At 39.5% G+C, this 257,641-nt stretch overlaps 2 protein-coding genes and 1 long non-coding RNA gene across 7 annotated transcripts; all 3 read left to right on the forward strand.

The window, feature by feature from the left end:
- Positions 1-45,669: 45,669 nt before the first annotated feature.
- On the forward strand, positions 45,670-190,994 carry TMTC1 (transmembrane O-mannosyltransferase targeting cadherins 1). 3 transcript variants are annotated; one of them, XM_039333324.1, is made up of 20 exons: positions 45,670-46,125; positions 63,381-63,558; positions 68,908-68,981; positions 70,810-70,986; positions 75,394-75,600; positions 99,762-99,843; positions 100,383-100,486; positions 106,688-106,877; positions 119,941-120,062; positions 133,531-133,695; positions 137,716-137,829; positions 153,762-153,905; positions 173,174-173,282; positions 179,966-180,068; positions 182,880-183,015; positions 183,284-183,428; positions 186,054-186,191; positions 187,895-188,017; positions 188,511-188,588; positions 190,368-190,994. In XM_039333324.1, the coding sequence occupies exons 1-20, from the start codon at positions 45,770-45,772 to the stop codon at positions 190,500-190,502; spliced, it is 2,880 nt and encodes a 959-aa protein (XP_039189258.1). In that variant the 5' UTR covers positions 45,670-45,769; the 3' UTR covers positions 190,503-190,994. The 3 variants fall into 3 exon arrangements, with proteins under 3 accessions (XP_039189258.1, XP_039189260.1, XP_039189264.1); XM_039333326.1 differs by lacking the exon at positions 133,531-133,695; XM_039333330.1 differs by lacking the exons at positions 45,670-46,125; positions 68,908-68,981 and having other exon boundaries at positions 63,421-63,558.
- Positions 190,995-193,705: 2,711 nt separating this feature from the next.
- On the forward strand, positions 193,706-199,009 carry LOC120303612. Its single transcript, XR_005555503.1, has 2 exons — positions 193,706-197,423; positions 197,557-199,009. It is a non-coding gene; the product is annotated as an uncharacterized LOC120303612 (long non-coding RNA).
- A 7,526-nt stretch (positions 199,010-206,535) lies between these two features.
- Positions 206,536-256,325, forward strand: OVCH1 (ovochymase 1). 3 transcript variants are annotated; one of them, XM_039333333.1, is made up of 32 exons: positions 206,536-206,955; positions 208,865-208,974; positions 209,638-209,735; positions 211,029-211,201; positions 211,646-211,741; positions 214,992-215,143; positions 215,920-216,112; positions 217,849-217,975; positions 219,949-220,082; positions 221,984-222,124; positions 222,356-222,486; positions 222,977-223,070; positions 223,449-223,577; positions 224,911-224,979; positions 225,785-225,965; positions 226,619-226,691; positions 229,304-229,499; positions 232,244-232,398; positions 233,213-233,366; positions 234,232-234,333; positions 235,564-235,702; positions 240,030-240,169; positions 242,814-242,948; positions 245,289-245,318; positions 246,100-246,324; positions 247,442-247,615; positions 249,062-249,094; positions 249,459-249,675; positions 251,145-251,308; positions 252,128-252,217; positions 254,679-254,812; positions 255,885-256,325. In XM_039333333.1, exons 1-32 carry the CDS (start codon positions 206,847-206,849, stop codon positions 256,047-256,049), a joined length of 4,263 nt encoding a protein of 1,420 aa, XP_039189267.1. In that variant the 5' UTR covers positions 206,536-206,846; the 3' UTR covers positions 256,050-256,325. The 3 variants fall into 3 exon arrangements, with proteins under 3 accessions (XP_039189267.1, XP_039189270.1, XP_039189271.1); XM_039333336.1 differs by having other exon boundaries at positions 215,920-216,109; XM_039333337.1 differs by lacking the exons at positions 249,062-249,094; positions 251,145-251,308; positions 252,128-252,217; positions 254,679-254,812; positions 255,885-256,325 and having other exon boundaries at positions 249,459-249,531.
- The last annotated feature ends 1,316 nt before the right edge of the window (positions 256,326-257,641 follow it).

The raw sequence follows: 257,641 nt of genomic DNA on the forward strand, positions 1-257,641 counted from the left end.
GAGAATGAGATGGCTGGATGGAGTCACTGAAGCAGTAGGTGTGAATTTAAATGGACTCCAGAAGATGGTAGAGGACAGGAAGACCTGGAGGAACGTTGTCTATGGGGTTGCGATGGGTCAGACACGACTTCGCAATTAACAACAACAAATTGTACCAAACTAAAAGGGATTGGGACCTTTCTCAAAGCTGGACGCTGTAGCGATGATGAATGGTTGAGGGAGTTAGGTGTGTCTAAGTGTATCAAAAAGACTGGGGGCATGACAACTCCCCCAATGCTTGAGCGGCTGCTAAGAGGGCATTAAAGCACCAGAGGACAGGACAAGAAGTAATGGGTAGAAGCTTGTTAAAGAGAAATCCAACCTAAAAGTAAGGGAAAATTTTCTGACAGAACAATTAATGGAACAGCTTTGAGTCCCAGAGGTTTCACTCTGTCACTATGCATTTTCAAAAATAGACTGGCCAACCATTTTACTGGGATGGTATAAAGCAGTGATTCTCAACCTTTCTAATGCTGCAACCCCATAATACAGTTCCCCATGTTGTGGTGATCCCCAATCACTTATACATCACCGGGTGCCAGGGGCGTGCTCAAAGAAAAGGGGGAAAAAATGGCGGACAGCCTTGTTTGGCGACCCCCGTGAAATGGTCGTTCGACCCCAAATGGGGTCCCGACCCACAGGTTGAGAACCACTGGTATAAAGTCTCCTGCCTTGAGCAGGGTATTGGACTAGAAGTCCTCCAAAGTCCCTTCCAGCTCTATGATTCTATATTCTATGTTAAAAGTACCATAGGCCTGCTAAAATGGGGAGTGTCCATCACAACGCAATGTAGATGCAAACTTTAATCATGCTTAGAAAGATGTTACTTCTCACCTCTGCCTAGCCTAGTGGTGGTGAACCTGTGGCATGTGTGCCAGAGGCAGCACGCAGAGCCCTCTCTGTGGGCATGGGTGCTGTCGCCCCAGCCCCGCCTGCCCCTGTGGTCTCCTCACCAGCAGCCTCCCCAGACGAGAGTCGCCCCTGGGCACAGTCAGCGCGGAGCAGCTCAGCCAAGGACATGCCAGCTGGGCAGCAGGAGCAAGACTCCACCCTTGCACTCCGTCATGCGCAGATGATGCAGGGTGCAGGTTGGGGGCGTGGCTACCATGGTGCTGCAGGGCTGCCTGGGCGATCTGCGGCGGGCCGTGAAGGCAGTAGGTAGCCCTGTGGGTGAGCGAGGCAGGGGGGCAGGGTGGGGGACAGGCAGGGGTTCAGGATGGTTTTGGGGCACTCGGTGTCTAAAAGATTTGCCATCACTGGCCTAGCCCCTATAGCCAGCTTTTGCCTTCATTTTTAAGAGGACAACCTTATCTAAAAGAAAGGTAGGGCTTTGGGATAATCTCCTTGCGCACCTGATCTTAGACCTGCTTTGGGCTTTATTGCCAATTATTTTCAGGTCCTATTCTCATCAGCTTCCCATAGGTTCAGCCTTTGCAAAAAACAAACAAACAAGATGCTGAACTTGATGGAACAACATTCTGATCTTCTCAGTAGTGACCACTGAGGTCAGCTGAAATTTTAGTAGTTCTGCCTCTCTTTTTCTAAGTTCATCCCATGATGAACCATTATGCCTAGCATAATGATGAACAGTTTTGCACTGTTACTATGTGTTTATTTGATATCACTTCAAAATATGGAGGGAGCATTTTTAAAATAAAATTTTAATCAAATTCTTGACCACAAAGGCTATTTTTACAGCACGAATGTAACTGGGTTGTCATAGCTGAGCTTTCAAAAAGGATACTTTGGAGACAGTCTGCTTTATTTAATGTGGCATGTACATATTTTCATTTGTATATTTATGGTCCTTTTTCCCATTATAAACATAAGTTGTACAGATAATTTATTAGAGGGTAGAATTTAACACACTCTTTCTCAGATTGATCTATGCATTTTTGACCCAGGCATTCCTAAAGTTTAGCTGATAAGAAAGCCTTACATTCAAGAAAAATGATGCAAATTATGCTCAAGCTTTTTCCTTAAAAAATTTTTTTTGAATGTATGATTGGAATACCCTTAAGAACAAATACATTTTCTGGGGTTTATTTCACTGAATGCATATTTGAATGTCTTAATCATGGTGGTTTTTTTTTTTTTCAACTGTTAGTACAAGAATGACTACAATACCAAAAACATCTGGATTAGGTTTGTAATTCCTGGGAATAATGACAGCCATCATGTCTTGTGAGAAAGCAGCTTTCAGGATCAACAAACTCACATTAATCAGATATTAGGTTGGAATAATATGACATTTTGATAGAATTTTAAAAAATGTTCTCATTTGTCAACATCCATTGTTTCTACCACACGATAAATGTAATTGTTCAAAAATCTTGCTGAGACAGATTAAAGAGGATGTCTACAACATCTTATAATTGCAACCCATTTCATCACAATGGAATCCCCAAACTTTATAAGCATTTATCACCTATAAGCGCAATGCAGGAATTGCTGTGTTGATAAAGGTGTCCCTTTATCAACACAGCAATCATAGCAGCAGCAGCAATTGTACTCTGAACCCCAGATAATTTTGACTGCACACTGCTGTTCTTCCAGTCAAAATACAGAATGATGACTGGGAATAATTTTACTGAACCATGATTGCTTCCATCTGTAGAAACAATTCTAGAATAAGCTATGCAATTTTTTTCAAATGTTTTCAGAGGAACATCAATTGAATGCAGTATAATTTACAAAGTTAGCCATTCCTCCTGCCTTAATTTCAGGAGTTTAAAATGTTGGGACTATGTCAAAAGCAAGAAATACCTTTTTCAGCAAAACAATTGGACACTCCATTGACCTGAAACTACTCTGATTCCTAAGAGTGTGACATGCTATCATGATTTTTTTGCTGCAGTAACAGCATCTTTTGAATCCCTATTTATAAAATAATCTTGTCAGTTTTCTGTTGAGCTTTCTTCTCTAACTGCTTTGTTTTGCTTGTCTAAGTGCACACAAGATTGACAATCAATAGTGAGTTTCTTTGTAAAACGCTTATCTAAAATTCTATCAAAGGTTTTTTCCCAATACACACAATCATTTTTGTTTTGCAACAAGAAAAATCTGGTACCTTGCCCTCACTTTGGAATAATCCAAAACCATTCACCCTCCTCAGTAGTAATCTAATGCATTTTCTTTTGAAATGCTCATCTACTCACTGTGTCCCAGTGTTTCCCAACCTCAGCTGTTTTAAGACGTGGGGTTTCAACTCCCAAAATTCTGCAGCCCACACATTTTAAAGTTGTTGAGGTTGACAAACAGTGTTCTGACCTCATGGAATTAAAACTTGCTGATAGCAGCCAGCAACATCTACATATACACCAGTTTATCATTTCATTTTCCTTCTTTTTTTTAGCCATTTAAGCACACTAAGGCAACTTTCTCCGAAACAATAGTTGGTTAGACCACCCTTTTTATTTTGGATAACTATTCTAATAACATACTCCTTGAGACCAGAATTTCCATCGTACATTATTACAATTGTAGGTCAAATTGGACACCCACCATGAAGATGAGGCACAACCACAAACGCGAAGCCAAAAAATAGCAAGGCAGCCCACCATCTTAAATCCCCCTGCAACTCAGACTAACCTGAGCACAACAAAGCCCCCCACCCAAACACTCCCCCAGCCAATCAGAGCACAGCTAACCCCCCAGCCAATCAGAGCACAGCCAACCCCCCAGCCAATCAGAGCACAGCCAAGCCCCTAACCAATCAGAACACACCTCCACCCAATCAGAACACAGCCAAGCTCCCACCCAATCAGTTCATACCCCCACTGGCAGTTAAAAGGAAGAAACAGCTAAGACCACACATTGCTCCTCGAAACACAAAGCTGAAAACACCAGCCTGAAGATGACGAATGGGACTTCGTCGAAATGTCACCAAGACACTTCCAATTTTACGCGGGAGAAAACCCGAATAACCAAAGACCTATATATATATATATTTACCTTGAATGTGCACCCTGTCAGCCCAAATATGGGAGAAAGAAATCGTCTTTCTTTTTCTTTTTTTTTTCTTTTGCCTGTATCAGCTCAATCCAGAGCCATCCACAAGCAGCAGTCGCCAACTGCGACATCATTTTACATTTTTTTTTTTTAGGTTGCTAACAAAGACTAAAGAGAGAACTGGTATAGCTATTTCGAGTTCCTTTTTTGCTATACCAGTTCTCTCTTTATTCTTTGTTAGCAACCTGTGATTCCTGGGTAGACTCATGTTTAAACTAGCAGGAATACACGAACACCAGGAAATTATAAAACTAAAAAAAGTTTTAATAAGATAAAATACCAAGCTTTTGCTGGCAGCTGCCAGCATCGTCAGGGTAACTTCCAGTCGATGGGGGAAGTTATTTATGGATGTGGTGTTCTTTGTGCACGGCTCCTAGACCTTGTTACAGGTCCGAGCCAATCCACCTGTGCTTTGATCGTAGTTTCCGTGTTGCTGGCCGTTGTTTCCTTGCTTTCCTTGTTTGTATCTATACCCCCACCCTTTCTCCCCTCCTCATGTAATCGTGAGCTGAGGGAGCCTGCATGTTTTCGAAAACTAACCAATCAGAACACACCTCCATCCAATCAGAACACAGCCAAGCTCTCATCCAATCAGTTCATACCCCCACTGGCAGTTAAAAAGAAGAAACAGCTACGATCACACATTGCTCCTAGAAGCACGAAGCCGAAAGCACCAGCCTGAAGATGACGAATGAGACTTCGTCGAAACGTCACCAAGACACTTCCAATTTGACGTGGGAGAAAACCCGAATAACCAAAGTAACCATTAGGAAGAGGATCATTGTCTCCATTTTTCTAAAGGGTTCATTTCAGAAAAAGCGGATTACAGCAGTGAACATCTAATCACCCATTTTTTTCCAGAACATTCTCTCACTGCTAGACCAGGGAGAGGCAGATTCTACCTCAAGAAGCCAGCCTCGTAAAAGGTTCTATGAATAATTAAAACATAAAATATAAGATAGATTCCAAAATTTAATTGCTGCTACTTTGAAATAGAAAGTCATTGTTCTTTCTGCTTCTTGTTCTAGTTTGGAAGCAGAAAGCAGTGACCGCATTATTAGAGAATCCTGCAAAAACCATAATAAATTTCACATTCATACAAGTGGAGGAAAAAATCCCTACATGAGTAGAAACTTTGGTAGAAAATCCTTTTTTCCTGGCCCAAGAGGCTTTCTTGAATTAAGGATACGCCTTTGGTTCACGTTTCCTAACCTTTTTCCCCCCAAAATGGATTTGGCATATCCTTAAATGAAATAAGAAATATATTTTTGAAAGAATTGAAGAGGCAGCACATGATAAAATTAGAGGAATTTGCTTTTAAGAGTTCCAGTCCTGGAAGTAATTTAGCGTAAAGAAGTATTATCAAGTTATGGTGGACAGGAGTTACTATTACTGAAGTAATCTGAAAAATTACTTTATTCCATATGTGGAAGAAACCAAGATCAAGCTTCGGGTTCTTGTGCACATGGGATTAGGGGTAAGAGGAGATGAATTTTTCTGATATGGCCCACAAATCTTATAACCCACCTCAATTGAGTACACTTATCCTTCTGGTTCAATCTCTATGCTTGCATTTCAGCAAGAATAGAAACCTCAGTGAATGTCTGAAGGTCTTCAGTGCTACTGAGCTAGTCAGACACAATTATTGTACTTTAAACCTCAGTATTCTACCCGAAGTCTTCTTAAAATTACTATAAACTGAAATAAAACATAAATCAAAACCACGGAATTAAATCCAACCCCAAAAACTTGAGTAAAGAGAAAGTTCTCAGCTTCTTCATTCAAAGCAGAAAAACTGGACTAACATGGCTGTAAAGGAACTAAATTACATAGCCTGATGGAGTCCTAGGGATGTCCGTTTGATACTGTTTTGATGATAAGTTATTTCTGACATTATTGCCTTTGTTTTTAATAACTAATTCCTTCAGAAGGGTTTCCACAACCATTTCAACTGGTTGAGCTGGAAGAAGTGCAGGAACAGCTTGACTAACTCCTCCGTGTAGTATGTTTCAACTCTTCAAAAGAGAACCGTGACCTCAGTGGCCATTCCAGCTGCTCACTGACAGAACAATTATACAGTTTATAATTGAGTTGAAGCGCCTAAATGTATTTTTTTTTGTTTTTTTTTTATTGAAAGTTTTATAAATTTTACAAAAAGACAAGAACAATACAAAACAAAAGACAACATATACAAAAAAGAAACTAAACATTACATATATATATATAAAAAAAAAACCCCATCCCCCACCCCTCACAAAAACCCTCCCTTCCCCCCCTGAGCTTCCCAGAGCAGAATATAGGCTTAATTAAAAATTAAGAAATAAAAATAAAAAATTAAATTAAAAAATTTATATTTATATATATATATAAAATATCTATATATATATATAAAAATAAAACTTATAAAAAAGCTATGTGATATTTTTGTGTACCCAATCTAAATTGTATAAATTTTATCCATTTGTCCCAAACAGCAAGGAACTTCTCTTGCGTTTGTTGCTTTAAGAAAGCCGAAATTTTTGCCATTTCCGCCAGATAAGCTACTTTAAGAAACCATTCCTGCAACGTAGGCAAAGATTCCTTCTTCCAATATTGTCCTACTAACAGCCTAGCGGCTGTAATCAAATTTAACATCAATACAACCTCCTTTGTATCACAATCTGTAACAATGCCTAACAAAAATAATTGCGGAGTAAATTTTACCCTCCTTCTAAAAATTCTCTGGATATTCCACCATATTTTGATCCAAAATGCTTTTATCTCTCTGCATGACCACCAAATATGATAATAGGAAGCATCCTTATAACCACATCTCCAACATTTGGGTTGCACGTCAGGGTACATAAGAGACATTTTTTGTGGATCAAGGTGCCATCTATAAAACATTTTATAAAAATTCTCCCTAAGGTTCTGTGCTTGTGTAAATTTGACATTTCTCACCCAAATGGTTTCCCAAATGTCCAATGAGACTGGGACACCAAAATTCTGCGCCCATCTAATCATACAATCTTTAATTAATTCCGTTTCTGAGTCCATTTCAACTAATACCCCATAAATTCTCTTGATATGGGTTTGTCTTTGATCCTTGACTTGCTTAATAAGATTTCCATCTTCTCTAAGAAAACCCAATTTACAATCCACCTTCCATTTATCTACTAGTTGCCTATATTGAAACCAAGAATAAATAATATTTTCTTGCGCTAAATCTTCCCGTAATCTTAACTGCCAGTTTTGCCCATCCCATCTAAGTAACTGACTATAAGACACCATGTCCATTTTTACTCCTCTTTTTATTCCTTCTATCGCATGCCAAGGTATAGCCCATAATGGAACTTTAAAATCACTTTTATAATATTTTCTCCAAATCCTAAGTAAAGAAATTCTTAAAATATGAGATTTAAAGACCCAGTCCATTTTTTTATTAAATATTAAATAGGCATGCCACCCATAAAGTAAATCCCATCCCTCTAAATGAAGTATCTCAGGATTTGTCAAATTTACCCAATCACTGATTAGTGTTAAGACCACCGCATCGTAATATAATTTCAAATTTGGTACTTTAAGTCCACCCCTCTCACGGAAGTCTTGCATAATTTTAAACTTAACCCTTGGCTTTTTCCCTGCCCAAATAAATTTATTAAGACCCTTCTGCCACTCACTTAAATTAATCTCATTTTTCAAAATCGGTAACATTTGAAACAAAAAAAGAAACTTGGGTAGAATATTCATTTTTATCACTGCAATTCTTCCCATGAGGGATAATTGCAACTTCTCCCAATTCTTCAAGTCCTTCTGTACCCTGACCCACAACCTTTCATAATTATTTTTAAATAATTTTACATTAGAAACAGACAACATCACCCCCAAATATTTTACCTTATTAACAATCTCAAAACCCGTCAAGTTAGCCAAAATCTGCTTCTCCTGACTAGACATATTTTTAGGTAAGATTTTAGTCTTATTTACATTAATCTTGAAACCCGAAACCAAACCATAATGATGAATCAACTGTAATAAGTTTACTGCAGAATAATCAGGTTGCGACAAAGTAACAACCAAGTCATCCGCAAAAGCTCTCAACTTATATTCTTTTTTGTTAACTTCTATTCCTTTAATTTCCTGAGACTCTCGAATTTTGATCAATAATATTTCCAGTGTTAAAACAAACAACAATGGCGATAAAGGACACCCCTGTCTAGTACCTTTCTCTATTGTAAAAACCTCCGACAAACCTCCATTAACAATAAGTTGTGCCATTTGTTTTTGATATATTACCGTAAGAGCTTGTAATATCTTTTCGCCAAAATTCATTTCTTCCATTACTCTTAGCATAAAATGCCAATTCAATTGATCAAATGCTTTTTCAGCATCTAAAAATATGAGCCCTGCAGGAACTTGGTTGTTCTTGTCTAAATATTCTAATAGATTAATAATTTGTCTAACATTATTTTTCATATACCTTCCTGTTATAAACCCTGATTGATCTTTATGCACAAGATGATGCGCCACCCTCATAAGCCTATTTACCAAGATTTTTACAAATATCTTATAATCCACATTTAAAAGAGATATAGGCCTATAATTTTTTGGTAAAGTAAGATCTTGATCCTCCTTTGGAATCAATGATATAAAAGCACTACGCCATGAAGGAGGAATCTCTAAACCCTGTAAGATACCATTAAAAAGATCATTTAATGGTTGGATCATCTCCTCCATTAAAGCTTTATAATAAACAGCTGTTAACCCATCCGTACCCGGTGCTTTCCCTAGTTTCAATTGTTGAATTGCTGAGGCAATTTCCTCCTTAGTAATTAAGCCATTAATTTCATGTTTCTGATCCTCAGTCAGTTTAGGAAAACTTGCCTCAGCTAGATATTTATTTATATCTAGCAGTTGCACATTAGTAGATTTGTATAACTTTTGATAATAATCCAAAAAAGATTTTTTAATCAATTCCTTCTGAGAAACTAATTTACCCTTGTAATTTATTTTCTCTATTATTCTCTGTCTCTGTTTCTTTCTTAATTGATAAGCCAACCATCTCCCAGGCTTATTAGCATTACAAAATGTATTTTGTTTCATAAACAATAAATTGGTTGCCGCTTGATCTGCTATCAACATATTAAATTGTGACCTTAGTAACTTTACAGATTCTTTAATACTTTCATCAGAAGGATTTAGAATCAAGGCCCTTTCTTTTGATTTAATTTCATCTTCAAGTTCTCTACGTTTCTGAATCTGCTTCCGCTTATGACAATTATTCATTTTTATCAAAACACCACGCATAAATGCTTTACCTGCATCCCATACCATTGACATTGAAGTCCCCTTATACATGTTCAAAGCAAAATAGTCCTTTAAACACTCCTTTAACTTTTGAACATTCTTCTCTTGTCTGAACAAATTTTCATTAACTCTCCAGGATCTCCTTTCCTCTTTCTCTTGAATCAGCTCCATCCAAACTGGGCTATGATCCGTCAGTGATCTAGGAAAAATCTTTACATTCTTTACTTTATTATACAAATCCGTAGTAATCAAAAAAAAGTCAATTCTTGAAAAAGATTGGTGTCTATCAGAAAAAAAAGTGAAATCTCTCTCCTCTTGATTACATTCCCGCCAATAATCCCTTAATTCCCAGTCTTCCTTCATATCAAAAAAAGCTTTAGGTAACCTTGCTTGTTTAAGAAAAGGAGAGGAACCTTTCTTGTCCCTTTGTATATCTAAGACACCATTCCAATCACCCATTAATACCACTGATCTATAGTCAAGCAGTATTATTTTTTGATGTAACTGCTTATAAAATTGTTCCTGTTGTTGATTTGGAGCATAAAGTCCCACTATAAGTACTTTCTTACCATATATACCAAGTTCAATCATCACATATCTCCCCTGGGGATCTGATTCTACCAGACAAGCTGGTAGGTTTTGTTTAACATATATAACAACTCCCCCTTTCTTCCCAGGAGCAGAAGATATAAAATGAGATCCCAAACGAGCATTGACTAAATATTTCTGATCTTTAAGTAAAATATGAGTTTCCTGTAAGCAAATAACATCATTGGTATGTTGCTTCAAATAATAAAAGATTTTTTTCCGTTTCTGAGGAGAATTCAATCCATTAACATTCCAGGTCAAAAACTTTGCCATCTCCCTTGGCACGCAGCCTGGAGAAGACACCATCAAGATCTGAAAGAGCTGCATGTGTTGCATAACTCTTGGGTCTTGCTCCTCCCACCGGCGGTGATGCACTTCCAGAAGAATTCTCTTTAGGCTCTTTTTTACGTTGCTCCTTCTCTTTACGCTTATAAGCTGCACGAGTCATCCTCTGCTCTTTAACCTCCATCTGGCGTTGCCTTTCAGCTTGTATCATCCCAGCGGAAACCAAACCTAATGCCTCAGATTGCTGCTCGACTTCCTTGCCACTCGGAGATTTCTGACCAGATGAAGTTGAGCCTGCACCCAGGACCGAAGTATAAAACTCTCTAGCTTTGTCAACTGTATTCAATCTGTAGCGTGTCCCCGCATGGCTCAAAACAATACCCATCGGAATTTCCCATCTAAATGGCATCAATCTAGCTTTGAGCTCATTGGTTAAAAAAGCGAAGTCTTTCCTGCTTCTTAAAATTTTGGATGGGATTTCCTTTAGAATGATAACATCTTGGGCAGCAATCTGAAATCTTTTGTTGTAAAAGGCTTGTATAATCTCATTCCGCAGGGACTTCTTTGTAAAATAAATCACCACATCTCTAGGCAAATTCTTCTGCTTAGCAATCCAGGAGTTAAGTCTATAAATTTTTTCCACTTCTCTATGTAATTCTCCTTTATCCATATCCAAGGCCACTGCCAGATCAGTAAGGACCACCTCCACCAAATCTTGATTCATATCTTCCTTGAGGCCTCTAATCCTCAGGGCATACTCCATCTGTCTGTACTGAAACATCAAAATATCTTCTTGTGAGGACTCCACCTTCCTTTCCACATCTTGAATTTTATCATCAAAGGAATCAACTTTGTTTTCCACTTCCTCAAGCCTTGCATCGAGCTTAACCACCACAGTAGCCAAGCCTGAAACTGCTGCAAGTATATCTTGTCGTAAATCATTATTATTTTCTTGCAATTTAGTCTTTATCCCCGTTATCTCTTCTTTAAGATCAGATTTAATTTCTGATTTAATCTGTGAGGCAAATTGCTTCATTTCTTCTCTCATTTGAACTACAATCTCTCCCATTATGCCTCTGACCTCTTGTGCTGAAAGTCCAGGCAGAGGGGGGGAGGGTGGTGGCTGAGCCGGTGGTACATGTTTAGATTGTTGTTGTAATTGTGCAGTGGAAGTTATAGGAGAAGAAACAACCTTAGGTATTGAAGCAGGCTGCTGTCTCTTTGAAGCCATTTTAAAAAGCGCAGTTCTCACTTCCCTTTCCCCTCCACACAAGAAGGGAGGAGGAAAGAAAAAGAAAAAGAATTTAAAAAGAGACAAACTATAGTCCTTGAAAATCCAGAGAAAATCCAAAGAATAAAAGATAAAAGAGCAAACAATTCAAAAGAAAAAATTCTAAGCCAAAAGCAAAAGCAAAAGCCAGTCCTTAAAAAGGGAAAGTAAAACAAAAGGGAAAGGAAAAAAAAAACTCCGACACTTTCAAAACGCCATCTTAAATCCTTTCACTAATATAACAAAGAAAAGGAGGAAAAATAGTAAAAATCAAATAATAAAAAAAATAAACACCTAAAGTATATAACAAAAATCCTTTAAACTGCTCCGTCCGTTTAAAAATTACTCACCAAAATACTATAAACACGGAGATAGAAGCGGCGGTTTCTTTTGCTTCCTAGGAAGCAAAAACAGCTGGGAGGCGGAGATCAGCAGGAGCTCCGAGGGAACACTCCTTTCACCCCCTCTAGAAATAAATCCAGAGGGGGTTTAGGGGTTCTACCTCTATTCCTGCGTTCTCTGTCCCTTCCCTTTGCCCGGGAAGGGAATTCCGAGCCGCGGGCCAGCTGATGCGCGCTGTGCTCCGCGGCTCTGACACTTCCCCAGCTGGACGGCTAAAAGATAGCCGCCATCGCCGTCGCCTCGTACCGGAAGCTCATGTATTTTGTTTTTTTAAAAAATATCCTCAGAATAACTTTTCTTTGGTCCTTCTCAACTGTGCTTTCTAGTAATTGTTGCATCAGGCTAACTAACTGAACTGCAAGAAGAGTAGAAACTTTTAGATGAGCTGTTTATTGGGCAAATGACCTGTCTTATTTACAGAGTTTTACAGTAGACCCCGATGTGTGATGGAGAACAAAAATGTGTTGCATTGCTATTGTCACAATTATTTCTATTTTGTTCAGCCTACTGTAGATGATTAGATTCACATCTTGTACTAAACTACGGTATGGATTGTTTCATTAACACTTAGAGAAATGAGTGCAACTACGCACTGGAGCTTGAAAATTAGATTTAGTGCATGTGTATCTAAACTAGATATTTGTTCAGTGATTAGGTAATAAGATGCATGAGCCAAGTCATCATAAATAACTCATACGTGGCAGAATTGTTTTCAGTCTACCAGGATGTTAAAAATCACAAGTTAGTGACAATATTCAGAAAGGAAATAGGGTTAACAGCTAACTTAAATAATGCAAAACTGATGTGTTTGTACTGAGCAGCATGCTGTCCCCCTGTCTTACAATATTAGGGAATGGGAGATGACACCACTGTCTTAGTGTTTCACAATAGTTGACTTTGGCCTTTTCAGTAGGATAGTATCATCATCTCAGACTTCATAATTAGGCAAGGCAATAACTATTCTCTCTCTCTCTCTCTCTCTCTCTCTCTCTCTCTCTCTCTCTCTCTCTGTGTGTGTGTGTGTAAAGCAAAAACATCTCCCTATACAAGATCAAGCCCATACATACATACATATACATACAGTACATGCATACACACATATGTCAGTCCTAGAATTTAAATCTTAAGTCTTTTCCTCCTACTTTTTCAAATAAATAGAGTTCTGCTTACTCTTTTTCCTGACCCTTGAGATTCAGACACATCTGTTCCATGTTTACATAATAGTTCTGCCTGGCCTGAGAATCTTTGCCTCCAGCCCGTTTCAACTCTTATATAGAGTGTTTTGTTCATATTTTAAACCAACTTATCAAGACTAAATTGCAAAGATCAATTAGCCTGCTGCACTTACCATGAACCAAGATGAGCTAATGCAGGGGTCCCCAACCCCCAGTCCGTGGACCAGTACCGGGTCGCGGCATGCCAGCAACCGGTCTGCACAAGAAAGGACAGCCCCATCCGCGAAATTCAGGCAGCACCCTCCGGTCCACAGAAAAACCTCTCTCCACGTAACCAGTCCCTGGTGCGCAAAAGGTTGAGGACATCTGAGCTAAGGTATGAACCAATCAAAACCAGTCATATAGAAGACTCATCCAAATGCAAATCAACAAAGGCAAGAAATAAAAGTCCTCATGCTGGTTGTCATAATTTTTTTCCTCCTCCAAATCTCACCTGCTGATTTTTAGTAATCAGAACTTTGTAAACTGTAGCTTGATTTTTTTTGTACAGGAATTAATTGGTTTTCATAAGATTTCAAGGCATGCTGGCTGTGCTCCACGGTTGTCTCTCTAGTTCAGATATGTCAAATTCGTGACGTCATGTGACGTCGCGCAATGTATCGGAGCTTTTTTGCCGTTGCTGGCAATGGAATGGGCGCAGCTCTGGTATGATGAAACCGGCCTGTGGGCCGGCAGTTTGACACCCCTGCTCTAGTTGCTTTAGTGCTGGTGGCACATAAAATATTGTTTCATAAGTGCAGCTGTTGAGAAAGAAATAATATTGTTCATCCGGATAAATAATTCAATGTAATCACTTAGACCTGTTTCTTATATTTCTGTCACCATAGCAGCAGCTGATTAGAGCAGTGCCTGTATGGCTAGAGATTGTAACTATACATAGAAGATGTTGGTTTCTAACTGGTTTTGTGATGTGCTCTAACTTTTGTAGGTATAAACCCCGAAATCTTGGAAGATCTCTAAAGGGGAAAATTGATTATGCTCCTGCTGCATGACTAAAACCTCTCCTGATCTGGAAATCCATTCCTTTTTCTTTTGTATTTCTACATGTGTATGGCTTGGAGGAAGATAGGAAATGCATAATGTATCACAGTCATTTTCTACAAAATATCTTTGATCCCTTCAATCATCCTGGAGGGCAGATTCCAAAATATTCCAAGATGTTGGAGGCTTTCTGCCTTTTTTATGTCATTTAAGATGACAACTACTCTTTTTTTAAAAAAAATAAATCTTCTGAGTCACGCAGAACAATTATATGTAAGCTGCCTTGTATCACACAGCTTAGCACAGTCACCTGTGCAAAATTGGCAAAATTTTACTACTTAGAGAAACAGAGATGCAATGAGAAGATCAACGTAACAGAAAAGAATGAGTATGTGCTGAGGTAAGCTTGCTTACACATGAGAATTTATTGAATGTTTTGTTATGTGTTAGGTTTGATTACTTTGGATTGCTGGTCAATGATTATAATAAAGTTTCATTTTGATTTATGTAACATTTGAACAAAGAATTAAATTTATTTCTTCTATATAATTTTAAAAGAGTCATTTCCCATGCTCCTACTTATGGGTTGCTTAATCCTTGTCATTGCTTACAACCATATGACTACTAAGGTCTGAAATGCACAAAAAAAAAGACAGGCAATTTTTTGGTGTGCAATTTGAAATTGTTAAGACGATGTGAAAATAATACAAAAAAAGACCAAGTATCAGGTTGGAAAAATTAGAAATTGAAATGAAAAAGATTGGTTTATGGCTAATTCTCCCTACATCTAAAGTAGTAAATATTGGATTACTTGACTTTCACTCAAAGCATTTTTTCAAAACAAACTAAGTATATTTTTCTAATACGATTGAATAAAATTTGAAGTCAACATCAGATGGCAACCGCTGCCATTTTAAACTTTGCTTCTCCATTGAACTGCAATTTTAAGGTGCAAAAGAGAGATGGTTGACTTGGCCCTCAGGTGATATTATAGAAGAGCAGGCAGATTGGGGGGGGCAGAGTTAAGTGTGTCATCAGCTTAGAGTCATTACATTGCCACAAACGATCCAAGTCCAAGCATTCTTAAATTCTGTTGAAGCTTATCTAATATTAATTTAGAATTGAACTTTAATTGACTAGACTCTTGTACATAGGCTTGAACAATAAATCTTGAACTGCAACTTAATGCAAGACCCTGATCCTTTGTGCCTGACATATTTGCAGTATCAAATAAGCAGCTTGGGAGGGTGTTCTAGAATCTAGAAGATATGGTCAAAAAGGTCAAAATGGTGGCTATGATGGCCTGGATTTTTTTAAAGCCTCTTGGAATATCAGTTGTGGGAGGTTATCTCAAAGTCACAATCTCTCCTGTACATCTCCTAAATACTAGAAAGAAGTCACATTAAAAGTAAAACAATACTTAGCAAGATACAGAACAATTAATTGAAAACAAGGAAGAGGGAAGGAAGAATTGCAAGCAATTAATTAGGGGACTGGAGGCTAAAACATATAAGGAATGGTTGCTAGAATTGGGTATGTCTAATTTAACGAAGAGAAGGACAAGGGGGGACATGATAGCAGTATTCCAATATCTCAGGGGCTGCCATAAAGAAGAGGGAATTAAGCTATTTTCCAAAGCACCTGAAGGCAGGACAAGAAGCAACGGGTGGAAACTAATCAAGGAGAGAAGCAACCTAGAACTAAGGAGAAACTTCCTGAGAGTGAGAACAATTAATCAGTGGAACAGCCTGCCTCCAGAAGCAGTAAATGCTCCAACACTGGAAGTTTTTAAGAAGAGACTGGACAGCCATTTGTCCGAAATGGTGTAGGGTTTCCTGCCTGAGCAGGGGGTTGGACTAGATGACCTCCAAGGTCCCTTTCAACTTTACTACTATTACTAATTGCTACAATTAATCATAAAAAAGACAAGATTTTTTTTCATATACTCCCCTGTTATAGAACTCATTCCATTAAGCAGATATGGAAACATATCTCAGGGATACATTCCAGTTTTGCATGATATGACAGGCGCTCTGCTACAGTAGTTTCCAATTAGGAAAGAAGCACTTTTAACTCTGTTTAACTATAAAAGCATCTGTATTAAACACCTTTTAATATAAAAGTGTGCCTTCAAGTCAGTGTTGCCTGGATAAGCCCTTGCAGTTTTCTTGTCAAGATTTTCAGAAGTGGTTTGTGATTGTCTAGGGCTGAGACAGAGTGACTGGTGTCTTAGATGTCTCAGGTGAGATTATGACTCACAGTCTCTCAGTTTCTAGCCTGTGTTCCTTAGCTCACTATGGCAAATTAGTTCTCTTTTAAATAGAAAAATAGGATTGTAATTTTAAATAAATAAAGCATAAATTAAACATTTAATTTTCTCTTAATTTAAAGAGAGCCATTGACTTTCGATGATCCCTCTAGTAGTCAAAGATGAAGGCAAATGAAGGATTCCTCTAGTCATTTAAAGAACTGTCAAAAGATAATGGATAACAGTATTTATGGATTACCCAGGCCAGGTCCAGGTTAAAACTAAGTAATCGCCAGAAAGAGAAGCAGGAATTTAAAAATTATCCACCAATAATTAGTTTTCGATTTATAACCACAGTTGGGACTGGCACTTACATCGCTAAGTGATTCCATTATTTAGCAAGTCGTGCCTGATTTTACAGGCTTTTTGGCCACAGTTGTTAAGCCAATCATGGGGTTTGTTGTATCCTGAGCCTGCTGAAGCATTCAGCAGGCTCAGAAATGTTGCAAATGGTCCCGGGCAGACCAAAAGCTGCCCGGGACCAGACTGGCTATCGCCAGCCTTGCGCGCATGTGCAAGGCGCAAAAAGAGCCGGAATTCTATTGGCTGACACTGGCCGGGTTTTGGACATTATAAAAAGCCTGTGCGTCTTTTGCTGGTTGTTGATTGTAAGAAGAGATCAATAAAGGAAGCTTGTTTATACAATGCGTCTCCGCTTAATGCCTCAACCCTTATGGAGTGGGAGCAGTACTTAACCATTTGAAGACTGATGGGACCCAGGTCCCTGTGGCCTACTATTCAAGGACTCTGTCATCTGCAGAGCGTAATTACGCTCAGATTGACAGAGAAGCCTCGGCCATAGTGGCTGGCATAAAGAAGTCATGATTTCTTATATGGCCGCCACTTCACGGTCTACACAGATCATAAGCCTCTGCTAGGTTTGTTTACTACAAACAAACAAACACCACACATTATTTCCCCACGTATGCTGAGATGGTCTATTTTCCTGTCAGCATATGACTACGCTCTAAGTCACAAACTTGGAAAGGAAATGGGCCATGCAGATGGCCTCAGCAGATTACCACTAAAACAGATAGTGGTAGATCCTGCTCCTGCTACTAACATTCTCTCTATTCAGGAGTTGCCTGAATCTCCTCTCAGTGCTAGGGACGTGGCTGCAGAAACTGCCACTGATCACACGCTTACACACGTGCTAACATGGGTGTTGTCAGGATGGCCTGACATGTGTCCAGATACTGAGTTTCAAAGCTTTTGGCAAAGGAAGCACGAACATTCAAAGGGTGCCTGTTATGGGGTAGTAGGGTAGTCATCCCAGCTTCATTGAGGTCTAGAATCTTGCTTTCTCTGCATGAGGGACATGCAGGCATAGTACGGATGAAAGCGCTTGCGCGCAGCCATCTCTGGTGGCCTGGGCTCGATAAAGCCATCGAGGCCCAGGTGCACGGGTGCCAAGTGTGCCAGCAGTCAAGGCCTGAAATGCCTGAGCCCCCAGTACATAGGTGAGAAGAAACACAAGCCCTTTGGTCAAGGGTACATATAGATTACGCTGGGCCCTTTTAGGGGCAATTCTTCCTTCTCCTCGTTGACAGCCATTCCAAGTGGCTAGAGGTTGTTCCTGTTTCCTCCACTACTACTGCCAAGACCATACAGGTGTTGAGAGGAATCTTCGCCTCACATGGACTTCCAGATGTCCTGGTTTCAGATAATGCCCCCCAATTTACCTCTTTTGAGTTCCAGGCTTTTCTTCAGGCCAACTTGATCCGACATGTGACTTCTGCTCCATTCCACCCATCTTCCAACGGCCAGGCAGAGAGGATGGTGCACACTACCAAAGATGCTCTCAAAAGACTCATGTACGGCAGCTGGCATCACAGGTTAGCTGATTTCCTTATTGCCCATCGCACCACACCTTGCACAGCCACAGGAAAGAGCCCAGCAGAACTCCACTGGGGTCGCCACCTCATTACGAAACTGGACAGGTTGCACCCAGACCAGGTGGCTTCACAGGTGTCACAGCCGCAGGCACCTAGGAGACTACAGGTGGGCGATCCTATCTGGGCAAGGAATTACGGTCATGGACATCTCTGGGTCACAGCAGTAGTATGCAAGGTCTCTGGGCCACTGTCATACGAAGTGGCCTTGGACGATGGATACGTCATCCGATGACACATAGACCAACTGCGCTGGAGGCTTTCCAGAGACTCTTCCACTCTTGGCTCTGCTCTCAGGAGGGAGGAGGACCATAATCTTAATTCTGGACCACCGTCTTCCAGCTCCAGCGGGTTTTCACATGCTACCGCACATGTTCCCGTGGCAGAACGGGGACATTCACAGGATTCAGTTATTGCTCCAGAACGGGGGTCATCCCAGGCTTCAGCAAGTGCTCCGAACAGGAAGTCTCCAGAAAGGAGGTTTGCTATGGAGGCGGCTCCTGACTCTGGCACCTCTGGCACGCACACGGGGCGAATGGGGTACTGGGGCACATCAGCCACTCAGGCCACTCCAGCTGCTGGTCTTGGGTCCATTGTGGATTTGGGGAATTCCACCCCACCACTGGACTTGGGGAATTCCACCCCCCCCCAAGGAACCCTGGTTTGGATTCAGAGGATCCAGCCAGTCAGCAGCTGGGTGGGTCACCTGGGTCCTTGGGGCATCAAAGTCCTGGTCTGCCTAGCCTGGCAGGCCAGGCACACTCACCGGCTATTAGAAGGTCACAGTGGGCCAAGGGTCCACCTAAACATCTTGAGGACTATGTGAGGTTTCTGTCAATTCTAAGGGAACCTTACTAGTCCTTAACAAGATGCAGAACAAACACTCAGTGAAGGACTATTGTCTTCAACTTATTATTTGTTGTATTTTCTTTATAAGAATTATTAATGTAAGAGTGCTCTGTCTGTGTGCAGGCAATTGTGATTTCCACTAACCCCCAGTCTCTTGAACACATGTACCTGTGCTGTTTCATCATAAAGTATATTGTTTTATCTAGAGGGGAGGGGTGTTGTGTCCTGAGCCTGCTGAAGCATTCAGCAGGCTCAGAAATGTTGCAAGTGGTCCCGGGCACACCAAAAGCTGCCCGGGACCAGACTGGCTGTTGCCAGCCTTGCGCACATGCGCAAGGCACAAAAACAGCCGAATTCTATTGGCTGACACTGGCTGGGTTTTGGACATTATAAAAGGCCTGTGCGTCTTTTGCTGGTTGTTGGTTGTAAGAAGAGATCAATAAAGGAAGCTTGTTTATACAATGTGCTCCGCTTAATGCCTCAACCCTGCAAACACATAAGGGTTTTTAAGTGAATCTGGCTTCCCCCATTTTCTTTGCTTGTCAGAAGCCCCTTGGGAAGGTCACAAATAATGATCACATGATCTCAGAATGTTAAAAACTTCTGACCACATCTTTCTACAAGTAATACTCATGTACTAGTTATGAGTTGCAGTATGTAAAAAAGAACTGAATGGGATAACAAACTCTCAGAATCCCTCTATGAATTCTGGGAATTATAATCCCTATATATTCAGAGAGCAGTTTATTGGGGAAGATGGCCATATAACACTTACCGATGACCCCAAAGATGTTTTTTCCCGAGGCAACTGGACTTTCTTGTTTTTCTTTGAAGACATTTCATGTCTCATCTAAGAAGCTTCTTCAGCTCTGACTGGATGGTGGGGAATAGAACCAGTCAGAACTGAAGAAGCTTCTTGAACGAGAAGCGAAACATCTTCAAAGAAAAACAAGAAATCCAGTTGCCTTGGGAAAAAACATCTTTGGGATAATTATGACCTCCATAGACACTTATTGATTACGTAGAATGGAAGTGGGCCTCATGTGTAACAACTATTTTGGCTCTGAATGTCAGATGAATTTATTTGCCAGATATTTCCCTTCTTTGATACACAATCCCACCATAGAATGCTTGGCCAATGAATCCTTGAGGACACTTCAATAATTTCCACAGATCACATTCATGTTTAGGCTATTTTGTAAAAACCAGATGGATTTTGTGTTGTCTTGGCAAATGTACAGCACAGCTGAGGAGGCCTCTCCTTTAGGAAGGCTTGATATGGGGCAGTGGGGAGAAGGTAGGGTGGAAGTCGCCCCTACTCCAGTGAGTAAAATGTCCCTGTTATGCAGTTTCCATTATAATATGAACATCACAGCCAAGAAATCTGAAATGGTACCCAATTGATTCTGCAGTTTTGAAGCACACTAAGTCTTCTCACTTGATTCTTCCCAAGATTGGTGGTGTTAAAACTTTTGCAAAGGGTCATCTCTTTCTCTAAACATGTCCTTCTTCTACATTATCATCGCTTTTCGTTTTCCTCCTCTCAGGCTGATCCTACCATTAGGAAGGGTACTATAGATGGTTGCTCCCTACCACTCATTTAAGTGTCCTGAAAAAGGTGGCCTGTATATTACATTTTACTTATTTTTTTAATTATATTTATCAAATGTCTATACTGCTGATATTACCCAAATTACTCTGGAGGGTTTATTTATTTGCTTATTTGTCACATTTATATGCCCCCCCCATCTCACACAAAGTATCTCTAGATGGCATATAATAAAAACTTACTATAAAACCAATTAAAACATTAAACAAAGATAAAAAACAAACAAAACTATAAGCAGGAGAACATTACACATATATAGATTACCAGGGATCCCCAGGCTTGTTGAAAAAAAAAACACGTAACATGTTAGCAGCTAAACAGTTAACATGCTGTTACATTAGACAATAATAATTTGGTAATAATACTTATTGACTACATATTCTTTTCCACCAGGGATTAGGAGAGAAGCTGATCTAACTAACAACTAAGGGGTTGTTAGTTCTACTATCCCAATAACAAATGTTTTCAATGGATTGTGATGGTGGTTTTCTTTAAGGAGTAAACCATAAGTAAAGCAGGAGAATCCTTTCCTTAACTTCAACAAAGTCCAAGAAGAAGCAATTAATGGCCCTTGTAGGGAAGGAGGAATAGAGCGTCCTTGTTGTGCCTTTCCGAAGGACAACTCCCCCCCCTCCAGGAAAAATCCAACGTAAATACTTTCCCAGCTGAAATAAGTACAACTTTGCCCCAGGAATAGGAATAAGAAGTGTTGCTTTATAAAAACATTCTAATCTGGTTGCTGTTTTACAAGTAGCTGAGGCATGCATTTGGAAAAAGGCAGCTTTAGTCATGGTTAGAAATACACTTTTTTTTTCTTTGAGGGGGACAGAAGCTGGCATTTTAAGAGCTATGCAACCGGTGGAGAGAAAGAACAGGATGCATCTCCTATTTCTGCATTTCTCATTTCATTTTAATTGCTGTTGCTGCTTTTGTTTAGCAGTCGATTTTCTGTTTCTCTTCTTTTCTGGTGGGTGGACCTGATCTTTACTTTTTTGGTGGAAACACAGCATTCAAAATGTTAATAAACATAACTGAGCAAAATATGCCAAATAATTTACTACTCAGTCATACACTAAATTTCCTTTTCTTCTTTAGACATTTTCCATTTTTCCCTGATAATCTTTTCTTCTCCTTAAACGAACAACAACAAAAAAGAAGCTCTTGCTAAAAAAAGGCGGGGAAATTATTGTGCCAGCTTCTTGTAGACCAGTGGTTTTCAACTTTTTTAATGCCGCGACTCCCAACCGTTGTAAGTCGAGGACTACCCAACGGTCGTACGTCGAGGACTACCCAACCGGTCGTATGTCGAGGACTACCCAACCGGTTGTAAGTCGAGAACTACCCAATCGGTCGTAAGTTGAGGACTTTCCCTGCCCGGGAGCACCGCGCATGCGTGGTGCCGCCCCCTGTGCCAGCTGAGGCATAGCTGGCAAGCGGCAGAGACGGAGAAGGCTGACCACTGGCTGGGCCACCAGCTGGCCCAGCCCAAGGGAGGTAAGGCACCCGCCGGGCCCCATGCGCGCCAGCAATCCTCCCTGCGCCCGCCGGCCTCCCACCTCCCACCCCTGGCCCTCTTTTACTTACATTTTTAGTAGTTGCTCAGCAGGGAGGGGTGGAAACTTCCAGACAGCTTGCCTTCGCTGCAGATAACCTGCAGCACCGTTTGCAGAATGGGACTTTTGGTGGGCTTAGCAGGGCAGAGACAGCCTGGACAATTCCTATTGGCTTTTGAAAGCCAATAGAATTAGACTCTATTCAAGAGAGTCTATTCTATTGGCTTTCAAAAGCCAATAGAATAAAAGGGAGTAGCACAGCTAAGGAAAAGGGGAAAAAATGGCGGACTGCGTTGTTTGGCGACCCCCGTGAAATGGTTGTTCGACCCCAAATGGGGTGCCGACCCACAGGTTGAGAACCACTGTTCTAGACGTTATTCATGTGAGCGAGATCAGATTTGGTATGGGGGAGAGAGAATATTTGGATCTGGTCCCTCTTGAGCTGATCTAGGCCCCCAAAGCTTTCTGGGGTCATATAAAAGCGCTGCCATTAAAAATATACAAACCCTCTATTTAAAGTTCCGCAGTTCCTGAAACTATTGGGGGGAAAGTTTACAACTTGGTAAATAATTTAAGCAAGGCAAATACATACGGCTTTTAAACAGATACAATGGGGGAAAATGTATCATTTTTCATATTCTTGCTTGCAGTGAATCCTGAAAAAATAATAGGCACATTAGTTCCCCTCTTGATGTGCCTATTTTCAGTGTGGCTATTTATTTGTTAAATCAAAATACTGCTATATAATATATAGTAATGTGTGTGTGTGTGTGTGTGTGTGTGTGTGTGTGTGCCGAACTCAGGAGCCTGTAGTGAGGAGATAGATAACAACACACGCACAAAGAAGGAGAGTGGAGGAAGCAGAGCAAATAACGGAGCAGCAGCATCAATCAACATCAAGAATATAACCAACACGCAGCCCAATCAAGTAGGACCAATGACGAGGTCCAGGAGCCATGTGCATAAACTGTCTAGCACTATAAAGGAGACTCCTATTAACCGATTTTAAGCCCTGATGATGTCGGCAGTTGGCCGACGAAAGCTTGGCACTAGATTAAATGTTTTTAGTTTTAAATATTTCCTGGTGTTCGTGTTTGTTTGTTTTTATAATATATATACACATATACATATATGTAGGTCTTGGCGTATTCAGGTCTTTTCCCGTGTAAGATTGAGAGTATCTTGGCGACGTTTCGACGAGGTCCCACTCATCATCTTCAGGCTGGGGTCTTCGGCTTTGTGCTTTTGTGAGCAAAGTGTGATTGGAGCTGCCGTCTCTCTATAAATATTGGTGGGGGTGTGTGGAGTGCTGGCTTAGTTGCTGTAGGTGGGTTGGTTGGCTGTGTTGGAGATTGTTTGCGGATTGTTCGGCTGTTTCGTAACATCCTGAGTAGCTGAAGTGCTGGCAGTGTGCCCATTAGTCTTTTGTGTTGTAACAACCTGGGTAATCTGCAAACAATAACTCTAACATAGCCAACCAAACCACCTACAGCAACTAACCATACACCCCCACCAATATTTATAGAGAGATGGCAGCTCTGATCACACTTTGCTCGCACAAGCACGAATTCGAAGACCCCAGCCTGAAGATGACGAGTGGGACCTCGTCAAAACATCACCAAGATACTCTCAATCTTACATGGAAAAAGACCCGAATATGCCAAGACCTACATACCTGTACCCATGAAAATCTACGAATACACACACACACACACACACACACACACACACACACATTCAGATTTATTTTTCAGTGTGGCTGTTTGGTAAGTCAAAATATATAGGAATGTGTGTATGTATGCTGACAAAGAGAAATCTGAATTTGTAATGTATCGCAGTAGAGACTTGAGCCTGCTTAATGCCACTAGTTGGGGGGCGGCAAGGCAAAAGTGATTATAAAAAAAGTAGAACTGCAGTATAGCAGTCAAAATGCCAAGGTGCAATCAATCAGACCGGTCTGTCTGAAAAACTTTATGTATATATATATATATACATATATATACATATATATACATACACATATATACATACACACACACACACACACACACACACACACACACACACACACACATATATATATATATATATATATATATATATATATATATATATATATATATTTGTTTTCTGAGGTTTTCGCGGGTATTTGTATATAGGTCTTTGGTTGTTAATATATATATGTAGGTCTTTGGTTATTCAGGTTTTCTCCCACGTAAAATTGGAAGTGTCTTGGCAAGACACTTCCAATTTTACATGGGAGAAAACCCGAATAACCAAAGACCTACATACAAACACCCGCGAAAACCTCAGGAAACAAATATATGTATGTATGTGTATATATATATATATATTTAGGTTTTGCTAACAAAGAATAAAGAGAGAATGGTATAGCTATTTCGAGTTCCTTTAACTCTCATCAGCCAAACTTACTCTTCTGAGATTCGAACCTGGGCTATCTGCATGTTAGGCAGATGTTATAACCTCTAAGCCACGGGTTCTCTCCCACTCTGTTAGCTATCAGGAGAGAGACAGGGGGAGGAGATTTTTACCTTGAATGAACACCCTGTCAGCCCAAATATGGGAGAAAGAAATCTTCTTTCTTTTCTTTTCTTTTGCCTGTATCAGCTCAATCTAGAGCCATCCACAAGCAGCAGTCACTAACTGCGACATCATTTTACATTTTTAGGTTTTGCTAACAAAGAATAAAGAGAGAATGGTATAGCTATTTCGAGTTCCTTTAACTCTCATCAGCCAAACTTACTCTTCTGAGATTCGAACCTGGGCTATCTGCATGTTAGGCAGATGTTATAACCTCTAAGCCACGGGTTCTCTCCCACTCTGTTAGCTATCAGGAGAGAGACAGGGGGAGGAGATTATATATATATATATATATGTAGGTCTTTGGTTGTTCGGATTTTCTCCCGCGTAAAATTGGAAGTGTCTTGGCGACGTTTCGACGAAGTCCCATTCGTCATCTTCAGGCTGGTGTTTTCAGCTTCGTGCTCCAATTTTACGCGGGAGAAAACCTGAACAACCAAAGACCTACATATATATATTTATGCACACACACACACACACACACACACACAAACATACCCACACACATATTACTATATATTATATAGCAGTATTTTAGCAGTATAGATAGATAGATATAGATATAGATATAAAATACACACACACAAACACATTTATATTTTTGTTTTGATTTTTCTTCTGCAAAAATATTGCTTGTAATTTCAGGCATCTGAGATGATAGATGCCAGCTAAATGAAGATTAAATCTGTTGTAGTCCAGAAATTGTAGTCCAGAAATCTGAATGACAACCTCTGCTTGCACTACAATTCACAAAAATCTATGTAGAATCACTAAGTATATCTCTTAAGTACTGTATTCCTATAATTTCAGTTCACATATTTACCACATTGTTGTTTCCTTCCCATTAGTTCAATTTAATGTTTACTTTTTTTCTTAATTCCAATCAGTTTGTGGTATTATTATGTCAATGTTGAAAGACAACTATAGTTTAGCCACGATGGGCAAAATTGCTAGAGATTAGGATGAAAAGAGTTTGTTCTCCATGGAATGCCCGGATGTCCAGAGGGTAGAGGCTTAAGAAGGTCATAGTGGACAGTCACAATCCTGCAATTAAAACCCCAAATCCTTTTAATATATATCATGGCTTTGTATCATTTGGTCGAAAATTCACGATTTTCAAATTGGCAACATGGTTTTTAGAATTAAAAAAAAGCCCTAACCAAGCTTATTTAATCCAAGTGTACAGCAGGAATGAAATATACTGTGAAAGACAGATCCAGAACAATGTTTAATATTTGTCTAAAGAAGTATGCAGACACAGGGAGAGAGAGAGAGAGAGAGAGAGAGAGAGAGAGAGAGAGAGATGATTATTGAATGATTGTTTATTAACCACAAGTCAACCTTGTGTTTATTAACCTAAGTCAATAGACTGACAACTCAGGCAAGCATAATGAGGGAACATAAAATTATATGTTCCCTCATTGTGTTTGCCTGAGTTATTAGATTGTTGTAAGGTTACTGAATGAATGTACAGTTCTTTCTCTGTACTCACATTGCTGATCACCATGTTTACAACATGTAGCAATTGCCAACTTTGCACACTACTATTTGTTATTTGCTTTAGACCATTCCTTGTTGGTACTTACAAGAAAATATATTAATTTAGAACACTGAGTCCAAGAGCCAGCTGTATTATTTTTCTGGACCCCTGGATGAATAAAAGCTGCTTGAAATCTCAGGGGACTGATTGAGGAAGAAAACATTTCTCAACCTTGGACATATTAAGATGCATGGACTTCAACTTCCAGAACCCATGCTGGCTATGGCAATTCTGGGAGTTGAAGTCCACTCATTTTAATGTTACCGAGATTAAGAAACATTGCTCTAGAAGCTCTGCAAAGGAAAAGATCTCTGCCTTGGTCTGGAAAAGGAGGAAACCACAGTTGGCGGCAGTGGTAATGGTTGCAGACACCCTACCTAGAGGCATATGTTCAGGAGATGATGGAAAGATTCCCAAGCTCTTTAAGTCCACTGACAAATACTTTTTTATGGATCAGATTAAGGAATTTGCATAGAAGAGAAATGTACTTAGAAAGTTGAACATGCAAGTAGACCTTTCAAAACTAATGAGGCTGGAAGGAAAAAATTATGAAGAACAGTTGAAGACATTAGATAAATGTCTTGGGAGGTGGACTCTCTATAAGGTGGATGTCACTTTGTTCAGAATATGGCACTAATAGTAGATTCCTGCGCCAGGAAAGTAGTTGAACAATATTATCTTCAAGGACCCTTCCCATCTTTACAATCTAGCTTTTTATGAGTCTATGTTACCCTCATGTAATTATATTTTTGGCAGTATTGGAAAAAAACATCCAAACTACTCTGTCTTGACTGTGCCATGCTTGTCAAATAAGTAGTTCCCAAAATTCACATCTTAACTGATCAATATTATGAAAATTTCAGTACTGTACGAGCATGTCTCCTACACAATCCTAAAAGCTGTCTCGATCCAGATTGAATATACTGTAGAAGAAAACAATATTCAGATGTTATAAGTGGTGGTTCTTTCTTTCTCCTTAAATGGCTCTGAATGCTGGAGGCTTCAGTCCCAATATACCTGAAGATTATTGTGTTAAAAAGGCTCAGAAATAAGATAGGCAAGAAGAAATCTGAAATAGTGGGATGGCAATGTTTTATGGAGCAGTAGACTATATGTTAAATTTTGAATGGAGAGATATAAAGTATATTAGGAGCTAATACTCTATTTTTTTTACTTGAAAATTTGTCCAATTCTCTACAGAAATACCAGTTCACAAAAATGGAGCATCTTATTTTATGTCTTCTCTCTGCAGAACTGGATATAGTAGTATTTAAGATGAGGCATAGCAAAACAGAGTAAAATGGAGTGAATATTTCCTACGATTTGGACATTATACTTCTTGTAGAGTAGATGAAAGCTAAAACTACGTTTTCCTTTTGGGCAGCCATATCACACTGTTGGCTCATGTTCAGTTGTAGGCTACTTGGTGCTCCCTGTTTTCTTGCAGACATTTCATTACCCAACTAACTAACATCATCAGTGCACCAAGGATCCCACAGTTCTACCCTGAACTACAAATATTCTCTTCTATAGGTATTATATTCAATTTGTTCAGGCTATTCCAAAATCTGTTTTGTAAATATAGTTACCAGGCCAGGTATTCCAATCATCCACCTTAATTTATTTTTATTACTAAGTAAAAAAAAATGATTAGTTTGCCCAAATTAAATGTCATTCTGTTACTTTCATCCATTTCTCTAAACTATAATGATTGTTTTCAAGGTAAAATTCATGTCTTCTAATGCATAAGTTACCCCACTGAAATTTGTGTTATCTGCAAACTTGCATTTCCTCCATTTGTCCAAGTCATAAATGAAAATACGGAAGTGTTGAAGATTCAGGACTGAACAGCTTACCCCCAGAAATTGTGGGCGCTCCACCACTGGAAGCTTTTAAAAAGAGACTGGACGATCACCTGTCTGAGATGGTATAGGTCCTCCTGTTTGAGCAGGGGGCTGAACTAGAAGACCTCCAAGGTCCCTTCTATTCTATTCTATTCTATTCTATTCTATTCTATTCTATTCTATTCTATTCTATTCTATTCTATTCTATTCTATTCTATTCTATTCTACTCTACTCTACTCTACCCTACCCTACCCTACCCTATCCCATCCCATCCCATCCCATCCCATCCCATCCCATCCCATTCTTCTAATTCTATTCTGTTCTGTTCTGTTCTGTTCCGTTCTGTTCCATTCCATTCCATTCCATTCCATTCCATTCCATTCTATTCTACTCCATTCCATTCCATTCCATTCCATTCCATTCTCTCAATACTTCTCCCCTGTCCACTGAGGAACTCTTGATGAACTCTGCTTGGATATGATTCTAAGCCAAGTAGGTATCCAGTTAATTGGTAAGCTTTCCAGCCCACCCTTTACTAGCTTTCTAACCAGCATGTCATGGAAAGCTTCTCAAATGTTTTCCTGAAATCAAGATATATGCCAGGCTTCCTGATCTAGACATGGCAAATCTCTTAACAGTACAAGATTTAGCTTGACCTCTTGGATTGATGTGGCAGAAAAACCACAGACCCAGTCTGAATAGATCAGAATCTGACGGCAAGAATGAGGCCACAGTAAACAAACTGAACATTTTAAACAAACGAACTCTGCCAGTGAGTGAGAAGATGTAAATGAATTTTATACCCTTGAGAGTTTAGACTCTTGGCTCCTTTCTTTAGCCCTTTCAATTAACATATAATTATCATGATGTTTGATAGACTGGAAACCAAGCAGTTGTTGTTATATAATTATATAATGGTCTTCAAACTGCTAATTTCCATATCAATCTTCTGTGACTGTCTGGTTTGGTACAGCAACTAAACAAGATGGGTACAGACTCCAATGGATAGTTAGGACTGCAGAAAATCAATTACAAGCAGCCTGCCTTCCATAAAAGACCTGTACACAGTATTGTGCGGGTAAGAAATAGGGCTGAGCAAATATCTACAGACCCCTCCCATTCTGGACATAAACTGTTTCAATTCCTCCCCTCGGGCCGCCACTATAGGAGATTACATGCCAAAACAACTAGACACAGGGACTTTTTTTTCTCTTGTGCCTCACAGTCTTATGTCTAAGTATATTTACTCATGTTGTATGGCTGTATTATTATTATTATTGTCCTTCTCATCCTCTCTACTACCCCCTTTGCATGTACAGATAGCTTCTGCACTGGAGACAAATTCCTTATGTGTCTAATCACACTTGGCCAAATATAGTATTCTATATTCTATTCTATTCTATTCTATTCTATTCTATTCTATTCTATTCTATTCTATTCTATTCTATTCTATTCTATTCTGGAGGGGTTTTTGTGTGCCTTTGAGTTAGTCTTGGTTCCTGGGAACTGCCTAGACAAGTCCCTGCAGTTTTATTGGCAAGATTTTTTGGAAGCAATTTGCCATGGCCTCTTTCCTAGGGTTGAGAGAGAGTGACTGGCTCAAGGTCAGACAGATAACTTAGTGCCCAAAGCAGGACTAAAACTCACAGTCTCCAGTTTCTAGCCTGAGGCCTTAACCACTAAGCAAAACTAGCTCCCATTAAGGAAGATACAGAAAAAAACAAGATAAAAGTTAGCCTGGCAAGGTGCAGTCTCAACAAATCCATGCTGAACTCTGGTAATTACTGCATTACTTTCAAAGTGCTTATAGATCTGCTCTGGAGCTGCCCTGTGTATTGACATCTGATTGACTGGTCTATAGTCTGCGGGATCTTTCTTTTTCTCTTTTTTGAAGATAAGTTCAAAATTTGCTCTTCTCTATTCACCTTTCTCTTCATTAGTTCTCCAGAATTTACCAAAGAAAATACATACAATAAACTTTTGGCCAACATATCAACTCGTTCCTTTATTTAATGAATGCAACTAATCTAATCCTTGAGATTGAATTGAAAATAAAGATGCATGTTCTGATTCCAAAGGTGCTTTTTTCTACAAGCAACTAGACTTTCTTTGTTTTTCCTTGAAAACAGAACTGAAGAAGCTTCTTGGATGAGAAATGAAATGTCTTCAAGGAAAAACAAAGTCCAGTTATCTTTTGACAAAAACACTTTGGGAAAACCATGACCTGGATCACTGAGAATCTCCATAGACACGTATACTTTTATTCTTCAAACATATACTGTATGTTTGTTAGAAAACATGAAACCAAAATAATAGTTGAATAATTTTTCTTTCCTTACATATTAAAAAGTTTCCTGTTTTCTAGTATTGGAAGAATGATTTTGTCCCCTTTATATTGAAAATACCAAAAGAAACCCTTTTGGTTATTTTTAGTGTCCTTCAGTAACTTCATTTTGAGTTTTTGCTTTCCAGAAATTAATGCTACAGTTTTGACTCCTAAATATTCACTTTGCTTGTAATCTGGCCCTTTTCCCATTCTTTATATATGTCCCCCTTTTTGCTTTAGAACTTCATTAAGCTTTCTGTGGAGCCACATTTATTTATTTTATTTTTATTAAATTAATTCATTCTCAATAAATGACTCTGGCCATTGGTTTCTGTTGTTTTGGAATCTTGACTTTAGTATGCTTTTCTTTTAGAACAGTGGTGGCGAACCTATGGCATGCGTGCCAGAGGTGGCACTCAGAGCCCTCTCTGTGGGCACACGCGCCGCTGCTGCCAGCAACTTGCGCACGTCCATTAGGCCGCCAGCCCCCACAGGTGGCTCCCCCATGAGCAACATTGAGGAGGCCATGCCCACCCCAGCCACGCCTCCCCTGTCTGTCGTGATAACCGCAGCCATGCCCACCCAGTGGGCCATGCCCCCATGCCCACCCCGAGGCCACTACAATGCTGATGCGGCCCTGGCACTTTGCAATAAATAAGTGGGTTTCGGGTTGTGGTTTGGGCACTTGGTCTCTAAAAGGTTTGCCATCACTGTTTTAGAACACATCGGCTTATCTTGAATTCCTCTTTCCCTTAGCATCTCCTGTTATGCAGTCCTACTTACTATTGCCATGCCTTTAATAAGATCCACTTTTTTTTCGAGCCCAAGCTATGTGTTTGACTACAGTCACTTTCTTCAAACATTTCTGCTATTAATAAATAATATTTGTAGCTCAGGGTCGAAATGAAGGATCCTTTGTGGTCTCTGAACTTGGTTGTTTTATTGCAGATGTTTCATTACCCAAACTAGGTAACATCATCAGTGCTAGTAAGGAGTGGGGTTGCTTTCAATTTATATCAAGGAACTGCCAAACAAAGCTAACAACCAAAGAACCTCTAAGACCACTCCCACCAACAATGAAAGGGCAAACCACTAGAGCAGTGGTTCTCAACCTGTGGGTCGGGACCCCATATGGGGTCAAACGACCATTTCACGGGGGTCGCCAAACAACGCAGTCTGCCATTTTTTCCCCCTTTTCCTTAGCTGTGCTACTACCTTTTATTCTATTGGCTTTTGAATAGAGTCTAATTCTATTGGCTTTCAAAAGCCAATAGGAATTGTCCAGGCTGTCTCTGCCCTGCTGAGCCGGCCAAAAGTCCCATTCTGCAAACGGTGCTGCACCAGTTGAGTAGTCCTCGACTTACGACCTGTTGAGTAGTCCTTGACTTATGACCGGTTGGGGGTCGCGGCATTAAAAAGGTTGAGAACCACTGCACTAGAATATGAACTGAGAGCAAACCCCACTCCCTACTAGCACTGATACTGTTACCTAGTTTGGGTAATGAAACGTCTGCAAAAAAAACAAGCAAGCTCAGAGAGCACCAAGGACCCCTCATTCGGGCTATTTTTATTTTCTCAACTAAGTCTTCCCTATTGTTAGATATCACATCAGGGATAGCTGAACATCTTATACTGCCTCTGAAGAAGAAAAAAACTGCCAGCAAGTCAAGTTTGGAATTTCCTGGAAGAACCATGTTTGGCAGAGTTTGTATTCCAACAAATGTTGGAGTAATTAAACTTTGAAAGATTTGCAGTTTGCTTTGGAAGGCATCCTCCATTGTCTGAGCTTTGGCATGTTAGGTTAGACACCACCTACAATGTGGCTTTCATTTGTCCATCCATTACTTCTTTGCAGCAAGCAAAGTGTACATATTTTAATGTATGTTTTTAGCACATGTATAAGTCCTCCCTTTGTATTACCAATTAACGATTGGTATCCTGTAATAGTTTTATTCCAGTCATAGGAATCATCCCAACCAGGTCTCTGTTATACATATTAAATCATATTTCCTTTCTATAATAAGATATTAAGCCCATCTTGTTTTATTTTCTATACTCTGGGCATTAATATACTGTACAGACAATGAAAGCCATGAATTTTATAAACCATTTTACCAAAATTTTCACTTTTTATAACGCGCAAGTTGAGGTTCCTTTTCCACCCCAATATATTCATTTTCAGGATTCACTTTAAAGCCCTCCTGATTAAGCTTGGAATGCTTTGGCCAAGCACCTTTTTATTATTCTGTGTGACATGCAATTCTTCTGGTGCCATCATTTAGATAACTCAAACTATTGACCCAGGAATCAAAACATTCCCATCAACGAAATTTGCATAGTCGGCCCATTTTCTTGCATTGCCTTTTTTCCATGGACTGGAAGACTGGATCAGAATATTTCCAAAGAACCTGACCTTAGGTTTTGCTTCTAGAGGTTCAAAAACTGTGGGATAAGGCTCTATGTATAAGTTGAATTACAATTTGTCCCCATACATAATAGCAAGAAGGGGAAGTTGACAGTGGGCATGATAAGTCTTGAAAATTGAAATTTCATATCCCTGGTGCTTGCTTCTGGGAGACAGCACACTTCATTGGATGATGGGACAAAATAGCATATATTTGCCTTGAATTGCTAAGTACTCTTTGATTTATTATTGGGCAGACTTCCATTCTGTCTGCCCTTTAGAAATCTTCCATTCTGTCTCCTGTTCTTTATGGGAAAACTAGAAAAAAGGAAGGAATAAGAATACACATTTAACTAACTGAATTAATTATGGGCTGCTTTTCAGATTATTGCTTCAAAGGTAATGTAGACATATAAAGATGCTTTTAAAAAATACCATAAATGTTGGCTGAAAAGTCTTAGAACTAAGGTAATGCAAGTATTACCATTTTTTAAAAAAGATAAAAGAGTTGCTAGGAAGTTTCTTAAAAAAATAAATATGGTACTATATCATAGGAGTTAAAGCAGCCCTCTCAACTGGTGCTGATCTTATAGGTTGGACAATAGTTCCTATCCCATGTCCAGCTAAGGGTTTTGATAAGGATGATGTCAGTTGTAGTTCTCATTTCCCAAATGTGGCCCAACACAGCCTAGAGAAAGGTTTTCTTGTGATTGTTCTCCAGATGAAGAATGTAGAACTGATGATAGACTTTGAGCCTGTATTCCCATTGATTCTAGAAGTCAGATAGCAATTTACACTATTTTCAAATCAATGCTGAATTACCTGATGACCAGAAGTATACTTTCCCATCATCTTTTCAAATTCAAAAAAGGTAGCACTGAACTGGAAAATGAAGGAAAAACTAAATGCAGAATGATGCATTTATCCAACGTATAGAAGAATAAACAAATATATTGAAGAAACCAGGGTATGTATTTATACATATCACCCATTTTTCTGGGAGCTCAATGCACTGCATATGTTTGTGAGGGGGTTTCTTTTCTCATTTTGCCCTCAAAGCTGTAACTCTGGTTGAGCTGAATGATGCCATCTGGCCCAAACTCACTTGGCAAACTACATGATTAAATGGGATTGGAATCTGGATTCAGCCCATCCCAGTTCAGCAGCTCACCATGATTTTCTTGTTCTGAACTCAACTGAAAGCAGTAAAAATAAACTCTCCTCTAATTCAGATGTTGGTGATATCATGAACAGGTCTATCTATGCAGTTATCTTAGCAACAGAACAGAAATGGCTTGGTATTGCCTTCTTGTCAGAGGGCTTTTTCCCTCCCTACTTCCCACTTTAATCAACAATTCTGGTACTCCCAAGGGGTCTCCCATCCAAATACTAACCGGGACTGATTCTACTTAAAATTTTTTGCTCAGCCATGGTCATCCAGCAGCTGTCATCTGCCATATATATTTGATATCCAGCATCAAATATACTCAAGCCAGAAAGCTCACCGGTTGCTTGGGCAATTGATTATCCTTAGCTTAATCCAGTGGTTCTCAACCTTTTTAATGCCGCAACCCCCAACCGGTCGTAAGTCGAGGACTACTCAACCGGTCGTAAGTCGAGGACTACTCAACGGGTGCAGCACCGTTTGCAGAATGGGACTTTTGGCGGGCTCAACAGGGCAGAGACAGCCTGGACAATTCCTATTGGCTTTTGAAAGCCAATAGAATTAGACTCTATTCAAGAGAGTCTATTCTATTGGCTTTCAAAAGCCAATAGAATAAAAGGCAGTAGCACAGCTAAGGAAAAGGGGGAAAAAATGGCGGACTGCGTTGTTTGGCGACCCCCGTGAAATGGTCGTTTGACCCCAAATGGGGTCCCGACCCACAGGTTGAGAACCACTGGCTTAATCTATTTCACAAAGATAACATGGAGAAGAGACTGGTGAATGCTGCTTTTGTGCTTTTTGGACAAAAATTAAGACAGACATATAATGAATCAGACAAAACACTGCTGTGTCATTTCATGAAAACATGAATTTTTCAGAGTACCCGATTGTAACATCTATAAGCAACTTGCACCTGATTTTTCCATTTAAATTTCTCACTCATCTACTACTATGCTTTATGTTATTTCTGATGGTAGTGTTTGTTTTCCAAAGCCCTAATTCTGGGTGGTTTCAGGACACTGAAACCTCCCTTTCAAAAAAGAGCAGTCAATTAATCTACTTTCTCCTCCTTAATAGGTATTTCTGTGTTTTTTTAAATGAATAAGAAATATAGAAAAACGTAAGAGTGTTCTAAATGGGAGGCAACATCATTTAAACACCATATAAAAATTACTTGTCTGAGTTTGTTTGTATGTTTACTTGCTTATTTATTTATTTAATATGCCATCCATCTCACTATCCAAAATGACTCTTTGGTCAAAAACAATTGCAAACCCTTCCATTAGAAAGCAAAGAACAGATCTACAGATTGATATGAGAGAAATCTAAGTTACATGTCTATCTTAATTTTTGTCCAAGAAGTTAGGATGACTGCACAATATAACTATCTTCAGGCAGCAGTCTCTGGGTCAAAGTTGGATAGTTTTATACTACCAAATCAAGATTCCCCTGAGAACGTGACACAATCAGCTGTATCGGTTTTCTTTCTTATCTAAAAATCAACTAAGTCAACACGCATCTGTCCTAAGAATTTGCATGGCCCTGTTTCAAGCTCATTCCATGCTTGTGCCATATCAACCAATGGCCTACTGCCAATGGTACATGAGGTGCCTTAGGTTTCCCTCAGCAACATCAATTGGCACAGATTTTTGATTAAATGCACATATGGATTTACTTATGTTTCTTCCTTCTAAAGCAGTCTGTCTAGCATTTTAATGAAGTTTATGGAACTTCTTAAGAACGGGGACGGTGAGAAGGAAGAGGGAAGACTGGGAAAATATGTAGGAGATTGAGCCTTTCGGATTGATTAACATTTATAACTTTGTTTTCAGTCATCTGGCAGATTGTATGAAAAAAGATGCCCCCAGGAAGGAAAAAAAATCCCCCCCCCAAAGCAACGCTCTCCCCCAGAAATAATATTTTAAAAACCCAGCTGTCAGAATTGACAAAACGTAATCAATTAAAATCAATTTAACATTAACAGTGCAATCCTTAATGGGCTAACAATACGGACACACATTTTGGATTGTAGTAAGTTAAGTTGAATTCCATTTTATCCCACACACTGACAAAGGAATTTTGTGATATCAAAAAGACCAATAAGGCATGCATAAATGTGTACAGGTAATCCTCGACTTACAACAGTTCGTTTAGTGAATGTTCAAAGTTACAACAGCATTGAAAAATGTGACTTATGACTGTTTTTCAGAGTTACCACTTTTGCAGCACCCCCATGATCAGGTGATCAGAATTCGGACGGTTGGCAACTGGTTCTCAGTTATGACCTTTGCTGTGTCCCGGGGTCACGTGATCCCCTTTTACAACCTTCTGACAAGCAAAGTCAATGGGGAAGCCAGATTCACTTAACAACCAGGTTACTAACTTATCAATTGCAGTGATTCACTTAACAACTGTGGCAAGAAAAGTTGTTAAATGGTGCAAAACTCACTGAACAAATGTCTCACTTAATAACAAAAATTTGGGGCTCAATTGTGCTCATAAGTCGAGGACTACCTGTATATATATACACATAATTGTACTTATTATCTACAGAAAACATATGCAAACTATACATATAGACAGAGAGGCATGCCCATCGTTATAAGAGAAGAGGTAAAATCAAGGCTAATGGTAAGATAAAATACCAAACCATTTGAAGAACACGTGAGCACCATTGACTTTGACAAAATCACCATCGTGCAATTGTAAAAGGCAGATTTACTTGGAATAATTTACATACTCTGACAATATCTCTAACATTATCAAACATCAATATCTGCCTATCCCAGATCCTTGGGAAGCACTTGATAGGCGGATAAAAATGTCAAATCGAGTCTAAATATCTGGCTGACTGTGCAATGAACCAAAATGATTACATTCTACGATGTCTGATTTTCAGCAAATCTGGGTGGGGTTTTGTATTCCCGACTCTGGGACTCACAAGTCACATTACTTTTGTATAGGGTGTGAATATTAATCGGAGTTTTCCTAGCGGTATGGGGCATATAAAAGGACGGGAACCATTGATTTAGTGCTTGTAATCCATATTTAAGAGAACCAGTTTGGTGTACTGGTTAAGGCACTGGGCTAAAAACTGGGAGACCATACAGAGCCATCTGGGTGACCTTGTGCCAGTCTCTCTCTCTCAGCCCTAGGAAGGAAGCAATGGCAAAGCACTTCTGAAATCTTGCCAAGAAAACTGCAGACTGCAGTCCTGGCAGCCATCAGGAGTCAACACTAATTTGAAGGCACATCAACACCCCCCAAAATACAATATATCACAGACATTTTGGCAGGGCAGAAAGTTTAATTACTTCTTTGGGAGATGAAAAACCCATCAAGTGACCCAACAATGGAAAGTAATTCTCTCGCTTACATGTTTTTCCCTGTCTGATTTGTGCAGTGTGGAGGAAATCGTAATCTGTTTCCAGCTCAGTGAATGCTGTGATTTTTTTCTCCCTTCAAGAAACATGGAAAAAGAGAAGTGTCTACATCAAGAGTCTTGTGATGATTTTCTCAAGGGATCTTTACCTAATGGTATGACTCAGCTTCCCCAAGGAGTCCTTCTGATGGCCTCTTGCGATGCTGAGTGTAAACTGCAAGCAGCACATTTAGTTACTGGAAAGAGAAGCAAATATATCAAGTGAAGTCAGAGCTAGATGAGATGTTAAAACGCAATACCCTCATTTTCTTTCCTCTCTGCCTCTGCAAGGTAGTTGTAAGGTTTGTGTCAGCACCAGAAGACCCCATGTGTCTAGTTCAGGGGTCCCCAACCTCTGGTCCATGGACAAGTATCTGGCCGCAGCATGCCAGCAACTGGGCCGCACAAACAAGCAAAGCCCCATCTACGAAATGCAGGCAGCACACAAAACCATGCACCCTCCAGTCCACAGAAAAACCTCTCTCCACGGAACTGGTCCCTGGTGCCCAAAAGACTGGGGACCTCTGGTCTAGTTGTTGTCTCATCATGTCTGTGCAGATGACAGACTTGGTGATAAAGTAGCAGTTGTGTGAAAAGTCATTTCCTCATCTCTTCTAGTGGTAACACCTTTCCTGGTCTAAAATGGCTGATATTTAACTTGCTCTGCTCTGCTTTGAAGACAGATTCCTGCATATGAATCAATACCCCTGAAGGCTAAATATTCATCTGAACAAATAATATTCCAAGTAAAAAGGAAATAAAGTGAAACTGAACCACAGCTTTCCATTCCTGAATATTAGACCCAGTGGTGGGATTCAGATATGTGAACAACTGGTTCTCTGTGTGGATGCCGCTTCTGGAAGTCCATTTTGGGCCTGGGCAACAAAAAATTAGCTACCGGTTCTGCTGAACTGGTGGGAACTGGCTAAATCCCACCACTGATTAGACCCCCAAATATTCCAAATTCCCCACTCTTTGTCTGTCTCCATTACTACATTCCTGGCAAATAGTATTTCCCATTTAGGGATAAATGATTTAGAAGAATTTCCCCCCCACAAAAAAAGAGTAAGGCTGTTTTTAAGACTGTAAGTTAGATGCATTAAACAGGTTCAGATATTACACCAAGCTACATATGACTTCTTTCCTTTTTTGGCTTATAATGTGTGACAGTTTCTAAGCCACGGTTAACAGCTTGGCATATGTATGTGTGAACCCAAATAGTTGTGAGTTCTTCAAGAAGGCAAGGCTTAACACAATGTGTGAATCATGTCTTTAAAAAAGACATTCACTACTCTTGTAAATAATGCCAGCTGGACAAAATCAGAACAGAATAACAGAGTTGGAAGGGACATTAGAGGTCTTTTAGTCCAACCTGCTCAGGCAGGAAACCCTAAACACATTTCAGGAAAATGGTTGTCCAATCTCTTCTTTAAAAAATTCCAGTGATGGAGCACCCACAATCTGGAGGCAAGTCATTCCACTGGTTGTTTTAATTGTCAGGAAATTTCTCCTTAGTTCTAGGTTGCTTCTCTCCTTGATCAGTTTTCATCCATTGCTTCTTGTCCTACTTTCAGGTGCTTTGGAGAATAGCTTGACTCCCTCTTCTTTGTGGCAGCCCCTCAAACACTGCTATCATGTCCCCCCTTGTTCTTCTCTTCATTAAACTAGACATACCCAATTCCAGCAACTGTTCTTCACATGTTTAAGCCTCCAGTCTCCTAATCATCTTTGTTCCTCTTCAGGGAGTGAGTTGACTTCCAAGTCCTTGGACAGAGGTTAGTGTCAAGATTCCCATATTTAGCTGGCAATATCCAAACAGACAATATTGTTTGCAAGTTCAATTGCTATTGTGTCACCTACAGAGCAAACAAACAAACAGATTGATCACCCCAGGCTTCTTCTCCACTCTATCTGTGGACAGTTTTGAACAGCTGCTTCACAGCTACACTGTGTCTAGATAGGCATGATCGAGAACCAATTACTGTGAGAACAGAGATCGCAGAGAATATTCTTGACAGCTCCTATGGGAAGCAAAGCTTCAGCACTGTCCTTAGGTCATAAAACACTTAGTGTAGCTTGAATTTTCTTTTTAAGGAAGGGAGTAAGAGCTATGATTGCATTACTGTAGACACAGCTATCCCTCAGAAGTACCTGAACATGAGATTAGTTGGTTTTAATGAGGGAAGGATCAGTAATGGACACCTTGATTTGCCAGAAGGTATCTTATTGAGGAGACACATCTTTTTTATATATTGTGGGATAAATCTTTCCCGTATGACCTCCTGGCTGAGTTTGCATATCACGTTTCAATACGATGCTGTTTGCAATTCAAATATATTTCTTTGATAAGAGCTTGAATCCCAGAGGACTACCCAATTAGTACCATACAACTAGAAGAGGGAGATAGGAGGGAGGTGGCTTTAATATTGTTGCAAGGGCCAATCGGTCAGCAATCTAGGCTACATGCACTGCCTTTTACTAGAAATAGGAAGAAGCAATTGCTGTTCCATAACTTGAAGAAGTTACAAAGTTTGTATGCTTTTCTCTCCAAAGCAGAAAGTACATATAGGATTGTACTAGACCAGAGTTTCTGAAACTTGGGAACTTTAAGATATGTGGATTACAATGTCTATGCTGAATGGGGAATTCTGGGTGTTGAAGTTCACTCATTTTAAAATTGCCACGTTTGACAAATGCTGCTGTAGACCTTTGAATGGTCTACTGCATGATGGAATGGCACAAATACTACTAGACCACATAGATCAGACAACCAACCAAATTTGAGCCTAGTTGGAGTGGTTAGCTTACGATTCAGTTTATTTATTTATATCACTTTTTAAAATTTTTACAAATAGCTCAAGGCAGTGAACATACTATATCCAACACACCTTCCTCTTTCTATAGCCCCCATAACAACAACCCTGTGAGGTAGATTGGGCTGAGAGGATGATTGCCCCAAAGTCACCCCAGCTGGCTTTCATGGCTAAGGCACGATTCGAACTCATGGTGTCTTGTTTTCTAGGTTGGTGTTTTAACCACTAGACCACAGGTTGGCAACATGTGGCTCCAGAGCTGCATGAGGCTCTTTGAGCCTTCCCCTGTGGCTCCCAGCCTCCTCTGCCATTTGCAGAGAGAGGCAGAGACAGGCCTCTCTCTCTCTCTCTCTCTCTCTCTCTCTGTGTGTGTGTGTGTAAAAAAGAGGGTGGCCTCACCCTGTTCAATGAGCCAACAAGCTTACTGGGTGGGGCTCCTGCCTTGGCTGTGTCTCTGCAGGAAGCAGGAAACAGGAAACACAGGAGAGAGCTAGCTAGCCCAGCTATGCTAACTCAGGAATTCTGGGAGTTGAAGTCTATGAGTCATAAAAGAGCCGAGGTTGCCTACCCCTGAGCTTGTTGGAGAACAGCTTGAAGCCAGCTTGCCAGGTGAGCAGCAGATAGGAGAGAGGGAGAGAGGGGGGAGAAAAAGAGAGAGGGGGGGAGGGAGGGAGAGAGAGAGAGAGAAGAAAGAGAGAGAGAGAAAGAAAGAGAGTGGGGGAAGAGGACTGGCAGACCAAGGGCAGATAGAGAGAGAGGGAGGGAGAGAGGGAGGGAGAGAGAGAGAGACCCTTTTGACATTTAAAATGAAGATAACACTGCATATATCCTTTTTTACCTGTGTGTGTGTATATATATATATATATATATATATATATATATATATATATATATACACACATACATACACACATGCACATACATACATATACACAACACACAAACACAGACACACAGACACATACACACCTATAATAAAAGTAAAAAAGGATATATGCAGTGTTATCTTCATTTTAGATATCAAAAGGGTTTTGCGGCTCCCGGTGTTTTGTTTTCGGTGGGAAACGGGTCCAAGTGGCTCTTTGAGTGTTTTGGGTTGCCTACCCCTGCACTAGACCAAACTGGCTCTCCATCCAGTTGCATCACACAAACCCAAAACACTGAAGTAAGTAAACCATGGTTCAGTTAACCATGAATAATCATGTCATACAAATAGATCAGCAACAATGCACTGACAAACCCCTTCGAGAGTAATTTCAGAATTATTGCATAAGCAGAATGCTTTGAAGTACCATCTAATGTGATTTTGTTGGGTGACTTTCAAATTTTACAGCTTGAGGATGTGAACAGAGCTGATTACTTGCATGGTGACGCTTTGCAGCTTACCAAATCTAAACACTAGTAGTTATCAGTCCAGCTTCTTTTATAAAAGCCTTCTGTCAACTTTTAGTGAAGAAACATAGGCAGCAACTACAGTATTTTATTCTGCTGTGACATTGGCTCACACAAGCCTGTTATAACTCATTCCCCAATTGGGTCTCCTGCACCACTTTTCCATCCCTGTTTGTTTTGTTTTTGTGTGAATGATCACACATTTATTTTTAAACCTGTGTTCCAGCTATAGAGACTCATTCATTTTTAATAGATTTATAATAATAGTTTTATAAGCTAACTCAATGAAATCTGCTTGGAAGACTGAATTCATTCAATTCTACCATTGGTTCTTGGGCTAGCGCAGAGGGACTTTAAAGCTTGCACAGCATGGCTTATTACCATGGGTGCTCACACTATAACTAGCCATGATAAACCATATGTGACCTTTCTAATTCTTTGTTCTTTTTTCTGCAATTGTATTTGTGTGTAGTGCAACCTTGCATTATAAATAAAAAGGATAAAAAAATGGGTTTCATTTTTATTGGGAATTATATTACCTAGCCGCGGCCCTGACATGGATTAGTGATTGGATAACCTTAGAAAATCAAAGATGCTTACAGTTAGAGGGTTATGATCTTCAGCAGGGATGGCATGCTCACATGTGGATGGGGCAAAACAGAAATCACCAATACTTCTTAAGACACAAGGTTTGGCAAGGATTAATAAAAAGCTGGAACACAGTTAAATGTCAATATTATACAAAGATTCTGGCCTGGTTATCACCACTGGAGGCAGTTACATACCCCAATCTGTTTAGGAAAGACAAGGTTATTACATATATAGACATTTTGACAGAAGAGGGTTATTTAAAATCAAAACAAGAGTTAAGACAACAAGGAATAGACATAGAGTGGTGGTCTTACCTCCAGATTCAAGCAAGATACACGAAAGATAAGCAAGAATGGGGTATTAATAGACAAGATATGGGGCTAGACAAAATATTGCTAGGCCCAGAGAAAAAACAAATAAAGAATATTTATAAACACTTATTGGAGTATAGACTATTTGAAGAACAGGTCAAAGAAACAATGGTGACATGGGCGATAGATCTAGGACATAATATTAATTTGGATCAATGGCAGCAGGTATGGATGCGAAACAATAAAATCACATTGGCGTCAACATATAAAGAGAATTTATGTAAGATGGTTTACAGATGGCATCTCCTTCCAGCCAGATTAGCCAAAATATGTAAAGGATATTCATCTATGTGTTGGAAATGTGAAAAAGAAAGGGGCACTTTTTTCATGTTTGGTGGACATGTAGAAAAGCACAGGTGTATTGGCGTATGGTCTGGGAATGAGCAATAGAAATGATTATGCATAACTTTCAGTACAAACCTGAGATTTTGCTGTTAGGAATACTTGAAAAAAATGTAAGTAAAGATGACACATATTTATTCATTCACGTGGTTACAGTGGTAAGGATATTATTTGCGCAAAAATGGAAAGCTACGGATGTACCGAGTGGGAAAACATTAATTCAGAAAATCATGTATTGCACAGAATTAGACAGGATAACTAAAAGATTAAAAAATCAGGATGAATCAGATTTTTATCAAATATGGAATAAATTTTGCAGATGGTGGGAAAAAAAATGGAGGTCATTGTAATGAGAAAAGCCAAGTTTGAGATTAGAATGATGTTACTGTAAAGAGATTTATTTGTAATTAATGTAAATATGGACTGAGATGTCTGTCAAATGTTGATTTACCATGTTCAATGTTTTTAATTCCTTTTTTTTATTCAATAAAATTTATTTAAAAAAATGGGTTTCATTTTTGAAACAACGTAAATACAAGTAAAAAACACAAACAATAATAAATGCAAAACCCCAAAGCGGAGCCACCTCACACCTTAATTTGGATCACAAACTCACTTACATGAGGCTTTACTAACAGCTTAGAGTAGACCAAAGCCAGGCTTTATAGCCTTCTGGATGGGCAGCAGGATCAGAGCGATCTAAAACTCAAGAATGGTAACTGTGGGGTTTGCAAAACACTTATTAATATTCAGAAGGCTTACATTTTTCTACAGTGCAGAAAATTCTGGATATTGTGCCATTCCAGGTAGCGTTTTGGAAGTCCCAGAAATAAATCTTGAAAAGAGCCACTTTGACCTAGTTGTTAAAGTACCAGCACAGAAACCAGGAGATTATGAGTTCTAGTCCTGCCTTAGGAATGAAAACCATTTGGGTGTCTTGGGCCAATTCACTCCCCTTCAGCCCAACCCACCCCCCAGGGTTGTTGTGGGGAATACCAGAGAAAGTGGTATTAGATATGTTCATTGTCTTATTTATAAAAAAAAATCTTTAAAAAATGGAAGTGGTTTCCAAAACATAGCATTTACGATGAAACCGTCAATCAGTAACGGTTGAGTGACTTCTAGCACTCTTAAGAAACAGATGATGTAGATCCATTTCAATCAAGTTGCAAGCCTGGAGTGAGATGGAGATTGTTTTAGTTGTTATTTGGAATTGACTTTGCCCATTCCTTTCCCGTACGTAGACCAATGTTTCTCCATCCGAGCAACTTTAAGATGTGTGGACTTCAATTCCAGAATTCCCCAGCATGTCGAAGTTGAGAAACACTATCTTAGACCTTTTAATGTGGCTTGTTTAAGGACACCCTGCCATTTTATTTCACAACTTAATGTAGCTTTCCTACATAATTACTTAATTTGCTTACAATGGAGATGGTAGGAGTTGGGGTCCAATACATCTGGCAGCACATCTGGACTTGCTTTTAAAAGCTAAAAAATGGAATGTCTTTAGGAAATACCACCATCACCAACCAGAGTGACAGTAATAGCACTGATGGACTAAGTGCAATCAGATCAGTGGCAATTGTTAGCCAGCACATTACTTACTTGTCTACTTCGGGCTGATGCTCAAAGTGATTCTTCTAAGGATTAGGAACCAACAGAATTGGATGGCTTCTCTTTTTCCTCTGGAGAAAAAGAATAAAGTCAATGCCAACCTTTCAGGAATGAGCATTTTATAGACCTTCTGGAATGGTTCATTCAATCAATCAGAAAAAAAGCTGGAAGGGACCTTGGAGGTCTTCTAATCCAACCCCCTGCTCAAACAGGACACCCTACATCGTTTCAGACAAGTGGCTGTCCAGTCTCTTCTTAGAAACCTCCAGTGATGAAACATCCACAACTTCTGAAGGCAAGCTGTTTCACTGTTTAATTGTCCTCACTGTTAGGAAGTTTCTCTTTAATTCCAGGTTGCTTCTCTCCTTGGTTAATTTCCATCGTTTCTTATCTTGCCTTCTGGTGCTTTCGAAAATAAGTTGACCCCCTCTTCTTTGTGGCAACCCCTCAAAAACTGGAATACTGTTATCATGTCCCCCCTAGTTCTTCTTTTCTCTAGACTGGCCATACTCAAATCCTGCAACCGTTCTTCATATGTTTTAATCTCCAGGCCTTTAACCATCTTAGTTGCTCTTCTCCGCACTTTTTCCAAAGTCTCAACATCTTTTTTTTTTTATAATGCGGTGACCAAAACTGGATGCAAAACTGGATCCCTTGGGTTAGGAAAGAGATGCTGACCGCCTGGATTCGTCTCCTATTTGCTGGCGGGGAGCGTGGCGTCTGAATCCCGACACCGGTGGGAGAGAGCATCGGTCAAAGGGGAAAGCAGCGAGCCTGAACTTTGGGGGGGGGGGGAGAGCGCCGGCCACACCACCACCCCCGTCCCAGGTCCACCTTCCAGGCAGGCAAGGACGGACTCGCGTGCCGCGCGGAGCATGCGCGCTGGGGTAGGAGGGAGGCGGGTTGGAGGCGGCCGCTGTTTATTTGCGGCTGGCCAGGCGGAGCGGCGGCAGAGCGCGAGCGAGCGAGGGCGGCGGGAGTGGCTGTCTTGTATTTCTCTGGCTATGCAGGCGCGGGGCGAAGATGAGCTCGGGGAATGCTCTGCGGAGCAAGGCAGTTAGCCGGCCGCCATAGCGGGATGGGGTCGGCAAGCGGGAGCCGCAGCAGCCGAGAGCCGCTAGCGCCGCTGCCACAGCCGCGGTGGTTAGCTTGGGCTGGCCGGCTTGGGCGCTGCGGGGCTGCGGCGAGCGCCGCGCTTTTGGCCGCTCTCTGCTACTGGAACTCGCTGCAGGGCGAGTTCGTGCACGACGACGTGTGGGCGATTGTCAACAACCCGGACGTGCGACCGGGAGCCTCCCCGCTGGCCGCCTTCTCCGACGACTTCTGGGGCAAGGGCATGGCCGAGAACACCAGCCACAAGTCTTACCGCCCGCTCTGCATCCTCACCTTCAGGTAAGCCACCGCCGAGCCTCGCCACCGACCGCCGTGCGCGGCAGACTCGGAACTCTCTCTCGCAGGACTGGCGCGGGCGGCTCGCCCGCCCGCCTTGGTCCCTGAATCGCGGACCTGAGCCGAGCCTTAGATAACTCCTCGGTCTCTTGCAGTTCAGGGTAGTCAACGTTGATCCGAGTAGCTGCTCCGGGACTAAATGTCAGCCCCTTTTCCCTCCTGGGGTTGATCGCTCTTTTAATAGGGAAAAGAAAGGGGCAACGTATTTTGGTCCCAATTTCTTAGAAGTAGAGTGTAACTCTTGGTGGATAAATAGACCCTGTCTCCAACTTTAAAGTCTTTTGGTTTTGGAGGTAGCTGGAGGTAGCTGGCATGTGTCAGCATAAAGAAGATTCGGAGTCTGGGAATCGCTGGTTGCTGTCTTGCCAACCTCATTCCTAGCAGTCTACTATGGAGATTCTGAGTCATCCAGGTCATAGTTGTCCCAAAAGTGCTTTTTCACGAGGCAACTGGACTTTCTTCTTTTTCTTTGAAGACGTTTCGCTTCTCATCCAAGAAGCTTCTTCAGCTCTGACTGGATGGTGGGGAACTCATTCCACATCATCCAGTTAGAGCTGAAGAAGCTTCTTGGATGAGGAGCGAAACATCTTCAAAGAAAAACAAGAAACTCCAATTGCCTCCTGAAAAAGCATCTTTGGTTCATTTCTAGCAGTGATTTCTGGAAAGTTTGCTGAGAAAGCAGGAGTTCTCTTTAACACTGACCCAGCAAATCAGCACAAACTTCTCCACCCTTGGTTTTCTCAAGAGAGGTGTTCATTGCACTCTGCACATGGTTAGAGGGCATTATTCTCCTCAGCCTGCTTTGCAAATCTCTTCTCTTCTTTTCCTGCACTAACCATGTCCCTGGAATGGAGAAACTGAAAGGCTTATTGATTTTGCACTAGAGATCAGCTGGCATCAAAGCTTGTTGCACATGTTTAGGTACCATTGAGAAATTCTTACATAAAATTGGGACTGGTAGTTATGGATACTCAGATGAGACAGGAGTGGGATGTATAGAATAATATGTTCTATACAAATCTATAAGAAAGCATTGTATACATTTATACAAATGTGTAGAATAGGCGGGATGGAGTAATGTAAGAAGGCTGTCTCTACCTGGAGTAACTCAAGAGTAGAAAATGTTGACCAAATGTTGACCACAGAGTATAAAAAGAAGGGCATGGGGTCAGCTTTGTACCCAGGAGCTGGGATCATGAGGGTTGCAGTCTAACCAGCACCCAGAAAAGGATTGCTATTGACTTATTCAGAGAAAATTCTGTGTTGCCTTGAATATAAATCAGGAAAACACCACAAGTGGCATAGAATATATTATAGATGCTACTGGCACCCATAAGATAAGTTGGGCCAAGGGCAAGCTCTTACTTCCCTGCCTCTCCGTCATGCCTCTTAGTTGACCTTCCTGTAGGTTTAGTTGCTGCCCCAGCTCTATTGTCTCTGACCTCCAACTCAGTGCTTGTGTTAGGGGTAGGACCGTTGCCCAATGAAATCTCTTGGAAGGTTACCCCTCCTTTGCTACATTCATAGAACCGTGTGTTGTGTGAATCTAGTGTACATGTTTAATCCATGCTTTTGTTTGTACAATACCCTACGCCACGAATTATTCAACCACATTTTAGTCCACATGCAAATCCTGTTCCAGGAGGTCCATATGTGATTCAGTGTATTGTGCAAACCCAGAAAATTGTGTTTGGTGGATAAACCATGGCTGTGTTGGTGATAAGGTGAACATGTTGTCATGCAAAGGTAGTCTCTGCTTCACCCAGACTTTTAAACTGGATAATAACTGATAGCTAAGATGGGTTTTTTTGCTTTCTCTTTATTCTTTGTTTCTGTCCTGGAGTTGGATAAAGAAGTGTTCTTTTAAGAAATGTGGTGACCTTTTCAGAACTATTGTGTGGCCTCGAATATTTTCCTTTGGGGAGGCTTTTTTAAAAGATTAATGTCATTGTTTACTTTTTCTTTGTATAAAGATTCTTATCCATTTCCCCTTAGTGCCAAAGGAGCCCTTCCTTTCCTTTAATTTCCATGGTTGACTGCTTTTGCCTCAGAATGTCTGATCTGTTTTCCATTTGTACCTTCTGGAGTCATAGCTTCTGACCATATTATCCTGACTGGTCTTCATTTTTAACACTTGCCCACAGTTGCCTCTATTCTATAAGGAGCCAAGTAGTTGTATGCTTAATCAAGCGATATGTGCATCAATTTGTTCAGTAAAATAGAATATTTATAAATATAAATGCAAGGCTATGAGTATTAAATAAATTAATATCTTTTTAGTCTTTCTCTAAAGCTGGCATTGTTTTAGTTCTTTTCCCTCTGTTGCCTTCATATTTAATGCACTCAAATTGTTTTGATTTAAGCTGAAAGTTTCTCACTGAGTAGAGTTTTGGATGAAGAAAACTGCTTTCCTTCTGATTATTGTTATTAGGCTAGGTTTTACATTCTCTGATTGACAGCAGATATGTAGAGTATCAGATAGAGAAAAGGTTTCCCCATTATTTTTCACCTATCAGGTGCAAATGACCAGATCCACATATGTAGAGATCAAGCTAACTACTTCATTGCATTCTGCCTATAATACAGGAATCTCCCCAGACTGGCTTGCCTTTCCTTAGGAACAGACAGATAAAGGTTCCATGGAACTTGTTTGTGGGGAGGTTAATTCTGGATCTCTTGTGGCTATGCAGCAATTCAAAGCTAATTTCCTGCTTGACTTCTCCCTGCCTGACTGGGCATTTCCCAACTTTACCTGGTCTAATTATAAATACAACAAATTTGTTCGCTGATAGTGCCAAATGGTTAAGGAAGGTAAAATAAAAAAGGAATACAGAGGATAGCTTCTGGTATTATTTTTAACCCCTTTATCAGCAATGGCCATATGTTTGGATGAACATGTACAGAAGCCTTCATTTAGGAACCACAGTTGGGACTGGCAACTTGGTCATTAAGTGAAGCAGTTGCCAAGTGAAGCTACAAGCATCCTTATACTCTTACTTCAGTTTGCCTTTGCTTTACCGACATGCAAAGATCATAAATGTAAAGATTGATTGTAAAGTTATTTTTTCATCACTGTTGCTAATCAAGGCAGTCAGTAAACAAAAACTTCCTGTATGTGTGCCTTGCCTGCATTCCAGTGTGGATCATGGAACTGGGGAGGAAGAGAATAGAAGGGACCAGTTGTGTACATTTGAACTTTTACCCAAATATCTTGTCCATGGGAATCGTTTAGGATTATTTTTTCCTGCACCTTCTGGCCTGATCCAGCTCAACTTCCTTTAAATAATTTTTTCATTATTTTATTGGGTTGGAAAGAATAACAAGAATATCTTTTTGGTATCTCTTGAAACCAGATGAGTGGTCTTCAAATGTAGTTTGAAGGAACCTAATGCAAGGTGAAATGTGTTGGCACAAAAATGCAAATTACACCTATACAATATTTAATAGAATCTGAGCTGGGAATGAACAGCTAGGAAGGAATCTTGCAATTACCATGGGCAGTTCAATGAAACTATCAATCCAGAGTGTAGCTGCAGTAAAAGGGTCAGATTCCAGGCTTGGAATCATTAAGAGAGCAATTGAAAATAGATTAAAGGAAAGGCTATTACAGAGCTAAAAAAATACAGAGCACAACACAGATGATTAGGGGACTATCTTATAAGGAAAAGAATGCAGTAGTCGGAGCTCTTTAGTTTGGCAAAGAGGAAGGGAAGGGAAGGGGAGATAGTGGTGTGTAAGTGAATGCATGGCATAAATAATGAGAGAAGTTATTGTTTTTACAGAGTAGGAGCTTGAGATCATCCACTGCAGGGAGATCCAGGATAGAAGGAAGGGCTTTTACACACAGCACATGTTGCTGTGATAGAGAGCTGTTCTGCATCTGGGGATTTAGCATCTTTGGTTCTGGATGGAATTACATTGCCCCAGATGGACCTGGTACATATTCTCAGGATTTTCCTGGACTTACAGCTCCTGCTATTGTGAATGTGTCTTGGACATAGTCAGTGACAGCTTCATGAAAAATCATCTGCAGAGTGGCAGTTTGCTTTCTTATGCCAGACAGAGAGCTTGCTGTACTTTGGGGAACGATAGACAGGGCTGGTAAAACATTTTGTAAAAGTGCAGGTAAAGGTTGCATTCACTGGATTGCTGTTGAGAGGGATATGAATTCTTCAATCAACATCTACTTCAGTTTCAGCCCATGCATTCTTGTACTCACCTAGTCTTTTTTCCATCAGTATCTTCTTTTAAGTATAGATGGATTCACTTATTAGACGAAAGAGAGATACATTTTGGATATAGAATAATATTTTCACAAATTTGTGTGGGTGACTGTTCTCTTAGACCATCTACTATATATTCCATGGTTCAATAGTGGAGTAGATTAACAGGTTTAGTAGCTGATATCTAAACCAGCTTGTTACCTTTCTTCTTGAATTACTAGACAGTTCTTGAGTTCTAGAACCTAGAGCAGTGGTGGCGAACCTATGGCACGGGTGCCAGAGGTGGCACTCAGAGCCTTCTCTGTGGGCACGCATGCCGTCGCCCCAGTCCTAGGTCTTCAACTGGGTTTTATAAAACCTTTTTGTTTTAGGCCTCCGCCGCTGTATACAAAAAAAAGGTTCAATCAATCAATCAATTTCAACTTCTTACGGGGAAAAAAAAAGATCTTGTAAAGTTGGAATTGATTGATTGAACTTTTTAGACCCACCCAGTCTGCTGTTACCACCACAGCCATGCCCACCCAATGGGCCACACCCACCCAATGGCCACACGCACCTGGCACCCAACGATGCATAAGTGGGTTTTAGGTTGCAGTTTGGGCACTCGGTCTCTAAAAGGTTCCCCATCACTGACCTAGAGAATTTGATGTGAGTTTAGTGGATGTTTCTGGCTGGCATAGAATTAACCTAGATCATTTGTTGATATAAGCTGGAAAAATTGTAATCATACAATTTTGCTATTGATTGGGTTTCACAAAATCAAATATCTGTCATCTTCTTCTTTGATCTGCCCCATTCATTCCTTTTCTTAAGTAGGTTTCCTCAATCTGTTTTTCTCAAGATGTATATATTCTTTTTTTTAATAAAAATTTTTATTAATTTTTTTTCATCAACATATGTTAATTTTTCCAATCAACAAGTTGTCTGGAGTTTGCTATGCTAATACATGTTCAATTCCTAATCCTTCATTCTCTTCTCTAACCAAGAATAAAATAAATTCCAAATTTGATAGTAGTCTGTATCTTCTTTATCTTTCAACCTCATAGTTAATCTGTCCATCTCTGCACATTCCAATATTTTCCTGATTATTTCTTCCTCTGATGGCAGTCCTTCATTCTTCCAGTATTGTGCAAAAATTATTCTCGCTGCTATAGTGATGTGTAAAATTAAATATAGTTTCTGCTTATTAGTCTTTTCAGGCATAATGCCTAGTAAAAAAAATTCAGGTTTAAAATCCACTTGTTCGCCCAATATTTTTTCTAACCACATATGTATATTTTTCCAATAGGCCTTTGCCTTACCACATGTCCACCAAATGTGGTAATATGTGCCTATGTTATGTTTACATTTCCAACATCTAACATATTTTTAAACATTTTTGCTAATCTTGCTGGTGGTTGGTGCCATCAAGATGTATATATTCTTATAACCCTCAGTCAACACAATGGCTAAGGATAATGGGAAATTGGCATCCAATAAATTTAAAGGGGATCAGATTGGAGGCAGCTGGTTTAATTCACGGACAACTTGTACTGATGTTGAAGGTTAATCTATGGATTTCTTTTGTCCCATTGGTATCCAAGCAAGTCTGTAAATGGTCTTTGATGGTTAGGATTCAGATTCTCTGTTTAATACGTCTCATCTGATAAATTGCCCTCGCTTTGTCTTTTGTACAAGCGTATCCAACGACAAATGGCTGCTTTTGTCACGCTGTTGATAAATGCACAATAAGAGTAAAATCAGATGTAGAACTTTAGCCACAGGCATTCATGGAGCAAAATGTGATTCATGATGTCATGACCCAAATTTCACTTCTTATGTGACATCACAAAGCAAGTAAGAAAAAGTGTATTGTGATGTTATCATTGTGACTATCTGCAGAGGCTTCTGGTTTTTAGCACTAGCATAGCAATAGCATTTAGACTTATATATTGCCCCATAGTCTTTATAGCACTCTCTGAGCAGTTTACAGAGTCAGCATATTGCTCCCCACAATCTGAGTCCTCATTTTACTGACTTCGGAAGGATGGAAGGCTGAATCAACCTTGAGCAGGTCAGGATCAAACTCCTGGCTGTGGGCAGAGTCAACCTGCAATACTGCATTCTACCCACTATGCCACCTGAGTTTTTACTTAAATAATTGTGTATGCATTAATTATATATTTGAAGACATTTATCTTGTTCCTTCTGCTGTTTTGGGTATCACCATCAAGCATTACCACTGGAAAAACTATTGCTTCAACACGTCTTAGTTGTCACTGAAACACCCTTGCCTTTCATAATTCTGTTTAAATTTGTCACTACCTTTATTCCTAGGATTAATTTTTTTAATTCTGCACTACAGTGCCCACTCCTGAGCCCAAGTAATTACTGCCTTCAGGGTTTGTTTTTTTTGTTTGTTTGTTTTCAGCTGAAAATCTAAGAATTAAATGTTCAGGCTAATATTACCTTTGTTTCTCTAAAACTCAATTGAAGAGGAAATTTTTTGAGGAGGCTGGCTGTTTAAACTAACCATATCTTAAATTTCCCACAGTTCTCCAGGACAGCAGTAGACATGAGAAAATTAAAATGGTGGCTCTAATAATTAGGCGGTACTTCTCAGAGGGCCAGTGAGGGGCCCTCATCCTTGGCTCCTGGAATATGATGGTGCCTGTCATCAATCCACCGTTGGTGATGCGGTCTTAAGACTTATTGAAGAGGAGGGGCTATATTGGTGTTCTTGCAGTTAACTGATCATGCCTCTTGAATTCATTTGTTAACAGTATTAGAACCTTACCAGTAGTTAGCAACAGTGTTAAGGATCCATAGAAGAATAAAGGGGAGGCAGATACAGGCAGTCCTCGATTTACAACCATTTGTTTAGTGACTGTTCAGAGTTAAAACAGCACTGAAAAAAATGACTTAATGACCATTTTTCACCTTTAACGACTGTTGTACCATTCCCATGGTCACATGATCAAAATTTGGATGCTTGGCAACTGGTATGTATTTATGATGGCTATAGTGTCCCAGGGTCACGTGATCCCCTTTTGTGGTCTTCTGATACGCAAAGCCAATGGGGAAGACAGATTCATTTTACAACTGTGTTATTAACTTAACTGCAGTGATTCACAACAATTGTGGAAAGACAGGTCACAAAAAGGGGCAGAATTCACTTAACAATTGTCTTGCTTAGCAACAAAAATGTTGGGCTCAATTGTCGAGGACTGTCTCTGTCACACACACACACACACACACACACATAGAGAGGGAGGGAGGGAGGGAGAGAGAGACAAAGAGAAAGAGTGAGTGAGAGAGAGAGGGAGGGAGAGATTTAACTGGAATTTTTAATTTCTCTGATTTATTTTTTTCTTGTGCCTAGGGAATTGACTTTTATTTTGTTTGTTGGCAGGAGAAGGAAGACTAATTTTTTTCCTACACTGTGTACTAATTACTATTTCTCTTTCTTTAAAAGAGAAATGGATTTCTATTTTTGGCATCTCATCAGACTTTTTAATCCTGCCAAAAATGCATGCTATTTTTTTTTTTAAAAAACAAACTACATGACATGCACATTGAGGTTTCCTTCTGTAGTTTCAGCACCATCGGGATAACATCTGGGCCACTAGAACATGACTGGGCATTTGTACCAAGATTCACTTTGTGCAATAAAAAGCAAGAAAGATACCACAAAAGTCTTAGGTCACAAATACGGTGAGGTAAGAGTTCTCTGTTTCTGGTGGGTTATTTGGAACTCACATTCATACATTGGCAATCTTATCCCCAGGAAGTTTTCTGGAATAAGAAATGATTTTTCTAAGATACGTCACTGTATGACAAGAGCTTCCACAGAACACAGTATCAGTGTTGCTATATAAATAGGATACTCTTCTGAATGCAGTCTTAGGTTTGTAATCTTAATTAGGAAGGAAGCACCATTAATTTCATTGAAACTCATTTCCTATTTTTCTTTATCTTAACTGAATTTAAAGTGCAGTTTCCTGGGCTGCCTATTTCTTGTGCCTTTGAGTTCTTTCCTATTTCTTTGGTTTGTTTTGATTCTAAGCAGGTTTTTCAACTTTCAGAAGACATTCCAAAGAGTTTGCTACTCTCAAACACTCCATCTATTTCCTCCTTATTTTCAAGTTCTCCTGTTTCTCTTATGAAGCCAGGTGTTCTATCCCAGCCTATTGCCGTCCTTGTTAAAGGCACAAGGACCAAACCCCTGCTGATGCAACAGGCTGGAGACTTTACAACAAAACAAAACTCTTTTAATATGGTTGACAAACCTGTCAAATAGTCCAAAACACAAACAGCAAATCTCAAGTCCAAAGGAAACATGATGCAAACAGACCAGAAGTCACAAGCAAGACGAACAGTTCAGGATTCCAAGAAGCACTTTGCAAACGGTTGCCTTCAGCAACCAGCACCGCCCATACCTCCTCCCTTTATTTAGCAGTCCCAAGGCATTGCCTCTCATTGTCTTCTCTTTTTACTCTGGAGGTGCTGCATTGACTGCTGTTGATTTACTCTCGCTAATTGATGATGTGCAGGCGTCAATTTAGCAAGTCTATGAGGTGTGAATCCTCCGAGTCTGACTCATTCTCCTCACACAGCTGAGCTTCATCAGGAACACGACTGGAGGGCCCAGGCTCTGCATCAAACATTGAGTCCTGTAATTCATTAGAGCCTCCCTCTGCCCCTGATGGCCCTTCAAATGCCTCCTCCACCTCCTCCTCAGATTCCTCCGACTCAGCTGTTGCAAGCACAGGCTGGCACGGAATCACAACACCAGGTTGCTAAAACTTTCAAATCAAGTTTCCCACATGTGTCTCAGTGAATAGTGTTGGTTCTCTCCAAAATATATGGCAAGCAGATGTCTTCTTAAAGGATGTGAGAATTACCTTAAATGCGTGACTCTTCCCAGTCCATCTTGCTCATACATTTTATTTTGTCCAGTATTGCTCACCATTTTTCCTCTGTTCCCTTTCTTTCTTCCACTAAAACACAACTAGGAGATGTGGGGGCTTTAATATTATGGTGATAATTTTGAACCAAGACAGTAGTGCTGATTGAATAAACAAATGAGTCATGGTTTTGTGTGATGTTTGGATCCAGCCCATTTAGCAATTTTGGATCAAGTTTCTTTCAGTATTTCCTCCTTATTTCCTCATCTGAAAATTAAAAAAAAAAACCTCTTAATTTCTGCATCATTCCCAAAAAAGAAAAGAAAAAAAAAGACTGTATTGGTGTGCAGGAAAGATCTTGTGACACAGGCGAAGAGATGCTGTCTAGGGAATGTCAGATAAGAGGCAACATAGCCTGCAGCTGGATAGTGGTTGGGGAAAGAAGCCCCAAAAGTCCCTTTCTATTTTCTCAGATTGCAAAGGAAATTGGTGTGTGTGTCTATGTGTGTGTGTGTATGTGTACGCTTTTCAGATCTGTAAGATTTTGTCAATGCAGCTTTATAATAAAGTTGAATTAACTTACCAGTTATGTTACCTGTGTAGTCTACCTGGTAAGGGTGACAGAGGTTATGAGTTCTACAAAAAGCTATTGTGGTAGATCTGTCAGATAAATAAGATTTAATTTCAGTGGTATCTTGGTGCTCAATTGCTTTGAAACTCCTGGTACTCGTTATTTGTTGGCTACTCAACAGCTAGAACTTGATGTCGGCTGCCTTGTGATTCACTACATTATTCCATATGGGAAAAATTTGTTTAGTACTATTGCTTTTGGTATTCATCGCACCTCCTAGAACCATTTAACGATGAGTACCACTATAGTCCAAAATAACAGCATTTTAGAAGAAGCATATGTTTAGTTGCAATTCTCTATCTTCTCACATTATTCATCACATCTATCACATTATTTCTGAGCATAGCAGAAGTTAAGAGCCTTTTTCAGTAAATGCCAGGAGAGACAGATTTCATTCAGTTATCAGACTTTGAAGAAACAGCATGGAACAGCTCCCGGCTGGACTTGGAGGCTAAGGAGGATTGGACCTGGTTAGCACTTGGATGGGAAACCAACAGACAATGCCAGAACTTTGGGTTAGTTGGGAAATGGAAAAGCATCCTAGAAGAATGCAGCGCAAGCTACTTCCCTGTGATTGTTGGATATGTTCATGAAGTTGTCATGAGCCTTTAAATGCAAATTGTATCCATTCATAATTAGTTTAATTTAAAACATGTATCAATTATCTCCCATCATTCTATTGCATATAATCAATGCTTTTTTTCTAAAAAAAAAAAAAGGTGCCGAAACTCACACATGTCATACAACCCTCCTTGCCTACCCTACAAGGTTCCATCCAAAAAAGATGCCGGAACTTCGTTCTGGGTGTTCTATGAGAAAAAAAGCCCTGTGTATAATGATTCCCAATTTATGTCCAACTATATCTTTTAGGACAAACCCTAATCCTCTTATGATTATCTTTGAGAAGTTCTGGAGAACTGGGGAAGTGGAGAAAAGCAAAAGTGAACCCCTCCATGAAGAAAGGAAAAAAGATCCCTCTAAGTACCTAACAGTGGACTTATTAATACCTGGAAAGATGTTAGAGGAAATAATAAAGCAGCCAAATTGCTACTCCTTGTTTGACAAGGATACAGTTGTAATGGACAAGTGGAGTGTGTGGATAAAATTTGATTTCAGCAAAGCTTTTCACAGGATTTCACATGGCATGTTCTCTTACAAGCTGTTAAAATATTGGTTTAACTGGTACTTCAGTAAGGTGGATTCACCACAGGCATGCTTTTCAGAGAGTTGGTCCCGATGTCTAAACATTGAATAGGAGACTAGTAGCTAGTGAAGTCCCACCATGATCTGTATCAAAGCCAGTATTATACAACATTATTGCTGTTATTAAATTGGGCTGATAGGAAGAAGTTGACTTCAAAAGAGAGAAATGTAAGGTATTCACTTAGGGAGAAAAAATGTAAGGTTTAAGGTGGGAGATTCATGGCTCAGAAGCACTAAATTGAAGGAGGCTTTGTTTGGGGTCATTGAAAGTAGCTGAGAATAAGTATTTAGTTTAAGTATTCAAAAGAGTATTTAGTTTTAATGGTATAATGAATGTTTATATGTTTATTGTTGTGTTTTAGGATAAAGAAAGAGGGAGAGATTAGATTTTATATTGTAGGTATAGATATTCAAAGAAAGTAATGTTTAAATTTATGTTTTGGAGGGAGTTTATATAGAATGATGGATAATAATATAAGTATGACACTAGAAAATGTTTAGAGTATATTATAACGTGTTTAATGATTGTAATTATTATTTTTTAGAGAAGATAACCTATTCAATTTAATGTATTTAGATTTGTTTAGGATTTATATGTGTTTCAAGTTTTTTTTCTTTTTCTGAAAAATTTTAATTAAGCCTGTACTCAGCTCTGGGAAGGTTGGGGGAGGGCTTGGGAGGTTTGGGGAGGTGTGGGAGGGTATGGGAGGGTGGGGGGTTTGGGGGAAGGGATTTGTTTTGTAAAATTTAAAAAACTTTCAATTAAAAAAAAAAAGAAAGTAGCTGAGAATGAGACAGTAAAATGATATCTCCTAGAAGGGCTAATGAGGTTCTGGGCTTCATTAGAAGCAACGTTCTCTCAAAGATACTGAGATCCTTATTCTCCTTCTACTCTGTCAGGTGACATCACATTCCAGAAGGATATTAAAAGGGTGTTAACGTTAGAGCAGATCCAGAGGAAGAGTACAAGGATAGTACATGAACCTACTCTATAAGAATAAATTTGGGATTTCAGTCTGAAGAAGATTTAGGGAGACATGGTAGTTTAGTTAAGGTACATAAAGAGAAATTATAGGGAAGACGGCAAAGAACTGTTTTTGGTGGCCTTAAAAACTAGGAGCAGAAATGGTTGTATACATTGCAGCTACTCAAATTTCATTTAAATATAAGAAAAACATCCTGATAATTAGATCAGTACATCAGTGGAACAATCTGTCTATGGCACTTGTGGGTTTCCAATTCTTTAAAAAGTAGTTGAACAGCCATCTCTTGATGATGGCCTACTGTATTTGATTTTCGTGCACATTGCAGAGGGTTGATGATCTTCACAGTCACTTTCAACTCCACAATCTAGAATTCTATGAATCCTTATATTGAAATATTATACAAACAAGCGTACTTTGAGAATCTTGTTGGACACAATTTGTTGGCCTAGATGAGATCAAGTGGCATCTCAAAGCACTAAATTAAAAGACAGATTATTTAGTGTGGAATTAGAAGGTTGCCGTTTTGGCTTATAAATCATGCTCGATGGCTTAGTATGTTGTGCAAATCTATCCAGTTTTGATTTATTCATTAGACTATGGATTAGCATATCCATATGGATTAACAAATAGCACAATATACAAACTCAGAGAATATCAGGTGGTATGTATTCTGTCTTGGAATCATTCTTGCATTCGAAAAAGACTTTGAACAGACTTCAAGAGTATTAATTGCTTGGCTTTATTTTTCTCCGTAAAAGCTGGTTTGATCCTTGAAAAGAATCTGACAGAAATACTCTGGTTTCTCGTCATATCATATAAATCTATTGACTTTTAGTAAGAATTACAGACCAGGTCAGTCTGAGATGTGCAATTCCATCTAAGACAGTGGTTCTCAACCTGTGGGTCGGGACCCCATTTGGGGTCGAACGACCATTTCACGGGGGTCGCCAAACAAGGCTGTCCGCCATTTTTCCCCCTTTGGCCACGCCCCTGTCACCCGGTGATGTATAAGTGGTTGGGGGTCACCACAACATGGGGAACTGTATTATGGGGTCGCGGCATTAGAAAGGTTGAGAACCACTGATCTAAGACCAGATGATAAATCCCCAGATGTAGAGGGGCCCTCTATCCACAGCCAGTCCATCTTACCAGGGTGCAGCTGAAGTCTGTTGTCCCCTATCCAGGCCCCCACAGCTTCCAGGCACCACAAAAGAGCGTCCATAGCATCACATACACGGTGCACATGGTTTGGAGTAACAAGCTCTGAACTGCATATTAATATAAATGAGATGATGTGTAATTTGCTCACTAGGCAGTTTAATACCTGGCCTATTAACAATTTCTTTGTTTTTAAACTTATTTCCCTATGCAAAGACTCCTGTCCTTTCCGATCGTTCTGAGGATAACCGACAAGAATAATAAAGATAGAATTCTTTTCGGTGGTAATGGAAGGCATCTATTGCTTTTACTCTTTCATTCTTTTGGGGACAATTGTATAGATAATCCTCCACTTACAACTGGTGTTTAGAGTTTCAACAGTCTTGGATGGGGTGCTTTATGGCCCATCGTAAAATATTGCACAAACCCCCCTGTGGGTCACAATATTGCATTTCAGATGTTTGGCAATCTTCACATTTATGATTGGTTGCAGTATTCTGTAGTCACATGACCACAATGTATTTTGCTGGTTTCTGGTGTCTTTTTGCCAATTTCTGGCAAAAACCCCTCATTTATTTAGGAAAAGGGGTTGCATTTATGATTGTGTAAAAAAAATGGTCATAAAATCAGGTCTGGTCATGTGGGGAGCCTTGACTTGCAATATTCATGACTTAAGTACCGAAATTCTGGTCCTATTTGCAGTCGTAAGTCAAAAAGTATTATATAAGATTTTCCCAAGTTATTGCTCTCCAGATGTACATAATTTCAGTGCCTGTAATTCAGAACTGGATTCTTTAGTGAATAGATTAGCTAGATCTATTGGATTTTTTTTTTTTTTAAATTGCTCTACAGCTGGAAGGTCTTTAATCAGGGAGATCATATAAATATTAGGCCCCTGTTTTGTTTGAATTGTTTTGTTAGTCTCCGGTCAGATGCAAGTTGACATTAGCTGTGTACCCATATTGCACTAAGCTGCAGTTTGTTTAGCAATGATTTATTTCAGAGATGCTCCCACTGAGTTCCAAATGCTGTATGTTTCTCCTTAAAGTCTTACAATTTTAATTTCTAAAGTGACGGAAGAGTCTGATTAAGATGGGAATATAATCATCCTGACTATATATTTAAATTTAAATATTAATAGAATAAAATAAGAATTACTCTTTATTGTTGCCCTATTATTTTTTTTGGGGGGGGGGGAGGCAACCTTTTGCATTATAGTCAATTATCTCAAGTACGCTCATTAGCCCAGAAAATCTGGGCACTCCTGGTCTGTTACATAAATCATAATTGGCTGGCTTCATATAACATGTTAAATTGTAGTATCTAAATTACAGCGTCTCAGTTAAAAATCATATTAAACTGAAACCAAATAGGCCACACTGTGGCTTAGTGAGATGATTAAGACAGTCATCTCAGCAATTTAAAGAAGGTTCAGGGCGAAACTATCTTTTCTTTCTTTTACTGATAGGGCTCCAAAGAGCTCCCTTTTAAAACAGCTTAAACAGAAATCCTTGTGAGCCAGAAATGTCTTGCAATTCCCATCCTTGATCTTGTCATGTCTCATTTATTTATACTTGCAGAGTTCTCAGCCTCTGGAGATACCTTGGAGCAATTCTATAAAACGAGTAGGAGCAAAGATCAACCAATGTGCTGTAGTGGTTAAGAAGTTGGACTGAAGCCAGGGAGAATGAAGTTCAAGACCACCCTCAGTTATGGAAAACATTTGGATGACTTTCAGCCAGCTATCATCAGCCCATGCGCTTTATAAGTAGGAATGACCTATGAGTAGATCTGATACAACCACTTGGTGACAGAAAAGAGTTACATTTTTCTGGCTCTCTTTTCTGCTATTCGGTGGGGAGTCAGATCTTATAGACCAATCATAGGCTGATTGTAGAGAAAATTGTACACCACTTGTACCCCTGGACGAAAGGCAGGTTACAGAACTAATGAAGAAGTAACACTAAGCCAAAATGCACTGCAGTAAGCCATAATGCAGTTTGCTTGGTTTGGGCTTAATCAGATGTGTTCACTAAACCATGTTCAGAAATGTTAACATTATGTTTCAATCTTCTCAGAGCCTGGGAAAGACCTAATTCCCTTTCTTCTTCAATAAATCTGAACACAGGCATCTTTGTGAAAATTTTGTGTTCTGTTACTGAAAGTTTGTTATGGCTTTCTAGAGCTAGATGCTTTCATTTTTAGAATTCTTGGAGTTGCTGAGGTAGAGAGTTCTTATTTCTCTTGCTGTCCAACTTTTGATGGACAGGAGAGCTAGCTAGTCCATTTCCCTGATAACATAGGAATGTGCTGATGTTTAATGCTTGTTTTGTTTTTCAAACTGCCTTCCTCTTTCCCAGGGTCTTTTCAGACCCGAGTCAGTGCAGCTATCTTCAAACAAAGAAGAGTCAAAAAAATCCTGCCATGGGAAATGGCTAAATAACAATTCATTAGCTCATTCAGTGGAGCACCTTCAATTGGATTTATGTATTTCATAACACTAAATATTTTAATCAGATTACATATCACTGTGATAATTCAATCACTAATACTCTCCTTCTGCAGTCGCTACCATATTTTTATTCCAACACCATAGTCTAGCCATTTTCGCATTTTGTTTCCTAGTCCTTTTCTTTTTGCAGCCACGTGCTTATAGTTGTACTGCCTGATTAGCAACCATTAAAGATACAACAGAGCATCAGATTGATTAATTAAAGATAGATTTGGGGAAAGGAGTTGCAGGCAGGGTTGGTGTTTCAACAGCACAGCAGAGATTCAGGGAAGAACTGGATGTCCCCTATCCCATCCCAACTCCTTTTGTCTTACTCTTCAGCAGGAGTATCTCCAGGGAGGTGTCAAAAATTCCCGAAGAGGCCTACAGCCATGCGAGCAAACCTCACCCCTTTTTTATCTAGGTCACAACACTCATGTCTTCCATCTTGACTTGGTTGATCTCCCAGACATTTAGACAAAGACATGAAATCTTTAAGGCAAAGTTGTATGCTTTCTCTTGATTCCATACTCTCCTCCTTCCACTGAGGAGGCCCTTCTGTCCTCTGGATCCCACCACAGAAAGATCAGTTGCTGGGCTCACTTCCTGAGAGAACTGAATGTGCTGCTTCTTTGGCCTCATTCTGTTTCATCCACAGACATAGAGAAACAAAAGAGTCTTCCCAGGGAAAATCATATTTATATCATGCTTATTTGTAAAAAGTTGCTGCTCTGTTAGCCAGGGTGGAGCTAAAATTAGTTCCATGTAGCCAAGAAAAAAGTACTTGTAAACTGAAAAGAAAATAATTTTTCCTCCGCCTTTCTAATTCAGGCTGAGGATTGGCAGAAGTGATTGACTCAGTGGTAGGGAACAAATAGTTTGGACCTTAAAGATCTCTGGAAATCTACAGCAGTTTTCTACCTAGATCTGACTGACTGGTTGACTAGAGATAACCCTTAGATAGGCAGAGCAGTATGTGAATCAAGGAACTTCATATATTTGTAGCTATATGGTGATCAGTCTGTAAATATTTGTAATCAACCCATGGCCCACTGAGTCATTATTTTAGAGATATTTCCTTAGCTAAACAGAGAAACATAATAACCACAAGTGGGAAAAGAACAACTGGAGCAGGAGTAACTTCCAATTTCCTGCCAGCTTTCCCACTGACTTCCCTTGTAGAAACTGGCAGGGGACACTGGAAATGATGATCCCCACAACTACAATTGACTGTACTGGACCAGCCACAACTTTGCCAAATTTAAATCCCATGGGAATTATGGGTCCCAGATTTGGATTCATTCTGTAAGTTAGCCCATTTGAGGTACATTGATTGAAAAACTGTGGTCCTGTGCTGCACCGTTTTGCCCACTTCAAGGTTATAAACAAACAGATATGAGAGTTTTAGCAGTATACAGATTCTCTACATGGATTAATTTGAACTAGTTATGAGTTTATGTAGATCAGGGCACACTGGCTGAGGAATTCTAGGAGTTGAAGTCCACAAGTCATAAAAGGGCCAAGTTTGAAGACCCCTGATGTAGATGGATATTCTGTTTTCTCTAACACTGCATTTTTCCATTCAGCATCTATTACAATTCTGACTTTGCTTTCTTACAGGCTGAACATACTGTTGGCTGGGATGAATCCCTTCTACTTCCATGCCTTGAATGTAGTCCTGCATTGCCTTGTGACACTTGTGCTGATGTATACTTGTGACAAAACTGTTTTCAAGGATAGTGGCCTGGCTTTTGTCACAGCTCTATTTTTTGCTGCCCACCCCATTCACACTGAGGCCGTAAGTATGCGAGATCACTTCAAGCTACAATTACAATGCAGCTTCATGAAAGTTTAGATCTTCCCAATCACTGACAATCTCTCCTATAAAGATAAGTGTAATGTTGGCTTCATTAAAGACAACTTCATATCTTCTCAATAATTCTGATAGATTTTTGAGAGCACTTAAGACTTTAGATCTACTCTCATGTACAGCAAGTTTTCTTAGAAATAAATCCTATGTATTTCAGTGAGATTTCTTTCATACCAGTTTGCTTCTGATATGAATAATTTGAGAATATTTTTAATTAACTGCCTCAATCAATACTGTTAAAAAAAAGGCTAAGTGTTTCATGGAAGAATAATGAGAAGTTTAAAAATCACATAATGTTTTTTTTAATATGCTTTAAATGAAGATATGCAAAAATTAGTAGCATGGGAATAAACTGTTTTAAATTCTGAAACTTTCCACCCAATGCTGAATCAGAAGCTTGCTGTTCCCAAGAGATGGTTTTGTGGTTTCTGGGAATAAATTATCTGAACCAGAAACAGCTCATAGTGTATTAGATATAACATTTCAGATAACACAGGAAGCTAGATCTCATTCAGATCATCTTGAATCACATTTGATTTGGACAATTTACATCTGGAAAATCCTAAATGCCCCAAATGGCATCAATTATCATTTAGTTAGGTTTTGTTTTGGGAGATCAACTGCATTATAATTACCCTGCAAAATGTTAGAAATATTCCTCATTCTGATGGATTTATAAATCTTAATTTTAAAAATGATTTGTCACTATGAGCTTATACAGGTAGTCCTCGATTTACAACGGTTTACTTAGTTATGTTCGAAGTTACATGGTCACATGATTTACATTGGATGGTTGGTAACTGACTCACATTTATAATGGTTGCAGTGTCCTGGCGTCATGTGATCCCCTTTTGCAACCTTAACAAAATCTTAAGCAAAGTTAATAGGGAAGCCAGATTGACTTAACAACCGTGTTACTAATTTAACAACTGCAGTGATTCACGTCACAAATGTGGCAAGAGAAGTCATAAAATGGGACAAAACTCACTTAACAAATTTTTCACTTGGCAACATGAATTTTGGCCTCAGTTGTGGTCATAAGTTGAGGATTACCTGTATCAAAATATAAGCATACTGAGCAGTTGCATAATGATTTTCAAGATTACCTGAAATCAAATCTCCATTAACTCAGCCCTATTTTGCTATAGGATTCAGAACAAGCCTTACAGTATATACAACAATTCTGTAGAATAGGTTAATATTATAATTGTCATATAGGAGAAGAAGGAATGAAACTGAAGGAGCATGAAAGTCCACTGGGGTAACCTTGGGCCAGTCCCTTCCTCTCAGCCCATCCCACCTCACAGGAAAATAGGAGGAGGAGGGAGTGTTGGATATATTTGCCGCCTTGAGTTATTTATAAAAATAATTAAAAAAAGATAATATAAAAAAGGAGAAACATAAGGCCATGTAATGAATTCATTTTGGGATGATATTTAAATCACAAAGTGATTTAAAACATAGGGTTTTATTTAGTACACTAAAACCCTTACTAAGATTTTGTTATTTTTATTCAAGAATGACAAGAAAGCGGGGAAGTCAAATTCCAAAACAACCCAATGCATTTCTGGGAATTCTGCCATGTTTTTAGGAGAGAGTTTTGTTTTGGGACGTAATCCAAAATTGTCTGCCAGGCTCTTCTGACTTGACCAGAAGCTGTGAATTCATGCATCTATTTCAATGATGGTTGAGCTGAAGAATCTGTTGGAAGAATGTCTCCTTATTAATCCGGAGTTTCTCAATTTGTAGCCTAGACAGCAGGCATCAAGCAAATACTCGAGCGGTATCCACAAATTTGGTATCATTTTTTTTTAGCAAATCGTAAATACACTTAACGATTCCTTTTGTCAACACAAACTTGAGTATTGATTCCTTACTTGCGTAAAAAAATAAATAAATTAAAGGAGCATTTCCTCCACTCCTTTAAAAACAAATTGAAGACTTGCAAGATTTCTCCTCTTCTTTTCCGGTGAGGCAATAGGTAAGACACAATTGGATCAGTTGCAGTATGCATTGCTCCATAATTAGGTATTCCAACCTAAATGTGTCTTCTAGGTCAAGGGTCCCAACCTTGACAACTTTAAGACTTGTGGACTTCAGTTCCCAGAATTCCTCATGCTGGCTGAGGAATCCTGGGAGTTGAAGTCCGCAAGTCTTAAAATTGCCAAGGTTGGCGACCCCTGTCTTAGGTTGATATAATTCTGGGACAAGAGAGCTGTGGACTTCTAAATGTTGTTGGTCCTCAATTCCCATCAGCCCTACCTACAATAGAACAGTACCTGTTCTATTCCATTCTTTTCTCCTAACTTTTTCAATTTTCCTCCCAGTACAGGTAGTCCTTGATTCACGACCATTGGGACCAGAATTTCAATTCCTAAGCAAGCCAGTTGTTAACTGAATTGCACCCAGTTTTATGACAGTTGTTAAGCAAATCACTGCAGTTGTTAAGTGAATCACACAGTTGTGCGAATCTGGCTTCTCCCATTGTCTTTGCTTATTAGAAAGCAGACTGGGAAGATAGCCACTGGGGATCATAGGACACTGGGATGCTGCAACCATTGTCATTACAAGTTGGTTGCCAAGTACCCAAATTTTGATCATGTGACTGTGGGATGCTGTGATGGTCATTACATGTGAGGACCAGTCCTAAATCACTTTTCTCAGAGCCACTATAACTTTGAACAGTTGCTAAACAAATGATTGTGAGTGGAGGACTGAAATTAGAATTAGAATTCTTTGCCCTTGAGCAAATCTAGTACTCCTTTCCCATTTTTAACCTCCTTCCTGTAGTATATTGCTAATTTTTATTTCTAAATAGCATAATCTACCACTGTTTCCTGATGCTACTGTTTTGGCTTGAAGACCAAGTTCCTTCCACTGGGATTCTGCTAAAACCCCTCATATAATGATGATGATGATGATGATGATGACAATGACAACAACAACAGAGTTGGAAGGGATCTTGGTTGCCCAATCTCTTCTTATAATTCTATGCTGCCCAAAATAACAGAACCTAAAATGCATTTTTGGATAACAGAAACTTCTTGTATCTGGCTTCTGGTACTTTCTAGCTCTTTTATGCCCTGACTTGTAAAAACAATGTTTGCCCTTAACTGTTTTGAAGATAATTAGAAGATATTCCTGTAAATTAGAAAGGATGTCTGCACAGCTGTTAATGAAACACTGCAAAAGGCTAATTGATATTTCTGTTTACTGGTGCTTGCTTTGGGATGGTGGGGTGGCAGATGTGGGATAATTGTAATTGTGCAATGGCTTGCAAATGAGGAATCCCTAGAATGCCTAAAGTTATATAATATTAGGAGAGTGAAATTGAACTTTTCATTACAAAGGAGTCTTGAGTTCTCTAAGTACTTCCCAGGATTAATCGAGCAGTTTTTACATTCTCCCACTACTTAAATAGGATTAAGTGGGTGCTTATGTGTATATCATTAGTTTTGGGGAAAGACTGCAGAGGTGTTCGTTGGAGAATACAACACACTTGGGATTTTTTAAAAATAAAAATGAATAGAGTTCAGAGTGAAGATGAATGATCTTTAGCATAAGCCAAGTTTCAAAATAGGTGAAGTTATAATAAAGTGAATAAATGGTTAAGAAATTTGCCAGTTTGGGGGAATTGACAAAACTCTTGGTGAGTGCGTCTTTTGTAGTCATGAACATTTAGGAATTGCTTTGTCTTTCACAGGGAAGCATCTGCAGAGGCAATGAAAAAAGTCATAATGGCAATCCTAACGGTATCTCCCCCTTTTCCATACATTGGGGGTAAAAAGAGGAGGGGTTTCAAACACAAAATTGACATTTCTGACTGCCCCTGTAGGGAAGTAGGTATATCATAGCTAAGAATTACTGGGCTCACTTATGTGGTCCATTAAGGCCATCTCTGTAGTTATTTATATGTTACATTAGAAGAACATTGGTAAATATTCAAGACTTCCCTTCATAATTTACAGATAGTCCTCGACTTATAACAGTTTGTTTAGTGGCCATTCAAAGTTACAACGGCACTGAAAAAAGTGACTTCTGACTGTTTTTTTACACCGTTGCAGCCATCCCCATGGGGACATGATCAAAATTCAGATGCTTGGCAACTGACTCATCTCTATGATGGTTGCAGTGTCTCGAGATCTGCGACCTTCTGACAAGCAAAGTCAATGGGGAAGCCAGCTTCACTTAACAACCGCATGGCTAATTTAACAACTGCAGTGATTCATTTAACAGCTGTGGCAGAAAAGGTGGTAACATGGGGCAAAACAACTATTCCGCTAAGCAACAGAAATTTTGGGCTCAATTGTGGGCATAAGTCGAGGATTACCTGTATTGAAAACAACAAGGGATAGATAAAGCTCTTTGAGGTAAAAACATTTATGAAAGCCTTCTCTAGAAAGTTGGCTGGACAACCTCATCTGTTCTTCTTTCTGATGCCATTCGAAAGAGTCCACATTTTTTACATGGTTTCAGCATAAAACATTCTACAGATTTTTATCACTATAACCAAACAGCAAGTTCTCTAAATATCTTAGGCAGTACTTATCCTACAGGTGGTCCTTGATTTAAGTGAGGCAACAGATGACTGCATTTGATTTTATAACCTTTTTTGATGGGGACATTTAAGCAAATCACTCTTGGTCATTAAGCGACACATGACACAACTGTGGCTTGCAGTCTTCCCTGCTGGCTTCCCCACTGACTTTGCTTGTGGAAAGCTGGCTGGGAAGGTAGCGAATGGCAATCTCGCGACTGCAGAACACTATCATGAATGCAAGCCGCAAGCCAAATACCTGAATTGTGATCACATGACTGCGATGTTGTTGCAACACTCATAAGTTTGAGGACTGGTTGTAAGTCACTTTTTTTCATTGCTCTTGTTACTTTCTCCAGTGAGTCTCACTGGAGACTCACTGGAGAAGAGCCTAATGCAGGGAAAATATTGAGAGCAATAGAAGAAGGGGCCAACAGAGAATGAGGTGGCTGGATGGAGTCACTGAAGCAGTAGACGTGAGCTTAAATGGACTCCAGAAGATGGTAGAGGACAGGAAGGCCTGGAGGAACGTTGTCCATAGGGTCACGGGGGGTCAGACACGACTTTGCAACTAACAACAAGAACAACAAACTTGTTACTTTGAACAGTTGCTAAATGAATGGTCATAAGTTGAAAACCATCTGTATATACACTTTCTTTGCAGGAGCTTTGACATTTAGTCTTGCTGTTTGATTGCAACTTGTAACTTATTCTGCCTTTCTCCATTTATTTTTTTTTAGGTAACGGGTATAGTCGGCAGAGCAGATGTTCTGGCCTGTCTGTTATTTCTTTTGGCTTTTCTCTCCTATAATAGGTATCTTTTATCTTAGAATGCTTGTGGTTTTTAAATAAGATACGTGAACCTTTTGGATCTATTTTATGTTGATAACCCCAACTCCTTCCTTTCATAGTCTCCCTTTCCCCCCCCCCTTCTTTTGTAGAATGACTGGGGAATTAAGGAAAACTGAATTATATTACACTGAAACTTTGATTTGATAGGCTCCAGTTTGAGGAACTTTGGATACAATGGACTGAATTTGCATTTGGAGGTCAGCCTCATAATAATGCACAAGTCCATTGTTTCTGAAGTGCATCTTAGCAAATGCTTCTATGTGTGTGCTAGCATTTTTTCATCTGTGCATTTACCAGCCTTCTTGCTTTAGGGGAGAAAAAAGAAGCGTGCACTGCTACAAACCTTATCCATCTTGAACGGGGGAGAAGAGAGCAGCAACATCTGTGGTGGGGTCAAAAAAGTCAATATGGGGGCTGTGGCCATTTTTGAAAGCCTTACCCTTTCTATATATTTGTTGTGCATTCAATGCATATAAAAAGGAGGTGGAGCTTAGACCATATAGACCATCATCTGAACCTTTTTGTTCCCAACTATCCGCAGCTATCCCTGGGGAGTAGAGGAGATCAGAAGTCAAGTGGCTTCTCTTTACCATATTCTCTACTTCCTATATATTACTTGTTGATCACTTCCTGCTCCTTATCTATCATCATAAAATCCTCTAGCTCTGTTGCCTACACTGTTCCCTACTGTTTCCCCACCTCTCTCTTGCAGCTCTCCACTTCTTACCCAACTTGGCACAGGTAGTTCAAGTGGCTTCTTTGTTCTTCATCCTTCATTGTGTGAGAGTAAACACAAGAAGTTTCCTCTGTTCGTCCCAGAAAAAAAAAAAAGTCAAGTCACTCTACTTTTTTATGCCTTTGGATTTAACAGACTCTTAATGTCTCTCCAAAATAATGAGTGACCTTATTGAAGATATATGATACAGCCAAATTTGCCTCATAGTTGCCCCTGGTATATTTCTTGATCATCCCAAAAACTTAGTCAAGTTAGTCAACCAGAATTGTCCTCTTCTTCTCTACATCTTGATAGTCTTTGAATAAAAATTATTGAAAGGAAAAAAGAAGAAAATTCCTGTTTCAATGTGAATGGATTGTGGGTTAATAACATGGCAATAGAGAGGAAATATAATTCTTCCCTGCCTATTTATACTGTGTTCCATATCAAACCCAGCCACTGATTTATTTATTCAATTTATAAAGCTACCTTTTCCTAGACAACTCTGGACAATTATATACGTTCTTACAGACAGGGTTTCTGGGTTCAAAATCTTTATTTCTGTTTTTTTTTTAATTTAGATTAAGTCTGTCTTAGGGGTTATAAGGTTTAAGAGCCATGGTAGCGCAGAACTTAAAATGCAGTATTGCAGGTAAATTCTGTCCACAGCCTGGAGTTTGATCCTGATGGGCAAAAGGTTGACTCAATCTTCCATCTTTCCAAGGTCGATAATATGATGGTTGGGGCCAATATGCTGACATTGCAAACCACCCAGAGAGTGCTGTAAAGCAGGGGTCCCCAAACCCCGGTCTGTGGACCAGTACCAGGCCGCGGCATGCTAGCAACCGGTTTGCACAAACAAGCAAAGCCCCATCCGTGGGATGCAGGCAGCACACAAAACCACGCTCCCTCCAGTCCGCAGAAAAACCTCTCTCCACAGAACTGGTCCCTGGTGGCCAAAAGGTTGGGGACCTCTGCTGTAAAGCACTACGGGGTGGTATATAAGTCTAATTGCTATTGCTAGTACTGTAGTAAAATTTTCATTTCACAGTTGGCTTTTCCTTCTGCCTTGCAGGAGTGTGGATCAGCTTTATGTTGGGGAACATTTTCCTCCCACTGCCTCCCCGTCCTTTTTGCTGCTTAGTTTATTTCTTGGGACTTGTGCAATGCTGGTAAAGGAAACGGGGATCACCGTATTTGGCGTCTGCTTAGTGTACGATGGCTTCCTGCTTTCACAAAATGGATCCAGATTGTGAGTAGAGTGTGTACCTTACAATTTTGGCATTTTTATTGCAGAGACAGACAAGGCCTGTTCCCAAAACTGTCCAATAGCATGCATGCCCATTTACATGTATGTTGTGTGTTTTACTTATTAACAGGATTTATGTGGTCATCCATCTCGTATAATAATTTTTGGCAGCTCACAACAATCCATAAAATTAGTACTATCCTTCCCTCAAGCACCAGACCAAAGAACTTCCCAACTCAGCTTCCAATTCAGCTTTATTTATTTGTTAGATTTATATCACCTTTTTCTCCAAAAGCTTAAGGCAATTCGCATGGGTTCCTCCTTCCTTTTATCTCCAGAACAATCCTTTGAAGTAGGTTGGGCTGAGAGAGTGAGAGTGGCCCGAGGCCACACAGTGACTTGTCATGGCTACAGGTAGACCTGAACCTACTTCAGCATTCAGAAATGGGGCCAGAATGTGGAGTGACCCTGTCTCTAAGCGACATCGCAGCATATTGATTTGTGTCCTCGGTTGCTGGTGTTTTTTTTTCTTTGCTCCCTGATTTGCTTTGTGAATTGGGTAGCTGTACAAGTCGAATGGGGCATGACGGCTTAGTGGTTAAAGACTCTGAGCTTGTCAGCTGGAGAGCTCATAGCCTGGGTCCGAGACCTGATGTCCATGCAGTGGGATGAGTTCCAGTTCCTTGCCCCAGCTCCTGCCCACCTAGCAGTTTGAAAGCATGCAAACATGAGTAGATTAATAGGTACCACTTCAGTGGGAAGGTAACAGAATTCTGTGCAACTTTGGTATATAGTCATGCTGGGCACAAGACCATGGAAATTGTTTTCGGACAATGCTAGCTCGGTCAAGAAACGGAGATGAGCACTGTGCTCTGGACAGGGAAACAGTTACCATTACCTTTACAAATTGAATGAACAAATAAACAAACAAGCAAAACACCTCAACCACTACACCATACTGGCTCTCTTAGGCATCTGAATAGTGTTGGGCATAAAAGAAAACTCATTCTTTTGTGCAACAGTGAACAAATACTTGCTGTTCAAAAGCTTAACACTTTCCCATATATACAATATACATATAATACAAAACAGTATGGCAAATATAAACCTTTATAGTCTGGCTTCTAAAAGGTTCTGAGTGTATAAAGATATCACAAATTAGCAAAAGGACAAGAAGAGGAAAGCTAGAAAAGCTTTTCCCCTTGTTTTCTTTTTCTTTTACTTGCTATTGCCAACTTTGCTTTGTTGTTTTTCTATTTTTCTCAGCATGCCCAAATAGTAATAAGTAACAGGGTGGAGAGCTCAGTAGTAAGTATTCATTTTAAGACAGAAATCTTCATTGTAGAACAGTAGTTCACTATTTGTTAAAGTTACATTCAGTTTTGAACATAAAAATGTATTTAATTTTCCATTTATCGACATTGATTTTCCAAATTATAGTTAACGTTGATATAATACTTTGACTTTTTTCTATCTTCAAAACTGTCCCTTATCTAAACATTAGATAACTGATAATCTTAATATCTTTCCTTTTTTCTGTCTTTAAAAGTCTCAGTTGAATATTAAAGTATTAATAATCTCTAGTTGATATTGTATAAATATCACTATATCAAAATAATAAAATATCTTATAATTACACAATTTTTTAAAAAAAGCTTATCTTTAATCCCTACATTTAAGGTATAAGATAATCTAATTACCATCTATCTATGCTTCAGTAAATATTTTAAATTTTATCTGGTTTTATTTTTTTGTTAGAAGAGGCGTTGATATTGAATATTAAGTTCAATGTGTTTGGAATTGTGCTGTAGCTTTGAGAGACCCATAGGAACCTAAATCAAAGGCTATCATTTTTAGAACAAGTGTTACACATTAGATTTGGTTGATCTCTGGAGAATTACATATAGCTGTCAAAATCAGAAACTCATTTTCATTTTCACATTATTCCTTTGGGAAGCAATTTGTATGAAGACATTACCTGAATCTCATTTTTTGGGTCAGTGAAAGGGAAATAGAAGTTAAAGATTTGTTTTTTATTGCCTTTCCTGGTGACTGCCTGGACAAGACCTTGTAGTTTTGTTGGCAAGATTTTTTGGAAGTAATTTGCCCTTTCCACCTTCCTAAGTGACTGGCCCCAAGTCACCCAACTGGTTTTGTGTCTAGGGCAGGATTACAACTTGCCATCTCTGCGCATCTAACCTGATGCCATAAGCACTGCACAAAACTGTCTCTCAGAAGCTAAAGTAGGGTGGGAATAAGATTGGAGAAACTTTAAAGTCATCCTGAGTAATTAGAAAACTGGGGTGATAAAAATATAATCTATAATTAGTATAATGAGGGAAAATATAATAATGCTAATGGTATTAGCATTGGGTAGGTAAAGATAAATGTGTCTTGTGATTTCATGTCCATGAAGTTGTCATAACAACAATATGGAGGTGGTTTACACTTGTGTTCTTTCAACTTGGATCTAGCTGCAGGATTATAAGATGATTCCCCATTCAGAGGATAACTAGACCTGATCCTGCTTAGCTTCCAACCTCTGATAAGGTTAGTCACATGCCATCACCTGCTAATAGTTTAGCAAACCCCTAGATAATAATTAGATACTAATTATTATGTTTGATTGCTTCAGGAATATATGGTGCCCAATATCTGGACAATACAACTTGTAGAAGCCCTGACAAGGTTATCAAGCACAAGAGTTATAATTTATGTAGTTTAATTTATTATGTCTGCATAAGTCCTTTTTATTTGGGGGACTGATTTGAAGAGACAGGTTTTCTCACCATTTTTAAAGAAACAACACTGCTACTATAGTTCTAACAGTTTAGACTAATAATGCAGTACTGTCAGAAACTGCAGAACACGGACACTGACATCCCCTAAACTCCGCTGAAGATATTACCTAGCCCAGGGGTAGGCAACCTTGGCTCTTTTATGACTTGTGGACTTCAACTCCCAGAATTCCCGAGCCAGTCATGCTGAGGGGAAAGGGGGAGTTTCCAAGCTGAGCCATGCTGGCTCAGGAATTCTGGGAGTTGAAGTCCATGAGTCACAAAAGAGCCAAGGTTGCTTATCCCTGATTCCTAGCCTGATAACAAAATGTTCAGAAACCAACCCACAAGCTCGTAGAATGAACCTTCACCCTCATAGATTCTCATTTTTTAATCTGCTACATAATGGGTTGACATTTTTATCAAACTGACTGTTGTGATTCCAAAATCCCTTTTCTGATGAATTTTCATTAATGGATCAGTGAAGTTTGCTTTTTGGGGGAGGCAACATGCATCTCTTTATACTTGCCTACTCTGAACCACCTTTTCCTTTTTGAATGCCAATTCACTCATTTTTGAGAGATCTTTCTGCAACTCTTCACAATCTTTTTTTTTTATTGCCTTGGATTGCAAACTCCAGAATGTTCATATACAAGTCAAAGGCACCAGCTCCAATGCCAATCCTTGAGGGGGTCTTATTTTGTGCATCTTGGTATGAAATCTACTCTTTCCTTCCCATTCTCTGTTTCCTTGGTAGCTGAAGTTTTCTCAGCAGTTTTTCATAGAGGATTTTGTCAAAGGCTCTTTAAAAACTCAGGTGTACAATATCTATTGCATCATTTTTACCTGCATGACTGTTGACAACCTCGAAAAAAGACTAAAAATGTAGACTGACAAGACTTACCTTAGCAGAGGTTCCCTTAATTCTATTTTTTAGCAAATTTCATTTTTTTGTATGTTTGCTTGTTTTTTTATTTAATAATAATTTCAACCAAATGGTTTCAACCAATAATTTCAACCAGTGGAACAGCTTGCCTTCAGAAGTTGTGGGTGTCCCATCACTGGAGGCTTTTAAGAAGAGATTAGACAACTATTTGTCTGGAATGATATAGCGTCCCCTGCTTGAGCAGGGGGTTGGACTAGAAGACCTCTAAGGTCCCTTCCAACTGTGTTGTTCTATTATTCTGTTAAATACTTAGATAAAGGTTAGTGTTTGGGGAAATAAATGGAAGACGGAAATGTGTAACCAAAAAGGGTTTTTAATGTAACATTTTACTTCTGTTATTTGTTCTTGTTTATCTTGTTTATTTTTTATCATTATTTTTGTGTCATTTTTATGTCATTTCTGTTTAAATAATCTGTCAAAGCGCATGCAATTAAACCAATCAACAAGCAAATAAATAACATTGAGCAGGTACATCTTCTAATAGTCTAATTTGCTTCTTAGTATTTATTCATTCTCAATTCTGGGCAGCCAGCTAGGTTGGGAATTAGTCTTTGGATCAATTTGTGCTACCTCTCACATGGGTAGACTGCTAAATAAATATTGTTGCTAAGATTTTTCTCCTTGCGAACAAGACAGAGGCAGAATTCTATCTTACTAATGCAAGCTTCTTATTCTTTTGTTAATTAGAAAAAATGGAGGGCTACATGTGAAGATGGTTCGGCAGCCAGCAGCGTCTCTACAAACCCCTTTACATTTTCCGTCATCCAGCCGGGAGAATGGGAAGCACCGTGTGGCTCACAGGGGGACATGGAACTCCTGCCACCCTGCCTCCCCTGAAGAACAACAGGGCGATGGCCTTTCCACCTTAAGAAAAGCTCCATGGGCTGTGCTTAGGTACCAGAGTCACACAATTGTTTAGAATATAAATGCATACAGAATGGCGAAGAGATGTATAGGGGTAGGAGGAGAAGCATATACATCAGAGTATACATCCGAACATATCCTATATATCTAGTTGGGAATGGGCAGAGATAAGGCAGTGGTGTAGGAGATGTCAGTGTGGATTATATCACTATCTTGCGGGATGTTGTAGAGAACAAGGAAGCTGATCATGGCAAAGATATGCCAGGGTAAAACATACCTGAAATCCACAGCAAACAGATGGTGTTTAAAAGCAGTTGAGACAGACATCTCGGTTAGGAGCCCTGGTGGTGCAGTGGTTAAATGCAACATTGTGGGCAAACTCTGCCCACTGCCAGGAGTTCAATCCTGGCAGGGGTCAAGGTTGACTCAGCTTTCCATCCTTCCGAGGTCAGTAAAATGAGGACCCAAATTGTTAGGGGCCATATGCAATAATGCTTCTACGCTGTAAACTGCCCAGAGAGTGCTGTGGTGTAAAGCACTATGGGCCTGGATAGAAGCCTAAATGCTATTGCTGTTGCTATCTCTAATCCACTGAAGTATAAGAAGGGAAAGAGGCATAGCACAATCAGACTTGCAAGATGGATGTCAACCCCACGAGATAGACCAGACCAAGAAATCAATTCCGCAGGAAGGCTAAACCTACTGTCATACCAGAGAATCAAAGCCTAGAATATTAATATTAGTTTTATTGTACGGTCACAGTAACAGAATCTTGTTAAGTCTGAAAGCACTTCAGAATGACATGCCCTGCCTTTACCGTCCAGAGAACTAAGCAGATCAATTCTGCGATGCTATCTCCACACCCATTCCGGCTTTGGACTCATGTTTCTCTTATCAGACTATTGTCTAAGCTGCAGCATTTCCTCCTATCTCTTAAAGTTATTTTCATAATCTATTACAATTATATTACAACTGAGGTTGACTATAATAATGGAATCATGCAAGTCTTCATCTTTTTCTCACCATTTAATAAAGATAATATTTTGTTGTTACCTTTTTTTTGTCATGCAAGGTTGTGTTTGTGTATGTGCAAAACACTATCTATTAATATCTTGTTATGGCATCCCTCCAGAGACTACGAAATGTCTCACAGCTTTAAGAAATTTTCCTCCCATTAAACAGTGAATATGATAACCATTCCTATTTATGGAATTAGGTTGCTTTGGTCAAGTACAACTAAAACCAGACCCACTTTGTTTTATTGTATTTAGAGACTTGCTTTTTAGAAGTAGGCCTTTAAAGGATTGAATGGGGTGAAACACATAAACAAGTTGTGTTAAATATGACGATAAGCTATATGTAGATCCATTTCAGCATTTCCTAATTTCATATTTGATTGAGTTTGAATATTTACCCCTAAACACACAACCATTTAGAAGAACAGGATATTCCTCTTGCAAACGTTAGGTTATCTTCTTCTTCTATTCCTTCCTTGTTTTAAAGCAAAGAATGGTTATTGTATTGTAACATATCCAGTGGATTGCATACTAGATTATTCAGATCTAGATCTATGAGAAGTGATTTTTTTTTATGCCTTTGGTCAGGATGTTAAATGTTGTAAGGCTGTAAAACTGATGTCTTTGTTGTATCATTATTCAGAGACTTGACAATTCCACACTGCATTTGATATAAGCTGGGCATGTTCCTGAGATCAGATATTGCTTATATTGTGACTTTTTGTCTTGGGGCTAATAGACACGCAAGACATTGCTATTCTTGCTCCTTGGTTAATGCTGGAACCAGCAGAACAAAAGGTTAGGAGCACAAAAGCTGACCACTCTGGGGAAGCCGTAAGACTCTTTGTAATTAAAGCTCCAGGATTTGCCAGTTTCTGCTGCTTGTAATTTGTGCAGAGACTCAAAGCCTCTGAAGGATACAAGGACACAGAAGGTCTTTTCAGCACAATTGTGGCACAGGTAATCCTCCACTTACAACTGGTCACTTAGTAAATGTTTAAAGTTACAATGGACCCTGAAAAAAGATCTATGATTTGATTTTGAGGTTCCAATGTCCATCTCCCCCATGGTCATGTGACTATATTTTGGACTTGGCAACCGGACCATATTTGCAGCCATTTGTAGCATCCCGCAGTCATGTGACCACAATTTATGACATTTTTTGCCAGAAACTGACATTTACTTCCAGTTTCCTGCAAAAACTGCCCCACAGTGAATAAAGGGTTCACTTAACAACTACGGTGTTTGCTTAATGGTTGCAAGAATCATGGTGGTGCAGTGGTTAGAACGTAGTATTGCAGGCTAATTCACTGCCCACTGCCAGGAGTTCAATCCTCACTGGCTCAAGGTTGACTCAGCCTTCCATTCTTCCAAGGTCAGTAAAAGGAGGATTCAGGTTATTGGGGACAATATGCTGACGCTGTAAACCGCTTAGAGAGGGCTGTAAAGCACTGTGAAGCGGTATATATAAGTCTAAGTGCCATTGCTGTTTGCTTTACCACCACCGATATGGTGCAAAAAGGTCATGAAACCATCACATGATGACCCAATTTAGGAATTTCACAACTTATTACCAAAATTGTGGGCTCAGTTATGATCATAAATCGTGAACTGCCTGCTATGCCAACCTAGCCTTCTCCATGTCTGTTGCCTTTTAGTAGAAATGGAGAGCTTAGAGCTTTTTGAAATGGCTAGGAGAGGTTATGGATGGTGAGTCACATATAAGATAAGATGAAATGAGATGAAATGACTTTTATTGTCATTTTTTCTGTGAACATACTGGCCCATATTAAAAATGAAATTCTGATGCCTGCTCTCAAAAGAAAAAAAATATATACCCATACCCATATACACACACATATACATATGGTGTATATATACATATATGTGCATACACAGATACACATATATATTAATAACTGACCATTTTGAACGCATAGCAGAAAGAAGAGACTTGAGACCTCTTTTTCTTGGTTTATAGCTCCCATTATCCACAGCTGTATAGAAGCACCTCTATGCTAATGCAGTTTGAAACTCCTGAAAGTTATACTAACCTTCCTTGTCATAGACTTAGTTCATGGATTGCTTACTTAATAATAATTGACTGAATATATTATGATTGGCTATAAAACTGATATTGCACAAAACAAAACAATGTTTAAAAGTGGGTAGTGAAAGGAAACGATAGATCAAAACAGAGGTAGAAGTAGAAACAGTTTTTTTTTCTGAGATGTGCTTGGAAATTCTTTTTTTTTTTTTTTTGAGCTTTTCTAAGCAAGATCTGGGAATTTCCTTTGTGTGTTTGTTCATTTAATAACATTTATACATGTTGTCTGACTAGCTCTGGGCAGTGTATATGAACAAACCAAGGCAGATTATCCCAACCATTTAAACAATCCAATAAACAATAATATGTATATTAGCAAATAATAATAGCCATGGCTTGGATCATCCTAGCGTCCAAAAACCTGTTGAAAGAAAACTATTTTAAAGACTTTCCTGAATATTTAAAAAAAAAAGTGATTTGTTAAAATAGTGACACATAAATGGGCCTACATGACATAGTGAAGGAGAAAGCCCTGAATATGAGGATGTAAAGAAGAGTAGTGCCTCCAAAGTTGTAAATTGCCAGTTGATGGAAGTACTGATGTACAAAAAACTCTGATATGTTCTTAGCACTTGTTCTTTCATTCCAATTGATGGTAAATTGCTAGAAGAAACAGTATTGCTGCTATTGTGTGTGCAGTGGAAGCCTGCAGTAATACTTATCAGTGCATTTTAAGCAATTGCATCATGTCTGGATGTTTGATTGCTGATTTCCACTTGAAAACCACTGCTGAATGCAGATTGTTTATGATGATGATGATGTTGACATGAGTACTGTGTATCACTGGGCCCAAAAATGTAAAATGATGATGTAGGAGACCCCGAAAGAGGGATCAATCAGTCTCAAGTCCCTTCACATCCACAAGAGATCTAAGTCAAGCCCACCTTGAATTCCATTGACTTTTATCTACCGCTAATTTGCTTTGACCATTAGTAGTTCAGATTCTTGTAGAGAGCATTAAACCTATATTCATTTGAACTGCCTGGACTCCTGATTTCCTGTACTTGACAGATGAACTAGGAAAAGCTGACTGGATGACCTTTGACAGCAGCTGACAACTTTTTCAGAGAATGGCTGATGAACTGATTTAGACAACTGGAGAATAACACAAGGAGAAATTGTTGTTATGCTTGGCATTTTGTAGGCACACATGGGCTGCATTACTGATATTCTTCCATATCTGAAGGTTTGTGTTAGATAGATAGCTTGAATGCTGATGGCAAAGATGACAGCTTCAGGAGTTAAAATTTGGCAGCAGTTGGTGTCACGCTACAAAAATAAAGGTGAGGAATTTCTTCCCACATCATGACAGCTGTCGAAACATCGGCTTATTATTATAACCTAGAAATGAAATGGCAGTTCAAAGGATATCATCACACAGCTTCACCTGTGGAAAAAAAAAGAATAACAAAAAGAGGTTTTGGCAAGAAAATTCATGATGACAGTTTTGAGGGATGCAGATGGTGTTTTTCTTATGAATTTCCTTCAGCTTGGCATCCCTGTCAACCTAGAGCATTACACTGCAGTAGTCAACATTTTGAAGCAACTATTAAGTGGAGTTTGGGAGCACAAGAAGGAGTTGCTGCTGCAACACGACAAAGCTGAGACATCCAAGAGAATGTCCATCTAACCTTGAGAAGTTGGATATCACTATCCTACCCAGATTTGCCCAGTTTTGTTGCCAATCCACGTTTTTTCCAAAATTGAAGGAATATGCGCAAGGATATTTCTATGATGTGATGGAAAAGACTCTCAGCCCCTGATTGTGGAGACAAAGTAGAGAATTCTCTCTTTTTAATAACTTTATTAAATTTTAAAATAAATAAAAACTAACAAAAAGTACCAGTTGAAATAGAAGAGAGGGAAAAGTAAAGAATGAAAGAGAAAACTAAACAAAAAGTGCAGAAAGAAAAGGAAAGAAATGGGAAATACAAAGACTGCTGGCTTTTTTTTATAGGTCCTCGTGACTGTAATTGGGCTGGCACTTTTGCTCATGAGTCACGATGATTGTAAAACGGGTCACCACATGATTGTGCTTGATTTTTTTTTTTTTTTTTGCAGTGGTTGTTAAGCAAAAGTGGCAATCCTTAAGCAAATATGACAATTGTTAAGTGAACCCATTTTTTCTGTTTGGTTTTTTTTTTTTTGCCGGAAACTGGAAGTAAATGCCAGTTTTTGGCAAAAATGGTGTAAATCACAGTCACATGACTGCTGGATGCTGCAAACTGCCATAAATGTGGGCTGGTTGTTGAGCACCCCAAATTCAGTCATGTGACCGCAGGGGTACAGACACTGGAATTCTGAATCTGTGTTGTAAGTCCCTCTTTCGGGTTCGTTATATCTTTGAACAGTTGCTAAGTGACTGGTTGTAAGTCAAGGACTACAACATAAATAAGTATATATTAAGCTCTTACTCTAAATTTACAACATGACTTTCATTTTTCTATTATCTCTGTTTTTTCTAATCATCAAATCCAGATTTCATAATTTCATCTTTTCCCCCCTTTTTGGGAAAGAGTCCAGAAGAGGCTTTCAATCAGCAATAAAGTTAATGTCATTTCTCTGATTAAAGGTATCCATGCCATCTCACCCAACTCCATCAACTTCACCAAACATCCATTGTAAATATAGTCAAACCTTTCCATTGTTGTGCATATAAAAATCTTTTTGCTATTATCATACAGTACAACAGAGTTCCACGAGTCCCCCCCCCCAACTGCTTATCCATCAGTTCCAAAAGAAATATTTTTGGTTTCAATTTCATGTTGGTCTTTAAAAAATTTTTGAATTAATGTATGTATTTAAAACTAAAATTACAAAGTGTGGCATTCTTTTCTGATTGCTTTTAGAAGCATGTCCATTGTTGGCAGAAGTGCGTAGCATATGGTGGTGATTGATTATGTGTTCATGAAATGATTTCTAGTCATCAGTACAGTTCAAAGAATATTCAGATTGTTTTGAATGTAAACTTTGTTGCTATAAATAACTTGATATGATTCATCTGTGGGATTACTAGCATATAACAAAAGTTAATCCACAACCATGTGTTCCATGTGACAGTTTCTCTCTTTTGCTGCAGCCAAAGCACCATTATTTTAGATACCATAATAAATGCCTTAAATGTATTCTATCATGTTAGAGTATTAATTGATTCCTGATTAATTTAAAAAAGGCACAATTTTCCTTCTTCATATAATTCACAGGAAGTGTGTCTTTACAGAGAGAAATAATTCAAGAGCCACCTGGAATCAACTCATTTATAATTATTAATTTTCTGAGTTAAAGTCATGGGAGCGCAATTGCAATAGGGCCTATAGAAGAGTCCACAACTTGATCCACCAAAGCAGAGGGGGAAAAAAAACTTATCTAAAACAGTTTTGAGTAACGTATGAAAAAAGAATATGTTCCATATTTTTAATTTAAAAGATGCCAAATATCTGCTAAACAATTCTTTCCAGTTTTGAGAAAAAAATTGTTTTGGAGCGCTCGTGTCTAATTGAAAATCTTGAGTTTGGTTGAATATAAATAGTAGGCAGAAGACAGTTTTGTGAAACAACCACATATGAAATATTTCAGTGGTTTTCAGTAGGACAATCATAATAGTTTCCCAGTGTACTTTTATTTTTTCCCTTTGTTTTTCTTTCTTTGTTCTCTCTGCTTTGTATTGCTGTTAGTCCTCAACTTGATTGCTTAGCAACCGTTCAAAATTATGATGAACCCCCCCAAAAGGGTCTTACTTTTCTAATTTATAAAATTAGAATAAAACAAAATAAATTAAAATGTTCTAATATCCAGGGCCCCTGCAGTCAATTGACCACATTTTGGGTGCTTGGCAACAACATCCCACATTTACCGCCATTTTTCAGCCTCCTGTGATTATGTGACCACAATATTTTTCCAGAAATCATTGTTTATTTCCTGTTTCTGGCAAAAAATGTCTCCTAATGAATAGTGGATTTGCTTAAAAATCAGATATATGCTAAACAACTGCGGTATTCACTTAACACATCATAAAAAGGTCGTAAAATCAGGCATGGCCATGAGATGATCCACTTTATAATTATCATGACTTATGACAGAAATTGCAGGCTCAATTATGGCTGTAAATTGAGAATTATCTGTGATTTGTGTTAGTTTATATTGTTTTTAACAACTTAATACATTTTGTTTTTAAAAATAAGAGAGAGTGTGTGATTTGCTTCCTTAACTATAAAAAAATATATTTCACTTGTATAATGTTTATATTCAACATCAATTTTAAGATTCCTAATAATAGCTCTTCCACATTGCTTTATTCAATATCCACTAATACGTTTGTCCTAGAATGGGCAATAAAACCATTCTTTAGGTAAAATGTGTATTTCTTGCAGCATAGTACAGTAATATAAGACTGCAATTTTTACAATTTGTTACAAATATACTGGCTTCTCCTTAGAAAATGCATTTTGCTTTTATTTTGGAGTGCAAATTTAGTAACCAGATGGACATATTGCACAAATCTATTGTTTGTTTAACTGTGATTTGTAAAAATTATGATTTAGCTGACTTAGTACAACAGTTTAGTGCATAAACCAAGGTTTGCAAACAACTATAGTTGAGTTCATTCAATATGTTCAGTATAATTCACTCAATATAAGAGAATTATGTGGTCATTAAAAGAACTTTGCTTCTCCCATTAATTTTGCTTGTTGGAAATGGTTGGTAAGGCCACAAATGGCAATTATATAAATCTGGGAAACTGCAAGTATTGTAAATAGTTGCCAAGCTTCTGAAGTTTGATCAGGTGATCGTGGGGGTGCTGTCAAGGACCAGTCGTAAGCCACTTTTTCAATTCAATTCAATTGTTGTAATTTCAAACAGTTGCTAAACAAATGGTTTTAAGTTGAGTATAGATCAGGGGTAGGCAACCTTGGCTCTTTTATGACTTGTGGACTTCAACATGGCTGGCTCAGGAATTCTGGGAGTTGAAGTCCACGAGTCATAAAAGAGCCAAGGTTGCCTACCCCTGGTATAGATGTAGTTAGTATGAGGAATTCATAATTTTCTCTCTGACCTGGGAATTTGTGTTGATTTGCAGGTATCATCAGATCTAAGCTATGGTTTTGTACTCTTGGATCTGTGAAACATTTGAATTTAATTTCTCATGCTTTCCCTTGTGTGCGTTAATGTAAATTCAGTCATCTCTCCAATTGTTTAAGCTGTGCTAAAGATATTCATGAGCCTTGTCTGATGAGTCATTTCTATTCTTGTACCTCAGTGCAAATCTGCATTCCAAATTGTAGCTACTTTGGAATTAGTTTGCTGCTAATGGCTTCTCTCTTCTCTCCCTTTCCCTCAAACTAGAGGAATTATTTTGTCAGAATTGCAAAAGTGTTTTATTAAATGCCTTTTCACAACATTGCTGTTGTTCTACTATTCTCAGAATATGCGGTGTGAATTTAGTTTAAGGAAGAATTACTGTTTATGGATAAATGTTCTATACTTCAGTAATTAAATGGGGAAATTAATGCTTTCAAATTGATACTTTTAAATTGACTTAAAAGATGAGAACTATAATTTAGATGAGGAATTTTCTCTTCTTCCATATTTATGCAACAGAAAGATGCTTTTATGTTATTTTTATTTATTTATCAAATTTTGAAAACCCCCTCATAGAGGGATTCTAGGCATTATACGAATAAAATATTAAAGCTTTAAAAACTGTATATAAAACTTAAAAAGAGGCAACAATTATTAAGATTCAACATTAAACGTTAATTAAAAGACGGGGGCGTTGGGGCAGGTCTTCTGTGAGGCCCAAGCAAGACAGTGGAGCCTTGTTTTCAAACTTTTCCTAAAGGCAGGGAAGTGGGGGGGGGCGGTGGCTCACCTCCAGGGAGGGGAAAGTGTTCCACAAGAGGAGGCAACAGCAGGGAAGGTTCTCTTCCTGGACTCCGCCAGTCAAAATTCTTTAATTGACAGGGTCTGCGACATACCTTCCTTGCCTGACCAGATAGACTGGGCTGTTGCAATGGATGAAGTTGGTTCCGTAGATCAAGGCTTTTCAACTAGTGGTCGGGTACCACCGGTGGTACATTGGCACCTGGCAGGTGGTACGTGACCATCCTAGAAAAGTGGTAGCAGGGGAGGGGAATGAGCTGAACCGGTGGCAGCACCGCACAAGCCTGAGCAAGAGATGGCTGGAGCTGCAGGGCTGTCAGGCTCAGTGGAAGCGCCAGGATCAGTGCCAGGCTCCAGCTGGAGCTCGGCACTGATTCTGGCGCTTCTATTGAGCCCAGAAGAAGTGCCGATCAGCTGGAATGTTGCAGCATCAGCAGGGTCTTGTGATTTACATTCAGATGCTTGGCAAGTGATTCATATTTATGACGGTCACAGTGTCCCAGGGTCATATGAAGTGACCAAAACCTGCTGCAACCACCCAGCAGACAGGGGGAATAAAAACCAAACACCCCCCCACCCCACCGCCAATCTTCAACAGAAATGCTCACAACAATGAAAACCTCAGACAGGAGGAAGAGCGCCGCCAGGTGGGCAGGCAGGTGTCTTGCTCAGCTGTAGCTTGGGGGGCACTTTTTTCAGTGCCATTGTAACTTCAGTCACTAAGCGAACTGTTGTAAATCGAGGACTACCTGTACTTCATCACTTTTTTCCTTTTTTGGGGGGGTCATCAAGTTTTCGACACCTTGCTAGGTGACTGGTGATACTCGGATATTGCCATATCCTAAAAATGGTACAATGGATGAAAAGGTTGAAAAGCCCTGCCGTAGATAACCTGGCCCCACGTAATGTTGGGCTTTAAAGGTCATAGCCAACACCTTGAATTGGACCTGGAAGCAAACTGGCATCTAATGCAGCATGTGCAGCGAAGGTGTTGCATGCATTCTTTGGATATTCAAGTTTAAGGTGATCTCCACTGAGAAGAAGAAAAAATTGCTGGTAAAGATGTATGTTTATCTTCTTTTCTGGGTGAATAGTAGTTGATCTGTTCTCATTTTAAGATAAATAATATTGGAAGAAAATGTATTTTTTCAGGCGAATATGGTCTTTGCTGCACTTAAAATCCAGTGGGTTAAAATTCCCATCATATCCAACTATTACACTTATTTAACTATTCTGGCATTTATTATTTATAATATTTTCAATGTAGAGAAATATATACTGCAAAAGACAGTTATGTATATACTGTATTTATTATACCTTTCATATTCAACTATGAAAGTTCTTTTTAAACCAAATGAACTAATAAAAATTTACAGAATAACATCAGAAACAGACTATATTATAATTATGACAACATGACAAGACTAGAGCAAAGAAATAGTGAATGGAGCTGTAGGAATTCTAATCCCTGTGTTAAAATGATAAACAATAATCGGACTTTGTTTACATAAAGCCTAGTGGATTGCATCTATTTCAGATGTGATAAAAATGCAGAAGCAGAATATTGCTTATTAAATCAGATGCCATTGAATTAATATGTCTTACTAATTGATGCTTAACACAGTATTATTGGTTTATAAGAGTTTCCTTAAATCATTTACTGAATCCATGGCATGATAATCGCTTCTAGCTTAGATGAAAGTTTTTTCTTAGACTCTACAAAAGAGAATGTGATATTTAATAGTGACTTGTTTTGACAATTTGGGGCTGTGGATTCATTTGGTTAAAGTTTCTTTTAAAGGTTCATTCCTTCCATATTTCTGTCCTTCCATTTACCCCTTTATTAATCAGTCAGAATTCTGTGATTGCTAAGGTTGTTCTGTCCTTAAAAAACAAAATAAGATTTTTTTTTCTCCTCTAACTCTTATCAGGTTTTGTTTTGTCTGCTTATCTTTTTCTTGCACTGTAATGTGACAGTTTTGTTTGACTACATAAGGATACAGGTTGGGAAAATTACTTTTCTTTTAGTATACAGCAGGTACAAACAATACAGAATTGCCTTTATCTCAAGCAACCTTTTAGTGGCCCTCAGAGATTTTCAGGAAAGTTAGGGAAGTGGTTAAGAGATAAAATACGATTCCCAAAACAATATATAAAAATACCAAGAAAAAGAAGAAGGGAAACTTGCTGTTCTTTATACTCCAGGTTTTGTTTCTCAAGGATAAGGAAGAGAGTATGGTTTAAGTAAGACATAGTATGCCAGGCATTTTGTTTAATTAATAAGACATAGTATGTCTTATTTAAGGTGCAAGAAACCAGGAGTCAGGATAGAGTTCAGAAAGCACTGTGAGTATATTCCATACAACCTATATTCAAGAATCTGACCTATTAACAGTCAAGGCAAATTGGTACCAGATAAGAGTCAGTGGACTTCAAGGGGGCTGGACTTACATCTCTTTTGGGAGCTTAGGGACTCCAGACTTATGATGCATTTGATCCTGCTGTCAAGCTCAGCTTGGTCATCTATATCAGAGGTCCCCAACCCCTGGTCCACGGACCGGTACTGGGCTGTGGCTAGTTAGGAACTAGGCCACACAGCTGGAGGCATGCGGCAAGTCTGCAGGGGTCTAGGCAGGGGCAGGAGAGTGGCAGGGCAGAAGCCGGCTTGCTCACTGCAAAGGTTCTCCAGTGGCTGTGCTTATAACTGGCTTGCAACATCTGGGCTCAGTGTCCTTCCTCCTCTTCCTCCTCCTGCTTCTTGTGCTCTCTCTTCTTCTGCCTCCTCCTCCTTCCTCTCCCTCCTGCTAATTTTTCTTCCTCCTCCTCTTCTTCCTCACTTTCCTCCTCTCCCCCTCCCGGCACCCCAGTTGGGCTTGTGCTCCCTTCGTGCAAGTCTCCAAGTTTGCAAGGCAAGTGCACGTCAGCCCAGCTTGAAACCAAGGGCTTCCCCAAAACTTCATTGGAGGGGGATCCCTCCCCAAGGTATGTGTTTGTGAGGGTGCTTTCTCAGAGTGCAAATAGGGGCAAGGAGAAGCTACCTTTCAATTTAAGCAATGCATCTTCAAGGGAATCTCTCATTTGCACCTTTTCTAAGACGGCTGAGTTTTTTTGCTTTTGTTTTGATGGTGCTCCAGGTGCTTCAGGTTTTGGCAATTTCCTGCCTACTTTAATTTGGTGTGTGTATGTGTGCGTGTTCATGCTCCTTTCTTCATGCAGCTCTCAAGTTTGCAAGCCAAGTGTGCTCCTACCCAGCTTGCAATGGAGGAGGGGGGAGGAGGGAAGCTACATTTTCTCTTAAGCACTGGGTCTCCAAGGGAATCCCTTTCTCATCTGCACCCTTTCCAAGCCTGCTGGGCTTGCAAAGTTCTCTCTCTCTCTCCCTCCCTCCCTCCCTCCCTCCCTCCCTCCCCCCCCCTCTCTCTCTGGTTTTCTTAGCACTTCCTCAGTGTGCTGGGTCTTTGGTTTGTTTTGCTGGAAGGCTGGGTTTAGGATTGTCTCTTTTCCGTCCCACTTTCTTAGAAGCAGAAAGTCACTGGTCTAATCTAATACAATGAAATAATAATAGAAATAAAGTGCATTATTTATTTGTTTATTTAGAAAACGTAGAATAAATATAATGAATCATCCTGAAACTCCACCCCCCCCCCCGCCGGTCCATGGAAAATTGTCTTCCAGAAACTGGTTCCTGGTCCCAAAAAGGTTGGGGACCTCTGATCTATATCATATGTACAAACAACATATGTGTGAGGGGCAACATGGTCCTTTCTGGGTGTTTGGAACCATATTAACCCAACCTAAATCTTTACAAAGTAGAACAATGTTGTAATCCATTGTTCTCAAGTTCTTGCCATTCCTAATTGCTGTGCTGCACTAAAAACCCAGCCCAATCAATATGGACAAGAAAATATCTTTCCATGTGGAATACAATAATTGAACCAGATTTCATATATTGCCTATTTATATATAGATTCCAATTTGATTCTGAAGAAAACAGAATAAATGGAAGGAATGTGGCTCAAAGTGAACTATTCAGTTCTTCACATAGAAAGTCGTAACAGCAAAACCTCATCACCTCAGGCAGCATTTACAATGCTTAGTTTGCCAGGGATTGCTTTACTTTATTAAAACTAGAAAACTTTCCCAAAGGGGAAAACCCATTCACGTATTTTTTTAAAAAAATCTTCCCCAAGATTGTGAATGGAAGCTCACCTGTCATTTAAAAATGAGAGGTTATTCCCAAAATGATTTTTAAAAATACCAAGAAAGAAGAAGAAGGGAAACTTGTTAATTATTTTCTTTTAAAATGTTGCCGTGAAGTGAATGCAGGGTATCTTTCTCTCTGGTGTGGGAAATCCTGTGAATGCCGAGGGTAGATTAGGCGCTTTTTGTTCCCTGCACAAAAAGAAAGAAGGTGCTGCTTCTCTAATGGGATTTGGCACAGTCCCATCATTCAGCTATGGATGTTGACATGATCAAATGATTTGTGGACAGAGGCAGAATCTACATTTTTATCAAAACAGTTCTGGCTTCTTCAAGGAGGCTATTTAATGGGTGGTTGGCAACCAGAGAATTAATTGAATTAAAGACAGGAATAAAATGACATGGAAATATGAAATTGCACTCAGTAGTGGGAGATGAAGACCAGAAAGCTTGAGAATTGTTTTGAGACAAACTACAACCTCCACCCACCCTGCCCCCGGTGTCAACACTGCAACGATCTTGGCTGAAAGGCATTTTTGCTTCGTTTTTGGTTGCCACAGTAATGGGAGGGGGGATGAGTGGTTTTACGGTTAGACTAAACCAGACATGTCAAACTTGCGACGTCACATGACATCGCGCAACGTATCGGGACGGTTTTGCCATTGCCGGCAATGGGGTGGGCGCGGCTTCCAGGTGATGCATCCAGCCCATGGGCCGGCAGTTTGACACCCCTGGATTAAACAATAAATTGTCCCGTGGGAACCAAGGTCATTGCTGCCTGACCTTTGGCGGGCTGAGCCTTCCATTAGAAAATCCGCCAAAGTATTCTATTGGGGAACGTGGATAATTACATAGTGCTGGCGTGGGAAGTTCAACTTTGTAACATTGTAATACTTGGGAGGGAACTCCAAACGTGATTTCACTTTTGACTGTGCGGATACTTTGTACCAATAAATATGTTCTTTAGGGAAACCTCTTGCCTTGGATTTCTGCCTTTACTGTCTCATCTATTGGAACCATGATGCCCGGCTAGATGTCTTCTATGAACCAGGAAGAGAGGGTGAAATTTAGATTAACTTCTTTCCAGCAGCTGGATTCAGAGCTCCTTGTGACCCTGGGATGTACAGTAGAGGCTTTGCTGAGCATTTACTCTCTCTTTTCAATTTTCACAGGTTCAGTAAGCAGGGGATGATAGCATAAGCCTCTTTTCATGCCACCTCTAGTCACACTCTTTTTTAAAAATCTGGTGTTTCTCAACCGTGTCAACTTTAAGATATGTAGACTGGGAGAGGGAATTCTGGGAGCTGAAGTCCACATATCTTAAAATTGCCAAGGTTGAGAAACATTAGTTTTTCCCATTTTTTAAAGGTACTAAATAAATATTTAGGGTGGGATACAGTTGGTTTCCATTCACAGATAGGTCTGCCAATGGTCTGCTATGGGTACGTTGTAGTGATGGACAAGACTGAGCAGCTTCTGTGTATGTAGAAACGGTGTTGAATTTTTTTCCATCACTTAATAATACTATTTTGGCTTGTATTGACTTTGCACCGGTGCATCATCTAAAATTAAACTCAAGTGTAGCTGGAATAAAGGCTGTTTTAAATTGTCTTTCTATTTGCCCTTTGCACTCAGAATTCTTTGGTGTAGATAAAATCTAAAGTTGACCTTGGGAAATTATGAGGGAGCTGAAAAGGCATTTCACTATGAGAATATGATGGATTTATTTAAGCCCATCGTCAAGGTTATCTTCTTATGAGATTTTTTGATTTTTAATGCACATTTTATGGAAATTAAAGAAGAAAATTCAGAATAACTTGCAATTCCAGTAAAGTATCATTATAAGTTTAACAGCCAAGGCACACTGTTCAGGCATCACGAACACCCTTGATGTAAACCTATGAAGAATTGGAGCATTGTTAAAGTAGCAATTTGTAAGTTAAGACTCATAAACATTCCTGTGTCCCCAGAAATGGTTTTTTGTTGTATTAACAAAAGCAAAAGTAATTGCTATTTCTTAATCTGAATGTGCTTGGATCTCAATACAAGAAATACAGTCTAGTCCTGTATTGTCTTTTTCTGGTTTGTCCCCAGACTGATCAGGATTCAAGAGATGGTCTTATAAATAGCCCCTGAAAGCGCCCTCATCACCTGCCAGTTTGCAATTCACAAAAATTCAGTAATAAAAGAAAATGAAACAATTCTGCCATAACGTATGTTATGAAATGCTGGTTGATGATAGGAAATAGTTCAATTGTTATAATTCTTATAGCCTTGAGCCTTTCTTTTTAATCTTGCTAAAGAGATTCCATAAAAATTGTGCTTGAAAAAGGAATTATTTCCGGTTTTAAATAGATAACAAGAGCCTGACATCTTGAAACTTAAATGACTGAATTCAGATTCACGCAGAAGTTGGTAATCTAAGTAGATTATACAGGTGGCTATAATTAATCCTGGAGTTCTTTTTCAGGTAACAAAAACATGAATTATATGACCTTGGAAAAATTCTACCTGCCTTTTTGTATGTGTATAAAATACACAAAATTGTCCAAAAATTGGCCTCCAAACAGAATCATGCACCAAAACCTATGGATACCTAAAAGTTTACTGTAGCATGGTCTTTATTTACCAATTATGGATATGTAAAACTGCTGGTAGCATAACTGTGGATAACCAGAGCCATTTGTTTAATGGCTACAGTCTACAGTAGGATGTTGGTGGTCCAAGATTTCTTCTTTATAGCAAGGTCTCCAACCTTGGCAACTTTAAGACTTGTGGCTGGCTAATTCTGTGAGTTGAAGTATACAAATCTTACACTTGCTAAGGCTGGAGAGCCCTGCTTTAGAGAACAGTGCACATTAACCAGTTGTGGTTGAATATGACATCTAATTCTACTTCACATATATTGCTCCCTTTTTACAACTCTGTAATCCCTTAATTCGAGGTAAAATCAGGCAACTGGTTGAAATTGAGAGTTTACTGGCCAGATGCCCTTCCTGACACCTCATGGAGTTCGTATTAGATATTTTTTGTTTGCACTCTAGGAGAGATACATCTGCTGCTACCTAGGATTGAACTCTCAAACTTCTGAGTGGGAGGCGAGAGTCTTTACCCACTAGGCCACCACACTGCTCACTTCACATATATTGCTAATCCCAGATTAAACATGGTGCATTGAACAAGTAATAATGACCTAGTTTGCACACAGCATTCAACTCTAACAGATGGCTTCATGCATCTTGCTAAACCACAGTGTGGTTTAGCCATCTTAATTCACTTGGTCTGCTCCTTGGTAATGTGCTAATGTAGCTGGAGTCTTTGTGTTCTGCTTGTAATTCAGAAACCAAATAGCATGGCTTGATTTACAAACACATGAACTATAATTTAGTTTGTTTGGTTTGGAGTTTAGTATTCTGTGATCCAAGCCACTATGGGTTGTAAATCATGATTTATAACGTGACATGCTTTGCAAACTCAGCCAATTTTGGTTTATTTAATAAAGCATGGGTAATATGAGCAGGCTTAGCCTGATTTGTGAACTCAGCTAGTATGTGGGGGTAAAATAAAACCACATATCTCTTCAGAGTTGAACATTGGTGAGGAATGAGGTGGAAAGTAATGGTATCTTAACAACATTTTTAATAAAAATGGGAAGATTTTTTTCTGCTTAGTTCCAAGTGGAGAAAAGTTACTTTAATTGATTTTGCAATGTTTTCCAAGCCATTTATATGTGTGTACCTGGTATATTATGAATTCATTTATGGAATGTTTTTTATTGTTAACCACTCTGGAATAGATTTGTACGAAAGACTGTACACAAGTAGCTATAAATAACTGGAATTTCATTATAAGTAAAGGCAAACACACTTGGGGATTTTTAACTTAGAATTATAGCATAATAGAATTCAAAAGCGAGGCTCATTAAGTTTAATGGCATTTACTCCCAGGTAAGAATGTTATGAGATACTTTTATATAATTTTTAGTGTCTATTAAGATTTCTTTTTTCTTGTTAGGTATTGTTTCTGATTGTGACACTAAAGAGACTATATTGATGTTAAATTTAATCACAGCGGCAAGGTTGTTAGTAGGGCAATGTTGGAAGAAGGAATCTTTGCCTACCTTGCAAGAGTGGTTTTTTAAAATTTCTTATTTGGCGGAACTGGCAAAGATTTTGGCTTTCTTGAAAGACCAATCGCAAGAGAAGTATTTTTTGGTATGGAAAAAATGGATAGACTTTATACAAAATAAGTTGGATATAAAAAAATATTATTTAGCTTTTCAATAACTTATACTTAAAATTTAAGATATTTTATAGACTTTTTTTCCTTTTTCTTTTTTCCTATTTTCTCGTATTTTCTTGTATTTTTGTTTCTTTTATACATATAGTATTGTTAACTAGTTTACAATTTCTTTAATTAATGTATTTAGATTTGTTTATGGTTTATATTTGTTTTAAGACTTTTTGAAAAAATATTAATTAAGCCTGTATTCAGCTCTGGGAAGGTCGGGGGAGGGCATGGGAGGGTTGGGGTGGTTTGGGGAAGGGAATCGTATTGTTTTGTAAAATTTAAAAATTTTTAATAATAAAAAAAAGATTTCTTTTTTCTTTCTCATGATAGTAGAATTCAGAGTCGACACATCAAATTGTGCAGGGTATGCATGTTTGTGATATACTGAAAAGTAGGGACATATGACTCCCAATCTTACTCTTTTTTCAAGATTTTCATTCCTTGCAAATACATAATGAATATTATTTTTCTTTCTGTAAATATTTCATGTGTTTCACCAAATGTGGACAAATGCAAAAACTGAAAGATAACTACATCATGCTTTGCATATTAGTCAAAGAGTAGAAATCATATTTTATGTTAAAATGAAAATCAGAAACATTTTTCAACATTGCTCCTGAAAAATAACTTGCTCAAAATAAGCTATTAAAAATATTCACACTATTTTTCTTTGAGCTTGAGGTGACAAAATGACCCTTTCCCCCCACAAAACCCATGACACCAAATTAAATTAATACTCCTGTGAAAATTCTCAAATCTCACAATAAAGCCTGATTGTGAAAATCAGAGCTAAGTTGCTTAGTAGATTCTCACAGTTTCATCCTGGTTAGGTTCACACACGAAACTATTCTTTTTACCTTGCTGTATTATTTATTCCATGGTTTATGGTTTGCTGTGTTGTGCAACCCTATCAAATTATAGCTTATTCAAAAAAACTATTATTTGGACCACATGAACGGTACGACCCTTCTTTTGCAGAGTGCTGCTCTTGCTGATTTGGTGACATTTTAAGATCTTTTTCTCCCTCTTACAAGTCTCGTGCTGAAAGTGCAAAATTCTGTACCTTTATCTTTCCAAAATTACATATACAGTAGTAGCCAAAATTGTGGAAACTTTTTGGGAAAAGTGTATTTTTGAGGTTTGATGGCTAATAACATCACTTTTTTTCGGAGTAGTACCATAAAATTATATATCAATGGAAAGATAATTTAATCAAGAATGTAATGCAACAAAGTTTGTTCAATTATCTGTACTGTATTCTATGAAAAGTTATAGCAAAATAACCAGAAAAAGGAAGCACAACTTGCTTAGGTTGATATCTGGTAGCTATCCTTCATCTGATTGTAGCTAATGAGCATGAGTGTTTAGAGAGCCAATCAGGTGTCATCTTGTTTTGGCAATGAGCCAATCAGATCACAGTAGGATTCAATTATTGATGTCATGTATTGAAGCTGAGAGGAGGATATTTGTCAATGTTTATGTGATCGCTGTTCAGTTGATTGGGTTTTTTTGTGTTCTTTCATTTAGTGAGCTTGTAAAACGTAATAAAATTAAAGTAATGGTGCAAAGAGTTGACTGGTTGCCCAGAAAGCGATGTAAAATAGTATTATTAAGTGAACAAGGCTACAGTTATAAAGAAATTAGAAGAAAAATTGGTGGAAACGTAACCAAAGGTGGCATTTCTACTGTACACTTTTCCCAAAAGATTTCCACAATTTTGGCCACTACTGTAGATTCCAGAATCTTCAGTGTTGTGATATCCCTGTTGCTTTGTCTTTGTCTCAGTATCATGTAAATAGAGAATTGATATCTCTCAACCATTATATTTTTCTTGAAGCCTCCAGAACGTTGGTTACCTATATTCTTTTCATGACTTCCTGAATGTAGCACTTACTTTGTGGCCTCATTGTCTAACAGATATTAGATTATAAATACATAATAAAACAGCCCATCGTTTATGAAAATGAAAAAAAAATAATTTTATTTTTTGCCTTTTGATCAGCTTGGATTAGTTGTACATCAAGTTGTAGATAGAGATTGTATTTTGCTCTGTTTCTTATGTTAGAATTCAAGGCTGTGATGGCTTCCATCCTAGTGAGTTGATGTTGTCTAGTTTAACCATTGTTGCTTTGATCTTTTTTATTTGGCTTGTTTGCAAACTATCTCTAGTCACCATGTTCATGAGTTCTGGTTTATAAAGACCAGAGCAGACAGGAATTTGAAGTAGAGTTCAGGGTCCTGCTTCAAAGAATGAACTGAAGATGAAATTCGGTCAGTTTGCTGCTTTTGGAAACCCATGAAATCAGTTATAGGTAGTCCTCGACTTAAAACAGTTTGTTTAGTGACTGTTTGAAGTTGCAATGGCAACGAAAAAAATGACTTATGACCGTTTTTCACACTTACGGCTGTTGCGGCATCCCCATGGTCATGTGATTAAATTTAGATGCTTGGCAATTGACTCATATTTATGACGGTTGCATTGTCCCCGGATCATGTGATCACCTTTTGTGATCTTCTGATAAACAAAGTCAATGGGAAAGCCAACCATGTTATTAATTTAACAACGGAAGTAATTCACTTAACAGCTGTGACAAGGAAAGTCAGAGTAAAATGAGGCAAAACTCACTTAACAAATGTCTCACTTAGCAACAGAAATTTGGGGCTGATTTGTGGTCGTAAGTCGAGGATTACCTGTACCGTGTTCTCAACACCCCCCCCCCATGAGTAGCAAGATTTTAAATTCAGAGTCTGATACTCTCTGACTAATAGGGGTTTGATTGGGATGCTCTCTTTTTCTTTATAGGCTTCTCACTTTTCATCTTGACAAAGGTAAGGTATCTTTTCCTCCGAGATGCTGATTTACACAATTCTAGGCAGACCAAAAACTTTTAACACCATTGTAAAATTCAAGACACAAGGTCTTGAATTTTATTTGGCTATCTTCCCAGGTGTCTTTGGTAATAAAATTAGTCCTTGAAGCAATAATCGCTACCACCATTGTTTGTCTAATGTCTGTGTAATGATTCAAGTGTATCAGAGAAGTTATTGGCTTATTAAGCATTTCTTAGTGGTTCTGATAAGGGGTAATTTGTAGAAGTATAAGTAAGTTCCTTTCTTTTTTAACTCTTTTGAAATTTCTTTTTATGGATTTTTTAAAGTGTTCCTTAATGAATGTTTCATTGTAGAAGAACTTACCATGTTGTTATAAAGAATATTAAATATTTTTGCAATGCTTATCTGTGAATTAGCTGTGAATTAGAGATACTAAAATGCAGTTAAAGTAGCCCTTGACTTACAACCACAGTTGAACCCAAAATTTCTGTTGTTAAGTGAGACATTTGTTAAGTGAGTTTTGCCCCATTTTATGACATTTCTTGCCAAAGTTGTTAAGTGAATCACTTTAACACTTGATAATTTATTAACCTGGTTGTTAAGTGAATCTGGCTTCCCCAGTGACTTTGTCTGTCAGATGGTTGCAAAAGAGGATCACATGACTCTGGGACGCTACAGTGGTCATAAGTTTGAACAATTTGGGAAGCATCTGAATTTTGATCACATGAGCATGTGGGGATGATGCAAAGGTTGTAACACTGAAAAATGGTAATAAATCACTATTTTCAGTGCCGTTGTAACTTAAAATGGTCATTAAATGAACGGTTGTAATTCAAGGATTACCTGTATGGGGAGCAGACTAGGGTCTCAGTACTAGAGACTAGATGTCAGAGAGAAAACAGGTAAAATATAAGATGGCCAGGATTCTTTGTGTGTACAGTATGACGTAAATCTACCTGACACAGATGCGGTATCTTGCCTGCCTATCACAAAGGCTTGGGCTACACATCCTACTTTTTTCTATGAAAGAGACTCAAAGCAAGCTATAAGGGGAAATACCTTCCCCAGTCCTCTTTATCTGCTACCTAGCTTCCAGTCTAACGCTCTACCTCACACACAATTACTTTTATTACCAAACTTCCATTGGCCCAGTGGAGATTTTTAACAAGCTCAGTTGCTGCATTTTTGAGAGTCTGAGATTTCTGAGCAGAAGGATTTTCAAAAGACTTCCTCTGGTTGCTACTGAGGAGATGGAACTAAGAAAACAGCAGTGCTGATGTGGATCATGCCAGGGATTGGCTCACTAAATCTTAAAACACTGGATTTGCATGTGGATGCCCCAAGTTAGTGAAGGCCTGATGTAATTTCCTCTTCAGAGAGACAATAATCTGCCACACTTGATCTCTGCTTTGAGTGCCTGGTTCATAGAAAATACTTGCATTTTCAAGGCGATAGTGAGTTTCACCTAGTAAATATGCCATGGAAAGTAACCAGGACGCTAGGCTGGGTTTCGGGAAACACCCAAGGTATTTATTTGTAGATTGCATAATTAGAAGAGAAATATTACTCAGGATACTAGTAAGCTAATCTGTAGGGCAGAGCTCGCTAGGCTGTATCCCCCTCTCATGTATCTGTAGAGAACTTAAGGAACTACTTGGTGCTTAAGAAGAGGACAAGTTTGACAGAAATAGAGAGCATTTCATGGCACATTCTCAACTAGAATAAATGATGCCATTGACAGGGGAGAACATCTTGCAACATTTCTTGTTCACTTTGTTCAATGTCTGTGGTGATTCTCAGTCATCCAAGTCATAGTTATCCCAAAGGTGCTTTTTCACGAGGCAACTGGAGTTTCTTGTTTTTTCTTTGAAGACGTTTCATTCTCATCCAAGAAGTTTCTTCAGCTCTGACTGGATGGTGGGGAACGGAAGGATTTATATGACACAGATAAACCTCCAGTTGGTCTCAAAGAGTCTCTAAAAGAATGCAAATGACCAGCTGCCTGCATGGAATATAAATCCTTCCATTCCCCACCATCCAGTCAGAGCTGAAGAAGCTTCTTAGATGAGAAGCGAAACGTCTTTTAAGAAAACAAGAAAGTCCAGTTGCTCATGAAAAAGCACCTTTGGCACTCACTTTGTTCCTTTGCCACCTGCAATTCTGATAGGATAGAGTAGTCCTTGCTGGAATTAGTTCTTATGAGAGAAGCAACCTAGAACTAAGGAGAAATTTCCTGACAGTGAGACAATTAACAAGTGGAATAATTTGTCTCCAGAAGTTGTGGGTGCTCCAACAATGGAAGTTATTAAGAAGAGATTGGACAGCCAGTCTATCCAAACCTATATATATAGGGTTTCCTGCCTGAGCAGGGGATTGGACTAGAAGACCTCCAAGATATCTTTCAACTCTATTATTATTCTGGTTGCTTAAGTCATAAAAATGTATAAGGTTTTACAGAATACACTTTATTTTGGGTGTCCATTTAAAAAGCACACAGAGGAGAAATGGTGGAGAAGGATCTGTTCAGATCCTAATAACTCTGCACCAAAATAGTAACACTTGCTAGAAATAATCTTAAAATGGGAGCTATTGATTGCTTGACAAAAGCAGACTTTTGAATTTTGTAAGATAAGAGCATTTCAGTCTAATGAGATACTTGACAAAGATGCCAAGATCAAATGCAAACGTACTGTAATATGATGCTTAAATATTGATTCATTGAAAAGGAATCTGAGTGTTTTTATAGAATCAGGAATCATTTGTCTGACATCAGAATAAATTCACGGTATGCTACCCAATAATTCCAGGAGACTACCAGTAAATTTTAAAAGTTTTATTTTAGCAACATAAGCGTACTACATTTTTTCTCTTTATTTCTCTGTCATTCAAATCTCACATATATCTGAGATTCTTCTTTGGATTGGCTAGGTGACAAAAGGACATGGAAAGTCCCGACAGTGCAGTTTGAGAGGAACCTTAATGGAGTGGAAGATGGAACTTTGGTTTTTTTATTTCCTTCCAGCATTCTTTTTATACATCATGCTGGATTGCTTCAGTTTGATTGCTGGGTTACCTCATACAACAAGTCATGAGCATTTGGCAGTTGTTCATTGGACCAAGATGTTCTCTCCCATAACCATTCGGTGGCCAAAGGGAATACAAACACTTTCAAAGAATTCTCGATCCATTCCTAACTTGACCTGGAACATCTCAGATCTTGATAGAGTCTTGTGCACATATACTTTCTTCTCCAGTTCAACAACAAAGATCAGAATTGTGCAAGTCATTCTTTGTTAGACTTTGAAGAAACAGGATTATTATTTATTTATTTAGCATATGGCATAAAGAGCCAAGATGTTTACAGTGTTTACACACTTCTGGACACTTCTGGCCCTTCTGAAGAATACATTTCAATTATTTTTTTATAATTTTTATTAGTTTATCAAAATATAAAATACAAATTATTGAGTGAAAACATAAATCTAGCCCATGTGATATGCACAGCTGAACTATAGATATTACTTACATGACTGCTGGTTCTGCCTAAAGATTCAGAGATACAGTATACTATGAATGCTTAAGAAGTGAGAAGCAAGAGCACTCAGCAATCTGGCTGTTACTAATTGCTGTTTGACTCCTTCATACTTTGAGAATTATCTTATGTGTTGCTATGATAATGAAGCCTACTTATTTTTTTTCTACTTATGTTTCTTTACATTGGCCTGAAAGCCATTATTTTAAACTGTGAATATCTTACACTCGTCAGTGGAAAAATCACTCTATAAATAAATTAACAAAGTATTAATGTCCACAAATTCTGAAATTTATAAAAATCATAATTTTCTTTTTCTTCTGCTGTATTTTAGTTACCTGACAGCGAGTAACAAGCAGAAATTCTTATATTCCACAAGACCTTTTTTAAAGAGGGCTGCCTTGGTACTTACCTATGTAAGTATTGCTATAAATCATTTTTTTATTTCTTGAATGTCTTCAGTTGAATTATGTTCTATTAGTACCTGAGTGTGAAGAATAAATGAATTCAGCAGGATAGCCATAATTCAAAGACATGCTGGTTAAGATGAAGATACTTTCAGCATCACAAATCTTTTTTGATCAATCGAAGCTCAGGTAGAAGTTCCTTTTGCTAGCTGACCAGAAAGCTGAATTGTATTATATCCAAACTGCTCCACTCTAGAAACAGCTCATTAATTCACCCAATAAAATATATGTAAGACTACTTGGCAGTTTTTCAATGGTTAACCAACCTTCAAATTATTCTCTTCTCCATCCCACCCCACCCCCATTTTTGTATTTTGGAAATAATAAAGAATCGCCATTTAAGTTTGGAATGATAGCTTATCACTTGACACTGGTGATGCAATGGGGTGACCAATAACAATGAAGTGTTGTAATAGACTTAGGTTTTCTGGCCATGTGCAATTGGATTTCTCTCTAATAATCTAAGAATTTACTCTTCTTATCTGAAGGGGATCCTACTTATGTATTTTCGCCTATGGATAATGGGAGGTTCCATGCCAGCCTTTTCAGAGCAGGACAATCCAGCTTCATTCTCACCGTATCTTCTTACAAGGTACTCAGTTGGGATTTACTTCTTTTCAATATAAAGCAAATACAATCCAAATTTAGTCTATATGCCTTGTCACTTTTCCCCTGAAAAAGTGCATTTATTAAAATGAACTCAGCAGTTCTGTTATTCCTAGGAGTTTAAACTCATTGCCATTAAATCATCTCAGTGTAAATATTTCAGGAACTCTCCCAAAGGTGACATTTGGGGACTTTCGCATGTGAATAGTACCAGTTCCAAAATATATCTTGAATGCTTTGAAATTCATAAGTTACACTAGTATATTTTGATAATGTGTTAAATGTGATTATCAGCCACCTGCTCCTACAGCAATTATCTGTTTGTTTCATTCGAATTTAGCCTTCAAGAATGGGCTGTGTGATCCTCCACATCACATTATTGATTTTAACAATCTTTATTTTGGGGATTCTTGGATGTTTTATATAAATCAGAGATCCCCAAATCTTTTTAGCATCCTCTGAATGTCCTCAGAAAAAGATTATCAGAAAAGAGGGCTTTCTCATTCACAGGAGAATTTAATATGGGGGAAAAGCCTAGTTCAAAGACTTTGATTATGCAGAATATTTAGTAAGCTTTGTAAACTACAGATCTGATGTTCAAGGCCATCCAAATATTAATCAGGATCCATCCTGATTATTTGCCAGGATTTGAAAAGGCCATCTGGGTGCTGTCCCTGCTAAGTGATACAAGACATATAAGTACTATCAGCTTGGATAAAAGCTTAATAAATGCTTTGCTGTATATTTATGGGATTGTGCACCACCATCTCTCCATGGAATTCAGAGAATAAAAAGCAGAGTTATTTGCCCTCTTCAGAGCAAGCCAGCAAGGCAGTTTAAGCTATGATTGCTGCAGCAAGGGAAGAAACCAGGGCTTTTTTTCTCACAAAACGCCCAGAACCGAGTTCTGGCACCTTTTTGGGATGGAACCTTGTAGGGTAGGCAAGGCGGTTTGTATGACATGTGTGAGTTCTGGCACCTTTTTTTTTTTACACAAAAAAAGCACTGGAGGAAACTATAATATAAACAATTTCCGCCAAATTTAGGGCAGGCATTTATAAACTTAAAAGAGGAAGCAATGTATGTCAAAATACCCAAGAGATTTTAGAAATCGGATCTCTTGAGAAGAAGCCACACATCTTTGGAGGTTTTTTCCTGATCTTTTCCCTATCTTTTGTTTTCTTTCTTTGCCTCAAATTTGTAGTAGCTCAAGTTCCATTACCAGAGGTAACTCTTGCAGCTTCAGAAAATTGCCCACTGTATTATCCCCAGATAATAATTCATCACATTAAAACCATGCAGCTGCTGGTTTTAAATACCTATTAGGATTCCTCTCAAAGGGCTGTTTTAAGGGATGGTCCTATTGGGTCCTTGTTTAAATTAGGTATTTCTATGAAAGAAGAGGAAAATCCATGCTACGTTATCATGTTTTAAATTTGCACTCTGTGAAAATGATCGTGGGGAAGCCTTTTTTCCAGGCTAATCCTCAGAATACAATTGAGGTCCCATCTCTGGAGGACAGAAGGCATTGCAATGCAAACCTTCAGTATTCTGTGTTCTTTGACCTGATCTGAAATAGGTTTATCCTGACATCTCCTTTTAAAGATCCACGTGTTTCCTTTCTTAGATAACCAACAGAATGTTAAGCTACCCAACACAGGAAGACTACTGTAATGGTTTTCAGTCAGAATAATAATTTTTCTTTGCTACTTAACACTGAGAGCTTTTTTCTCAGGGGTGTTTTTATCTTTTGCATAGGCTCTAAATCAACTGCGTCTGATAAAGCACTTTATAATAAGGTTATAAAGCACTGTGGCTGCAATTGTAACCAAGTTCTGTTATTTATGGGCTTTCTATCTTAGCTGAATTGGTTTAGGTTGAGGCACTGCTGTTAGATAACCCAGCTTTCTCTTCCCTGGTATTGCTGGCATACTTATCTTGGTCAAATAAATCATTTTCAAAAGTTAATCATCATAACTTCTCCTGTATGTCTATGTAGATGCGGTTATATCTGAACTGGTGTACTGTTCTGTTAATCTGCATATAGACACACATACACATACACACACAGCTGTGCAAACCTTTTGTAGGGGTCCGTAATGTACACAGGAACTCATAGGAAGCCTCTTTTCTTTTCTTTTTTATCTTACACTCTTATTGTTTTACCAATGTATAAAATACGAAGAAAAATAAAAATAGGAAATTAAGGGAAGAAAAAAGAAAAGGGGAAAGAAGATATGAAGTTCAAGGCAAGAAAGAAAAAGGCATTGACTTCTGACTCTTTTTAGCACAGTACAAGATAACAACATTACAGCCTCAAGTTTTTACTTTTATACATTAGTATATAACTAGCCATTTCTATAACAAATCTTATCTAATCATCATAACCAAAGTCAAAGTTTCATTTTTTTTAATCACAAGCACAAAATCCAGAAGTGATAACCAAATAAAAAACATAAATATTGTGTATTCTTCTCTTTGAATAGAACAATCAATTTAACCATTTCTGTTGTTGAAATAATATTATGCTTAATAATCTTTATAAACTATCACCATTTATATTAACAAAATTCACTGTATTCTTTCAGATTCCTTTACCTTAAAGGGAAAAAAATACCTTTTTTCATCCATTTTAAAACACTAAGCTTTTATTTAAAAACATTTCTGAAATCAAAACATTCTGTCTTTTTTAAGTTCCCCTCAAGCTCTTTTTTCAAGTGGTTACAATTGTTACCTTTTTTTCCCATTTTTTGTGCATCCTTTATGCATCCCTTCTGGGACCACAGTTGGGACTATAATTTCCATAATTGTTAAGTGAGTCACACCTGATTTTATGATTTTTTTTTTGCTACAGTTGTTAAGTAAGCTACTGTGGCAATTAAGCGAATAATACGGCTGTTAAGTGAATCCATCTTCCCCCATTGACTTCACTGGTCAGAAACCAGCTAGGAAGATTGCCAATGGCTGATTGCTTGACGCATTGCCCATTGCCAAGAGCTGAAATTTTGATCATGTGACAATGGGATTTTGCGATGGTTGTAAATGTAAGAACTGATGCTATTCTTAACTTTTCAGTGCTGCTGTATAAATGTTCGCTAAAAGAATGATTGAAAGTCGAGGACTCCCTGGAATCTTTATCAGTACAGGTTTCAGGATATTTGTTCAAAGACTCTAGAACAGTGGTTCTCAACCTGTGGGTCAGGACCCCATTTGGGGTCGAACGACCATTTCACGGAGGTCACCAAACAAGGCTGTCCGCCATTTTTCCCCCTTTTCTTTGGCCACGCTCCTGGCACCCGGTGATGTATAAGTGGTTGGGGGTCACCACAACATGGGGAACTGTATTATGGGGTCGCGACATTAGAAAGGTTGAGAACCACTGCTCTAGAAGTATTGGGATAATGCTTTCCAGCCAATAAAGATACTGAGCTTGTCATCTGGAGAGCTGATAGCCTGGATTCGAGACCCAAGCTCTGTGCAACGGGGTGAACTCCTGTCCTTCCCTCAGTTTCTGCCCACTTAGCAGTTTGAAAGGATGCAAATGCAAGTAGATTAATAGGTACCACTCCGGTGGGAAGGTAACAGCGTTCCATGTGCCTTCAGCATATACCCGTGCTGGTCATATGACCACGGAAGTGTCTTCAGACAATGCTGGCTCCTTTAGCCAAGAAATCTGGAGATGAGCACCATGCCCTAGAGCCGGGCACAACTGGCAAGGAAAACTTTTATCTTTTTACAAACATAAAAAAGCAGCATTCAGTTAGATTAGACCTGCATCTCTGGAATATGTAATCCAGCAGTGAAATTTCTCAAGTATCTGTAGCTCATCCCAGGAAAACAGCCTGTGCTGGAAGCTATTATAAAGCTTTTCTCTATATTATTCTCTCTATAGTAATTAGTTTTTTGTGTTTCTTGTCCAGAGGCAGGTGGGAGTATATACAGATTTGATATTCATTTTCAAACATGCATTTGTTATTTTTCATATCCAATTATAGCCCTGTGTCCTTAGCAGACCTCAATTTATTGTGTTTTTTTTCCTTAGGTTGCTTATATCAGTGATACCAAATGCATTAGCCACGGAGATATGCTTCAAGTCTTCAATATGTTTTGCAAAGCAATGGAAGAGGCACTAAAGAAACCCTCATGTAGTAATTCTTAGGGTCTTGGTTCTCTGGCTCTCGGTTTAGTACCCTTGTTGTAGACTATCTTAGATTTTGATCCACCACAATTAAAACGGGAAGGTAGTTCACAAATAGAATTCATGAGTTTTCAAACATGCTTGCAATGAATCAATATGAGCTTTCTTTGGTTCCTACTGTGATGTTTGGCAAATCAATTCTAAATTGTTCAAATTTAACAAGAACTTTCATTATTTGGCAAAAAAAGTAATGTAATGAAGAAATTTCCTGTTGTGATGAGCTGAGATGTAAACCAGACAGTTATGAACAGCGTGTGATGAATGTTTTAGAATCTGGGAATAAGTCAATCAACAGAAGTTGACAGATGGTATGAGAGGAATTTAAGAAGTCCCAAGGCCCAACAAAACAATGAAAAGGCATTGAGTTGATATCTATATTTTTCATGTTTTTGTTAAGTACAATTTCTGAGAAGATGTATGAAGTATTGAACAAATCTAATACCCCTTTTCACAAACAACGGGAAGAAGAGAAACTCTGGATATCGTGTTTTTATATTTATATGATGAGTACATAAGAACATTTGCAGAACTCAGACACTTGCTGGCTTCACATAATATAGTGCTGTCTCAACTATATTTAAAAGTTTTAATTACATAGGAGACTTTCTCTGATTTCCTGGTTCCTGTAATGGTTCCCGTGTGTTGCTGGGGTTAACATTGCAATCTTTGCTTCCTCTTCAGTTTGCACATACTATATTACCACACCATATAAAATTGGTTTTTAATATAAAACATAAGTAGCCTAGCTAGTCCATAAGAAAAACATCCAATATTTATGTGCTCTGGCACCATTTCCAGTGTTGAACGGGAAGAAGGAACCCAAGACCTGGGTTGCTAAAGAACTCGAGATACACACTTGTCATGATGAATTGCCTCTCCTACCACTGTCCTGTCTGTCCTGTATGGATGGGACGAGAGGCCCCCCATGTAAATATACGGTTTCTGTTACCTTAGAATAGCTTTGTATTGTAATTGTAATTGTAGTATCTATTGTTTATTATTTCTCTGAAATCTCCCCTATGGTGACTTTTATCTCTATGTTAGCTAATATTTTTATAAAAAAGTAAATATTTTAAAATCACTGTATATCTTAAGTTTTAAATTTAAAGAAAAATAATATATGAGTAATACATTTTCACACTTTATGCTCATACTCTGTATTTTCTCCAAGAAGCTCAATGTGATGTAGGTCTACACCGGGGGTAGGCAACCTTGGCTCTTTTATGACTCATGGACTTCAACTCCCAGAATTCCTGAGCCAGCATGGCTCAGCTTGGAAACCTCTCCCTTTCCCCTCAGCATGGCTGACTCAGGAATTCTGGGTGTTGAAGTCCACAAGTCATAAAAAAGCCAAGATTGCCTACCCCTGGTACACAGTATGCTAAGCTGTCATGTGCTTGACTTAGCATAGTAAGTGAATGCAGGCATTGGGACTGACTCAGCACTCCATGATTAACATTAACTCAGTCTGTATGTGCTTAGAACCTGAACAGTAGGACCAGACATTTTTTGGAGCTAGTCTCCTAAAAGTGTTTTGGAACATGCAGGATCCTGAATATAACAGTTAGTCCTTGATTTGTGACCATTCATTTAGCAACCCTTCAAAGTTAAGGCATCGTTGAAAACGGTGACTTATGACTGGTCCTTCCACTGATGACCATTTCAGCATCCCAACAGTCATGCAATCACTATTTGGGTTCTTGGTAACCAGCATGTATTTATGACGATTGCAGCATCCCGGGATCATATATGATTGTCATCTGCGACTTTTCCATTGACAAATGGGGGAAGCTGGAGTCACTTAATGACTGTGTGATTTGCTTAATGACTGCAGCAAAAAGATAATAAAATCATTTGTGGCTCACTTAATGACTGCTTTGTTAATCAGTTTTTGGGGGCTGAATCTGAAGTATTGCATAGTCCTATTGAACTTTCTGCCTTCCACTGAAGAAACACGCAGATTGTTTAATTGTGTATTTCTTTTTGCAGGTTTCTTACTTATTCCTACCTCCTGGCCTTCAATGCCTGGCTTCTACTAGCCCCAATTACGCTGTGCTATGATTGGCAGGTTGGGAGTATTCCTCTGGTTGAATCAATCTGGGATCTGAGGAATTTTGCTACCCTGATCCTTGCATTCGTGATGTTTGTCCTTTGTCTACATTGTTTTGTAGCATTTAAGGTAAATAAACTTTCCTCCACACTGAAGTTTACATTTGCATTTCAAACACATGTAGTATATTCTTTTTATGGAAGATTTTGGATAGACAGACACTTGACTAATGCTAAACCATGCTTGTTCATGCTGCCCTAGCATACTGTATGACTCTGGACACTGTGTTTTAAAACCATGATTTATGGCTTAATGGATTGCCCCAAATAATTGCAGATTATTCAAGAAATCTTGATAAATTAGGGAGAAGGAACCTCCAACCAGCTCTTCTTTTTCTGGAATTTAAGGAAAGGAATAGGAATTGGAAAGCAAACAAATTCAGTTTTAAGTTAATTTCTCCTCCAAATTTTCTTCAAAATTTGACAGCTGAATTTTGGTGATGTGATTTGGAATCACAGAGGTTTAATACGGTGGAAATGATAGTGATTATTTATTTATCCATTTAAGTGAACTTTGGCAGAACCCAATTCCACCCTGATGTTGGGTGGCCTACTATGTAAAAACAATCTAAACACAACAAATAAATAGAAATGCAGCAAGAGAAATAAACAACAGGGCAATCCAGACAACTAACATCAGTATTGATCCACTCACATATGCAAGGAAACTAAATAGTACCTTCCTTCTTTGAAATGAATTTGACAGAATTGCTTTGGTAGAAGATATTTGTATCAGGTATTATGCATCCATGAAATAGGTCGCTGTGAATGCAACATTTCTGCAAAATCAGTTTTTTTCCTGGACTTCTAGCTGTCGGGTTTTGTGGGGAATATGTTAGAACTTTGCTTGGCAGGACCATTTTTTATTTATTGTTGTTCCTAGCATCTCTCTTGATTACTTAGCTCATTGCAATCTAAATAGAAAACTGGCAAAAGATCAACTTGTTTTTGCTTAGGATCCCTCCGTAACCAAGTGTGATAGGAGGATAAAGAGAGAGATCCACAGGGGAAACGAGTGGGTTAAAAAAAGAAGTAAGAGTGATGTATTAGGATGTGCCCAAGGTTTCTTTACTTATCATAGTGGAAGACTTGGACTTTCTTAGTTCCAACTATTTCTGATTTCTTTTTTTTACTAAAAAATCTTAATCCTTTTTCTTATAACCTTATTTGTCCTCCCCTTAAACTTACTTGCTTAGAAATCAGCTAAGACACAAAGCAAGTGCTCACCAAATGCTTTCCATTGTTAGAAAATGCATGTTATTTAGAAAACATCTGACAATTTAGCCCACACTCTGAGTGCAAACACAAGCAGAATCCAGTGTTGGCAATGAAACTTGGAAGATGAGCTGTGTATAAATTTATTCATGAGTACTTTATAATGCTCTAGAGATTCGGATTACACAAAGTAATACAACTGGCAGTTAGAAATATTATGAGACTCTACTGCAAGGAGACAAAGTAGTTGCTTGTTCTTAGACTTGTTTTTTTTTTTTTTTGCCCATAAAGCAAAACACTCAGGTGGCTGTTGCTATCTTCTGTGTGGGTGAGTGGGTTTGTGTTTCTAAAGTATTTTATATCTTGCTCCAAATCTGATATGTTGCCTTATGCTCTAGTTGGAGAGGTACCCATATAAATCAAATAAGGAATAATAATGTTTGTGCTTTTTTTTTTTAAAAAAGTAGGCAAATCTATGTACAGTATATATATATATATTTTAAAAAACTGTATTTCACTGAATTAGTGTCATTCATTCTGTGGCAGATTTACACATGCAAACTTCCCTCCCCATTAAAAATAAGAATTTGATCAAACTTAACCTGTTACTGTGTCTGCATCTGTGCATGGCCTATAGAGGAGAAGGTAAAGTTAGACGTATAACATAACACTTTATTTGAACTATATGTTTTTCAATGGAAGCTTTAATCATATTTTGCCATTTTTCCAAGTTAGAGACAAAAAGATGTAGTTTGAGACTGACAAGTCAGCGACTGCAATTACACACACAGATTTAAGCATAAATCACAGTTAATTGGTTCTCACAATGCGTTAAGTCATAAATGATGTTTTGGGAACCATGGATTCACACATCACGTTATACCAAAATCAAGGCAATCCCATTATCCCTTGGTGCAATACAGAAGAAAAGATGCATCCAGTTTGATGATGATGATGTTATCCATTCAGTTGTGTCTGACTCTCGGCGATTCTATGGGCCAGGTTTTTCCACATCTTCCAATCTTGCACTGTTTCTTTGAGTTTCTCTATGCTCTGGTTGGTGTCAGTTTTGATGGTGTCCAGCCATCATGTTCTTTGGCAGCCTGGTTTCCTTTTATTGCTAACTTTTCCCAACATAATTGCTTTCTCCAGTGAGCATCCCACTGAGTACAGATTACCCTTAGTCCAAGTAATTTCATACCTATAAAGAAGTCATGGTTATGCACTGTTCTGCTATAGCTCTACTCCAGTTAGAAAATTATATTTTCATTTAAAGAGACATCTAGGTTTAGTGCTACATAGAGCAATTTTTAAAAGTTTGCCCAACAATTAAATATTACTTCAGTTGTACACATGAAAGGTTGTTTTCACACATATTTCATCTCTGAAAAGCTGGAATAATGCTCCATCTGGATAAATTCCATAATGCCTGGGACATATCCTGTTTAGTGAACTGAGAGTATGTGCATGGAATGAAGCTGGGGAATCTTAGATTATGTATGAGATGAACAACAAATAAGATACATGCATTAGACTCCAGTTGCTGGAACAAATTTGATTTACAGCATTATTTTTGCAACTTTAAGATGTGTGAACTTCAATTCCCAGAATTCCTTAGCCAGTGCATGCTGGATAGGAAATTCTGGGAGTTGAAGTTCATATGTCTTAAAATTGCAGAGATTGAGAAACACTGCTCTACAGAAATCACTCTACTATCATCTCCTATGTCTCAAAAGTGCACTGATCCTTTCTCCTTCTTAAGGATTCTATATTCAGAGTTCATGTTTTGTGTTTCATTGAGCATTAGATGGGCCGAAGCATTGCAAGGAATAGCCTACTTCTATGATTCCATTACAAAAAAAAAAATCATCTGGGTAGCTGTGGTATAGCTGCCCAATTTTCATTTGCATGAAGTGGTTTTGTCATGTACTAAAATGAGTAAAGGAAAAGCAAGAATATGACTGGGAAATGATGAGCGGAACAATTCACACAATTAAACTGACAAATTGAAAATTTATTTCAGAGAGTATTCAGTGGTGGATGACTACAGCTGGGTAATTGCTAAACCAGATGCATCATTCTGCAAGGAGCAATTCTGTCTATGCTCTTAACTTGTCAGTGTAGTTGTATGAATTTCTCTTAAATCAGAAGGACTGATTCAAGGCATCAGTCTGCCTGTATTTTTCATTTTATTGGTGCCAGTCAGGGCTTCTCTCACAGGAAAACTTTGGTATGAAATCTTTTTATGAGAGAGAAAGGAATAAATCTTATCTTCCTACTTATGCAACTTGCCTCTTTTTGATTTGGAATGGGACACCTCACCATGGCCCACTCACTGCAGGATGATTCAACAAACGCAAAGATTAAATTAATTTCAATGGAACTGTGTCCAATCATAATAAAATAAAGTCAATCCAGAAATACAAGAGTTACAATAATTCAATGAAAACCTGGTCACCAATAATAATAAAAATAACTGAATGAAACAGTATAGCGTCAGATTGTTCCTCAGCGAGTTGTACCTTGGCAAGTTGGCCATGGCTGTTGTCTTGCAGTGAGTTGTCTGGGGCGAGCTGACCAAGGCAACATGGCTGTAGTTAGTTGGCCATGATGATTTGTCCTAGACCCTTTCTGATTAACTCTCCAGAAGCAGCTCCTATTTGAGAGAACGAGGGAGATTCTGTGTTCTGTTTAGTTGCCTGAACCGTTTGGGAACACAGAACATTTTTGAGGGAAGGATATGATTGCCATGAAGGCATCGAAAGGCTGTGTTCACATAGCATTCTAAACCATAATGTGGTTCTATTGGTTTTAGGTTATTATGCTTTATGAATGGTAATTATTCAGTAAGCCATGTCTAAAGCAAACCATGGCTGAACTCAGAAATGGAAAACTGCAGGCCTTCTTTAACCTGAAAACTTCTTTTTAGAGGTTCCCAGAATCAAGTCTGACTGCGGTCTATGAAAATTGATAGATTTCCTGCCATTTTGAAGAGAGAAGCACTAAAAACAGTGGCATAACATTTAAAGCAGGCCTAAAATAATTTTAAAAATAAATGTTAATCTCTGGTATTTATGAAGAAAAAACAGGAGTCATTTACAACATGCAGTGTAAGGACTGCATCAGCCACTATGTATAACAAACAGGCAGAAGACTGGCAGAGTGCATCCATGAACTAACTAGCGGTCAGAAGACATGATGAAAATTCCTTAGTTTCACAACACGTGGACAGATTTAATCATAGTTTCAACTGGGAAACTGACCATCCTAGACCAAGCCAAGCCCCCAAATGCTAGGGAATACTTGGAAACCTGACACTCTGACAAATCAGCCATCAATGGGCACATAGACATAAATGACATCTACATACCATTCAAAAGAGACAATCAACAAACCAAAAATGGGAAGAGACCAGCAATCAACACCCAGAAGAGAAGAGATTAACACCAAGATTAACATCAGACCAACAAACAAGAAGTAAACAATACCCCATTAAAGAAACTGCCAAATAAGCTTAACAGTAAACAATCCAACCAAAGTACTACCAACACTGACAGGACAGACCACCAGAATATAAAATGAGAGCAAACCTCACTCCCTACTAGCACTGATGATCCTACCTAGTTGGATATGAAACGTCTGCAAGGAAACAAGCAAGCTCAGAGAGCACCAAGGACCCCTCATATAGAATATGTCTACTGGATTGTTTCGTTTCCTATCAATGGGCGCTAATGTGATACTAATTTCGTGTTCATTGGTAATTTGGAGAATTGCATTGTTGGAAAGAGTGCACAATATTGAAAAAAAGACATTTAAGTTATGAAGATGGGTGGTTTCATTGCTGAACATTTCTGCATTTATATAGATCAGCTATTCTCTCTCCCCCTCCCTCCCTCCCTCTTTTCCTCTCTCTCATTCTCTGTCTCTCATTTTGTTTTTTTGTTTTTTGTTTTTATGCTGTGCTTGGACCATTTACTAGAGGAAGCCTAGAAGGGAAAAACAGCTTTCCACTATTATTGCTTTGCTTGTTTCAGGAAATTACGGTGCTCTGTTCTATAGCTCACTTGTTCTTTCTGATGTCTCTTTTTCTCATAATGAGGGAAATATAACATTCATTTCCCCACAGCCAGCGTAGGTATATCCTACGGTATTCTCAGAAGTTCTGTTCCTTCCTGTATATGGGTCACAATTCTTGAGAATACTGTACGTAATTTCTTTCCAATTCATAAAACGCAAAGAGGAACAAGAATGACTAGTTTTTTTTAAAAATTCCTTAATTTGATTTCTAAACATTTTTTAATTAGATAAAAGGTTAACCCTAATATATAAAATAATTAAAATATTCTGCATAATAATTGTTAGTTAATTCCCTCACCTGCTGCTTAACCAGTAAGTTGATAGATTCTAGTGCAAACTCTGTCTCTTCCGAAGCAAGCTTCCAAGGAATGTGTATCAGATTGCAGCCTAAGTTCAGATGATATACAGATAGTCCTCGACTTGCAACGATAGTCCTCGACTTGCAGTGACCATTCGAAGTTACAGCGGCATTGAAAAAAGTGACTTATAACTGGTTCTCACATGTACAGCCATTGCAGCCTCCCCATGGTCATGTGATCAGAATTCAAGCACTCAGCAACTGGCATGTATTTATGACAGTTTCACTGTCTCGGTCATGGGATCTCCCAGCTGGCTTCTGACAAGCAGAGTCAAAGGGGGAAGCCAGATTTGCTTAATGACCGCATGATTCACTAACAACTACGGTGATCTGCTTAATAACTATGGCAAAAGGTCATAAAAGAGGGTGCAACTCTCTTTGGAAGTCTTCTAGTCCAGAGTTCCTCAACCTTTTCGGCTTGGTGGCCCGGAAGGAAAGGGAGCAGTAGGGAAATGTGCACATGTGGATCCATGCGCGCATGCACAAACAGGTGTGTGCATGACAGCGGCGCTAGTGTGCGTGTGCATGCGCAAGTGGGCAGCCTGCACTCATGGCATGCACGCTGGCGTGCATGCGCATGTGCAAATGGGCTGCTGGTGCCTATATGCCATTGGTGGCGGTGTTAGCGTACCCATGCATGCGCAAATGGGGCTGCTAGTACCTGCGTGGCTGTGCTACCGCAAGTGGGCTGGTGCTCATCAGCTATTCCCGTGGCCCAGTGGCCAACAGGCCATGGCCCGGTACTGGGTTGCAGACCATAGGTTGGGGACACCTGTTCTAGTCCAACTGCTTACACAGGCAGGAAACCCTATAGCATTTCAGACAAATGGCTGTCCAATCTCTTCTTAAAACCTCCAATGTTGGAGCAACCACAATTTCTGGAGGCAAGACTTTCCATTGATTAATTGTTCTAACTGTCAGGAAAAATCTATCCCTCTGAGATAGATCATCTTGCAAGTCTGAAACTCTCCCCTCCCTTGCTTTACTCTCCTGAAAACTAGGAGACCTGCTGATATGCTTTCCTCGCCCCCTCTTTTTTAGTCAAATTTTGTTTATTAGACTGTTGCTCCTCCTCCTATCTCCCAGTGTCAATACCACATACTGTTACATGAAAGACAAAAGTCTCTTATTTTTTCATGGCCCTCCTTCATACAATTAGATTGGAAGCCTCATTAGTTTTAATTGATGAAGAGCTCTGCTTCATGTAACTGTTCTAAGGACTCTGAAAACAGAGGGAGAGTGAGAATTAAAGAGGTGGGAATCATGAACTATGTTCAGGGAGCTGTCCTTATTTGGCAAACATGTGGCTATACTGGCAGAAGAAGAATGGTGGAAAATATCTTCTGTATACCCTCATTGATTAATTATTATACTTGGGCCAACTCTTCCTCAGATGTCGTGCAGGGTTAGTGAATTGGAGATTGAGTTCCATGAAGTTTGTGGATTCTACAGTTGCACAAACCAAGGTCCAGGTCTCCACTTCAGTCAAATTGTTCTTATCTGGATGCATCAAATTTTGCACTCAAATCAGAAGCGCCAAGGCACATCTGGGTTGAAAGGATTAGCCGGTAATATCACCATTGCCCTGGGGATGTCCCATTGGAGGCTCCTTTCATATCTCCTGCAGGAGCTGGACTGAAGGACGAGAGCTCATCCCCGCCCCACGGCAGCTCTTGGGTCTCAAACATGAGCTTGCTAACCTCCTGCTTAGCGTTCCATCCATTTGAACCACTGTGCTGCTGATGCATCAAATGAGCTGCCTGTGTAGCTTCTACATTCGATTGTTCAGAAGTAAATTGCATTTTTTTCATTTTGTGTGAAAAAATATTTCATTTTTCATATGAAATCATTTTCATAAAAGATCCATTTTGAATGTTTGACTTATTCAAAGTCCCTTCCTTACATTGCTGCTAAGGTTAGTGTTGTTCAGGGGCTTTGTAATGCTGCTTCTGAATCTATTGCTTTAGTATTTATTTCTGGAAGTAAAATCTCTGCCTGGCTAAAAAGATATTGCTGTTTAAACTATATGTTTGATCCGTTTAATTATCTTAAAAGAGAACAGGAACTGCTTAGATAATCTTTTGCCATTGTTAATTGCAAATGGAGAAGATGCAAATCTTCACTATTGTATATCTTCAGATGGAGTAATAAACCCACAACATTGGATTCAAACAGTTTTCCCCTCTATTATGCTTTCTGCCTTTAATCAGAATTATTTCATATTCATGTACAACTTCTATTCCATCATTTTCCTTCATCATCTTATGTAGTTTCAAATAAAAAAAATTACAAAAGTAAAATGATTAGGAAAAAAGTGTCCCTTCAGTGTTTTATCTTTATGTCATCATCCACATTTTGTTCAGCAAGATTGTCAAGTATAATTAAAACCTGTAAGGATTAACGTTTAAAACATCAAAGCAATTCTTTGTAGTGCTGCTAAAAACAAAAAAGAGAGTCCACAATCCAAGAATGAAGTTAAGGCTCTCATGAATTGATGCAACACAGATCTTGATGAGAAGCTGATAAAATAATATAATAGAATATTTTCCTGTTAACAATTTACTGGTGTTTTGACACTGAATGGATAGAAGGACCTGCCTTGTACTAAGGCTTCCACAAAGAAGAGGGGGTCAACTTATTTTCCAAATTACCAGAAAGCAGGACATGAAGCAAAGGATGGAAACTAACCAAGAAGAGAAGCAACCTGGAACTAAGGAGAAATTTCTTGTCAGTGAGAACAATCAACCAGTGAAATGGCTTGCCTTCAAAACTTGTGAGTGCTCCATCACTGGACAGCCATTTCTCTGGAATGGTATAGAGTCTCCTGCTTGAGCAGGGAGTTGGACTAGAAGACCTCCAAGATCCCTTCCATCTCTGATGATTATGATGATAATGATGAAGCTTCTCTATGCCTCACCTATGGCACTTTTGTCAGCCATGATAGACAATAGATCAAATTCTCTCAAGGCCATATATCTTTTTCTTCAGGATGTCTTTAATTGAGATGGCAATGCTAGAGCTGGGCTCCTGCACACTACAAACACTGGGTGTGCTTTGGCTGGTGAGTTTCTTTGTACTTACGGTTGGACATAGGATTAGAAAAGATGAAGGTGGAATGCTGGGATTACATGAATAAGTAACCTATGCAGTGTTTAATTTGGAATGTCTGATTTCTACCTCCCCTTAGCATACTAGGGAACTACAGCCAAGACTATACAGATCCTCTACTTACAACTTAATACAGCCTGGAATTTCTGTCATAAGTCATGACTATTGTGAGTTGAGGCACCCATGTGATCGGACCTGATTTTATGACTCTTTTTTTTTTGCCTCAGTTGTTAAGTGAACGCTGTGGGTATTAATCAAACTCTGTGATTGTTAATTGAATCAATGTATTCCTATGGGGGGAAACTGGCAAAAAACATAGTATAAATCACGTTCACCTGACTATAGAATGTTGCAACTGAATGTAAAGGTGAGACAGTTGCCAAGTACCTGAAATGCAGTCATGTGACTGTGGAGGGATGAGATTTTGCAGCCATTGGAACACCAGAACTGGTTGTAAGTAGCTTTTTGTGAGTCTGTCATAACTTTGAATGGTTGCTAAGTGACTGGTTGTTAAGTGAGGATTACTTGTATATGTAACTGAAGTTCCAATGTAAATAAGATGTTGGATATATGCAAGACTGCCTGGGAGACTTTTTTGTGCCCATCCATCACATCAACCTGGTTAAATTGCTTCTTACTGAAAGTGCTTAGTGTTTTGGCTAAACCAGTTTCCCAAATCTGGATAAATAAGGGTAAAATTGGATAAAAATGGTTATTCTTTGGCTAATTACACACTTATTAATCAATCACAACTTCAGATTAGCAGTAAAACATATTTACAGATGTGGTTTTTGGGAAGCCCTGGGCTAAACTGTCATTTCAAGCTTCACTGCAGTCAGCCTTTTGAGTTGGCCAGGTTAAGAAACAGCATGGATTCTTTTTATTGTTGTATGGCAGGACAGTAGAATCTTGGAATCTTAGAATTTCTGTTCTATCATATATCTATCAAGCTCTGATGATGCCGGCAGGTGACGGCGAAAGCTTGGCATTTTTAAATTAAACTTTTATAGTTTTAATTACCTTGGTGCTCATTTTATTTTAATATATATATATATGTTTTCTGAGGTTTTCACGGGTGTTTGTATGTAGGTCTTTGGTTATTTGGGTTTTCTCCCACGTAAAATTGGAAGTGTCTTGGCGACGTTTCGACGAAGTCTCATTCGTCATCTTCAGGCTGGTGCTTTAGGCTTTAGGCTTCGTGCTCCTAGAAGCCTAGGAGCACGAAGCCTAAAGCACCAGCCTGAAGATGACGAATGAGACTTCGTCGAAACGTCGCCAAGACACTTCCAATTTTACGTGGGAGAAAACCCGAATAACCAAAGACCCATATATATATATATATATATTATATATATATATATATATATATATATATATATAGGTCTTTGGTTGTTTGGGTTTTGTCCCACGTAAAATTGGAAGTGTCTTGGCGACGTTTCGACGAAGTCCCATTCGTCATCTTCAGGCTGGTGCTTTCAGCTTCGTGCCTCGAGCAGCAGTGTGTGGTCTTGGCTGTTTCTTCCTTTTAACTGCCAGTGGAGGTATGAACTGATTGGGTGGGAGCTTGGCTGTGTTCTGATTGGGTGGAGGTGTGTTCTGATTGGTTAGGGGCTTGGCTGTGCTCTGATTGGCTGGGGGGTTGGCTGTGCTCTGATTGGCTGGGGGGTTGGCTGTGCTCTGATTGGCTGGGGGAGTGTTCTGTTTGGTTGTGCTCAGGTTAGTCTGAGTTGCAGAGGGATTCAAGATTTTGGGCTGCCCTGCAATTCCTTGGCTTCGCGTTCGTGGGCAGCCCAAAATCTTGAATCCTGTATGAACCTAAATATAAATGAATCAGAACATAAGCATGAACACAGTTTTCTTAGTGTCAGAATACAATAGAGGGTTTTTTTCCCACTGCCTTTCTCCATTTTAAAAAAAATATTATTATTATTTTCCAGTCTAAAAATTTAATACTACAGGTTTCCTATTAAAATACTAACCAGGACTGACTCTGCTTAGCTTTTTGAAGATCAGCCAGGTTGGTTAGTTGGAGCCATCTTTTGTGATGACTGGTGACTACATGAACAATTTTTGGTCACAACACAGAAGTTGTTTGTTGCTGCTTTCTTCTAGGATAACTTTCAACTTCTTAGTCTAATATCTAGATTTAGATTGGAGATTTGTGTTGCAGTTAAGCTTTTTTATGTATATATTTAATAGATCTGTGAGAGTTAGTATTGTATACCAATGATGAAGTGCAGAACAATTTATCCTGGGGATTTGAGGGCTATAAATTGCTCTGTAGGCTGAAAAATACTTATAGAAATAACACGGTGCAGTTTCAGTTTAAACTGCTTAATGATGCCTGTCACATCTTAGTTTTATTGGGCATCAAATATAGAAACCTGTGGGTAAGTGGTAGAATGGAGTTCTCAAGAGAAAACCTAAATGTTACAAGAAGAAGGTTGATTGTAAGAAGTTGCTGAACTAATAATCAATTACAGTAAACTTCAACAATCTCAAGGAAGGCCTATTAAGCTGAAAAGTATGAATTTTGGATTGCTGTTAAGGCAGGTAGTAACAAATTTAGCAATGATCATCTTTAAGTCAGCAACTAAACATTCTAGTTCAGTTCTCCATAGGGCAATTCAATTGCATTTTTTCCAGTGTCTTTATTTTATGAATAAGATGGCCCAAAGATGCTTTTTCAAAAGGCAACTGGACTTTTCTTTGTTTTTTCCTTCAAGGAAAAAAAAAATCCAGTTGCCTTTTCAAAAAGCATCTTTGGGACAACCATGACCTGGATGATTGGGAATCTCCATAGACATATGAATAGGATGGTAATTTTTAGGAGAAAACTGTTATTATTATTTGTAGATGGTTTCTGTGAAATTATGCGAATGTAATATCAAAGAAATGTAAAATCCAGTACATGCAAACCAAACTCAATTTATTCTTCTGACTGTGGCCATTTATCCCCACAATTCAGACTTGCTCACTATTGGACTTTATGTGTTTAATCCAATTGTGTTGATAAGAAAAATCAACACGATTAGATAAAATACAATTGCTTTGATTTCATAGACAAGACTTTGAGAATCACATAAGGAAGAATATCATTCAAACATAACTTAACTTGTAAATGTTACTGCCACCTGTTTTTCCATTCCAATCCTTCCTGCTTTTCCCTAGTTATTTGGACCTGCTGAATTTCTCAGTTCCTTTCAATAGCATGTGATGAGGTATAGCAGGAAGAGGCCATTCACACAGAACAGCTTTTCTCAATGTTGGCTACTGTTGGGACTTTAGCTCTGGGGAATTGAAAATGCTGCCTGAGGAATTCTGGGGTTTGAAATCTGTACATCTTAAAATGGATAAGGATGAGAAACACTGACTTAGAGTAATTAGGAAAAGTGCCTGTACTTTCTATGGAGCTATTCCAGGTTCAGTCTATCACTCTGCACAGAGTTTGGTATCTAGACTCAAAATAAGACAGAGCCACATATTAAACATGACAGTTTGATGCTGCTGTGATGCAGATCTAAGTGTCAAACATTAAAAAAAGGAGGAAGACAAATATTTAATTCCATCCAAAATTAGCTTTGTCCTTCACCAAGTGCAGTAATGCTTGTAAATCCAAAATAACAAATATGTAGTCAATCTGTCCACTTGGGTTGTGCTTCAAATCTCAGAATTCCTGTTTTAAACACTACATATGGCACTATATAAAAGCAAACCAAATAAAACTAGATTCGAATTGTTATTTTTAAACAAATAATTACAAGAAACAAATATTTATATACGTAAGGCCTAAGGTAGTCCTTGATTTACAACCATTTATTTAGCAACCGTTAGAAATTACAACAGCACTGAAAAAAGTGACATATGACCAGTTTTCACAGTTACAACCGTTGAGGCATCCTCACGTTCATGGGATCAAAATTTGGGCACTTAGCAACCAGCATGTATATACAACAATTACAGTGTGATTGCCATTTGCGACCTTCTCAGCTGGTTTCTGACAACAGAGACAATAGGGGAGGCTAGATTCACTGAACCAGGACATGATTTACTAACATTGCTTAACAACATTTACAAAAGAAAGAAAAAAGGGAAAAGATTGGGCATAGGTTACTTAATAATTACCATTGGCTTGCTTAGCAATGGAAATTCTGATCTCAGTACTGGTCATAAGTTGAGGACTGCCTGTATTTTGAGCTACCATGTCTGTGATGCAAAAATTGAGCCACTCCTAGATTCAGAAAATCTTTGCTCCCATCTGGTGGTGGTTCAGATTTTTGCATATGAATAAGCGCAACTATTGTAACCTCGGAACTGGATCTCTGATCTTGCCTGATTTCGGCTAATTCTTTTTCACGTGTGTTTCTTGTTGCAGAAACTGGAACACAGAGAAATTCTAGTTGGCCTGTTGTTCCTGATTTTCCCCTTCATGCCTGCTAGCAACCTCTTCTTCAGGGTGGGATTTGTTGTAGCAGAACGCATCCTGTATATGCCTAGGTAATATTCATATATTTTAATTCCTGTACGTTGCAATACTCAACCATGAGTTTTGAAATTATGCTCTTTATTACACTGGTTTTCCACAAGCTATCACTTCTGAAATTTTCCAAGATGTAAAAAAAAAAAAAACTAGTAGTAAAAACATCCCCAATTTGAAGTATTTTGTTCTGTTGAACCCCATCTTCTTCAGCCAGATAGGTCAAAATATTCAGAGGAATTGTGGCAGGCTGCCATAATAGTTTTCTTTAGCTGTATGTGGTGATTTCATATAAAGCTGTTCATATATTGCACCATCTTTTTAAAAAAATAATCTTGGCTCACCAGGTGTTAAAATAATCTATAGGATGAGCTTGAGATGAACATATTCTCTAGGTCTAGGACTTTACTGAAATAGGTGCTGCATGGACATTAATTCTCAAATGGCTCAGCTGAGTTTTCAGTTTGTAGAAACCTGATCTAGGTGAGCATTTCTGGATGGACAACTATTTTCTATAAACCAGCCTTCTCTGAAAAGAGTTCAGTATAAAATCAAAGAAGTTGCCTTGGGTTGTAATTATTGGCTTTGTGTGTGTGTGTGTGTGTGTGTGTGTGTGTGTGTGTGTGTGTGTATTTAAAAAAGATTAAAAACCAAACTAACATAAAATAAGAAAGAAAAAAAAAAAGAGGAAAGCAAAACAAGTAAGAAAAAAGTTGAGAAAAATAGAAAAGAAAGAATAGAGACGCAAAGAAGTGGCTTCTGATATTCTTCACAATAATTATAGGTTTTATTGGGGTTTGTTTATATGGAAATGATTTGATAGAATCACCCTGTTTCTTATGGAATGGACGAGTAAATGGCAGACTTAAGGTTATCAGATTGACCCATGTTTTTCCCAAGAATAACTTTGAAGAGATGTTGAGTTTTACTTAATAAAGTAAAGACATTATATTAGGGGGTACATCTGTAGAAGATGTTAAGAATGAACAATAACATTCAAAAAAAATTACTCCATTACTATAGGGTGTTTGTTGTTTGTTTGTTTTGGTCATTTCCACCTCAGTTCATCTCTATCATGAGAGTCAGTTTGGGGTAATAGGTTAAGTGGCAGGCTAAAAATCAGGAGCTGGTGAGTTCTAGTTCTGCCTTAAGCACAAGGCCAGCTTTGGGTGATCTTGGGCTGGTCACTCTCTCTTAATCATAGGAAGAAAGCAATGGAGAAACCACTTCTTAAATCTTGCCAATAAAACTGCAGGGATCAGTCCAGGCAGTCACCAGAAGTCAACACTGACTTGAAGGCACGCATGCACATACACACACACACAAACATCTGTCACAGGATGCTGGTTTTTTTTCTTTTTTCTTTTTTTGAGGGCATGTTCAGTTCATCATGGGAACTGACTTGATCTTATAGGAGAGTATTTGTGGACACTATTCATATTTTTCATGGGAGCTTGCCTGACATTTTTGATTTCCTAATTAAAGAACCCATTATAATGTACATTTGTAAAAAAAAAATTGCTAAAAGAACAAATTTGAAAACAACTGTCTTGTTCAAAAGAGTTCATTGTTCAGCAGTGCTTCAGAATTATTTTATCATCTTGTCATCTATAAGCACTATAACTAGGACCATTGATTAAAGTAGATATTTTAGTTGCTTAATGGAAATGACTGAAACTGCTGAATGTATTTATATACACTCAGACATTTTTAGCTTTTTTAATAAACATTATGAAATGAGAAGAGAAAATATGATTGTATGAATAATGTATGAATAAATATATCATTATTATATTTATTAATAAGAAAAAGCTGATAGTGCCCCAAGTTCTAATTAACACAAAACTAGAATAGTATCATCCAGGAGATTAATGGGCTTATGATAACTCCAGATTTTGGAGAAACACAAGAGGAAGAAATCTTATGGGAAAACCCAACAGATAGGTAGTCCTCAACATAACAACAATTCACTTAGTGATCATTCAACCTTATAATGGCACTGAAAAAAGTAATTTATTACTTTTTTTCACACTTACAACCATTGCAGCATCCCCATGGTCAACGTGATCAAAATTTGGATACTTGGCCATTGGTTCATATTTACAGCAGTTGCAATGTCCCAGGTTCATGTGATCAACTTTTGCAAACTTCTGACAAGCAAAGTGAATTGGAAAACCAGATTCCTTTAACAACTGTGTCACTAGCTTAACAGCTGCAGTGATTCACTTAACAACTGTGGCAAGAAAGGTCGTAAAATGGGGCAAAACTCACTTAACAAATGTCTCACTTAGCAATAGAAATTTTGGGCTCAGTTGTGATTGTAAGTCGAGGACAACCTGTATCCCAATGAGAACTTATTTATTTATAGAATATATTGGCCCTCCTATCTTATCATAAGGTAATTCTGGGCAGCTTACAATCATAACTGGACATATTTGTTGGTATGTATGCTCACTGACCTTTCAAAGCCAGAAAATGAAAACAATGGAGATGAAGCAGGGATGGGATCAAGGATGGTGGTCCTGAACAGAAACAGCGTGCATTATGGGTTCCATGCAGGAGGCTTGAATTTACCACTAGTCCCTGTAGAAGTGGTTGCATTACCATATCAATGGTGCTTACTGGGAATCTAGACATCATTGTTCCCCAGTTGTAATCTCCAATGTTTTCTCCTTATTTCTTCCATCTTTTTTTCTTTTTGCATGTATGCATCCATGATGTGTGATTCTACAAAGATACATACACAGAATCTACTAAGTAGGAATTGATAGATCTAGGACTCTTTGTCTACCACCCAAAAAGTGCCATGTTAATAAAATCCTAGACATATAATCCTGAAGATGGTGGGGCTGAGTCTCTTTTATATTTTCTTGCCCAAAGCTTATTAAGCTTGGGTTGTTTGATCTACTAATGAAAGCCTGCAGTCCTGCTTCGTAACGTATAGTAAGACTTATGATTTTTCTCGTGCTTCATGTTCTGTAATAGTTTTATTGAGTGACAGAAGTGTAGCTATCCTGGCAATTTGGCAGCATGCTTCAAAAATCCCTCCCAATTTGGCTCAAGATACCTTGTGATATTACAGGAGAACTTTTAGTTTGAAAGGAGAAAAATACTTTCTTCTAGGATGGGGCAATTTATATATTACTGCTAACCAGAAGAGAAGGCTAATTCAGAGGCCCTTCTGGTGGTTGTCAGCCTTCCCTGTTGATAAGCAACAACCATCAGTAGTTTATTGAAAAGGAGAGTAAAATGAAAACCAACAGTGGCTGCAATCTGAGGTAGGATCTGACAGAAAGGAGTCAGATGCTATCTCAAATTGTAGTCATTGCCTGTTCTTATTTTGCTTAAGATTGTCATCTGAAGTGTATCTTCCTTAATTTTTTAGCATGCTGCTGGGAGTTTGAAACTCTATATCTTTCCCATTTGATAATTTGATTCTGAATTTTCAACTATAAAAATTGTGCTATGGTTTCAGTACTGTAATTTAAATCTCAGATGAAAAAGTACAAGATCTAATCTGTAAAATGATTAGATTTGTGATTTTTTTTTTAAATTCTGAGGCCTCTCTGGAACATATTCTAGTTAAAAAAATTGGAGCATTGAGAAAGCATATGACTGCTTTCCAAAATATAAAATACTGCTAAATATTCTGTTGTGTTTTTTAAACAATGAATCTTGAATCTTCTATCAAGAAAACTTGAGAATAATAACTCCTCCTCCTCCTCCTCCTCCTCCTCCTCCTCCTCCTCCTCCTCCTCCTCCTCCTTTCCTGAAATTTGGAGGGCTTGAAGTGAGCAACGGTTGAATACTTACATCGTTGCCATCTCTGGCCTAAGAAGCACTGATTCTTGCTTTGTTTCCCACAGTTGATATTGCCTCAATAATTTGAGGTTCAGAAGTAATTTTGAAAAGAAAAATTATAGGTAGTCCCTGCCATTATGGTTGTAAATCCCGATGGTTGTTTATCAGAACACCTATTTGACCAACCGGATTTTATGACCTTTTTTGCAGCAGTCCTTAAGTGATTGCTACAATCATAAAGTGACTGTTGCGATTGTTAAATGAATCAGTTGCTCATTGTTAAATGAATCAGTGGGCTATTTATGCCAATAACTGGATATAAATGTCTGTTTTCTGCAAAAACATTTAAAAATGTAGTCAGGTGACAGCGTGATGTGGCAAGTAGCCACATATGTGTGACTAGGGTGGGGTGGTTAAGCAACTGGTCATAAGTCAAGGACTTCCCGTAATTTTTTAAAAAGACAGAAAAGAGGTCTTGTATGTTAGAACAATATAGGTGTTTCTGTATCTGCACAGATACTAGGATTTTAGCAACTATGCAGAGATATATTGCATGTGAGACTGTTTTTACTCTGCTGCACAGGTTTTACAATCCTAAGCATTTTTATTAAGAATTAAATTCCCGTTTTTGAGAACAAGAGGATAATGATCTGGAAATCCTTTTAGGAGGCAGGTTTCTCAAGGCAGATGAGATATTTCCCCAGGTGATACACAACGAATGAGAAGTTTCACAATGGAGGATGATAATTATTGGTCACCGTTGCATATTTCAAAGCATCAGCAAAATTCATGCATGTTACCTGTTATTTCTCAAAAGCATCTGAGGAAATTGCTTACAAGTCACGGTATATTGTTTTGCTCCTGGATAGAAGCCAGGAGACTCTTAAATTCTAATTCCACTTTAGATATGAAAGCTGGCTGGTTAACTTTGGGCCCGTCACTCTCTTTCAGCCTAGGAAGCCGATTGGTCAATTCTTGTCAATAGTTTAGGATTTTGTTTGACCCCCCCCCTCTCCCTCTCCCTCTCTCTCTCTCCCTCTCCCCCTCCCCCTCCCCTTCTCCCCTCCTCCCTCCCTCCCTCTCTCTCTCTCCCTCCCTCTCCCCTCCCCTCTCCCCCTTTCCCTCCCTCCCTCCCTCTCCTCCACAGCCCAGTATTTATTTTAGAGAAGATATTATTACTCTCTTGCTTTCAGTGTTATTTGCCTTTTTAAATTTTCTGTTAATGAACATTATTTAATGCTCTCTTTGCCGGGTTACATTTCATGCTATTTTGAGGAAGAATTTCTATTGCTTAGGCATAGCAATTGATAATAATATAGACAGAACAAAATCCCTATATTTATTAGACTTCATGCCGACACAGCTTCCTTTAGCCATTTGGTTCCTTCTGTGCTCAGTAACCACCTCACAGCAGAATCTTCCCTCAGCACAGTTTGATATAAGCTTTATTGCAAACTGGAAGAAGTCATGGTTATGCAAATGTTTCATTATGATGGATTGCAGGAAGGCAGCCACATTGGTTATAGTTAATGCTATCAGTTTCTCAGTGGCTGTGAGAGTTGGACCCTAAGGGGAAGGCTGAGCCCTGAAGAACTGATGCTTTCGAACTGTGGTGCTGGAGGAGTCCCTTGGACTGCAAGGAGATCAAATCAGTCAATCGTAAAGAATCAAACCTGACTGTTATTTGAAAGGACAGATACTGAAGCTGGAGCTAAAATACTTTGGCCATCTAATGAGAAGAGAGGATTCATTGGAAAAGATCCTGATGTTGAGAAAGATGGAAGGCAAAAGGAGAAGGGGACGGCAGAGGAAGAGATGGTTAGATAGTGTCATCCACTCAACGAACATGAATTTGGGCAAAATCCGAGAGACAGAGGAGAGGGAGCCTAGTGGGCTGTGGTCCATGTGGTTGCAAAGAGTTGGATATAACTTAACCACTGAACAACAACAACAAAGTCACATAATTGTTAGTGAGAACAATTAATCAGTGGAACAGCCTGCTTCCCGAAGCAGTAAATGCTCCAACACTGGAAGTTTTTAAGAAGAGGCTGGACAGCCATTTGTCCAAAATGGTGTAGGGTTTCCTGCCTGAGCAGGGGGTTGGACTAGATGACCTCCAAGGTCCCTTCCAACTTTACTACTACTACTATTATTATTATTATAATGTTTGCATATGTGTCAATTATCAAGGTTTAAATCCTCAATTTCTTTCTTTTTCCCCTCCCCAAGTGGTGATAATTGGTTTTCTGCTGTACTTTTGCTAGTTCAGAACTTGGAAACACCCTTTATATAAACACCTCTTAGTAGACCTCCCTTCCAGCTCCATTCTGTAACCCTTTATGTAATGATCCTGTCTGGACTTTTTCTTCACACTTTATCAATATCAGTCCTCATAATATTAGGAGAAGCTTATTTGTTTATTTGATTGTTGGTTTTTTCTTTTGGCCCTGCAACTGTGGCTGAATCCATCACCTACTTCTTTATATGCAGTGTCAACTTTCTAAGGGATAACTGCTTATATCAGGACAGGATTTCAGAATAGCGAGATTATCCAGAGATGTTCAATACTGGATAGTCTTCAACTTACGACTGTAATTGAGACCCGAATTATGCCAATCATTAAGCAGGTCATCACATGACTGACCTGATTTTCCAACTTTTTTTGCAGTGGTCATTAAATACACCCATTGTCTGCAATGGGTGGGGTTTTTTGCTGGAAACTGGAAGAAAATACCAATTTCAGGCAAAAAAAGTCATAACTCATAGTCACATGAGTGTGGCATGCTGCAAATGGTTGCAATTGGGTTGAAAATACTTTTTTTGCTTAGATGTTTAAGTGACAGGTCGTAAGTTGAGGACTATCTGTACATATTTCATTTGCAAATGGCCAGGATGCAATTATTTAGGCACATTGTTCAACTGCAGAAGTTTTCAGTCAACTGACTAATGGAGCTGAAAGGATCAACCTAGTGAGAAAGTAGAACTGAAAAATCTTCCCTTCTCTCTTTTGGGAGGACCCCCTTTATTTATTTATTTGTTTGTTTGTTTATCAAATTTGTATAGCCATCAATAACTCAACATTAAGAAAACCAAAATCATGGCATCCGGCCCTCTCAATTCCTGGCAAATAGATGGGGAAGAAATGGAGGTAGTGACAGATTTTATTTTTCTGGGCTCAAAGATCACCTCAGATGGGGACTGCAGCCAAGAAATTAAAAGACACTTGCTCCTGGGGAGGAAAGCTATGGCAAATCTAGACAACATACTAAAAACAGAGACATCACCCTGCCAACAAAAGTGCATATAGTCAAGGCCATGGTTTTCCCAGTTGCAATGTATGGCTGTGAAAGTTGGACCATAAGAAAGGCTGAGCGCCAAAGAATTGAGGCCTTTGTACTATGGTGCTGGAGAAGACTCCTGCGAGTCCCTTGGACTGCAAGGCGTTCAAACCGGTCAGTCCTAGAAGAGATCAACCCCGATTGCTCTTTAGAAGGCCAGATCCTGAAGTTGAAACTCAAATTCTTTGGCTACCTAATGAGAAGGAAGGACTCACTGGGGAAGAGCCTGATGCTGGGAAAGATTGAGGGCAATAGAAGAAGGGGACGACAGAGAATGAGATGGCTGGATGGAGTCACTGAAGCAGTAGGTGTGAACTTAAATGGACTCCAGAAGATGGTAGAGGACAGGAAGACCTGGAGGAACGTTGTCCATGGGGTCGCGATGGGTCGGACATGACTTCGCAATTAACAACAACAACAACAAATAGCCATCAATCTCACAAATATGATTCTGGTATACCTTTGGCATACAATAAAATATACAATTCTGGGTATATCTTTGGCAGACAATAAAAACAGAAACATATTTTAAAATAACCATAAAACAGGAAATATGCATATAACCCTGAGAGAGTTTAAAAACTGAGACATAATGGAGACATCATGTGGGCTTCCTGGTCCCAGAGAATCCCCAGGTTGGAAAAGCAATGTCTTGAGTGGGGTGGAAGAGATAGTATATAGTATTTGTTTGCCTCCCATGAGACTTGATGTGGGACAAAGAAACCCATCTTTTGGACAATTTCTCACTGAAGGATGGGGAAAGGTCCACCATCTCACTTTCTCTGAAGGAGACCTTCCATTGAAGTAAAAGCCAGCAAGCTGATTATATACATTCCTTCCTATTAAAATCAGGGGGGTTACAATTGCCTAGGTCAGTGGTGGTGAACCTATGGCACGGGTGCCAGAGGCGGCACTCAGAGCCCTCTCTGTGGGCATGCACGCCCTCGCCCCAGTCCTAGGCCTTCAGCTGGGTTTTATAAAACCTTTTTGCTTTAGGCCTTCACTGCCGTGTGCAAAAAAAAAAAAAGGTTCAATCAATCAGTCAATTTCAACTTCTTGCAGGGAAAAAAAAAGATCTTGCAAAGTTGGAATTGATTGATTGAACTTTTTGGTCCCACCCTGGCTGCCATTACCACCACAGCCACGCCCACCCAATGGGCCACACCCACTCAATGGGCCACACCCACTCGGCACCCGACGATACATAAGTGAGTTTTGGGTTGCAGTTTGGGCACTTGGTCTTTAAAAGGTTCGCCATCATTGGCCTAGGTTTTCCAAGATACTGTTGTGGGTAACTGCACTTAGTCTCTTTTGTACATAAAATTCATTTTACCTTATCACAGATTTCCAAATAGCTGGTTACAGTAGTTTTAGTGGGTCATCTAGTCAATATAAAGTGTTATAAAACATTTGTTTGTTTAGTTCATGTAGTTTTACACTGCACAGCTCAAAACAGCTCCAGATGGTTTACGTGATTAAATGTACTAGCTGTGATCTAATCCGCCTTTGAAAATACAGTTTCACTAGTCTGTTTGCAAGGGATCTGCTACCTGATCCTTTCAATGGGAGATTCCAGGGGTTGAACATTGGGAACCTCTTCTACAATACTTTCATTTTCTGTGCAACTGCTTATGAATTTCCATAAGCTATTTTATGGTGCCTGAAAAAGCTGTTTCTCATTGTCATTCCTGAACCTACTGCCAGTCACCTTAATCAGATGATCCTGAATTCAGGTATTGTGTAATTGGCAGAAAGAAATACTGTTCTCCCAATCTTCCATGTCACTTGTAATTATATAAAACTCTCATAGTCTCTCCCCCAGAGGCCTGCCAGTCATTGTGAAAATTAGATGCAGTATTAACTGATCAGGACAGGCTACTGCCATAGAGTCCTTCTGTCTGAGATGGCTTTCCTGCCCCTAGGCAGGGCAAGCTGGGTCTGTGGTTCCATAAGAGAGCAATTCAGCTGCTTAGCAAGAAGAAATGCCTTTGCTTTCAAGGCATATTTCTCAAGTTTGCTCTGTCTGGCATTTACACGTCCCATCATCTGACCAGCAAGGCAAGAACACTTTTGGCTTTATCAAGACTGTTAAGGGGGGAAGTTTTTAGGAAGAAGAAGCTTTAAAAGCTACTTTCTGGAGACAGCTGAGATTTGTGGGGAGAAGAGGTTAAAGTTTGTGTGTGTGTGTGTGGGGGGGGTTCATGATGCTCTCTGAGCTTGGTTGTTTTCTTGCAGATGTTTCATTACCCAAGCCCAGTGAACAGATGATGTTACCTAGTTAGGGTAATGAAACATCTTCAAGAAAACAACCAAGCTCAGAGAGCACCAAGGACCCTTCATTTCAGCTCTGTGCTACAATACACACATTCTCCTCTATAGGTTGAAATCTAGCTCTTGGAGAACTTGGTAAAGAATAACAGGAGGAGAAGCTTAATCTTGAATAGTGAGTTTTGCACCAGCTCACTAGTTAGTACCAGGCCTTTAAGGTTAAAAAGATTATTAATTCCTGCTATTCTACATAGAGCCATAATTAGGTAGTCTAGTGCAGGGGTAGGCAACCTTGGCTCTTTTATGACTTGTGGACTTCAACTCTCAGAATTCCTCAGCCAGCCATGCTGTCTAGGAATTCTGGGAGTTGAAGTCCACAAGTCATAAAAGAGCCAAGGTTGCCTACCCCTGGTGTAGTGCAAGTGCCTTGGGAGGGGGGGAAGGGAAAGAGACAATGACATGTGTCTTGATAGCAGCACACAAACAACTTACATACTTTCATCAGCTGATAATATCATTATAATAATTTACATGATGTGATATGTGGGTTATGATTTTGATGTCATCACAACTTGTTAAGATGTCACTGCAGTAAAGAGAACAGGTAACAGGCTTGTGAGAATCTTAATAATCGGGATGCTACAGAAAATCATCTTCGTCAGAAATTCACATTTCAGGATTATTTTAGGGTTTAGGGAAAATCATTGCATTGTTTTAATTTCAATGCTGGGCTTTTTTTGGATTGTAGGTTTTACTAACTCTGCTTTACTAGTTGTTTTTTTTTTTTTTTTTAAAAAAAGCTACTTATGCATTGCCCAGAAGTAAAAGATTTAATACTATACTTTTGAACACTGAGTGTGTTCAATGCCAGTAATGGGTCTGGATGCATTTGTGCATCATGCTAAACCATTGTTTGTTGAACAAATCATAGTTACCTGATTTACTTGTAATGTTAAGTCATAAACTATGATTACAAGCTACAGTGGCTAGATTCATACATCGCACAAATAAAACAAAACACGCATACTGTGACAATATAAACCTATACTCAGGAGAATAGAATAACCCTATGTGGAAACCAATAGGGCCTGGTGGTGGAGCCCTCCAGCAAACAGCCTACTGAGAGTAATTGACAGTGGCTTCCCAGTCAAGGTGGTGAATATTTATCCATTTAGATGTGGGATCCACTAAGCATGTCCCTCTGGCAGTTCTTTTAAAATCTTGTTGAGTACTGAAGACTTGGTGATTAGAGCTGGGTTTTTTCTTCCATTTATTATTGAAGGCATAGTCAATTCTTCTTTTCAGCCAGGGGGAGAATAGAAAGATTTAAATCTTCAGCGCATGAGCTCAAAGAAAGTTACAAGCTGTTGAACTAGTACATGCACTAATACAGCTGCAGAAATTTCTCTGCTCCAAATGTCCCTCAATAGACAGTAGTATGACCTGGCATAATAAAATGTGATGGAGCACCCATGATTGTAAAAAGACCTGCTGAGTGCCTTTCTGTCTGACTGTCGGCTACACAGTGTTATATATAAGAGTATTCAAATGTAATTGCACGGAGAATAGAATCCTTCAGGAGATAGCAGTAAAGCAGAATTGATTTGCTCACATTAAAAAAAAGAATAAATTGACATTAGGGCTAAATGCTTCCTTATTCTATTCTCAAAACAGACAAATCAGTGTAAATTGCTACGGATTGCAAATACTTTTTCTTTAGAGCCTTCTTAGCCAAATTCTTTTTTCTTTTCTTTTGGCATTGTATATTGCCCAAATCAGGCTCTCTGCAGAGAAATTAGTAAAAACCTTTATATTCTGTAATTTTATTAACAGTTTTAAAAAGGAAGATAAAAACTAATACAAACTAATATAAAATAGGAAGGAAAAAATCAAAGAGAAAGCTATAAGTGCAGGAAAGGAGACATGGAAAAGAAAAAAGATACAAAGAAATGCTTCTGATCTTCTTTACAGTACTTTTAAGTACAATTATAAATTTATCTCTTTCTCTTACAAGTCTGTGTTTCTTCTCTTCAGTTTCTTCTATAATCTATCTTTCCTAATCATCAAAACCATAAACAATAAGTTCATTTTTGTGGAGTCTTTGGTGTTCTCTCAGCTGGGTTGTTTTCTTGCAGATGTTTTGTTGTCCGAGTAGGTTACATCTTCAGAGTGAGTAAAAGTGTCTGAAGCAATGCAAAAAAAAAAAAAAAAAAAGCTCTGAGATCACCAAGGACTCCATCGTTCAACTCTGAGTTACGTATATTTCTTCTGTTGATAGTTCATTTTCTTTGCTCTTTCACATAAAAAGTCCATAAAAATTTTCCAGTTAGCAATACAAATAGATAATGTATTTTCTCTAAAGAAAAAAGTCAATTTGGCCATGTCAGCAAGTTCCATCACCTTCACCAAGCATCCTTCCACTATAGGCATTGCTGAATCTTTCCAACTTTGTGCATACAATATTCTTGCTTATTTAAAAAGAGCTTTTTTTAAAAAAAAGTCTTTTTGATTTCATAGAAAGCCAAGATCTGAGGAAGAAGACGACAAAGTACCCATGTATGGCTGATTAATGTACTTATATAAAAAGCAAAGAAAATTTAGAGAATAAAAGCATGTTGTCCTGCATTGTTCTATAGCAGTGATAGCGAACCTTTTAGAGACCGAGTGCCCAAATTGCAACCCAAAACCTACTTATTTATCACTGGGTGCCAAGTGGGCGTGGCCCACTGGTGGGCGTGGCTGTGGTGGTCATGGCAGATTGGGTGGGAATGGCCAAGGTGGGCGTGATCACCTCGATGTTGCTCATGGGGAGGGATGCTTATGGGGGCCGGGCAGGGTTGGGGGAGATCCAGTGGGTCTTTGCCAGGTGAGGCGGTGGGCAAGAGGCTCGTCCTTTGGGGTGAGGCGAGGCAGGGTGGGGGTGCCATTGTCACAGGGCAAGGTGTGGCAGGGGCAGGGGCAGCTGCTTCCTGACACCATCGACCTCTACACACAGAGGCCAGTGAGCGCATGGATGCTGGGATGCATCTGGCCATGTAGGACCTTGGCGAGTTAGTGGGTGGCTGGTTGAAGAGGGACGGTTGCCATTTCCAGGGCATGTGTGCCCACAGAGAGGGCTCTGAGTGCCGCCTCTGGCACGCGTACCATAGATTTGCCACCACTGCTCTATAGCTTTACTAAATAGCAAAGTGATTCTCAAGTGGGAGAAAAAACAAATTATATTTTGACTGCTGCTATAGGATTGATATTTTAATATGTTTGAAGACATATTACTCTTCCCAGTTTAATACTCTTTGTTGATTTTTTAATCTTGAAAGAACAAATTAATGTTCCATAAATGTGTTAATTTGCAACTGCCAGAAGTTCAATATATTTAAAGGATTCTGAGAGTAGCATGAGAATGTAATTTCATTAGTTAGGTTGATAAGATTATTTTAGATAATTATGAGTTTATTTATTTTGATTGTCTTATACATTTTTCTTAATAAAACCAAGGCAATATACTTAAAAAAATGAAACTTCCAGACTAAGTTAAGACTGTGACATTAAAAATTAAACATTTTTAATTAAAGCTATATCTAAACCATTTAGAAGAAAATTACTTTGGATAGAACAATTTGCTTCCAGAAGTTTTGGATGCTCCATCACTGGAGATTTTTAAGAAGCCGTTTGTCCAGGACAGGATACAGAGTCTCCAGCTTGAGCACTGGGTTGGACTAGAAAACCTCCAAAGTCCTTCCCAATTCTGCTATTCTGTAATTCTGACCTCTGTACCTGGAAACTTTGTGCTCATAGTCCTGTAGTTTTTTGGACAACAGTATAGAAATGATATCGCTGCCTTTTTTCCAGGATCTTTCTTTGACTTCTTGTCTAGTCTTCAGCACTGATGGTCTCCCATCCTGCACAAATCAGATCTGACCTAATTAGCTTTTTGAGATCAGCTAGAATGTTGCCATTTATCCAGCCTTTAAAACAAATTAGTTTATCATTAGAAAGGATTATTAAGAAGGCACGCTGGCTGTTGTACTGTCTGTAAATTGAAGTATAATATCTTCCCTATCCCTTTCCCCCCCCCCTCCAGTATGGGCTACTGCATCCTATTGGTCCACGGCTTAAACAGGCTTTGCCTGTGGCTACATAAATGGGGAATCACCGCAGTGTCCTTCTCGGCTTTGCTGCTGCTTCTGTTCTCTTGGAAAACAGTGAAACAGAATGAAATCTGGTTGTCAAGAGAATCTCTTTTCAGGTAGGATGGCTTTAAAAGAACATGGAAAAGTCATGTTGGCTTTGTATGAGTATTCCAATGCCTTTCTATTCTGTATGTTTTTGAAACTGAAAAAGGATTCATTGGATTATGAGCTGGACAATATGTATTTTGATTACTGTATAGGCAGTCACAATAGCCAGTTTGGTGCAGTGGTTAAGGGCACCAGATTAGAAACCAGTAAATCCTGAGATTCCGTAGCTACAAAGCCAACTCTGGGACCTTGGGTCTAGGTTAGGCATGTTCATCCCATGGCCCATGGGCCACATACTAATGCCCCTCTCACAAGATTGTGAACTTTTAACATTATTATGTGACTTGTAATGATAGTTACTATAATATATATTTTATATGCAGCCCAAGACAATTCCCTTTCACTTAATGAGATCCAGGCAAGCCAAAAAGTCCTAGGATTAGACAAGGACAAACTACTTCTGAAAATCTGACCAAGAAAACTACAGAGACCAGACCAGGCAGTCACTAGGAGTCAAGACTGACTGACCCAAAGTCACACATTCAGACATACACAGACACAATCTGTAGCAGGGGAGTAGAAAGAAACTGAGTGGTGCAATCAGACATTTAAAATGCTGCCTTTTAAGTCTGTTCTAGTCTCTCCTTTATTCTTCATTTTTTCTTTGAGCCAAATGACCCAACTGGGAATGTGACGATCATCCTGTCCCCATTAAGTGTTTTTCACTGTGGTTTTATGCATACACGGCAAACACATTTATTTAATAAGCACCTCATACAAATACTTGAAAAAAATCAATGGCAGGAAATTTAATCAGAGGCTGCATGGGAGACAGTTTGTTATGGTAGAGCGTTGTATTAATGTAGATTCTCAAGGCAATAGAGAAAAAATAAATTTTCTCTCTCTCTTTATGATGAGATTCATTATGATAAATTAGCATTTTGGCTTGTTCCTCTCCAAATAAACCAGCACTGTTTGGTTTAAAATTTCGATTTGTTAAGAAAACGTCAAAGACCTTATGGAGAAGCTTCATGGTTGGTTACTGGCTGTCAGGAGGGCATCATCTGAAGCCTCAGGAGATACTCCAAGAATTTCTACCAAATTATTTTTTTAATGCAATAGAAGTGGAAAACTTAAATATGTGTAGACTAATGACAATGAAAGCAATTTGGTAACTTGAAGGCATGTGTAGTTTTCATAGCAATTGAATGGAAATTATTAATATTTGCTTTCTTCAAGATGTTTTTTGACTTCCCAGTCTAGTCTACAACCTTCCCCTTCTGCCTGCCAAACAGGTCCAATTTAAAGTAATTTCTTTTCATAGCCCCAACTGCTTTTTTTTCACCATCAACCTCCACTTTTCACAATGTGCCTATCAGCACACCACTCAAAAGCTAAGCGTGCTTCTTTTACTTCCATCCCTAATTTAATTTTCCCCCTAGACAGGAGAAGCAAAATCAGGGAATATGTGACTTGTTCATGATAACCTCTAGAACCAAGTGATTTCAGAACTGACCTATTATTTCATCATATAAAGGATCCCACAAAAAAAGGTGCCAAGCTTTGAATTACCACATCAGCAATGGACAACCCTGAATAGAATTCGCACTTCACACGGCATCTGCCAGGACTCTGTATAAATGGGACATAACATCCTCCCCTCTGTGTGACTGTGTGATCCCACGACAAACTGTAGACTACATTATGACCGGCTGTAAGCTTGGGGCATATACCAGTCCAGTATTTAATTTTTTAAATATAAACGATGCTGCACTTCAATAGTTAGAAGGCCTAGACATTGAACATAGATCTTTTTAACATTTATATTTTATTGTGTTCTAGTAATCTAGATGAAATGTTAATATATATTGCTAGCCCATGTATGATATGCCATACGCTAAATAAATAATTTCATCAGGTCTACTTACTTGTTGAAACACTACTTCTCTTAGTCCTAAAATGGGAGTTTTATGGGAAGCTGGTAATGTGTATTCTGTGTGGACAATCTGTGTCCTAAAAAATAAAACATATTCTTGACCCATAGCAGTTCCATCTCAAGTGGACTGTTTATGCATGGCACTGTGTTATAGGTTGGTCTGTGAGAAAGACCATAGCAACCTATTAGGAAGGAAATCATATTGTTCTCACACAGTATAACTGTGAGGTTTTTCCCCTTTTATTTCCTATTCTCAGCTAGTTCAATTGTTATATATTTTCTTCAGGGAACAATATCGGATTTTATTGGGCAAATGTTCATGGAAACTATGAGTTGGATTATTCAACGAGAAATGGAAAAAATGTTTCATTATTGTTCTTCACATTTTCCTGCGTGGCTATGTTATGCATACTTATATTTTCCTATTTTAATTAGAAAATGATGTCCCAGGTAAATCTGGCACCAGATTTCAGGCTTTTCAGGGCAATTTGATAGAATACTTAGAAGTTTCCTAAGTATCAAAATGTTAGATTTTGCTTGTGTTGATTACCATGAAGAATCTATAAGACTAGCATCATCCAATTAAATTTAAGCCTGGGATTTTTGAGAGTTATTATAGCTCTCCCTGAATATAACTTTTGGACAAAAGTCTATTAAACTTTTATTTGGCCCTCACCTCCATCTGAATGGTGTTTGTAAGAGTTTCCTTGTTCTTTTCAGTTTCACATGTGCTTTTTGTTGCACATTCAGAACTGTTTCTGTTAGTGAATTGAAGGGAGGAGCTTCTGAGTTTAAGAAAGCTGTGTGGGTAGTATTTGGAAAATATTCTAGAGCCGTGTTTCTTAATCTTTGGCATCTTTGAGATATGTGGATCTCTATTCCCAGAATTCCCCAGCCAGCATAATGGAGAAATACTGCTCTAGACAGATTTCTGCAAAGTACAGACCCAAGCATTAATGAACACCTTTCTAACTTGGGAGTATTTTTATTCAACCTCTTTTTGGAAAAGTATACCCTTATTTTTCTCTCTCATACTTCAGAAATCTTGGTAGTTGGAGATTCTGCAAAAAAAACCCCAAAAGTAGTAGAAGCATCCCAACCCCCTTCACCTCTTGTCTTCTACATCAGAGGTCACCAACATTTGGGACACCAGGGATCGGTTCCGTGGAGAGAGGTTTTTCCGCAGGCCAGAGAGTGTGTGGTTTTGTGTGCTGCCTGCATCCCGTGGATGGGGCTTTGCTTGTTTGTGCGACCCAGTTGCTGGCATGCCATGGACTGGTACTGGTCCACAGACTGGGGGTTGGGGACCCCTGTTCTACATCACCATCACCATCACCTCCTCATTAATTATACTTGGCATTGCTTTTTCTCAAATATTTCATAGCTGTTAAACTAAGGCAGTCTTGGGCTGTTGTCTACGACTTTTGGGGTTCATGGTCCATTGCCATATGATCTGATAGTTGTTCTAAGGCAGCTCTCAGTGAAGAGAACAGGACTACTGAATCAACCAAGGTCATATTACAATCATATTTATCAGTATTATTAGGGGAAGGTGTGTGAGAGAGAAAGAGGGGGATAATGGACGATAAAAAAGAAATGGAAAAAATAAGGAGCAAGGAAAAGGAAATATATTTCCCTAGCCACTGAGAGCTTTGTCTATGTCCTTACTAGCTGTATGCCATCTTAGCTACTTTCTCCTTCTGGGAATGCAGCTGACCATCCTGACACCGATGTCCATCCCTATTCCTTGGCTCCAATAAGTCTGTGTCAGAGCAGGGATTTCTTTAGAGACAAAGCCGCAAGCTTGAATTTTTATACAGTGTATTCTTTTCCCATTATGGTGAAATACCATGAATTTGTCCTTCATTTAGTATTCCCCACATGTACTAGCACTACAAGTCCCAGAATTCTTAGCTAATATGAATCACCACTGTAAAATTCTGCACGATACGATCATTTCATGTATTTATTTTTGAGCAGGCTTCTTTCTCATTTGATGTTCTTTGAGACAGAATAAAAAGTAAATGAAAAGTCAATAATGTTTAAGCCAAGTAATTCACATTGCTTTTCCTGTGTGGTTTGTTTTCCATAGATCAGGAGTCCAAACTCTACCCCATAATGCCAAGGTTCACTACAACTATGCCAATTTTCTGAAAGACCAAGGCCGTGATAGAGAAGCCATCTACCATTACAAAACGGCACTCCAGTAAGTTCTCAGAAATATTCGTAACATTCATTTGTCCTTCTTCCACCATGGAAAAAAACAGACTGATAGCTGGGACATAGGACTGATTCATCCAGGGTGCAAAATTCAAGGGACGTTTGGGGCTGTATGTAACTCTTTAATTTCCACTTTCATGAGGCCTGCCTCAAATCTCTAGAGTAGCATTAGACATACATTTTGAGATCTGAAGGATCAAGCTTAGAAATTTGAATTGAACAAGTTCTAATGGGTACAAAATTGCAGAAGGGGTCCAGCTGGGCACCCTAAAAATTTTGTTCTATCGTTTTAGCTTTGAATAATTTGAGTGCTGAAGGGATATAGTGGCCACCTCTTGTCTTAAGTAATTTGACAACAGCAGATGAGATACAGATGAATATTTCCTTTAAATTATCCAGCTGATCAATTAATTTCCAGATACTTTTACTTTCTGAATCGGAGTTCATGCATTCTTTTGGAGAGAGCTTATGATTAATGCACTTTCTTGTCATAATCTCCATGCTTATTGTCAAAGGATGTCAAGTTTACAACTAGCCTGGTAAGAGGATGTTTATGTCTAAATATAACATATTGGCAAGGCTTTGCGGTTCTGGTTGCATAAATACATATATAATGCTATCAACATGCATAATCATTACCGGGAGGTATTTTTATGTTTCTTTAGAGAATGCTTTCTGAGCAAACGAAATATACAAATGTATTGCATTGGAAACAGAAAACTAACATCAGCACAAAAGAGATTGAGAAAGAGAAGAGGGGGAAACATTTTTCTTTAGTCCATTTACCTATTCAAAGTTGGCTGAAAATAATTTTCCAGCTCCAACAGATCTCTTGCACATGTTGCAAAAAGCTGTAATGTAATTTGATTTTGGCATAGTGGATTATTTTAATACAGCCATTGTGGATTTGTAAATCATAATTTATGTTTGTGCGCAGGAAGTCCTTGGTTTACAATCATTCATTTAGCGACCATTTAAAATTATAGCACCACTGAAAAAAGGCACTGAAAGCCAGTCCTCACACTTACAACCGTTGCAGCATCTCTACAGTCACGTGATCAAAATCTGGGTGCTTAGCTATTGGCATGTATTTACATCGGTAGCCATGTCCCAGGAACATGGGATCACCCTTTGCACCTTCCCAGCCAGCTTCCAAGAAGCAAAGTCAGTGGGGAGGCTGGATTCTCCTAACGACCACATGATTCACTTAACAGCAGTGATTTGCTTAACAAACATGGCAAAAAGGTCATAAATTTGGGTGTGATTCACTTAAGAATCACTTTGCTTAATATATGGAAATTCTGGCTCCAGTTGTGGTCCTATTTGGAGAACTACCTGCACACTCCCCTCTAGTAATAGTAGTAAAGTTGGAAGGGACCTTGGAGGTCATCTAGTCCAACCCCCTGCTCGGGCAGGAAACCCTACGCTATTTCGGACAAATGGCTGTCCAGTCTCTTCTTAAAAACTTCCAGTGTTGGAGCATTTACTGCTTCTGGAGGCAAGCTGTTCCACTGATTAATTGTTCTCACTGTCAGGAAGTTTCTCCTTAGTTCTAGGTTGCTTCTCTCCTTGATTAGTTTCCACCCGTTGCTTCTTGTCATGCCTTCAGGTGCTTTGGAAAATAGCTTAATTCCCTCTTCTTTATGGCAGCCCCTGAGATATTGGAATACTGCTATCATGTCCCCCCTTGTCCTTCTCTTCGTTAAACTAGACATACCCAATTCTAGCAACCGTTCCTTATATGTTTTAGCCTCCAGTCCCCTAATCATCTTTGTTGCTCTTCTCTGTACTCATTCTAGAGTCTCAACATCTTTTTTTACATCGTGGTGACCAAAACTGGATGCAGTATTCCAAGTGTGGCCTTACCAAGACATTGTAAAGTGGTATTAATACTTCACGTGATCTTGATTCTATCCCTCTGTTAATGCAGCCTAGCACTGTGTTGGCCTTTTTGGCAGCTGCAGCACACTGCTGGCTCATATTTAAGTGATTGTCTACTAGGACTCCGAGGTCCCTCTCACAGTTACTAATATTGAGCATGGTGCCACCTATGCTGTACTTGTGCATTTGGTTTTTCTTGCCTAAATGTAGAACCTTGCTTTTTTCACCATTGAATTTCATTTTGTGAGTTAGTGCCCAGTGTTCAAGTCTGTCCAGATCCTTCTGTATCTTAAGCCTGTCTTCTGGAGTGTTGGCTATTCCTGCCAGCTTGGTGTCGTCTGCAAATTTGATGAGTTCCCCATCTATCCCTTCATCCAAATCGTTGATGAAGATGTTGAAAAGTACTGGGCCCAGAACAGAGCCTGCGGCACCCCAATACACACTTCCCTCCATATAGATGCAGTTCCATTGAGGACCACTCGCTGAGTACGGCCGGTCAACCAGCTACGGATCCATCTGGTGGTGGTTCTGTCTACCCCACATTTTTCTATCTTGTCAAGTAGTAGGTTGTGATCGACTTTATCAAATGCCTTACTGAAGTCCAAGTAAATTATGTCCACAGCATTCCTCTGATCCACTAATTTTGTCACTTGGTCAAAGAATGCAATAAGATTTGTCTGGCATGATCTATTTTTGACAAACCCATGTTGGCTTTTAGTAATGACTTTGTTTGCCTCTAGGTGTGCGTTGATTCGTTGTTTGATTATCTTTTCCAGGATCTTCCCAGGTATTGAGGTCAGGCTGATAGGTCTGTAATTTACTGGATCCATTTTTTTTCCTTTTTTGAGGATGGGAACTACATCAGCTCTTTTCCAGTCCTCTGGTAGTTCCCCTGTGTTCCAGGATCTTTGAAAAATATAGTTCAGTGGCTCCGATATCACATCTGCCAGTTCCTTGAGAACTCTGGGGTGTAATCCGTCTGCTCCTGGCGATTTGAACTCATCTAGGCTGGACAGGTGCTCACTAACGATTTTCTTGCCTATCTTAACTTGTGTTTCTGTTTTGTTTTTTGTGGCACTATTTTTGATAGGTTGGTCTGTTTTTTCCCTTTGTGTAAAGACAGATGCAAAAAAATGAGTTAAATAGTTCTGCTTTCTCCCTGTTGCTTGTCACCTTCTTGCCACTTCCACCCACTAATGGACCAATCATTTCCTTCACTTTTTTCTTGTTTTTTACATGTTGAAAGAAGCTTTTTTTGTTATTTTTGACTTGGGTCGCAAGCCTTAGTTCATTTTGAGCCTTGGCTTTCTTCACTTCATCTTTGCAGGCTCGGGCTATTTGCTGATATTCTGACTTAGTTATGTTCCCCTCTTTCCACTTTCTATACTTGTCCTTTTTATCTTTCAATTTGTCAGAGAGTTCTTTATGCAGCCATGCTGGTTTCTTTTGAGAGCTGATATTTTTCCTCTTTGTTGGTATTGTGCTAGACTGTGCTTTTATTATCTCATTTTTCAAAATTTCCCAAGCTTCTTGAGTTGTTTTCCCCTTGAGGATTCTCATCCATGGAATCCTTCCCAAGCCCTCTCTAAGTTTATTGAAATTAGCTCTCTTGAAGTCCAAGACTCTAGTTTGACTGTGTTCTATTGGTTGTGCTTCTATAATGTTGAATTCTAATATTGCATGATCACTTCCTCCCAGGGTTCCTATGGCTCCAACACCGTCTATCATTTCATCTCTGTTAGTGAGAATTAGATCCAAAATGGCTAATCCCCTAGTTCCATTCTCTACTTTTTGGGAGACAAAGTTGTCTGCTAGGTTTGCCAGGAACCTGTTTGATCTTCCACTTGGTGCGGAGTTTGTCTCCCAGTTGATGTCAGGGTAGTTAAAGTCCCCCATTACTATTGTGATGTGCTTCCTACATACCTTAGTTAGCTGACTAGCAAAAAGTTCATCTATTTCCTCTGTTGTGTGTATCTCCTATCTATCTATCTATCTATCTATCTATCTATCTATCTATCTATCTATCTATCTATCTATCGTAATTATCTCTGTCTATCTACTGTAATGATTGTCTGTCTGTCTGTCTGTCTGTCTGTCTGTCTGTCTGTCTATCTATCTATCTATCTATCTATCTATCTATCTATCTATCTATCTGTAGCGCTACCCCCAAAAGGGCCGCTGGAGTCTGGGTTCTTCTGGCCATCTTCGGCTGGCTGCCAGTCTACAGTGGTCCCTCACTTAGGCACCTCTGCTTGGCTGGAACACGTGATGAGGTGGTGGTCAGTCTCACTCGGCAGGCAGGTCATGTGATGGGGTGATGGTCAATCTCTCTTAGCAGGCAGGTCATGTGCAGAGAAAGTGTTCAGGTGGCTGGTCAGCTCTTCTCCTTCTCCTTCTCCTCCTCCTTCTTCTTCTTCTTCTTCTTCTTCTTGCCCCACAGAAGCCTCTCCTATCCTATCCCCTTCTCTCCCTCAGGCTTGCCCCACAGAAGCTATCCTACCCCCTTCTCTCCCCCAGGCTTTCCCCATATAAGCCTCCCATATCCTATCCCCTTCTCTCCCTCAGGCTTGCTCCACAGAAGCCTCCCATATCCTATTCCCTTCTCCCTCAGGCTTACATCCTAAAAGCCTCCCCTATTATCTCCTCTCCCAGGCTTATCTTCTCCAACCTAGGTCTCAGCAGACTCAACTCCTCCCTGCCCTCTCCTGACTCCTCCCTCAGGCATCTCCCCATGTCTTTTCAGCTCACCCTACCCCCATTAATATCTATCTATCTATCTATCTATCTATCTATCTATCTATCTATCTATCTATCTATCTATCTATCTATCTATCTACCTACCTACCTAATGGTGTTGTTTCCCATGAAAGCAATGCTAGATAACAAGGACTACCTCTACATCAGTGGTTCTCAACCTTTCTAATGCCGCGACCCCATAATACAGTTCCCCATGTTGTGGTGACCCCCTAACCACTTATACATCACCGGGTGCCAGGGCGTGGCCAAAGAAAAGGGGGGGAAAATGGCGGACAGCCTTGTTTGGCGACCCCCGTGAAATGGTCGTTCGACCCCAAATGGGGTCCCGACCCACAGGTTGAGAACCACTGCTCTACATGAACCAAGTTATGTTTCATGTAATAAACTTCGCATAAGAAAATCTGATTTTCTCTTCTCACAGCATCAAAGCCCAGCCACACAATCTCTGCCTTTGCTCTTGTAGGGAAAAAAGCATTTTGAAAAGATTTGACCAACTTGCTCTCTTAGGTTTCTGGCAGAGCTTATTGTACCCACAGCCTGGGCCATCTTTCAGCCACCTTTTCAGCATTCCAAATGCCAAAGTTTTAAACATACATAACAAAAAGAGAAATATGGAACGGACTCACAGGGACTGAATTTGATTAATGCAAATTGAATTAAAGTAACCCTACAAGAAACTTAGTCTTGCCCTGCTTCACTGACTTTAGTGTGAGGCCCCTGCATGGAATAGGTAGCAACTGCCTTCCCTTGGGGTATTAAGCAGAATGGAACCAATTTGGAGACAGACTGTCTGCATAGGTCTCTGCATAACTGGGTTTGTCATGTGTTATCCTTCTGACCAATTCCTTGAAGCACTCCCTTCTTTGGCATTATAAGCTCCCGAGGACATAATAGATTCGGAGCCGGCCCTTGGTTATACTACCATTTTTGTCAGTTGTCTTCAGGTAACTTGGTCCATTGTAGCATTTATTCTTGCATTTTTACTGACTAGGAGGCAGAGAAATGCACATCAGGATGTTCTACTTTTACCCTCCAAGTTAGACCTGGACATTTTACAGCTTTAAATTTGGACAAGGAAACTTGGGAGTCGAAGTCCACACATCTTAAATTTGCTACAGTTGAGAGACATTATTATAGATCAGTGGTTCTCAACCTGTGGGTCGGGACCCCATTTGGGGTCGAACGACCATTTCACGGGGGTCGCCAAACAACGCAGTCCGCCATTTCCCCCCCCCCCCTTTTCCTTAGCTGTGCTACTCCCTTTTATTCTATTGGCTTTTGAAAGCCAATAGAATAGACTCTCTGTCTATCTATTGGCTTTCAAAAGCCAATAGAATAAAAGGCTCTCTGTCTCTGCCCTGCTGAGCCTGCCAAAAGTCCCATTCTGCAAACGGTGCTGCAGATTGTCTGCAGCGAAGGCGAGCTGTCTGGAAGTTTCCACCCCTCCCTACTGATCAACTACTAAAAATGTAAGTAAAAGAGGGCCAGGGGTGGGAGGTGGGAGGCCGGCGGGCGTAGGGAGGGTTGCTGGCGCGCGTGGGGCCCGGCGGGTGCCTTACCTCCCTTGGACTGGGCCAGCTGGTGGCCCAGCCGGTGGTCGGCCTGCGCCATCTCTGCCGCTTACCAGCTACGCCTCGGCTGGTGCAGGGGGCGGCATCACGCATGCGCGGCGCTCCCGGGCAGGGAAAGTCCTTGACTTACAACCGGTTGGGTAGTCCTCGACTTACGACCGGTTGGGGTCGCGGCATTAAAAAGGTTGAGAACCAATGTTATAGATGCAAGGATGGCCCAATGAGTCTAGGACTCTAGGACAACTCACCACAGTCAACTCGCCACAGTCAATTCACCATGGGACAACTCGCTGCAGGATAATGCAATGCTGCATTAATCATTTCATTCAGGATCTTTTGTTAGTGGTGACCACGTTTTCTTCAAAATTATTTTAACTCTTGTATTTCTGGTTAGACTTTCTTTATTTTATGATTATTGGCCATGGTTCTGTTGAAATTAATTTAACTTTTGTACTTGTTGAGTTGTCCCATGTGGTGAGTTGGCCCTGCCGAGTTTTCCCATTCCATGGTCCAATATAGACAAAAATAATAACTGGGAGGCAGTTAGCAGGTTTTCTTGATTGAACTCTTACTCTTGCAGAATGCAATCTCTCTATTATCTCTAGACAGGAAGATGCAGCCCTCTTCAACTGGCACTTAAGCTCAGTCAATTTGTTTGGGAATTAGGCTAAGCACCCAGTAATTGCTGTCAGAGACTTTCTCCTCTGTTCCCCCCCCCCAACTCCATAAGCATCAAGTGGCTGGGAAGAGCTTTAATTATAAAGAAGGTTGTTTTTAGGATTGATTTGCTAGGAGGATTAATTAAGCCTCATTAGGTGTATAGACTAGAGAGCAGCACTCTTTTCAGAGCACTTTTGCAGGTATGAAGGACTGGCAGTGAATCTTCTAAAGTTGCTGCTAACTACACTAAGGGAGTTGTGGTTGCTTGGCAATTTGAAATTAAGTTGTGATCACCTGCTCTCATCTGTCATCTTTTCAACTCTAGCAACTCAGGTGGTCAAAACTAGACATGGTTTCATGTTAGGGCATTGCTCTTCTTGCTGCTAAAAAATCTTTGGAACTAGCAAGGAGCAGCTAGCACTTGTCTCTTTGATAATAAGCAACTAGATAACCATAAGGTTTTTTTAGAAAATGAAAATGGAGGATAGTTAGTCAGTGCTTTGCTTGGAAATGACCATGTTGTCTTGCCCAGAAAAATACATAAAGGAAAGCAAGGGTGTGTGTGTGTGGGGGGGGGGTTCCTATGGGACAGGAGGCTAGAGAAAGGGACATATAGCTTTCTGCACATGGAGATGTCAGTTTTGGGAAGCCCTCCCTCCAGCCTTTTTATTGGAACACCATGACATGTCTTTAAAATTCCAAATGCATCTCTTGGCCTTGAAAGACTCAGGATCTCAGGCCTATATATTTTCCATAGTGACCAGCACAGAAATAAATTCAGGGAGAAAAATGTCATGTTGAGACAAATAGGAAAATGGGACATTTTGGTAAATAGTGGTTTGTGACTGGTCATGTCCCCTTCTAGTTAGATTTTTTTTGTCAGTGGTGAAGTCCACCCCTAAGAGACTTTGTATGCATGCCCCTGACATGTTTTTAAAATTGCAGCTCAGAAGCACAGAAACATTAGTAACACCTATCTGTGCTGTAGGACAGTTTTTCAAACTTGGCAATTTTAAGAAGGGTAGACTTCTTAAAGGGGAATTCTAGGAGATGATGTCCATGCATCTTAAAAGCTGCCAAATTTTAAAAAATTGCTACTATACATCAATTCTATATGGGAGAAAGGGCAGGGAGGTAAGTCATGAAATAATAGGAGAAGTGAATTCACTTGTTATCCAGAGTGCAGTGCTCTGTGAACAATAAAGAAGAAGCTGAGCATCATATAGGTGATACCACTTGCCTTTTTCTGGGCTCTAATAAACAAAAATTCACATGATAAATAGAAAAAAGTGCAGTTCTTTTATAGAAACAAAAGCTTGACACTGAATTCCAGTATTATCAAATGCAGAATGCTGGCTACTATAGATTTGGTCATCTCTTAGGGAAGCCTTGTTTAGGTAAATGTTCAACGACGAGTGAACAAGGCAATGTTGGATGGCGCCATATAAACCTTGTTACCTCTTTCCCGTAGCCAACACGGTCAATATGCTTTGGTTCCTGTGTGCATAACTTGAGTTTTGGCAGGAATTTTAGACAACGTAAGAGAGGTAGAAGGAAAGATGACATTAACATATTAACATACCTTTTTAAAACATTAGCATAATTTTTAAAATGTAAACTCTCCCTTGATTTGAGCATGATTCGTGGTACCTCCATGTTATATTTATTTTGTTTACTTGAAAAGAGCATCAAAATGGTTTGACATCTGAAAGAGATGGACAGTTAAGAATGTGTGTGTGTGTGTGTGTGTGTGTGTGTGTGTACATACACATACAAATAAATATGCTTCTCAGTCATGATCTTGGGATTTCTACTCTTCTCCCATCCAAGATTACTTAAGCCCGAATAGTTTGAGGTACATTCCAAGAAACGTGATGTTCATACTAGTATTCCTCTAGAATTATAATAGGTATAGAAAGCCCATCTTTAAAAAAAATCACAGCAAGAACCTTCAAGCTTCCCTCACGGAAGAAAAATCTATTTTGCTCAGCAGTGACTCTCAAGCAGGGTATTTCCAAAGGAAAAAGGTGGGTCCAAAATGATGCATTGATGCCTATATCAGCCCTATTGTAAATTGCAGCCAGAGAGCTGGCCATTTCCACAGCCAGAAGCCACAGGGGAGGCGGTCATAAGCAAAATAAAACAAACTTCTCTATTTGTCTGGGCAGAAATTCTTTTCTTTGTGCCAAGCACAGATGGAGGACATTAACCTTAGCTTGAAAGGGTCATTCTTTTGGGGAATGCAAACTGAGTGGTATCTAAACCAGAGTTCACAAGCATTGATATTCTGGAATGGTGATAATGTTTAAAAACCTTTAAGCATACTTGCAGCAAAGCAATAAAGATAAATTGCTACAACAGAGATCTTTGGAAGCGTTCCAGGCATGTTGGAGCCAGGGAGAAAAGTCATGCTGTTTGGCAGAAGTGTTTTTAGGGAAATCAACAGAAAAAGTAAGATCCTTGATGTTGCAAGAGACTGGTGATTATGGAGAGTTGACGTTTATCCCCAGATGTTTAATTTTAAAATATTGGCCATTAGAGCAGTATTGTGCTTTCCACGAGACATTTAGCTGGAAGGAATATCAAAAGAATGCTAATCTTGCAGGAAATAAAGTAGAGCTTATTATTGCTACATGGGTGTATTAATATGTGGGAGCTACAGCAAGAAAATTCGGGTATTTAGTTTCTGGTACTATGCTTAATGGCCTATTAAAGTCTGTCTTATTAAAATGTACACATGCGCTCTCTTTCTTCTCTTTGAAGTTCAGGGTTTCTAGTCAGCAAAATTTATTTTGCTTTCTATTGTTCGCCCTTGCAGAGTCTGTTTCTCTGGTTGTCTGTGGTCTTGCTTTCGTGGTCATTCTTCAGTGCTGGAGATGGACCAAACCCGCATGCTTTGCACACAGAAATGTCCATAATCAAATCCTAGTTTTATCATTGTTGGCTTTTTCAGGGTAGGTCAGGCGATGCAAAGAAATCTCTCCATTGATAGGTACAAACAAGCCACAGGGGTGTCATTGTGGACACTACACCAATGAGGTAATCCAAATTGGATGCAACTGGATTATTTGGGTGAGGATGTCAAGGGGCTCATAAGATCCCTTGTGAACCTATCATTCCATGCGGATTGTGCCTGCCTAAAGGAGCTAAAAGATTAGGTGCACAGCATTGTGTGCCAAGTCATAATGGAGTTTGCTTGCACTGCACGTGGCACAAAAGGAGCCATTGTGGTTTATTCAAAAAGCCATGGTTCTATAACAGGGGTGTCAAACTGTTGGCCCATAGGCCGGAGGTGTCATCCAGAAGCCGCGCCCACCCCATTGCCGGCAATGGCAAAACCGCCCCAATACGTCGCGCGACGTCACATGACATCGCGAGTTTGACATGTCTGTTCTATAAGATGTGGTTTGACATATAGGAACAGCAATTATGGTCAAATATTGGATCCTACAGCAATTATGGTGTCTCCCATCTATTCTGGTTCTTTAGCTACAAAGAGTAGGCAAAAGTAATTGTGAAGTGAAGTATATTTTTATTTTTCTAATGTGGTTGGGTTGTTTTTTTTTCTTAGAAGTGGTAAGTGTGTGAGTGTGATAAATATTAGGAGGAAGATATATATATATATTTAAAAAAACACCTCTTCTATGTCCTGTGGCCTTTGTACAAAAAGTAGTCTGAAACCACTACAGGTAGACCTCAACTTATGACTGGTCACTTAGTGACTGTTTGAAATTATGATGGACCCCACTAGGGATACTTAGGACTGGATTCAAAGTTCCGATCCCCCCCCCACACCCCATAGTCATGTGACTGTACTTTGGGCATTCAGCAGCTAGGCTTCATTTATGGCCATTTGCAGTACCCTGCATCATGTATTCTCATTTTTAACATTTTTGGCAAAAGAATTGGCAAAAGTTATTTCTGGTTTTTAGCAAAAATGCCCCATACCAAACAATCGGTTTACTTAACAACCGCAAAAATGGTTGTAAAATTGGGTCAGTCACATGGGTGACCCCTTTTACGATTGTCACAACTTGTGATCATGATGGGCATGCTCCATTAAGGTCGTAATGCAAGGACTATCTGTACAATTGAATGAAGAAATTCCACTGATCCAGTGAAACTTTCCTCCTGAATTTAATTGTAGCTGTGGAGGATAATGTTGTCTTTGAAACTTCAGTACAGAGAATCTGTTTTCAATGCATACTATAATCCTGTTAATTTTTGCTTAGAAAAAAATACTAAACGTGCCAAAGGCAGTCAGGTATTTAACAGCAAACAGCCCAGGTTATTTGGTTTTAAAGGGGAAAACGTAATGTAACATACAGTATCCAACTACTGTAACATGTACAAATTTACAATTTGAATGGGTTAGCTAATACTGTAAAACAGTTAAATAAATGGTCCATGTGAGCCGTAGCCATGATGAAGCCCAGATATGGTAAACATTGTCAAAAGAATTAATGTACTGTTGTTGGTTTAAATGAGGTTTGTTTTTAATGGTTCAGGCTTGGAATGGCACATAAAGCAACCCAGTTTATGGGCTGTTTCCTTTGTTCTTTTACAGCTTTTTAATGCTTTTATATTTGTTAATGGTAATGATGTTAAATACTGTTTTAGTTTTGTTGTATGCTGCCCAGAGTCGCTTGCTTGTGAAATGGGCAACTATATAAATTAGATAAATAAAATACTTTACTTTTGCTTGGAGCACAATGTGATGTTTTAAAGATGCAATTCTAAACCTCATAATGATCTACAATCATTGAATCATAGAATTCTATGATTCTAGATCATTATGAGGTCTAGAATTGCAACCTTAAAATATCACTATGCTAAACATGGTGAAGGTTCAGAGTAAAGATGTTTGGTTGTGCCTATTAAAAATGTATGAAAGAGTATGTTTGTGCAAATGTTAAGATATTGTTTTGCATATGCAAGTTCCACATATTTCCCTTGCTCCAATAGACAGCCTTGTTCCAAGTAATTGAAGCAGAAGATGATGTATCTCTTCTATCTCTAGCCAAAAAAAAAATAAAAAAAAATAAAAAATTGCAAGAGATTGTGGAATTTCATCTCTCTTACATACCTATAGTATATTGATGCAAAGACACCAACATTCTGTGTATTTTCAATTCTGGGATAAACGATAGAATTTAGTCATAACTCTGGCTCAGGTTATCAGCCATTTACACTCTTCCTGTATAAAGAGCCAAATCTCCCTGGAGTTTGGCTGCAGTCACTAGAATGCTGTGTCAGGAACATTCGTAGCCAACAATCAGTCCAGAAATGAGCAAAAGAGCTGCATTTTCTTAAATAGATACAGCAATAAAGAAAAAGTTCTAGGAGGTAAGCAATTCCATGAGCTTTTGACATAGACCATTTAATGAGCTTCTCTTTGGCTTTAGAGAAACTTGAGATGAATCAATCATTACAGAAATTTCCCACCCTTTTTCTACTTGTTTCTTTCTTTCTGTGCATATACTTATAGATTGTAGTTTTTATCATTCATAGCTTATAACCACAGGTGACTGGTTTCACAGAACACACAGGGAGCGAAGTGTATTCACTTATTGCTTAATATGAGACATAAATCCTGACATATGTAGATGGGGTTTGTCCATCATATTCAACCATATTATAACTTATTTACTTTGGGCTTATGAACAGTAAAACTCCAGCATGCAAGTGGTCTAATGTTTTGCCTCATTCAGTTATGATTTATTTAATAAACTATGGTTAAGTAAACTATGGCTTGATAAGTTGGGCAAATCTGACATAATATACTTATCTTGGATTTCTTCCTTGTCTTGGAAGGACAGCACAAGACCCCCACTTTCCCACTCTTGCAAATGTTCAACCATTTTAAATGATCTGTTTGACCATATATTTTATAAATGGATACATTGAAATGGCCCTTCATCTTATCCCATTTCTGCAGAAATGTTTGTACTTTGATGATTTGATAGGACAGTGTTTCTCAAACTTGGCAACTTGATGTGTGGACTTCAGCTCCCAGAATTCTCTAGCCAGGAATTCTGGGAGTTGAAGTCTACACATTTTCAAGCTGCCAAGATTAAAAAAAACCTGTGATAGGATATAGGACAATAATAAGGTAGTGATTGTGGAATAAATAGGAGAAATTTTTTTATTCTTGCTGACTGGCCATGTGTGATGGGTCAGAAAGAAAAATGATGAGTTTAGTTAGAGTTATTAAAGAACATAGCTTTGTAATAGTGGTGAATATCTGTTGCTCAGGTGTAGGATGAAGGTGAAGGTTTGTTCTCTGAGCTTGAGGGTTGCTTTCCAAACTGTCTATGAATATTCTAGATCAGCATTTCTCAACTTTAGCAGCTTGAAGATGTCTGGACTTCAACCCAGAATTCCCCAGCCAGTATATAGCTGGCTGACGAATTCTGGGAGTTGATGTCCACCCATCTTTGAGCTGCCAAGGTTGAGAAACACTGGAGATGTTCATAGAATCACAATGCTAATAGGCTGAATTATCAATCAGCATAATGTAACCTGGTACAATAGGACTCCAACTTTCCACACAGAGTGGACACTATAAACTGTAAGCAATTTTGACAAAGTGTGATGTCAAAATTGTGGCCCTGTTTCTGGGAACATAGAGCAGCCACTGATCACCACAGCTAACTCCTGGAATTCTTGTGCTACTTACTTTTTTTAAAAAAAAATATGCTATATTGTTTATCATAGACAAATAACAGACCAAAAGAAAATGCAGTGTCTGATTCTAGGTTTGTTAGCTAAAAAAAATAGAGCCCAAAATACAAACAGATGGAGATGTTACTTCTCCTTTTTGCTAGTTTGAACAGAATCACCCAAACTATCTTTTTGGAACAGGCAAGCTCTGAGCTAATGCTATGATCTCTCCTTTGTTTCTCTCTGAATCTCTTGTCTAGGCTAGTATCTTGGAGGAGAGATTTGGACTATACTGAGGGTCAAAAATTAAACAGTCTTTTTGTGCCCCCCTCTACAAGAAAGTTTATTTCATGAGGATTGAGAGGGATGACAGATGGTACCTGTGTGCTCTTTAATAGGAAGACAACAATGTCTGTAAATTCCTTCTGGACCTCTTCTTCCATTTGTAATTTCCTACCTGAGTTGGCACCTGTTAGAACTTTCTACCCCAGCTTATTCTTTCATTCAATTTGATTTAATTTCTGCACGGATGATTTCTACCAGCTTCAGAGAGCACCTTCAAAAACCTGTTGGACTAAACAGCCTCTAAAACTGATGACCTTGTAAATATCTCTTTTGGATTTTGGTCTCAGCATAGAATCTGGGCTTTAGTTCCCATAGGCCTTGACTTTGCCGATTGTGCAGCCATTTCATTTTACGGAGTTTCCTTGTAAACTGACATTCTTAGTGAAAGACAGAATGTAGCTTCAGGTAAAAAAAATCCCCCTTCCATTTTTTTTCTCCTGTGTTTTTAGTTGTAACATTGAATAGTCTTGGTGTCACTCAAATAACTGGGACAACCGGTGAGGCTCAAAGGTCAAGAATAGTTATAAAAATAAGTGTTTCAAAAGAAAAGATTGGTTCTATTTCTCTTGAAATCCATTTCTGCCTTCTATTTTTTGTATTGAAGCTATCATTAATCTTTTGCAATTCTTTTTAAAAACTCTGATCTTATTATGTAATAGTTGAAGACTTCTTCTAAGCAAGGTGATTCCTACTAGTTTTGTTGACAGCAGTGTTACTGTGGCTTTTCATTGCTTTCTTTAATTATAGCTCTGATTTTCACAGGCTATCTTCCACCCAAGAAGTTAACCATGCCTGACTCTGCTTAGCTTCCAAGATCAGACAGGTGTTACCACTTCCTGAAGACTTTGTTATATAGACTCACTAGGAATCAGTATAATCTAATAATATTTCTGGGGAATTAGAAGGGGAGGCAGTAAGTTTTCAAAGCCGAGCTATCTAAATGGGTTCTGACTATTGAAGAGGCACTGTTGAAGGAGTCTTCTGAATAATTAATCTGATCTCCAAAAAACATCCGGCTTCTTATTTAAACAAAACTCAAAGTCAAACTTAATGTAAAGTATTGCTTCCGTTCTCTCTCTCTCCCCCCCCCTCTCTCTCTCTCTCGGAATCAAGTTGTTTCAGGTTTTTTATATAACTATGAAGGAAAGGCTATTTTTTGTAAAAATGCCTAGAATTTTGGAAAGATGGGAACATCAATTTTTTTTTTTTAAAAAAATAGAATCTGGTGGCCCTAGTGAGAGTTTAATGAAATTCAGTTTTCTTTCATAAATAATGCAGTAGTTGGTGCTTGATTAGGTGAAGCGAGGAGGACTTGGTGGTTAATGAGATGCATAGCAGAAGAGATATTGCTTGCAGATGGTTGCCATTTCCAACGACATATACATATTTTATACTGGTGTGTTTGAGCCTACACATGGGCTTTGTAAGAAAGACTGCAAACTGGAAGGCTGTATTTTATTAAAAATCCAAACAAAAATAACCCCGTAAGATTAAATGCAAGTAGACTTTTTAAAAATCTCTGTTTAAACGCTGATATTGTTTACTGGAACAAAGACTGTACTCTTCACATTCATAAGTAAAAAAGGTGAGATGGGACAGGAAGAATGCTCATCACTTCCCCCTGGGAAACGGCAGTCAGAGGAGTGGGGCAGGGTGGGGGGCAGAACCCTATTTTTTCCTCCTGGAGCCTTTCCCCCTTGAGTTCCAGATGCTTCCTCTCCTTGATTTGGGGGTACAGTACAAGCAAAGGGGGCTCAGCATTTGCCTGTTCTACTACCCAGTACAGAATTCTCCCTGCCACAACATTCCATAAATGTGTATTTTTAATCCACGGGCCATGGGTCAGCCCCACTGATTGCTGAAGGCCTTCAAATCAAGGCTTGTTGCTGTTCCCTGATAGTCCCAAATCTTCACGTAGAAATGAAAGAATTAAACCTTGCCATAGGAAGGTCTAATAAGAAGCAACGAACATGAAATGGTTTGGATTTTTTTTGGTATTCAGTAAGATGATCTGATTTTTTTTTTTTTTTTTGCTCAACAGGTTGTATCCACGTCATGCAAGTGCCCTCAACAACCTTGGGACGTTGACCAAAGATATGGCACAAGCAAAGGAATACTACACTAAAGCTCTCCAGCTGAATCCTCAACACAACAGAGTTCTCTTCAATCTTGGAAATCTTCTCAAGTAGGTTTCCGGACTCCTTCTAGTATTATACAATTACAGTTGAGATACAGCTATATATAATTTTGCTGCTTTCAAGTCAATCTGGTAACTGCCTAGATAAGTCTCTGCAGTTTCTCTGGCAAGATTTCAGAAGTGGTTTGCCCTTGCCTTCTTCCTAGGACTGAGAGAGACCCCAAGTCTCCCAGCTGGCTATATACCTAAGGTGGGACTAGAACTCATAGTCTCCTGGTTTCTATCCAGGCGCCTTTAACTACTACACCAAACTGCCATGTGTGTGTTTGTCCACGCATGCATTCATATATAATATATATAATCCACCACACTGGTCCAATTCAGAAAGTTTTTCAACTTCCCAGTCTACAGTAGAGAGAGAATAACTGGCCAAAGTCACCCAGCTGGTTTTCAAGGCTAAGGAAATACCAGAACCTTCACCCAGTATTTAATCACTGTGGCTCTGAGAGAGAGAGTGAGGAAGGGAGTGTGAGAGAGAAAGAGAGAGAGAGAACCAATCCAATGGAGGTCTAACTGGGCAACTGTTTAGCTTTCGTAATGCAGAAACTAAGTCCTTCCTTGTTCCCTTCCATTGTTTCAGAGTGCCTTGCTTGAGTTTTTGACTTAATGTTATTTGTATAGCTTAGTGTAAACACAACCAATTAGATATTTGGGCCCTGCAGTAATCTATTTTCCATTGTGATGGGTAAGAACCACAACTTATTATTTGATTGAAATAAGTCAACATGGATTATGAGACTTAACAATAAACTATTGTTAAGATTAATTTTAGTCTAAGGTTTAATTGTAATGCTAAACTGTAATTACAATCAAGAATTAAAGTGAAAGTGAAATCTCCTTATTGCCACGCCAAGAAGAATAAGAAGCAGAATGGAAGGCATGCTAAAGCTTGTTTCAGTTAGAACAGTGGTTCTCAACCTGTGGGTCGGGACCCCATTTGGGGTCGAACGACCATTTCATGGGGGTCGCCAAACAACGCAGTCCGCCATTTTTTTCCTCTTTTCCTTAGCTGTGCTACTCCCTTTTATTGTATTGGCTTTTGAAAGCCAATAGAATAGACTCTCTTGAATAGAGTCTAATTCTATTGGATTTCAAAAGCCAATAGGAATTGTCCAGGCTGTCTCTGCCCTGCTGAGCCCGCCAAAAGTCCCATTCTGTAAACAGTGCTGCACCAGTTGAGTAGTCCTCGACTTACGACCAGTTGAGTAGTCCTCGACTTACGACCAGTTGAGTAGTCCTCGACTTACGACCGGTTGGGGGTCGCGGCATTAAAAAGGTTGAGAACCACTGAGTTAGAATAAACTGTAGCTTGAACTTTCTTGTAAATTCAAAACTGAGCTAATGTTAGAATTAACTACAGAAGTAAGAGAAAAAGTTATGCAAGTGTATTATTATAATGGTTCTCAGATACAGTAAAGTATTTTATTATGTTTTAATGTCCTATCCTATCCTATCCTATCCTATCCTATCCTATCCTATCCTATCCTGACTTACAACCATTCATTTAATGACTGTCTGAAGTTACAAAGGTACTAAAAAAAGCGACTTATGACCAGCTGTCGGACTCACGACTGTTGCAGCATCCCCACGGTCATGTGATCAGAATTTAGATACTTGCAACTAGCCTGTATTTATGATGGTTGCAGCATCCCGAGGTCATGTAATTGCCATTTGCCAACTTTCCAGATGGCTTCTAACTAGTAAGGTCAATGGGGAAAGCCAGATGTATTTAATGACCACATGATTTATTTAACAACTGCAATGATTTGCTTAATGACCATGGCAAAAAAAGGTCATACAATTGGTGTGATTCACTTAACCACCACCTCACTTAACATTGGAAATTCTAGTCCCTATTGTGGTATTATGTCAAGGATTACCTCCCCCTGTCTGTCTGTCTGTCTATCTGTCCATCCATCCACCCACCCCACCCACCCACCCCACCCACCCACCCACCCACCCACCCACCCACCCACCCACCCACCCACCCACCTATCTATCTATCTATCTATCTATCTATCTATCTATCTATCTATCTATCTATCTGTTGTTTCCCATGAACAGCTAGATTATGCTAAATAACAGCAACTTTATGCAGCTCTCCCTTGTCTATCTACTCTTTGATATTGATGTTCTATTTTCTCTAAATGATAAATCATCCTTGATATATAGTCTTTAATACAAGGTTCATGTAATAGAGCTATATCATCTAAACTCCAATATCAGTTGCTATTAATCATGCTCATCAACTGCTTTGTATACTTGCCTACAATATTTGAGGAGAAATACAATAATATTCAGAAATCCAATTTGAATCGTACTGCTTATCTAATAATAGTTGCTACTTTTTGAAGGCAGCAAATATAATTTGGTTCAAGCCACTCTCTAAACAATAATAGAAAAATGGATCTAAAATACCAGGTAGACTTTAAAAAAATCCAAGTTTTGGGTAGATGTACATGGCACGTTAATTTATTTGTATGGCAGTAACCTGACTGCATGAAAACAAATGTTAACATAATAAACATTTCAAATTTCCAGACAGTATAATAACTAGACAACCCTTGCCAGTTGTGTCATCATTTCAGAGATATTTCCTTACCTAAACAGCAAACCAGAATGACCACAGATTGGCAAAAAAACAAGTGGGAGCACGAAAGACTTTTCATTTCCTGCTGGCTTCCCCACTGAGTTTCCTTGTGGGAATCTGGCAGGGAGCATCAGAAATTTTCTCTCCCTTCCTCTCATCTCTCTTCTCCTCCTCTCCCCTTCCCACAGGTAAGTGGCCACTGCTGTGTGAGGAACAGAGTAACAAATTATGAGGCTGGCTGGGAAACTGTCATGGAACATTAAAAATAAAGGTCATGTGACCATAGCAGCAGCCTAACTGCAGCCAGTAATACTGAAGCAGCCACATTTTCCCCAAATTTCATTGAGTCATGAATCTTGGATTTTGGATACATTTTGTAAGTTAGCCCATTTGAGAGAGATTTCTTGGTTCAAAAATGGTTACCTTATGATGTACCAGTTAAAGTTGACAGTCATGACAGTAAGTATTTTAGTAGCATATAGACAGATTACAGTCATAATGTAATATAATGTCCCAAAGGTGCTTTTTCAATAGACAGCTGGACTTTTTCCTTGAAGATGTTTTGCTTCTCATCTAAGAAGCTTCTTCAGTTCTGACTGAATGAGGGAGGATGGATTTATATTCCTTGCAGTCATCTGGTCATTAGCACTCTTTCTGAGAGGCATTGAGGGCACTTGGAGGTTTATCTGTGCCTTAATGACTCTCAGAAAGAGTGCTAATGACCAGATAACTGCAAGGAATATAAATCCTTCCGTCCTCCACCATTTAGCCAGAACTGTAGAAGCTTCTTGGATGAGAAGCGAAATGCCTTCAAAGTCCGATGGCCTTTTGACAAAAGTATGTTTGGGACAACCATGACCTGGATGACAGAGAATCTTCCTAGACAAATGTAATATAATGTAATCAGGGATACCCAACAGCTAATAGCTGTTTTTAGCTTTTAAGGCTGCATTGTAAAAATAATGGGTGGAGCCAGAACAAAAACTGAATTTGATTTCATTTACATTTTATGAATATAGTTGTATTCCATTTCCCTTGCTCTCCTCCTCCCAGTTCGCAGGTAGCTGTTTCTTCAGATTTGAACTATACAGAAACAACTTAGTTTGTATCTTTTGCACTTCTCAAAAGAAAATTATCTTTTACAAATAAGTGAGTGTCACGTTCAAATAGTCTTCTAGTCTGGGGGTCCCCAACCCCCAGTCCATGGACCAGTACCGGGCCATGGCATGCCAGCAACTGGTCTGCACAAACAAACAAAACCCCATCTGTGGCATGCAGGCAGCACACAAAACCATGCACCCTTCGGTCCGCAGAAAAACCTCTCTCCATGGAACCGGTCCCTGGTGCCCAAAAGGTTGGGGACCTCTGTTCTAGTCTATTTACGATGCATGTGTTTATGATGCTATTTATTTAGTCTATCCTGTGAATGATGTACCAAGTGAAAGGATGATCAGAGAATACATGCAACACACATAGTTATGGTTGCATTTTTGTGGGTGTCCCAAATGTTGTGGCTGTTGCTGTAGAGCAGTGCTTCCCAAACCTGGATAAAATTACTCAAAATTGGGTAAAATTATTTGGGGGGGGGTAATGACCCACAAATCCATTAGCCATCACAACAGAGATATTTAAATTGATTTCTTTAGATTTCCATGTATACTAATATATATTCAAAAATCTCCCAAAGTATTCCTAATAAAACAAAAATCAATAAAATTACTGATGGTAATTTGTTCAAATGACATAAATATCATTCAGTAATATTGTTTTTAGAATACAGGTAGTCCTCAAGTTACGACAATTTGTTCAGTGACCATTCAGGTTACAAAGATGCTAAAGAAAGTGGTTTGGGGTAATGAAGGAAAAAGTTTAGGAAGCACTGCCAATAAGTTTAGACAACTTGAACTTTTAGGACTGAGCTGGTGTGTGCTTTTGATTAAATTTTTTATATTCATCCAGATAATAATCTTTCATAATGAAATAAGATTCCAGAGAGAGTTATTCACTGTCATTAGATTTGTTTTTGAGCCCACAAAATAAGATATTTCTTGCTGCCTATATTCTTTTAATAAGCAAAGCAAAGCGCCCCAATTCTTCTAGCTTTCTATTTTAGCCAGGGAGACTGATAACATATTTTGATAGGAGACATGTAATGAATATTTGTTTTTGTTTTCAGTTTTGAGATAACATGGGATAATTTTCTTGTTATTTCCCCTCTTTATATAAAAATAATGCAGTGAGACATAAAGCCAATGCAAAATATTATTGTGCTGCATACAAAAAACAGGGCTCTCGTAGATGACCTGGCTGAGCCCAAAGGTGGGGTCAATTGTGTCATCATTTTGCAGTTGCTATGCTTCCACAGGAGATCTAAGTCCAGCCCCCAGTGAATTCCATTGACTCTTACCTAGCTCCAATTTGCCTTGACTGTTAGTAGATCAAACTCTTTTGTAATCGGTAGCATGAAATAAACTCCTCGTACTTTTCAACTTTATCTTGGCTCCTGGTTTCTTGACAACTTGGATTTTTGCATATTTTTCTCTAAGAGCAAATGAGAAATATAAAAATACCAGAGATTGGATATTAGAAGAAATAGCTATCAAAAGCTCAGTAATACATGCATATATTGCACCTGAAGTGGCAAATAAATGCCTATTGTCTTTATATTGCTTTTCCTTCAGCTTGATCTATACAAACAAGCAGAACAATATGGTTAAATGGACTATTGCCATTTGAGAATGTGTATCAGAAAGGCAAGCAAAGGTTTAGAAAAAAATAAATTTTTGTATTGTAGCTACTTTATTCACAAAGTCTTGAGGAGCAAACTTGAAACTTCTGTCTCTGTTTCAAAATTAATACTTTTAATTCTCTTATACTCAGTTTGGAAAAATGGATTATTTTTCACCATAGCTAATTTTTATAAATCCAGGATCAAAATTATGGCTCATGACCAGGCTTCAGGTTAGGCCAGGCAGCAGTAGCATCTGCGAGGAATATGCACAGGTAGTCTTCGACTTACGACCACAATTGAGCCCAAAATTTCTGTTGCTAAGTGGGACAGTTGTTAAGTGAGTTTTCTCCCATTTTGTAACCTATCCTGCCACAGTTGTTAAGTGAATCACTGCAGTTGTTAAATTAGTAACACGGTTGTTAAGTGAATCTGGCTTCCCCATTGACTTTGCTTGTCAGAAGGTCACAAAAGGTGATCACGTGACCCCAGGACACTGCAACCGTCATAAATATGAATCAGTTGCCAAGCCTCCAAATTTTGATCACATAACCATGGAGAAGCTGCAACGGTTGTAAATGTGAACAATGGTCATAAGTCACTTTATGGTTGTATGTCAAGGGCTACCTGAATCACCACCATCATTTTAGTCATTGTCTATCGCCTGCAGGATGAAGGCCTTTTCAAGCAATACAGTCTTGAGCTTTCCTTTACCAATTGGGCCTGCAATTCTTCCTGATGTCGTCAATCCATGTTGTTTTAGGTCTCTCTCATGGATGCTTTTTATCAAGTGGGATCCATTCAATGACTGCCTTGGTTCTGGCTATGTGACCAGCCCATTTCCATTTCAATTCTTTTACTCTTTTGATGATACCGTATACTTTTGTTTGTTCTCTAATACATGTGCAGGTCTTTCTATCTTGTCTTGTAATGCTGAGCGTGTCTCTTTCCATGGCTCTTTGCGCCACTCTTAGCTTTTGTGTCAATTGTGAGGTTAGTGTCCATCTTTCACCGGCATATGTTAGAGCAGGTAGTACACACTGATCGAAAACTTTTAAGGCATAGGGGGAGGTTGTTCTTGAAAATTATGTTTAGCTTGCCGAATGCCTGCCAACCACATTTAACACGTCGCTCAATTTCCTTTATTGTATCACCTTCCATTGAGATCCGTTGGCCAAGGTATATGTAGCGGTCTACTACTTTTAGTTCTTCTCCAGATATAAACATTTTTCTTTCTTTGGTGAATTTATTAAATACAACCCGGCTCTTTTTCAGGTATACTACCTGTACATCTGTCAAAAAAGGGCAAGATGGTGAAGTGACATCCTGAGGGAAGCCAGGTCCATTTTCTATGATTGCACAAAAGAGTGAAGTTTACATCACAATGCTGCTTCTGTCATTTGACCTTTCTTGACACATCCACACACTCCTCATTCTGAACATAAGAAAAAGCTCTAGTTTATTCCTACCCATTTCTTTCATTGATCTTAGAGTTGAAAGGGATCTTGGAGGTCTTCTGGTCTATCCCCCCTGCCCAGTCCAGCTGCTCTGGAAGAGGAAAGAAAATATAGCACCTTTCCAATCCCTATTACAGACATGTCAATCTCGTGACGTCACAAGACGTTGCGCGACGTTTTGGAGCTTTTTTGCCATTGCTGTCAATGGGGTGGGCGCGGCTCCGGTATGATGAAACCAGCCCATGGGCCAGCAGTTTGACACCCCTGCCCTATTAGGTCCCAAAACATACAGGTTCAAAACCTTTCTTTTCTCAATCTGTCTTCCAATTAGTACATTGATTGTTGTTTACCGTCTTCTTTTTTAACCAAAGAAGTTGATTACTTATGATCAATGCCATTTCTTCCTGTCTAATACTGAACCAGGCGCCTATCTGGATTAGAACCCAAATATTCTTTCTTTCATTAGGTCAAGTCATATATACAATTCAAGCTATCATCTACAAAATGCTGTTATCATTTTATTATCTTGGCAAAATCTGCGCATTGTTCTCTTTTTTTTAAAAAAAAAAACTCTAACAGAAAAAGGGGATAATTGATGCTATGAATAATGAAAGTATTTATTGCTGTTGCTGAGTTGATTTTTTAAAAATCTTTTAACTGATACTAGCATTTCCTCTACTCTTCTTGGATCCTAATTGTTTCAGCAGATTTTAGGATCTAAAAAATAGGTACTAAAATCTTGTATTCAGAAGAAGTTCAAACATTCTGTAAATTCATAAATTAGCTGACCTTTTGCTGCTGAGCAAAGCAGGAGAAAACAGGGATTTATAGTTACGGCTCTTTTATATTAATTAAAGTGTTGGCATTTTTGTCTCCAAAGCAGAACTGTTTTTTTCTTCCTGTATGCAGAAAGACATTTTCCAGTTGCATAATAGTCCAATATTTGCTGGGAGCACATTTGTTGAAATTGACAAAGCCACAAGTATAACATTCCAAATCCCTCATTTTGCCATGCTGCCACAGCACCTCCAATTCCATGTGGAGCTAAAACATAAAATAAATAACAGATTTCATGCAATAGCTGCAGCCAGCAGTTTTGATTATGCCCTCTTTAAATGCCAACTTTTCAGATGCGCTTGCATTTTGAAATTCTGCTTTTTTAGTGCCAAGTTTATAGTCTCTTCTATAACTTTGGAAAAATCCTTTGAATTGTTCAAGGTTCAAACATGCAGCCATTGTCATTTCCTGTTTTAATTGGTGAGAGAGTGTACCTGTGGTTTGCCTTTTTAGGAATGAATGTAAGAAAAAAAATTGGCTCTTAAACTTTGATGCCCACAGGTATGTGTTCTGTAATCACACCCAAAATATATAATTTGGGAAAAGATTAAACCTACTTCAGAAATTAGTTAGCAGGGTTTCATTCTCTTTGCTGTTCTGTGGATGAGAATATTCACAGGAAAAACCATGAAAAGGAGGAATAATGAAAGCTATACTATTATAAGACTGGGACTTTTGTTTCAGGGTATCTCAAAACAAGATGGAAGCTATATTCTTGAGTGTAATATTGAAATTGGGAGTCCTCTGAACAGTTGGACCCTTTGCCTGATATTCTAGCCTTCACTGAATAATTGGTTTAAGCTTTACATGTCTTCTAGCATAAAACTGTCTGAATTATCCTTGTGCTCTTTTATCATGAACTGTTTAAAATGGCGACATGTACATGTAATCCTTGATTGGCATTCATGGGACCAGAATTTCCATATTTAAGCAAGGCAGTTGTGAAGTGAATCATGTCTAATTTTACAACCATTTTTGCTACAGTTGTTAAGTGAATCATTCAGTCATTCAGTGAATCCAGTTCTTCCATTGATTTTGCTTTTCAAAAGCCACCTGGGGAAGTCATGTGACCAGGGATGCTGTAACCATTGTAAATACATGTCAGGTGCCTGAATTTTGATCATGTGACCATGGTGATGCTGCCATAGTTATAAATACAAGTACTGTGTCAACATCCAGCTCGAGAATTCAAATAAAACTCCAGTAATAATTTTGTTTCCAAAAAACTTACATTTTATTGAATACACTGCATGGTTATGATGAAGCAGAACTAACTCTGAGGTTCCCACACCAATTCATAGACTTAAACAAGCCAAACTCCCAACGTCTTATGTAATCCATATCAAGAAGTCCACTTTGTTATGGAAACCATCTGCTTCAAATCCCCACCTGTTCTGGTGTCCTTGACAAGACTTCAGGCTCCCATGGTCTGCAGCTCAATCAAAGAAGGCTTGTTTCTCCATCTACCTACTTGAAAGTAACACTTCCCCCCCCCACTTTATCTAAAGGCAAGTTGAAATGCAGAGACACATTGCTGCCAAAGTTTCATCCTTGACATACTGGTTGTAAATTACTTTTCGGTGTTATTGTAACTTTGAATTGTTGCTAACCAGAGGGTTAGAAGTTGAGGACTACCTCTATGTGATGGTATCATTTAATTTAATCTTACTGCTTTTTTCCTATCTGTATCAAAGTTAGAAAAAAGGAGCCCCCCTTTCTCTTTGTTTGGCATACCATGTTCTTGTGTTTTAGTTCTATAATATGAAAATGAAAGAGATGGAAACTACTAATAAGTGACTTTATTTCAAAGAACAAAGTTCCCAGAGGGGAACTATTACCTTAATTAGTGTTTCTAGGAAAGCTTTTCATTAGCCAAACCATCTGCAGTTGCTACAGTTAAGGTCCACCTCTCTCTGAGCTGTTAATATTTCAGTCTTCTCAGGGAGCTTCAAATTCCAAGTCAAATATCATCACTGATTTTTTTTTATGAAGCAAATTTAGAGACAATGATAATATTTTTTTACAAAGCAAATTTAGAGACAGTATTAATATGAGTATTGATAAGGTCTGCATAATCTAGCATGATATCCTGGAGAACCCTAAAACAGACTTCAGAATAACAGAGTTGGAAGGGACCTTGGAGGTGTTCTAGTCCAAACCCCTGCTCAAGCAGGAGACCCTATACTATTCCAGACAAGTGATTGTCCAATGTCTTCTTTAAAACCTCCAGTGACAGAGCACCCACAACTTCTGAAGGCAAGTCATTCCACTGGTTAATTGTTCTCACTGTAGGAACGTTCTAGGTTGGTTCTCTCCTTGATTAGTTTCCATCCGTTGCTTCTTGTCCTGCCTTCAGGTGCTTTGGAGAATAGCTTGTTTCCCTCTTCTTTGTGGCAGCCCCTCTGTCAGAATCCAATTATATTTCATCTTTAAATTATCAAATATAGAAACTCCCAATTCTGCCTTCTCTGGATTCTGCCATAAGAGGGAGAGAAGGGGGAGAACAAAGGGGCTTTATGGCCCTCACTTCCTTCTTTACACTTCAAAGAGCTGAATGCTGAATGTGTGTTTATTGTAACCTCGAAGCGTTAACATACCAAAGGAGGGTAGTTGCCTTTCATGTAGTTATCTGAAGTCCCCATGCAGACGGAAGAAAGAAGAAAGGGGGTGGAATTGTGATACTTGAAACTATCACTGGAAGGGGGGTTGATTGGGTGGGACTACTGGGGAACCCCTTAAAACCTTGAATGGAAGAGCTTGAACCCCAAGTCCTGTCTAGCATGCCTGCAACCATTTTCTCTTAATAAAGGATTCCTGTTGGAAGAATTATTCCAAGAGTTCTGTCTTCTTAAGATGCAAAGTGGGGTGGGTCCTTACATTAGACAGGACTTGCAAAATTAATCCACCTGGAAGGGAGACCCTTGCCGGGGGATTTTGCAAAAAATTTACCATGTCAGACAATGGAGAAAGAGAGGGGGAAAACTCCCTGGAAAGAGAGCCGCTGACCCAGTTGGAACCTTGCCAGATGTTGGGATCTGAGAGGTCAGATTCCTCGGGAGAAGAAGTGGTGGAGACACAGGACCACAAGCCTCGCTGGTCGATGAACGTTGGAAAGAAAAGTGAGTGGAGAAAGGAATCAAGAAAGGTGACCCTGAGACGGGGGACCAAGCAACCAGAATGGAAGCAGGAGATGGAGAAATCCCTGCACGCAAGTGAAGAGGGAGGAAGCTGGGCACCGTACTCAGACTGGATCCTAGAGAAAGCTATTGACCTGATGAAGAGAACTCTCAGCTCCCTAGGAGAGGAGAATACTGAGCCCTACGGCCGCCCCAGTCCTGGAGCCACAAAGGGAGAGACACCGAGGGGGACGTGGAACCTGCAACCCCAGGGACATCTACTGATCCAGGAGCCCCCACCCCCTACCGGACCACAGATGGCAATCTGGACGGAAGACACTACCACCCACAACGGAGGCACCGATCCATTCCAAGACGTCCACCGTTGGAGGTGAAATTCAAAGGGGAGCCAACACGCTTGGGGTTTTTCCTAACCCAAGTACTCAGCTACATGGAGGAATATGGGCAGGACATTCCCAGCGACAAAGCCCGCATCCGGATCGTGCAATCTGCCCTGGATGGACCAGCTGCGGATTGGGTAGTGAACTTGCATGACTCCAATGCCCCAGAACTCAGTAACTTCAACCGTTTCATGTCCTCTTTGAGAAGACGATTTGAAGACCCCCTGGCTGATCGCAAAGCCCGTGAAAGAATAACAACGATGAGGCAGGGCAAACGCCCAGTGGCCGAGTATACACAAGAATTCCGGGCCATTGCCAGCAAACTGAATTGGCCAGAAGACATCCTCCTTGGCCATTTCAAAGACGGACTAAACTATGATCTATATGATGCTTGCCTGCCCCGAGGGGACCCACATCGACTTGAGGAATGGTACGTCTTGGCAGAGGAAGCAGAGATCGACATATTGAAGAGGCACCGCCGAAGAAAACAATGGAGCCGCCCCCCGCCTGAGCTGACACACCAACCGGTGAAATCATCGGATACAGCCAAGAAGCAAATGGGGTGTTTCAAGTGCGGAAGAGAAGGGCATCGAGCTGTAGAATGCCGCTCAAAGGCCCCCCAGCACAACCCAGACAGATCCCCAATCAACAAACCCAGAGGGTATTCAGCTAAGCCAAAAGAAACAGCCATGAAAATGATGGAAATTGCAGAAACCCCCACCTCTGCTCACCAAGGGGAAAGAACTCCAGCCTACACCACAGGGACGGTGGATGCCTCAGATGACAGCTCGGAGGGCGAACCCCTGGTAAGTGGATGCATCACACCCATCTTCAAAACAGTGACTATATTAATCCCCCCCATGCCCGAAGCTGTGAAGGTGAAAGCCTTAATAGACTCTGGCTGCACCCGCTGCCTCATTAGCCCAACACTAGTGGGGAATCTGGGCATCCCATCCAGGAGACTGGAACAACCAATCTCATTTGGCCAGCTAGATGGATCCATAGCAGGGGGGGTGCCAGCTACCCTAGCCACTCTGCCAATACACCTCTCCCTGGGCAACCATGAAGAGGACTTAACGTTTGTGGTGACCCCAGGTATGGAATGCCCAATGATTCTAGGGATGGAATGGTTGAAAAAATGGAACCCCTGGGTAAATTGGAGGACGACAGAAATCAAATTCCCGAAGGGGGACCCTATGGACTTAAAACCCCAAGGGAGGCTACCAGAATCAAGAATAGAAAAAGCATCCATAGGAGAGGAAAAAAGATTAACAGAAATACCAGAGGAATATAGGGACCTTGCTGAAGTCTTCAGTGAGGAGAGGGCGAATGAGCTTCCCCCCCACCGACCCACAGACTGTACCATTGAATTCAAGCCTGGGGCAAAACTCCCGAAGCCCAGATTATACTCCATGAGCCCAAAGGAGAAGGAGGAAATGGAAAGATTTATAAAAAAAAACCTGGAGAGAGGTTTCATTGAGCCAGCCAAGCCTAAAGTGGCTGCCCCGGTCCTTTTTAGAGAGAAGAAGGATGGCTCTTTACGTTTATGCGTGGATTATAGGGCCCTGAATACAATCAGTGAAAGCAACCTATACCCGCTGCCCCTCATGAAAGACATGCTGTCACACCTATCGAAAGGGAAAATTTTTTCTAAACTAGACCTAAGGGAAGCTTACTATCGCGTGAGAATCAAGGAAGGGGACGAATGGAAGACTGCATTTAACTGCCCCATGGGGTGCTATCAATTCAAAGTCTTGCCATTTGGATTACAAGGGGGCCCTGCAGTCTTTATGCAATTAATCAATGACGTTCTAAGGGAGCACCTGTTTAAGGGGGTCCTTGTTTACTTGGACGACATTCTTATCTTTACCGAAACAAAAGAAGAACACGTCAAACTTGTCAGAGCGGTTTTAAAGAAGCTGCGAGCCGCTCACCTATATGCCAAACTCTCAAAATGCGAATTCCACCAGGAAAGGATAGACTACCTAGGCTATCGCATATCCCCACAGGGCATTGAAATGGACCCGGAGAAGGTCAAAGCAGTACTAAATTGGGCACCACCCCGCACAAGAAAGCAACTACAAAGTTTCCTGGGCTTTGCAAATTTTTACCGCCAATTCATCCCCTCATTTGCACAGATAGCCTTGCCCCTCACTAACTTACTAAAAACGAAGGGAACATCCTCAGTAAAACCTAGCCAGCCACTAACATGGACAATGGAGTGCCAAGCAGCGTTTGAGAGACTAAAGAGACTTTTTTCTGCCGAACCAGTACTAAGGCACCCAGACATGGACAAGCCCTTCATAATACAGGCAGATGCAAGTGATGTGGCAGTGGGGGCTGTGCTATTACAAGAAAATGATGATGCAGTATTGCAACCCTGTGCATATACATCCAAGAAACTCACGGAAACAGAACAGCGCTGGCCCGTATGGGAGAAGGAGGCTTATGGGATACGTTGGGCATTACTCACGTGGCGACAGTTCCTGGAAGGCAACAAAATCCCCTTCCAGGTGTGGACTGATCACAAAAATTTAGAAGCCCTGAAAACTTCCAGGAAACTCAATCCCAAACAAGCCCGCTGGTCCCAGCATTTTCACCAATTCCAATTTAAGCTCAAACATTTACCAGGAAGAAAGAACTTCCTGGCAGATGCACTATCTCGCATGCCCCAATATAACAGCGCACGAACCACAGACTCTAGACCAATAATGGCAGAGTCACAACTGGCAGCGCCAGTAACCACAAGAACCCAAGCCAAAATAAAACCACAACTGGACAGCCAAACTGGGATTGAATTCAGAAAAAGTTTGGAAACAGATGAATGGTTCCAGAAAAACAAACATGTGTGCACAATGAGAGACGGATTGCCTTGGGTAGGGGAAAAGTTATATATACCAACAACTCAAAGACTAACTTTCATGCAACTTTGCCATGACACAAAATCAGCAGGGCATTTTGGATTTGTAAAAACTTTACACTTAATTAAACGGCAATTTTGGTGGCCATCAATAAAAAAGGACATAGAAAGTTATGTTGCCAGCTGCCCAACCTGTGCATCAGCAAAGAGGTTGCAAGGGAAATCGCCAGGGCTATTACAACCAGTGGCAAGTCCCTCAGCCCCCTGGAGGGAAATAGCCATGGATTTTATAGTGGAATTGCCTGAAAGCAATGGGAATACTGTTATCTGGACAGTCACGGACCTATTTTCCAAACAGGTGCACTTTATCCCTTGCCAAAAAATTCCCACTGCAAAGGCCTTAGCAAAACTTTTCATCCAGCACATTTACAGATTGCACGGGGCACCCCAACGCATCATCTCTGATAGGGGAGTGCAATTTACGTCTGCATTTTGGAAGGAATTTTTATCCCTCTTAGGGACCACTCAGGGATTGACATCTAGCCACCACCCTCAAGGAGATGGACAAGCGGAACGCTGCCAGTCGGTACTTGAGCAATATTTGAGATGTTTTTTAAATTTCCAACAGAGTGATTGGACGGACTTACTTCCTTTTGCAGAAGTTGCCTACAATAATGCAGTCCACTCCAGCACAGGCTACACTCCTTTTCAAATAGCCAACGGTCAAAGTTTCAACCCTATGCCAGAGTTAACCCCAAAAGAACCAACGATCCCTTCACTGAAAGAATGGATGGAAAACCTACAAAACACCTGGCCAATAGTCAGAAAATCACTAGATGAAGCTAGGCGGGCATACAAAGCACAAGCCGATAAAAAAAGGGTTGAGCCTACACCATTCATTATAGGAGAAATGGTGTACTTATCTACAAAATACCTAAAGTCCCTACAGCCCTGTAAAAAACTTGGACCAAAATATATAGGACCTTTTCCAATTAAAAGGATCATAAATCCAGTAACAGTAGAATTAGAATTACCCAAAAACCTCAGGCAAATACACCCAATTTTTCATTGCAGCTTGCTGAAAAGAGAGCATCAGTCACATCTACGGCCAAAAATCCCCCCCCCACCACCTCCACTCATGGTGGAGGGTGAATAACACTTCGAAATAAAGGAAATCCTTGATTCTAGGAGATATCATGGGGCAACTCAGTACCTAGTTGCCTGGAAACACCTACCTCCCTCACAAAATGAGTGGGTCCATAAACGTCATGTCAGAGCCCCGAAGCTATTGAAGAAGTTTCACACAGAGTATCCTAACAAGCCTGACTAAATTTTATACTTGTGTTTTCTTTCAGGTGGATCTCTCTTATTGTTAAGAGGGGCCGGATGTCAGAATCCAATTATATTTCATCTTTAAATTATCAAATATAGAAACTCCCAATTCTGCCTTCTCTGGATTCTGCCATAAGAGGGAGAGAAGGGGGAGAACAAAGGGGCTTTATGGCCCTCACTTCCTTCTTTACACTTCAAAGAGCTGAATGCTGAATGTGTGTTTATTGTAACCTCGAAGCGTTAACATACCAAAGGAGGGTAGTTGCCTTTCATGTAGTTATCTGAAGTCCCCATGCAGACGGAAGAAAGAAGAAAGGGGGTGGAATTGTGATACTTGAAACTATCACTGGAAGGGGGGTTGATTGGGTGGGACTACTGGGGAACCCCTTAAAACCTTGAATGGAAGAGCTTGAACCCCAAGTCCTGTCTAGCATGCCTGCAACCATTTTCTCTTAATAAAGGATTCCTGTTGGAAGAATTATTCCAAGAGTTCTGTCTTCTTAAGATGCAAAGTGGGGTGGGTCCTTACACCCTCAAATATTGGAACACTGGTATAATGTCACCCCTAGTCCTTCTTTTTAATAGATTAGACAAGTTCAATTCCTGCAACCGTTCTTCATATGTTTTAGCCAGCCCACTAATCATCTTAGTGGCTTTTTTTCTGCACTCTTTTCAGAGTCTATACATCTACCTTCCATCTTGACACTGCACTGCAAATGTTATTCCCAGGTTGCTCCACCTTCATGACTTCTCATAGACCATCTAAAGGGTACCAAATTGCAGAAAGTTGACTGTAGAATAAAAATGATACTAGCTGAGTTGATATTTTAAAATAAATTAAAGCCGCGGTGGGGAACCTGTTATGAGTATACACCTGGTCAACATGGCCAGTGGTAAAGATTGTTTGGGGTATAGTTCAGTAGCATCTAAAGAACCACAGATTCCCCATCCTTGCTTTATTTTTAACCATGACTTCCTGCTTCTTGTGTTCTGGCTACTAAACAAGAAATGGCATCTGTTAGTGGACTGGGAGGGCAAGAATCAAATATGAGAGGAATGTCTGTTTACTGTCAAGAGCAACAGCAACAAATGTCTTTCTCTCTATTTGAGTTCTTCCTCTCGGCAGTGCTAATGGACATTTCTCCTGTCCTTGAGTTGGTAGATAAGTAGGCCACCCTAAATTGCTTTGCCTTCTTTGTCGAGCTCTATTCTCCTTCAATAGTGAAACCAGACAGAAGTGTTCTCCTGATATATTAGACATGCAGAAGATGAAAGGATGTTCAACTCAGCCAGTACTTTTGGAAGTGAGCTTGAAATGGGGGTAAATAATACTGGCTTGGAAACATTTCTCCAGCCTAAAAGATACTTATTTTGAACACCTTTTAGTGCTTGTGATAGTCATTCTTAGTAAGAGGCAACAGTATGTTGTGCTCTGCATGCTGGGCTGTGTAGCTGACTCTGAGGCAGTGTTTGGATTTTTTTATGTAGACCTCTAAAGTAGCTTCTCATTTCTACCCATCTGGTCCAGAAATAACAGAATAACAGAGTTGGAAGGGAAATTGGAGATCTTCTAGTCCAACCTCCTGCTCAGGCAGGAAATACCATACCATTTCAGACAAATGGTTGTCCAATCTTTTCTTTAAAACTTTCAGTGTTGGAGCATCCACAACTTCTGGAGGCAAGTCATTCCACTGATTAATTGTTCTAACTGTCAGGAAATTTCTCCTTGATTAGTTTCTCCAAGTTCTCTCCTTGATTAGTTTCCATCCATTGCTTCTTGTCCCTTGGAGAATAGGTTGACTCCCTCTTCTTTGTGGCAACCCCTGAGATATTGGAACACTGCTATCATGACACCCCTCGTCCTTCTCTTCATTAAATTAGACATATCCAATTCCAGCAAACGTTCTTCATATGTTTTAGCCTACAGTCCCCTGATCATCTTTGTTGCTCTTCTGTGCACTGCAAGATATGCGGCAAAAAATAATAATCCTATCAGCTGTTACTTATTTCTTTTATCTGGAAATGTCAGGGATTCAATTCGAAGCACATCTGTAATGAGCTGTGGATTCTTTCTGTGTTAACATTCATCATGCTTTCTTTGCTTAAGAAATACACAGCGGAAACATCTACTTTTTTCACTGATTTGGATTGATTTAGATTGAATGATACCAACTTAGAAGAAAAAAAAACCCTAGATAGGGAGTATCCTGCAGTTTTTGCTTCACCAGTTGTTTTACATTATAGGAGCTTAATTTTATATTTCTGAAAAATAAACTTGTAAGTATAAAATTAAGTCCATCATCTGGCTGTTGTTAACATATGAAATAAACAGTATGAAATTATCTCAAAATGGTCTTGATGTGCAAAATGCCTGTGACTTGTTGCTTTCAATTATTCTGTTCTATTAGCGTCCCAGATGTTAGCCTGTCATTATCCATGAAAAACTTATTTTATTTTCAGTGCCTTATCACAGATTTAGCATCCATTCATAGAAAGAATTTATTTTATTTTATTTTTATTTCATGTATATCAAATTACTATGCCACCCACCACACTTCTATGATACTGTAATCCTGGTATTAAGCAATGCAGTGTATATATTGAGAGAATCTGGATTTGAAAGAAAACAGGTGTGGTTTTAAAAACTGGAGGAAGAAACAAAGTAATCTGAACTATGCTGAGGACACTACTTTGACATCTGAATATGCGAATGAAGTGCATATTCATTAACTTTCTAGTGGAAAAATGGGACTCAAATTAAATTTAATAAAGACCATCCTAATAACAACAGTATAACAACCAGCTTTAGAACAGACAATGGACATACTGAAGTGGAGATAATTAAATACCTTATAGAGTCAACTATCAACAGCAGTCAAGCAGTCAAGAATTAAGCAGCAGACAAATTCTAGGTAGAACAGCAGTAAACCTTGGGGGAAAAGAATTCAGGTGTTGTGACATGTTTATATCTAAAAAGTTCAGACTCATGCAGACAATGGTTTTCCTTGTGACTCTCTGAAAGTGAAAAGTTGGACTTTGAGAAAGTAGGAGACAAAGATTACAGTACTGATGCCTTGGAATTTTGGTGTGGTCAATGGACTCAGTTATAGCAGCAATGGTACACTGTTGAAAACGAAAAGACCCATTGGGAACAGTTCCTTCTGGAGAAAATTTGCCCATGTCGATTTAGATCCACATAGCTGGAGCTCATGCTCCATTAAACTAGGAATCAACATTGACTTGATGACATATCGTCCCCAATGAAAGATATTTTTGCACGATTTGTATTCTGTTCCAGCATAGTTAAATAATGCTGTCTGCAGCAATTTTTGAAAGTTAGGAGAATTGCCTTTTCTCTTCTTCTTGAAGTACCAGACAGATTGCTTGAGAACAAAAGATTTAGGTAAATTACTGAATTGAATCTCTCGTGCAGTCTTTTCTCCCTCTCCCTCTCCCTCCCTCTTTCCCGCCCCCTCTTCTTCTCCTTTTCTCTCCCTCCTCTCTTCTCCTTTTGTCTCTCTCTCTCTCCTTCCCTCCCTCTCCAAATTCCCCTAGTCTTCTGTTTGGACTGAGATTCTCTGGGCAATTCATGTTGCCTGGTTTAATAAAATTAAAAGAAAAAGCAGGAAAGGGGGATTTTGTGAATATTTCATAGGCTGTCCAAAAGAAGAGAAGAAAAGCATTTGCCAACAGATGTCAAGGCACAAGACATGCACGTATCCAAGCACCTGGCTCCCCTTTCCATTCACCATTCACCCAGCCAGGATCTGGAATCTAATACTGTCCCAGTAGACACTCAATAGAAGAACTTAATTATTTAGCCTTTTCTGAAAACAGGACAGGTTGTTTTGAGTATGTTAACTGTGTGATTTAATCAATAGGCAAGCTGAGTAAATTATTCAAAAAGCTGTCTTTGCTATGTATTTGACTTTCAGAACCCAAGGGAAGAAAGAGGAAGCACTTCTCCTCCTGAGAAATTCCATTCAGTACGGACCAGATTTTGCCGATGCCTATTCTAGTCTCGCTTCACTCTTGGCTGAACAGGTAACTGAAAAAATTCAGAATCATCTATCCCAGCTTTTCCGAATCTGAGCCTTCCTGATATGCTGGGTTTCCATTTGGGTTCTGGTGTTTTAGATAATTTTGCACCTTTCATCAGGCTATTTTTTTTTCATGCCAGAAAATTAGCTTGTCATTCTTGTAAACTTCAAAGTAACACTACAGACTTCTTTTTAAAAATGTTTACTGTCTCCTTCCTCAGAACAAACCGTTTCCATGGAAATGCTTAGGAGACTCAAATGTTCCAAAGGTAGCAGTTGATTTAGTTGTACATTTGATGTAGCTCATTGACTTTGGGTCAGGTTATGTATACAGTAATCATTGACTTACGATCCCAAATGGGATCAAAATTTCTGTTGCTAAGCAAGGAAGTTTTTAAGTGATCCCCAGGTGGTGTGGAGATGTTGTATTCTGTAGTGCCTGCCTGTCTTCCTAGCACCTGACTATGACACCAGTCTCACCCACCCATAGCTCCCACCCACTGGCCTGCTTGTCTGGAACACGGTTTCAGTGGTGTAAGCAAATACTTATGGATTTCCACCTCTTTGTACATTGTGGTCATGTGAAATCCTCACTTAACAACCCACATGTTTTTTGCTTAATAATGGCAGTGGAGACTGGTGGGATTGTCAGTGCTAAGTGATGTGGTCACGTGACATTGTCCTTTATGACCATATCCTTTAGTGATGGAAACTCTAGTCCCAATTACTGTTGTAACCTGAGGACTATCCAGAAGCCTTTCTCTTCACCTGTAACTGTAACAGTTAAAGACACCATCTTCAAAACACATGCTCTGTTGTTGATAGACCATATTTCAAATATCACCAGTGTAACGACTGCAAAGCGGGGGCGGAGGGGTGGGGAGCAGCCTCAAGAAATGCTATTTGCTTTTTCAAAAGCACTACAAAACTGAGAGTGGGTCCACAAACAGCAAAAAGCCCGAAAGGAACTGTTTGCTTTATGAATTGTAGTTGATAGAGCATTGGAAACTAATTACAAGGAATGAGGCAGGAACCAACATTAGTTCTGTTATGATAGAGAGAATGTTATGCCACCATAGGTCAGGTCTTCCAAGGCCATTAGGAGAATGGCCAAATTCCATTATCTTGGAAAGATGGAAGGAAAAATCCTAGGATTTAAATCAGTGTTTCTCAACCTTGACAATTTTAAGGCATGTGGACTTCAACTCCCAGAATTCCACAGCCAGCAATGCTGGCTGTGGAATTCTGGGAGTTGAAGTCCACATGCCTTAAAATTGTCAAGGTTGAGGAACACTGATTTAAATCCAGAAACATAGACATGTATGAAGGCTTTGATTTCTTTCTATATGTGGCTTCATTCTTATTTTCAACAAAAAGAACTAATTTTGCTAAGTTGTGTCCATGCACTTTTTGCCAAATAAGACAATCCTTGAATATGGGGTAAAGTATTTGGAGAGCTAGGTTTCACTACTGTGTCCGATGGGAAGCCTGATATTAACTTTTTCCCTTTTCTGCGGAGCAACTCAGAGTTAAATGGGCTTAGTTGAGATAAATGAATCCCACCCATCTTGTCTTTATTCCTGGTAGCTTCTGAGACACATCCATTTTGGCAAGAGAACAAATGTGGTTTGCTATTACTTTCCCCCGGATGTATTTCCCCCTCCCCAACTTCTCATTCTAGTCTACTGATCTGATATTCCCTGGAGATTTTCCATCCGAGTCTTGTCTAGGACCACCCCTGCTTAGCTTCCACGTTAAGTCTGCCACCTGCTGAGACTTCATGAGTTTTAATGAAGAGTGACTTGACCATTCTGTTCCTTCAAAGCTTCAGAATGGATTGTGGGAGATGGAATAATCCCAGTCCCCAAAATGAATTGCATTGGAAGTTCAGTGCAACTTCCAAACTTATTATTTCCCAGGCCCTGTTCATTGCCAGCTGACTGTCATTTTTGTCTCTTCTCCATCCACTTCTGGTAGGACTTTGCTGCCAAAGGCCACTCATATTTTTTGTCATTCCGATCTTATCATCTTTTTCTTATATACCAGTATTTCTCAACCTGGGCAGCTTTAAGATATGTGGACTTCAGCTCCCAGAATTCCATGTTGGCTGGGGAATTCTGGGAGTTGAAGTCCACAAATCTTAAAATTGCCTAGGTTGAGAAACCCTGGTATATACTGTTATGTCCTGAGCCTGTGGAAGCAGGCTCGGGGCATTGCAACGGTCCTGGGCAGGTGCAAGCTGCCCGGGACCAGACTGGCTGTCGCCAGCACGTGCGCGCATGCGCGGGTGCTGGCGCGCCAAATGTTGCAGATTGGCCCGGGAATGGCCTATAAAAGAGGCCGGGAGATTTGGGCGTTGTCGGCGTCTTGTAACCAGTATGCTGAACAGAAATAAAGAAGTTCCTGAGAACTACAACTGCTTCTCGTGTCATTGCCATTTCGCGAAGGACGCAACATATAACTTTACAGGCTTTCTGCCTACTTCCAGAGCATGCATACACTCTTTCTCCATGTTTTCTCTGCTTTGCCTTATCTCTCTGTACTGAAAACCCAAAACATTGCCTTTTCTGACCTTCCCCAATTTTAATCATCCGAAAGTCTTCTTATTCCATGAAGTAATCCCTATTGTTCCTCCCAGAAAGATGTCTCCTGATAACTGCCTCTCTTGCTTCCCTTTTTATCTTTTTCTCAATCCCTGTTGTTTGTAAGAAGTCTTTGGCTCACTCTTTAATGCCTTTGCTTTATGATATAAATGTGTAATTGAAATTCTTTCCTCCCTGCGCGGATATGAAAAAGAAAACTGCTGTGATCTTCCTTACTCTCATATATCAGTAGTCATGTAACATTTATAATGTCTGCATGTGTGTCACATGGAAATTAATAGGAGAGAGAGGGCCAGAATTCTATTCCAAGCAACCAGTTAGAGTCCAGAAATTGTAATAATGGTAGACTAATGATGTCTGGGGCACCAGGTTCAGGAAGAGTGATCTAGATTACTGGAAGCATATGTTTATCTTAGACCACGGTTCTCTGTTGTCAAAGTGCTGGGAGCCTTTCTTTTCTGCCATCGGAATTTTGTTCCCACTTCAGGCTCCAGCAGATAAAATTCCATGCTTCCAGGGCAATATCTAAGCTGGGTTGGTTGATTTTCCACTTGACTTTTAAGAGATTCTTTTAAGTAACATAAATCAGTAGCAAATTGGCATGCATCATATTTACTTCTAACAATGGAATGCCTTGAAGCCCCATAAAGGTCCTTAGTGAATAGTAGAAAATACAACGGGGAAATTAGTTTACTTTCTGCTAAATGGGTATTTTATAAGCAGCCACACACTTTATGATGGTCATTTCGTGTACAGATATCTCCTGCGGCAGTTGTTTTGTGTAGCCTTAATCTAAATTCTACAATCGGTGCCCCTCTATGTTTTCTTATCTAACCCAGTGGTCTAATTCCTATTTACCAAGCCTTATGAAGGATTCCTTTTCTTCAAAGGCTGCTCTGGATGTTAACCCTACTTGAATTGTAAGGCACACACTCCCATTAGGGTCTATGATTATTTTTTTTTGCAAGCCCCAAGTATAAATTTAGCCTTGTTTTGTCAAATTTGGGAAATGTTTCTTTTGAAAAGCAACTTTAATTAAATCAATTCAGAATATGTTGTTAATTAAATCAATTCAGAATATGTGTTGCAGTCTTGGAGTTAACTCTCACAGAATTCTAAAAAGGCCCTTGCTTCTTGTTTCTTAACAAAAGCGAGCAGATACCTGTAATTCTATACAAATTTACCTGCAGTTAAGTCCCACAGAACAAAATTGGTTTCACTATAGACAGAGATGGGATTGCCCTGTGAAAGGGGCAATCTACTGCAATTGACTCCACATGAGGCTTTGAAGATTACTTAGAAGTTAGACCTGTCCAGAATGCAGAGATCTGTTGATTGGCTGTATACCCTGACAATAGCACATTATTATAGCACAGTGATGGCGAACCTTTTAGAGACCGAGTATCCAAACTGCAACCCAAAACCCACTCATGTATCGCCAGGTACTGGGTGGGTGTGGCCCACTCGGCGGGTACAGCTACAGTGGGCTTGGCAAACTGAGTGGGCATGGCCACTGGATGGGTGTGGCTGCAGTAGTCATGGAAGATTGGATGGGCATGGCCGGGGTGAGCGTGGCCACCTTAATGTTGCTTATGGGGAGGGACACCTGTGGGAGCCTAGCAGGGTTGGGGGTGATCCAGAGGGTCTCTGGTGGGTGGGATGGTGGGCTCCCCCATGGCAGCTGCAGGCTGGCTGGCCTTAGGCCAGTGATGTCGAACTTTTAGAGACCACGTGTGCTGGGGCAATGGCACATGCCCACAGAGAGGGCTCTGTGTGCCACCTCTGGTACACGTGCCATAGGTTCGCCACCACTGCTATAGCACCTTATAGCAATGGTACAGTGGTTAAAGACACTGAGCTTGTCAGCTGGAAAGCTGACAGCTTGGGTTCAAGACCAAGTGCCACATGACGGGATGAGCTCCCGTTACTTGCAGAGCTCCTGCCAATCTAGCATTCCAAAGCATGCAAATGTGAGTAGATAAATAAGCACCCCTTTGGGGGGAAGGTAACAGCATTCCATGCACCTCAGTGTATAGTCATGCTGGCCACATGAGTACGGAAGTGACTTTGAATAAAAGTGGCTCTCTCGGCTAAGAACCGGAGATGAACACTGCTCCCTAGAATCAGACATGACTGGACAGGTGGAAACCTTTATCTTTATAGCACATTATTATAGCAGATTGCTTTGGCTTCTTATCAGCTTCTGGGTATGAATCAAATACAGTATGTTTTCAATAATTTTCCATAATCAATTGTATTTTTACTAGTAGTCCTCGAAGAACAGCCATAATGAAGCCTGCCTATTACAGCAATAAGTTGTGACAATCGTAAAGTGGCTCACCCAAGTGACTGACCTAATTTTACAACCTTTTTCTGGTTGTCATTAGATGAATCCAATGTTTGATATGGGGCATTTTTGCCAAAACTCAGAAATAAATGCTGGTTTCTGGCAAAAATGTTGTAAATCACAGTCATGTGACCAGAGGAGGCTGCAAACAGCCATAAAATGAGCTCCTGCCATTGGAACTTCAGAATTGGGCCATGAGTTCCTTGGGGGGGGGGTGAAGTTCATCATAACTTTGAATGATTGGCTAAGTGACTAAGCATAAGTTGACTATTTGTATAGTACTACTACTCTTCTTCCAAACAGCTCATATCAGCTTTCAGATATTCCAAAACAATTGATTCTTTGCCATATAGGTTTATTGTAGCTGTCTGTCTAGTTAAGTATTGTGAGAATGTGCTGCCCCACTCACTCACACATGCATGTAACTGTGATGTAGTGCGTTTATTAATATTCCCCAGCAATTCCCTTCACCAAAAACTCAGAACTGTCCCAATTAAGTCCAGCCATCAGCAGGCCAAGATTAGTTCACAGAGCAATGGCCTAATAGTCCACAAAGCAAATAACTCCACCAGGCAAAATTTAAATTCATACACAAGAGAGCTCACGTGGCAAAAAAAATTCAGAGTCTTCAAGGCACAATTCGAAACACGATGTCAGTCCAGAGTGAAGAAGGAATCACGGTGATCAAACAAACAACTAGAAAACCAATTTGTTCCCAGCAATGCCTCCATCTGTGATAAATAACCAGCTTTCCAGTGCAGTGCATCAAGACGGGTGGGGTCTTCTCCTCGCAAGTAATCTGGCTGTTCTCAGCTGCTTTTGCCATTTCTCTGCCCTGCGTGTTCTTGGATCAGGTGTAGAAGGCAATTCCTCCTCCTGTTCACTGGCCATCTGCCACTGCAAACTTTCCTCAGCTGAGGTCTCCTCTAAATCAGAGGAGCCATCAATCAACCCAGGTCCTGACGTGCCAGAAATGGTCTCAACCTTCCCTAAACTGACATCTGAGGAGAAATCTGGGGAGTTGCCCAAGGGAGACATCGCAGTTATAGCCAATTGGTTTTTGAGAGTGAGTGGAATAATAAGAAAGTTGGAGTAGAATAAAGGAGAGCCATATTCAACTCTGTTCTTAACCATGGAAGTTCACAGGCTGAATGTGGGCCAGTGTCTGTCTCTTAACCATACTGACCTTACAGGATGCTGGTTGTGAAGATTTAATTGAAAGAGAGAGTACTATGTATGTGGCCTTGAGCTTCTGGAGGGAAGGCAAGGTATGGATATGATAAAACTAATAAATAAATAAACTTTTGTAAGCTACACATATCTGGAGTCTTCTAGTCCGCAACTAATATATAACTATATGAATACGTAGTTAAAATGAATCCATTTGACAATAGCCAAAAATTAAATGATACAGTCTACATTTTGAGGCAAAGCAGAATTAAACCATTAAGACGGTCTTAATGGTTTAATTCTGCTTTGCCTCAAAATGTAGACTGTATCATTTAATTTTTGGCTATTGTCAAATGGATTCATTTTAACTATGTATTCATATAGTTATATATTAGTTGCATGCCCTAGGAGCAAAAGGTGCCCTGGACCTGCTGGTTTCTGCTGCCTCAAGGACTTGGAGTAAAGCAATGGCAGCTAATGCCAGTGTTTGTGGTGGATCATAATATGGTCATCTAAATAGTGGCTGGCCACTGAATAACAGCATTTGCTCCCTTTTTTTGCCTTTAGGAACAGTTAAAAGAAGCCGAGGAAGTATATCAGGCTGGCATCGAGAATTGTCCCGAAAGCTCTGATCTGCATAATAACTACGGGGTTTTTTTAGTCGATACTGGTAAGTAAAAACAAGACAAAACCTAAAAGACTAAGAACTACTCTGGACAAATTAAAATGATTGCCATCAGAGTTACTAGCCTAGCAATTTATCTCAAGTCTGCTCTGGGAAAAATTTTTTTCTTATTTTCCAAAAGCTCAGCTCAATGTGTTGCATTATGTGTTGCATCATTTTTATTATTTACTGTTTACTATTATTTATTATGTGCATTGTAAAGCTGTTCTTCTTCTCCTAGAACCACATTTGTGGCCCAACACTCTCAACTGTCAAGTGTGGCTTTAGCCCAGGGGTCTCCAAACCTGGCCGCTTTAAGACTTGTGGAATTCAACTCCCAGAATTCCTCAGCCACTAAATTCTGGGAATTGAAGTCCACAAGTCTTAAAGCGGCCAAGTTTGAAGACTCCTGCTTTAGCCCTTATATCAGCTTCTCCAAGATGAAGAGCTTTAGCGCCCCCTCTGGTCAGCTGCAGCAAAGCAAGGGAAGAGACTGCAAAACCCAAGGTCCAAATACATCAGAGTTCAGATGCAAAATACACACACACCAGAGGCATCCCAGACTGGACTTCAAGGACTTCGATTCCCAGAATTTTTGGCAATGGCCATGATGGATTGGGAAAGCCTAGGAAAAGTCTGTACATCTGGAGGGCACCCAGGTTGTGAGAAGGCTGATAAGAGCATTTAAGCTCAGTTGAAAAGACAATCATGTAGATAGGAGGATCCCAAGTTAGTTGTTGCTATTATTATAGGTTTTTCCATTCAAATGTTGCTGATAGTGGAATCAGACATTATTTATTTGCGGAATTATCTTAGATGTGTTCACGCAAGTAAGTTCCAGTTCAATGGGCATACCGGTAATCCTTGATTTATGACCTTAATGGAGCCTGCCCATCATAGTTGTAAGTTGTGATGGTCATAAATTGGGCCACCCATGTGATTGACTTGATTTGATGACCTTTTTTTGCAGTGGCTGTTAAGCAAATGCTGCAGTCATTAAGTGAAAAAATGGTTTGCTATGGGCCAAACTTTACCAGAAGTAAATGCCAATTTTCAGCAAAAATGTTATAACATATGGTTATGTGACTGCGGGGCATTGAAATGGCTGTAAATATGGGCTGGGTTGCTGAACGTCTGACACGCAGTCACATGACTGTGGGTTGGGGGGTGGCTATTGGAACTTCAGAAATGGGGTTGCAAGCCCCTCCCACTGGGAAGTCAGTTGTAACTTTGAATGGTTGCTATGCCATTGGTCATAAGTCAAGAACTACCAATGTTTTCCAGGAAAATCTGCATAGGTTTCCAGTCTTACTTGTCCAGCTAAGTGGCAACATTTAGTTTATTTCAGCTGATCTTTGAGTGGATTTGACTAGGAGGCAAGAGCAGTCTGAAGGAGACGTGACTTTAAACCGTGAGCCAAGGATTATTTATCCTGCTTCGTATTAATACATGGTGACCTTGAAAGGATGTTTGGACATTTTAAATACCATGTAAACTAGCAATCAGCAAATCTGGTCTCTCCTTCTTGCTTTAAATCTTAAATCTAAATTGTGGTTATTTTTAACCTTTGGTTTTATTTGCATTTCACATGCAGATTGCTCTACTCTGCTGTTATGGAATACATGTGATATGGGATATATGTGAATGCGTGACAAGCTGTATAAAATTTATCTTTAAAAGCTGTTTGCATTCCTGTGCTAGCAATCTGTCACTTTTCTCAAGGATGAAATTAATGTCAACACATTGATTGTTGTTTTTGCTTAACATAAGACACCGACAAATTATCCTACTTAATCAGTTCACACAGCTTGTAGTTCTGTCTGCTTTCTTGTAATGGATTGTTCTGCCACATACCTGTGGAAAATGTAATAGACCAGCTCCATCTTGTGGAAAAAGAAATATCACATTTGCTGTTTGTTTTGGTATTGGTTTTAGATTATGCATGGCTCTCCTCCCTTATTTAATGTTAATAGGGTTACTTTAGCTGGGCTGCAAAAATTCTAAATGACTTAATAGTGTCATCTAACAGTCATCTGGATATTTTACAGCATGTGTGTGTGTGTGTGTGTGTGTGTGTGTGTGTGTGTGTGTGTGTGTGTGTATCTGTGTAATATATATAAATATATAGCTAATATTAATGCTTTTAATTTTATGCCCGTAAACAGCTGGAAGCATCTTTTAAGACATATGACATCTATATTTGCAATTCTAATTAGAATTAATCTTATCTCTGCCCTACTGGGAAAATAATTCCCTTCTCCCTAGATTTTCAAAAGTAGATTAGGGAATTCAGTTGTTACTACAGCCCAGTGAAGTCGTTCAAAAGAGCCAGTAATGTGCTTAACATTAATTTTGTAGCTTGAACATTGCAAAGTAACCAACTGTTGGATGATTCTGGGAGTGATTGTTTATATTTTTTGTATTTGCAAATATGCCTTCTTTTGAATGAGCTTGAGTTCCTCTTGAATGTTCTATATGGGGTTGTCCCTCCTTTTTCCATATGCATTTCTTTTTTCAGATATTTATCTATTAAACTTGTATATCTCCTGACTCCCAACATCTCTCAAGCAGCTCATAAGATACTTTCAGAGATATTAATTTTGAAAAGGTTTTGGGTGACCTTGGGCCAGTCCCCCTCTCCCAGCCTAGTCCTCATCACTGGCTTGTTTTGATGGAGGAAATAGGAGGAGGAGGAAGGTGTGTTGGATATGTTCACTGCCTTGAGTTATTTGTAAAAATAATAATAGGGTACAAACAAAGAAATACATTTTGTGAGCCCTCTTAAGAGCAACCCTAACCCAGCCTTCTTTTTTCCAGGATCTCCAGAGACTGCAGTCTCCCACTATCAGAAAGCCATTGAACTTAGCCCCGGTCATCACGTGGCCATGGTGAATCTGGGCAGACTCTACCGCTCCTTGGGGCAGAACAAGGATGCTGAAATTTGGTACAAGCGGTAAGCATACGGGTGTCTCATGTTCTTCGCAAGGCTACAAGAAATCCTTGGCTTTTAGAAGGGAAATAATTTTGAAAGGGTTATGCCAACATTTTATGACCATTTTGCTTTTGATGTTTACTGCAAAGGAAGAATTTGAATCTTACCTGAATTCTAGGTTCTTTTAAGTAAGGGCTGGGCATAATGGGAGACAGTAGAAGAAAAGATGAGGAACAGTTGGGGAACTTTAAAGAGGTACGTAACATTATTATTTTATTTTATCCTTTAGGGCACTTAAAGTAGCACGGAAAACTGAAATCCTGTCCCCACTAGGAGCACTGTATTATAACACAGGTCGATATGAAGATGCATTAAAGATTTACAGGGAAGCTGCCTCATTACAGCCCTCCAACAAAGAGACTCGGCTGGCACTGGTGAGTTCAGACTCTTCTGAAAGTATCAACTTTGCATGTTTCTTTTTTGCTTGCAGATGTGAGAACACGAGACTGGGCTATGTGAGAATGTGAGACTATATGGAAGCTAAACTAAAATGGAACAGGCACGTAGTCAGGGAGGACAAAAGTCAGGAATCTTGACAAAAGTCAGGAATCTTGTCAGGAGGTAGCTAAGGAACCAAGTCATTAAGGATCAACCAAGAAACGTTAGCAGAGAATAGGCAAAAGAGACTAAGGGGCTGCCCCAAAGGAAAGGGAGTGAGCTATTCTCCAAAGCACCTGAAGGCAGAACTAGGAGGAATGGATGGAAACTAATCACGGAGAGAAGCAACCTAGCAACTAAGAAGCTCGTTAGCAACTAATGAGAAATTTCCTGACAGTTAGAACAATTAATCAGTGGAATGACTTGCCTCCAGAAGTTGTGAATGCTCCAACTTTGGAAGTATTTACGAAGAGATTGGACAACCATTTGTCTGAAATAGTGTAGGGTTTCCTGCCTAAGCAGGGGGTTGGACTAGAAGACCTCCAGGATCCCTTTCATCTCTGTTATTCTGTTATTCAGACATCCTTGAACCACAATGCAATCAACAGTTACCAGATTTCTGAATTAACAAAGTAAGGGCTTTGGGGGATAAAAGGGGTCCTGATGGCCACCCACGTTGTGGATCTGGATTTGATAGCTTTCATCCCTCTAACTAGTGCCAGGCAGTCTCCTTAAGAAGGATGTGGCTAAGTATACATGTGTATATGAGTATGCATGAGAGTGAGCAAGTGTACATTATAATCAGTAAAGTTTTGCTGCCACTTTGAATTCATTGGTTCTCCATGTACTGCTTTGTCACAGAATGTGATTTGCATGTGTTTCTAATTATTTCCCAGCTGATGACCAGGGCTATGGGTCTCGTGTGCTCTAACCATACCTATCTAGAAAACACAGATAGAGATTAAAGGGGGAGGAGGGGCTGCAAGATCCATGTGCTTTGACAAACTGCATGAGATGAGAGAGTGATGAACTGGGGATTGCATGTAAGACAGGTGGACATGGCCGAAGGAGTGAGGAAGGAGGAGTCAAAGCGATGAAGTGGTTAAGGAGTTGGACTAAAGGAAGTACACCGATTTTCTAGCTTACCTTTAGTCCTGGAAACTCTCTCAGCCCAACATAGAGCTCTACAGAAGCTTCTTTTTGCTCCTGCATGAAAATAGTCAGTTAAAAATTAGAAAAAATGATTAATTGCAGTACTCCTCGGATTATATCTGTTTCTTCAATGATCTTTCAAAGTTGGGGTAGGTAGCACTGAAAAAAATGGACATAGGATTGGCATTCGAGGTTCTGACCATCACAATGTTGCCACATTCCCAGGTCATAGCACTGAACGACAAGCTTTTTAATACTTAAGGTAGTAGGATATATGATCCACAGGTAACCATCAGGTTACGATAGCAATTGGGACTGGGACCAGGTTTCCTGTGGCTAAGTGATGCAGTAATAAATTGCAGTGTCATGTGATCACATTGCTTAGTGATGACAGTCTCTGGAGTGCTGGTTCTTGTCATAAACCAAGGACACACAGGCTGTTAAGTGGGAAGAGGTGGGATCCCAGGTAAGGAATGTAGAGGTGCTGCAGGAGGGTGGGAGAAGTCCTGGGAGGGCAGTGCAGGCAGCAGGTGAGTTGGAGGTGGGAGAGCTTGGGAGGCATGTTGTAGGCCACATGTGACCTAGGCATGGACAGTGCTGCAGGACGTGGGATGAATGTTGCAGTATGACTGCAGAAAAGCTGGGATGAATGTTGCAGTAACGTGCAAGGGCAGGAAGGCCGGGAAGGTGGACAGCAGAGCAGGGCTTGAGCATAGAAGGCTGGATGGACTTGCCAGAGTGACCTGCAACCTTCCCTTCTGGTTTCCCCATTGACTTTGCTTGTGGGAACTGTCAGGGAAGGTTGCAAATGGCAATTCTGTTAGCACTGGACATGGCATCCGTCATAAGTGCAAGCCAGTTGCCAAGCCTCCAGTTCACAATCGCATAACCACAAAAGATGGCCAGAACTTCAAGGATCTGTTACAAGTTCCGCTCATTCAACTTCAAATAGTTGCTGAACAAGTGGTTGATAAATGCATTTCTAGGGCATAAAAAGGAACATGTGAAGTAGACTCCCACAACTGTATTTTCTAATTTTTGTGAACAGGAATGATGGGAGCAGTAGTCCATCTCATAAGAAGTGACACCTGGAGAGAGAAAGATAGCTGCAAACATCATTGTTCAACAATAAAGCCGAATATTTGTAGCTTAGGGCTGAAATGAGGGGTCCTTGGTATGCTCTGAGCTTGGTTGATGCTGATGATGTTACTTATGCTGGGTAATGAACTGTCTGCAAGAAAACACCCGGGTTCAGAGAACATCAAGGACTCTACATCATCATTCAGCCAGATGCTTTCTCTTCTTAGATATGAGATGAGAGGCTATTAAAAAAATATAAAGCTTTCTTGATGGAACCACGTCATACAATGCCTTTAGTGTTCTTAGGCTGCCTTACAGAGGGGGACCAATTGAATATTCTCCAGGATTCTATGGAGGGAGTTTCCTTTACTTCTTTTTTCTCTTAATAGGCTCAGGTTTTAACAATGATGGGACAAGCAAAGGAAGCAGAGCAAATGTTGAGCCATATTGTGACTGAAGGGGCCGAGTGCCTGGAGTGCTACCGCTTGCTATCTGCCATCTACAGCAAGCAGGAGAACTACAACAAGGTATAGTTACCACTGTAATCCAAAGGCCGTCAAGCAGAGCACCTGGTTAAGAGGGACAACTTTAAACTATCTTGAAAGAATGCAGAGAGCAATAAGACAGATCCATCCAGTACTTCCAGGTGAATTTGTGTGGCTGGCTGCCTTGGCTGGATAGTGCTGTCCTATTTAAATGTCAGAAATCAATCTTTCAAAAGGCAATTGGAGTTTCTTTTTTTTCCCTTGAAGACGTTTCACTTCTCATCCAAGAAGCCTCTTCAGTTCTAACTGATTGGTGGGGAATGGAAGGATTTATATTCTTTGCAGTCATCTCTGCAGTCATTCAGATGACTGTAAAGAATATAAATCATTCCATCCTCCACCATTCCATCAGAACTGAAGAAGCTATTTGGATGCGAAGCGAAACATCTTCAAGGAAAAACAAGTCCAGTTGCCTTTTGAAAAAGCACTTTTGGGACAACCATGATCTGGATGGCTGAGAATTGCCATAGATTTTCAGAAATCAGATTCTGATTTTCAGAAGATTCTGAAGTGATGGGTCCTGTTTTGCTGAAACAGTTCACAGCAGAGACCAATTTCATTTCTCCATCCATAGGTACAATCAGTTACTTGTCAGGATATTAAAGAACCCTAGTGTCAACTCTACAAATGAGCATGGCTGCAGCTATTGTTCCTACTCATTTTCAGTTGCCACATAGAATGGAGGGAGGAGGGTTTTCCAGGTGCTTCGCTAGTCTAAATAATCTTTTGTCCTGTGGGAACCAAGGCCATTGGTTGCTCCCGAGACTGCAGGCTGGGCGTTGCATAAAAAGCCCGCTGAGAAGATGTATTGGGGAACGTAGTTGCTTGCATAATTTAAAGGGTGGGATTTTCTAACTTTGTATTTAGGAATTGTTACGTGTATCTCCAGACTTGGTTTCACTTTTGATGTGCCGATACTTTGTAATTAATAAACATATTCTTTGAGGAATTTGCAAGCCTCGGAGTTCTGCTTTATTTGTCTCTGTCTGTCAGAACTATAACTTTTAATCTAGGGCAGGAGTGTCAGACTGCCGGCCCATGGGCCAGATGTGTCATGCTGAAATCCGATTGCCCACCCGATTGTCGGCAATGGAAAAAAAGTCACGATACATCGCAACATGTCATATGACGTTGCAAGTTTGACACCCCTGATCTAGGGGAACTTTCTGGGTCTTCTCTGAACATCCAAAATTCCTTGGTAGAAGATCCTTCTGAATTGAATTATTGGCTATATTATTGGGAGCAAAACATAGATGACAACTGCCCAGTTTCAATCCATTCCTTCTTTTCTGTGCAACTCTTGTGGCATGCAGCCCAATCTATATGTGAGCATCTTTCCACCTCTGATGCACAAAGGAGTAAAAGATGGGGAAGTCTTTTTTCCCTAGGAAGCAAATAATTTTTGTGGCCAGAATAAAAATGGTGATGCAAATAAAATGTTTTTCCTAGTAATAAAAGAAGGACAAAAAGACAGAGGTATTAGCAAAATATAATGGAAGTTCAGCAAGGCATTTTCATTCATGTCCCCTGTTAACTTAAGGCCTTTCCAAATGTGGCAGATCTTGATGGTTGGAGTGTATAAGAATTGAAATCTATCCACATCTGGAAGGGTCACAGTTGGAAAAGGCCATGTCAAAATAACTATTGAGGTGCAGTAAGAATTTTTCTTTATTGTGCATGTGCAGGCACTTGAAGCCATAGACAAAGCTTTACAACTGAAACCAAAGGACCCCAAAATCATATCAGAGCTCTTTTTCACCAAAGGAAACCAGCTAAGAGAACAAAACCACCTGGATAAAGCTTTTGAGGTACTCACTTATATATGAACACATAGATTGCTTATTTCATTAAATTTAAGTGATGCTCTTCAAGTTGTTTACATTTTCATTAGTTGGCTTTCTCCAAGATAACAGCTCTAGTTTCCCCTTTGTCTCTCCCCCCTCCCAAAAAAACTTTTACAGAAGATAGTCTTTCAAAGTCTTTGCAGAATGGTACCCCTCTCTGGGAACATATGCCAGTTGTATTAAATATATTAATTGTTCTAAGGAAATTACAATTATTGGGAAACATGTCATTAACACTCTGTCCTGTCCTTCTCAATTTGGGGCTTCTGTTTATGGTTCGGCTACAATCTCCAGCATTCTTCATCTAGTAAAATAAATGGCCATAAGCCATGGAATTAGTAATCTGGAACATCTAAGAACCCAAGTGTGGGAAAAGTTATTCCTTGTGTGCATTAAGATCTCCACAATATAGTTTCAGGTCTTCTAATGTTGAGTTTTCATTTTCATGTTAATGTAGAGCTATAAAGTGTCGGTAGACTTCAACCCAGAACAAGCACAAGCATGGATGAATATGGGAGGCATTGAACATATCAAGGTAAGAAAATGCAGAAATTACTTGTGTTTGTTGTTAAAATATTTTTATTTTAATAAAATAAGAGTCACCTGTATGATTTATGATCCTTTGATACATAATGTGTGGTCACCAGATCATGTTGGATTACATGATATTGGATTATCTAAGTCCCTTAAGTCTACTTAAAACAATATTTATTATTAAATATTAAATACTTAATTAAATATTAAAAGTCAAAAGATTTTTTACATTGTCCAATTAAAAGCATTACAAGCAACAGACTTCCCAAGTAGACTTGTTCTATTCTAGTTTAATTAGAGCTGCAACAAAATGAATCTGGTTTTCAATTAAACTTATTATTTTAAGCTATTATTTAAAGAAGCATAGGAAACTGTTGGACCTCCAGGTAACCATTGAACTGAATGTTCTCTCAGTCAACAGGGTTAATGAATGAGTATAGTAGGAGTCTACCTAAATACCATCACAGATGGCCTCTATAGAAGCTTCCTTCAAAATGTAGCTGCTCAGCTTGGATGCTGCCTTAACGCTAACCTTATCTTGGGTCATCTCCTTTATACCTTCATGTAAGGCACAACACAGGGTTTCTGATAACATCTGTAGGTGATAAAGAGTTTTGTGAGAGGGTTAGTTCCCAAATAAAGTAGGACTTTAACAAGAGAAGATTCACAAAGGCAAGAACAGGGCACAAAGTCTTCAGACAGCTGGCTCTGAGTAAAAGTCATGGAAGAGAACAGCAGTAGCTGGGACTGGCCAAGCTAGTAACAGCAGAGAATGAAATATGGGCCATATTGGGAAGATAAAAACCCAATAGCTAGATGAATTTGAGATTTTATCTGTTTGGTCTGATAAAGATTCCTATGTAGCAGGATCCAATTTGGGTCGGTCACTGGGACCAGAGTCTTCTGAACTTTTGGACTCGTGTTAGAGCCCCCATCCTTAGGGAACCTCTCTCTCACCTGAATGTGTGACTAAAGACTAAATCTCTAGTCCCGGTGACCGACCCAGATCAGCTCCTGCAACATTATCCTGGAATACGTACATTTGCCTTCATTCCTATGTAGCCTCGACACTTATTCATTATGTCTGGTGTATGCATCATTTTTCAATTAATTGAGAAATTAATTCATCTGACAGGGCTGCTGTCAGTGTGGGTGTGTGAAAGAGAACCATACACACCATCTGAGCTCTTTCAAGGAAGAAAAGAATGACAGCTTTTTAAAAATGAACAAAACAGAACGACAAGTAGTCCTCCACTTATGACCACAATTGAAACCAACATTTCAATTGCTAGGCAAGATAGTTGTTAAGTGAATTTTGCTCTATTTTACGACCTTTCTTGCCACAGTGGTTAAGTGAACCACTGCAGATAGTAAGTTAGTAACATGGTCGTTAAGTCTATCTGGTTTATCCATTGACTTTGCTTGTCAGAGGGTCGCAAAAGGCGATCATATGATCCTGCAGCCTTCATAAACGTGAGACTGTTGCCAACAGTCTGAATTTTGATCAAGTGACCAAGGGGATGCTGCAACGGTCATGTGAAAAATGGTCATAAATCCCTTTTTTCAGTGTTGTAACTTTGGACGGTCACTAAATGAACTGTTGTAAGTCGAGGACTACCTGTACTGCAAAAACAACCATCCATAATGACATGAAGTCTATAGAATGCTGACATTTAAAAGAAATCTGTAGAACCTACCTGTGAAGCTATGGCTGATCTAATACTGTGCAAAACGTGTTTTGAGTTGTTTCCCCTCTTGTTCCACGTTCTTATTTTTGCAGGGTAACTATATCACTGCACGTCAATATTACGAGAAAGCTTTACAACTGGTTCCAAACAGCAAGCTGCTGAAAGAAAATCTGGCAAAACTGGACCGCCTAGAGAGACGGCTGCAGGAAGGGCGGGGAAGAGGGTAACAGGATTGGCAAGACAAATCACACACCTCTTGGTTAATGACTGCCTGTTGTGGAAGCCCCACATTTCCCTCAAGACAAAAGCGAACAGAACAGAATTATGGGGCAGTGGGGACCCAAAACAGGAGGCATCTATGAAGGGATCATAGAGGAGTCACCAAAGCTTCAGGAGCCCTCCTGGAGATGTTGTAGGACAGGTGAAATCCTAACCTTAATCCAGAGATGATGTTGGGGAAATGCTTCAAAAATGGCTAAAATTCAATGCATTGCTGGGATGATTGTTGGAAGGGAGGCAAGGACTTGTTTTAACAAAAATCAGAGAAAGTATTAATCTTGCAAGAAAAATGCTCTTGAAACCAGGTGCCTGATTAGCGAAGAATGTAGCTGCATCAGTCAGTGAGGAAGTAAGGGAAGAGACAGGGACAGTTGTCACGGAGGGGAATAGCACATTCCCGAGGCACTTGTAAAATCTTGGTAATAAATCTTGAAGAAGAATTGACTGTTATCTCAATGAAAGTGATGTAGCTCATTCTCCTCTAAACACTTAGATCCTGAGAGTGATTTCAGGGAAAAAAAACTATCCTCTGAAACATTTGTGACAATTTACACTCATGTTATCACAGCAGCAGTAGGAATTGAGATAGAGATATGCTTTGGCCAACATGATTCATCATTTGTTTTTCTGGATTATGAAAACTGGATCATCAGATGAAAAGAGGCAGCTTACAAACAAAAAGCTGAATGGATTTGGGAACATTAAGGGGTCAGAGTTGCTCAGAACAGAAGTGCTAGGTTTCTCCCTAAAAGTTCCCTTCATGCTCGCAGTGGATTTCATTTGCAAATATCTCTGATCCTATGTGATCTCAGAGGATGATTTAGGACAGACATGTCAAACACAAGGCCTGGGAGCCAGATGCGGCCCGTGAAGTGGTTTCATGTGGCCCACGAAGCCATCCTGGAAACAATGAGGGAACGGCTCCCGCTGCCTTGGCCCTGCCCAGGTTGGCCAGGAGCCAATGTACAATTCTGTAGTAGCCAGCTATGTTGAAACATATTCAGTCTTAGCTCCACAAGGCCATCTGGAAACAGCAAGGAACCAGCCCCTGCTGCATCGGCCCCGCTCTCTGGGTGCATGCTGGGGAAGTGTCACCCTTTGTGAGGAATGAGGAAATGGACTATGCCTTGGCGCTTGCCCCGGTCCCACCCCCTTTTGCCAGAGACCCTCAGATCTGTCCCACTTCTACCCAGGCCCCCACAGGCACCTTTGATGCAAACGATGTAGAACTGGCCATGCCCATCCAGTAGGCCACACCCATTCCATCCATGCCCACCCAGTAGGCTGCACCCACCCTGGCCACACCCTCCTGGCCCCCCCAAGGGCAACCGCAATGCTGATGCGGCCTTCAATGAAATTGAGTTTGACACCCCTGATTTAGGAGGATTTTGATTGCCGATTGTCAGGAATTGGTAGAAGGAGCTGCTAAGCACCTCAGAATATCTTCTAAACCCACAGAACCTTCTTGAATGACACATGAATGAATCTTGGCTAAGACACATGATACAGCTACATCTTGCTGGCTCTAAAGCCTTTGGATTTGCTAATGTTTTGAGACCTGGGAAATGAATAATTTCTGAGGCATTTTTTTCCCTAGTGGAAGTTTCTAGTAGTTTCACTTCTCCCCCCCCCTCCTCAGATGAGAAAAAAATCAGGTTTATTAAATATGATAGAGAACTCATGTCACCAATAGTGTTTATTTCTGAATATTTATTTGGCATAACAAAAAATATATGTTTATTTTTTTCTGCTTAAGATGGCTTAGACCTGCGGTTCTTATTTTATGAAGCCAGATATGATAGAATTTCTAGAGACGGGGATAATATTCTAAGAGTAGTGGGTGCCTCTGAATAGGATTTGAAAATATTCTCTCTAGGAAAAGGAATGTGGACCAACCATGAAACTGAAGTAGGTATAGAATCATGGGGCTGAAAGGCACCTTGCAGGTCTTCTAGCCCAACCCCCTGCCCAAGCCAGGGGTTCTTATTCCATCCTGGACAAATGGTCATCCAGTCTTTTCTTTAAACCCTCCAGCAATGGGTCACCCTCAATTTCAGGAGGCAAGCTGTTCCATTGACTAAATTGTTCTCACTAAGAAATGTCTTCTTAGTTTGATTACAGCTTAGTTAGACAGCAGTTTCTATCTGTTTGATTAAGTTCTTAAGGGTAAGCTCTGCTAACACAAATCTGCCCTGGGCTCAGGCCTTTTGTGAATTGATGGGGATCTTGACGATAAAGAAAGAAACCTGAGCTTTGGAAAAGCAGTAGTAAACCCATGTTGGCTGCAACTAGATAATGTGGTATTAACATCTCCAGCTTGGTAATCCAGTTTGATCCTGTCTCTTCCCTAACTTTGGATCTGTGGTTTGGACTTGCCTTACCATATTCACTGAAAGGGGAGCTGTCAAGCGGGAGGGAAGATAGTTCATCATTTCCAAAAATGTGGGGAAGAGTAAACGCTCCTAACCATTTAGCTCAACTGAGGTCTTCAAACTTGGCAACTTTAAGACTTGTAGACCTCAACTCCCAAAATCCCTCAGCCAGCCATAAAGTTGCCAAGTTCAGAGAGCCCTGGGCAAGACAATAATTATCCATTACAGTTACTTTGGCAATGGGCTAGAGAGATTTATCTGCTGTTGCTATTGGAAGAGCAATTTGGGAAAATTTGATGTGCATGTCGAATGGTGCAACCCTTCAGGAGTCACAACAAAGTAGATCTAAAGTCTTTGCTTTAGTGGGGCAATTGTCCATTCACAGAAGCCATTTTGGTTTATTTTTATAAACATCCCACGTTTTCCTATTTGTTCCTATTTGTTAGTTTATTTGACAGCATCCATTAACAAGAGAAAGGCATGACAGCTCCGTAGGATGTTTTGCATAGTAGCATTCAAATCATCTACAGGTATTTCTCAACTTACAACCATTTGTTTAGTGACCATTTGAAGTTACAATGGCACTGAAAAAAGGGATTTATGACTGTTTTTCACACTTATGACCATTGCAGCATCCCCATGGTCACATGATCAAAATTCAAATGCTTGGCAATTGGTTCATATTTAGGACAGTTGCAGAGTCCTGGGATCATTTGATCCCCTTTTGCAATCTTCTGACGAGCAAAGTCAGTGGGGCAGCCAGATTCACTTAATAACCATGTTACTAACTTAACAACTGTAGTGAACAACTATGGCAAGAAATGTCATAAAATGGGGCAAAACTCACTTAACAATTGTCTCGCTTAGCAACAGAAATATTGCACTCAATTATGGTTATAAGTCGAAAACTACCTGTATCGAAAACTAGAGAATTTTGAGTTATTTTTTAACAGGTAGTATAATTCTGAGGTTGCATTGTAGAATCTTGGATTTGAGTCCCAATTCTTCTTTGGACTTGTGAAGGTAGTTAATGCCTATCTGTGAAATGGCATAGATATTTATATTAACATGATGGGAAGTCAAGATTTTAAATGCTGAATAAGGCAATAAAGCATTAAATGATAGAGTAACAGGTCTGACTATACAAATAGCACTTTCTAGATAATAAGCTCTTGTTATCATTCTGAACTTTCAACGTGTGGTAATACAGAAATCTGACGTTTGGCTGTCGGTCGTTAAAGGTCAGCAGCTCAGCAAGCAAAAATAAGTTACCTTGTAACAGAAACATATTGTATCTTCTGCATTTTAAATCAAAATTTATTAGCCAGATGTGGATTTTTGGATTTTTTTCCCCCTGATGGATCAACATGGCTATGATTCAGGGCTTTTTGGTAAAATGTAAGCCCTTTGAGAATAAATATTTACAATAAATTCATTGTGCCAAATATATTACAATCCACCAGGGTGTACTTTTAGCATACCCAATTGATGTGTTTGAAGGAACATGAAGCAGGCTGACGTCCACATCTGGAGATCATCTGGTTTGGTAAAGCTATCATAAATAAGCCCATTTTTAATCTTGTACCCACCAGTGTGTTCAGCTCAGCATAGCTATGAATATTTCACATACTGTTTCCTCATGAATAAATGTATGAAGGATGCCTCAACTGTTTCATCCATAAATATTTCTATCTTTGTTGAAAATAGCATGCTCAGGATCAGGTTTTATTAATGTCATAGACCATGATTTCCCTTTGCTGACATAATTTGTTTAAGGGAGGTTCAACTTTTGTCAATTTCATCAATGCTGAAGAAATTATCTACTAATCCTGACCCGAAGAGGAAACAGAGGGAGTTTCTGATATTTTTTCCCCTTCAAAAGAGTATATATGCATAACCATATTTACTTATTAGTTTTACTGAGGAATAGCAAAGAAAATGGGGCAAGAGATGAGACGATATGTGGAGTTTTATTTGCATCTAGTTGGAAATCTGTAGAGCCGCAAGAAATAGGAGATTATTCTCTCCTGCACAAGCTGGAGGAGCTGTGGTGTCATTTATAAGAAGAAAATCTCATTTGTGAATGTTGAAATGTACATCAAGCTGAAATGAGGGAAAACTCTGAAGTCACCGATTTGTTTTAAATGTTTTAAATCTATGTGATTTTGACCTTAGGCATAAATGAGATATACTGAAAAACAATGGAACAAATTATTTATGACCTTTCAAAGGAAATTGATCACAGCCAATTAAGCTGAAACCGCACCTTAGTCCATTAAATGATATCACAAATTGCAGCTCACTGAATCTCAAGCATTGATATATGATATGGTAAAAATATCTTACAAATTTAATGGCAACATAAATTTGTAAATCCGGGTACATGTAGTCATTTAGGATTGTATATATCATCTTTATGGATCCAAAATGCAGATGCTGAAATTTATTGTTTATTATTCACAATTTAATGAAAAAATGTATACTTTCTGGAAAATTAGCCTTTGAACTGAGATGATCACAAGTTATCTGAAAATGACAGTGGTTGAAATACTATCATATTTAAATAGAGTTGCTGTTTTTTTCTTACCAGGAAACTATTTCTTCAAGTATTTACAGATTTATCTTTGCTGGGCATTAAAGGAAGCAATGGGGAATGAAGTCACAACGAGTGGCTAGATCAGGGGTAGGCAACCTTGGCTCTTTTATGACTTATGGACTTCAACTCACAGAATTCCTGAGCCAGCCAAGGTTGCTTAGCCCTGGGCTAGATAAATCAGGCTGGCTGATTTATTGGGCAGATTGAACAAAGGGGCATTATTTTCCCATTTTGATTTCTATGTGTTTGAGCTGAAAAGCACTCAGAGTAAAGGGTCACGACTGAAAAATCTTCATGATTGCCTGTATCAGCCATTCTGCCTTCATTTTTAATAAATTTTGGCTTTTCAATTTGAGGAGCAAAAAGCAGTTCAATTCCAGCTTGTTCAGAACTGGCTCTATTATTTTGTTTTGTTTTGTTTTTTTAAAAAATCCTGTCCTTGAAAATGGGCTATGTTTCAAGCCATGTGTTTTTCCCAGACAGCATCTACATTTTGAGTTTTGAAACGAAAGTAGTTCTCATTCCTTTTTACCTTTATCTTCCCCTCTCAAAAATCTCAAAAATTCAGCATTAGCATGACCATTTCTCTTTCTGTGAGCAGCACTTCCTCTGTTGCACACTTGTGCAAATGTACACAATGTGGATCCTTTTCCAGCTGAATTGGGCCCATCTTGGGGAAGACTCAGTTTAGAGATTATTCATATTGATCTAACACCATCCCAGGGCATTTCATTCCTAATTTGATCCCTTTTCCATTTGTTTTTGCTGCTTGTAGATTAAATGCAGTTATAAATATCTTAGCTCTCTTCTTCTGGCATATATTAGCCCTGTATGATGAACAACTTTTTTTTAAATTCTAAGAAAAATAGTGGGACAACTCCTTTTCTGAAAATTTGAGTTGTTTTATACACAGACCTTTATGAAGAAAGGTCAGCTCAACCTAAAACAAACTGGATTTTAAGAATTCCCCCATTCATTCCAATGGGGCCAATGCAAAGGGTTTAACATCTGTGCGAAGGACCCACTCCATTGAAGTGAATGGGAAAGTCCTGAAGTGCACGAACTCTAGAAATATTGTTAGGCATGATGATAAGTTATTCTCTTTCTAGTAAAAACAAAGATTGTGTTCACATTTTGAATTAAGATATACTTAGCTATATTCTGTTTGATTGCTTTACAAACCACAGTGGCCGCTAGACTCATATAATAAGCTAAGACAAAGTAACTGAATATAGTTTGCCATTAGCTATTGTCTGTGACTATTTCTATTGACACAATACCAGGGCTTTTTTTGTCATAGAACGCCCAGAACGGAGTTACGGCACCTTTTTTGGATGGAACCTTGTAGGTTAGGCAAGGTGTGTTGTATGTCATGTGTGAGTTCCGGCACCTTTTGTTTTTACAAAAAAAAGCACTGCACAATACTATACAATATAATTTAAAATGTGTATCTTAGCACCTTTGGTGAACGCAGTCAGCTGTAGTTATTCAGCAAACCTTAATTTAACACGAAGCATGAGTAGATTCATTTCCATACAGTGTAAAATTGAGCCCTTTGCCAAATATTTTGTGCATTTGTTTCCTGGTGATCAACAATAACCTTCTTTTAAAGACAGATTGAAAAAAAAAGTCATTGTATTAAGATGATTTGCTGTCAAACTGCAGAATTCAGTGTACTTTTCAGAGGTTGTTAGAAACTTTTGAATGGACCTTTGAAATGAAGCTGAGGGAGATGGAGGCGCACACACAACTGGGCAATGGGCATTTCCCTAACTCACTTCTAAAACCAGAAAAGGGATTCTCTGCATGGTAGAATACCTCATTTCCATGCTGGACACTTCCCTTTTCATCTGAGTTTGATGTTCTGCCTAGAATAGTCACTATAAATCAGAATAGGCTATGTTGGGCTAGACCAGTGTTTCTCAACCTTGACAATTTTAAGGCATGTGGACTTCAACTCCCAGAATTCCACAGCCAGCATTGCTAGCTGTGGAATTCTGGGAATTGAAGTCCACATGCCTTAAAATTGTCAAGGTTGAGAAACACTGGCGCTAGACCAAATAAATAAGCTGACTTATCTAAAGCAAGGAAACTTCCCATCTCTCCTTTGCTGTATGGTGGATTTGTGATTCTTTTCAGAAGCAATTTGTGCTCTAGAGTAGAAGTCAACATTTTTTGGTTCCAAGCTGTGTATTTTGCAGTCTCGGGAGCCCCATCTGACCACAATTGTGGAAAATAATGAAATATAGAAATATATGTAATATACTGAAGAATAAGGATTCTTCTGTTGAAGGAATGTGCTGAAAGGGAGGGCGATGACACTGCTATCAGAATGGCCAAAGTGATTACTTTGTGTTATTTCCCTTGTTTCAAAGACTGTTCATATATTTATATAACCACGTGGCAAGGGCCTCTCCTTCACATGTTAAATAACAACAGAAAGTATGGATTTTCAGCACTGCTTCAAATATCTACAAGCACTATTTATATGATTATAGGAACCGGCCTTATTCTAGCTAGATCATCAGTCTGGGCAGCCCAGTATTGCCCTTTAAGATCTGCAAAACATTAAAATCCCAATTTATTTCAAATTGTTTTTCACCATCTGTAATCTGATCTTTGCTTTAACCAAAATATGAATCTGGGATCTTTTGCATGTAAAACAGGTATTCTGTCACTGAACTTTAGTCTCTCTAAAAGGGGATATTGACAATCACATACAGTTTAGGATGCCAGCAATGATCAGACTTCTGGGGATTAAGAATAATTAAATATGACCATAAATGAAAAGTATAAAGCCTTACCAGACCAGGACTACAGTTGGAGTCATGGAATTGCAATTCCATGGTTCAGCTCTGATCTTTAATTTGAAAGCCTGCCAAAATCCTTGCACACTTAAGTTCCCTTTTTACAGATGCACTATGTGTTTAGCTTATTGCTTGCACACTTTTCCTTTGTGAAAATCTGGCCCTTTAGGGCTTTTTGCCTAGGGTATGTGCAATAGTTAGCAGCTTGCTTCTACATATACTGCACAAGGAGCAACAAGAAAACTTGTTTAAAAAAATGTCAACTTATGGTAATCTCTGCAAATATGTGCCAATGTTCTTTGTGGTGTAGATCTGAGTTCATTGAAAAATCTTCTTGTAAAGACACTGATTGTAACTGATGGCTTCTATGAACATTCAGAATTCTCTTTGCCAAATCTGGATGCTATTGAAATTCTACAAGATGAAGTTAATTGCATAGATGTGGAATTTTTCATTTTCACTTTTGCCTTTCTCAGTTTTAGGGTATTGCTTTTGTTCATTGGATTTAAATGCACAATTTAGCAGTGAACTATATGCCAGTAGTAACAAGATTTGGAAAGATCCTTTATTTTCATTGTCAAATTAGGGATGGGTTTTGACCTCAGAAATTATTATCAGAGAAGTCTTTGGACAAAGCAGATGTATATAAATGTCTATTTTATATAAAAATGATAAAAGTATTGGCGTTATTTTTTCCTGAATGTTTGCTTTGGAATGTGTGTGGTGCAACTGATTCTTTCATTTTAGTCCATGTGTTTCTGTGCATTTATGGAGAAGTGTTTCAATGAACTGAAGGTAATAAATCACAAAATAGAATAAAATATTTTTAAATCCCAATAAAATGAAAAATAAACTTTGTAAAAAGAAGGAACTTCTTAAAACAATTTTGACTCCCAAGCAACCATCATTCCAGGAAAGTTTGTTTCTTAAGCCTTATCAAACAAATCTGGCAAACATTGAATGCATTTTCACAACGCAATCATAGTTATGAATTAATCAATTTTCCATCTTTGTACCTCATACCTTGAAATTAAGCAGTTGGGTTGATGTCACACAGCATACTAGAATGCTAATAAAGATTAACACCAATAAGCATAGCATGTTGCATAAATGCAGCTGCTGGATTTGTAACTGATCTGATCAAGTGTATTGTGTGAACAAAGACACAAGGTGGGGAGGGACATACAAGCTCAGCTTTGCCCTAGCAAGCAATAGGTTTTAGAAATGCTTTAGAGAATATCCTCAATGGATATAACTCGCAAGTTGGCAGCATACAGAAGAGAAACAATCCAATTTAGCCTTGTTCATATATACTGTTAACCGGCTACCAGATGCCTTGCATTATAAAACTTTCCTATTTAAAGAAATGTCAGAAAACCTATATTAATTGGGAATTGCAAGGGATACAAGAAGATTACAGTTTTCTGTTGAAAAATTAAAATGTTTGCATTTTAGACTTGATATACACTGCAGATTAGAGTGCCAAAGCTCAAATAATGGATCAAGTCAATGGCTATTTAAAGAAAAATCTAGGTATATGTGCACTCATGATGTGGAAAGTTGATATGCTGACTGGCCTATGAACCAGGACTGTAGGTCCAATATCTCCATAGCTGAAACCAAAGAAATATTTATAGGTACGCAGAAAGATCAGTAGGGAGAACTGATTCTAAATTCTCAAGTATTCAAAGAAAATATTTTGAATAGAGCTGCAAGACCAAAATGTTAAATTACCTTCTCTTGAACTTGTCTTATATATAAGACTGACCCCAAGGTTATGTTATCCCTTGCCTATATGGGATTCTTCTATAGTATATGGTAAGATTATGAGAGGGCTACAGTTAAGAAGTTCCTTACCACAAAATATTCTTCCTCCCTGATAGTCTTTGACAAAATGGTTGTTTCTGGATGTGATTGGGGAATGTGTAACTGATGCTATTCTGAGCTTAGCTAAATATAACAACAACAACAACAACAACAACAACAACAAAGGAATGATACAAAATGTAGGCTGAATCACATGACTTAATCACTTGTTTTAATCATAATATCTTGAATACTTTGCCTACTGCAAAAGCTAGGCTCGCACAAAAACCATGTTTTGATTAAGCACAGCCTTTCACTATCTGGGCATGTTCCAGATATATTTATTTTTAATACCCTGAACTCTTGGCAATGGCCTGGTGGCTGGGGATTTGTCCATCTATTTGGAACATGCCCAAGTCAGGGGAAGGCTGGCCTAGCATGAGTTGTGATCCTGACATTTTACTCATTGCTCTAAGGTTGTTTTAACTATTGGCACTGAATTGCCTTCAATTGGATGGGTTCACAGAGCATGTTAAGGCATAAGACCATAGGATAGATTCATAAGCAAAGCATATTTTGCATGCCAAAGTCAGATCCCAAAACTGTAGGCTATATGTGTCTGTGGAGATTCTGAGTCATCCCGATCATGGTTGTCTCAAAGGTGCTTTTTCAAAAAGCAACTAGACTTTGTTTTTCCTTGAAGACATTTCACTTCTCATCCAAAAATGGTAGAGGATGGAAGGATTTATATTCCTTGCAGTCATCTGGTCATTAGCACTCTTTCTGAGAGTCATTGAGGCCACTTGGAAGCTGTGCCCTCAGATTCACCTGAATAGTGCAAATGGAACTGGAACTGCTCAAGGACTGTATTGTAAAAGAGAGATAGGTAGTGTCATATCCCTCCCCCTCTGTTGAGAGAAGGCTGTTCAATCTTAATGTAAATGGTCTCTTTGGTCCCTTTCAAACAGCTGTCCTCTCTGTCCAGAGTATGGACTTTGCTGTCTTCAAAAGAGTGACCTTTCTCAGAGAAATGTCTTTAAGGAAAAACAAAGTCCAGTTGCCTTTTGAAAAAGCACTTTTGGCTGTAGGCTATGTAATTACTGAGTAAAAGCCACCCAAAGAAAGATTGGGCATCCAGATGGAGAAAATCTGAAAGTTCCAGTACTATCTTGGTGTAAAGAATGCCACAGGCCTAGTTGTCCAAAGGAGGAATTTGCATCTGCCAATGGATTTTAGTCAATATTCAAAGCAATAGAAGGAAACAGATTTCCCTGGTAAGTATATCAAGACCTTGTGACTACTTGTACATTGCCTAGAGAAATAAAGAGAAAATGCTTTGAGAAAAGAATGGAGGACATACATAGACAGAAATAGTTGGATTCCACAGGGGCAATGTTAGAATAATTCATTACAGTGCTAATAATTCAAAAAGAAATACAATACTGCAGCAAAGAGGAGTGATGGCAAACTATGACCATTTAATTTTTGTGATTGGGCAGTTTTAAGTCCTCTGCTCTTCTTCAGTTTTTAAATTGGACATGAATCTGAGAAAGCTTGAAATGGAGCATCCCTCCTCAGTCTGGAGATTCCAAATGTGCTAGACTTCATTCCTAGCTCTTCAGTTCACATGGCCAACTTCTGGTTTTCTTCCTGCATCTGCCACACCAACTTCTTCATGCGCTCAGACTACTCCCAGTCTTTGATAGAGATCTTTATATTTTCCTGTAGAAACCAACGACATCCATTTACCAGCTGGATTCATGTGTTCTGCTTAACTACAGTTTGATGACTAAAGTAAAATTACCTATGTTTATCTAATAGGTTAAGCCCCACTTCGTGTTTTACAAACTACAAGAACTGTGTTCATATAATACTCCATGGCAGAATTCAAACCCATCCATTTAGGTTTTGATTTACTGTGTGGGTTACACTAAACCAGGGGTAGGCAACGTTGGCTCTTTTATGACTCAGAATGGCTGGCTCAGGAATTCTGGGAGTTGAAATCCACGAGTCATAAAAGAGCCAAGGTTGCCTACCCCTGCACTAAACCATGAGGCGGTTTATTTAATTTTAGCTTCCTGTGCTGTGAAAATTCACATATATAATTCGTAAATCATGGTTACAGATTAATCCCATATATTCATGGCTTAACTAACAAAAGCATTTTCTTTAGAAAATCACAAAAAAATACTATACTGTATGTATACCCAATTACTTATAGTTAGAATGTGTTTTTATGATGTTGTAAATCTCAATACAGGACATATTGTTACAGTACAATGATATATGTACAAATTATTAGCCTAATATTTACATCACTTGGAGTGTTGATAAAAAAAGAAAAAATATTAGATGTCAATGAGCATAAGATTAGGCTTTTTTTTCCAGAATTGAATATAATATTTAAAAAACTAGAGATTGGGTCAATGTTTTTATTGCACAATAAAAATTTGCAACTTAAGTTGATCACTTAGCATAGGTTCTCCATTGTACTGCTACTTAATGTTTTTTGTACATGTTGATAAAGGAAAAAAGATAAAGCAAGTTTAAGAATAAATAAAAAGAAAAAGAAAAAGAAAGAAGGAAGGAAGGAAGGAAAGAAAGAAAGGAAGGAAGGAAAGAAAAAAAGAAAGAAAGAAAGAAAGAAAGAAAGAAAGAAAGAGAAATTCTAATTTCCCTCTTTCTGAACATTTTATTCACAAAGTTTGTAAGTTTTTTTTAGTTTACATTCAGTAACCTCTCTCTCAATGAGTCTTACCTAATAAATGCTTGTCCGTGCCTTTTAAACTACAATTCCCAGATTCCCTTGGAAAAGGACAGGTATTAAATCATTAAGGACAAAGTGCTCATTTGTCCTGTTTCTGCCAAGAGGATCTTGACTAATACAACAGGATGTCAAGAATCTTTTCCTCACTTTTCCTTTTTCTTGATAAATGTGGTAGGTTGTAAAAAAAAAAAAAAAGTCTTTTGAAGCCTATTTTTGTTTCTATCCTTTCTTAATCTCCCAGTTGTTGCTAAAAGGGTTTGGCTGTGTTTTACATGAACCATGCAAATACCACAATGGTTCCTCTGTCCCATTGTCTGTCTCCAACTACACGGTAAGTATTTGAGAACACTCTCCCCTTCCCAAATTGAATGATCATGTTTGTTTTGAGCAGAGGTGTTACCTACTGTTGTTATTGTAGCCACAAGGAAGCATCTGATTTGACTTTCTAAAAATATTCTAGGAAATGGGAGCTGTTAATGAGAGAAACAGGGTTGTGTCTAAAACACCTTTCTGAACTTCCAGGTGTATCGTGTTGAAGGTTGTCCAGTCTGTTATCTACTTGGTAGTAAGCTCTATCAGACCCAGGGGGCTTTACTACTGAGTAATACACATCTAGGGCCCTTTTTACATAACTGGCTTTGTTTCAGAAAGGACATCTCCAATCCTGGGAAGCAACTCACAAACAAACCAACTTCCCTCTTTTCCTATAACTAGCCAAACTTCGGTATTCAAGAGGGATTAGTCAGCCTTCCTTAAGGAAATGAAAGAGTCTAGATGGCATGGAATAAAAAGAGTCAAAATATAAACATTGTATTTTGATTCCCCTTGTATTTAAAATGTCCTTTTTTTTTCATTAAAACCATACTTAAGCATCTTTTAGAAAGGTTCGGAAGGACTTGAAGGATTCATGCAGCCCCAGGGCTTGTTTTTACATTCCCTACTGTGCGTGGTCTCCATGCCGAGGGAAAGCTCTTGATTCTAGTTGTTTATAAAATGGCTTGTGAAATATTGATTCTTCTGCAACACAATGGCTGAAAGGCCTTTCACTTTCCCGATCTTGATTAGTTTTTCCCTCTCCAAAGCAAGTCTGAATTTATCCCAGCGGTCCTTCAATTATTTTATTACACCATGTTTCCCATTGAGGTAATTCAAGTAGTAGCATTTGTGTTATTCCCTCCTAGGTGCTTAGCAAAAGCTTTGCAGGTGACTAAACACCCTCTATAATTCCCTTTCACCCCATGGACTCTCTGGCCAGTTATCTAAAGCATCTCTTACATCTGGAATTCCAAATCACCTGATGTTTCTGGAGAATAAAGGTAGTTCTCGTTTGGTCATCATATTGGGGCCAGCAACTCAGTCATTAAGCATAGCAGTCATTAAGTGAAACTGTGACTGCTTATGATCATACTTCAGCTTTTCTTGGCTTTCTACAGACCTGCGAGGATCATAAATGCAAGAATTGGTTGAAAAGTTACTTTTTCATCACTATCGTTAACTGAATGGTTGCTAAATGATGACCTGTATCTTTAATGACTACACAAATTTGCCAGTGGATTTTGCTCTATCCAGTGAAATTTGAAAAGTTCACTAACCCCCACCTAATTTTATTTTTTAATTTATTTTAATTAAAGAAATGAATAGGATGTTATCGTTTTGTGAATCTAAGCCCTAGCCTCCAGCATAACTTGTTATTTCAACTAAGTTTCTGGGTCTTACAAACATAAACTTTAGATGTGTTCTTAGAAAACAGAATAGGTAGTCCTCAACTTATGACCACAATTAAGCCCAAAATTTGTTAAGTGACTTAAATGTTAAGTCATTTTATGACTTTTCTTGCCATAGTAAAGTGAATCATTGCAGTTATTAAGATAGTAACACGGTTGTTAAGTGAATCTGGGTTCCCCATTGACTTTGCTTGTCAGAAGGTCACCAAAGGAGATCCATATGGCCCTGGGATACTGCAACCGTCATAAATACGAACCAATTGCCAAGCGTCTGAATTCTGATCATGTGACTATGGGGATGCTGCAACAGTTGTAAGTGTGAAAAATGATCATAAGTCTCCTTTTTCAGTGCTGTCGTAACATCGAACGATCACTAAATGAACAATTGTAAGTCAAGGACTACCAGTACAATGGTTTACTGCAGCCTAGCCAGATTTGCATGTCTTCTAGTAAATGCATGCTTAGTGATTTGCCACCATGGTCAACATTGTGTGAAATTACCCATAATGTAGTAAATGATTGCTTTATATTCTTATTTTTTGAATCTTTCACTTTTAGTTAAGGCTTAACATTTTCAGTCTTGGAAATAGCATTAGCCTTCCTTGAGAACATTTTTAAATTTTATTTTTAATTTTTTTTAAAAAAAAATCTTGCATTTATATTTTTGTAAATAATTTCAAAGTGGCAAACATACTTTCCTCTTTCTATTTTCCCCACCCAAAAAAAAAAAGCCAACAGCCCTGTGAGGTGGGTTGCCTCCTTCCTAGGGCTAAGAGAGAGTGACTGGTTCAAGGTCACCTATTGGACTTCATGTCCAATGCAGAACTAGAACTCACAGCCTCCTGATTTTTAGCTTGGTGCTTTCACCCCTACACCAAACTGACTCTCATCTTTATAATTGTATATGGTATATTCCTAAGGTTGTTTTCTACACAGGTCATTTTATGATGGCAGCTGGGACTAGAATTTCCATTGCTAAGCAATATGGTTGTAAAAACAATGTGATACATTGTTTAGCAATGGCAATTCTGGCACTTCCGGTTGCCATTGTTAAGCGAAGACCATTGGCTATTAATCAAAGACTTTCTCAAAACTTTCTCCCAGTTTCCAATGAGCAAAGTCAATGGGGAACCCAGCAGGAAGCTGGTAAATGGCTGCTGACAGGTGGTGGAAGGTGCAGATGCCATTATGATGTGAGCACAGCGTGACTGAGGGTGACTACTCTTGGATACATGAGGGTTCATGAGGATGTGCAGGTAGTCAGCATAAGCAGGGTATGTACAGGCAGGTTTCCCACTGACATTGCTTGTGGGAAGCTGGCAGGGAGGGTTGCAATGGATGATCACATGACATGGAATCTTGCAACCGTTTAAGTATGAACCAATTGCTGAGTACCTGGATTGCAATCATGTGACTGGGGGCGGGGCTGAGATGGCCAGACCTTTGAGGATCAGTCATAAGTATTACTCAGTCAGTGCCGTTGTAACTTTGAGTGGTTGCTGAATGAGTGATTATTAATCGAGGACTACGTACAATTCAAATCAAACTCTCACTATTCCTTCGACAATGTGCGCAATGTTGTTTTTTTCCTGTCACTTTCAGTCTGTCAATCTGAGAATCATACTAGGAAAGTGTGATGTTTACACCCTTCTTTTCTTTCCCCTGACTCCAGTGGATGTGGTGTTACCAGAGTCCCCGGCCAGCATAAGGAACGTGGGCACGTCCTATCATCTTCAATTTCAGCTTTTTTTCTTAAGAAGTCCTTTAATTTTATTGGCCTTTGTGATGAAATGCTTCTTCTAATTGCAAAAAGCTTAGCAAGTTTAGCTGGTTCATTCCAATTCACTGTTCATGTGGTGCTTTCTCTATTATTGCATACTCTCACGGTTTGTCCTGGACAATTTGTTTCGTTCAATTTCTATTGATCTCATTCATACAATGAATGGTTTAGAAAGTTTAGGAAATTTTCCACAATGTACTCTATATTCCTGGCACATTGGTGGTTTATTGTATATCAGAAATTGGGGCACTTACAAATGCCTAGACAGGAACAGAAAAATATGTAGTCTCCCTTAGTGAAGCAACAGTTATAGTTTTGGAAGTGATCTTAAAACGTTAAGTATCTCAGAGTACAAATTGTTTAAGAACCATCCCTGTCAGTCAGTTGGTCCCAGACTTCCCACAAAAAAAATTACTTTTGCAGTCTTCTGGAGTTCAGAAATGGACAAGTTAAGTGGAACAGAGGAACGGCAGCCAATATCTTCTCATGCACAGCTGTTTGAGAACTCTCCTCCTTCTAAGCCACTGGACTTTGAGAGGACGGAAAGAGGTAAGGTTGTCCTTCTTAATATCTTTTAATATCTATTTATCCAAGCGCATCCATGGGTGTGAGTGTGCCCAAAAATCAAAATGGAAGTCTGTTTACTGACGGTGTGAAGTTATAAGAGCACTAAAATAACTGAGATATGACCAGTCCCCACCCTTCCGACCCCATGGCATCCCCACGGTAACATGGTGAAAACTTGACTGCTTGGCAACCAGCATGTATTTACAATGGTTGTGGGTGTCCCGGGGGTCATGTGACTGCCATTTGCAACCTTTCCAGCTGGCTTCTGGCAAGCAAAGTCAATGGGGGGAGCTTGATTCACTTAACAATTGTATGATTCACAAAACAGCTGCGGTGATTCACTTAAGAACTGTGACAAAAAAGTGGTACAATTGGGTGCAAATTCATTTAACAACTGCCTTGCTTAACAATGGAAATTCTGATCTCAGTTGTGGTCATAAGTCAAGGACTATCTGTATTTATTAGACTTCAATGCTGCTCTAATCCAAGACTGACTTTGGGTGGCTTAGAGACCTGAATGTACTAATGATTAAATGATATGGCTGATGTTCAAAAAGGTGTTGGAGCTGCCAAAAAGGCCAACACAGTGCTGGGCTGCATTAACAGAGGAATAGAATCAAGATCACGTGAAGTATTAATACCACTTTACAATGCCTTGATATGGCCACACTTGGAATACTGCATCCAGTTTTGGTTGCCACCATGTAAAAAAAGATGTTGAGACTCTAGAAAGAGTACAGAGAGAAGCAACAAAGATGATCAGGGGACTGGAGGCTAAAACATATAAGCAACAGTTGCTGGAATTGGGTATGTCTAGTTTAATGAAGAGAAGGATGAGGGGGGACATGATAGCAGTGTTCCAATATCTCAGGGGCTGCCACAAGGAAGAGGGAGTCAAGCTATTCTTCAAGGCACCTGAAGGCAGGACAAGAAGCAATGGAGGGAAACTAATCAAGGAGAGAAGCAACTTGGAACTAAGGAGACAGTTAGAACAATTAATCACTGGAACAACTTGCCTCCAGAAGTTGTGAATGCTCCAACACTGGAAACAGATTGGACAGCCATTTGTCCGAAATGGCATAGGGTTTCCTGCCTGAGCAGGGAGTTTGACTAGATGACCTCTAAGATCCCTTCCAACTCTGTTATTCTGCATTCTGTAAATACTAAGGAAGATTCCACTTACATCCATCCATCCCCTGCAGGAGAGCAAAATGCAACACATCAGACCCCAAAGTCTTGCTGAAAAGCAAAGACTCAGTCATCTTATTAAAACCCAGTAGAGTTTTAATATCCTAATATCTGGGAGATGATGTTCCATAGAAAGCGGCACATTCTCACCCCAAAATGGTACAGCTGCAAAATGTGATGTTTGCTTCTTATGCAGCCAGCAAAGGTCAGATTTGTCGTTCATTTCATTGCTGCTGTGGAAATTTATTTATTCAAATAAAAAGCAGAAAAGAACTGCTAAATTTGTCCTTGGGTCTTGAAGTGAAGCCTGGGGGGCTGCAGGATGTTCACTAGAATATTTCAAGCACTACCAAATTTTCTTTCTTTTTCCAAGTCAACAGCTGGATTTTAAGCCATATCCCATAAACCATTTATTTATTAATTTAAAGCATTTAGATAGCTGTCCATCTTTCAACCAACTTTGGGCAGCTCTCAATCAAATCATAATTCCCAATCAATCATAAATCATGGTTTGAAAACCTCAGGTATATGCTAAGCCAACACTATACCAGTGGTCTGCAGAATCCAAGGGTTTCCAGGACACAGAGATATTGGTGCATGGTAGTGCAAAATATCCAAATATTATTTGGAAGGCAGTGTTTGGCTTCATGTAAGACTGCAAGAATAGTGAAATCTCAAATTCCCCTCCTTTCTGCTTCCTAAGGAAGAAAATGTGGATTCCGCTTCATGGATCTGGAGGACGATTTACAACTTGGGTCCTTTTCAAGAATTATTGGAGGAAGAATGTCTGTACCAGGAGGGCAACCATGGCAGGTATTTGTGGGTTTTTTTAAAGTTTGCTTATTGCTATTCCCAGGAACTGCAGTTCATCTTTAAAAAAAAACAGACAAAGATTAGCATTTATAGGTGGTCCTTGTTGATTGTGTCCATACAGTGACTATTTTGCAGCTATGATGGTGATGACAGAACAACTTTGGAACCAATTCTTGCATTTTTGACTTTCACAGGTCTGTAAAGCAAAGGAAAACTGAAGTAAGATCATAAGCACAGTTGCGGTTTCACTTAGTGACTGAGTTGTTGACCGAGAACTAGCTGTATACAGCTAAACCAGAAATAGCAGATGTCCCTCAGCAAGTTCTCTAATAACTTCCAAATGCATCTACCAGCTGCAGTAGAATGGTCAAGGGAAATGTTTTGTAGTCCAGGACTCACTGACTAGTACCTATATTAAATACCAGTGAAGTTTTAATAATGGCAAGATAAACTCATTTGTATAGCTTCAATTCTTTGATTGATGTCCCTAGAATACAAGGACAAACTTTTGCTGCTGTTCACAGCTCCCTTGTCTAATCAAACTTCTGATTGGCCAGGCTGGATTATAGCAACCACTTAAAACAAAATCTGTACATTTGCAAATCTCTTTTTTCAGCCATCTGGTTTCTGTCTTCTCCCATCCTCCCTCTCTCCACTTAATAGGTCTCCATCAAGCGAGGCCAGTCTCATTTCTGCGGTGGCAGTTTGATTGGTGATGATGTGGTGGTCACTGCAGCTCACTGCGTCATAGATTTCGATCTGTAAGTTATATTTTATATAACTTGCTTGCTTGGAGAGGAACCAAAAGTAATTGAAGAAGGTGCCTGGTTACTTGTCTCCTGAGATACGGTGGCAGCTTCTGGAGTAGCATGTGCATAAAGCTTGTGGAATCTGCAGGCAAAATGTAAACTAAGGCTGAAGGGAGGAAGTGTTTGTGCAATATTTATTAAACTTGGCGACTTTGAGATTATGGACTTCAGTTCCCAAAATTGGCAACCCAGAGAGTCTGGGAAAGGAATAGAGGAGAGAGAGAGCAGATATAAACAACCAAGAGACAGTAGATTAGTTAGATGTCAACTTATCACATAAATGATAGTTTAATCCAGATAGAAAAAAATCTGGGGAGAAGCATGTCAAACATTCAAAAAGTTTCTCCCATAATTATCTAATTATAAACAACAATGAGAAATTTATCCTAACTTTCCAAAATGTCAAGACCAGCATTGTACACAACACTGAAATCTGTGTCATTCTTGAATGTTTAATCTTGTCCACTTGTCTGGCAAGATCAAACTAATGCTGTAAGTATTGAAGGTGACTTATCTATTTCTTGGATGCCTACCCAACAGCAATTGCATTTGAAGCAAAATGCTGTGGCTTTGGGGCATGAGGGCCCAGTGGTTAAAGACCCACTGAACTTGTCAGCTGGAAAGCTGACAGCCCAAGTTCAAGACCAAGAGCTGTCCAACGAGGTGAGCTCCCGTTCCTTGCCCCAGCTCCTGCCCATCTAGCAGTTTGAAAGCATGCAAATATTAAGTAGATACCATTTCAGTGGGAAAGTAATAGCGTTCCATAAATATCTTTGGACAATACTGGCTCCCTTAGCCAAGAAACTGAAATGAGCACCACATCTTAGAGTTGGACATGACTGGACAGGGAAATCTTTATCTTTTATCTTCACTGCATGCTTCTCACATTAAAGTGGCTCAGTCTGAGTGCTTGCCGGGGGTGTCGTGAATTCCAGTTTCTAAGAAGGAAGCCTTGGAATTCTGGGATTCTGGCTAGAAATTCTGGGAGTTGCAAACCCAACAGGTGAAAAAGGCTGTTGTAAATCCATGAGAGCTGATGATAAAAATGAATTTCCTAATAGGTTTCAGTACATTAATCTGATTGTTTTGTTGTAGAATTTGCTGGGTATCACCTCTGCAATTTTAGGGATTTTTTTCTCCTGTGTAGAAGAATCAAGGAATCATAAGTTTGGTTCTACTACATTGGACGTGTAATTTGTGCAAAGGCCAACTGGCTGAATAATAATTCTTTCCACCCTTTTTTAGAAATGTTGTGAAGAATCTGATTGTGACTGTTGGTGAGTTTGATCTTGGCAGTGTGGATGAAGAAGAACAGAGTGTCCCAGTCTCTGAAATTGTTATCCATCCTGACTTCAATAGATTTGGGTATATGGATTCAGATATAGCACTGCTGTATTTGAAACACCAGGTACAATATGGTAAGAAGACACTTGAGTGAAACACTATTAAAGAAAATGGTTGGAATGTATGCCAAAAATAGGAAATGCTTGAGAGAGGAAGGTTGTAACTCAATCTCCCAACTTCTATGACATCAGTAGAAGGGGTGTGGCCAAGATTTTTTTTTTTTTTTGTAAAAGTAGTTAAGGAAGTTAAGGATGGGAATAGGAGCGAGAGACTTTGTAGAGGCAAACTATACTCTGGAACCTAGGAACAAATTTTTGATTTCTCGTTGGATTTTTTTTTAAAAGGGGAGAAAAAAAACTGGAGATCAAATCTGGAAACTTCTACAGGCAGCATTGCTGTATCATTGAGCTATTCTTTGGGCACAAACATGTAGAAATGAAATCTTCTTTGTGAAATTCATGGGTGTTCATCAAAATAAAACATTGATTTAAAATTTCTGGGTGTGTTCCTTCTTTTAGGCTATGAAGTACAGCCTATCTGTCTTCCCCATAAGAAAGATTTATTTGAAGCTGGAACACTTTGTGTTGTGAGTGGATGGGGCAAAACTTCTGAGGGTGAGTATTTTGTCCTAAGCTTCCTAAGGAGAATGGCATGTGAAGTTTGCTATTAATTTTGTTATTGTTTATTGTTAATTGCGAAGTCTTGTCTGACCCATCATGACCCCATGGACAATGTTCCTCCAGGCCTTCCTTCCTCTACCAACTTCTGGAGTCCATTTAAGCTCACTTCTATTGCTTCAGTGACTCCATCCAGCCACCTCATTCTCTGTCGTCCCATTCTTCTATTGCCCTCAATCTTTCCCAGCATTAGGCTCTTCTCCAGCGAGTCCTTTCTTCTCATTAGGTGACCAAAGTATTTGAGTTTCAGCTTCAGGATCTGGCCTTCTAAAGAGCAGTCAGGGTTGATCTCTTCTAAGACTGACCGGTTTGAACACCTTGCAGTCCAAGGGACTCGCAGGAGTCTTCTCCAGCACCATAGTTCAAAGGCCTCAATTCTTTGGCTCTCAGCCTTTCTTATGGTACAACTTTTTAATTATTTCAGAATGAACCTGCAGAACTACAAAACTTAGTGGGACTCACTATTAGCTTTGCTGCCTAGAGCTGCTGAGAGTTATTGTATTGGACCTTATAAAGCCCAGGTTCTCCTCACTGTCTCACTGTCTTTCTCCTATTATCTCATGGATTTTCCTCACCAATGAATTGAAATGCTTCACATAAAACTCTATTAGCATGGACCATTTCAATTCTACACCCCATCCTGCTTCTAATGCCTCTGTTTGAAGTCACAGTGGTTATCTGGCTTCTCTCTAAGGCAAGGTCTCCCAATTTTGGCAACTTGCTGGAGAACTACTTGGATTCTCCAGCAAGGGGAATTCTGGAAGTTGATGTCCACATGTCTTACAGTTGCCAGTTTTACCCTCTGCTCTAGGGTAATAGAGGCAAGACCCAACACATTTTACACAGTTTGAAATTACCCCTGGACAGTGTTAACTGAAGGACATCATAAGACTGACTCACACAGGGTCCAGGGACAAGTTATAGGCAACATTGTGAGACCTTATGGAAAAGAGATTTTGAGCTTATGGATTTGTTCCAAGGTTTAAGTACACGCGGGAAAGGCCATCGATCATATTTTGTTCTGTGGCATCTTCTGTTCTACATTTTCATCCTCAATGTGAGCAGTTGGTAGTGACCCAACATCTAGCTATCTGGAATGATGAGTGCTTTAGGGATTGTATGGCATATCAAAGTAATCGGAAAGAGCATGAACAACCTTGCTACTTGGGCACCCTCCAGAGATATTGGTCTGTACGACACATGACCTTTAGCCCTTGTGGCCAGTATACTATGAGAGAAGTCATTAATCTTCTTTGAAGGAAAAGCCTTGAAGCTGCTTTGAGCTTTGAAATTTCCTTGCCAATTACAGTAACAAAGTAGGAAATATCTATTTTTCCCAGAAAGGCTTGAAAGAGGCAGAGTGGATGTAAAGGAAACTATAGCTCTCTAGACATTTAATACTGAAGAAAGTTCTAGGGATACATTGACTGTTTTAAGTAGAAGGATGGAGTGATTTTGGCTGGGTAATCTTAACATATCCTACTTTGAGGTGAATGCATAAGTTGCCTAGAATTTTGCACTGAGAGAATCAGCAGATTTGTAAAACACTTTAGAGTTTTTCAACCTTGGCAACTTTGAGATGTTTGAACTTCATCTCCCCAGTCAACTGGGAAACTGTCTGAGGAATTCTGGGAGTTGAAGTCCACACATCTCAAAATTGCCAAGGTTGAAAGCACACCTTTAAGGAGCTTGCCTGCTTTCAGGATTAATGGAAAAGTTCCTTGAGATAGATCTGTGTTCAAACAGTAGATAAAATGCCTTAAGATGCATGAACTTTCTACCTCTTAATTAGCATTTTGAAACACAGGGATTTTCTTTTTATCATGTGCCAATATTTCCATTATTAAAAAAAAATCATAATCTAAAATTTACATTAGGATGACTATTTTAGGGCATTAAATTTTAGATTTAAGATTTTTGTTAAAAAATTATTGTTTAGATTGTTAATATAATAGATGGTTTACTGCCTGAATGTTACCACCTGCCCTAGGGATCAGTAGATCCCCACAAAATTAGGATGGCTCCAGGCATTAGACCAGGAAGTCAAGGGAGCCTTCTTTATTATCTTTTACTAAACTGTTATAACCTGGGTCTTCTCCTTGTTATCTTTTTTTTCTTTTGAATTTTGTGAGCCACTCAGAGTTGTACATGAGTAGGCCGCAGTATAGCCTGAATAAATGAATGAATAAATAAAATTAATGTTCCTTATCACCATTTCTTTGGGTTTTTAACTGCTATATTAAGAAGTCATTTGGAATGCAAAGATGTTGTCTGGAGTTTCAACATAACAATATTTTCACTTGTTTAATTTTATTTAGCTTATTGTATGAACCCAGCCAGTGTGTGAATGTGTGGATTGATCAACAAACCAAGTCAGAGCAAATTAAATCAAAACTTTATTATAGTTATTGACCAAAAATCCAACAAGATAAATGAAATTTGATACATAATGAAATGTATTCAAAAGAATATTAAAAAAAATATTGAATACTCCATTCAAAAGAGACAATAAAAAAATTGAAAAGGAAACAAAAAGACCAAAATACCTCCTCACCAGCAATCGACACTCAGATAAGCAGAGATTAACACCAAAATTAACATTAGAGAAATGATCAAGAAGCAAACATTATACCCAATCAAGGAATTACCAAACAAGCTAATGGTAAACAACAACCCAATCAAAGAACCACCTCCAAGACCATCCCACCAATACTATCAGAGCAAACCACTAGTATATAAAATAAGAGTAAACCCCTTCCATACTAGCATTGATGATATTACCTAGTCTGCAGGAAACAACCAAGTTCAGAGAGCGCACATAATGAAATATTCAACAATTTTTAGAATGTAAGCATGGTTACCAAAGACATCCTGTCCATTAATGGTGACCTTCTCATGGCAAAGGGATGTCACTAAGTAGCAAAATTTTGCCATAAGATAAGAGAATTTAGGATTTCTATTAGCTATAAAGTAGCTTTCATACAATTCTCCAATGCAATTAGGACTTTTCTTTAAACCTATGGTTGGAGTAGCTCTCAAAAGAAAGGAAAAAAAAGAGGCCCAATCAAATTTTAGTGCGATATTGAGGATATGCAAACTATTAGCTTGGGTATGAAGAGAGCTTTCCTGTTCTGAGAGTTCTTGGAAAATACTTTTTTGGATCCCGAAGAGTTGTTTTCTTTTGCAGCTGGCTCCCTGTCAAACGTCCTACAGGAAGTGGCACTCCCCCTCATTGACAGCCTAACCTGCAGTGAACTGTTGAAAGCTTTAAATTTGCCTCCAGTACAGAGGTCCATGCTGTGTGCTGGTTTTCCAGATGGTGGGAGAGATGCGTGCAAGGTAGAAACTATACCACAAGGGTTTAAAGCACCCCAGAAAAAGAATTTGCAAGCTGTCCCAAATAAATTTTATTCTTTCATTATTAGGAGGATCCCTCTACCCCATATTTCTCATGGTATCCTCTATTTTATTTTTCTAATTAAGGGCAATGCACCAATCAGGGTGAAACAATTGCTGGAATTGGACTTCTAGTTTTATTGCCTTGTTGAAAATACTGACCCATCTGATAATTTGAATCATAACTTACAAGGGTCCATTCAATGCTGGGATCTTAAACAGTTATCTCCCTTAAATTTGTTTTTTAAAAAAAGCTAGAAAAGAAGAATAGATGCACAAAGCATGCTTGCAGCCTTGGTTTATGTGATATTCTTTTTTTTATCTCTAAGGTTGAGACAAATTTGAATTTAGTATATTTGCTGGATTTCTTTTCTTTAAAGATAATACAATATTGGGCAATACAATACTGAAATGGTGTTGATTAGAAAGTAGGACATTTTGGTCTATACCAGTGTTTCTCAACATTAGCAACTTTAAGAGATATGGACTTCATCTCCCAACCTACTTCACAGGTTTGATATGGGGAGGGGGAAATGGATGAAGAAATGTTGTATATCCTCCTTGAGTTCCAAAATAGAAGGCAAGCTCTAAATTCAATACGTCCAATAAAATAAATAATGTGGAGAGGGGATCATGTTCTTGGCATATTTCTAAAAATGTGGATTGGGCTACCAATTACTTATCTGGAAGAGTTCTTCTCATGTTATGTTGTATATCAGGGTGATTCTGGAGGCCCTCTAGCATGTAGAAAAGCCAGCGGCATCTGGACATTGGCAGGCATCACCTCATGGGGAATTGGCTGTGGAAAAGGTTGGCTTATAGACAAGAGGATCAATGGCAGTAGAGGTTCTCCAGGCATTTTCTCTAAAGTGGATGAGCTCCTGGATTTCATTACTCAACATATGATCAGTAGTGAGTATTGCTGTGAACTCAACCTTCTTTCACCACTGATAATTCTCTAGGATTACATGATTCTTTTGCCCCATAGCAAAATGTGGAGGGATGGGGGTGGTTGTTCTCTCTGGAAACTTTCAATTTCTAAGGGTTCTCCCTTTAGTACTCTTTAGTACACTCTATGGTGACCAAGTCAGAAAAAGTAGAGTTAATGAAGATGGCATGGGAATGGTGTGTAGTGGCTTTCTTTTTAGATATCTAGGCATTCAAAGGGAGAGTTCTTCTCGTGTATTTTTTCCAAATTGAAGTCAGAAAGGTACAGTTCCTTGCTCCCCTGTGATCATAGTGCTCATATGGTCAACCTCTAGATGAAAATATAAAGTTATATTTGGTAAGTCAGTGGCAGAAAGTACACAATTACTGGGTCAAATGGAAGATCGATGCTTTGTTCTGAAAAAGTATTACTCTGCCAAGTATTAATCTATGTGCCTTATAGATACCTTCTGAGATGGAATGAGGACCTGCATTACAGAGGGAGAAATTTTGCCAACTCAGAACTTCCCCAGAAGGAGACCTGGATCACGAGATTGTGCAGTCTAAAACTGGAGGGAGAAGGGAGAAAGAGGTTCAGGACAACCACACCCTAGAAGCTGATAAGGAGAATATTTGTAGTTCAGGGTTGAAATGAGGGGTCCTTGGTGCACTCTGAGCTTGAAACCAAGCTCAGAGAGGACCAAGAACACTTCATCCTAGAATCTCTCAGAACGTATCTAGCAGCTTAGGAAGTTATAGTTTTAGTTTGGCAACATTGATGTTAGGCTCATGCCCAGAGAAGAGACTGAGATCCAGTCAAGTGCAATCTTTGTTTGCTTACATCTAATATAGGGGTCCTCAACCCCCAGTCTGTGGACCTATTCTGGGCCGAGGCATGCCAACCGGTCCGCACAAACAAGCAAAGCCCCATCTGCGGGATGCAGGCAGCACACAAAACCACGCACCCTCCGATCCGTGGAAAAACTTTTCTCCACGGAACTGGTCCCTGGTGCCCAAAAGATTGTGGACCATTGATCTAATAGACTGAATCTTGCTTTCTATAACTTTCTAAGGTAATAGATATAGTACAGTGGTGGCGAATCTATGGCACGGGTGCCAGAGGTGGCACTCAGAGCCTTCTCTGTGGGCACGCGCGCTGTTGCCCCAGTCTTAGGCCTTCAGCTGGGTTTTATAAAACCTTTTCGATTTAGGCATCTGCTGCCGTGTGCAAAAAAAAAAAAAAAAAAGTTCAATCAATCAGTCAATTTCAACTTCTCACGGGGAAAAAAAAGATCTTGCAAAGTTGGAATTGATTGATTGAACTTTTTAGCCCCACCCGGTCTGCTGTTACCACCGCAGCCACACCCACCCAATGGGCCACACCCACCCAATAGGCCACACCCACCCAATGGGCCACACCCACCCGGCACTTGACAATGCATAAGTGGGTTTTGGGTTGCAGTTTGGGCACTCGGTCTCTAAAAGGTTCGCCATTACTGATATAGTATATCCTTAGAGATTCTAAGATGTAGTTACCCTGAACCTCTTTCCCCTCCCCCCCCCCGTCCAGCTCAGGATTGCTCAATTTCTTGATTGGGTTTCCTGGGAAAGTTCTGAGCTGGCAAAATCTTCCCCCCCCCCCTGCTGCTGCAGCTGCACATTCCATTACATCTTGTTGCTGACAATATTTCACAGGTACCTTTTTGCTCTCTTTGGCTCAGAACCTGGGCCAAGCTTTCTGTCTGCGTCCAGCCTAGAAGAGTGCAACCCCCATGGAAAGCTGGTGTTTGGTGAAAGTGGCCTTGTTCGGTACCCTCACCTGAGTGAAGGCAATTACCTTGATAACAGGTATGTATTTATCCCAGGCGCTGAGTTTCCTTGAGGGACATTACTAAATGAGCTGCAGTGACAGGATTTTGTGAAACAAAAGGAGAGTTTGTTGACAGATGCAACAGAATATTAAATGCACGTGCACAATAAATGTTACTGAGTTAAATAATATTTTGAATGTAAATCTTAACCATAAAGAAATAAATTAAATATAATGTGCTTTGCCATTCTAGTTCTTCACTGCTTCTTTGACAACTAGATAGGGGCAGTAAGTTTGGCTGTAGATTCCTAGGGAACTTGAAGCAATCTCTTATCTATACATAGATGCCTTCTTAGTCAAATGCCAGCAATCCTGTAATAATGTAATTATCATTTAATTATTCAATAATTATTTGAATTATTTGTTAGCAATTTAATTTCTTATTCAACGGTTTTGAATTATTTGCTAGCCATTCTATAATAATGCAGTTGGTTATGCCAAAGATCCTCAGTGTTTTTGGAGTTGGCCTAGAAGTTGTAGAGGTAGTCCTCGTCTTACAACCACAACTGAGTCCAACATTTCTGCTGTTAAGCAAGACAGTTGTTAAATGAATTTCACCCCATTTTACGACCCTTCTTGCCACTGTTGTTAAGCGAATTGCTCCAGTTCTTAAGTTGGTAACAGGTTTGTTAAGTGAATCTGGCTTCCCAGGTCACAAGAGATATTCACTCCAGGACACTGCAAATATGAGTCATTTGCCAAGCATCTGAATTTTGATCGCGTGACCCTGGGAATGCTGCAACGGTCATAGGTTACTTTTTTTTCCACTACCTTGTAACTTTGAACAGTCATTAAATAAATGGTTGTAATTAGAGGACTACCTGTATTCCAGGATCAGGTGTCCAAAAAGTGAGCAGGAGCAAACTAAGATTAGATTAGATTTAATTTAAATTGTGCTCAAAATAAATTAAATATTTAATAATTTCCCCATTCTGTTGGAATCGTAGACTTGTTCAGTGTAAGGATTGGGTGTGGTATTGCTGATAATCTATTCTAACCCTCAGTTCAATGCAAGAATAAAGATTAAAATGTGGAGGTAACTTTGGAAGAGGAACTGGGGGGGGGCATAGCTTAAGATATAATAGGGTACATGTGACCAGGACCTCAAATTACATTCCCCTTTGTTACACTTTGAATCAATACCTGTGATTCCTCTTTTATGCCATCTTTTCTGTAAGTCATTCAGCTAGGAATTTAAGAGATATAGGATTTATATTTTCCAGAAAAACTCTGTTACGAAGCCAAGAACATGTAGTGAAGTGTTTTAGCAACTTTCAGAGGTGTAGACTTCAACCCCTAGAATTCCCCAACCAGCAGTTCTTGTCCACCCCACACCTCTCTTATCCACGAGAGCTCACTGGGAGATCGTGGTCCAGTCAGTCTGTCTCAGTCATCTGAGTCATACTCTTGCTATTGTCAGGGAATTATGAGGAGGGGGCTTTATATATGTTGCCTTAGGTTTCTAGATAAAAGGCAGGATCTAAAAGCCACAATTATGGATCTTTTATGTCAGTGTTCCCCAACCTTTCTAGCTTTGCGGACAGGGGTGGTGGTGTTCCATGTGAGCAATGTGCAAGCATGCGTGCACAACTGGACTGCATGCTTGCCCGCTGCTCACATAACTGCAGCTGCATGCACATGTGTGCTCACTCACCACTTCTGCTCTCTGGTTCCAAATGGGCCATGGCCCAGGTCTTGGGGACCTCTGTTTTATGTTCGTATTTTTTCTCTGTGGTTCAATATGTCCATTCACTTTGTATGCAAGCAAACAAATAAAAGGTGGGGGAGATGAGTTTGCTGCTCTGTTGCTTTGGGAGTACATTTGTAGGTGGTAGACGAAGACACAGTGCAAGGCATTTTCGTCTGAGAAGTCCATGACAGTTCCTGACTTCAGGTGCTCAGCAATATCATGTCTTCTGCCCAAGCCATACTTTAAATTGTCTATTTCCAGCTGGTGCATTTGGAACCTAACTGTGTCTGAAGACAAGATCATTCTGGTGGAATTTATCAAACTAGACGTAGAAGATCAGATTGAATGTGACCACGACTACGTTGCTTTCTATTCAAGCAAGAAGGAATTAATTGGTAGGTTTGAAGGTCTCTCATGTGATTCTTTGTGAAGTTTCAATCTAAGATTTAGGAAACTGCCCTTGGCTGAGTTGGCCGCTTCTCCATTTGGCCCAGTATGTTAATTATGACTAGCAGATGTAAATCTCTACCCCAAACTTCCCTGAAGGCAGCCATCTACATTTCCACAAACAAAGTCAATAATCACCAGAGCCAAATTGTAAAGGCAAAAAGGAAGTTCAAAAAGAAGGTGCAAATCTTCAGCAAGCTCTGTAAGTCATACACAAGATTCCAGGTCCATAGGGCAAGGTCAAGAGTCCAGAAGTAAGGGACAAATTCCATAGGAGTTTGGCCGGGGGAGTACATGCCAAAGCAAAGCAATTGTTCCTGACAAAGGCTAACTCCCCCAGCCTCTGCTCAATCCAGGTGTTCCTTGTGAGGAGAGATGGAGCGACTTTCTCCCGAGCAGCCTCACAGACCTCCTTTGTGCTTGCCTCCGCTCTACTCTCCATGCTCTTGGGTCTAGTGGGGGAGGCAGCTGTTCTTCATCAGAGGGGATCTGCTGCCTCTCAACACCACTGCCTGTTTGCAGCTGATACTCCACTTGTGTCTATGAGGGCAGGCAGATCCCCGTCTGGTTGATCACTTCCCCTGATGTTTGAGGGGCTTGGGACAGCATCATTCTCAGCCTCTGGCCTCTCCAAACATTTCCCAGGGAGACATGCCATCTCCTTCAGATGGTCCTGGTTCCAACTTCTCCTCCTCCAAATTGGGATCGGATGGGGCCATGACAACTGGCGGTTTTTCTGACCTGGCGGTTTTTCTGACCTAAAGGAAAATTTTAAGAATTGAATCTGGGAAACGTGTTTGAGAGCCTGCCATCTCCAACTAAGCACTATATTAGCTGGGCATTGTGGAAGTGATCATCTTAGTAGATCTATATGATGCCAGCTTGCAGAGGATTCCTCTGAGTTGAGCACCAAATTTATGCACTGATAGACCCAATCAGTGATAGAATAGTCTTTTGTCTTCTTCTTTTCTTTTCTTTTTTTTTTATTGAAAGTTTATAAAATTTTACAATAAAATACTCCCCCCTCCCAACCCCCAACCCCTCCCCCCTACTTCCCAGAGCTGAATACAGTGTTAAAAACAACGAAAAACATAGAATTTAAATGAACATCAAACAATTATGCATACATCCAAAAAACAAAATTTTAAACACTTTAACTCCAGTACATAAAAACAAAAATTACCATCCTTAAACATAGGTTATTCAAAAGCTTACCCTTAAATATACATTATTCAAAAGCTAAATAATACTTTCTAATATCATATTTATTTTGTATAAAATTCACCCATCTTTTCCACACCAAAATATATCTCTCTTGCGACTGGATTTTCAGATAAATCGAAATTTTTGCCATTTCAGATAAATAAGAAACTTTAAGAAACCATTCTTCTAAAGTAGGCAAAAAATCCTTCTTCCAGTATTGCCCAATCAGCAACCTTGCTGCTGTAATTAAATTCAACATTAAAATAATCTCTTTACCATCACAATCATCAATAATACCTAACAAAAACAATTGTGGTATAAATTTTATCCTTTTATTAAAAATCTTCTGAATATTCCACCAAATCTTGATCCATTGTCTTCTTCTTTTCTGACTTCTCCTGTTTTCTCTTTCTCCTTCTGCTATCATGCCCTTCAACTCGATGGAGGGGAAGAACAGTTCATCTTACCAGAGAGATGAATTGATGCCTAGCAGAGAGCTCTGGGGAAAAAATTGTCTGAACCCAAGAATCCTATCCATGAGCTGTACCAGTTGTACTTTTTGTAGTCCTTAAAGCTACAAAGAGTGGGTCAGTAGGATGAATGTGACTCCCACAGGGTTCAACTTGACTTTATTCTCTTATAACAGGTAAAATCTGTGGTGATGTCTTGCCTTCCCCCTTGCTGATAGAGTCTGACCAAGCCATTGTTATCTTTGTGTCTGACGGCAGCATTCATGGCAGAGGCTTTGAATTCACCTTCAGTGCTGTGCATCCAGCATCTGAAGCAGGTAACTTCACCTTTGCCTCTGGACCTCTCTGTGGAGGACAGTTGGGGAATAGGCAGCTTCTTGCTCTCTAATTTTCCAAAAAGCAGGTAGACATTCTGCTTCCATTTGCATATTTTAAGTGTATTGAGGTGGAAAAAGAACTTAATGTTGATTTGCCAGTTAATAAGGTGCAGATGATGCATATAACATCTTTGCTTATTTGCTGCTGCCTCTCTTGCTCCAATGTTGTAGGCTCTGGCTGTGGCAGTGTTGCAATGCTAGTGGAAGAAGGAAAGATTGACACGGCTAATTACCCTGGTTTATATCCCAGCAGCACAAAATGCCACTGGCTCATTGAAGCCCCAGTGGACCGTGTCATCAAGGTAATAAGGAGCAATGACCTAGGTTGGAGTACAACCAACTTTTTTGTAATGCCTATGTCAGGCAGTCACAAATCATTCTTGAGGCAACTCTCTTGCTTATCTGTGTTCTCAAACTTAAAATTGCTTCTTCATTGGCAGAGTAAGGCAGCTGCCTCAAGCTGATGATTTTGGAGGTCAAGAAAGGGAAATAGATTATTATTTAATTTGATGTTACTGAATTCTTTTTCTGCCAGATATAGAAAGGGAAGTTGAAAGGATTTCCTCTCTCATGAATCAAAATCATGTCTTGATTTGCTCTACTGAGCTCCTTGATTCAGTTGGGATAAGAGTTTTTTGCTATGGCTTCAGACATGTTGTTTCATTAGATGCCCTTCAGATAAGCTAGGGCCACAATTTCTAGAATGTACTATCGGAAGTCTTAGAGGACATAAGAATGGGAATGCTATTATGTATGTTCTATGGGAGTGAATGCTAATGTTTTCCTTTTCAGTTGGAGTTTGAAGACTTTGCAGTTGAAAACAGCCAGGATTGCATTTATGATGCTGTTGTTGTTTATGGTGACACTGAAGAAGAGCACCAGCTAGGTAATAACTGGTTTGACTTGGTTGATTGTAATGGCTGTCTGAAACGAAAAATTGAAAGAGTGCACGAAGTGCCTCAGCAATGATTTACAGCTCTCAAAATTCCTAGGCAATGTGGCATTGACCTTGTCCACTTACTCTTGAAGATGGTGTGGATTATATTCTGAAAGAAAGTCAAGCAAATGGACAGTGGTGGTGGACAAGAGATAGTAGACCAAACCAAAATGTCTCTGGTTTAAAACATTTGTCCCAAAATCTTGAATCAACTTTCCTGAAGTGATTTAGACTAAGGGAGCTCTTTTCCCTTATTTGGGATATGGTCCCTGTAGAAAAGTACTTCACTGCTGATGGCAGGAGTTGTGTTCTGTTTTCCCCTTATAGCTCTCCTGTGTGGTTTCTCAATCCCTTCACCTGTGTGGAGCCCAGGGAACATCATGCTGATCCACTTTGAGAGCGATGAAGAAAATAACTTCAGAGGATTCAAGGCCAAGTTTGGTTTTTTCTCTTCAGGTTAGTTGGGAATGTTCTCTTCAACATCTGCTTCCACTAAAATAAAAGATTCGCATCCCTTTTGATCCAGAGTCAATGGGAGTGAAGAGAAATTAGAGAGACTTACCGAACTTTAGGGCCTCACCTGAATGTACAAATCAGGCTGGGGAATTTCTTGACGGCATTGGGTTCTAAATAGTATCAATTCCAGGCAAAGGTAAAAGGTATGGCTATAGATTTTATACCATTGACATAAATAATTGAAGTAATCTATTGGGGCAGGAGTGTTTTTGTGTCAAGTACTCATTATCTTTCAGAGTCATCTGCAATTGGACCATTCTGATCCTTAACATGCTTTCGGATTATCAAGTGTTTCTGAGGTTCTAAATTGACTTGTCCTATGGAGTGCAATAAGCATTTAACAGGTCAATTTTCAAACTTTTATCTGTTTCATCCATCATAATCCTTTTTTTTTTTTTAAAAAAAAAAAAAGCCTCTTAGGTCAAACTATGTACAAAGACAAAGACAACTTTTTAGGATGCAAGAAAATATAAGCTATTCTCTGAAGACACAGTGAATTTTGTTTTGAGTGGAACATGCAGGCCTTGAGCATTGTCTGATCAAGGGCATATGTGAATAGCATTAGTATTTAGACTTATATACCGATTTAGTGCTTTACAGCCCTCTCTAAGTAGTTTACAGAGTCAGCATATTGCCCCCAACAATCTGGGACCTCATTTTACCAACCTCGGAAGAGTGGAAGGCTGAGTCAACTTTGAGCGGGTCAAGATCGAACTCCTGGCAGTGGAATGCAGAATTAGCTGGCAATACTGCATTGTAACCATTGCACAACCACGGCTCTTCTGAGTTGTGCCACTGTGTTGACTTTGGGATCTTGCTACTTCTAGGTCAGGTGATGACCTAGATTTCCACATTCCTGTAAAAGATTAATGCATATATCTCATGAGATATAGAGGTTAACTGTTTCAGATGACAAAATGTGTTCAGATGGTCCAATCATAGCTTTCTGTCTGGATGAGAAAAGCAGGAAAAAAACTTTTGTAGTGGAAACTTTTCTCTAGGAGAGAGAGAGAGAGAGAGAGAGAGAGAGAGAGAGAGAGAGAGAGAGAGAGAGAGAGAGAGAGAGAGAGACAGAGAGAGAGAGAGAGAGAGAGAATGTATGTATGCATGTATATATGTATGTTGGGGAAAGATCCCAGAGAAGAGAGCATCAGAAAAATAGGAATAAGTTCTATGAGTGGAGCAATGAATACTGAACTGTGTAGATTTGACCCTTTAGGGTCACATGGTTAAGAAATAACTTTTTGCTGAACTAAAGCTTTCTTTCTTACAGCAACAACTAGAACGGAATATGCAGGGCTGTTTTCTGTATCTGCATTTGAGCCCAAAGATATCCCACTGGGTAAGCAAGTTCCTCAAGGATTAATAATAGCTCCACTTTCGGATTTCCTAGGAAACAACCTGAATACAAAAAAGGAAGGATTACTAAAACCCAGCAGTCTTACCTTTGATTTGACTTAGGCACTTCCAGACAGTGCTGTTATTGTAACATCAGTCTGCCTAAATTCATTCATAAAATGATATGGGGATTGGGAAAACTCCAGGTTGTAACACTTCCTCCTCTAACTGTGCTGAATCTTCCTATCATTATTGCTGTCTTCTTTGCATATAAAGAATCTATTAAGAAAAATAATAACTTTACGATATCTTTTGACAGATAACACCAAAACTGGTCTGTCTGGAAATATTCCCATTTGAGCTGTCTTTTCTCTCATGCCTGAAGGTTGATGGATTCTATTGTTGCCCATTATGAACATAAAACGTGCAGTGGCTGTAATGGTTATATCTGAAATGCTTCATTTTTGCATTTGGCAAACACTGCTAGAAAAATTCTAAGGTGCTCTGAGTTTTATATGGACAAAAGTAGCTAATCATGGATTCTTCAAGTCTGAGGTGTGTTGTTAAATGCAAAATGTGTTTTGGATTTTAGAAGAAATAATAGTATTAGGAAGATATATACCAGAGAGGCGTATGTACGTATATGTGCATGTTCACATTAGCATGCGAATGTACACATATGTTCTAGAGCTATGAGAGAACAAATGATGATTATAAAATCTTGAAACTTCACTTGCCTAGCAATGAATTATTGAATTCTCCTGGATGTCCTCTAGCATTTGGTTCTTCTCCTCCTCCTCTTGCTGCAGATATCTGTGGTTTTCCTCCCTTTGGTTCCCAGAGGCTGTCAACACTTATCATTGGAGGAGAAGAAGCTTGTCCTCACTGCTGGCCCTGGCATGTGAGTTTGCATTTTCTGGGTGATTACAGGTGTGGAGGTGCCATCATCAACTTGACTTGGGTGCTCACAGCCGCTCACTGTGTAAAGATGTAAGTACATATGTAAGATGTTAAGCTGGGCAAAGTAGCCTTTTGTAGATGCTGGTTATTTGGAATAAAGTAGGTAAGAGCAGTGCTTTTTTTGTAAAAAAAAAAAAAAAAGGTGCCGGAACTCACACACGTCATACAACCTGTCTTGCCTACCCTACAAGGTTCCATCCAAAAAAGGTGCCAGAACTCCGTTCTGGGTGTTCTATGACAAAAAAAGCCCTGGGTAAGAGTGAATTTAGACCTGGGAAGAATACTATCATGCAGTGCTTTTTTTCTAAAAAAAAAAAAAAAGGTGCCGGAACTCACACACACTATACAACCCACCTTGCCTACCCTACAAGGTTCCATCCAAAAAAGGTGCTGGAACTCCGTTCTGGGCGTTCTATGAGAAAAAAAGCCCTGCTATCATGCTTCAGTTCCTGCAGGGTCCTGAAACATTTTGAATCATCTCTGTAATTTAATTTATTCTGCAAAGTGGATATGAATATAATGAAGACATCTCAGCTTTCACAGAAAGATTCCTAAGATTTTTTTGCAGGAATGTTAAATAAAAAGTTGAATAAGTTAAACTAAAAATTAAAGTATGTTTTGTTAACATTTTTCATTTATGTAAAAGACATGATTTAACAGCAAAGGAACACCCTTTTTTTTAGAACAAATAATCCATCATATTGGACTGTTGTTGCTGGAAACCATGACAGAATGCTGAAAGAAGCTGCTGAGCAGGTAGAGACAAACGTAGCTTTATGTTTCTTTTTCCTCACTGGTAGAGCACCTATTTTTATCCCCACATGGTCCTTGGTTCAGTCCCTCTTCAGCCTCTTCAGGTATGGCTGGGAAAATTCTTGTAGAACAGAGAGATTACTTAAACTAGTGAGGGGAGGAAAAAAGAAAACTGAAAAAAACCTTAAGCAATCTCTACTGTGTCTGATCCATTTCTAGCTACCACACCCACTTGCAGAGCAAAGAGATCGAAGAAGGGATTACAAGAGAGTAAGCAGGCAGACAATGGGGAATACACTGAGCTGTTTGCACAGTGCGCTTGCAGTTCCTAACTCTAGTTCCTAGCTGCCGGTACCACTTTCTTTTAATGTGTATTCCCCATTGTTTGCCTGCTTACTCTCTTCTAATCCTGTCCTCTCCAGTGTATGTAAATAAAACATTAGTTTCCTTCTTGCTAGTTATACCAATGCCAGAGTAGCATTCCAAAGGACAGGAAAGTAGTTAGGAGGCAAACCAAAACTGAAAGTGTAAAATTGATTAGTCTTGTCTTTTTTGAGCCAACTACCCCAGCACCCCAGAGCTCTGTATTCTAAAAAATAGGGAGTGAGGAAAGGGAAACATTGTTGGGGTCAAGTGATTTTCCTCTTAATAACTGTTTCACTTAATGACAGATCCACTGATTCCAACTGTCATTCCTCAGCCAGGATTACACATAGGTTTGTTTCCACAGAAAGTGAAATTTGTTTTCCTATGCTTCCTAAGAGAATCAGTCTCTCCATTGTATGAAATTGTATTAAAAGACCATAGCAGGAATGAGAGAATTTGTTGAAGATATGTTCTTTGACAAGTAATATTTTAGCAACTGCATTTTGTCTGTAGGTGTAGAGGGGCAAGTCTAGGACCGGATGACAAGCTGCTACCAAAGCAAGAGTCAGATAAACAGAGATTAAGTCCAGGCTAAGAAACTAGATTCAGAAACCAACTCAGACAAACCCTTCTCTGGTTCACACAGATATAAAGGATATATTCAATTTTTCAAGATTCTGTTACTATAGCTTTTAAAATAAAAGTAGTCCTTATTTCTTAATTTGTACTATCTTGTAGGCCTGACAATGTCAGGTGCAAAGAACCAGGAACACTTGCTGAGTTCAAAGCACTGAAGAGATTATTATTGCTATCTATATACAACAGGGGTCTTCAAACTCAGCCCTTTTATGATTCATGGACATCAACTCCCACAATTCCTCAGCTAGCATGCCTGGCTGAGGAATTCTGGGAGTTGAAGTCCATGAGTCATAAAAGGGCCAAGTTTGAAGACCCCTGATATACAAGAACCTGGTCAACTAATGGTCAAAGCTAAACTGATACAAGATGAGGGTCAATGAAATTCACAGGGGCTGGATTTGGGTCTATTGTGGCTGCACAATGATTCCAAACTGATGACACATTTAATCCCGCCATCCAACTCAGCCTGCTCATCTCCTGCAGACAAGAGGAGGAACTCTGAAATTACGTCATCTGCCAAGATGGCAGAAAAAGACAGAAAGAGAAGTGGATTAGAATACTTCTCTTTTTCTTCTTTCTCTCTGGCCATTTTGATTACGATGGCATAAATTATTTTTGCTGAAAACACAAACATATTATATCCTGAGCTGATTATTTATCATTGTACTGAAGGCTACATGAAGTTGGGATTAAGGGCTGCAGGTTAGTCATTCCAGCTCTGAAATCCCCAAAGAAAAAAGTCTGCACATGTTTTGCTAATTCATGGGCTTCCATAGCAAAGCATAATTTGAAACAATGCTTTGTTTAAAAAATGCTGCTTTGATGCAATCAACTTTCTTTTTTTGATTTGTCCTGGATAAATAAACCATGATTTTTACCATTTTGGAGGGGGAAATAAGCCAGGTTGAAACTGATTCTAGCTTGGGTAACAAATCTGTGTTTAAAAGCTTTCGGGCTAAGGGTTTTGCGTCCACAACCCTAGCAGTAAATAAAATACATATACTTCTAAGAGTTCTCTCCAAAAAGGCAGAATGGAAATGTTAATGAAAGTAATGGGCAAATTGTGTGGTATATTTGCTCAGATGGACATGCTGGCAGGAAGAAGGAATCACATTGCAGCAAGGATGAAAGGGGGCTAATTTATATCAAGTGTGGGCTAAAATAAGGAGGTTCATAGCTTATCAGACAAAGGCAGCACTGCAGTAGTGGTGCTGGCAGCAATTCTTATCTCAGTTCAGTGTTTGCTACAGCCTAAAAAAAGGATAGAAACAATTCTTGCTGCAGGAGCATCTATTGATTAGGGAGAACCCTATAGAGCAGTGTTTCTCAACCTTGACAATTTTAAGGCATGTGGACTTCAACTCCCAGAATTCCACAGCCAGCATTGCTGGCTGTGGAATTCTGGGAGTTGAAGTCCACATGCCTTAAAATTGTCAAGGTTGAGAAACACTGCTATAGAGGAATTTGCTGATTATTTTGCAAAGAGATGCTGGCTAAGAATGTAGTTTGTAGCTAAACTGGTATTTCCCCTCCTCCTTTTTTCCTCCTAAATGGCTACTACTGAGTGGAAAAAGGCTGACTACTGATTCTCTTGCTTTCTCTTGATGCAGGTGAGAAGAGTCAAGAGCATTACAGTGAATCCAGCCTTTGATGTTGCAAGTTATGATTCTGATGTTGCCCTTGTCCAGCTGCAAACACCTCTGATCTACAGCACAGCAGTGAGGCCAGTATGCTTGCCAAGTTCCATGGAGCTGTTGCCATCCTTTGTGCTTTGTACTGTGACTGGCTGGGCACGTTTTCAAGAAGGTTAAGTCCATTTTGATCCTTGAGCACCACTGACCCCCTTTTAAGGGTCTTTCTCCACCTTAGTTAAATCTTAGCAAAAATAGGATAGAACCAATCTAGAACTAAAGAAGAACTTTCCCGACAGCGAGGGCAATTAATCAATGGATTTGCTTGCCTCCAGAAGTTGTGGATGCTCCATCACTGGAGATTTTTAAAAAGAGATTGGACAGCCATTTGTCTGGAATGATATAGTAGGCAGATTCTCCTGCTTGAGCAGGGCATTAGAGTAGAAGACATCAAAAGTATGTTCCAATTCTGTTATTCTGTATTCTTATATTTCAGGCTTTGTTCATGGCTAGTTTCTACAGTAATTTAACCACGTTCTGTCTGGGAGTTTGCTGCAAAATCTAACTAAAGCAATTCGGATTAAAGCATTTAGAGACCTAGGATTTACCACCAAACCCTGATATGAAGTATGGCAATCTCCTTTTATTGTTCTCCTCCATTTAGAGCAGTGATTCTTAAACTGGGGATAATTATTCAAGGGAGTAATTTGGAAATATCCTGGGGGGTGATGGAGCAATTTGTAATTGCTTGTTTGTGAGTTTAGGACTGCCGCCGCCAAGATACTTATGTAAAACAAGACTTTTGGAGGTTTTTTAAAAAATGGGAGTAATGACATAATTCAGAAGCAGGAAAAGGAATAATAAGGTCGGTTTAAGAACCACTGATTTAGAGGGACATACCATGATATTTAATAAAAAGAGAGTTTCTGCGCTTTGAGATCAATGTACAAACTGAACACACTGCACACATCCTAGGTAAATATATATTAAGGGCATGAATATTTGATTTGGGAATTCAATTTGAAAATGCATTAGTTGAGTCTCTGAACCAAATTAGATCTTTTAATCAAGTCAGCAAAGTTTATTTATATCAATTTGAATGCATCCACATCAATTTACATGGTTTTTATACCCATGCAGAAATGTTTATTCTGTAGCACTTCGGAATTCGGAATCAAATGAACCTATTTTTAGATCTACCGTATTTTCCAGCATATAAGACAACTGGGTGTATAAGACGACCCCCGACTTTTGAGAAGATTTTCATGGTTTAGAAAGTCGTCTTAGACGCTGGAAAATATGGTAGTTTTTGCTCTAGTCCCAGTTCCCTAGAAAGCATTTTCTTTGATATATGTTGTTTTCTTTTGATTTTTTTAAAATTGTAAGTTGCTCAGAGTCACTGTGGAGTTGGATGGCCCTGAAACTGAAATAAGAAATGTATGTTGAGATAGAAATAGAGAATATAATTTTGCAAAGTCACAGTTAATTCTGGGAATTTTTATGACTTGAAATATAGTATATGAATGGGATTGGATTTTTCATTGGCTACTAATATTTTCTAGCTGATTTGAAGTAAGTGCTTTTGATGTTCCTCATTAGAAACATAACATCTTCCTATAAAGCTGTGGGTGGGTGAACGCATATGCACGTGCACGCGTGTGCACAAATACCCGTTGCTCATGTGGGTGGGGCCATGAGCACTCATGCGAGTGGGGCTGCGAATGCTCTGGATGCTTGCAGTGATGCTCACGTGAATGGCGCCATGAATGCCAGTGACTTCTGGAATTCAATTTCCAGAATTCCTCAGCCAGCCATGCTAGCTGGGGGATTCTGGGAGTTGAAGTCTACAAGTATTCTGCTGTTAATACATGTAATGTTAACTATACACTTTGTTTATTAATTTTTTTCTGGAATTATACCTAATAAAAAAAGTTCAGGTTTTGATTTTCAATTTCTAATGCAGTATTTCTCAACAGTTTAAGATGGGTGACTTTAACCTCCAGTTTTCCCCAGATAGTTTTGCTGTTTGGGGAATTCTGGGACTTGAAGTCCACCCATCTCAAACTGCCACTCATCTTAAACTGCCAGTGTTGAGAAAAAACTGTTCTGATGCAAGAGGATTGCATACCTAAGGACAGTGGTGGCGAACCTATGGCACACATGCCAGAGGCGGCACTTAGAGCCCTCTCTGTGGGCATACGTGCTCACCTCCCCCCACGACCCCTTCACCAGCAGCACCCCTGGAGGAGAGTTGCCCACGAGCGTGGCCTGTGCGGAGCAGAGCAGCCAAGGAAATGGCAGCCAGGCAGTGTGGACAAGACTCTGTCTCGCATCCCATCATGCACAGTTGATGCTGTGCGGCGTGGGTAGAGGGCGTGGCCGCCATTGGTGCTGCTGGGTTGCCTGGGCGATCTGCAGCGGGCCATGGAGACGATGAGTGGCCCTGTGGGCAGGCAGGGCAGGAGATAGGGTGGTATGGAGCAGAGGCAGGGCAGGGGATGGAGCGAGAGCAGGAGCTGGGCCAGTTTTGGGGCACTCAATCTCTAAAAAGTTAGCCATCACTGCCTAAGGAGATAATAGAGGCCTAATTAAATTTGGGTAGGCAATATTTCTGGAATTCAAATTCTTTCAGCTCCAGCTAGTATAACTAATGAGAAGGGATTGTGGGCCATTTTGTTCAAAACATCTGGATGCCATCAGGTTGCATATTCTTTATTTGGATCAAACAGTATCAATAGAGCCTATCTCTTCTACTGCAGCCTCTTTTTCTGACCTATTTTTATGTTTTTAGGCCTAACTCAGATGTAGTCCAAACCTTAGTAATACTGTATGTTTTGAGCAAGATTTTCCCCCTAGTCCATCACAGAAAAAAAAAAAACATGCATTACTCTGAAATGTTGTTCTTCTACTGTTTTATAGCTGGAGGTCTTGCTACTCGTCTACAGCAAATGCATGTCCCACTGGTGGCCAATGACCTCTGTGAGCAAAACTACTACTTTAATCACCCTGGAGGGATTACACCTCGGATGCTCTGTGCTGGGTTTGCATCTTTGGAAGGCCACGATTCCTGCCAGGTATCAAGAGAGCAAACAAGAAAAAACTGCAGCATAGAGGAGTAAACTAGGACAAGGAAAGTATGCTCAAGCTATCAAAAATGGATCATCTGCATCTTATTTTATTAAATATTTTACAGTTAAAGACCAAAGAGAATCTGTAGCTTATAGGCTGAATTTGGAACTCCTTCACACTTTTTCAGGAAGGGAAGAATAATAGATTGGGAGTTGGGTCATCTGTATTCTTCGTGGGGCATAACATGATTCCTTTTGGGCAGGTACTTTAGTGGTACCAATAGAAAAGAATACTCTTCTAGCTCAGGGTTCAACTGTGGTGTCTCTGAGCTTGGTGGATTTTCCCCCAGATGTTTCATTACCAAACTAGGTAACATCATCAGTGCTAGAAGAGACTGGGGTTTGCTCTTGTTTTTATATACTAGTGGCTTATCCTATCAGTGTTGATGGGATTGTTCTTGGTGGTCCCTTGATTAAGCTGTTGTTTACTATTAGCTTATTTATTTATGTTGGCAGCTCCATGATTGGGGTATTGTTTACTTGTTCTATTGTTAATCTTTTGTTAATCTTTGTGCATATGGATGTTGATTATTCATGAGGAGATGTTTTGAGTTTTTTGTTTCCTTTTGGGCTTTTTGATTGTCTCTTTTGAGTGGTATGTTTACTGCCCTTGCTGCAACTCAGCTTATGAAATTCCATGCCTGCATGGAAAAGTTATGGATTTAGACATGTACATTAAAAATATTACTGTAAATACAAAGCTATGTGTTCTTTGTTTACATTTTGCAAACTGTGTGAGTTTGTGTGTATGTTTTTTTAGGGGGATTCAGGTCTGCTGGTTTGCCAAAATGAAAACAAGCCATTTATAATCCATGGAATTGCTAGCTGGGGCGTGGGTTGTGCCCAGCCCAAGAGACCAGGTGTTTATGCAAGAGTGAGCACCTTTTTTGACTGGATTGTATCTGTCATGAAAGGTAAGCATAGTCCTATCTCTTGCCTGTGGTCTCTCTTTGGTTCTAAATGCTAAGCAATACTGCCTTCTGATATTTGAGTGGCATCGTCTGCTTGGAGTTCCCAAACTATGAGGTGGTTTGAAGATTTGTATGCCCTTATTAAAAATAGAGTTTCAATGTGTTGTTTTCATTGTTCATTTATTTTCATTTTGATATTTGGATTGTTAGGGGAGGTGGATACAAAAAAATTTAGGAACTTCTGGATTTGAGCAAAGCAAGCAGCATGTGAATACATTTTCCAATTCCTTGGAATGTCAGAATTTTTTTGCCAGCGCTCAAGTTACTACAAGTTTACTGTAAAATTGGCACAGTAATTAGCACAAATGTGTGAAAAATATAATTTGGGGAAAGTAGCTTTGATTGTTTGCATTTCAGTAACTTAGCATATTTTTACCCCTTTCAGCTAAAAGAGCTAGCAGAACAATTGGTGTAAATCATAATCAATACAGGCATTGCTAAGAAGTTCATAACATAAAAGACATGAAATCAAAAGAAAGAAGGATGAGATAAACAAAGAAACAAGCCAAGTCAGACCCCACTTTTTAAAAGTTACTTAACTTTGTATAGTATGTTTGCACCTCATTGGGGTTAGCGCAGCTAATTTTATTTCTTAGAAGTTGTGGGTGCTCCATCACTGTAGGTTTTCAATAAAAGATTGAAGAGCCATTTGTATGGGATGCAATAAAATATTCCTCCTTGAGCAGGGGGGTTGGACTAGAAGACCTCCAAGGTCCATCCCTGCCCTATGGTTCTATGATTACATTTTTTCAGTACCTCTTATTGCTCTTTCTCTCTCTCTCCTTCCCTCCCTCCTTCCTCAAAATAGAGAAGGGACCAGCGGAGATGCCACTCAGTAACTCTGGTCTTGAAACTTCAGTACGGTCATTGGAGTCATCCATGAATCTTCTGCAAGCTGATGATGGACAAGGTACATGGAAGCTTGATATCCTAAAAGGGTTGCTATTCCAATTCCTAGAAAGCTGTGCTAACTATTCTGTTAATTACCATACTAATATATTTGGAAGGTGTCACACAGGCAAAGGTTGTCAAGTGGTTATGGACGTTTTCTGATCACCACATATAACACTTGAAGAGCTCACTACTCAAAGAGCTGCTTTGATGGCCAATTGTTTTCTGGGTGAAATTCAGAATGATGTTTGTCACCTTTAAATCCCTTCCTGGCTCAGGACTTGGTATCTGCAGATAATCTTCCTCCCAAAGATGCTTTTTCATGAGGCAACTGGACTTACTTGTTTTTCATTGAAGACGTTTTGCTTCTCATCCAAGAAGTTTCTTCAGCTCTGACTGGATGGTGGGGAACGGAAGGATTTATACTCCTTGCAGAGAGCTGGCTATTTGCATTATTTTAGAATTCATCAACTGGTGGAGAATTTTTTAAAGTTATGTGACAAATCATGGTAGAATTTAGCTACTATCACCTTCTAAATTTGTAAAGCCATATTTGGATTTGCCTTTGGCAAAGGTGAATAACTTATAGGCTCCATATGCTGCACAGTCCTTGTTCCAGTGGTGAGATTCAAATATGTGAACAACTAGTTCTCTGTGTGGATGCCGCTTTTGGAAGTCCATTCTGGGCCTGGGCAACAAAAAATTAGCTACCGGTTCTGCCAAACTGGTGTGAACTGGCTGAATCTCACCACTGCTTTGTTCTATCAGCCTTTGAAAATTCAGTAGCAAAATTACATTTTTCAATGGTGCTGTTTTTCTGTTTAAACAGAATATCTACCCCTAGCTTCTGCATCTCCCAATGATCAAGTTTCTTCATCATTGCCTCATTCCTGAAGCCCTTTGAAAACTTTTCTTTTAAATGCAATTATAGGCTGTGAAAAGGCTGCCTGCCATTGACATCTAGGCTGGTACACTTTACATGTTCAATATGATGACAGGTTATTTATATGCAGTATGTAAATGACCTGAAACAACTATTATCTTTGCCTAGGTATATTTTTGTATGTGTGTTTAAAATAATTACCCTATAAATATGCTTTTAGTACCATTTAAATTATGAAATGATTTTATTTTAACAGTTCTCTTGGAGTCATTTACAAATTGGAGGGAAAAAATATGGTAGGTGCTGCAGGGCCCTTGACAAAAGAGCCACCTATAGCATTTGCTGCTTCCTTTCTTCCCATTATAGAATCTAAGATAGGAAGTATCATTAAAGAATCCAGTGACTTGAGCCAGCAATTGTCCTCTTGCAGAGATGTGATCCTTACAGCCCAGGAAGGAATAATCCAGACTCCGAGTTTTCCTAATGGCTGTTCCAATGTCACCAGGTAAGGTTGAAATAAGATTCTGTTGGGGATCCATTTTGAATATGGCATGCTTTTCCAAGTGGATATTCCCCAACTGGACTGTTTTGTGTTCATCTCCACAATCTCTTTTCCACACAAATAAATGACTCATGATAATCACACTATTACTAATTAGGCTTAACCTTGTCCAATTCTTTAACCAGTTAAGAAATACTTTGTTTTTTCTCTTTGCTTTATATTTCATGACTATATAATGTAATCTTTTTTTGTTGCAACAGAATATCTGAGTTGGATGGGAGCTTGTAGGTCTTTTAGTCCAACTTTCTGTTCAAGCAGGGGACCCTATACCATTCCAGACAAATGGCTCTCCAATCTCTTCTTAAAAACCTCAAATGTCTCTAAATCATTTATAATCCCTAGATCTTGCCAGACTTGGCTTAATAAAGCAACCTGGGATGATTTATCCCTCTTCATGGTTTGATGGTTAATTCACATGTCAAGGTTAAACAGCAGTTCCTTGTTCAGATGATAATGAAAAGCTTGTTTTCTAACTGAGGATTCTGGCATTGAAGTACAACATCTGGAAGTCCCATATCAGAGAAGGTAGATAGATATCTACCTTCTCTAATATGGGACTTCCAGATGTTGTACTCCAATGCCAGAATCACCCAATTAGAAAGCAAATGCTAGACTTCTGGTTTTGCACCATAGTGGGAGAGCTGAGGGATTGCGGAGCTCTGCATCTCACAGCTGGTTTCACCCTGCCAGGGGACCCTAAACTGATCTAAAGTCACCCCGGAGAGGTGACAAAGAAGGAGCCCTCCCGCGTAGATCACGGAAAGATGGCAGTCAATCCATTTGATCTGGGGGAAGCCCTCCAACCCAACAGGAGAAAGGCTAGCTGCACATCAGTGACTAGCCCACAGGTCAGCAACCTGCGGCTCCGGAGCCGCATGCGGCTCTTTGAGCCTTCCCCTGTGGCTCCCAGCCTCCTCTGCCTTTGCAGAGAGAGAGACAGAGAGAGTCAATTGCGCTTCCCTGCTTTTCTCTCTCTCTCTCTCTCTCTCTCTCTCTCTCTCTCTCTCTCTCTCTCTCTCTGTGTGTGTGTGTGTATGCGTAAAAGAGAGTGCACTCACATTGTTCTCCGAGGAGCTGAAAAGCTTTCTGGGCGGAGCTCCTCCCTTTGCTGCGTCTCTGCAGGAAACAGGAAGGGCAGGAGAGAGCTAGCTAGCCCAGCTAGGCTGACTCAGGAATTCTGGGAGTTGAAGTCCATGAGTCATAAAAGAGACGAGGTTGCCTACCCCTGAGATTGTTGGAGAACAACTTGAAGCTTGCCAGGTGAGCAGCAGATGGGGGGGGGAGAAAGAGAGAGAGAGAAAGAGAGAGAGAGAGGGAGGGGGAGAGAGAGAGGAAAGAGAGAGAAAGAAAGAGAGTGGGGGAAGAGGAGTGGCAGACCAAGGGCAGAGAGGGAGGGAGGGAGAGAGACAGAGAGAGAGAGACCCTTTTGACATCTAAAATGAAGATAACACTGCATATATCCTTTTTTTACCTATGTGTGTATGTAATTTTATTCTCTTAAAGCATTCTCTCGGTGATCATTGTTTTAATAGTATGGATATTCCCAAGAGTCATATTTTTACTTTTATTTTTAGTGTGTGTGTGTGTGTGTGTGTGTGTGTATACACACACACATACACAAACACACTCTCTCTCTCTCTCTCTCACACATACACACACACACACCTATAATAAAGATAAAAAAGGATATATGCAGTGTTATCTTCATTTTAGATATCAAAAGGGTTTTGCGGCTCCCGGTGTTTTGTTTTTGGTGGGAAACGGGTTCAAGTGGCTCTTTGAGTGTTTTGGGTTGCCTACCCCTGGACTAGCCCAAGCTACCAGCAGCTGAAGTCCCAAAGCACTAACTAGAACAACTGTGAACAACATGCTTGAAACTGGATGAGAATATTGATAGTCTCTCTTCTATTTTGTAATTGATTTCCTGGAAAAGACCCCCAAGAAGCAAAAAATCCTCCAAAAGTGAGAAGGGAGGGGATCGCACCCCCACCCTTCCATAGATGGAAGTGACGATTTAATTTTTATGGGTAACAGAAATATATTGAAATGAAGTTAATAATACTACAGTCTGGATAAATCTGAAAATTATGAAAACCGTTAAGATTTCACATCTGAAAGAGTATTGATGAAATTACAAAAAAATAATTATTTGTTTTAAAAAGTTGGAAAATGAATAGCTACTGGCATCTAGTGGAGGATAGGAACATGGAACAACAGTTGCATTGACTCAGACATTGGCAAGAAGCCCAGAAATAAAGAACAACTTGTTTCTTTGAACCTCAGTGACTTCTAGCCAAATAGAGAACAGCTGGGAACAAAGGAAAGAAAATATACTGGGCCACCTATTACAGATTGAGAACTATATTTGTTTTAAAAACTGCTGACCTTCTGAGATTATAAACACTTACTGAGCTGTGATCTCTAAGTTCAAGAATTCTTTGCAGAGAAAGAAAAACATAGACTTTTAGCTAATTTTCTAAGGGGGAACTTACTGGATGGTTAAACATTCTGGACTGCAATTTTGGCTGGTGATAATTGTGAAATCCCTGAACAAAAGAACTGTTATAAAATATTGCTTTCAGTGGGTGCTTTGACAATTGGAAACACATTGGGTTATAAAAAAACCATATATAAAGATAAGAACTATATAAGATTTGGTTATTTGGACTTAAGATTGGCTGGTTTGACAAGGCCAATCACAGAGACTATGGTACCAGTGAAAGAATATCTGGAGAGGGGAGATAAAATGGATGTTGCATACCTATCTAAAAGTGGCAGAAAACCACACCTAATATCTCCTTCTGAAGGCCCCAGCCTGGAACATCAGAGATCTGCAGGAGCAATACTCCAAGACAAGGCAAATATTTTCCAGGAGGAAATGTATGCAATGCTGTGACAGATTCAAATGACAATGATTTCAAATCATAATGAGATTAAAAACAACTTTGAAATCATAATGAAATTAAAAATAACTTCGATGACATAAATGAGCATATCTGTAAACTAAACTTACAATTAAAAAACTTTCAGAAAATGACAACAAAGAATGAACAAACAAACCAGATAACAGAACACAAACCAGAGGATAGTGACCCAAAGAGGGGAGCTACAGATGAAGAGAACTCAGCTTAATACAAACAAAAGAAAACTTGCAAGATTTTGCCACAACAATGGAAATGGAAAAGATATCTTATGTTTCAGGGCTTCAAAACAAACTTGAAGATAGGAAAGAATATCTAACAAAATGGATTATAGAGCAGCCAGGAGAATCATTAGAGCTTGGGAAACAAAAACTCTACCTAACTTGTCTTTCCTATTCCCAACAATATTTACAAAAATACAGGAAGAATCCCCTAGCAAGTTGAACACACTGACTTGAAAAGCTACTTGGCAAAAGAAGAAGGCTAGAGTTAGATCCAAGAGATTTGATTCGACTTACCAGATGGAGTACTATATGATCAAACACTTGTTTGAATATGGTTAAAAGAATAGATAAATTATGGATATACAGGGGTCCTACAGTAAGAGGGATAAGATATACAAATAGTATCGTTCTTTTTATAATATATGAAATGTAAAAATATTGGGATGGTGTACATAAATGAAGTTTGGATATTTAAAGGTAATTAACTTTGAGAAAATTATGACTGATAAGAATGGTTTGAATACAGAGGGGAAATTAAGCTTAAACAGGACATATAGTGATTTAATAAGATGACTTTTATAAATACAATTGAAACATATGCTGATGTTACTGTTATTTGTACAAACACAAGAAAAATGTTTATATCCAACTTCGTATGAATCGAAAATATTAAGAACTACATTTGTTTAATGTTGACAAAAGGAGAATACTCCTGGAAGAAGAGAAGATCAAAGAAATATATCATTAATTAATATATTGACTATGGAACTATAGACATTAATTATTATTGATTGTTTTTCAAATGCATGAACCCAGACAACATGCTGTTTACTAAGCACTAAAGATTGCTATTTTAAAAAATCAATAAAATATATTTTTTTAAAAAAGAAAGCAAATGCTAGAAATTCTGGGTGTGGAAACCACCCAATTTTTAGGGGTTTGAGTGGGAGGCTGATTTATTAGGATGATGTGAAGGGATGCCACTTTGCAGCACTCCCTTCAAGCAACTCTCGATGCAATGCAATGTTGAATTGGCAGCTTTATTACATAGAAGAGAAAGAAAAGACAGGAAAATGGTCCAATGTTTAAGTCTGAAACTTTCCTATTATTGATTTATTGTTCTAGTTGCTATTGGAGGATTGTTGCCCCATTAAATGCCATCATTCGATTGGATTTCCTGGACTTTGTGCTTGAGAATTCCCTCCCCAGCTGTCATGGTGGACTTATACTTTATGAAGGATTTGGACCTACAAGAGAGATGCTTGGTGAGAGATGTAACATTACAGTGGATTGTTATAAGGATGTGTTATATCTTTCCTGCCCACTCCTGTTACTTTTCATGCAAAAGCTATTCAAGGTTGATATATCTGAGATGACAATGTCCTAAGGATCTAAAATGAAAATGAAGTTTGGATTGTTGCCACTCTTAGGGAAGCTACCTTTACACAGGTAGCCCTCGACTTAAAACAGTTCATTTAGTGACTGTTCGAAGTTACAACAGCACTGAAAAAAGTGACTTAGGACACTTTTTCACATGACTGTTGCAGCATCCCAACAGTCACAGGGTCAAAATTCAGATGCTTGGCCACTGACTCACATTTATGACGGTTGCAGTATCCCGAGGTCATGTGATCAGCTTTTGCGACCTTCTGACAATCAAAGTCAATGGGGAAGCCAGGTTCACATAACAGCTGTATCACTAACTTAACAACTGCAGTGATTCACTTAACAACTGTGGAAAGAAAGGTCGTAAAATGGGGTAAAATTCACTTAACAACTGTCTCACATAGCAACAGAAATTTTGGGCTCATTTGTGGTTGTAAGTCGAGGACTACCTGTACTGTATACTTTATACTCTACTTTGTGCTTTATACTTAGAGCATATGTGTACTCGTCTAAGTATTGTCTGCACCAGAGGCAAAGGATTTCCAGTGGCTTACAGTTGTACCTATTGTTTTCTATTGCTACAATGGGTGAAGACTACTTTTTAAAAAAATTAGGAAGGTTTTCTTGGGGGGGAGATAGTTAATGTGTTAATCCCATTCTAATTAGTGCTAAATTTATCACTAATTCTTGATAGTGAAGTCAAATGGGAATTTGGAACCACAAAAAAAAAAAAAGAGTTCACATAGCCTGTGTATCACGAGTGGCAGCTGGCTTCCTTCCCTCTTAGCCATATTCGAGAATCTTTGATGACTGAATCCACCTTTTTATGCACAAAGTATATGCTTTGCCACATAACTACTCTGGCTTCTGTTGTTCAGTGACCCATTTACCCTTCTGTCTGCATAAAAAAAAGGAAACATGCGTTCAGATGTTCCGGTCATCATTCAAGTAAACTATGATCTGTGTGTCCAATGTCTTGTCCCATTTGTTTCATGACCTATTGGGCTTCACACAACTTTGGTTCATGCACCAGTTGCAGACCTGCAGGGAACAGGTGAAAGATGTCTTGGAAGTAGTGAGCCATCCTCTCACCACTATTATTCTGAATTATTGCAATATGCTTCATATGGCATTGCCATTGAAGACTGATCAGATGCTAGTACTGGTGCTAAATGCAGCAGTCCACATGTTAGCAGGTGAGAACTACTGCATATGTAAAATATATACTGTTGATCAGGGTTCTTCAAACTCGGCCCTTTTATGACTCATGGACTTCAACTCCCAGAATTCCTCAGCCAGGCACACTGGCTGAGGAATTTTGGGATTTGAAGTCCACAAGTCATAAAAGGGCCACGTTTAAAGACCCCTGCTGTAGATGCTGCATTGGCTTCCAATACATTTCAGGATAGACTTTAAGAAGTTGGCTTTAACTTTAAAAGTTCTACCTAGACTGGCTCTTTGGGGCTGCCCATTTCATGTGGAACTGGCCTATCTAATGTCTTCCTTTAAGTCAGGGTGCTTCTGTTCCTATATATTGAAGTGAGGAGAGGGGGGTACAGAGGCAATATTTCTGCATGAGACTTCCCTTTACAAGTAGTCCTTGACTTACGACCACAACTGAGCCCAAAATTTGCGTTGCTAAGTGAGACATTTGTTAAGTAAGTTTTGCCCCATTTTACGACCTTTCTTGCCACAGTTATTAAGTTAGTAACACAGTTGTTAAGTGAATCTGGCTTCCCCATTGACTTTGCTTGTCAGACAGTCACAAAAGGCAATACATGACCCCGGGACACGGCAATGGTCATAAACAGGAATCAGTTGCCAAGCGTCTGAATTTTGATCATGTGCTCATGGGGATGCTGCAGTGGTCATAAGTGTGAAAAATGGTCATAAGTCACTTTTTGCAGTTCCGTTGTAACGTCAAAAGGTCAGTAAATGAATAGTTGTAGATATGTCTAGTGGGCATTGTCCTTGACATCAGGGGTCTTCAAACTTGGCAACTTTAAGACTTGTGGACTTCAACTCCCAGAATTCCTCAGCCAGCCAGGGCTGGCTGAGGAATTCTGGGAGCTGAAGTCCACAAGTCTTAAAGTTGCCAAGTTTGAAGACCCCTGCTTTAAATCATTCCATAAGGCAGAAAATACAGACCTGTTCCATAAGGTATTTGCAAACGAATATAATGGTGATTAATGAATGATGCTCTTTTTGGTAAATATTTTCTTTCTTCTTTTTTATGCAATGTTTGAATATGTTCAACTGTTCTACTATTCTTATAATTTTTATTGAGAATTGGATGTTTATATTGTGGTAGTTCTTGCAAATGTTAGATCTTCTTTGGTTGTTACGATGTATAAACATGAAAAATATTGCTTGTGGCTTTTGAAGGTTCCTTTGCTTTCTCAGAGAGCTTGCTAGAGATCACATGAAAAGCAGGTCTTTGAGAAGGAATAAATAAAAAATGAAAATTAATGAAACCGAAGAGGCAGAATGGTCAATTTTCTTTTTTTAATGTATGTCTGAAAGGTAACTTCTGTAACGAAATTCCACATTATCCAATAAAGTCACGCACCTCCATGATGATGCTGAACTTCACTTCTGGCACCGATACAAATATGAAAGGTTTCACTCTGGCCTACAAAATCCAAGAAACAGAGTCGGGTAAGTAGAAGGCTTTGCCAGACTTTGGAGAAATGGCGTAAGTGCAAACTAAACTAAAATAAAATAAAAGAGAATTGGCCCAAAATAGAAGATGCATATTTTCTTCTTGATGGGAAATGGAATTCAAATTTGAATGGCTTGCTGTATTTATTTAGTGACCTATTTGTAGTTAGGTTCCTATCTGAAATAAATGAAATAATACAAATAGTATATCCACCCAAAACCAAAGAGGAAGCTGTCCAGAAATTTCTGCATGATTTATTGCTCTGGTCGTGTTCCATCCCATCACTGGTCTTGGAGGGTGTGTTTCACTGGGTGTGATGAGAACAGGTTTTTGATTGTAGTTTCTACTGGCTTCCAGTGATCAAGGAAAACTGAGATGTCTAAAACATCTGGAGAAAACCAGTTTGAGGGATATCTAAAGGTAAAAATAAAGGTTTTCCCCTGTGCAGTCATGTCTGATTGTACGGGGCGGTGCTCATATCCATTTCTTAGCTGAGGGAGCCAGCGTTGTCCAAAGATGCTTCCATGGTCATGTAGCCAGCATGACCACATGTCGAAGGCACACAGAGTGCTGTCACCTTTCCACCAAAGTGGTACCTATTTATCTACTCACATTTGCAAGCTGTTGAACGGCTAGGTTGGCAGGAGCTGCAGCAAGTAACAGGAACTCATCCCATCACGTGGTGCTTGGGTCTTGAATCTGGGCTGTCAGCTTTCCAGCTGACAAGTTCAACGTCTTTAACTGCTGAGCCATTGTGTCCCCAAGTGATATCAACAGAGGCTACAAAACCATAGCAGAATAACCCATCTCACAGAAGGGCGTCCATTTATCTCTTCTATCTCTTCATGAACAACTGTTCTACTCTGGCTACTTTCCAGCTAGAAAATATGCTTAGATTAGTGATGTATGAATAATAAAGAAGTGAGCTCCATTTATCACATATTCAACTTTTCCACCCCAAAAACTGGGGTTATATTTCTCAGTTTTAATCCAGAAAAGCTCTGTTCTTGCCCTAAAGAATAGACTCATCCAGTGAAGCTGAATGATGAAGTAGGACAGATTAAAGGAAGCATTTATCCACTTACCGCATGATTAGACTCGGAATTTGTTTTTGTTAGGTGCATGAGTATTTACTTAGTTGGTTTTAAAGAAGAATTAGATCAATTCATGGAAGATAAAACAGTTAAAAACCACTACTCATAAAGGGTTTTTTCCTACTGCCTCCAGTATCATAGATGAAATCTTTTTAGTACTAGTTAGTTTAATACTCATGCCCCATAAACTTCTCAGAGGATGTTTGCTTCTTGCAGGAACAGGATTCTTTCTGATTCCAGAAGGTTACTTTTGTGTTATTATAGGCCAGTAGGAGATACTCTTCACCTAAGCTGATTTTTTCCCAAAGGTCTATTTAATATGTGATGCTGTACATGCATTATGTGTGTACATGTGGAATCCTTAGTTCAGAGTAATGATGGACCCCTTCAAAGCTACTTAGAGCCCAGTTTCAAAGTTTTGACATCAGTTTCCCCCTTGCAGTCACATGACCATATTTTGGGTATTCAACAACCACCCTGCATTTATGGCCCTTTGCAGCACCCTGGGGTCAGGTGAGTGCAATTTATGATGGTTTTGCTGGAACCCAGTGTTTACTTCGTGGCAAAAACTTGCCTATAGTAAACAATGGGTTAGTTTAATGATCACGGCATTCATTTAATGACTGTTGTGAAAAATGTCACAAAATTGGGTCTGGTCATGTGGGGACCTGCTTTACAACCATCACAACTTATGGTCATAACTGCCAGGATCAATTACAGTTGTAACTCGAGGACTACCTGTATATGAGTGTGTGTATGAGTTGTGTGTTAGTAGAGTGCAGGAATGAGACAGTTCTCTAACCAGAGAACAAACAGAATTTTTGTTTTTTGAAAGACTGGAAACCCTTTGTGGACTTTTTGCTGAAAATGAAAAAAATGAGGAATTGAAGATTGAGAGCCTTGAGGTTAAATAAGGGAGTGAACAGATTTACGAAATATTTAAGATGGAGAAGAGACAATAAGATTGTAATTATCTGTTAAAAAGAAGGCCAGAAATAATTTATCTTAACTTTAGTATTCTTTTTCTGTTCTTGCACCTTGTTTTTTTTCTTTTTTCTTTTAATTTGTCTTTTATTATATGGGAATTATTAATTATAAATAAATAATAAAAAAGGAATGAGACAGTTATAAATTTTACTATTTATACATAAATATCTACTTGCTAAATCATCAATTACCTTTGTGTTAGCTCAGAAAAATAAAGATGTATCATGATATCCTTTTTTTTCTTTTTCCAATAAGGTCCTGTACAAGATAGAGATATTCGAAAAGGTATGACAGCTGTGTTTCTGTATGAAAAGTGTACTGAAGTAGGAAGGAGTAGATAGGGAATCAAATGCTCAACGTGTAGATAATTTTCTAGGTAGCCTGAACCAAAAGAAATAGTCACATATCAACATTTAATGCTAGCACAGTTTTGTGCTGTGTTGGAGGAAGACAGTGCCTGTGTGTACAAATGTTTATTGATATTTATTGATCGATCCATTTTTTACATCTGCCAATCTATTCAGGAGGCTCTAGGTCTAGAAGGTGCACAAAATAAAAAGAAAGAATTCCATTAACCCAACCAACCAACCAAATAAAATTGTACTAAAGCCCAGTAAAATCACAAAATCTCTAATCACACCTACCCATGCTCGACTCCCCATGTCAGAGCATCTATTGTAACATCTTGATTAGGGGCACAGCCTTATGAAAGACCAATAAGACTGTTTGTTCTTCAGGAGTAGGCTGTTTTCTAGGGCAGGTGGCCTAATAGAAACAGCATGATGCCTCGTGTGCAACTGAAAAAGGCCCAGTTCAAGAATGCACTTTTAAATACTCTTTCTGCAATCTATTGAAAGTACAGTTCCCAGCATTCTAGAAACTTCGAACTGTTGGGTGGAAACTTTGTGCATTGCAGTATAAACTCATCTGCCAGATGTCAAGTTAATGAAGGCTAGTCTGGATAATAGGGGCTGGTTTGTTTGTTTGTTTGCTTGTTTGTTTCTATTTTATAATGGGCAAAATAAAAAATTCCAGAAATATAAGCCTTGTTTCCCCTTTCTTTAAGGATGTCCAGTCTTGGATTTGATCCCAGTCGGGGTCGCAGAGATAGTTTCTCCAAATTATCCAGACATCTATCCTAATTTGCTAAATTGCACTTGGACAATCTATTCTGCTTCAGGAAGCAAACTAAAAACTGTGATACGAGATGTTATTATTGAGGATGCTAAAGATTGCATTTGGGACTCCCTGAGCTTTTATGATGGACCAGATCAACATTCACAATTGCTTGGTGCGTTGTCCTCTGTTTTTTAGTTCATAGCCCTAAATATTGTTGCCTTTCCTGACTGTGGACTGGAATTACCAAACTGATGATTTAGCCCAGATGGTTGGCAAGTCTACAAATAGAGAAGAAATTGTAATTTTTGTTTGATTAGGCTTAGAAACGCATCAGAGAGTTTCAGAATGGAGCTGTAGACTATTAACTGCTGCCTTTCCCTCTATGAATATGTATTCACTTTAGTCATTTCTCACTGAAAATCTGATCCTTTGATTTGGATGATGGTGGTCTCAGGGAGAGACAAGACATGGGACATTAGCATTGTACTTCTGGGTCCCCATACCAAGGTCCTTTGATGGGCAGCTCAAACAATTTTCCTCCAGTTCAGCTACTCAAAAGTTGTAATTGCAAAATATCTGCTTCGTGATTTGAGGCTGCTTGTCCATTTATAAGGACTTACAGCAGGTCCCATCTCCTAAAGCTGCAGATCTTCCCTTAGCTGCAAAGTCCCATTGTACTATGAAATCCTTTTTCCAGACTAAGGGGTCAAGCCTCTTTCAGCCTTTTATTTTCTTCAATGTGACCAATGCAGCATGACAAGGGCAGGCAAGGAGCTGACCAGGCTGTTTGTGATGTCACCTTGTTGGATAAGCAGAGAAAGGGCAGGTTATAATGGTACATTAGGACAATCATCACAGGAGTAGGAGTTACTCTGATGAGCATTTTTGGGGTAGTAACACTGACCATGTGGAAGTGCCTTCGCTCTGGTGCAGCAACTAAGAGGCTGACTCAGAAAAGGCCAGTGTTGAACTCCACACTCTGTCCTGGCAGCCAGCTTATTATGGGATATTGAGCAATTACAATCTCTTAACCCGAATCTATCCCACAGGGTTGTTTCGCAGTACTTAAGTACTTAGAAGATAAGCACTATATATGCCATCTGGAGTTCCTTCAGGAAAGGCAGAAAATAAATCTTGAAAATAAAAAGTTGGATAAATCTTAGAGGGGAGGCTAGCTACATGGTTAATGTAGGCAGCAACGATTCACCCTACATTCTCTGGCTCTTCTCCAACCATATGGTAAATTGAAATCCTTTGGCTTGGCATCTTCTTTGTCTTATGGTTTGCAGGAACACTGTGTGGCCACAAAAGGAACCTTCAGCTGTATTCGAGCAGCAGCTATTTGACAGTACATTTCAGAACAGATGGCTCGGTTGGGGCCAAGGGCTTCAAGATCAATTTTGAAGAGATGAATCAAGGAGCGGTTCAGAGAAGCAAGAATGGGATAGAACTCAACAGTCCATGTAATAATTTTAAGCTTGGAGGAGGGTGTGTATGTGGGTGGGAGTCTTTTCCCCAGACTGTAGGCTTCCCAACAGACCTTCCGATTATGGTATTTTTCTTCTATTCATTTAGAATGTTTATTGGTCACCTTTTTTGATACATCAGAAATCTCAATCTGTTTTACAAAATAAAACAAAAATCCAGCATTGGAACAAGAGACATATTTTGAAAGCAAATTCAGAAGTCTGTGCAGTGTGCATATGTCTATTGATTTCTGGCCAACTTGCCTCTTATAAAGAGACATCTTAGGAAAAATTGAGCAATAAATTACTGTACACTTGTTTTAATGTGTGTGGAGGATTTGTTTTTTATTTTTACCTTTGAATCAGTCATGACTCCTGGCAACTGCCTAAACCAGCGGTTCTCAACCAATGGGTCGCGACCCCATTTGGGGTCGATCGACCATTTCACGGGGATCGCCAAGCAAGGCTGTCCGCCATTTTTTTCCCCTTTTCTGGCGGGTGCCTTACCTCCCTAGGGGTGGGCCAGCTGGTGGCCCAGCCGGTGGTCAGCCTGCTCTGTCTCTGCTGCTTGCCAGCTACGCCTCGGCCGGCACAGGGGGCGGCACCACGCATGTGCAGCGCTCCCGGGCAGGGAAAGTCCTCAACGTACGACCGGTTGGGTAGTCCTCAACTTACGACCGGTTTAGTCCTCGACTGACGACCGGTTTGGGGTCGCGGCATTAAAAAGGTTGAGAACCACTGGCCTAAACTAATCTGTGCTGTTATTGGGGGGCAGTGTTTCTAGATGTGGTTTGCCATTGCCTTCTTCCTAAGGTTGAGAGACAGGGATTGGCCCAAGGTCACCCAGTTGGCTTCATGCCTAAGGTGGGAATGGAACTTACAATCACCTGGCTTTTATAGTAGCCTGGTGCCTTAACTGCTATATCAGGGGTCTTCAAACTTGGCCCTTTTATGACTTGTGTACTTCAACTGCCAGAATTCCTCAGTCAGGCACGCTGGCTGAGGAATTATGGGAGTTGAAGTCCACAAGTCATAAAAAGTCCGTGTTTGAGGACCTTGCACTACTTCAAACTGGCTCTCTTTGATTTGTTACATATATACAGTAGACTTTATTTTGGTAAAATCTGAGACTGTCTGCTTAGTTAGACATAATGGAATCACAGATCTTCAGTCTTCATTTGCATAGTATGGCTGCCATCTTGACTTTTTGAATCTCTCCTGCAAACACTTCTGATAGGCTGAGCTCTTAAAACATTTCCACATTATCATCTGAGAACTTCAGCTGTGGCTTTGATGATATGTTTAAAAATTTAACTTTAATTTAACTGGCAGGTGTTGGAGCTGTAAGTGAAACACTTTGCTAAAATAGGAGTGACCAGTAATACTAATAGCGTAACAATAATAATGTGAATTTTTAGCTGATACCTTTTTTTCCTTTTGCAGATTCGCCTGATAAACAAATTGCTATTGAAGAAAGTAAATACTATCCCAAAAATGTACATTATTGTAAAGCTTGGGAGTTGGACAAGGAAAGTTTAGTCATCCAACTTGGGTCAGATATATATTTTATTAATTAACATGGAGGTGATATGTTGGGAATGAAACAGCAATTATTTCTTAATACATGCCTGTATGGGAAGTTATTCAGAATAGTTCTACTTATTTTCCACTTCTCTCAGCAAATTTAATGTTTATTTTTAAAAAAAAGATGGTAGTTGGAAGGCGGCTTAAAGGAAACATAGTAAAAGTATTGTAAGTTTTGCACACATTTATGGAATTATCACTTGCATGCTAGAATGTCTAGTACAGAATTAATAGTGGATCTTCCTTCTGGCACTAGGAACATGTGGAATTCCAGTGGAAGATCCATTCCCCATGGAGGCACCCACAAACATCTCACTGGAAGGAGAGGGCAAAGTGGAAATGTTTAGTGGCAACCTAGCATCTCCATCATCTTGGCCATGGCTTGTGAGCCTACAATTTGAAAAGAAGCATTTTTGTGTAGGCATTTTGATTGAGAAAACTTGGGTTCTGACTGCTGGACATTGCAATGTAAGGTAAGCAAATACTGGAATTATTTCTCAAAAGATTGTATCCCTGCCTAGGATGTAACCCTGGCCAAGGGACTTTTATTGAACAATTAATCAGTGGAACAACCTGCCTCCAGAAGTTGTGAATGCTCCAACACTGGAGTTTTTAAGAAAAGACTGGACAGCCATTTGTCTGAAAAGGTATAGGGTTTCCTGCCTGAGCAGGGGGTTGGACTACATGGCCTCTAAGGTCCCTTCCATCACCATCACCATCATCATCATCATCATCATTACATTCTCAGAATGAAACCAAAGTATATTTCGCGGGAATCATCCTTGGGTTGGGAAATTTAATATAGGCTGCTATGGGCCCAGAAGGCACAAACAAAATGGATTTTGCTGAATTTTAGTTTGTCAGTATTACATTTCTTGCATCAATGCAGCAGTTTGCATTTTTTCTAAGAAGTTCATTGTACAGGTAGTCCTTGACTTACGATCATCATTGAGCATGCAATGATGATTGTAAGTCATGATGGTCATTAAGTGGGTTATCAGGTGCCTGTGATTTTATGACCTTTTTTGCAGCAATCTTTAAGAGCACATCATGCTTATTCAACAAACATCACCATCGTTAAGTGAACCCATTGTTTGCTGGTTTGTTATTTTTTTTTTTTTTGCTGAAAACTGATTTACAGCAAAAGTGTCAAAAATCATGGTCACGTGACGTGGGACACTTGAAATTCTGTGAATACAGGCCAGTTGCCAAGTATCCAAAATGCAATCATATGATGGGGGGGAGGACTGTCACTAAATGACCGGTTGTAAATCTAGGACTACATGTAGTTCATATATACTTTTATGTATATTACTCAGATATACATTTTTCCTAAATGGACATACGTTGTCCGAATTGCTTCCCCTATATTTTTTTGTGTGTTTACTATCCTCTGATATATGCATCTGTGGACAAACATTTTGAGTAACAAACTGAAATGCAATATAGTAGATATAGTATTGCTATATAACAGGTGCTCCAGGTATTGCTGAACTACAATTCCCAGTATTCCTCTGTACTGTTCATATTAGGAGTTGTAGTTGAACAACTCCCAGTGCACAGATCTGGGAAGGGCACATTGGATGAGTTTACCTTAAACTATGTACTCAATAGATTTTTACTACAGCCATAGGTGTTCCAATTAATACTGATTTTGTAAACTAGCCATACAAATTTGCTAAGTACAATATATTGTAGAATCCACCAAGAGCATCAAAAGGCTGTATTATTTATTTATTTTGTCATATTTATATCTTACTCTCTTCCAGGAGCTCAAGATTGTCTTCATAGCAAAAAGAGGGAGTTAGAGTTGTGAGTTTCTGGACTTGGATCCAGGTCTCAGTGTATAGATAATGCGCAACATTGCTCTTTGCAAAAAAGAAACATGCTATTGCCATGATTACATTGTGCATGTTGTGAACTTGGAATGTTGTTTTTTTAGCACTCAAACGGACAAAGCTATCCTAGGGATCACTGATCTGCTTCCTGGTACAGAAGGTGGCACTCAGATCTCAGTGAAAGCTGTCTACTTTCATACCAACCTTAGTGGTTTCCCTCCCAGCAATGACATCAGTCTATTAGAACTGGAGATCCCCGTTGAGACAGGTACTATAATGGGGGAAATAACTTTCTTGGTTCAAAACCTTTATCTACAATTTCATTGCAAAGAAGCTTGACCTGGAGTCAACCTGGAGTTGAACCGGAATTGCTGAATTAAAGAAACTTTATGGAGCAGAACCAAGCCAAAGTTCTTGAAACCATGGCTTGTTGAGAGTACTAAAATGATCATATTGAGCCCCATTGATTTGTATCTTCTGTGAACTGACCAGTAAATAGTCTTGTTTGTAAATGGACAAGAAAGTGCTCTTTAGACTGTAAAAATGCTGTTTTGCAGATGATTCATCTTATCACACTGTAGTCCAGTATTTGTCATGTGTGAATTCATTGCTATCTGCATAAATAGGAGAATAGCAGTAGCAATAACACTTAGACTTATATACCTCTTCACAGTGCTTTATAGCCCTCTCTAAGCAGTTTACAGAGTCAGCATTTTGACCCCAACAATCTGGGTCCTCATTTTACTAACCTCAGAAGGATGGAAGGCTGAGTCAACTTTCAGCGGGTCAGGATCAAACTGTTGGCAGTCGGCAGAGTTTAGCCTGCAATACTGCATTCTAACCACTGCACCACCACAGCTCAGAATAACCCTGGCTTGTTTTTATTCATTTAAGATGAGACAAAGGGGACAAGTTCTCAAGACTTTGTTCTTTTAACTTACATCAGTAAAGAGTTTTCTTGAAATCCTTGCTGCAACTGTTTCTTAATCTGGCCTCCTTTGAAGGAATGATATCAATTTTAAGATCTCTGGATACCTTTCCTAGAATATACCATAATCCAGTTATGCTTTATTTTCTCTTTTTTCAGGAGATAACATAGGACTTATCTGTCTACCAGAACAGGATGAGAAAATAGTCACTGATGCAAAGTGCTTGACTGCAGGATGGAACATAATAGGTGAGGGTGATTGCTGCTATATAGCCAGTGTTGTGTTTCTGAAAGTACCCGTTTATGAAAAATGGCTATGCGCTGCCACAAATAAGAGTTGAAAAAATATTGCAGTATGGAAAGCTGGCATTCGGGATTCCTATAAGTCCATTCTGTTCTTTTCTGTATTATGTTTCTAATTCCCCCCCCCCATAATGTAATAGTATATGGGAGTGACTTTGGAGATGGGGGAAGAGACGCAGCCAGGGTAATGGCTCAGTAAGAGTAGCCTAGCCCGTAAAAGGAATGTGGGCATTACAAACATCTCAGGACCCTCCCTGGTTTCTTGGGCTGCAAAGGTGACAGAGAAAAAAATGTACTTTCAGACTTATAAGAGTCTGTTAATGTAACAATAAAGTAGAATTAGTCTATTTATCATGCTTCCTGTCTGGATTACCTCGCTAGGCTGATATATAGTAGTGCCACTGGGCACAAGTCCTCACATTTATTTGGCATACTTGAATCCTGTCCTGCTGCATTGATTGATTATGTGCCATCAAGTTGGTGTTGACTGTTAGTGAGCACGTAGATTTTCTGTCAAGCACAAGTAAACAGGAACGGGAGGCTAATTCAAAGCACTTCAAGTATGTTACATGCTACCTATACACAAGAATCTGATCTACTAAGGAGTCCCCAACTACGTCTCAGTAGCGGGCTGTGGCTACTGGCCACTGGGCCATGGGACAGGCTGGCCAGTGCATGCATATGTGTGCACACACTCACCCCCACTCGCACTAGCGCCCGGGGATCCATTTGTGCCTGCGCATGGGGCTAGCAGTGGCAGCTAGCGCCTGCGCAAATGGGGCTGCTAGCATGTTGCACAGCCCATTTGCGCATGCATGTGGTTGCTAGCGACGGCAGCTAGTTCCTGCATTCCTATGCAAAAATGGGCCGCTAGCCCCATGCAGGTGCACTCAGCCCCATTCGTGCATGGCTCTGTTTGTGCACGTGCACGCAAATTGCCCAGCTGTTCCCTTTCCCTCCAGGCCGCCAGCATGAAAAGGTTGGTGACCTCTGTACTAAGGGCCAAGGCAAATTGGCATTAGATAAGAGTGAACAGGATTCACGGAGGGCGGGACGTAGCTCTCTTGTGGAAGTGTAGTGATTCCAAACTGATGAAGCATTTGACACCACCTTCAGGCTCCATGTGGTTATTTCCTATAGTATATGTTCTCCATGATGATCTGACCCTTATTTATTCAGCATATAGCATACAATGTCAGGGAAATCCATACATGCTAGACACAATGTAGCTCTGACAGCTTAGGTTGCTAGTTTATTCCATTCAGCGCTTTTGCACCTATCCTTGGTGCACAGCGGAGAGCGACCTAGCTTTACACCAATTAGCTAGAGGTGCTTGGGTTGCTAGCTCTTCCAAGCTCCTCCACTGGTTTCACCTTGCCTCATGTCATGAAGCCTCATTTCTGGCCATGTCCAGCATCAGCTTCCACTCTCCACACACACAAAGGCAACTAGGGTTTTTTTTTCCCACCAAAGTGGTACCCATTTATCTTCTTGCAATATTGCCCGCTTTTGAACTGCTGGGTGGGCAGGAGTTAGGGATCAATTGACTCTGTCTTACGAAACCAGGCTCAAATCACTGGAGTGCAGACCATATCTGGCCAGCAGTTCCAGAATTATTAAGCCTTTGCGCCACTGTGTCCCCTCTGATCTGACCCTATCTTGGTCCTTTAGCTCTTCCAGTGGTGTCCCCATTTCCACTATAATTGAGCCCATCTTCTTCTTCTTCTCTTTCATTTTCCCTAGCATTAGAGCTTTCTCCAGAGAGCTAGCTAGGTTCCAGGTGGGTTAGCGCTTTGTTTAAGTTCTTTTGTCCCTTAAGAAAAGCTTACATTTTCTACTACATCTTCTGGAACACTTTGAGCATTATAGATCTCGTTTTGAGGCTATAAGCAATGGTATGTGAAGTCTGCACACCAAAAACCAAGGGTTGTGTAAGGGATCATTTCAGGCCATCAGCGAGGAAAAGATCTTTTTTCCCTGTAACTTGTTATTCGGTAGAGAGTTAAATTACAGAGAGAAAAAGAGGAGGTCAGAGAGGAAAGAAGAAAGGATAGCTATCCATCTACTCCTTTTTAAATTCCATCTACTGTTCTGAACAAGTTCTCCTAGGGGAATAAGTTCTCAGTAGGAAAAATGAGGGAACCCTCCCCCACACTCCTAAATAATCTCAGAAAAAGCTTGAGAAGAGTGTTTATAGAAATATGTGCATCTAAGCCTTCTGTAAGGATTGTTTTCTTTGAACATGCATTTGCAATATTTTTTGCTTGGTGACTCATATTCTTATTTTCATTGGCAGAAAGTCATACCTGGGCTGTAGGGAACTATTTGATAAACATAACTTAATAAGTCTTTTTCCACAGTTGCATGTATCAAATAATATTTGTCTGATTGCTTGTTTTCCATCTAGAGGGTTGGTTCTCCAGAAGACTGCAACAAACACAAATATCACTCCTCACAAATGATGCCTGTGCCAGATACTGGAGTGAAGACATTAAAAACACTAATATATGTGGAAGTGCTACAGGGACAACTTCATGTGATGTACGTAACGGGCGTGGAATATTGTCATTAAATAGGAGAAGTGTAATCTTGCATTTGGGACCAGTTAACTGAAAAGGCTTTGATCATACTGAAATTTCTAATGTCATCAGTAAGATTATCCATAAAATAGATGGGCAATGTGATCCCACGGCTATATTTGACACCAGAAAGCTTTCTGGCTGCATTTCCACAAATCAGCATTGGAGCTGTAGAGAATCAGTGGAGCAATTCCCTGCCATTTTAAAGAAGGAAGCATACAGAATATGTTTCTCCAGAAGCAAACAAAATAAGCTTTGCCTATGGATATGATACGGTCCTACTTATTTTGAATCATTGTCCCCAAATGTTATAAGGACTTCAGATACTCAGCAGTATGGGTGTTGAAAATATGAAGCCATAAATCAGAAATAAACAATCTGTTGCCTTCCAGATATTTTGGATGCCAACTATCAGCAGCAGTAAAGAAAGCTGCAGTTAAAATATCTGGAGGTTATCATTGATTGTTGCATTTCTTGGCCATAGATACTCTACAACAGTGATGGCGAACCTTTTAGAGACCGAGTGCTCCCAAACTGCCCCACCCCCTGCCCACCCCCTGCCCTGCTCTGCCCCATCCCCACTCCGCCCCACCCTGCCTGCCTGCAAGACCACTCACCGCCTCCAGGGCTTGCTGCAGATCGCCAGGCAGCCCAGCAGCGCCATGGCAGCCACGCCCTCTGCCCGCGCCCCGCAGCATCAACTGTGTGCATTGGGGCGTGAGGGCAGAGTCTTGTCTACGCTACCTGGCTGCCATGTCCTTGGCTGCGCTGCTCCACGTGGGCCACGCTTGGGGGCAACTCTCCTCCAGGGGGACTGCTGATGAGGAGGAGGTCACGGGCGGCGGCAAGGCTGGGGCAATGGCACGTGTACCCACAGAGAGTCCTCCGAGTGCCGCCTCTGACACCCGTGCCATAGGTTCGCCACCACTGCTCTATAACCTATAGAATTATGGATTGATTTTAAGCTATGTATTGTGGCTGAAAATTCTTATTATTTTGCATCCTATTCATTCTGTCCCTCCTTCTGTTTACAGCAAGACTTGGGAGGACCTCTTATATGCAAGATTGATGGACGCTATAAGCTTATTGGTCTTGTAAGCTGGGGTAGTGATCATTGTGAACCAGAGTCTCCAATAGTCTACACGCAAATCTCTGTTTATAAAAATTGGATTTCAACAGTGATTATTGGAAATTTGTGAAAAATGAATTAAAAACAACAACTGTAATACATATTATGCTTCAGAAGGGCTAATTGCTAATTGCAAAATCTTCATGCATTTTCTTGGAATCAGCTCTGAAGAAGCTAAACGCAATCATGCTGTTGAAGGCATAATGCCCAGGTCTGCATATCTTTAAGTAGAAACATATATGTTTTCTGAAATCCTCTCAATGTTAGATACATCTGCTTCTAGCATGTTTCCTAATACTTGTGTATTAAAAATATTCTAATATTAAAGAATCAGAGAACGCATGTAGAACATGGATTCTTGAATTTTTGAAACTCTTTACTGAAGAAAGTATTTATATTTTCTTCTGTGCAAGAAAATAACGTCTATGTGTTTCTGCTTTCCCCTCATGTTGTATCTGTATATATTTGTATGCAATGAGAAGCTTAGGGTAACCTGCTTATGTGCTTTGTATCAGCAGGCAACATCTGGATTTATATCTATTGCTTATTCTCAATAAGGCATTTCTGACATGATTTTTAAATCTATATTAATTTTAACTTTAACTATAGAAAACCATGCCATCCAAAACTCAGTTTGTGCTTTTCTAATTCTAAAATACTTTTGTTTCTCAGTAGTATCCACTCTTTCATCCAGACCAAAAAGATGGCTACAAAATGGAGTTTTAAATCAGGCAATCCCAGTCTTTCTGGATGCTTTGCATCCTGGAGAATAGTATATTCTCTGACAATAGGGACCAGAATTTCCATTGCTAACACAATACACAATACCTTTCTAACCTTGATAACTGCCCTAATTTATTTTGCTTAATGTAGAAATGTATATAATAAATACATTGCGGTCAAGAGGTCTGCTTTGAGAGGTATTATAACTTTCCCCCCAAACATATAGGTAGAGCCGTGGTGGTGCAGTGGTTAGAATGCAGTATTACAGGCTAATTCTGCTTACTGCCAGCAATTTGATCCTGACCCGCTCAAGGTTGATTCAGCCTTCCATCCTTCCGAGGTTGGTAAAATGAGAATCCAGATTGTTGGGGGCAAGATGCTGACTCTGTAAACTGTTTAGAGAGGGCTGCAAAGCAAGTCTAAGTGCTATCACTATTGCTAATAAAAATGGATCTGATGCAAGTAACTTAAACATTTTTCAGAGAACTGCTTTGCTTAAGAATCTGTCTTAGGAAAGGCTGGTGCAATGTCTGGCAGTTCATTTCCCACTCATTCATTTGGCATATGCCCATATGCCCAACTCGCTCTCTCTCTCTCTCTCTCTCTCTCTCTCTCTCTCTCTCTCTCCCCGTAAATGTGTATACAGAGATCCTCTGATAGAGCCAACATGCTCCTTCATGAATGTTTAAAATCCCAGCTTATATGATCTTTATCAACTGAACAGCATTTGGCATGAGTGTCAATACTACATTGAGAAGTAGTTGCGCTGTGCGTATTCATGCCAAACAGACCATACAACTTCAGTGAAATGACCCAAAGATTGCATGTCTTTGCTATTCTTTCCAGACTCCAAATGTTTTCTGACCACCTCCTTCCCTTCAAATGACAGACATGCAGGAGCAGCAACCACGATGATTGGTTGACGGCAGAAAAATGGAA

The sequence above is a fragment of the Crotalus tigris genome, unplaced genomic scaffold, assembly GCF_016545835.1.
Source record: "Crotalus tigris isolate CLP2741 ecotype Arizona unplaced genomic scaffold, ASM1654583v1 scf7180000017625.6296891, whole genome shotgun sequence".
In the NCBI taxonomy this organism is placed as follows: domain Eukaryota; kingdom Metazoa; phylum Chordata; class Lepidosauria; order Squamata; family Viperidae; genus Crotalus; species Crotalus tigris.

Excerpts from the sequence above, each read along its gene's own strand:
- TMTC1 (XM_039333324.1), top strand. The coding sequence starts at position 45,770 with ATGCTCTGCGGAGCAAGGCAGTTAGCCGGCCGCCATAGCGGGATGGGG. Across the intron at positions 180,069-182,879 it reads GGTTTTTTTAGTCGATACTG|GATCTCCAGAGACTGCAGTC; the intron begins GTAAGTAAAAAC and ends TCTTTTTTCCAG. Across the intron at positions 188,018-188,510 it reads ACCTGGATAAAGCTTTTGAG|AGCTATAAAGTGTCGGTAGA; the intron begins GTACTCACTTAT and ends ATGTTAATGTAG.
- OVCH1 (XM_039333333.1), top strand. The coding sequence starts at position 206,847 with ATGGACAAGTTAAGTGGAACAGAGGAACGGCAGCCAATATCTTCTCAT. Across the intron at positions 226,692-229,303 it reads TGAAAGAAGCTGCTGAGCAG|GTGAGAAGAGTCAAGAGCAT; the intron begins GTAGAGACAAAC and ends CTCTTGATGCAG. Across the intron at positions 252,218-254,678 it reads TGCAGGATGGAACATAATAG|AGGGTTGGTTCTCCAGAAGA; the intron begins GTGAGGGTGATT and ends TTTTCCATCTAG.